Source organism: Athene cunicularia (genome assembly GCF_003259725.1).
Source record: "Athene cunicularia isolate RWA chromosome 4 unlocalized genomic scaffold, athCun1 chr4_part1, whole genome shotgun sequence".
Taxonomy (NCBI): domain Eukaryota; kingdom Metazoa; phylum Chordata; class Aves; order Strigiformes; family Strigidae; genus Athene; species Athene cunicularia.
In genome coordinates this window covers 16,161,572-16,449,929 of record NW_020799098.1, presented here as the reverse complement: position 1 = coordinate 16,449,929, position 288,358 = coordinate 16,161,572, and the positions used below count along the sequence as shown (strand labels likewise).

General features: G+C 38.6%; 1 protein-coding gene across 11 annotated transcripts; it reads left to right on the top strand.

Moving 5' to 3' along the window:
- Window positions 1-61,905: 61,905 nt before the first annotated feature.
- LDB2 (LIM domain binding 2) lies at window positions 61,906-281,201 on the top strand. Of its 11 annotated transcripts, none has more exons than XM_026847123.1 (9): window positions 61,906-61,969; window positions 62,466-62,541; window positions 139,420-139,522; window positions 227,692-227,864; window positions 232,972-233,094; window positions 235,273-235,356; window positions 269,534-269,657; window positions 270,776-270,927; window positions 279,955-281,201. In XM_026847123.1, the coding sequence occupies exons 1-9, from the start codon at window positions 61,914-61,916 to the stop codon at window positions 280,183-280,185; spliced, it is 1,122 nt and encodes a 373-aa protein (XP_026702924.1). In that variant the 5' UTR covers window positions 61,906-61,913; the 3' UTR covers window positions 280,186-281,201. The 11 variants fall into 11 exon arrangements, with proteins under 11 accessions (XP_026702924.1, XP_026702931.1, XP_026702932.1 ...); XM_026847130.1 differs by lacking the exon at window positions 61,906-61,969 and adding an exon at window positions 277,098-277,240 and having other exon boundaries at window positions 62,064-62,541; window positions 270,779-270,927; XM_026847131.1 differs by lacking the exon at window positions 61,906-61,969 and adding an exon at window positions 277,098-277,240 and having other exon boundaries at window positions 62,065-62,541; window positions 270,776-270,921.
- Window positions 281,202-288,358: the final 7,157 nt, after the last annotated feature.

Below are 288,358 nucleotides of genomic sequence, written 5' to 3'. Positions count from 1 at the left end.
CTGAGTGTTCTCTTCTCCATGTTGAACAGTCCCAGTTCTCTCATATTTAAGGTTCTCCCATCCCTTGATCATCTTTGTGGCCCTTTGTTGGACTCTCTCCAATATGTCTATGCCTCTCTTGTACTGAGGAGCCCAGATCTGGAGACAGTACTCCAGGTGTGGCCTTACCAGTGAAGAATAGAGGGGAAGGACCACATGGATCTGCTGGCAACGCTCCTTCAAATCAAATTCAACAGTAATCAAATAGTACTTCTCATGATTTGTATTCCATTACACCAGCTGAGATACAGTCCCATCTAACCTTATACCTTAATTTTTTAAGCTCTTGAAATCAGTTTCAGCTCCTGCTAGACTTTTCATATGGCCATTATAATAAGAAATCAAACCTTATACGAGTGTATTGTTTTCATTTTGGGAAGTTTTATAAAACAACTGTTAACTATAGAAAAACAGTTTCTACACAGTTCCATTTGTTATGTATTATGGAAATGCCAGGGACATAATCAAACACCTGTACTGATTTGTGGTAACCCCTGTATGGACAACATAAAGGAAGAGAATTTGCTGTGGCTGTACTTGTAAATTAAGCAGCGTCCAGGAGTGTTCCAAGCGCTGCCATTTTGCCAGTACTGTGGGAGAAGAGTTCCTGGCATGGCTTTCATCTCTGTCCCCTAACACTTTCCCAAATGATTCCTACACATAGCTCAGAAATTAGTGCAGGTGAGCAACCAGTCCCAACAGGCTGTTTGTATGTGCCCTCCTTGTTTGGGATGCTCCTGCTGGTTTATAATAGGGCTGAACACCATTTTGTGCCTGCTGACCTCAGTGCCATAGGATGGTCTTGGGCACATTTAAGTCACTACTATAGGCATAACCTCTGTCTCTGGGTCCCCTGATGCCTCCAGTATGTGTGCCAGCATATAAACAGAGAAATGAGGTTATAGTGGGGAAAAAGTTAAATGAACATAGTGAAATAATAAAGTAGAGCTTATAATTCCTAATCAATACCAGATGGAAGAGATTTGTAAATACCATAGCAAAAGTAAAGTTAAGAAAGGGTTTAAAGGATAAAGTAATGGCGTTTTAAAAGTTTGGTGGAGCTGTTCTCTCTGCATTCCAATGCAGTCTGAGCAAAATCATCACTGCTTGCAGGGCAGCAGCGAGCATTTGATATTCATATTGTCGTCAGAATGAAATGGGCGATAGGGGCTCTGTAAGGTAAGAGATCTACGTGACAGATTGTTGTGAAGTTCTGATAAGATGTATTATTTACTGAAGTGGAAGTCATCAAGCAGTGAGCTGAAGTGCCTGTGCAGTTTGGTACAATATATGGCAAACTGTAAGGCCTCAGAAGTTTTCAACAAAGAAGTTCTAAATTATATCAATGTACCAAAAATCAGCTTTGTCTTGTAATCTGTGATTCTCTGAGGCTCAGTAAATACAACTGCAAATTATGCGTATTGTAGTTATGTATATTTCTCAACACAGATTCAACACAGATATTTATAATCTATTAATGCATTAGATTAGATATTTAACCTACTAAAAGTTAGGTAACTTTTCTTGTCTGGATAATCAATCTTCACATATTGTGTATTTGTAAATGCATGAAGATAAGAGAAGTCACCAAAATCTGTTTTCCTTCCAGACTTCTGTGAGTGTAATTCTGGCTAAGGAGAATGGAGATACTATTAAAGGCATGTTAGTACAAGGCAATATTTGGGGGACAGGCAGGGCAGGGAGAGAAAAAAGCAACCAAGCAACTCACTACTGTTGTTAGATTTCACATGCCCCAGGCTGCGCCTACAAATGGATTATGTAGGTAATGCAGATACCGATAGTTTTGTTTGCTTCTCACCCTTTTGCTAGACCAAATTGTGGTGGTTTTGCTTAGTTTTGAAGCAGAAGTTATTCATAAAAACACATCACCAAAAGTGCTGTTTGCCATGATTCAATCCAGTGGCAAACTCTACAATAGCAGTTAATCTAGAGGCTAAACTCAGTCAGATGACCATAAACTGATTTCCAATGAGCTGCTCACTGTATTTAATTTAAGGCAGATCATACAACATTCCCACTGACACACTCAAGAAGCAAAGGACAAAAGTAGGGTCATGAAACATGGAATCTCAAAGCTAAGTAGTAAAGACATTTGTTGGAGTAGTGAACACTCCAAGGAGAATGAAGATGGAATTGAAGTCCTAGGAACTGCCAAGAGCTTTGTTTTCAAGTCTGAAATATTTTTTGCAGTGTGATGGAACTTTGCCATTTTTTTAAGTACCATTTATTTCTTTTCATCTTAATCTAGATATGTTATGCAGCTGGAATTTTTTTTTTTTTTTCTGCTCTATTTCAAATAAGCCTTTAAACTACTTGTGGAAATGGCAGAATAACTGCATGGACCTTAACACTTTTCAGGTAGTTGGATCAGTAAATTATTGAAAAGTTTGGGGTTTTTTTTTTTTTCCTTTGGAGGTGGCTTGGAGAGTTTGTGGCAAGGACTTCAAAATACAACTAGGAACCACTTTTTTTAATATGTAAGGAACATTATATGAATAATCATTATGTAAGTGTATCTCTCCAGCTACTTGCAAGTAGAAAAGACAGAGAATATTTTAAGGTTGACATTGCTATATGTGACAACAGCATTGCCTTTTTTATGAAGGGCTGGATAGAACCCAGGGTTACTGTGTTGTTGCCCTTTGAAAAGTTATGGTAAGTGAATTGGTAAACCTCTGTTTTCATTTTCCCAAACACTCTTATGGCACTTGTCTAGGAAAGCAAGCTGAGCTTGAAATGTGCACTTGGTGTGTTGCATCCTTCTGTGGAAATCCATGTAAAATAGGATTGCCTTCCCTGAATGCATAAACTACTCAATGTTGAGTGCAAACTTCGTAAGTGTTGCAGTTTTTGACAATCCACAGTATTTCTGAGCAGCTACAGATACTCAGCTTCCATATATCTGTTCAAAATACTTTTGAAATTCCATTATAATAGCTTTATACTGGTAGATCACTTACATTGTGCTGAGAGATTTTTTTTTAATCCCCTTGAATTATGTAAATAATTATGCACTATACCTAGTTTAGCCTTTACCAGAGTTAATATTTGTACTACTTCCTAGCTTTTTGCATTGGGGTCTTTCTTTACTATGGACCTGTCTTGAGATGTAGACTGGGACTTGGATGTGAATGACTGCTCTGCAAGACAGGACTTCAGTGTGTCTAGGTGCTGCTTCTGTGATAAGAGTTGCTTCTAATAAAGGCACTAGGACTTCTGTGATCATACTGCCTGGTTACCAGGGCTGTGATAAACTGAGATGCTCAATGATGCTCTCCTGCATACTTGTGGGAAATATGATCTTGTTTTTTTGGGGTACAAATAAAAGATTTTGAGAATACTGCCCGAGTTCAGATGTTTTAGTTTGTGTCTGGGCTGCTAAGTAGATATTTGTCCTCTCAGAGAGAGTGGTCTGCCTGACTGTAGCCTGACCTTCACATTTATGGGAAGAGATTTATGTATGCATGAGGGGAGATGGCTGTGTATAAACTCTAACATTTCTTCACTGAATTAAACATATTTAAGACAATAAAACACCTTTCACAATGAGATCTTTTTTGGGAAAGAGTGTTTATGTTTACTTACCGATTTATAATGATTCTGAGAGTAAATGTTCATTAAACCTTTGCAATTAGGGAACTTTTCGCTTGTAATTGTGACTTTAAATACTGTCTGATAAGTGTTGTAGTGAATGTTACACTTGTCAAACAGTGCCTTGAAATGTGACTTTTTTTTCCCTGAATACTCTTGAAAATCATTATTCATTTATTAAGTGCCAAAAGTGCATTACTGCAGTATGAAGAACAGAATAAGACTCAGTTTGGCTCCAAGAAGATTACAAGACAGCAGATATTTAAAGGAATAAATATACTGGGCGATGTTCTGACTGGCAGTGGTGTCATTATTTTCTCTTCATCTGTCCTCCCTCGTAGATCACATGAAAGACGGTGGATGGGTAAAACACTTTTATCTAGGCTGGTGAGTGCTGCAAAAGAAAGATTTGGCCTGGGAAACACAGGCTGTCTACATATGAGAGTAAAAGGAAGGGCTAGGTATGCAGGTCTAAAAACTGAGTTTTCCTTCATTACTGTGCTGCCTGTACAGCAAGAGGGCTGCCGTGTTCACATTGTTTAGTGGCTGGAGAACAGATTTTGGTATGAGGACTATAAATTTTATTTCTGACAAGCTGTGTGACCTTAGGGAAGTTATTTTATTTATCTGGGTTTCAATTTATACAACTATAAAAGTGGAAAATAATGATTTTCCACCTTTCTGAAGTATTATAGGTAGCATTTACAAAATATGCAAAGTGTTGGTGATATTCAGACTGACTTAGAGGGAAACTCCTTATCGTTTTACTAATCCCTTGGGATATCCAGCTGTCTTAACTAGATTTTAGGTGCATCTCCAAATAATAGTATTCATAAATAGTTTCAGAAAAGTTTTCAAAGCTGTACTTCATGATCACATTTGGTATAATTCCTAATAGAAATGAAAGCCCAAGGTATTTCTTTTCAATGTCATTAACTATTCCTCTGTAGAGTTTAGTTAATGAATTTTAAAGGCTGTTGCGCCTTCAAATGGTCATTGTCTAGTCTGAACCTCTGTTTAAAACTTACCTTGAGTCCAGTGGCTCTCCTTGAATGACAGATTATCTTTCAGGGTTTAAAAAACAGACAGAAAAAGCCAAAACCTCATTCTAGTCTTTGTTTAAACATTTCTAATAATAGAAAATCCACTAAAAACATTGGTAAATTGCTCCGGGGTTAATTGTGTTCACTGCAGAAATATGTACCTTTTCTGTAGTTTGAATTTGCTTAGCTTCAGCTGAGGTTTCAGTGTTAATTCTTATATTGATTTTAAAATGTAAAAATTCATTTTTATTTTTAACAGGAAATTGGTCTGTGTTTCAGGACACTGTGGAATAGAAACAATGTTGAAATTATTTTTCTCTGAAATATTTTTTCTGTTATTCAGTCAGCTCTACTATTATCCTGAAATAGTTTTGCAATTTTTTAACTCTATGTCATTTCTTCAGCATAGAAGACAAACTTATGCAAGAGTAAATTTCATAACTCTTCTTCTTTTTCATGAATATTTTGTTACTTCATTTGCTTTTCTTCAATCCAGTACCTCCACAATTCTATTATTTTCATTAAAGAACCATCAGTAGTATACATGTAATTTCTTTTTAATACCATAGAATGAATACCAAGAGGTTTTTGCAGAACTGATGGGGTAATGTGGTAAAAATTAAAGGCTGGATAATAGCAGCACTTTTTCTGGAGAAAAGCAGAGGACTTCTGCCTTCGTTCCGTGTCACATTAAAAATACATAGGTATAAATACATCTACACTTTAACTTTTTAAAAAGAAATTTTGGCAAATCATGACCACTAAATTTTGTTATATAGAAGAATTAAATAGTTTCTAAATAGTAAAAACACATGTAAAAATCAGGTGCATAATTACTCAGTGAAATGTATAGGGACTGAAAGGGACTGAGGTATGTAGGACTGAAAGCATGGTTTGTTTGCATCTACTGACACTCACACAACCGACTTCTCTGAACTGAGCCTAAATTGGGTTACAGACAGACCCTCATGATTGTAAACTGTTTTGAGAAACATCAAACCATGTTAATCTTTGATATTATGGTAGCAAGTGTACTAACAGGATATAATTCAGAATATGTAATGATAAAAATGCAGATACCTAAAAATAGAATGAATAATTTTCTAGGTGATCCCCAGGAATGATATTTGCTATGTGATATTGCATATAAATTAGGGCAACACTGTTTTGAGGAGAGGGAGCGGAGGGGTGTGTGTGTGTGTGTGTATGTGTAATTGTTGGTAAAAGAAATGTCAGCAGTTTGGTGAAAGGAAGGTTAAGGAGTACTGCCTGAATACCAGGTGGGCTCTTCACTGGTAGAAGTAGCTTCCCATTTCTGTTGGCGAAGTGCCCCTAGACTTGATGGCTCCAGTCCCAGCAGGAATGGAATCTGCTCTCTGAGATAGCTCTGGAGAATCAGTCCTGAAAGACTAGTTTCAGACCATCTGGAGCCAGATGGCCAACTTCAGAGTTCTACAATTTAAAGGGCAATTTATTGGGCTTATTGAAATCTAAGTGAGCTTTGCCATTGATTTCAAGGAGGGACATGAATTTACACAGGGTTTTGGGTTCACAAGTATTACCAGGTTAGAAATCTTTTAGTATAGAGGGTGAACACTTTGAGAGAAAATGTGTGGGGGCTGTACTGGGAATGAGAATCTGGATTTTCCAAGAGCAGATGGTGAAAAATATCTTTACTGCTAGCTGGTGCCTGAGCTTGAATTGCACTACTTTGCTGTTAAAATCCAGTCTATTCAAAGTCTGTCTGCATGAATTGTACATTCTAAATAAAAGTGTAATAGGATAATTGAGTAATTTGGTGTCTGCTGTCTACTCACTTTCTCTCCTAAAAGAAATTACCAAGATCCAAATACACTAACCACTCAGTGTCATGACTACAGATATTGCTGAATGATTCCTACTTTATTCTTTGGTAAACTATTGTTTCTCTTGGGTGTTTTGACTCTCTGTTCTAAGTTTTGTTCACCTTGTTTACTGAACTATCAATTTACCATGCTTTTGCAATTGGAATTATCTTCTGTTCGTAATTCTTCCATTTAAAAGTCTCTGCAAAAATAAACCTTAAAATATTAGAATTAAAAATATTAAGTTCTTCCTTTGAAACAAGCTGAGTAATAAAATAAAGGGAGACATGGGCTAAAAGAAGAATTGAGAAAGGAAGACCAGATATTAAGAATAATGGTGAATTGTGTAGCAAAAATGGTGAGGACCTTCTGTTACATTATTCAGCGCACAAAGTAGCTTATTTTGGGCAAAAGCCCAAAACTCTGTGTATAGCACCTATATAGACTTTTCAGGCAATGTTCTGATGCCTCAAATTTATATTGAGTTCTGTGGAATCACAGCATCTAAGAATAAGGTTCCAAATATACTGTAGCATCAAAAAAAGAATGGGATTAGAGTAAGAAATTTGCTTATTATTGGCACAGGTGCATAGACATGTATATAACAGTGGTAATAAAGTAGTAGTAGTTACTACTAGGTGAGTTTTCATGACTTCCATTGCAGTTGTGCAAATCCTTCATCTCATTTTCTATATATATAAACAAGGACTTCTCTTTTCATTCTGTAGTAGAAAAATGATGACATTCCGTGCTTTTCAATATAGAGGAGCTGGCACTCAGTCAGCTAATGGTTGCTTATGGCCCCAAGCTCTGAGACCCTATGGGTGAGCTTCCAATACACAGGGGAGCATGATAGACAGTTCCCCTAATGAGTGAGGTGATCAGTTACATTCCTTCAGTGCTGTGCAGTACAGCACCACAGTAGTCCAGCAGTGGCACACACGTGTTAGTTCAGCCTTGCTTCCAGGTCATAAACTGCATCAGCTTTTCTGATCCCAGAATGCTCATTCACCTTTGATCATCACTCATCTGTGTGGAGATGCTGTATGAATCTCTACAGCCCTCTTACCATAAAAAAAGAATGGAAAAGACAATTGTACACTGGAATACATGCAACATGTCAATAAATAATGGCGTGCAGGCACTAGTTACAGAGTCCAGGTAATCAGATAGAAGATCTCTGATATCTAAAAGATGTTAAAGTTGGCCCCATTTTTTTAAATGGATGGGTATAATTTTGCTGTCTTCTATATCTTCACTACACCTCAAATTTTAGTTTTAACTTGGAATCTGTCGAGCGGTGATCTTATTATTATTTCCAAAAAAAAAAAAAAAAAAAAAAAAAAAAAAAAAAAAAAAAAAGTTCAGCACTTCAAAGCCAGACAGAAGTCGGTGGGACTGCCATTATAAATATCCCCACTCAGGGATTCCCTGCTGATACCTTGTGCTAGCAGCTGATCAGTGGGTCAAGACTTCATTCACATAACACAGGCTTTATTGATATTGTAGAGTGCTCATGTTTCAATTGGAATGTTACACAAGTTAGTGCCTTATTAAAAGGTTAAGTATATTGCATTCAATTTAATTATGTTTATCAATTTTTCAACTTTCGCCAGACTTGTAATCTATGAAAAATAAGTCAGATTTGATTAGATTTGTTATCAGTAAAACTGATTAACTGGCATTATTGAGGCTTCTTTGTGTTAATTTTTATTCAGGTTAGTACTGAATGTATTATCCCATTGGTTTAATCACTGGATTAAACCTAGGCCAATAGTTATCTGATTTTATCACTTGGTACCTTTTGAGTATTTGCACAGTAGCACTCTGCAAATCATCTAGAATTTCCTTAATACAACAAGATTTATCACGGATTAACATCAGTATGATGAACATTTTCTTGGCCATTCCTTTAATATACTCGGGTGCAGATTACTGAGACCCATTGACTTCAGAATATTTATTCCAAGTAGCTATTGTTTTAATACCCAGCTATGTCACCAATTCATTAAAAAAGTGTCACTGCGCATTACCTTTTGTCATAGCCAAAGAACATGTCAGCTTTTTCTATATGCCTTAGCAATTTTTCACCTTGAAATAGTCAATACATTGCTAAAAATAACTTTTGTTAATAATATCCTTACAAAAAAAAAAAGAATTTACCCGGAGACGTGCCAGCCCTGGATTTTTCTGAATGCCTCTAGCTTTCTTCTCAGTCAAATTGTCCTGGTTTTGGATTGCAGAGTCATGGCTCTTTTTTTGGCTAGATAATGAGCTCTTCTTAAAAAAGCTCTTATTTCTATTTAATTGTTGTCTTTAAGTTTTCTGCCCAGTCATACTTGCTTAGAACTTTCTGCAACTTTGGAAAATTAGCCGTTTGGAAACCTTCAATGCATATGTGTTATTGATGTTATCAAGCTCTGCCCATATTAAATGTCAGCAGGTCATGCTTATACATACTTAGTTGATAGTTTGACCTTAATTATGATTAGTAATAGTCTAAAATAATCATCTCATGTTGGGTTCAACTTCTTTTAAGTTGTTTTACTTTTACTATTGGCTGAACTGTAAAACACAAGTTTGTTATTTGTTAGGTGAGAGTTTCCACATCTGCCTTCCAAATGGAAGTACCCCATAGTATATTTCTTCTCCACACATTGCAGAGTTAAGGAATACTTTATCCTCATTTGGGTTTAATTTATTGTTTTGCTCTGCGTGTTCATTTTTTTAAAATCGTATCGTTGCTATGGGCTTGGCCACATAACACATTGGTCTGCTTCCGTCCAAGATCCCCTGCTTCTGAGCAACAGTTTAGCCAAGAGTGTCACCCTATGATTTTAGTTGCAGTGAAGTAAGTTCCCATCCACTGCCACCCATGCACCTGCTGCATAGTCAGATACTTCAATATTCTAATCATTCCGACTACCTAGGTTTCAGTGGGTGTCCATTTTCTTAAGAGGCAATATAATTTTGTATAATAAGTAATTGTGCAATAAGTATTAGTGTACTAAGAACTTAAATCCCTAATCAAAATCTCTTCTAAATACTTTTTTTTATCTTTGACATCTATAAACATATAAACATGCATATATATATGTCAGAAGAAATGGACATACAAAACATCTTTCTCCACATAACAGGGAAAAGGTGTCCCATAAGTTCCCATCAGTCATGAAGCAGAACCAAATCCTCTGTCTCTAGGGGTCTATGGGCTAAAGAACTAGGAGAAAATCTTGTCCCAACTCTATGACACAGCAGTGATAAATAGCTTGAACCAGAATACTAAAGAGTGAAAAAAGCTTCAGTTGCTTATAACTCATGATTATCAAACACCAAACAGACAGTATAAGTCAGTTCCTAGAGTGCATTCACCCCTTCAACACTGAAATAATTTTAGGATCTAGAGGACCTTGAAAGTCTTGAAGACCTTTGCTATGTTTTCCTATGACCTTTTTTTTTCCTATGACCTTCTTGGAGACCTTTTTTCTATGTTTGCATAATGGTTTCTACCCTCAGTGGCAATATTATTCCCTGCAGTATTCTCATTCCAGACTGTTTCCTTATTATGTGATTATTACAGTTTTTAAGACTGATTGTTTTATCAGTCAGCAGCAATATAAGGGATTCTGGCTAAAATGACTTTCAAATATTATTTATTTAAATGCTAAAACAGTGTTTATGATTGTGGTCACAATTTCAAGTCACTAAATTCCCCAAAGTTTCTGGAGCTGAAAATGTAAATGTTTTTAATTATTAATTAAATTATTAATTTTATAGTAATTGGCATGATTATAAAATACTTAGAGTTTATTAAATATTTTGTTAAAAGATCTTTCTGATTCATTTTCAAATTGATCAATTCATCATATATTTTGGAAAGAGTCTGGTCCTTTCTTTAGACATAAAGTATATAAGCTGTACATTCCTCAGGTATGTACATGAGTTTTCTCATATAAGAATAAGTTTAGCATTTTAGCCTCTGAGAGTTGATTTCAGAACTAAAGCTTTGTTGCTAAGATTATAAATCTTCAGCAAGATGTACCTACTCAGCATTTCAGGATGTGATTCACAAGGATGTGAGGCACACAAAGAACCACTGAAGTCAACTGGAACTGTGATCAGTTTCCACTTCTCAAAATCTGAAAAGCTCTTTGTTTTCATCTCGTTAGTGATCATGTAATGCTACTTTGGATCCAAGATGCAGGGATAAAGTCAGCATTACATAGGCAAAAATGAAAGATCTTCATAAGATTTTCCCATGTAACTACTATGTAAAGCCATTTCAGAGAAACATGGGACCCTCTAGTCCCTTATTTCTACTGGGAATAGATTTTTAGGACCTAAGACTGGCTTTACCTATTTATTATGTAATAATGGAACATTACCTTTGTTGTGAGACTAAAGGAAAAAATTGCAAGCTGGGTTATAAAATCTTGACAGAAGTAGCCAGTAATTACCACAGTGATAAGTTTGAGAACTGAAGTCCCAAACAAAATCAAGAAATAAAAATTCAAAGAGAGGTGTTTTTTTTTTTCCTCCCAGTTTCCTCTGTTCCAGGAAATTCATGTGGTCAAAGGTTTCTTTTAAGAGAAAATTATTTACAGGTGCTGTTCCTGGCTCTGTCACAAAGTTGTGTCTTACACCTCGGTCTAAGTGCCGTCAGTCTTTGGATCAATGTGACTTCTTCCTGTAGGGATCTTTCTGTTAAGCAACTGCCTGCTACAAAGCCAGTGTCCATGGCTTTCCAGAGCTTTGGATGACTCAAAAAGGCAACGACTATTTTGGCTGGATGGAGCAATAGTATTTTTAGATGAGGTTATAAATTTGTATATAAATTACTGTATTTCAGAAACACTTCATAGGAAAACCTGAACACTTATTAAAAACCCAAGACTTCAGTCTACAGCTTTTCTTCTGCAATATAGTGACCCTGGGGTATGAGAATTAATGAACATGTTTGACCAATAGCGCATGACACTGTTTACAATGAGGTGGGTTTTTTTATTATTGTTTAATCTTTTTGCATTCCAATTAACCATCAGAAATCACAGTTAGTTCAAATAAAAGTTGACTTAATTTAAAGCTTCTGTCACCTAACACTCCAGAGGACATGTGCAATATGTTATTGAAAACCTGCCCTTTTTCAATTTTTTCCATTTTCTGAATTCTTGCTGTTCACTACAATTTTTTTTCTACAATCATGAAGTGTGGAAATGCAATTCTTACAAATGATGAAAGAGAAATATATATATAAAAAAACCTGAGATTCAGTTGTAACCACATGAATCCCGAAGCTAGGGCTAGAAGATATACACCCTTAAAGTCCTGTGAGTTGGCACTGCCCTGCCGGTATAATGAACTGCAGTTTATTTTGCTTTTGCATTACAATAGCCTTCTTTCATTAGCTCTGATCAGCTTTGAATTAGGCCAGTGTGGGCTCTTCAGGGGTGAATCAGGGGTTTTGAGTGAGGTCTGAGCCAGGTAAGAGAGCTGTTTCCTACAATGTCACGTGAACTTCATGTTCTAATTCACTGTAACAGTGCAAGAAGGTGCAGGGATACTACAGCTTCAGTCTTCTTCCAGCATTAAAGAGATTTGCTTCAGTTACAAGCACATAAACTAAGTCACTGTGAATTGTATCTAGCACCATTTTGAAGGTTTGATCATGTAAGATTCGATCATGTAAGATACCTACTAGTTAAATTTTATCTAATTTTAAAATTGCGAAACTAACCTAGCCCGAAAGTTCTCTAGAAAATCAGTCTAAGGAAAAAAAAAAAAAAAAGAAAAATCTCAGATTTGTTTGAATTTGATCTTTATTATTTGTTTTCTCCTAGTAAAAGTAATATAAACACATTTCATCCACTTACTGAATTTAAGCAGAATTTGTTTAGATTTAAAAATATTTTGATAAATGGGTACCTGTAACCCTGAGAAACTTTTATTTTGTGAACCTGATGAGTTCAATAGAATACCAGGTGACAATTCTTGAATATTTCCACTTTGTTTCATTAGATCCAAGAGGTTCAAGGGCTTTCCTCAGTCAAGCTAAACTCTAAATAGGATTCTTTCAGGATTCACCCATAACTTAGTGATTTTTACTTATGTGGTGTAAAATCTGTATCTTCTGTGCACACACAGGTGGAGCTTGCCAACTTCAGCATAGTGTGACTTCGAACAGCTGAGCTCAAAATGAGTTTTGTAATAGAAACCTCAATTCAGCATTAACTATGGCACTTTTAAATGTATGCATACTGTATTAATAACATAAAGCAACATTTGTAGCATTTTAATCTTGCTGTCAGGTAGCTGATCTGTTAGTAGTTTTTTACAACAAATTCAGAGACTTTATGCTTAGGGCTTAGAAGGTGAACATTACACAAAATCAGTTCAATAGTGAAATAAAAAATTTGTTACTAAGTATTTCTCGGTCACCAAAATATTGAAATTTCTGTAGCAGCCTCAGCTGAAAGCTGTGCTTATTTTTATAACTGAGTCTTTTCCATTATCCAAGAGTGGTTTTCCCATTTCAGCTTCTTCCTTCCCTTCTTTTTTTCCATACACTTTTTGAGGTTTCCCTGCTTGGGCCTCTTTTCTATCCTTCAGTAAGGTTGAATTCCCTGATGGTAATCATAATTATAAACATATGTTGTTACTGTGGGCTACCAATTTACTTGCAGCCCTTGGTATTAAAAAAAAAAAACCAAAACCCAACGTAGGTTTTGGTATATATTTTACATCATCAGGGCATATTTCATGAATAATTAAAGGAAACTCAAATTTGTAGTAAAGAGCAGACTCTGGAATGCAATGGCTAAAGATAATCGTATTCTAAAATTTGTTTGACTCAAATAACTACTCCAAACAATTAATAGTATCAAGGCAGAAATGTATTTTTTGAGTTTCATGGTCACTGATAGCTTTCTAAAATTTGATATTTCTGTCTTTGAGACTGGGATGACTATTAAGAAAACAGAAAAATACAAAAATAAGTATTCTGGAAATCATTCGATTTAAAATATTTAATTTATCAGAGACATTTACTGAAATAAATTTTTCAACTAAAAAAAAATTAAGAAAGACAAAGTAAAAATAGTCTAAATTTTACATTTGTTTTAGTGACTTCTTCCACAATCTGTCTTTCATTCAGGGTTATTGCAAAGAAGTGCCTCTGTAATTAACATGTTAGATTTTTAGTGACTTATTTTACTGTGTAACATTTTATTGCTGATGTGTCAGTCAGTGTAATGTTCATAGTGCTGCAGGGAATAATCAGAGCATGCATTAGGCATTTCATATTGTATTTGGTATCCTGGTAAGACAAGATAAAATGTTTTGAAGATTAGTTTAGAATTAAAAACCCCAACAAAACCAATGCCCCCGCCCCCCCCCCACTGGGAAGACATAACAATAATTAATAAATGAATTTGAAAGGAATGTAGGTCCATTTTGAATTAGTCTGGATGTCCTAAAGTTTGCCACAAGTACTTTAAGAAGAGGTGTCAGCAGTGTCACAGTCCTGAGCGAGTAGTTCATTCATGGATGTGGCGGTGGCAAGAAGAAAGCATGCATTGCCTACCTGTGAAATGCAGCCACAGCGATGCTGGGGAGTTACATACTATACAGCTTAGCACCAGTTCCTGGAAAAGCGGTGGAACAAATACAAAAGGTTTGTTAACAACCATATAACATGGAAAAGAATAAGAGCTAACAATAACAAACTAAATGTGTCAAACTAGTCTAATTTCATTGCTTAATAAGGTAACAAACATTGTAAATATGAAGGAAATAGGTGTCGTGTCTTGACTGTAATCAGGCTTTTGTCAGTGTTTTATGGCACAGGCTGGATGAAATCACTATAAACTGAATAAAATACTGGGTGGGAGACAGTTTGTAGAGTAGTTACATGTTAAGCCAGGAGGAGATACTAAGTAGGGCTCTGCAGGAATCTCTCCTGGGTGTGGCTGAATTGCATATTTTCAGTAATGAAGTGGATGACAGAAGAAAGAGCATATGTACTAAAGTCACAGTGCCTAGCTGGGAGAAAACAAAAGTTTTTGGTAAGGAAGCGATACAATTCAAACTGATCTTGAGAAATAACCTTCAAAAAGCATGCAGATCAAGGAAGAGAAGTATTAGGTTATGGTACGAACAATTTCACAAAGCATACAAAACAAGGGGCTTAGATATGGTCTTGGAGGTCTGGAAGGAACAGTACATTGCAAGCTGAACATTTACCAGTGGGTAGCACAAATCACCAATGGCACACTGCTGTGGAAAAGTCAGCTGTTTTACTGGGATGGAGAGATGATTATTGTCTGGTCCATCTTTTTGATCTAGTCAGCACAGATGTTGCCTCAGCTGGAGAACTGTGCCCGTTTACAAGTGTAACACTTTGAGAAAGACGTGGATCTGCTAGAGAAACTTTGCTCCTTGCTGTGGACAGAGAAAATATTGCAGGGAGAAAGATTCAGGTTAGATGTTAGGGATTCTTTTCTTACAGGAATAATTTAGCTTGGGAAGAAATTGTCTCACAGTATTGTGGAATTACTGTCACTGGGAGATTTCAAGAGCAGATTGGGTAAACATCTGTCAGGAATGTGGTAGTTATATTTGATACTCCACTGAAGCAGAGAATAGACTAGATGACTTCTCACTTCTCCCACCCTTTTTTTGATGATTTGTTGAAATGATCTCAAGCTACCAGTTTTGACTAAATGACCAACTGTTCTTACGTTGAAGTCAAGTGATGTAATTTTCTATTGATTTCACTAGGTTTGGATCAGAAACAGGGTGAAGAGAAGGCACACAAATGTCAGTTGCAGAGTAAGTATAGGAAAGGCCTGATCCCACTCCCATTAAATTCAGAAGAGACTTGATCTCTTTTAATGGAAGTTTAGTTGAATTCTCAGTGTAGGCCATGTATACATACTTATATATGTGTACCAAAATATATGTTAATACATTTCCGTCAGTTAAGCATTATCACTGAAAGTTTGCTGTTTGAGGTAGTGTAAGTGAACTAAAACTTTACCAACAGTGTGTCTTTATCAGCATTTAGCAATAGAAACTCCGAAGAAAGTGTTCCCCAGTGATGCACATTCTAAGAAATTCTTATAGACTTGCTGATAGCACCTGAATGTATGAGGTACCGAAGCATTTAAAATGTATGGCTGTAATGAATAAGATGCCAGGAAAAAAGGGATGCTCGGGCTCCACTCACAGTATCCTTTTGGTCACCTGCATTTTTCTTTTTATTTTCGGGGCTTATACTGTACTCTAGGAGTAATAAAAGTAGGATTTTGTGATCTTTCTCTCTGGGAGTGGAAGAAAACTAGCAGTAGAAATAATCAAAATGTGCACAAGACTCTTTTCAGCTTCTCTGGGACCTAGCCAAACTCATAGATGGCAGCACAGTAAGAAAATCCCCTTCCGGATTATTTCATTGTTAGACTGGTCCCAGGCTAGTAACTTGTCCCTATCTTTTACACTAAGCAAAGTTCCTTTGTATGGTCTGGAATTTTTGCTCATCCTTTTAGCACACAATTTTTTCATAAGCCTAGCCTTAGGAGTTTTACAGCTTCCAGAACCAGAGACGCTTGGCCATATTTAAATAAGCATCCATGCTAACCATTTATCACCGAGCATTATGATGTTTGCCAGCCCCATGGAATGCATGCTCTAAGCATCAGCTGATAAACTGCTATTTTTATTGAGGTTTCAATCAGAATTGTCTACCAGAAAGAACAGAGAAACTCAGAAACCAGCTGTGTGCTCTATATTACAGAGAGGTAGCAATATGTAACGTTGTTCAGGAAAAGCAAATTCAACCATGTAGATAGAGATCATGAACAGTGTGTTCACCCTGACATGCATGGTCAATAATTATTATTTAAATTCATGGAGGAAGCAACATGACGAAATGGGTAAAACAGCAGATTAGGACTTTTGCCTTGCCTTACTGCATGAGTCTGCAGTACATCTCCAAATTTGAAAGTCAGTTCATTTCTTTCTCTTTGCCTCATTTTCTCAATCAGAAAACAGGATGAACATTCAAGTGAGATTCATTGGGCTACAAGGATAAAAATGGTGTTAAAAAAGAGTAGCTGTTATATAGTTACAATTAACTAGAAATGACTGGTGTGTTCATGTTATCTCTACTTGACCTTTACTGAGAATGTAAAATTGTTTGACTACTTTCAGACTATGTTTGTTTCCTACTTTGAGCCACTAAAAAAGGGTCAGTTTTACCTGAAATAAGATGGACATTAAAAATGAGATACTAGATTGCAGAATAGCCTTTTATTAAGGAAAGTGGGCTTTCTTTTTTAGTACAGGGAATATTGGTTTATATCTGATCTTAAAGATTTTGCTTGAGGTTATCCAATGAAGGAATGATTCACAAGAGATGGCTTCTAACCGTGCTTCCAGATTTTAGTATTAGTTTGTTAGCTAATGTGGCTTTTTGTACCAGAAGGGTTACAAGTTCTCCACTTCACTCTCAGAAACTCTTGTGAAGAAATAGTAAAGTGTTTGAAGGCCTCCCGGGTCATTGCAGTCCACACAAAGGTGGGCTTTTGGCTTGTTTGTAACATTCCTCTGAGGGATCTAACAGGCTTTTAGAGGTGACTTTCTGTATGTCTGCACTGAACGAACAATGTCATTCAGTAGACTTGCCATGAAATGCCTTGGAGGAATTCAAACAGCTATGTGTATGTATATATATATATATATATATATATATGTGCATGATGCATTCTAGTCCACTGGCATCCAAACCCAGCAGAGGAAAGAGACTAGAAAGGTTTCAGGAGCAAGAGGAGAAAAATGTGTAAAGGTTAAACTCAGCGCTAAAATCACTGACATTTGAACAACATAGATGTAAAAGAAAAGTGAAAGCATCAGACATTAACTAGGGTTATTGTACTGGAAACTTTATCTTGCTAATGATTTCACAGCAAAAAAAAAAACCCAAAACCTGACCTCCAAAAAACCCCAAACAAAAAACCCCCCAAACCAACCTACTAGGAAGGCTGTGAATCAACGTAAGTACAATTCTTTTAAAATGCTGTTCATCAAGAAATATGCCTTTTTATAGACATGATCAGTATAAATCTTTGCCTGTCATACATGTTTAAACTTGTTCTTTTGTAATTAAAACCAGAACTAATTTAGAACAATGCCATAAGAGCACAAATAGTGTAGAACAGAATTATAAATGTGATGCCATAAAAGTATTTTTATCTTCTGAATTATGTATTTCCTCAGCATCCCTTAATATGTTTGACTCCATCTAAATATCATGGATAGATTAATTGACTGTTATACTAGTGCCTACTCTATGTACAGGCATGAACATTTCTCATGTTTTCTGTCTGACTGAGAGGACATGAAAGGATGTTTTTATGAAGAACAAATCAAAGATTCTTGCTAAGCATATAATTAAGAATTTTATGTTTGATTTGAAGTAATATCTGAATGTGTTTATATTTAGGAATAGATGATTTCTATAATAGTCTGAAAATCCTGGAAGAGCAAGTGAGACTGATAGTGCCATGTGTCACGTCCCACTGAGCGGGACGTGACACCATATGAGCTCTAACTGATGTATTTTTGAATTTTGTAACAAGTGTTTGAATACTTGTACATTAAAAAATGCCCATGATTATCAAGAGGAACTTTTCAGCACTAGATAAAATGAAATTTTAAAAATATAGTGCAAAGAATGTCAAATGCCATAATTTCAGTGAAGGACTAGTAAGATTTATACAGGTGTTTCTACTTGTTTGCTTGCCCAGTTCCTGATTGAGAAGGAACAGACATAGGTATATATTAAGTTCCTTTCATTTAATCTCAACCACCAATATGTTGAAGATAATAGTTGTTCTTGAACTAGCCTGCCCTTGCCAGTGGCATTATTAGCTCTTGGGATACTGGCTAACAACACAGATTCAAATCTCTCCTGAAATCTAGCTGCTTTTGAGAGACCCAAAGCAATAAACATCAATAAAAAGCTGTCAGCATTCCTCTTATAAGCGTATGTGCATACACTCACAAGTCTGGATCATTTTTCTGTAGGGGTATGAGCAAGTATAGGCTTCCTGGATTCCATTTCTTTGAGACCCTACTAACTTCAGTCTATTTGTGTCTTCCCATTAGCTGACCATATTATCAATGCTTACCAAATAATAAATCCTAATTATACTAAAATCAAGTTTGGAGCACGCAGCTGCAAGTCCTCCAAATTTGTCTTTCCTTCTGCCTCTAAAAACTCATCTTTGCTGAGACTGCTGCCTTTCAAGCAGCAGTATTCTTGGCCTGAAGACTGACTGATATTTGAAATGTATCAGCAGTACAGTAAATTTAATTTTCAAAAACAAACAGTTGTCCATATTTAGAGCTTGGCCAGAAATTGTAAGTAGCACCCACTCTGGGTGCTTTGCTTTCCACAGGATTGGTCAGTGGTAAAACTGGATCAAACCAGGGGAGCTCTAACTCTAGTTACTGGTATGAGAGAGGTCGGGCTGAGAAGGAGGCATCTCAGGGATCAGAATAGAGGCTGATGCTGGAGGGTGTAGCCTGTAACCGATCAAGCTGTAATCGTGGGAGGCTGGGACCAGAGTGTGCAGGTTCTGACTGTAGTTGGGTCAGTTCCTCACGCTTTGCAAAATTGGCGCAGGTCTTCCAAAGTGGTCCTGAGCAGAGAGGAGGAAGGAGGTAACTGGGATACAGGTACTGAATAATAAACAGAAATAGCAGCGCTGCTCAGAAGGGTCCAAAACAACACTTAGAGCCATGTCTGAGATTCTTTTATATATAGAATAGTAACTTTCCTTTTTATTTGCCTGGGAATGTATTTCTGTTGTTCAGCACATTGGTTTTCTCTATCACTCCTACCAAGGTATGTTGGAGCTATGTAGTTGCATTCCATGTTCCCTTAGCAACTGAATAACTGACAGTCAAAGAGGAAGCAATAAAATTGTGTGTTTTAATTCTTTTACAGTTTGACAAAGCTTGAGAGATGGAGAAACCATGCAGCAACTTCATGAGGAAGGAGAAAGTAAACTGCCTTTTGTTTATATCTATTAATTGCCCTGAAAATACCGGTACTGTTGCTTTTATTCAAAAAGCACACTATGTAGCTAATCTGAATTGATGATTTATTTTGATATAGCTGGAATCCCATCTATAGATTATTTGTAATATAGATTTACATGTTTAGTATAGTAGGGCGAGAGTAAAGAGAAAAGGGAGAAGAATGAAAAAGCTAAGCCACACCTTGGCCACTTCCTAAACCATTTGCCTTCAGAGACAATTCTGGTTATACAGGTTGGTCAGTTCTAACTTTTGTTTTGCCCAGACTTGGGAGCTTCTTTGGTGGGAAAATCCAAGAATGCAGAAGAATAAGCTGGCAGTTTGACTTTTTGAGGAGAGAGGTGGGATATTTTTTGGAGGACCAACAAGGTGGCTGGATAAAACAGATCTGCCAATTCTTTCAAGAAATGGTATGCCTTTAGATAACGCACATAAATATATGTATAGATAGACTGATATTTTCGAAAACATTTTCCTTAAGGGTATAATTCCTTCTGCTAAATGTAATGGGTTTTTTTGCTAAGGAGACTGTTCTTTATCCAGTGCAGAGTTGTGGGGGATGGAATGGAGGGAACCAGGCTGCATAGGAGATCTCAGAACGTAGTCAAAGTACTGCAGTCTAGGGACTGTTCTGAGAAGAACAAATTTATTTGAAGCTTCTCCAGGAAAGACAGATGCACAAGGCCTAGGAAAACACTCACTGGAAAAGAGTAGAGTGGTGCAATATCCCTCTAACCATGACACACGTCCTGTAAGAAAAACATTATATCCCTTTATTGCCTTTTTTCCTTTTGGCCTGCTGTTTTCTGTCTCACATTTTACCTTTCTCCTTGTATTGTCCCAACCATTCATTTTAATCAGCTCTTCTTCCATAACCTGCAGCTTTAGTATTCTGCATCTTTCTGCATGCTAAAATTGCTCTCCCGAGCATTGCTCCACCCACACTTTGATGGATTGCTGTTTATATGCTACTGCTCCCTGCTCTCCGAAAAGCACTGGATGCACACAGGCACACAGTGCAGGCACTTCCACACTTTGGTACAATACCAAACATGGATCTGACTAGACCTACAGTGATGCTTCAGCATTTGTATGATAGTGCTTGAATACCTTTTGCTATCAAAACCAGTTTTCGGGAGGTGCTCCTTCCTCATGTCCTGTCTGACTCCCATTGTTTGGGGGTTTTGTGTTTGGTTTGGTTTGGTTTGGTTTAATTCCATATCTCCAATCCTTTATAAAAGCACATCTTCCTCTATGGATGGTGCTTGCCTAGGTCCAATGCCTATCAAAGGAGACTGGTACTCTCAGTGTCCTATTAAGTTAGGTAATTTGCCTCAAATAACGTCAAGTATGTTGCATTTGGCTACTTTTAATTTGCAAAGTTTTCTGATGGATGGCAATATCCCTTTCTTCCCCACAGACAGGCATGGCAGCAAATGCTCATTTCAAACCACTGAATCTGTCCTGACTCTTCCACCAGGACATCTACCACAGGGGTCCCTTTCCACTACTGGTGACTTGGTGATATTGCAAAGATGATTACTCTGAAAGTACTGTTCATAACCCTCCATTTCTGAATTTGTAAGATGACAAATAATTTCCACCTGAACATCTGTGACATTTGGGTTCTGAAACACTCTCAAATACCATGCTGTTCATTAGTGGGGATTCAATTTCCTGTACCTCTCTGCTTCAGTTTTGCTTCAATGCATAGACAGTGCATATTCATTAAAAACAACAATAATAAAGTTTTGCCAGAAAAGAGGGGTGTGTAAATAAAAGATGCCTGGGGCAAAGCTGTGTTTTGTGTTCTGGACATTTATATAGCTATTTACAGTGCTCTTCAGTTAAATAATAATAATAATAAAAAAACAGAATTACCATAGCAACTGAAGCAAGTATGTGTTACATTTTTAATCTCTGAGATACACAAACCCTGAAAACATGCAGAAGAAAACATGCAGAAATAAAAATGTGAACTTGTGTTCCTTCCCTAGGTTTGAAGGGAATATTTTGTTTCTTATTTCCTTGCCAGTATTTAATGCTGCCTTTGTTAGGGGAGTAGCTTTGTTCTCTTTGCATTTTTACGCTTGCATCTCAGGCAGAGGATGAGTGCAGGAGACAGCTGGAATGCGTTCTCTTCTGAGACATTTTGGAAACTGCCAGGAGTGTGCAGCAAATGGTGGCTGTGAGGCCACTACAATACTTTTTTTTCTGGTACACAGGAATGAATTCCACAGGTGAACACATGGGGAACACACCTATAAGTAAAATATGCTTGTATTTCATAACTGCACAAAACTACTTGCAATGCTTTTCTGAATCTGATGTATAGGGAGGTACTTGTTCAAGTTTATTTCCCTTCCTTCCCCACTCCAGTTTCTTGGGTTTACTTGGTTTCCTTAAATCCCATTTGAATTAGAGTACACAACATTTCCGCTACATGAAAGATCCATAAAAGTTCTGTTAACAAATATATAAACCCACATCAGCCTGTGTTGTGTCTAGGAAGAGTGAGGGGAAAGAGGCATCAGTTCCATCAGTAGTCTCTCCATTACTCTCTCCTATGGTGGTAAATTGGGATTTATTCCTCGTGTTGATGGTAAACATTTTTCCTCTATTCTATCCGCCTCTGTTATTGGCAGAATAATTGCAGTTCCTCTTATCAAGACAATCAAGGGACTAAACTAGCTGTTTTCCTCATATTACTGCAGTACTTTGTTTTGAATCTTTTGCGGAGAATGGGGCTTTTGCAGTAACATGCCTGGACACTTCACTGTTTCCAAGACAAACAGCTCTTGAGCCAAGATCGATTTGGACAGCATGCAATAGCTTGCATCTTTTTACAGGAGATTCAGAGTCCTTTAGAAAAGCTAACTGAGCCTTACAGCAGCCCTAGAAGGAACAGCTGTGGGTAGCTTGAGGGACAGAAAGATTGTGCCTGCCCAAAGCCATATGAGTTGACTTAACAGTGCCGAGGATCATGGTTCTCTGAACTATTAAACAATTTCAAGCCTGATCCTGCTGGTGCAGGCCCCTGGCACACATTTTTACCAAGTATGTCTTCAGGATCCTCAGGGAAAAATCTGTCCTTCTCATTTCCCTGTCAAATGTCTGCAACTTAGTATATTGCAAAACAAAGTGAGGCTCCAGATTTTGGAGCAAATCCTTAAGATACTGATGTTACATGCTCTTCATGTTCTTGACATAAAATTTTAGGTGGAACTTCATTATGCTTTGTTAGCACGGCTGCATGGCATCCTTTATAGAGCTGGCCAAGAGTGTTTCTCTTGGAAACTTAACGTTTTCTCAGAATGAAATTTTGCATTGGAAATCAGCTGTTTCTGATGAATTTTCATTTTAAAGGTTTTTGATGGAACCATAACAGAATGTTTATAACTTCTTGAGTTAGAACACTGGAATTTGCTTTGATGCTATGCATCATGCACCAGTCAGACTGAATTAAATAGCTGGAGTATATCAATAAAGAATAAATTTTTTATCTCCAAGCAGATGTAAAACATTGTTTACTGAAAATTTCTTTAAAAGTGGAAATTCTCAGTTTCATCTGGCTCTAATTTTTACCCCAAAATGTTGAAATAATAACAGCATAATTCAGATTTTTTTCTGGTTTATTTCTGCTAGCTAGCCTTGAAGTAGCACTTCCAGCTCCTGTGAATGTTGAGCAAAATCCACAAATGAAATATGAATTTTCAATAGCTTATGTTCAGCTTGAATTAAAAACAAGTAATTCTTTCCTTCCTTTCTCATCTTGGAGTTCATCATGCAGTGACAATTTGAAATTTACAACCCAGACATTTAACATCCTTCACAAGAACATATAATTTGAAAAACTTGTGAAGAGAAATGTCTCTGCTAAAAAATGGCACTATCTTGTTGTAAAAAGACCCCTGTCATTTAAATTTCTGTTCAGCTTCCCATCTTAAGCTAAATAACAGTGACATTTTTTTCAGATGCATTTTTTTGAAAGTTGCCTAGATTAGATAGTCACTTAAAAGAGTTTTAATGTGACATTGCTGGCTTTTCTTTATATCCCTTTGCGTAAATTTGCAGCTAATGCAGAAGATAGATTTTATCAAATTCCATAGCTGAAAATAGAGACAATGCCATTTAGTAGGTGCTTACAGACCTACTAACTACCAAGTAACATTCACCCTGGGTTTAGAAAATGAACCCCAAGATTTTTTATTTTTTTTTTTCAAAAAATGTAGGTTGATGAATGTTTTGATGAAACCTAGCAAGGGAGGGGGTTTAAGATGAGGTTCTGTCTGTGGAAATAGATGTCTGATGAGATTAATACAGCTAGGTTTGATGTATGACTCTCTTTGACTCCACTGGGCACATCTTTTGGTACATGCCACTAAATGTGTATCTTTATTTTCTGTTAATTGACCATATTTTCAAATCTGTTGTTTACACACCAATAGGTATCTTTCAATTATGTTTGGCATACCTGATCCAAGGGAATACCCCTTTATGTTAAGACACCGAAAAGCAGGGTATTTGCCTCCTAAATTTTATGGAAAGATTAATTTCCCCACTAAGCTCTAGAAAATGCATTGTTTAGAACACAAGTCTTGTGGGAAATGGCTGTGTTGGGAAAAATTTGAGGTCCTTCACTTTAATTGGCATGAAAAAGTCATTTAATTCTTTAATATTTCTAATGTGTGTTAGACACACACATACATACACACACCCCTTCATATACAGACAGTAGAAGGAAATTGAAGGAGAAATTAAAAACTGAACGTTTCCAAAGTTTGCTCTTTGATGTGAGTTTCGTATGATGGCAAATTGGACAAGGGAGAAAATGACAAGAAGACTCAATAAGCCATATTTCTTTTGTGAAGCAGTAGAGCAGATTCCATATTTTGATTAGACGAGATGCTTAGCTCAAAAAAATTTAACAAAGAGAATCCAAAGAAGTCTCCATAATACGTTGTCTTAGATGGTAAGCTACATTGCCCCACAATGTTTTCTTTCCTCATCTTCAACAAATAGGCTTATGAATATTGTTAGAATTGCAGAACACAAAACCAGTATGATAGTGAGCCAGATTTTATTCTAGGAAATGCTCCCTTTAATATCTTTAAAATACTGTACAGAATCTTTCTTAATTCTAATACTGTTATCATATTGAGGGAGAAATATTTCTGTGGAGTAACTTTGATGATGATCAGGATGCAGAGAGCTAAACTTCCAAAGCATGGAACATAAGTGTTTAATTCCCATTTTCAAGAGTATCTTTGAAGCTAAGGAGTCCTTAATATACAGCATGTTGCACAAGTTACTAGCAATCCTACTATGCCAAGTCTTTATTCAGTGTGTGGGGGGGTGATTAATATATCCTACAGACAATACTGGATACATGCCAGGAATGAAAGACAACTAATACATACATAAATGTACCTTTTAAATGCACATGGGGAGACAGGTATATAAAGCTTATATTTTTTTAGTTTATTAGTGATCTATCTTATTTTAGATTAATCTTTCATTTACCTAGCATTTTTATGATGAAAATGATTCAAGTCTGCACTGCATACAGTCCCTGCTTAACACATTCCTCCAATGAGTAAGTGTTTATTAACACTGGGTCTACGGTTGCATTTACTTTGTGATCATACATGTCCTGTGCTACATGTTATGAGCATAGTAAGACATAGTACCTTTTCCATGTCTGATCTGCAGCTTGAGACCTATCTGCAGTCATTGAAACAAAGAGGTAGAGAAATACTTTTTAGATTTTTTTCCTTTTAATGAATGATTCACGCTACTGTTAAAGCTTAGAAATGGCTCTGCTTTCAGACTAGGTTATCCTCTTTCCATTCCAGGATTCACACTGGGCATAAAAGTATGGACACAAAGGGGTGAAAGAAGAGATCATTCTCTTGATAGAATCCCGTACTGGTGGTCAGTTTTGTGAAATGAAATATAAGTAATGGGTTGGGAGCATGATTTTATTTCTAGAAAGAGAAGCAGTCTAAAATTGCTTAGAAGGTCAGTTCTGAACTCAAAAGAAAGTCTCCTAAACTTTGGTAAGTTTTGAAATTGGGCATGAACTTTGCAGTTCCCTTGGAGTTTTTCTAAACCCACTCACTTCATCCCTTGTCTCCATGCTGTGTTGCACTTGCTTTAATCTCTGAACCAGTTGCAGTTCACAGGCCTCTCTGTTTTGTAGTCTGCTAGATTTTCTGATACAACTAATTGGTTTTGACTCCCCTGGAATGGTCCATTGTGGTTTTATGTAGTTTGACATTGTAATGAGATATGTTTGTTCATGATGTTAATTTTGTTAGCACTGAGATTCTTTATTTCTATTAAATATTAAGAAACACAGAATTAATTCTTGATCTTCAGACCTGTGTCATAAGCACCGACATAGATTACAGCAAAGTCACAATGTTTTAATTCATTCTGCTATGTTTTCTTTTCTGGGTTGTAAGCCCAAATACATTTGCCTTTAAATGCTTTAGAGGTAGACAGGTTGGGTTTTCATTGCTTCTAAATATGTGGCTGCCTTGGGGCTTCTAATTTATTTATTTTTTTAATGGAGTGAGAGGCTATAAAACCTATGTGCTGTAAAGCAGGCAGACTTCTAAAAGTTTCCTACCAGCTCACCAGGCTCAGCTGAAAGAGCAGGTATCTTCAAGCTTATTTAACTCTTGTTCTAGGCTTCTAATTAAAACCACTGAAATGCTCCCCATTTTGAAAAGGTCACATCTGATTTCATCTGAGACATTCCCCTTGTGTCATTTTACCTGTCCCTGGTTTATATGCTTACAAAAAAAGGATAAGCAATTATAGTCAACTGTCCATTACCAGCAGGAAGATTATCTGGTTGGTGGATGAGCTTTGGAAGATGTCTGGACATAATCTCCCTGTCTCTACACATATCTTAGCCCAGTTTAACCCAGGAGTGCAGGCCAGAGACTCCTGAATGGCTCTGCACAGAACAAGGGAGCACCAGGAAATGGTGCAACTACGAATGGGTTTATTTGTTCAGCCTCTAATGCTTAGGAATAACAGAAATTTGATTCTTCTGATTGTTATTGCATTAATTAATTCAGTTCCAATCCAGGGTTCTCATCTCAATAACCTAAAATATCAGAATTTTTGGTGCTATCCTACAAGGTTAACTTTTTAATATATTTTTTTAAATACTGTAATAAAATAATTGTCTTTATGTTTAGGAGATTCACAGAGTGCACACTTCAAATGTGGTTATTTATCTTTTCTATTTTCATGGTTCCCATTACCATAATATACGAGTTTCATACCCTTTAATGTGTGAATCTGCCCCAGGCCTCTCTGAATAAGTGGGTATTAACTACGTTTTGAAAACTGAATGTAATTCATACCGTCCAGCTTTAATTGTTTAAGTTAAGCCTCATTTTGTTGCCTTGGATCCCAGTATGGGCTATAAAAAAGGTTAGGCCATTAACTTAGCCATGCTGACTTGTACTAGACAGTCTCTGAAATGACTGTTCAGGAGTCTCAGCACCTAAATAAGGTAGTATCACTATCCCTCCAGGAGACTAAGTAACAGGTTTTCAGCGATGTCTAGACGCTTGAGAAAGCAGAGGAATATCAAATGGGATTTTAAAAAAATAATGCCGACATGCTTAGGCATGTTGGAGACTTACTGAAGACATTTATCTCCATCTGCCTGTCTTACCAGAGCAGAGCAGGGTCTTGAGTTCAGGTCTGCAAAGTCCTGTACCTCTGCTTGGTCAGTGGTTCAGTCATCATCTTTGCTGCTTTATTTTTTTTGTAATTCATGTCTTAGGACAGAGAACAGACTTTCTGCCCAGTGACCTTTGAGAAGTCTTTTTAATCACATTTGTGCCTAGGGAATACCAGTAAGAAATAATACTAACAAGTACTGCACAATGACAGGGTTAGAAGTTGTCCCCTGTTGAGTGGGTAAGAGGAACTGTAAACTTTATCCTTCATAACTATTTCTTTTTAATATGTGACATAAGAAGAAAGATAAATATCACTTCCTTTATTTGTATAGTTTATGATATTATTCTTTCTGGAAATACTAGTCTATAAGACTTTTTCATCAGAAAGCGTTCAAGTTCTGGCTCCACTGATGGTATTTGCTTTATCTGGCTGTACCAAAAGGTCCATGCTTCTATGTATACTGGTGTTGCTGTATAGCTTTATTGTCTCCCCTCAACTTTTAGTCCCTTAATCGGAAACTTTAAAACAAAAATACCAAAATTTGCTTCAAGGAAAGTAATGATCCTCCAAAAGAAATTCAGTGCAACTGGAAAGAACCATTTTAATTAACTGACAGAATTGCATTGTTTAGGTTTCTTTTAAAAATCAGTGAAGTGGCTGCAAATGTTTCTGTCTTCATGTCTTTAAAACTCTCACTGAGGAGCCCTCATTCTTACCACAAAAGAAGTCTTTATCATTTTGAAATTATTATAAAGGCAACTGGTACTTGGAAGGGGCTAAAATACACTTCTTCATGTCTACAGTGTTTTTCTGAGTTTGCTTCGTGGCAAAAAATAGGTTTAAAAATCCTTGTCCTGTTTATGCTTTCTTCTGGGTTTTGGGGTTGGGTTTTTTCCTGACTTAGTGTGGGTCAGATATACATGCTATAGAATTTTATGCTATAGAATATTGCACTATTGAAGCTTAAGCCTGAAGAAAACATTTCTTCCCAAAACTCTCTATCCAATAAGGATCCCACAGGCTTCTGTACCTAGGGATACATTCAGTTTAGACTAGCTTGAAGTGTTTTCTAACACTCAGGTCTGGATCAATCTTCCCTTCCATTCACATGCAGAATGCACATAACTATGCATATTACTCTAGTAACATTTGAGAAATGGCTACCACTGACTGAAATCTGTATAATCTAAGTAACAAAATGGTTCTGAGAAAATAAAATATAAAGCAGACAAAGAATAGAGAGCTACACCTTCACAAACCAAAGTGCACTGAACAGCCCTGGTCAATGTGCAAAGTCGATGCTCCCCTTTGAGGTCAGATTGATCAGAGGGTCTCTGCTGGAGGTCTCACCACTGTTACCTTTTCCTTCATTTGTTTTCCTGTTTGAAAGATTAGCATTTCTCTAAGATGAGTCTGAGTGTAGCTTTTGAAATGATACAAGCACCTGATACAGTTATGTAGAAAAAACCAAACCAAAACAAAACGTATGTATGCTTTTGTGCCTTGCAGTTGTATTCTCTGAACTCTAACAGTAAAAGAGAAAATCAATCATTCATGGAAAAGGCCTTGCTTTAGTTTAGGGAGATGGAGAGCAGAATGTATTGCTTCAGTTAGTGGCAGAAGGAGACCACAGTATTCTCTCTTGCTTCCACTTCTGTTAAGCCCCACTTGCTCCTATCCAGTCCAAGCTTAAAATAACAATAACATTAGCTTTGTCTCTGAGGCTGAAAATTGATTTCATTCAAGTTGCTATATAACTGATAAAGAAATGTTGCAAAAGTGTTGCTGTTCTTTCTTCACTTTTCCTTTGTCTTCTCCTTAGAGTAATGACGGTATTAAGCCATGTTCTGTCAATATTTATGCATGTGCAGCTCCCAAATAAGGTGTGCTCTGCTTGAGGTAATTACAGAAGATGCAAAGATCACAGCTGATCAATGTGAACTGCTTTGGTAGGCTTTTTTTCAAATACATAGAGCATGAGTCTAATCCTGCATAAGGAAACTTATTTGAATTTTCTTTAATTAATATCAGTACTGTTAATCTCTAGTGATTAGAATATCACAGGCAAGCATAAAACTCTGAAGTCCCTGAGACTTCTTAATATGGGAAAAATTCTTCTTGAGACCTTTCCTAACTTCCTATCCAACATAAACAATACAGAAAAATATACTCAATATATGACTTTCCAGTTCTCTCATTCCCTCAGTATGTAACAGATAATACTGTTGGTGTTCCATTTCTATCACTTTTTTTGAGCTCTATTAGATATTTATGGGTTATTTCTCATGTATGCTACAACACCACTACAACAGCTAAATCATGGTTAGAAGTTATTATTATTCTTATACAGTGTCTCTCTTTATTTTTCTGATTCAGACTCCTCAATTACATTCCTCAGTTCATTCTGTCCAGACTTTTCCTAGCTGATCACTTGTGAACATGTCAATGACTGTGAAAGAGTAAATAGAACTGAACTGGGAATCTCAATTCTATCCTAGCCTTCCTCTTGAAAAAACAACATAATTGATTTGAAAATGCTTGCCTTAAAGGTTAGGAGATCCTTAATATAGACATCAGTTAGAAGAAAAAAAATAAAATTGTGTTACTAGAGTTCTACCTCTGAACTTATAAAAACAAAATGCAAACATTTCTGTTAATACAGAAAATACGTTTCACAGTCATAGCAGCAATCAATAAAGATGTCCCTTTGGAGGAAAACTTGAAAAACTGTTTCAGAGATCAAATGAGAAAGAGTAAGAAACATCCTATCTACTGTATCAAAAAAGGTGCCATGAAGGTTCCCTAGGGGATTTAGTGTGTATATTCTCATGACAACAAAACTGAGAGCATTAGCAAGGGCAGAGAAAAAAGGACAAGAAATTCACATGTCATTTTCTAGCTTTGAAAGATTATATTTTAGAGAGAACTACAAAAAAATTAAGACCACAACTATAGTCTACTGTCATTCCTGAGAAAAAAATAGTGACATAGCTCTGATGTCAGACTGTACCTTGGTTTTAGGAGTAGGAAGAGAATTTTGACATTCATTAAATATATGCATATTTATTTTTTCTTTCCGATACATGAATTACAAGCAAAGCTAGAAAGACCTTAAAATACTCGTGAGGAAACACCGGAGTGATTTGAGGGAAGGTTGCTTCTGAGGCAAAAGCAACATATTTGTCCAATGAATTTACCCAAGCATTGGATAAGAACTCACTTCAGGAAAGAAGAAATTTTCCTTTATTCGGAGACCCTCTTCCCTAACTATACCTTCACAGTTGTCAATAACATCTACAAATTAGCTCAACACCTTCATAGCTGATGATCAGTAACATAAAAGTAGTGCTTGTGTTTGCTCCATGCAGCCATATTTCAGCAATAGTTAATTTATTTTTCTGATTTTAATTCTTGTGTTGTTAACCAATGAGTGAAACACGAAAAAAAAAGTTCAAGTGCCAAGTCATAAGTTCCTCTATGAAGCGCTTTTTATTCACCTATTCAGTTTACATGAAAAATGCTATTATGTGCTTGAAGTGCCAGTTTGACGTACAGTCACATACTGGCCTTGTTGAACTGTTGTTGTTAGCTGTATCACTTACTGAATTTCTGTAATCATCAACGGAATCAAATTTGATACAATTACTGTGATGTTCAGCAATGTTTATGGAAAAGCTCCGTGCGTGTGCATGAGAACGGGAGGCTTGCTTTAGTAGCGAAGTTCCCATGGTACAAACCTTGCATGCTAGGATGTGGAGACACGTTTTCGTTTCTTTAATAAGTGTGAGGTAAGTGGTCTAGGAGGTCACCGTAGGGTCAGAACCACAGAACATGGAGACTTTCAGCCCAGCCTTGTGAACAGCTAGTTAGCTTGTGTCCACTGAACATTACTTTGCTGCACACTTTGCTTAAGTCATATGGTAGCGGTAGGAATAACTAAAAAAGGCCTCTTTTGCAGTCACACATTATTTCCATTTTATGCCTTCCCAATCTGTAACTCTAACTTTTCCCAGGCTGTTAGTCATCTTCTAAAACTTTCACATTTCTGGTGTTTATAAAGTTTTAGGGCTCAGAACAAGTTGTGAAAGTATGCAATTAGTGACAAGGATGAGAGACGGCAGAACCTTGTCATTTCATTACATTTATATTATAGCAGTCACAGAGCTCTCCAGTAGCCAGCTACCTCTTGTGAGAGCTGTTTCATAGAGCTAGCAGAAGATTGCTGGTGCCCTTACCATCTTGGACTTCAATTTTTCAGTATCCTTTTCGTGGTCTGTCAAAGGGGAAACTGGAATACTTATGTTTCAAAAGTGGTGGCATCATTTGAGTGGGGTTGACAGTTTAGCCTAAGAAAGCATAAGCTTGGAGTATGTCTATGGCAGACTTGACTGTAGTGTAAAGGTACTAAGTGGGTTTTAGGTGAGCTTTCTCAGAGATGCGCTTGAGGACCCAAGGCAGCACAGAATTCACTGTGGGGTATCCATATGGATAAGAAGCTAAACTTCATGCTGTTATAATTAAATAGTATGTGGTACCAGAGTGAGCTGACTTTTTTTTTTTTTTTAACAGCTGCCTAGGGTATGTCTACATTGCAGTGCCATTTGTGGCGTAGATGCAAACTTCTTTAGCAGGAACCAGATTTCAGTTTCTCAGACACTTGCTTAAGCAGAAAGGAAGCTAAAATTCTCTTCTCACTATTTTTATGTCTGTGGCTTTCCAGGATTTCTGTTTTGTTCCAGATTGCATTGCCATGTTACATGTAAAATTCCACGTCCAAGAAAGGGGTGGAGGGCTATGCCTCTTCTGAGTTGAAGAAAAAAGTTGAAATAATTTGTGCAGTAAATGAAACAGGCTCAAGCCTCCTCTATGGTATGCAACTAATTAGCTGATGTTCATTTTCAAGTGCATTGTTCACAGTCAAGCTGAGACAATGCATAATATGCATTATAATGTCCCAGGAATGTGTCCTGATTCTAACTGTTCCTTTTACTACTGCTGCTCCCAACCATGAATAAACCCTGTTTGAAATCTTGAAAACTGATGGGTGTATGCTGGAGACATACATTTTCAGCATCTTCTAAATCTGAGCTCTCTGTGATGTAAAGCCTGTGAAAGAATGACTCTGGCACCACAGCCTGGAAAATGTCTTCCTTTTGGCTTTTTCTCTCTCTTTGTTTCTTCCCCTCTCTTCTTGATGATTATCAAAAATTCCAGTTCTTCCATTAAAAAAAAAAATTGTTGCTCAGAGACTTTTGACTATTTGCATCCATTTAATTTTAATAATACATGTACTGGATTTTAGGGCTAGCAATGAAACATGATTTATTTTCTATTATTTATTGCTATTTATTTAGGGTTTAGTTAACAGTCTCTGTAGTTACAAGCAGCTGTAAGCCAGCCTAGTGAGTCATTTCCTTTACACTGACACCCATTGAAATGGCTCCCTTGTTGAAAATTCACTGATGTAACCAGACAAGCAGTATCGCGAGAGGTCAAAGCTCATTATTTCCCATTTGCTCAAGTATGTGAATGTTTCCTGAACAGAACAAAATCAAAAGAAATCTAGGCCTAGGGGGGTCAAGGGCCCAAGGGAGAATGAATTTTATTCAGATGAATTGATGCAAAATTTATTTGTTAAAGTAGGTTTAGTTCCCATCGCACACAGAAATGGGGCGATGAAAATGTTATTAACGCTCCCTATCAACACAAGCCCTGGTGTCAGGCTTGCCTACGTGTTTGGAGATAAAGTATTAAAATCATGATAATGCACTGACTCTTGTTGAGAAAGCAGAACCATAATTGACTTAATATTTAGAAGCAGTTAAACCAAATAGACATTATTAGTACTTGGCATTTGTCTGATAACTTGTTCATTTACTCATTGTGGTCATCTGAGGCCTCAGTTTTCTCCCTCAGCACTTAGAAGGCATATAACCGGATCAAGGACAATTTTATTTCTGGAACATTCAAGTGGAGGTTGTAGCTGTATTTTGTTGGTAAGAAATCAAATGCTTACAAAGTACAAAGTGTAAAGGCATGCATGTAAATGCTGGAGATCAAAGAGTTAGTCTTCTATGGGGATTATCTAATCTTACAACTTTCTTCCTCACTTATTATGGCATCACTCAGGATATATTGGGATTTCTTGTCATTTTTGTTGATATACTGGAAAATACTTGAACTTCCTCCAAGTCTGCAGATCCATCTGCCAGGATGGATTCTTGCAGAACCCGGAGGGGCCGCTTTGGGAACATCACTGTGGTTTTTCACTAGGCTAAGATACATTCAATAAATAAACAAGCAAACCAACCAACCAACCAACCAACCTTGGGATAAATGAGGTCCCAGATACCGGCCTAAAAAAGAAAATCCTGCCGTCACACATTTCCTCTCCTAGAGAGCATTGAGCTGCCATGCACGGTCACTGCAGGTGGCTTTTCAGGCCAGCAAACAAACCAGCATAAAGAAAAAGGAAAGATTTACTTCAAACATTAAATAGTCTCTGTGGTCATTTATGATCTTTTTTATGAAACCTTGGTGGTTAAAAAAAAAAACCAAACAGGTAAAATTGTATTTTTAAAAGTTACTACACATTCCTTACCAATACGGGGCGGGGAGGGAAAAAACGAGATTGGACTGCTTTAGTGGGTTTGCTGCTCAGCATCCACAGGGAAGGTACGTGGATGCCTCGCTGCCTGCAGTGGCCTGGTGACCACAGGGCTGAGGCAGCTCCAGAGTCAGTGGCAGGTAGTTTGGCATGTGTTTAGAGATCACTTTGCCTGCACAACCTCCTGTCACATGGCTCCCACACCCACTCCCTGTCACAGCTTCGCTTCTTAAATAAAAAGCAATTGACAGCAATAAGGAATTTAAAAGGTCTCCGTTGGAAGAAAGAAATGCATGCAACTGTCCTGGTAACAAACAAATTTGGGTATAAGGAGTTTGGAAGAGAATTTAAACTTGTCTTTTAAATACCTGAGTAAGTTAACTTGCTTTGCTGAAGCTGATTTTTGATTAAACAGGCATTTATATCCCATTCACTTTCTGCGGACAAGGCAGACGGAAAGGAAGCTTTTCAACCTGTTGAGTAGAGGCTTTTCATGCCTTGTTACATTCTTCACATTGGGGTAAATAATCCCCCGCAAGAGGTGGGGAACCTGACATGCATTTACGAGGTGAACCTCACAAAGCTTGAATTTCTGATTCTTTTCCCATAAACGCTGAACATTATAGCTGCTTGGATGAAAGTGGAGCCTTTCATTGTTAGGTACATTTTGCTCTTGTCACCGATGCTACAGGGTTTTTCATGCAGCCTTGTATGCTGATCTACAGAACTCCTGAGTAGGGGCTCTGCAGTCAGCTTCTTTTCAGGCATCAGCCTTCACATGGGAAGCCTGAAACTGCTTGCTATCAGATAAACCATTATGGATCACTGCTATGTTTCTTTACAGGAGTCTTTCAGAAGGCAGTTATGGGCTCTCTACCTCACTAACAGTTTTAATTGAGCATATGAAGTGTTCAGGTTCATATGACTGTGTTTTGTAGAAGCTTGTTTGGAAATATTCTGGTCATGATCATTTTGCAGCATCATGCTATTTAGGTGAAGCAGAATAGACTATGCTTGACTAAATACAGTCTCATTCATTTTGGGGCAGAAGGGCAGATTCTGCATCATTGACTGATATATTAGGGGAAAAAAATACTTAATACTTAATTGCATCAAATGGGCCCCAAATTTGCTCTGAATTGCATGCATGTAACTCACTGGCAATTGTACTTGCATTACCTGAAGGCATTTAGATTGCTTCATGAGAGTCCCTTTAGCCAAACACATAATACTCCTCTGAGATCTGAACTGTTTTATTTAGTAATTAAGGTAGTTTGTGAAACATCTTAAAGATGCAGAGGGCAGATACATCAGTTCGAAATCCAAGGACTAACTCAATGGCTCTTAAACCTTTCCCATTAGTGAATTCTCTGAAGACGGAGAATTCTCTTGAAGGCTTATGCCTCTACATTTGGATTTGGCCCATTTTAAACCAGTATAAGAGACATAAAGAAAATAAACACTCCTAAATCTAATGGATGTTTAATACATCCTCTCATTATGTAGTTTTACTACTTTCTTTTTCATTTCCTTCACATATTTTAGAGCTGACTCTCATGTTACTCACAGTCCTTTGGTCACTGAAGGTTTGATTTTGTCCTACAGAAGATGTGTGAATGTGTACAAATTTTAAATGAAATTAATTTTGTGTTGATGCTTGGCAAAGAGAATCCTCAAAAGATGCACAACAAAGATTCTGACAAACTCTAAGATTTTGTAAATTTTGAGCTGTTGGAAGAATTAATCTGTTATGGCTTGAAGATGATAATTTCATCAAAAATTTCCCCAAACATAACTGGGCAAGTGAACTAGAACAATAGAAATAAAAATTGAAGTTCACACTTTTTGTATTTAATACAATTTTTGCCTTAGGTTCTACACATATCAGTGAAAGAGGCCTGATCTATCTGCACATAGAGTGTAAAACTAGACAGCAAAGTTGGAATGACATGTTGGCAATTTGCTAGTGGATGAGTGTCACTTGTTTTACAACACAATATATTTTGCATTTTGATGTCTTCCTTCAAATCTCCTCATTCATATCTCTGAATGCTCAGTTTTGGCTGGTCTTATATGTCAGAGATGAATGGGGGGCATCTTTCCTTCACAATGTACTGTGATCCACACTCCTGGCTCTCCGCTCTTTGATTCCTTGCAGTGTATTTGATATCTCTAGTGGCAATACAGACCATTGGGAGAGCACATAATTATTTGTCTACATTCTCTTTTGGAGACTAGTTATAGATTTTCCCTTCACTCTTAGTTGGGTTGCTGGATTTCTTCTCACTGGAAATGACTGTAAGATTATAACCGAGCTAGGCAAATAGCTGATTTAGTTACCCTGTCTTCCAGAATTCAACCAAAAATTTGGCTGCTTTTGGGGAAACAAATAATTAAAACTGCGAGATGAAACTAAGATAAAACATTTAATTTCATGTTGAATTGTTTCACTCTTTCTAAAAGACACATGTCAAAGCAAAAAAGATATTTTGCAAATGAATAATCAACACTTTTAGGCAACAAATTTCTGATCTTTGTGAGCAAACCTATTTGTATCCCTACTGAGGTTCATTCTGCAGCAAGTTAAGTGAGAACATTTTTTTCCACCATTTTACCCACACAACAACAATCTTAGCAAAGACAAGGGCTAGCGAAGATGTGGAACTAGAGTAAAAAGTTTGCTCCGCAATTAAATTTCTCACGAGTTATATAAAATAAGTAAACTTTACCAGTTTAGGTACAGGAAGAAAAGTAAGCATTTTCCATATTGTAACAGTTAGTTCCTGCTCTCTGGGCCTGTCAAATGCAAACCAGGACCAACAGCTTTGCTCTTGGTATTAACCCTCACATTGTCTGATTTTATCCAGTTGGGGAGTGAGATCTTTAAAAAAAAATCTCCAATTATGGTTCACATTAAAACGTTGGCTGCGGATTGTAGAACTTCTGTGTGCCCTTGCTCTGGGGACAATGACTACTGAGAGAGGTGGGACACAGAGTACAGAGCAAGAATTCTTGTAACCATTCCAGCTTAATCCACTTCCCATGAATTGGCACCCATCTTCTTTTCTTGTTTGTTTTGACACAGTGGTCTGCTCAGTAAGGGCTTTGAGATATACTTGTGGCACTAATGGTAGTATATATGTTGCTCAACAGCTAAAATTTGTAACAGCGTGCTTGTGGTTTGTGTATGCATGAACGTAAGAGGCTGTTTCCTGTCTTCCCTGCTCCGTTCCATCTCCCACAGTCCATGCACCTATGAAAAAGTGGATGTTTTGGATTGGTTTTAATTAGTCTAAACTTTCTTGTAACTTCTTCTTAAAAAAATAACATTATTTTGGCTCTATTTTCTACCACAGAAGAATTTTATGATTTTTTATGAGAGTGCCTCAACTGCAGGTATTTAATTAAAGCTTGCAAAACAGTCAAATAAAAAAGTGTGCCTCTTTCCAGCTGTCACAGTTGTTTAAGCCTATTTGGTACCATATCAGGAATACTAAAATTTTAACTATACTGAACAGTAAACGGAACCATTTAGTAAACTGTATGTGCAAGACTGTAAGTAAATATCTCTTCCCTAATTAGCTAGTAATACATTATTTGGATCAGCTAAAATAGAGGCAGTTGCTGCTACTGCCATAAAATGCATTTTTAAATCTCACAGGAAAAGAGGGCAACTGCTAGGAGCTTGTTTGTCCAGGTTGTTCATGACTGTTCATGCTGTAAATGTTGTCAAATTGCACCACTGCAAGGAATTTGCTGTACACCAGGTAGGCATGAAACTATGTCTAATACAAATTATACTCTGTACTTTCTCAGTGAAATACGACTGAGTTTATTTTCCCAAATAAAGGGATAAGTAATAAATAGATCACGTACGTGTAACTGTTTTGTAGCATTATTTTGTGTATTGCAGATGAACTCTTCTGTGAGCTAGTTTCCAAAATCCTCAACTTCAACTCTTCATAAGAAACATTCCCTGAAAAATCTGAAAGTATCGGGGGGTCTTTGATAATGTACCATTTTTACTAGGATGCAACTATAGACAGTTGCATAACCTGTTTGTTCCCTCTGGATACTGAGAAAAAGAAAATTAAATATTTTATCTTTAATTGCTAAAATATATGGATGTATAGTAAAATAAATTACTTAAACTGTTAAAATTAGATGTTTACACTTAAAACACTACAAAAAGGCTTACACTGTGTGGCAAAAATAGGAAGTAGGATGTATGTTTTAAAATGGCTGAGGTTTAGTATTTTAAAAGAAATAAACTTTGTTCCTTTTCCTCAAGAAATAGCTATGGAATGATTTTTACAAGTTTTGAACAAATAACAGGACAGCTAGAGATAATAATCTATTAAATATAAAAACTTTGAGTTAAAATGCACCACACATGGAATGTGAATTTGAAGGAAAGCTTAGAATTGAAGCACGATAAAATGAGGAAATAGTTGATTTCAGAAAATGCTATATTCATTTTCATGGAATTTGATTGGCCCTGCCCAGGTTTTACTTACTTGATGAGAGATTATTTTCAGGAATAATTACATGGGGAAGAAGGACAAAAGAAGAATGTTGAAAGTGATTCTTTGAAGGAACAGTGGGGGCCTGCTGGGTGAGTGATTGTGGTAAGTTATCAGTAACTTTGGTCAAGGAATAATAGCATCCTGAAGGCATTTATTCCGTACTACTAAACCTGTAATTTTGAAAGAAAATGTAATGCATGCATTTTTTAAAGAAATGTAAGTGCACGTTTGATTTTTTGATGTGATGTAATGTAGTCCCAAGACGTTCCACTGCACTTGCCTCCCAGAAGGGCAGAAAACAGCTCAGATCCACAGGATGGACTAGGTAGGGTGTCATACTTCTGTAGTGTCAACCAGCCACCCATTGTCTACAGGTATCTCTTCTCCACCTTCTGGTGTACATCACAGCATACATCAAGGAACTGGTGGACTCATGCTGCAGGTTGACATTGCTATTGAATCCCTTGCAGACACTAAAAACTCCCAGAACACATCTTATGCATATTAAATACTTGTTGTCATCTCCAGCTGAGGATCTACACTCGGATACTTGTACATTTGTTACTCTTGTAAGAACTCTGAACATGTATGATACCCATTATGTTGTCTTCAGCATGGAAGAGACTCCAGGAACAGAGACTGTTTAAAAAGTGCATTCTCAGCAAGGCAGCCCACTGTGAGCACATCAGAACTGCCCTCTGATGCTTTCACTGGCTTCCCCTTAGATTTTAAATTAGATTCAGGGAGCTGTTGCTTATATTCAGCCTTATACTTCATTGCCTTGTATGCCAATGAAGGCATACTTCATTGCCTTGTCCAGGGTTTGTAAAAGATATGGAAGGGATTTGTTGCTCACCACACTTCTCTGAAAAATGAAGCACTCACTCTATGTTAAGAGGAAATCTAATCCCTGTGGAGAGGATAACTTTCTCCAGGGTTGATCTCACACTGAAATGAACTCTGGAAATTTAAAAAAATCCCCACAGACCTCACTGCCTTCTGCTCCAGTTGCAAGGCACTCTTCTTTGACCCCATCCTCTCTAATGTAAATATTTATCAATATACATATGTCAAAAGAAACAGCGACCACAACTCTGAAACTCTACCAAGCAAAGCACAAGCTTTTCCCATGGTGAGCAAGTGAGAGGACACACAGTATTAGTGATGGGTGCTTCCTGTACCCATGTAGGTGTTTCTCCAAACATAGCAAGACAGTAGCAAGAGCGTGCCACAGGAATCTCTGTTGAATAACAGAGCAGCTTTGGCAGTCTAACTAACCCTCTATACTTGAGGTTGTAAGACTTGTGTTTTAGCTAGTATGCCATGCCACTCTATGCTGGGGGAACAATTTCAGGAGTGCAGTACTCAAGGGATGTGACATTTTTTTCTGTTTTTACCTCATCAGAAGCTAGTGGTCAAGTTGATAGCCTGACCCAGGCTCTTCAAGCTCTATTTCAAGGCTGAGATGAACAAGTTTAAGTATTTGCTCAAATAAATAAGCAAAAGTATTAAATCTTGGTAATAAGAATTTGACAACAAAGGCTTTTTATTTCTGCCTTGGAATACAACACCATTACTTCTTTCTCTCCGTCCCCCTCCTTCGATTTTCCAGGTACCACTCAAATTGCCCATAAATCTTGGACTCTTAATTTAGAAAACAATCTCTCAATCTCTACCACCTCCTAAAACATACTCCTGAAAAATGGTAACTTTTTTAAACATCACATTATGGGGTTTGTTCAGCTCTCAGTTCCTGTGCTACCGAAAGAACATTGGAAAGGGGGAATGAAAGTAATAAAAATAAAAATCTTAACTGTGTTTAGATTTCTCACAACACATTAAATAGAAAACACATATCATGTTACACCATTAGATTAGCTGCAATCTGCCAATTCTACTGAAGTGCTACCACCTATGTACATACTTTTGTCCAGTGTTTGTGAAAGGTTGTACCTGGCAATAAAACTCATGGTATTTTTGAAATAGCACATATGCACACACAGTACTTGAGGTATATACCATAACCCTGTGATCATGCTTTTAGTTGTATTCACAGGAACACTGAGGCCTTTTGTAGTGATATGGCTTCTAATGGCCTCTGTTCTATTAAGTATATATACACAGAACCAAGACAATCTAATTAATATGTTACTTGTGTCCATATGTGTGACAGATTTTAAAAAAACAACAACAACAAAACCCCAACCCAAAACCAACAAAAAAAACCCACTTGTTGTATCTCTTCTATCCTCCACTTCCTATCATTACAGGCAATTTTTGGAGACAAATAATTATCTCCTTCCATCCATGATTTGTGTCCCTACTTGAGAGGGGAAATGTACCTATCTAGGTCTCAGGAGATTTGATGAAAACGTAAATGGAGAAACCTTTGCCTGTCTGAAGCTGGCTGTTTGAAACCCATCCTTCAGCCCCTGCACCCCTGGCTGCCTGGCAGAAAGCCCAAGGGGATTCTAGCAATCCTAGTCTGGCCCCAAACGATTGTGTGGGGTGCAGAAGTACACTTCTACAGTGCTACTACAGAAACACAAAACTGTTTTTCTTGTGCCAGTTACATTTTTATCATGATGCATTTAAGTGGCAATAGTTTAATGTTGGTTTGTTTGTTGTTTCTTTCTTTTTCCTTTTGCAGGTACTTGATATAAAAATTGAGTTAAATAAGCTATTAATGATTCAGTGGGTATATTGTTAGGAATGACCACTCTACCTGTGCTCAATATGGCTGAAGAGAATAGATGGTGCTTTGGTTATATCCTTGTGCTTTAAAAATTCAGAGGGAGATCCCATCAGAAACACTACTACTTTTTCACTTGTGCTCCCTAAAGGCAACTTTAAATTTTGTCTTCTCTGTTGTCTTTGCTAAAGACACATGACTTTGTGCCTTTGCTGCAGAGCAGCGTGTATTGTGCCAGTGAAATGCAGTCAGTGCCTAACGTGCATTTACAGAACTTTCAAAGACTGTCATATATACATTTCTCTTCTCTTTTTTTTTGTAGAGGATATGTGATTTCTTCTATCAGTGCAGCAGCTTGTGATGTGATAGTACAATGAAACATGAGGCCAGTGCAGCCAGATACCTTTTTTCTTCATATTGTGTTAAGGCTATGAGCCTTCTTTGATGTCGGTAAAGTTAATAACGTTTAGAGATATAAAAATCAAGTCAGTACTCACTGACTAAGAAAGTAGTACTCGACTCCCTTGCTAGCCTTGGTTTTAACCAACTTTTCTATTTCTATAAAATAAAAAGATTTTAGGAATTGAGACATACATTCTTTGTTTGTACAAATTCTTAGACAGTATGCGGAAAACAAGACCTTATGTTCACTCCAAACTTACACCATGTTTTGGTCATTTTACAGCACATAGAAAGGTGTCTTGCAGGGCAGATCACTGCAGCTGGAATCCCTCTCACAGAACTCATGGCAAATCCAAACTGAAAATTAATTGAGATTGGGGAAGAAAAGTTAATACCTTCTCCCTTCTCTGTGGGCATTATTTCTACTTGGACATATATCTGCATTTTTTTAGTCTGAAGAGCACAAGGAGAATTCTTAGGAAAAAAAAGGTGCTCACAACATTGCCACAAAGTTCAGCCTATAGGCTAGAGAGAAAATAACAGTGTAGTGATTTTGCCTTCCTTACACTTGTCCATGATTTTTTTCAAACGCACTTTTAGTTTCCTAAGTATACACACTGCTCAAAATCTGGCGGCAAAATAGAACTTTGGCTGTTCAGTTTTAGCCATTACATAACAGAAATATTGCAGTTTGTTTTGATTTTAGGTAGACTATACAGTGGTTTTTTCTGTTCTTTTATTTTAGGACTTACTCCTAGAATAAATTGACACAAAATTTCAAAGTTGGCTTTCACTGAATAGTTGCTAGCATTTTCTTGTTATGTTCTGTATCATTTGGGTAGTGATGATGATTACTATTATGTATCACGTAAATTATAATTCATCATACGATCTATTTACTGCATCACTTGCAGAGACTGAAAACAGAGGAGCACAAAAATGCTTCATTGCTGCTGTAATGCACAGGCCTGAGTACATTCCTGTTGCATTTTTGTCTATTTTGCAAACAGAACATGATTCTGAAGTGGTCAAATATGCAACAAGCAGCACTTTAAAAACCTAGTCATAAATTGACACAGAAATGTGTCAGAACATGTATTGAAGAGGTTCTTGATTAACTAAAGAAATTATTCTCCTTATTCTCTGAGGATGAGCCTGAACCTTGAGACCCATTCTGCTTCTTATCCATACTTAGTAAATGATGGCTTTTTCATAGTTTCAGGTATAAAAGGTTTGGGCTTGAGCCAATTTCAGACGAATACCCACTCCTTAGGTCAGTCTGCAGTATCCAAAGATGGCAATGTGAATGCATAAAACTGGACAAGGGAACTTGATGGATTCATTTGCTGGGCTCTTTTGCCTGGGACCCTAAATTCAATATTAACCTAGCCTGAGGAAGTGTCAAAAAAAGGTTGAGAAGACTCTTGTGACCTTATCTGGCCTTCTGCATTCATAGTGGCTTATGATTTTGAAGGATATATGTAGCATGTGCCTTCACAGAATCTGCTGGGGTTTTTTTAAAGTACAGGTCTGTCCAGAACAGGACCATATCTGCTGGTATCACACCTTAATTTAAGTATGGTGTTTAGTAAGGAGATAATAAAGTTAGTAACTGAAATGTAACCGTGAGTATAATAACATACTGTCTCATTTTGTGGCTGAGGATTAAAATAATGGGAATAAAGTAAAACAAGCCTGTTTATAATACATACAGCACAGACTAACACACTGTGTATTTATTATGTTGTATAACAGTTGTCCTTCAAAAGTCAGCATTGCCATGTATTTCTCCATCTTTTATCCAGAGGGCAACATAACTCTCTGTAACTGGGAAATGCTAAGCTTTTAAAACACCTAAGAATAAGGAGACATATTACATGATATCATATGATGAATGGGAGATGTAGTGCATCCTTCTTACTGCATCTTATCGGCAATATTATAGATTTACACATATTAGCAAATTAGACAACAATCTTAAAGGACGTCATTCATTGCACTTGTATCCTGGACATTTATATGAAATATATCTAGTATATAAATACCAGTTTGCTCTGACAAATACAAATGTAAAACTGCTAAAGAAACTGTAATTTACACGGTTATTTTGGCTAAGTATCTGAGAAATAGGCCAATTCAGATTAGTTTCCATGCAACCTCTATTTTAATGTCTGTACCTCTTTTCTAAAGGCCAGCTCTATTCATGTAAATGTCCCATGATCTGAATTGCATGCAGTAATCTTGAGGGGAGAATATGTATTTGGCACCATTTTCAATGATCAAAACACTTTACACGACATTCTTGTTTAAATGGCATGAAAATCAGAGTTAAGTGCTGTGTAAATGAGGGCAGAATAGAGCCCTTTGTATCTCATTTTCCAACTGCAGTGGGATCATCTGGAGGTATAACCACGTAAATCCCCCAAGGATATGTCTCCAACTCTCTCCCTTAACATGCTGTTCCCTGATCACATTGGAAATCCACTCAATTTAGATTTAATCTCAGCAAAATCTATCCAGGACTTACTTTCTAAATTTGCAATACTATCTTTTTGGCACTTTTTTCTTGGGCTATTATGTTTAGCTGTATTTTTTGCTTAGACATCCTAAAACCTGCTTCTCTGTGGGGGCACCACTGTGGGTCAGGGGGGTAGGGGTCTCTAAAAATGAGATATGAAACTGTTGGCTCAGCCTCTGGTATGAGAGCATATTGCTTCCTCTGTCGCTGACTGCTGCATGATGTTAGGATTGTACCTTCTTCCTGCCTTACTTTGCTTATCTAAAATATGGCCATAATGTTTTCAAAACATTTTTTACTTTCTAATCTTTCCAAGTTAAGGCTCTGCAATGCATGGCGCAAAAGTACGACCATTCTGCCCACCCAAAAAGGAAGAGCCAACCTTGTAATGAATGAGTGTAGCAAATTTACAAGTAAAAAATAAATGGCAAGTGGCATGTGGAGAAAGGGAAAGAGACACAGAGACAGATGGATTTATATAAATTCAGCTTTTAAAGTGTTGGTTTTTGGTTTTTGTTTTTTGGGTTTTTTTAAAATTAAATAATTGTAAGCAGTAACCAGCTGTAGTATTATTCTTCACTGTGTAATCTGCACAGTGCAATGTAAACAGGGGGTCAGGCTCTCCTGTGGCCATATGACCCTCTCAGCAGGAAAAGGGGGCACGGAGAGAGGCTGTGCACAGAGAAGCGTACAAGGATATTCATGAGCTGGGAACTTTTGCAGCAAAAAATAGCTTTCCTGCATAGTCAATGGTGCATAGCGTTCGGTTTAAAAACCCTTATTAAATTAAGAGGAGCTTCCTGCATCCACCAGCCTTTGCTGCTGCTGCTGTGTGTACTTCCATAACGTTGTTGAGAATACTGGGGCTTAATATCAACTTGAAGGCTTAGAAAAATGCAATAACATTCAGATACAACTTGATTACTGACGGAACAGAGATACAGAACATGAAAACTGATATGTCTGGGGAATCTAGCTCTTCTGAATCTCTTTGTTTCTTAAAAAAATTCTTTTTAAAATAATAAATGTCTATCTATATGTATATATGCATTCCTTTGTCAACCCAGGAAGATGGAGGGATTGGCAGCCAGGCATTCTTCAGTATGTTAATTATCTAATGTTTTCTGTTCTTTAAAATTATCTTCTTTTTCTTCCTTTTTTTTTTTTTTCAGATTAAAAAACTGAGCCCATCTTTTGCACTCTGATCATAGTTCTTATGCTGTGTATTTAATACAGCATATTTTTTTAATTCACAAGCATACTCTTTCTGTCATTGCTATAGTCACTATGGCTCTGACTACCTTTTTGTTGTGGTTCAAACATCTTTTCCCTGCAGTATTTTTATGACATAACAAACCTTTATTTATTTCTTCATTTATTATTTTAAAACCAATACAGTTTTCCACCCAAAATACCCATTTTTACATAACCTTGAGATGCCTATTCATTCTTTCTCAGGAGGAGTTCAGGGGAAAGGTGCAGCGCCCCTCTAAATCACAAATGAAATGAGTTTGTTGGCTTGAATAGTATTTCTCCTTTCAACCCTCCGCACATTTCAGTGCATTCCATTAGTCATTGTTCAAATGAGGCTGTTCTCCGACCCCAGAGGCAGGGGAGGAGGGAGTTTGGGGTTTAAATGAGTTTGCCGATCAGTACATAGAGGGACATTGTTTCTCATCTTATATTTTGCATGGTCTGTTTACAGACAATAACCCTGGTTCCCAGTACCAAAATGTTTCAAGTTTTGAGCATACTGTATGTTTGATGCTGCTAATTTAAATAAATGACTTTCACATTTAAGCAATTAAACCTATAATTAGCACTGTTTGAATGAACTAATCAGCTAATACCCTATGACACACAGTTCTTTTTTTTCCTCTAAACATTTTTAAAGGGAAAGGAGAGACATTATGAAAAATTATAGGTGATGGAGTAAAAAAATATGCTTTGATTCATGGAAATTACAAAACAACACCACAAACTATTTAGAGTGATGTTCTCCTTTTGCCTTCCAGGGAATGTGGAATTATGTACACTCATTTCCTCTGAATTCAGGGGAAAAGACAAAATAAATGAAGTAGCGAATCTTTCTTAAAACAGGGCAAACTTCTACAATTTTTGTGTTGTTTTAAAAATACCCATATGTACTTTTAGAGGTACTCTCTACTCACTGTATTTTAAAATGTGTGCATACATCTAATCCAGTGGTAGGAGAGCTGCGTAAACCATACTCTTGGGAGAGTCCCTCTGACTGGCAGAACGTTAGACACTCTCAATAAAATGGAAATTTATTAGGAGGAAATTATCCTGGTGTCCTCTGAAAAACAGCATTTCTGATAAAAATCTTGTTGTCTGACAGCAGTCTAACACGATACATTTGTTAATTGGTTTTGTTCCTTGGATTTATCTGTAATTTTAATTCTTCTGTTGCACTGCTGTGTATTTACGTTCTGAGGCAGACATGATCTATGTGTGCTCAGTGGAGACTGAGAAGTTGGGGGTGAGACGGCACAGAAGTTTGGGGGAGAGCTAGTCCTTTTTTTTTTTTTTCCTTTTCCTCTAGTTAAAGTAGAAAAAATCTTTACATTTTTATTGAAGCTTGAATTTGTTAATAAATGTTGTGCCTCTTTGAATCTATGTTACTATAGATTTCTATTACTACAGAAATATGTATAATTTATCATATAATTCTTCTTTTCTCCATCTCTGTTGTCCTTAAATGTCACAGTACTGCACACAGGCCATACGAGTCACACCACATACTAGATTTTTACTTGTTTTTTTCCCCCTAGAACACCATTAAATATTTTCAAATGCTGAAAATAACTCGAACACCCTTGAGTTGTTCAACTCCACCTATCCTCACTGCAGCTTCACTAAGGATGGGATTCAGGACCCTTCTCTCCAACCTAATATTGTCTTGATTCTCTGTCTCATGTCAGGCTCAGGCTGCAAGGTTTTCAGACAAGGAATGTGGATTTTTAATGAAACCTCCCCCCAGCATTATGACTTGTCAAAGTTAGTAGGCACATAGTGCTGTGCTCTTGTAGAGCAGAAAGGACAGCAGAAAGATGGCAGATGGTCTTTTGTGGTTATACGGCCCACCAAAAGTTAAGTGAACTGGTTTCTACGCCTGTGTGATAACTAGCTTCTGAAAATGCTTTTTCATCTGCCAAGCTAAGAGCCAGTTTAGATTGAAATTCTTTTTGTCAGACATTTTAGGGAAGCAGGAAGAAAGAAAGGGGTCACATGACAGTTCTGCCTTATCAAAACTTTTTTAATAGGATTGGATTCACCCTTGCTTTTGATAGAAACTCTCAGTTCAGTAGTCAATTTCTAAGTAAGAGAAAGAGATAGTACCACCCTGTGGTACTATATAGTACCACCTATTGGTACTATAACCAATACCACGGTGTAGGGAATATTCAGAGAAGGTCTGGATCTGAACCATCAGGTTCAGGGCAGAAACTTTGCACCTCAGGCTTTTATGCTCAGGTGAAGGATTTGTCTACCCAGTCATTTCCCATGGTGATAGTCTTTCTGCCTAATGTTTCCAAATGTTTCCTCCAACCTGGACTGGGGAAAACCATTATTTTTGTGAAACTTTAATAAATAGGAAAATAGTTTGTTTCTTGGCTCTACTGAAAATCAAGGTATAGGTGTCTGAAGCACTGATAGTTCTCACTGCAGATAAAATCTGAAGGAGTAGCAGGTGATCAGCAGCTCAGGGAAATCAAACCCTAGGCAGTGAAGTTGGGCATCTAATCATCGAGGCACACCAAACTTAAGGAATTCACAGATTCTAGCCTTAATCTTGCTATGCTTCAGAGCCCATATGCAAAACAGAAGCACTTATGCTCTAATATCTAACAGGGAAGCTCATCAGTATTGCAAGAGGTGCCTTCACTTGAGAGACATACTATACCGATGAAGTTCCTGAAAGAGCTCACAAGAAAATCGATCATTTCTTATTCAGTGCAGCTTTCGGATAAAGTGTAGTGAGTATTGTATGACAGGGCTGGCAAGGTTCACACATGGGTTGGGAGATACCAGGTTATGAATATTCTTTCTTGAGAACTCTCCCCTACAGGAAGAAACTCCTGAGTACTGATATCCGGCAATAATGGAAAGGAGGTGGCCCCGCAGGCTAACCCACAGGGATGTGGTCAGGCTTGCAGAGGTGCCTAGAAATCTAAACTATGATCCCCCCATGTTTCTTTCAGGTTGCAGATCAACTGGACCTTTTCTTAGCACACATCTGCAACACCTTTCAAGGCCTGCTAGGGAAATTACTCTAGCTGTAATTTTAGCGATTTGGTTTGGAACAAAGTGGTTTTGCTACCAGGAAGCTCATTTTTTCTAGAGCAGAATGAAAATGGAAAGACATAATAACTATTTTAATTTTTTTTTCTATGTAATAATCTCTATTTGATACAAAATGATGCTTGTTCTGATTAAGTATTGACAGTCATTACCTCTGAATGCAATTCTTTAAATATCAGGAAATACCCAGTTAAAGCAGCTTCTGTAAGATGCCTAACTCCTACACAGCCTGCTAACCTATCACTTTGTTAGGGTCTGCACCTCCCCAGAGCTGTTACCACAGTTGACCTCATGCAGCAAAAATTGTATCTGCAAAAAAGTTTCTAAATACTATCCTGGCTTGTTCAAAGTTTAAAATTCTACTTTGAAAAGTAGAAATGTTATTTTCAAAACTGTTCTGCTTGTAGTTTCTATTCATTGTTTCTCTGGAAGAGCTGAAAAACTATTACAGCTGTGTTTTGGGTGGTCTATTGTATAGCACTGTTGGTTTTGATTATTATATTCAACACCCTCTTGGTATGTGTTTCACTGTCCCACTGTCTCCACACAAATAAGGAGTGGTGCGGCCTCCACCCATTGTTTATACAATTTCTCTGTGGTTAAAAAGTTGGAAACCTAACTTCTTTGCCCTCTTCTGCTTAAGAGGTTCACATGTCCATACTCTGGCTCCTAGGAGTGTGCCCTAAACACTAGGTTAGAGCTTAGTATTTAAGAGGGCATCGTTCTGCCCTTCCTTCAGGAGAAGTCCTGGAACCAAATGTGGAACATAGAAGAAGCAGTATGATACAACGTCCAGGTGATAATGACAGCTGGCTGAGATAAGGGCACCAGGTTTCTGCTGGTTGACTCAGTGTTTTGTGCTCGATCATCAGATTAAAAAAAAACAAAACCCATGGAGTATAGAAACATAGATATAGGCTAAGGTATTGCTGACCTGATTTTTAAACATGCTCTTATAAAGACCTTCTAAACTCAATCAGGCAATATATAGTGCTTTTGCCTGAAATATACTGCTCAGTGTAATTGAGACTAACTTTCAATAATATGTGTTTAAATGTCTGCATTTGGACGTTGCTCCAGAAGATGTGATTTATTAAAGGTTCACAACTTTCAGAACTGAATTATGAGTAGTTAAAACACATACCACTGTCTGTAAGATACATTTGCTGCAGAAGATGGGAAAGCAAGTGCTTCCTTGGACCCAGGATTGTGAAAAATAAGTGATTGTGGGTGTAAAAGGAGTGATTATCTGTATAAAATGGCAAAGTTGTAAATACAGTGCATCTAAGCTCACCAGCAGAACACATCCCGTCCCATACAGCATCTAGCAAGGGTCAGAGTAAAGAAAAATTGCATTGTGGCCTGCCTTCTCCCGCTTTGCAATTATACAGCATTTGACCTTCTGCAGATGAAGCAGGACCTCATAGCCTAGCCATAAAACACATCCTTTAGAAACCTGGACCTTGAAGTGGGTTTAGGACAGCTGAGACACATGTACCTGGAATAAAAAGTAACTGATGCCTTATGACAGTCAACAGAAAACTCTTTACTTTTTTCTTAAACTATGCGGTCTCATGTGGTTTTAATTACTTGATGTAAGTGTTCCCATTTTACATTGGTTCTCTTTGTCCAGTTTTCATCAAGAATAGGAAATCTGTAAAGGCAGGATCTTTAACTCAAATCATGATTCAAAACTTCAGATGTTTGAAATTCATCTGAGCTTTCTGCATGTGTGTCTCCAGGTTAGTTCTGGTAATACTGTTAAACGATCTTTTTTGTATGGAAGATATTCAATCTGTGATTTAAGAGGGAGTCATGGTAAAAGTAAGAACAAAATAAAAATCCAGGACATTATTTGAGCATTAAGGGAACTAAATTTAAGATCAGTGTTCAAGTAGGAAAAATGTACAAGATGAGGCACAACAGCCTTTTATATCCTGAGAAAAAATCACTACGCTTTTGTATTCATGAGAAACAGAAGTCTGTAACCTATTGGCTTAACAGTAGAACAGGAGTTGGTTGAGCACCCGAATGGACATAACTCTGGCTTGAATGGGGATGACTACGAGCCACACAGATCATGTTGTGAACACCATTGCCTCCTCTCTTTCCTCTGACTAGATCCAAGTCTTGAATACATATTTCAAGGAACTGTGACCTGAGTTCAGATGATTGATCACAGTAGCAGTAGAGTAAACTTTCAGTATATCTTCACATGACAGTGAACCTGATATCAAACTTTAACCTGTAGCACTTTGCTTTCCTATAAAATAAAAATATTCTGTCCTAAATCACTGTCTTTTCAAAAACATAAACAAAACCAAAAAAGCCAACTCTTTTTGACTGGCTGCACTGATTTCCAAATAATTCCAAGTTTCTTATCTCTCAGATTTCCCATGGACCCCCTCTTACCTTTCCTGATCTCCCACAAAACCCTGGCAGAATATCAGCAGATCTGATAGTTTCTTCTGGGCTGGCTGCCATTACCATATTTTATGTACTTCGGGGTTTCTGTGGGATTGATGACGCACAATACATCATTGGACTGCTGTGACCAAACAAGGTTTGTGTGCTGCAGCTTCCCCTAGCATTTTGCCAGAAGTGCTGAGACCTATCAAGGGGCTGCAGAAAGATGAGTAAATGTTGGTGAGGGATGGAGGAACAGTGTTGAAACAGAGTAGACGTTGGGTAGGAGGAGAGGTCTAAAAACAGTGGCAAGGGAAGAGTTAGTAGGTGTTTCAGAAATATCTGAAATTGAAGGGAAGTTAGAAATATTCTGGTTCAGGATAAGATGTAAGGAATGGGCTATTAGGGGGAAATGAAAATTGAGAATTCAATAGAATGGAAGGAAAAGAAAGATGAGTTTGGATTGGGAGAATGATGATTGCAGGGCAGGATAAAGGTGAAGAGGAAGCTTCATTATGATTTAATAAAGTAAGCCTTTGGCTGAACTTAACTATACTTTCCAGCCTTTGTGAAATAGCCTGTCCTTAACTGCAGTCCATTGCTGTACGAGGTTATTAGTGTTAACCAATGTATGATGAGGATTACATCTACAGTGCAGGACGGGTGCATTCCAGGATCCCATGGGTGAGCCGTGCAGTGATGTCCTAACCCTGTGTTGGGAAAACAACAGGGTATGCTGTCTACCCCTTTACCTCACTGCCAGCAGAAGAAGACCTGGCTGCATAAGCTGCCATGTATAACTTTAAAGACATCCATTTAGGCACCTGGGCAATCAGTGCCACAAGACACACTGGAGAGTGTATCATGTGCCTTGAGATGCACTGCCAGATTCCACTGATCTGATGCTCTTACAATATGTGTAGGAATGGCAGAATATGATTTGAGCACAATATGGCTATGGAAATGACATTCTGAAATTAGCAATAAATGATGTCAAGCTGTATGCATGATATATGCTCCTGGTTTCTTACAAGAAACATCACTAATGTAAATTTTAGGTTGCTAAACTTCCTTTAGCACCACCATATACTGTAAAAATCTAAGAAATACCAGTACAGCCACTCAGCTCACTATCCCAGTCTCCCACTTCAGTCTCACCTCTTGCTTCTTCATCTCAGTGAGCACTCTCTTTGAAGAATGGTTGTGGGAGATGCATGAAGAAGCAAAATACATGCAAACAAAAATTTTGGAAGAGGAAGCAGAGGGTTCTCTCCTTTTTATATTATGGCCTCATTGCCACACTCTGAGACTTTAAGGACAAGTGTAATCTATGTCTTTGTAAAAGCTTGCATTTTGCCTGAAGTGGTAGGTGCCTGCTTTTGCTTTAGACAAAAAATACTAAGATTTTCCCAGTGTGACTCAATTTGATTGTTTTGAATCAAGGAAATTAATGTGAATTTGAATTTTAGAGTTTCTAAAGTGACAAAGGATTTAAAATTGTGCCATAGTGAATATATTTACAAAGAAGACCTGCGATGTGTGAAAGAGGTAACAGCAATAAACATACAGAAATTAGACTGGAAAGGTTTTTGACAAGGGAACTTTATTTTAAAATGTTTCTTTTGTACCAGTTAATACAAATGAAGCTTAAGTATGGAATACTTTAAAAATCTGTTATTGTCTTTGACTTATTTGCAATCAGATGTGCTCCCTGAACCTACTTAGAAAAGCCTGAGCTGCAAAATAGAGGTGTGACTGCAGACCATATACAAACTACCTGCCACCTAACTTGCACAGGGAATGGTAACAGCAAGGAGACAACCCATGGACATGTCCCTCCATAAGCCTGACTATACATACTGATCATGTAAACATCCCGACACCCCCATCCCACTGTGCATTTTTATTAGTGTACTAAAAACCTGTGAGACTAGATATGGCTGGCAACACTTTGGTCTGTTCCATAATGAAAATCTAAACTTAGTTCAACAAAATGTGAAATGATTGGATTTAAATGGGGTTTTTTTAATAGCAAATTTCAGTGTAGATTTAACTGAAGGCATGTGAGCACATACGTTGTTTTGATCTCTACACTAACTAAGGTGCGATTGTATGTATATACATGAAATACAAAGGTTGTATGAAGACTTAAGAAAATTTTCAGTGCTCATGCTGTTAATGTAAAATAGCCCTGTAACTGTCCTTATATTCACAATTCTTTAGGTGACTTTATGTCCCTTCTCACACTCTTTCATTCAGCTTTCCCCACAAATCTTAAGATTTTAAGTTTAAAAATACAAAAACCTAGAATGTTGTAAGTTAGAATGTCTGAACTTGGTCTGAAAGTTCATATCGCATTAAGGGTGAGGTGGTTTTAAAATAATTGTGCTATCCTTTCTAACTAAGACACAGTAAAGTTTGACTACTAGTCCTGTGGTAATTTTACTTGCTTTTTTGCTTTTGCAAATTAACACAAATGTCTTGCTGTTTAATTTAAAGCCTCTTCTGTTCCCTCCAAAATTTCTATCTTTATTGGATTCACATCTGTAGTTTTATTTAATGTGAACCAGATGTTGAAATCAAGGCAGTATTTATTAGGACGCTTGTACTGAAGAAGGCTTGCTACAGACAACGTGTTGTGCCAGTTCTCTGGGTACAGCAGAAATAAAGTATGCTGGAGGTTTTTTCTGTTTCTCTAATTAGAAACAAAGCTTTCTAATCAATAGCCTTCAAACTTCACAGTGAAGAGATATGGACAAATGTACGTAGAATTCCACAAGCTGTTGCACTTCATACACAAACCATTATGCTGTTAAAACTGCAGGCTGTTAATACACCAGTATAAACGGGCGCGCATGGCTGCAGAATCTGTGCAGTGGGACAATGCTGGGAAGACAACAGGCAGCAGAGAGCAGAATGCACTCTTAGAATCAAAAATCAAAGCTAGCGATGAGAGCGGAAGCTGGGAGATGCAGCTGCTGCCATTGAGCAGCTGGTTGGTGGTGTCCTCTCTCCAGGAGAGGCAGCAGCTCCTGATGTGGGCTGAGTTACAAGTCAGAGGGAGCTCAGATCTGCTGCTTCTCCAGAGATGTCAGCATCTTTCCATGCTCTCTGCAATATGTGCGTGTCAGACATGTCTAAGATGTGTCTGGTGTGTTTTAAATACTGAATTAGATACTTAGTTACTTTTTGGTCACTGTTTGAATATAGGTCACTGAGTATCATGCCTGGAAGGTGAGATGTAGAAGGAACTGAATCTATGACATAGAAGAGAGAAAGATTTTTTCAGTATGTATTTTGCTTAGACTCTATTTTTCTGTGCAAAATCATTATTCACTAAAAGGAAAGGCACAGCCAGTCTTTCACCCTCATGAGCTGGAACATTTTGCTCTTGCAGCATAATCAGATTTTCCAAGCAAAACTCCTGGTTATTTCAGTCACATTTATGCAGCCGTACAAGGCCTTGGCAAAATGCAAGCACTACAGAGTATGGTAACATTTCAAAATATAAAATTTAAATCAATAACATATACTTAAATTTTAAAGGCCAAATTAACAAAATATATTGCGTCTACAAAATATGCATACAGGTAACTGATGGCATTTTTCATGTATTGAGTGTACAGTCTACAACAGTGTACAGAGTACCCACATATCCAATGCATACCCAGAATCTCAATGGATCATATTCAGCACACTTTCATTTCTTGGCAAGTTTTCACTTGTGTTTTGCAAGTGCAAATGTTTAAGCTTAAGATCAAATCTTTATATAGAATGGAGAAAGAGTTAGAATAATGAAATAAAAGACTCTAGAAAAATCTGCATAGGAAATAATATTTTCTTTCTGCTATTGGTTGGGACTTGGTGTTAAAATAATTGGATAAATAAAACAGAGGCACTGCATGTTTTGTAGTAAGGCATAACTGCTGGTTCAAAGCAACTAGGTGAATGCGGTATAGGTTTGATGGAAACTTGGCTCAGTTATACAATAAAGGCCTAATTACAAGATCCAAATTGCTGTCAGATTGATCCCACCTTGGTACCAGGCACAGAATTTCTTTGTGCATCATTCCCTTTCACATCAGTTCTCCTGTCTGTCCATCACTTGTTCTGCTTAGTATGTGTGTCTGCGCTGGGCAAGAAAATACAAATCTGTAAACCGTAACTTCCAGGGGTATAACTACATTTCTCCCACTGACTTCCTCAGCCATTCATCTCTCCCTTACCTTCCCCACCTGTAAAATGGGGAGAGAGAGCCATATGCAGGAAGTTGCAGAGTTTGTCATAGTGCTAATCACCACAGTGTCTCTATGAATGTTTATAAAGTGCTTTGAAGATGAAAATTGCCAAAGAAGTGCTAGGGATGATTATTATAAGTTAATGAATAAATTTCAACATGTGTTTGATTGCCAGGTAATTCAGAAGGGAATCACCAACCCCTTCCTCTCTTCGAAGAAGAAAAGTTGACAGTCAGCTAGTTGCTAATTAGCACTCAACTGAAATGCCTCCAAAGCTGAGTGCTCCCAGTTGAGTCCTTTAAAAAGTAAGCTTTCAACTAATTGAAATATGCTAAAAGTTGAGCAGTGGGTGAGGTGTGTAACAGGTAAATCAGTATGGTGGAGTTGAGTATGTAGAAGGAATATTAAGCTTTTCCAGGTAGGGACTAGAACTTCTGGGTGAAACTCTAGCCAAAATGAGCATTTCTTTTTCATATCCACACATCTGTTCCCTTTCTGAGGCCCAGTTTGTAATCTGTCACAGGCGGGCTATACTGTCATATATTTCTGAGGGCAAGTTAGGGAGGAAGGATTTCTTTAAAGATTGTGTTGAAGTCTGGTGTTGCTTATTTTTTACTATATTGAGGGGTGGTTATAATGATTCTTGCTTTGGACTGAGATAGACTTAAGAAATTTTGAATAACACATTGTGTAATATGTTAGAGCTGAGTGACTGTGCCACCTGCATTTAATTCATATTTATAATAGTTTGTCTGTAAGGGAGTGTATCAGAAAAGGGCTCAGACTCTTCATGTCCTTACCTCTCTGCTGGCCTGTCTGATTTTTCACTGGAGGGTCAGTCTCCCAGACCATAGTGTGCTCCTGTAGCCTCCCCCACTACTTCTTTGGATGGTTTTTTTTTTTTTTGGCTGGCTGCCAGTGCTATAAACCTCAGTACTGTCTTCTCTGCTGCTGAAGGCTGTTTTCTTCCTCAGCCACAGGGAGACGGCTGCAAGAGGCAAATGACAGGAATTTCATCCCTTTCTTTTCCCTGCTTGACTGCTCTGGATTCACCACTCTCAGCATCAGCTCTTCAAGCTTTCTTCAGGGAAAATACACTCAGTTAAACTTGTTGAGCACTTTGGGTGAAGAATCTCAGTTGCTTCAAACAGCACTTACCAACATCAGCCTCCATGATAATCCACACCAAACTTCAGCATCATATATAGGGGCAAGGGGAAAAAAAAAAAAAACCAAAAAAACCCAAGCACATATAGGGTGAGAAAGTACCAAGGCAGATACTTAGAAATGATTCATGTAAAAGGAACTCTGTACTCAGAGAGGGCCTGTGGCCTGGGATGGATGATATGAAGGAAAATGGGAGAAATGGAGTGAACATGGAAACAAGGAGGAGATGGAACAAAGCAAGACAGAAGTGTTTTTAAGGCTGCCAGATTCTGGAAAGCAGCCTTTGTGGTGTCCTCAGAGATACAGCAAAACCAAGGTATATAAAATCTCTTTGGTGTTTTACAGTCTGTAAGATCATAGATTCATAGAATGGTTTGGGTTGAAAGGGACCTTAAAGATCATCTATTCCAACCCCCTGCCATGCACAGGGACACCTTCCACTAGCCCAGGTTGCTCAAAGCCCCGTCCAACCTGGCCTTGGACACTGCCAGGGAGGGGGCAGCCACAGCTTCTCTGGGGAACCCGTGCCAGTGTCTCACCACCCTCACAGTGAAGAATTTCTTCCTTCTATGTAATTTAAATCTATCCTCTCTTAGTTTAAAATCATTACCCCTCATCCTATCACTACACTCCCTGATAACAAGTCCCTCCCCATCTTTCCTGTAGCCCCCTTTAAGTACTGGAGGGTAGCTATAAGGTCTCCCCAGAGCCTTCTCTTCTCCAGGCTGAACAACCCCAACTCTCTCAGCCTGTCCTCATAAGGGAGGTGCTCCAGACCCCTGATCATCTTCATGGCCTCCTCTGGATCCGCTCAAGCAGGTCCATGTCCTTCTTATGTTGGGGGCCCCAGAGCTGGACACAGTACTCCAAGTGGGATCTTATGAGAGCAGAGTACCGGGGAAGAATCACCTACCTCGACCTGCTGGCCACACTTCTCTTAATGCAGCCCAGGATACAGTTGGCTTTCTGGGCTGTGAGCGCACATTGCTGGCTCATAGTCAGTTTTCCATCCACTACTACTCTCAAGTCCTTCTCCTCAGGGCTGATCTCAACCCATTCATGGCCCAGCCTGTATTTGTGCTTGGGATTGCCTCGACCCACGTGCAGGACCTTGCACTTGACCTTGTTGAACTTCATGAGGTTTGCACAGGCCACATCTCAAGGCCGTCCAGGTCCCCCTGGATGGCACATCCCTCCAGGGCATCAACTGCATCTCACAGCTTGGTGCTGTCGGTGAACTTGCTGAGGGTGCACTCAATCCCACTGTCCATGTTGCTGACAAAGATGTAAAAGAGCGCCGGCCCCAATACTGACTCCTGAGGAATGATCTGGTTCTGTCAATGGGAAGGTGTTCTTTGGTATCCTGAAGCTGTAGCAGCCCAGGGAAGCTCCCCTGGAGGTCAAGGGCTAGATATTTCACACTTGGGACCTCCTCCTCTCTTCCCAGCACTTCATGGACCTATTTCCCTCAACAGGAGCCCTCTCTGGCATGGTCACAATGTACTTTGTAGTCACAGTGCCCAGGTGTGATGCTGGGTAGATGGAGGGCTCCCAAATATACTGTCCACTAAGAGTGCCACATCGACAGCACACTGAGGAGCAAACTGAAGCCTCTAGGGCTTAAAGCTTAAGTCTCTTGTGAGCTGAAGAGCCAGACTCTGCAGCCAAGAGCTTCTATGGACCAGTATGCCCTCTGCATTAGGCACAAAGGGAGGACTCTTAAAACACACTGAACACTGGCTTACCATATCTTAATTGGACAGATGATTTTTGTCTGCTATATCTTGGTATAAGGCCCATCACTGTAACACCAAGATACGACTTGCACTACTTCGAGTTTGTCTCATGTTTTCTTCCCCATCTCTGTCTGCTGCAGATGCTGTGCATATACTATATGGGTAAAGCAGACAGACTGCCCGGTCAGAGATGGGCAGGCTCCTCAAAGACTGCATTCAACTGAGTATTTATAAAGTTCAGAGACAAAATTTAATATCCATTTTGATTGTGGACAACAATGTTGTGTACACTGCAGAACTAAAAAATATTTAAAACCCCTTTTGTGTTATCATCTATTCAGAGGTACTTCTAGCATCATTGGTGAGTGCTGGAGCTGTAACTCTAATTTACTAGCATTAAATAGCTGAAGACAATTCTTTGAATTGTCATATGTATTGAATTATCATTATATGTAATTTATGCAAGGTAGATTTGAGTTTGTAAAAAGCCTGAAGCATTTAAAAGATGTGAATACCTCTTGCTGCACTGTAAACTCTGAAACACAGTAGTTTTGGTGGGCCCCACTTACAGATTTCTTAAAAACCTTTCTGATAAACGTAATCATGCCATTTATTAATGACAGAAAAGCACAATTATCATGACTAGAAAAAAAAAAAAAAAAAAAAAAAAAAAAAAAGCAGTGTACATGGAAAAAGCCTGAAAGTGTGTACTGGGCCCAGCAAATATTTTTAACAATGGATTAAACAGATTTATTTAGTTTCCTGTCCACAAATTGTCTGTGAAAGGACAGTGTTTTCCAGAATATGTTTTTTATTTCAATATATTAATATTTAATGCAAACAAATTACAGCTTCTAGATTTCTCATAAATTGCAAGCATCTGGTACACTCTATTCTATAGCTGTAGAAATTAATGGCAGTATTCAGTTCTGAAACCTGTCAAAATCCTCTGTTTGAGCCCAGGAACTGACTGCATATTATAGATGATGGGGTATTGCTGGTGGTTCTTCATTGTGCAAACCAACTTTTGATAAGCAAATTTCATATAGTCACTCATGAGCATCCACAGGATAACATTTTTGTTGTTTTACCTGAGGTCACCCCATGAAAAGTGTTCAATTTTGTCTAGCTTTTGTATAAACAAAGGACAGTTTGAAAAAGTAGTTTTGTAATTTTTTTTTCCAAAAAATTCATGTTTACTTGAATATTCTGAGGAAACCTCATTTCAAGTACCTCTAGTTTTTAGCTCTTCATTTCCGTGTATCTTGAACTAAGATCAGTCTCTCCTTTCCTGTCTTTTCAACAGCTACAAACCACCTTAAGTGTATTCTTGTAAACCTGATTACTGACAGAGACTGAACAGTCAATGCATACTGGGGATAAATAGAGCAATTACACCTATTTACAGCTATATCTCTTCTCTGCATTATTATTATTATTATTATTATTACTGAGTGGTTATTAAAAATAGTGCAGCCTTCAGAGCTGCTTTGATTGTCAGCTTGGCAAAGCGAGGACCATGCCGTGGTTGCATGTGGTGCCTTTGGCAGCGCTGTGTTACGGGGCTGTCGATGGTGCCTGGTGGTATGGTGTGGCGGCAGGCAGCATGGGTCTCTGGCACTGCAGGAGCCCCTCTGCCAGGGGCTGCAGTAATAGCTGCAATGAGAAGGCAGCACCTGACTGCATGTGACAGCATAAACAGCCGAGACAGACAAACCGCTCTGGATCATCCCTTCTTGCTCCTGCTCATGTCCTGGAGGAAGTTTCTGCTGTTGGTTTTTGGTCTTTCTATCACCGGATATCTCAGCTACTTGTAGACACTGAGGGTTTCACGCAGGTGGGTGCAGGTCTTCTGCTCCACAAAATCCACGCTTCCTCCTGAAATGAAGGGAAAGTGTCCTCCAGAGCTGTCTGAAGCAGAGTCCTTGATTTACGTGGGCCCTTCTGTTTCTGCCCAGGAGAGGGCAATCGGGCAGCCAGACGTCAACCAGCTCAGCACACAATGTCTTGAGGCTGCTTCAGGTGTTGGGGGCCTGTGTGGTTAGTGCCTGGCCAGAGGGACATGAAGCATGGTTTTGTCTCTGCTGGTGGGGTCTGAGGGCACACTTTTGCCCAGATCCCTTTCCTCAGCTGGGAATTGCGGGTCCACATGCCGGTCACATCGGGGCCGGTTAGCCTAGGTGGTGCGGAACTTTGAGGTCTGGGTGACTGAGGTGGTGTCACAGTCCTTCTTTCCTAGGTCTGAGTGGTGGGGTAAGGCTCTCCGCTTTGAGGCGCAGCAGTATTCACATGTGCACACACCCATGTAAATGCAACTCCATACACACTGCTTTCTTATCCATCTGTAGCTGTGCATACACAGGCAAAGGGATATATTCATTTTCAGATTTGGGAAGACTAACTAGTCTCTCTTGTTTTCCTCCACCTCTTTTTTCCTCTGCTCACATTAAACTCGTTTTCCAGATTAAGGAATTTATTAATTGACCTAAATCTTGGGCCAGAAGTTTGCCTTTGACCCCAGAGCCGCTTTGGGTAGTGGCTGATGCCAGTCGGGGGAGCGGTTTGGAGCAGCCCAGGCAGCAGGGCTGGCTGCACACCCCCTAACTGGCATTCCCGGATAGCACACGAAACTTTAAAGGCAGCAGATCCAAGTGGGAATTGAGATGACACTGTCAGGATCCCTGTAACTTTATTTTCCTTTGATTCTGCCTTCTGTTTTACTGTAGTGCGAATCACACTGGTCTAGATGATAACAGGCAACTGGAAGTGCTGCTGGAGCCTGTAATTAGCAGGTTCCTACCCTGGGACTTGCTTCTTGCCAGTGGGCTGGAGGTGTGCGATAATTTGCTAGTTAATCAATGGGAATTATTAAAATATCGCTGCATATTTTTGCTTTACACCAGACCCATACACAGAAGCTCTTACATGGGGTGTGGGGGAGTATCTGGGGTTCCTAATCATGAAGCCAAATCCTATTGCTTGTTCACTTTCAGTACTCCGAATTTGTATCTTTTTTTCTATTTTCACGCAGCCTCTTCCTTTCCCCCCACCACAGTCAAAATGAAAAATATTATCGCTATGTTTAACTTCTTTGAAACACTGAATTTTAGCCTAGTCAAAAAGTCCTTAAAACAGACACAGTTTGCAAGCTACGCAAAATTCTACCATTTTAATTACAAAAAGCAGTGTGTCCCTTCTTCAGCAAATATGTTTTACTTTGGATTTGCTTTGTAAACCAAGTAAAATCCACAGTTTGGTTGATTTTTTCTTCCACTTTTATTTAAATAGGTGGTATTCAGCCATCAAAATTGTGTATATTAGTGTTGCAACTGTAATTTTTCTGGTCATTGTGGTTTTAGGCTTTAAGGTAGCCTTGATGGAAACTGTTAAGAGCACAAGGAAGTTTTCTGCTAGGTATGCAGTCATGCTACAGGCTCCTGTGCAGCCAGTAAACGCCTGCTATTTATTAAAATCAGCACCTCCTGTGATGGTACTGGAGCGACAGTGTAGCATTGCTGCATAGCTGGGGAGCATTTAAAGAGAGAAGTGAAATACCCCATGTATTATCTATTGGCTCTGTGTTTAGTGACAGAAGCTGTGGGAAGTCTATAAAACAGCTCAATACGTCACTTCTTATGGAAACTGTTATTCCACAAGAGCGTACAGAAATAGTTTCGCTAAACAGCGACTGGTATGTCAAAGATAAATTGTGATCCCAGTCAGTGGTCACTAGAATAAAACGATGAACTTTTGTATTTTATCCTGAAACGAGAACTCAGATTTTACAGATTTAGCCAAGCCCCCGCCCCGGGCCACCGCCGGGGTGGCGAGGGCTGCCGAAGCCTCGGTAGCCCAGCACGGCCACTCGGAGCTGGCAGAGCTGCGCTGAAGGGAGCCGTCTCGGCGCGGGTGAATCACCAGCTGCAAGCGGCGGGGATTGTCGTGGCCTGTGTTTATGTATTTTGTAGTAATCACATTTCTGACATTACCCGAGCGTGCTCCTCGCAGAGGGTGATTGGCTCAGGCAGCTTTTAAACCACCTATATGCTAACAAGCCTTGCTGCCAGGTTCCTGAGGGGTCCTGGCTGGGAAAAATTAAACCCAAACCTTAGACCTCTGTCAGGCGGAGGGGAAAATTATATTTTTGAACTAGTCTACAGCGTGGACAGGAAATGACCCCTCCAGCAACTGCTGCTTTAAAAAGGAGCGGTGGTGCCTGAAGCTCTCCAGCCTCCCTCTCTCTGGAGCCTGTGCGCTCCCGCTCCCTCTCCCTCTCCCCCCCCGGCTCCTGCTATAGAGGGCTCCCACAGCACTTCCCAGCCAGTGCGTGCAGCCTGGATGTGTGTGTGTGTGCGCGCTGCTACTTTGTACTGTGAAGAACACACAGCCCATGTGCTCTGTATGGATGTTGATGATACTCTGTGTAGCTTGAATCTCTGCAAGCAGGCAAGATGTCCAGCACACCACATGACCCTTTCTATTCTTCTCCTTTTGGCCCATTTTATAGGAGACACACACCATACATGGTGCAACCAGAGTACCGAATATATGAAATGAACAAGAGGCTGCAGTCGCGGACGGAGGTAAGTCCCTCAGCCTTGTTTTCCTGTGCATGGACCGTGGTAGGTTTCAGCCCGAATTCCAGCTGAAGCGTCCCACTAGACAGTACAGTATATGCAGGCACGAACCCTAATTAATTTAGTAGTTTAATTGGGTAATCCCTCATTATGTTTCCACGCAGAGCAACTCTTGGAGGAGATACCAGCTTAGGCTGAAATCTTGAAATTACAGTACAGCACTTCAGGATTGATTATAATGCTGGTCTCAGGAAATTTCTTTGCCTTACTGTGTTGTTTGCTCAGGATCTGTCCTGCTGGCATTTGCAGCTATAATATTGCCAGGTATCGCTTGAGCTTTTGCACAAAACTAATTCAGAAATGTTGCAGGTTTAGGTGAAGAGAGGAACGTTTCTTCTGGTTTTGTTTTGTAAACTCGTTAAAATTTAAAATGAATGATAACAGAAAACAGGAGCAGAGTTTTAAAAACTTATTCCTAGGCTGCACTTAAAGAACACATGTTCAGGACGACCGGCAAGAGAAATTCATGTTTACATTTAGAATGCAGTTGCTTTTAGCTGGAGAGACGATCGGTTCACGACTTCATCATATAGCTGTCAAAAGTACCCAATAATGTAAACTACATTCACTGTTGGTTATGCTTTGTATAATCTGTTAGTGGTTTATACACCCTGGTTTCTAAATCCAGATCAACCGCCATAAAGAATATGCTGAATGGGAAGGGGAAATACTTTTGTCACTTAAAGAAGAAAAAAAATAAATAGTGGAGGCTGCATCTTGTTATTTACGTGGTTATATAAAGCACACTTCTTAGTCTGTTGAAGTGAAAAGTGTATGGACTGAATCAGGCTGCATTTTTGTCCATGTGTCTGTGTTTGTGCAGCAAACATTCTTAGTGCTGCAATTTTTCATAGTAGTTTACTAGTCATGTCCTGAAAACACTTTTTAAAAGTACTAATCTTTTATAGTGAATGGGCTTATATAGAGGCAAATACCTGCCAAATTTGTGCCACGAAGCGTGGTAAAGGATCTCAGATTGATCTGTTTGTTGTAATTCTTTCAGAGAACATGAGGTTATCATAAAATAAACCACACATGTCTGAATTGTCAGCTAAGCCATGGAGAATCTGTGACGTTTAATGTATATGATACAGCTAACGAGATGTGACCTGCTTTCTGATTGGGTAGCTGCTACGGGGTAACTGCATTTCTAACACTGTTGCCACTGCTAGTCTTAAAACATTACTGTGGAGTAATTGGTAAATACACTTAGTGCTGGCTGAAAACTCCAAGCAGCGCATTGCTCCCAAAATCATGGCAACTGTTAGTCAGTTTTGCCCCAAGTTCTTGGCTGCAGAGGGTCACTGCCATTTAGATAGAATGAGGGGTCTTGGGGGATTTATTTGCTACTGTTTATTTGTCAGTGTCTTGCAACTCTGTTCCTTACATTCCTGTACCTATTAATGTAATAATTTCTAGACTTTTCCGGGTCAAAAGAACATTTATGTATCATTAAGTGATTCAGTTTTATATACAAGCTGTTCTGAAAAGCTGTCAGTGCTAATTTAGCCTTTTTTCTTATTTAGTGGTACTTTTAATCATTGGCCAGTTTCTGATTGCAGCTGCTTTACAAATGTTACACTAGAAAAGTTTTTGAGGGACTTCTGAAACAACTTCCCCCTCCTTCATTGCTGAGGTGTGCTGGGTTAGACTTCACTGCATTTAATTGCAGTTTTTGCTGTGCACATTCACATCGATTGTTGTGGGCAAAAAGCAATAATCTACTCTTCCTTGCTAGTACTGCCATAGGTTTCAGCAGCATTTTACTTTGACAGTGCTTAGTTAATGAAGGCCTTATGCTCCAGCATTTCTTTTATTTGCACAGAGTAAAAATACTTTTGCCTTGTGATTGTTGTGAGTACATTCTGGTTCTCCGATTTTTAATTTCTGAGCTCTGTGCTGTGAGCATTGTTTGTTGAAATGTATTTTCTTGCTAGCTTCATCTCATTCATTCTCCAATTAAAACACCTTCCTTAATAATAATAATTTTTAAAAATTACTATTTTCCTGGGACACTTACTGTGACTAGGTGTGGCCAGCCTGCAAAGAATCATGCTGACTTCTGGGGCAGGTTGGGAGTTGAAGTTTCACATTAATTTTACACACTTCCAAGCATGTTTGGGATTGGTAGCTGAAAGCTTCTGGAGCATGTATAACTAGCTCTGAATTTTTTTGAATCTGGACCGATGGAGCCCTGTATGTCATGGAAGGAATGTGCTTGTGCTGTGGGTGATACAGGCTTACTGTATAAACGTTTCTCTTCATAATGTCTTTGGCATAATGTAGGCACTGGTCTCTGAAGGAGGCTGCTTGTACTCTGTGAGCCCCAGGGGGTAGGTGAGCACAAGCAAAGCAGCTTAAGGGGAAAGGAATTACAAAGAAACTCTCTAAAAGACTGGGGGTAGCAAGCTGGCTGATTCCACTTGGACCCAACTTCTGGAGAGAGAGACGGTGGCAAGTGAGAATGCATTAAAAAATGGGAACCTAGAGCTCTTATCCCAAATACACCTTTGGAGAGCTTTTGGGAATTTACTGTTTTCCTGCAAAATAAAAACATTCTTAATCCTTTAGAGTCAGATTCTCTGCTGGAACTTCCACCACTGCAAGGGACAAGGCAGAGCAAAACAGTCAAAATTTCATTAAGTTGTGCAGAGGATGGATAGAGAGCCTATGAAAGAAGTATCTGTATGTCATGCCTATCTGTCTTCTCCCCTCCATCTGTAGAGCCCACCTTTGTAGTGAATTCCTGTAGCTGCTCTCCAGAACTTGCAGGTAGGTGAGAAATGATTCAAAAAAAAAAAAAAGCAATGGGCTGGTAGAGACACCATTAGGGAATTTACCGGTAAATGTAATTTTTACTGCCAGCAGCAGGGTCTACAGTATGTTGGGGGAGGTGGAAGTGTCCTCAGAGTGGCTTGGTGCTTGGAGACCCTCCCTGAGAAATCCACTGCTTCCACTCCGGTTTGTGTCAGCATTGGGTGGAAGGGAATAATAGTCGGTGTGAAGGATGTGCTCAGTGTATTAAGCAGACAAAGTACAGAGTGATAAAGAAAGGTCATTTAGATGCAGCATGGCTATCTTTGTTGTTCTTGTTTTCTTAGGAAGAAATGGTAGTCATGAAAATAAAGAATTAGCAACTCTAGGCTGTGCTAGATGTGCAAACTTTTGCTCTCCAAACTTCTTACAACTTTATGGGCTCCTCAGGCAGAACCTACAACTGCCTTTTTAAATTCAGGGTCAGTCTTAGGCGAAGAATTCCAATCACACCCAGGCAGGGGGGTGGTTTTATGATGTAAGTACTGGCAAAAGTCCACCACCTAGCTAATTCTTATTTGATCTAAAGTAAATTAGGGAGTCTGAGTTACTAACTAGTGTACCTTACCTTCCTTAAAAGTTGTTCAAAGAAATCCAATCTGGTAATACTTTTTTTTTTTTTTTTTTTCCCTAAATGGAAATTAATATGTGCTTTCCTAATAATACTTTGGGAGCATCTAGTGCCATTTTGTAATGCATCAACAATCCTGATTTAAAGTAGTAAAATGAATATTTAAATGTTTAATAATCTCTGGCAGATATAAAGATAAATCTTATTTACTTCTATCATAGTTGATTAACTTTCTGGTTAACCAAAATGCAGCTGTTTCCTTGCTCTGTGTGTGGTTTTAAGGATTTCATTACTGTTCACGCAAACTTAGTTTATCTTAATATTTTTATGTCTGTGTTAGTTTAACATTTAACAATCCTGTTGTGACCTAATCAGCAGTTTCTAAAGTTCTAGCTAGCAATACACAGGATAGGTAAATTAGCTTAAATATTTTCTCTGTTTTTCATAAAAATCGATGTTTTTTAAAAAGCATCTTTTCCTCTTTGATGTTGTAAATCCTTTTTTGTTCTAATTTTTAATCATTTGAAATTGCTCACACTTAAAAGAAAACAAAAGGTGATTATATCTTGTATGTAATTATTTTTCGGTAACATTACAGTGTGCTGTGGATAGATCACTTAAAGTTGCTGACAGCTTAAAGTTTGAGGCATTGCTTTATTGCCAATAATCAAAGAAATGTATGAAGCCTTTCACTTGTTTATTTAGTCCCCTATATTGTTAGAACTTCCATGTATCACAGTATATTAAATTCACCTGTATCTCTGTCACTACAAGAGATTATGCTTTACATCACCATTATGTGCTTTTAAAACACAGCTTTCCTTCTGGCTAAGAGAGTGGTGTTTTAAGGGTGACTTGGTTAGTAGCTTATTTGTTTTAAAGACAATCAGCTTAATCAAATCATATTAAACTCCTATTAAACTGTATAGTGAATTTAACAAAAGTAGAGATTTCATGATGTAAGTAAATGTAAAGAAAATGAAAATTAAAATAAAGGAGAATGTTATGATTTTTTTTAAAGCTACTAAATGAACTGGAAGCTTACACAGACGTTCATATTCAACCAAATATGTAAAGCAAATCAGAGCAGAACAGAATTTCTGTAGTTGAATGGAAATATCTTATTTTACTTCCTTACATTACTATGTGATGAAATGATATTTTCTTCTTCTTCCTGATGCATTTTTAATACATTAGTCATAAAAATCTATGTTGTGACATCACATTTGTTCACATAGCAACTTAGTATCGCAAACAGATCTCTCATATTGTGTACATAAGTCTGAGTTTGTCCAATGAGTTTGTTTTTTTGAGGAGAAAACACATAAACTTCTGTCTCAGAGTATTTTTGAGGAAATATCATTTCACTCACAAATATACTAATACTTAGCAATTCTAGGAACATAAGTAAAGTATTTTAAAAGAGTACTTACAAGCCATGCTTTGCTGAAACTAAAAGGCCATTTTTAAAAGAAAATCCTTGAACTCCTTTAGGTAGACACTGACTTCAGAATGGATTCAAGGCTCTTTTTACTGATTGTCTTTTATTTCATATAGCTTCTTCATCCCTTTTAAAAATTTCAGTTGCAGCTGTTTTCAATTAAAATTGTTACAAACTAACAATTCTTATGAGTCTGGGGGAGAAAAAAGACTCTACTTCCTTTCCACGCTGATCCTTAGCTTACAGTCAGGGATGTCTTGTTGCCTTTTTTTCCCCCCTCTGAAGTTATAATATAGAATGTAAACTGCATGCATAAGGAACAGGGAGCTTTTGGGGGCAGGGTCTGGTGAGGGGGGAGAGAGAGTCAGTGTGAAAGTGTAAAAATGGATCTTGTCTGCAAATCACTCTGCTTACTGGATCATTTTCTATAAAGAAACCTTTACAACCCTTCCTTTTCTCTTTTTCATTCCTTACTCTTTAAACCATGAATTCACTTAAAAACCCTTAAACTTAGTCTTTCCCTGATATAAACAAGATTTACTATGCAGATCCAGTCTCAAAAATAGAAGCCTCTGGATGGTGAGAAGGAACAAAATAGAGATCATAACAAGGGCCCAGTCCTGTGCTCTTATTTAAGCTGGGGTTTTGCCTGCAGTAGGATTGCAAGATCAGATTAAAAAAAAATAAATGGTTTTGGTATATACACTTTCTTTGTTTACAGAAAAAAGGAATGGGTAGATTGCTAAACTCATTGCAATATTTTTTAGTTGGACTCCTCACTTCAAATGGTATTTTTTTTTGTCTCTTTTTGCCAAAAGTTGCATATCTGCTGTAAACAGGCATTCCAACCGTGCCGATACTTTGTTCAGATGCTTCCTCCCCAAGAAGAGATTTCTTTCCTGCACTGTGCTCTGTAAACAGGCCAGCATATATCCTCAGTGTGCTGGGTGCCCTTTTCTAAAAGTTGTTTCTGGGCTACTTGAAGCCCCAGAGGGGTGATCCTGGAAGGGTCAAGGTTGTCCCAAAGCAGCTGATGATTAGTCTCCAAAAAAGACTCTGGTAGGGCAGGACCTGTTGGCCAGGTCTCGGTCATTTATTAGGCAAAAATAGTAGTGAAAGAAACCTCCCCAAACCCCTGGCTGAAATCTTCTCCCTAGGCTTGTGTCTTTCTTTTCCCCAGTACATTCTTTCTGTGTTCATTTACTGTTCAAATTTCAGAGAGAAAGCACTTCATGGTCAGAATACTGGTTCCATTTCTGTTATGTTGTGGTGGACAGCCATGCCCTTCTAAACTAAAGCCTGTAAGTTACTGATCTAGGCCAAGTAGTAAGTACTGATCTAGGCGAAGTAGTAAATACTCCTGAGGTACCTGGGGATCAACTAGAACCACTTGCGGACCATAAACCTCATTATGGGAACAGTTGATGCTTCTGGAGACAGCTCTGTTGCTTTTGTGCTTTATGGGGCTAGTGAAAAATCACTGACCTGGAAAAATGAGACCTTTGCAGAACTAAATGTGAACTAGGACTTGGTGGCTCTCTAAGCTTCTCACCTCTTCAGGCCTCAAGAGTGTTGATCGTGTAGAGTCTTTGCAAAGGCCGTACATTTTACAGGATCAGGCTGTCCTCTCCATGAGACAGGTTGCTGTGACACCACCTTGCTGTTTATATACCACTGTCAAGAACACATACTCTTGATGAAGCTCCTAGCCAGGGTGATGTTCCCATCTGCATCATACAGACTTAAAGCGTGAGACTTGAGCATAGCAGACTTCTTTAATCATAAACTTTGATAACTACACCCAAAATATAACTATTAGCCTAGAACTTCTTCCTAAGGTCTTTCTGTTATCAATATTCGCATCCAGGTACTCGGCCAGGATAGAGTCATAAGCTCACAACTGACACGGTAAGGCTATTAATTTAATTAAGTTTCTAAATGTACTTAAAATCTACTGCCTGCTTACCTGCAGACTAGATAGATAGGTCCCTGCACCCTTCCAAGCAGCTAACAAATTAGAACATTGCAGATCATGTGTGATAGACATTACAGCAATACCTGTTGATATCCATCTTTCCTGATTCTAAGCCACGGAGTCAGCTTGCCAAGGCTAGTTAGCTCAGCAGAAACATTCAAATCTGTCTGTACCATTTGTTGTGTGTTTAAAAAGGGAACAGGAAAATCTAATTGCTGGGTATCGTTTTGCCATCAGATTACTCTCATCCAGCAGATTCAGTATCTGTCCAGATCCTGTCCATTTTACACAACTGCTAGCTGCACACTAGAGCATCCTTCATGATGCAGAAGAATTGCACGGGCTAGGTGGATGACCTTGCATTCAGAGGGCAAATAAAACATATGTGTATGAAAGTGACACATTTGGAAACCCCTGATTAAGGCCGACCCAAGAATAGACCTAATCATAGATCCACTGTGCTCATTCTTCAAAAATAAATACCTGGAAAAAACAACTGTATCTGAGTAGTATTATGTGCAGTATTACATCACCTGTGCAGCAGGCTATTTTTACTTTTCTTTTGGATTTTCAAACATTTGCTTTTTCTAACTACATTTTTTATTAAGTTATTTTCTAAAGTAGTAGATTGAGAAAATTATGGCTTCTGGTACATTGCGCATTTAAAGAATTTCATGTACCTGATTGTGATTCTTGTTTCAGTTGTGTAGTTTTGCCTCAGCCATTAGCAGAAGATTGTATTGGAGAAAGCGTCGCCATCTGTCCTCGAGCAGGTTACAAAGAGATTTCTGAAATATTAATGACCACATTATACAAAAAGAAATATTCTAAATCTTTAAATACAGTAGTCACGTGGAGAGAGGAAAATGCTCAGAAAACAAGAAAGTAAATAGAGTGAAACTTTTTCATTTTATTATTGTTTAAGCTGAAGCACCCTCAGCATACTTCATGCCTCAGGAAGGCAGTCAGCAGCACCAGTATTCTTAACCATCTCCTGTTCTATGAACTAGAGATCTTCCAGGATGCGATTGGCAAGGCAGGTATGAAACCTGCTTTGCTTCTAGGTTTGCAACCAGGATAGTCTTTTACATCTGGAAAAGGGGAACATGAAATGCCTCGCACCTAGAATGCTAGGTTTGCTTCACACGGTTTACAAAAGTTTCTTGTGTGGGTTATGTGGCAGGGGCAGAAGGCCCACAAATGTCTGTTTTACTCTGTCCCCCCTTTTCTGGTAGTAACTTGCCTTTTCAGATCAGTGTCACCATCTTCCACAATTCTTGGATCCAAGTACCAAATATGTTTCCATTTTACTCCTTCTGTATCACAATAATGTTATTGTGACTAGAAGGGAAAATTGCTACTGTAAAACTGTTCCTCTAGAACAAATGAAAATTCTTCTTGTTGAAGCTGTTCAGTGTCTTTCAAGAGGGACCCTCCTTCCTTTTGGTACTTGGCCAGCATTTCTCCACCTCTCTTCTTCAGCATACCAAGATGTTAAAAACATTGACAGGATATAGATTCTATATGTGCTTTTGCAACCCTACCACTTGCTGTAGTGGATGAAGGCAATACAATAGCTCTATCACTTCTACCTAGACTTAATCACTGGAGCATCAGTTAACCCTTAGGGTAATTAGGTAATAATGTTGTTGATGTGATTTGAAGTATCATTTTAAGCAATTAGAAGTTCAGATATAATGTGATGCAATTATGCATTATATAGCGCATCTATCCATTTTACAGAGCAAAAATTACCATATGTTTTGTGGGAAGCTTGGCATTTTGCACTGACTGGAGCTCTGCTTGTATTTACGAACAGCATGCCTGTAAACTATGGTAATAACTCTTTGAAGGCCACACCTATGCACATTGCTGATTATGTTAAAAAGCATAGGCCCATTTTAATGAATGTGTTGGCATGAATAATGGGACATGAAAAGCCAACACACTGGGTAAAGGTTCATTACCTGAGTGCAACAAATACTACACGCAAAATTTCCATGACTATTCACTTGAGTTAAGCAGTGAATTTGCTTTGGCTATGCTTGTGCTCTTTATGTGTTTATGTGAATGTTTGATCAATGGAGTTTTATTCTTACAAATAATGGCAGAATGCAAATTTCAATTTGTTAAGCATTCTGGAAAGAAGTTGCTTATTTTATATGGGCTAAGCTGAGAGGCAGTGTTTCCTGGTTTGTGTTTCCAAAACCTCCCAGATAGAACCATGATGCTTAGAAATTAAATACACCAGAGAAGAAACTCTGCTTTGCAGTGAGGACTGACTGGTGTATGAATGTAAAGCAAATGGATGGCAATGACTGGTCGCAATGGGAAAATTATAGGTCAGTAAATATGATGTACATGCACATTTTTTTTTTGTGGGACAGGACTCTGTTTACCATGCAGTTACTTTAGAAAAATGTAGTAAGAAAGAATTGGTGAAAAAATTCAAAGCTTCCTGGCATTTTAAGCTCTAGTTCCATCTGTGCTCATCCAGTCAAGGATCCGAAACAGTAACATGCAGTATACGATCAATCACAGAATACAGTCCTAGCAGAATATTACCTGCTTACAGCACACTGCTTGTTATGAAAGATGAGCAAAAATATGTCTTAAATTTGAATAATTAATGTGTTCAAATAATTTTTTATTAATTCCTAGAAAATCTGGGTAGAATGAAGTGGAATTCATAAAATCTGTTATTTAACGTGAATGATTAGCTCAGCTCTTTTTAGTGTACCTCTTAACACTTTGTTGGGGTTAATAATGTAAAAAGATTGGCCAAGATGCCAGCACACCAAGTAAATCTCTTGTGATGTGACGGTGCTATAAGATTATTTAGCACCCACATCAAGAGCATCCTGAAGCAACTGAGATACACCTTGACTGATTGTTTCATCCAAAGGCAGAACTTCTAAATACGCCGCGTAGCACACACTTCCTCTCGTACAGAGCGGTGTTAGCACTGGTATGTAACCCGAAGCCACAACCTGCATGTCTAGACTGACAAGAGTCCTACCAGTTGAGCCACTGTGACACCTTGTGGCTTATGAAGCAACACAAGCATCTTTTAGAAAACTAACAGGTAAAAGCCAGAGGTTAATGCGTGTTGATAAATGCCCCTCATACAACTATCAACAGAAATTGCTTTGCTGGATTACTTTACTGTGTTTTCCAGATACAGTTAAATTAAGTGGTAGTGGGCTCATTTCTGTTGGGGATCTTTATGTTTTACTGTGAAGTGTCATAAGATGGGGCATCATTTCCCTAAGTCTGATCTGCTGCTATTATCTCCAGTGCTCTGGTGTTTGCTCATCATTCAGATTACATAAAGAAACACATTTTTGGCTGCAGTACAGAGTAAATATTTTATTTGTTTGCAACCATTAATTTGGTTAAGCAAAAGAATGCCTGAAGGGAGTGAAGTACTTTTTGGCGCTGAGTATGTTCAAACAGTAGCAGAGTTAAAAGTAACTAAGATATAGTAAGCATTTGGCAATGGGCATGCAACTCTATAAAACCCTGAATTTGGGGTTAAATACATCAGTGTTTCAGCTGTGGATAATTCATTAACTACAATTAAACTGTATTTTGCTGGGGAAATTCTCAATAAACTCAAAATGGGGCCAATAATGCATGGAGCTGAGAAGGAACTCTACATCTGTAAAGACTCAGAACCTCACAGTGCCTGACACCAGTCTCTTGACTGTCACTTGTTACATCTTCAAACAAGCACATCCATGTTTCCTTCCATGATGATCCTCAGCATTTGAGAGGAGTTTCCTGTAAACTCACGCATTATGTCCCATAACGCTTTCCTTGGCTCTGATGCTTTCAAAAACTTGGCAACAACTCGGCTGAAATAGTTGCCTTCTGTTGCCAAATACCAACTTATTGATGAATACACTCCCTTATGATGCAAGGGGTCTGCATCCCTCTATTGTCCCTTATCTTCAGATATGTCCACAGTGCTGTCACTTAAATATAATACACACACATACATGCACAAACTTGCATTTAACTTGCTGGTGTGGGAAGCACTAGCAGCACAGGGCTCAGGGCATGCAATCTACCTTATTTCAAGCATAGGATTTTGATCCTTTGCTGAACTTTATGCTCTTAAAGTCAGGTAGCTACAACCCCGTCTTCATGATATGTAACATTACATTTATTATAAGATACTTGGGGCTGGGACCACCTTCTCTTTTCTTGTACAGTACTAGCACAGTGGAGTTCTGGTTTGTATCTGCAGCCTGTTTTTAATACTGTGCTATGTAGCATAACTAACTAAAGGCTAAAAGTAGATAGCAGTATTTAAAATACTTCCAAAACCAAATCTAAATATACCACATTCATTTTGATTTCACAAATCAAAATGTTTTAATTGATATTACATGTATTTATGCACTACAAAGAATTATCTGACTAGAAAATACCATAATACTCTACATTCTTGGAATATGACTGTTTAGTGTTATTAACACATTTCCTTACTACTCAAATAATTCAGCACACCTGTGCAAACCTACTGGCTTTGCCAAGCAAGTACAAATATATTTTAGGGCAGCATTCTCCTGGTTGATTTGTACATACGATATTGTTATTAAATCTGTTACTTTTTTAATGTGATTCTTCAGTAGTTTGATGTCAGTCAAGAAGCTCATTCCAAGTCCGTTTTCTCTTAACTGTGGAAAGACTATCTTAAATTCCACAGGAAAAGCGTGTTCTTCTCAATGGCAACTGGCACTGTGGAGTATGTATCTTATTTCACGAAGATTTGGGGAGGGAATACTGTAAAGGCCTCTAATAAATAAGTTCTTGTAATAAATAAGTAGAGACGAACCAGAGAGGTTGTTCTAGGGAAGAAAGGCAACACTTATTTTTTTCTTTTATTGTTTGCACTCTACTGATTTAATTAGCCAGTGAGAACAGACCCACTTTGAATATTAAAAAGACAAAATCAACACCCCCCTCCCCCGTCCCCACATCTGTTGCCTTTTGGAGACTACTTACAGTACCAAAACTACACAGAGTCTCATAGATTTTTGCTTTTTAACAAACATTACCTGTATTTGCTTGCAGATTAATGAGGTAGTTACAAATACTTTATTCTGCTTCTGAGGGAAAGGCACTCTTTAAGTTGTCATTTTGAAAGAAACTGGGATACCTTAAGCAAAACTAAAACATTTTTGGTGTTACACAAATGAAGGTAGTCACAGTCTTGATACATTTCTGAATGGTGATCTAATAGCAGTATCTTAATGATTCCCATATTATGGAAATGTAAATCATTGCTGAGACTGCTTAAAGTTGGAAAGAGTGAAGTCCTGTGCGGGGTTTTACACTGATCAGGAGCAGGAAAGCATAGATGAGTAAAACTACTGAAAAGATCTCTGCTCTATTTCATTATGCCCCTGCCTTCTGCAGTATCAATTAGATGGACTGAATTTCAATAAGGAAGAGAAGCAGTTCGCTGTACCTCTGCTGAGTTAGGCCCACCCCTGCATAGGAGCTAGAGCCTTCTTTCTAAATGCAGTCTAGAATATGAATATTAATGCCTCATCTGGATTGCAGTATTGCAGGACCAAGGGATTCTTGTCCTGCTCAGTGCCTATCCCATTTTGGGACCTTCTGTCATCTGTGGACCCCAGGTTTCCCTTAGCTTTGTTTAACACTCCATCTAGAGACAGCATCAAAAAAAAAAGGTGGATTTTTTTCACTATTTTTTTTTTCTCACCATTTTTATAGGTGTCTGCTAGCTACTTTATTAAAATATTTCTCCTGTTGAGAGGAAAGAGCTCTCCCAATTTTGCTGAAGGTGGCCTTTTAGAAACACAATTACATATGTAATTTTCAAGATTATTATTAGGAAGTATATGAAATTATTAGGACCATGGGAACTTGTATAAACCCACCTGGTGTGCAAATTTTGTTACCAGAATAGCTGCACTAAGCTTGAGAACACTGAGTGTGATTATAAGAGTCAACTGAGAAACATAAATTGAGAGCTCCCCCCAGAACTCTTTCCCTTCCTTAGAGATTGATGGCACACAGATGCACGACTGCAAATAACACAGTTTGTGGGCCAGTGGTGCTGTTGTGATTTAAACAAACAAACAAACAATATCTTTTTCTCTACCACAAGCTTCCTAGGTTTGTTTCAGCCTAATCCTGTAGTTGCAACTCCTCATCCCGTGCAAATCTTTCCTGTTTACATCAACAAATTGAGCATTTGGCCCTGTACGTCAAGGTGCTAGAAGAAGGTGCAGAAGCTGGTACAGCAAAAACTTGTTTCGTGGAACCTGCCTATTCTAATGGGTTTAGCAATTTTAGGTGACTTGGTTCAGGGAGATGAATTTGAGGGACCTTAAAAGGACTGGAAGAACATATTCAGCTTTTAAGTGTTGTCCATAGTTGGCTATGTGATAAAACCACATGCTTAGGGGCTTAGGTTATGTTTGCACTTATCATTTCTTGAATGTCAGAGGTATAATAGAAAGCATGGTTAAGAACAAGCAGCACTTGCTGTTAAGGAAAATTGTGTAGCAAAACAAACAGCGGAAAGGGGGTAAAGTTCTTCTCAATCAGAAATTTAGCTGGAGAGAAATATGTGGCCCATAAATTAGCAGAATAATAGGTAGATCTGGCAGGCTATATGAAGTCCGTCATTTAACTGAGCTTATCCACATGCTCCTTGGAAGTGGACTCCGAAGCCTACATTGTTAGCTGTATTAATAAATAACAAATTTTGCAAGATTTGTTATTAGGTTTATTCTTCATTTGTTTCGTTTTAATACTAATAAAAACCAAACCCTGGACATTCATAGTTAATATTTTTTGACGTTTTTCTCCAGCAGCTGCTAGCCTCTACTGCTTTACTGGGAAGGGGAAAGGAGATGATTAAATGAAATTCATAGCCTTTTAGTGTCTGCTCAGCCTCTGACTGGCAGCATGTGGGGTTTGTGGCTGCTGACCTGGCAGACTTACAGCATTTTTATGACGTCACGTGTACACATCATGGGTCTGTGCAAGCTAAATATGAGCTTCAAACCCTCTCTCCCTGGTCACTTTTATTTAGGAGATTGAAGACTTCTCCCGGAGCAAAAGAATTGAGCTGCTCATTACAATTGTGAACTTGTGTGCTTGGCAGCATGGCCTGAGTTACTGAGCCCAGCAGTTTTGGTTTTTGTCTTTTTTTTTTTGTAGATGTGTTTTCTGTATAGTGATTTATTTGTTTGATATAGTAAACGATAACTTAGCTGCATCCATTTTTCACTTATTAATGCAACAGCAAATCTGAGTTCTGCTGAAACAAACAGCAAATTCTTCATTAGCTTCAACACCAGCACCATATGCCTACCTTAAAGTATGGATTTCTTCAGTTTGTTATTTGTATGAACCTTTGGAGCTCTTTTGCTAAGAAAATGAGTGACATAATTATCTCTACAAGGTTTTATATATGTTGACAAAATGTTACTGTTTCACACTCGGTTGCATTTAAAACCTGTGGGCGCATTTCAGACCATAAAATAAGTTTACGAAATAACAGCCTCTTACATTAGTAGTTGTCTCCCTTTCATCTGCTTAATGATTTATTTATTTCTAGGAATTGCATTTGAAATTTCCAGACATCTAAACCTTTTTCAGCCTCAAACTGGCCACTGATCTAAGTCATCTACATCAGCACCAGCTCAATCATTGACAAGGGGCGGAGGAAATGAAATGTCTGGGATCTATTACCATTTTTATTTATGCTTTTAAATATTGAAATGCATATTGCTGCTTGCCTTTTATACTTTGAGTGTGAATCCATTAAAGAAAGCTCTCACAACATAAACAGTTGCATGGTAAGGTGATATGGGCTAGAAAGCTGGGACCCCACCATGTACTTGTAGAGGAATTGCAAGGAAGGTGATGACTGTGGTGAACACTGGTTTGTTTATTTATTGTGGTGGTAGAAAGCCTTTAACCAGGTTCTTCCCAAAGATAACAGACTCTTCAATTCTCGTGTGGTTTCTTGCAGAAAATGCTTCACCATTGCCTTTATCTGCTTTCTGTAACACTCTGCCTTTGAGGTGCAACCTTGTTGGAGTCTTTGGTGAAAGCGATGGCCTAAAATTTTCTCACTACCACACTTTCAAATAAGTCTATCCTTGCACCCTCAGCAAAGGACATTTTTTAATTATTATTATTAGCTTGCCTTTGTAATCATGAATATTTTTGGAGGGGGGAGACTGTTAGGCCAGTAGCACAAGCCTCATCAGAAGTTGGCCAAATTTCCACAAACTGCTGATTCTCTTCAGATCCCCTGTGCTCCTCTGGACGCTGTGGAGAAAGCAGGGCACAGAACAAGGGGATTAAGGCCTCTGAGGTGCTTTGTCACCACTGTACCAGGCAGATTGTAAATATATTATAAAAGACAGACATTTGGGCAATAGGCAGTGCTGCTACTGGGCTTTTTCACAGGTCAGTTAAGGAAAGGTCTGAGCTCAAGTGCTGTCAGGTTTTCCTCAAGGTAGCCCTGCACTTGGAAGGGAATGACCACATCTGAAGGAGACAACTGTTGTGTTGGGGCTTAAATCTTCCAGACTGCAGGCTCATCTTGTTGCTTTGTGAATACACTTTTCTGCCTTGCTCCTCTTTCAGCCAATACATTTAATTTCTAAACTGAAGAATCATGTAGGCCGGTCTCCTTAATCAAGTACTTGCGGATGGCCCTTAGGGAAGGAGAAGACCCTGGAGGGCTCCTGCTGTAGGAGCCTCCAGCAGAGCACATGCAGTATGGCAGCGCTGCCGGCGCACACACCTGCCTCGGCAGCATGCACAGCACCGAGGATTCTTAGCAGCAAAAGCAAAAGCTGAAGGAATGGCTTGTGTTAATGATCAGTAAGTAACTCTATCCTATTCGCAGTGGGACCAGTCACTAGAGGGGGTGAGATCTCATATATTAACCTAGAGTATTACAGGCATTTTGGAGGAAGATTGTAAATCCTATTTACAGTGGCTGGTGGAATGAGGAGCTCATTACCAGGTAGCAGTTCTTCAGCTGAGGCCGAGTCCCTTCCATCCCACAGAAACCCTCTTATAAAATATATTTGTGATTTTGTCTGTGGCTTGCTGATTTTGCTGGAGACTCCGAACACGGTATCTGGAAAGATTTAACTGGAAACCATGTCATTTTGGAGGAGGAGGAAGGAAAAAGGATGCACACTTGCAGGCAATAGATGCATACAAGGTATGCTTCCCATAGTGAGTTTTACCAGAATTTTCCATTCTTTACTTTTGGATGCAGGGAAATAAGAGAATAATACAGTAAATGGTGAAAGTTAGCTTTCGGAAGGGAAGGGTTTTCAGAAGTGACTTGCCAGCAAATATACCAGTCTGACTGACCATGAACAGAACAAATGTTTAAATACCACTTTTATAGACAGTACCAACCCAAAGGGATCTGTAAAAGCAGAAGGGTTTGCTGATGCAGCATACAATGCCTGTAAAAGGATATTTTGAAATTTGTTATGACCCAATGTGAAAATTCAAGATTGGCTAATATCCTGTAGTGAGGACAATTTACTTAGTTAACTTCTATTACCTTGATGAGCTACACTTAAAACTTGCCAAGGATGTATCTAAAAAACTATACTGAAGTCATAACTCAGTGAAACGCTAATATATTATTTATCAACAAATGTTCGCTAGATTACAAAGATTTGAATGTCCTTCAGGATTTCCCTTTGGGTGTAGACACAATGTACATGTGAAAATGTTAGACATGTCAGCATAGAAACTTAACGAAAAGTGAAATTAGTTGGTTTCACCCAGAACCTCCATTGCTGATACAGGGAACTGCAGTGAATGCAGATGATTCCACCACTGATCATCATTCAAAATATCAGTGCTGTGGGTTTTTCCTTCTGACATGTAAGAGATTTTTTTTTTTTTTTTCACAAGTTTAAATTGGCAGTTCTTGTTCATTTAGAGAGATGCACAATGTTGTAATAGCTGACAACCTAAACTTATGCTATGAATGAAAAAACACATTTAGAAAATCCTAGAGCTGGATAGTAGCGTGGCAATTCTGTGAAAGACTGTTCACTCAACAATTAGTTGCAGCACTCTTACTAAACGTGTTTCAGTTCATTTTTTGTCACTCAGAAATCGAGGAATAGGTGGCTTATTAAAGGCGACCACATCCTTTTATGCAAATTTAATGCAGTTGGCAGGTTTATCATGATAAATGGTCAGGATGAGATAGTTCATGATGTATCTCTAATCTCTTCTCTGAAGATGTTCATGTCTTGCAGGAAGTAGCCCCTTGAGAACTCAAATCTTTAGAAGTATGTGGCAGATGGTGATGTCTGCAGAGTGTCATAGACTGCTTTGAAGTTCCTCCAAATGATGCCTTCAGTCAGTGTGTCTGAGTATTTGCAAGTTCTCTTGCTTCATCTTTCCATTGGTGCTCTCTTCTCCATCAATGTTGTGTCCCCAGGTTGTTTTTCATACTGAGAACACGCTCCACATCCTTACAGAGTACATCTCAACTCACTCCCCAGTCCTGTCATATCCTTGCCTGTAAAGTTGTTCTTCCATTAGGCATCTTGCATATTTTAAGTGCAGTGGTTCACAACAAGAAAACAATAAAACAGAACAAAAGTCTTAGAAAAGCCTGTCATTCATGCTTTGTGTTCAGTTTTTCAGTAAATCTTTGGAGCCAACATCAGCACCAGTGTTCATGAATTATGATCAATTACCAGTATTAATTAGACCAACTTCTCTTTACGTTAATAACAAGAAATGGTTAAATATAGTGCTGCTGTACGGAGTCTGAAGGAACTCACAAAATCCAAAACCACTGCAAAGCTTTTGAAAATCAAAACAGTTTACTGGAATACAGCTGATGAGATAGATACAATATAAAAGCATAAAATAACACAGGTTACAGATCTGAAAAACTATGTATTTTCAGAACTGAGTATTTTCACTTTTTATTAGTTGGCCTTGGTTGATCTGAGTTTGGATGGTTTTTTTTTTTCTGAAATCAAGTACCAAATTTCATGTACATTTTTATAACTGTCATATTCCCTTTGTAAGTTCACATTTTAGAAACACTGTCCTTCTATTACCATCTTCACTATAGATAATCTTGTGTGTATAATTTGTAATATTTATTTAGGTATATGTACATTTTTAGTGTCTAGGACTTTTTTTGTCATTGCTTCTGTCTCAAATGCTCTTCCCACAACTTGATCCCTTTTAAATATCAGTATTGTAATGTTTTTTTCAATCATGGCCTACTGATTTGTACTAAAACCAGAAAAAAATAATATATTAATATTTCAAGTAATAGTTTCATTACTATGCTATTCCTCAGTCAACTGTATGCTGTCTAACAAAGTATAGCTTCTGTCAAAAGTAAGACCTAAACATTTCTCTTTGCATTGCACTTTTATTGGTTAAACCATCCTCAAAGACTTTTTAGTTCTTAAATGTGTAGGAGCCATGGCTAATCATGCTGTGATATCTGTTTGCTTTTAAAAGGGAGAGGGCCCATGAGCTGTGTATTCCTGAGATGTGATTCAAAGAAAATTCATGGAAAACCATTATCTTCTGTGATTAGTCCAGTTTAAAAATTCTTGATTTTTGAGGTGGCACTTGCAACCGTCAATCTATGACATTAACTAACCTCTCCTTGGACTGTTGGCATTTCTTTATGAAGTGTCAGTAATTTAAATGTTGAAGGCACATTAGTGCATCTACATTAAAGTATGTTTTAGGTCCTTGTTATTATGATTTGCAAAACAGTTTCATATTACAATGTAGTTGTTTAAAAAACAAACAGATACCCTGAAAACCAGTACCACAGACCTGACTCAGCTGTCTATGATCTAGAAAGGGGTACTAAAGAATTGTAAAATCTCCTTGTTAAAATTCAGATCGTGAGTTAAGGAAAAGACTGTAGTGACTTTTCTGTCTCTGTGACATTCCCTTTGTTTCTGGTTATTGCTATAGTATGTCATCCCAAGGTGATTTATAGAATCACTTAGAATGATTCTAGATTTATAAGAATTCTTTTACAGAGCAAAGAGGGTTTTTTTTTCTTTTGAAATGAAAAAGAAAGTCCGTAATGATAATTACAATTTTTTATTTAAATATATATATTCTCTTACCAAATTGGTACTTTACAGTCTAGATCTATAAGGCCTATCAAAAGACTTTCCCTTCCACAAATAATTCTTACAGTTCTAATCCAGACCCAATGAACACTTTAATAATGATGTATCTTGTACTATATTTTAATAAATTATGTGACTGAATGCAAAGTTAGATTAACCCTCTCTCACAGTGCTAGCTGAAATGTCACCTTTGCATTTTGTCCCCCATGTTGAACTGGAAAAGCATTTGTATGTGCAAATTAAATAATAAGTATTTACCTGCTTACTGCCCTTCCTGTGAGAGAAAATTTTTCTGGAGGAATGTGGGACAGACCTGGCAGTTAATTCAGTCCATTCTGAAACCTTTGGCTTGTGCGCCAGGGAGACTGAATCAGTACCTGTAACTTGCTGTGCTCTACCACAGATCGTATTAAAGTTTAATAGACAAGACCACTGGAGGCAATGTGGCCATGACCAGAACATTCATTTGCTCAAATCTCACCTGTTTTCTGATTCACCTGTTAAAAATATGTCTGGGCTGCCTGTAACCCTTCTGGTTGCTGGCCTTTTTGTATGAGCCATGCTGCTTGTCCTTCATTTGTTGAGCAGCACCCTGTCCTTCTCAAACTCCTTTCAGATCCAGACCTAGACCTCCTCAATGCCATGCTTGGACCTAACTCTATTGTGCTCTGGCCCTGGTAAGGTTTTTAATAACATGATACTACATTTTTGCTAGTGAAGTTTAATAATGAATATTGTACTTCTCTGGATCATTTTTTAGGCTTTTTTGAGCAGTACCCGAAAGACCAATATATTCACAATTATGAATTTTCCAACTTTGATAATGATGTTGTTGCAGATTTGTTAATAATAGCAAAATAAGAAACTTCTTTCAGTATTATTCTGAAAATCATCATAATTATCATATGTCCATGTTGCAAATGAATATACAGTACATTGGTGTCAGTCAAGAATGTCCTGAATTGCACACATTGTGAATCATAACACAAATCTTTTATCTAGGGCATCTTTTGCTTATGAGTAGATTGCTATCTGGTGATCCAGTGATCTTCAGAGGAGAAAAGCTGCTTAACTGGAGAGAGGGGAAAAAAAAAAATAGGGAAAAGAGGAGGGAGAGAAAATAATGCCATCATGACCAAATGCTTCATCGATAGCTAATATTTGTGTCCACACAACTGATGCTACTATTTATCAATAATATGCACTGATAAAAAGGAGGTTATTTATTTCAGCATGGAAACCCCAAAATATTTACTCAACCGTCTGTTTGCTTTTATAGTAGCAACAAATCTAGTCTTTTACTTTCAAACTGTGAACAAAGATGAAACACAGAAATAACTGCGAAGTTTCCTTTTTTTTTTTTTTTTTTCTGTTTGGAAATCCTTTTCACAACTGTCAGTTTAGTACATGAACACATTTTTAAACTTTAGGCATCATATATGCTTGCTGTAGAGTCATTTCACTCTACAGAAATGCCAGCAAATCTCTGAGAACTAAAGTAGACCTTAAAGCTAGCTTTAACTGTCCTGGCCATGTGGGCACAAACATGGAGATACAGTTCCAATCCCTTCTGCGTTGCTTGGCCAGCCTGCCTGGAAAGAGAGATCAAGAAAGGACAGACTGGCATAAACCCTCATGCTCAGTTCCTGGGAACACCATGCAAAACCAGATTCAAACTCAGTAATACTGACGGTACAGAGTAAAGAAAAGTAACACCTTTGGGTTTAGAACAGCTTGGAGGCTCTTATTTTCATTAGGCAGTAAGAGTAAAGGTAGTTGATAGTGCTATTTAGATTAGTCAGCTTTGATGTTCTCTTTCTAATGCTAAGGATATCTTTTTTTTTTTTTTTTTTTTTTTTTTTAATCTTCATAGAAGAACCCTCCTTTGGACTTAACAGATGGGTTAAGAAGGGTCACCTAGTGATGATCAATAGAGTAACTCTTGTTTTTTAAGGAACCTTAATTTATCAATGAGTGTGTACAATTGGCCTGACCATCATGTTTATACAAAGGCCCAAACTGATACATGACTTGAAATATGTTACATGATCATTTTCCATGAGCTCTAATACAGAGAGAAGAAGGTAAAGGACAGACTTGCAGCTGTAAATAGCTGTAAAAGGAGACAGTATTGCAGGATCATTCTCTGCACACACCCCCACCCCCCATATGTAAGAAAAAAGCGTATGTGTAAAGAATGGAAAACATTGTAAACTTCTAGGATGGTCTGCAGCCAAAAAGTGGCATTACTGAAATAGAATAGGCAGTGTGTTCTCAACAGGAGAATATTGCCAAAAGGAGCAACTGAATACATATTCTATAAAAAGTATGGTTTTAGGTGCTGTGAATTTCTCGTAGTTGAATCCAGTATCACTTAGGAGAGTGTAGAGCACTTGAAAATGCACAAAATCAAAACCCTAGAAAATTCTGTTGTCACTTTTCCATCCACACTCCCAATCTGATTTTGTCTTAAGATTCATATTTGAAATTTTAGTTAAAAATAATACTGTCAGCTATATAAAAAATAAAAATCAAGCAACCAGAATTCCTTGCCAGTGGTGCTATAAATAGAATAAACTTTTTTTTTTTTTTTAAAGGTCTGATATACCTAGCACTGTTTATTATGTAGTGTTCAAATTTGCATAGTGTTTCCTACCTGGTAGTGAAAATATATTAATCCTTTTTTTTGTGGTGGATTTCTGGAAGGGATTTTCTGGGACTGGTTGACCTGAAGGACTACTTATAAGGGCTTCATAAAAGGTAACTAGGAAGAGCAAACTCCCTGTTGGCTGCCTTTTATTTGCCTTACAGGGGTTGGCATATCTTCTGTTTAAAATTTGTAGGTGTCTGCATATAAAAAGAAAAGGAAAAATTATGCATTGTTTGGTTTCACTGTCATATTTGAAACACTAACCCCATTGTGCAGCATCTGGATTAAAAAGAAACTGATTCATTGTCCTCTACTTGTGTCCTAATATGCAGGCACAGAGACCTCAACAGCAATCCACTGAAGTTCATTGGCTCTGACTGTAGCTTCCAAGTTTAGTTGCTAATTGATAAAAATACTAAACAAAGCCTTTAAAAGATCATCATCACCCCCATCAAAAACAAAAACAAAAGGATAAAAGGCCTGGATGCCTGAGTTAACTGCCAGACATTATCTGTTTAAATTCTCAAAGGCAGTGAGCGAGATCTGCATAGAAACTCATAAAGAGCATCCATAGACTGAACACTTTCTCACATGTCAGTGCTCTCACAGGCTGGCATGTCAGAAGAGGCTTTGCAGTTTTGTTTTTTAGGATGTCACAAGCTAGCATAAGCACGCAAGCCTTCTACATTGCATGAAATTTTAAGAAAAACTGATCTCCTTAGATAAGAGTACAAAGGGAGTGGATAAATTCTGCTGTTTTCCTTCCATCCATCCATCCATCCATCCATCCATCCATCCATCCATCCATCCATCCATCCATCCTCCAGCTTGCTCCCATTCAGAAGGTTACATTTAGATAGAAAATTCAGACCTCAAACATTCTTTCCTGTATAAAATATTTTGAAAGATCAGTTTGGGACGGGGTTGCATGTTACATTCTCCTAGACTATGAAGTGATCTACCATTGAGAAGCTCTGCACCCACACACGAGTCTTTTTTGATGCCTGACTTCACTGTAAATCTGGGGCCTAAATGGGCTTTTTCAGCACAGATTGCTGCAGTGAAGATAACTTTTGTTATAGTCTTTATTGTACTTGAGCTTTTAGAAGACTTACCCCATTCTGTGCCTCTCCATTCACACAACAATTCATTGTTTCAGCTGGGATCAGCAGAAATAAACATTAAGTTGGATGACTGGATTGAATGGAAGGAGTGAAGCTCTCAAAGCTTACAGTGACTCTGTAACATAAAAATTACATGCTTCTTCCTTCAGCCTGTCCAACTACTTGGGTGCCCCCGATGAGTTCAATGATGGGCTCGCATATCTCTCTCTTACAGTGAAACAGTTTTTGGAGAATGTCCTAATCTGCCTGTCTAGGATCTTGTATTAATACTCATTGCCATTGTATATGAGCACTTTCCAAGTGTCAGAACAACAATGATATCTCTCTCTTCCTTCCCTGCCAGGGATGGAAACAGTTTGTTCTTTCCTCGTAAGGAAACTTAAACGGGGTCAGGGAGCCAGGTTGGTTAACAATATGGTTTTGTAACTTAGCTGGATGGGTGGATTTCATATCCATTGTTGCTTTCTTCCTGCTTTGTGGTGGTTGCACACTCGCTTGCCAGCTTCCCTTCCTGGTCATTGGCACAACTCAAAAGAGGAAAGGAAGGCTTTAAGTGGCTGGTTGCAGAAGTGAGGCTGGGAGGAGGTGAGATGTTGCATGAAGCAGACTGATAAGGAAGAGGCTTGATGACATGATCAGATAGAGGAGCTTTAAAAGGGTAAAGTCAGATCTGCTGAGAAGGAAGGTTTTATTGTAGTAACAAGAGGTCGTGTATTTTTCTCTTATGAAGCTCCATAGGAGTGGGCTTATAGTGCAGAGAACTATGTGAAAAGCCTAATAGCAAGGAAGGAGAGTTAGTTCTTTCTCACGAACAAGTGGAGAGAGATGGTCTTGATGGCAGAAGGGAAGTAGCCAAGGAAAGACAGGGTGGTTCTGAGAGGCTCTGCGCTGGAGGACTGCAGGGCACAGGATGGATTTCCCTTGTTAAGGCAGGGTACAACATTGGCTCAAACATGTCAGATGTGCTGGTTGCATGGTCAGATGAGAGGAATGCCACATCCTTAAGCATTAAGTTTTGTTAGGCTCTTCAGAGTGTGTGAAATGCAGGGGGTTTGCACTTCTTTGAGAAGGTAGTATTTCTGTGCATTGTGTCCACCCTGGCCCTCCATACAAACAGCAAGAGTGGCATGACTAAGTGTAACAATGCAGCATTAGGCATCATGTTCCGTTATGGTCAGTAGTTCTGCAGGATTCTTAATGCAGTGAGTATTTACAGTAGGAATTGCTGCCAGAACTACAGGCACGTTGTTGCTAGAGCAGCGAACAGCAGAGAGCTAAAAATACCAAGGGCCAAAATTTACTATTGGATTAAATCTGAGAACTGTGTTAGTTTTTGAGGGACTCCCTCATGCATAACCAATTTACCAGCATATGCTGCTTGATGTCTGGCAATACGAACCCTTTGCTTTCTCAGTTTTGGTAGTAGAGGATTCTTACAGATCTACCTTATTTCTTTTTGGAAGAAAAGTGCCTGGCCTTTGAAAGCTCTTTCCTTCTTGTTCTCCATTCATGTTTTTAATACTTCCTTGGTTTCTCTCACCTTTGGTTCACAAAAGCTGATGTCCTTAGTAACTGTCAATGTACAGGATGCCCCAGTGCTAGCTGGTGATTGATAGGTCCTTTACTGAATTCATGTTGTCTTTCTACATCCCCTTCCCTTTCTGTGTTTCTTTTCCTTTTCCCCTTGACTATACAGTGGTTTCCAAACCGGATGTCTTTGGCACTGCTTTGGCTTTAAAAATACTTCAAATATACATGTTTTGGGAGTTCTGGAAAGGAAAAGATAATGGTTGAGGACTTTTGTGTTCCTCTTATTTTCTGCTAGAGTTTGAATTTCCTTGAATACCTGTGGGAAAGAAGACAACTTCCACAAGTAACAGCTTTGCCAGACTGATTGGGAGTTAGAACCTGGGAACTTGCACAACTATTCACCTGTACTATGAATGCAGCAGTCAGAATATCTCCTATAATTTCCTTCATCTTGCAATTCAGAGCTTTTGATTGAGACTGAAAAAAAAAATGTTTTGTTCAATATCAAGAGATGAGAAAATACAGGTATCCACTTCTTACTGGGCTTCTAAAGCTGTCAGAGAATGAAATGCCTTCCTTGCAGCTGCCCATGCAGTGGTGTCATCTCTCACCTTTGCTGAGATTTGCACTATTCTGGAGAGCTCTGCCCAGTTTATGTTAGAGATATTTTTCTCTAGGTGTCTTCTGTCTCAGTTTTGCTAGCTAGACTCGACTACATTCCCCATTTTCCTTTTGACTTTGGATTTGGTTCATATATTTGTTCTTCCATAAAGTGTAGCCAGAATATCAGAGGCAATTCTTTCCACACCACTCCCTGTGATAGTCTCCCCTCAATGACCGTAACAGCCTGGTTGGCTGGTAAAACCCCTCATCTGACAATCATTTGCAATTGTTTAATTTATATTCTTGCAACTCTCTAAACAGTTTTCACACACCCAAACTTTGCTTATATTTCCCACATTTTCTATTGAACTGCTCAAACTTGAAACTCTCTGATGCTGATGAGACACCCCTGGGAATGGAGAGTTTTTAAGCCAGCCCTTCTCCACCTCCATAACTCTAAGTGATAGCATGAAAGAAATGGGAAGCTGATTTATGCAGTTCGAGAACGATTTATCTTCATACAGAAATCTCTGTGTGGCTGTGATAGCAGAGAATTCTTACATGAGTGTGAACTAACCTGTGCAGTATTTTGGGCAAAACTGCTGATGGCAGAAAAAAGAATTGTCACCTGACCACTCTGTTTTCATTTGGTGGAAAACAACATTGGCCATTACTTGTTGACTGAGGTGCTGCCTTGATCTTCTGAGCCTTGGAGAGCAAGAATAGAAGTACCAAGAACTTAATAACTTAATTATAGGCAGTTACTTGCTACACTGACTAACACAATCTAGACATTTTTTTCTTCCTATCTACATATTAACTTTGGCTTTAATAGTTCAGGAGGATGATCCAGAAAATAGCTTTCCTGCTTTAGTAATTTCAGCAAATGTTTATTTATGTTCACAGAATTGACTGCAGACTGAAGCTTACTCAAATAATAAATGTAATTCCCTCACACATGCACATGTTTTCTGCAGTCTATTGTATTTATTAGCATGTGTATTTGAAATACCACTACACAGAAATGTTAGTCCAAACTGTTTTGTTCTTGGTCATGATCCAGCTTAACCCTTATCCCTGTGGTGGGCCGTTCCTACACTCCATTCCCACAGGACTTTCCTCTCTTGGGGACTGTCATAAGCTCTAGAAGTATTAGGGTAAACTAGCCCCATCGCTAATCATCACTCAGCATTTTCCAGGTGGAACAACACCTGTTCATTTGGATGTGGGGAATGCAAGGCAAAACCATTCCTGCTAGCTTGTGACAATAAATAATGTTTTGTTAGTTTTAAAATTAGTCTCTTAAAACACACAGAGAACTGAGAGAAATTCTGGGTGTATAGCTGTTAAACACGCCTGTCTTAGTCTGCATCAACAGAGTTGATGAATGCTGATGCTACGCTTGTATGATTAAATAGGGAATACATAGCTGACCAATTGAAACAAAAAAAGGACCTGCCACACACGAGCATTAATTCAGCTTCCTCCTTTAGGACTGAATGGCACTTTTAGCAAACAGAGAGCTTAGACAAGCTCATGACTGACCCTGCATACTCCTAACCTGCACAACATGGAATAAAATATATCAGCTTAAATGCTTTGTGTTAGCAGTTTCCATAATGTGCCCTACCTAGAATTTGTGATCGGCTAACAGCTTGCACCCAGTCGGTTACTGTCGGACGGATGTAGAGACATGCTAGATGGTGGTTACTCATTGGCTGCGTCTAAACCCCAGGTAATATAGCAAGAATAGCCTGTGTTTAGAGGACTGGGTTTGAAAACAGGGTTCCATAAAGGCATTTCTTACAGGCACTTCTACTGTATGAGCTCCTAAGACAAAGGTTCCCTGGCACTATGATGAACACAGGTTAGTTGGCAAAAAATAATAAAACATCTTTTCGAAGAGGTAACAATCCATTAGATAGATAAAATGAACTGTTTTGGAACCTGGAGAAAGAATAAATACACCTGATAACCCTTGTTTCTCTCATGGCCCTATTTTTCACACTTAAGATTCAGTCTGAGACTTCCAGACCATAACTGATTTTTCTAAGTCTAACTAGTATCTCCCCAAATACATATTACATATGTTATATATAAATACATATAGTAAGAGCATATTTTGTTCTAACTTTGTCTGGTTTTGTTGTTACCCTCTCTTTAAATGAGAGAATCTGGAGGAGTCAACATAGCATTGCCCATGTAAATCCTGCCATGATCCTTCATTAAGCAACCCAGAATGCCAAAGAAAACGCAGGAAGAAACTGTGTTTTGTAGACATTTTATGCCACTGGTCACTCTCAGGCATCCCTACTTAAGTCCTCAGCCTGTTGATCAGGATTGGACATCTGCTCCTCTACATGCCTCTTGTCTTTTACCTTCCTCCTCTAGGCTACCTTTGGATCATGTTAATTGGTATTGTTAGTGTTCTGTTGTTTGGGGTTTTTTGGTGTTCTGGGTGTTTTTTGTTTTTTGTTAAATCAGGCTACTTTCATTTAAAGTGTCTAATTCAGATTTAGTAATGTAAGTATCATCAGTCAGATTTAAATATCTTGGCCATAATGTTCATACTGCACTGAAATATTGAATCTGTTCTCACTAACAAGGCAGTTTTTCACACATTAAAGGAATATGTCGAATGTTGGATCTGTTATATTCTTGAAGTGTTGGATCTCTCCCCTACTCAGAGCAGCAGTCCTCATCATATACTGCAATTCAACAGTAAAATATTGAAACACTATTGAATCACATGGATTCTTCCCATGCTTCAGTCCTATAAAACAAGAAACAAAGCTCAATTAGCCCCTGGAGCCTGAGACAATAATTCATCAACATTGTTAAAAGAGAATGTATCTTAAAGTGCTAACATAATTTTTTGGCTTTATATGTCCTCTACAAATAACTGGGGGGGGAAAAACTGCAATACCATCCAAAATAAGTATATATAACATGTACTGCCTATTCCTTCCCTGTATCTTTTCAGGTTTAGTGTATGCCACCATCTATGTTTCTGCACAGGGCTTGTTTAAAACCAATATGCCTCTTAGGTTTCTGTAAACTATACAGTCTTCTGGACCTCTACAGGAGGCATTCAATTCACTGATAAATACCTCAGTTCTTTTCTAGTTAAATGATAGTGCTTCAGTAAAAATGAGGTAGTAACATACATGTTGACTAAAATGTGGAATATTTGGCACTTTAAGATACTGTTTAGAAAAAAACTCCACTATATAAAGTAGAATTTCTAGTGAAATAGTAGAAAATGCTGTGCCAGAAATATCTTTAAAAAGCAGCATTACTGGGTGATTAGACTTTGTTTTTTAGAGTTAGCAGTACTCAGTTGCACGTGTACATTGATGCAGTTTTCAAAGTCAGTAAATAGTGCATCAGCTCCTGTATGGAAAGAGGATGTTGCAGAAATAATTATGACATGATGTGATAACCTCGTCTTTAAAAAAAAAAAAAAAAAAAATTAAAAAAAGAAAGGAAAAAAGCAAAGCAAAACAATACTGTAGTGTTCTGGCCATCAGGAAACCACGACAATGCTCCCACCTTTTTCCTGTGACTTACCCAGAGTTCCTTCCAGGCGACACAGATAACTGATAATGCTGTGGACTGGATCCTGTGCCAAATGAAAATAGAGTAATTTTTTGTTCAATTTATATCTGATTAAAAATGGATCTTAACAACACCCTTTCCACTCAGCTTTACAGCTCATCTAGTAAAATACTTCTTTTTAACATTAAACACTGCATCATTTCCTAGTGCAAGTGTTACTTTGGCAGGACAAGCTCAAAAAATTACTTCACTTTGTAAATTCATATCTCATAAGCTAACTGTGATTGAATAAGAAAGTTGTTCATCTCTGTTTCTACTGAAGAAAAAAGTCTTTGGAATTAGGTTTTATGATTTTCTGGGTTTTGAGTATTCCTGAAACGTTAGATTTACCAATAATGCTTTCCAAATTGCATGTGACTTAGGGAAACCATTTCATCTTGCAGTATTTGAAATGCAGATGTAGTCCTCTACGTGTGAGCGTTTAAGGTTGTATGTGTCTTTATGAGCACGCCCCCCTATTCTTTGCTCACCCATGGATATGGGTTTTACTGTCTCCCTCTGTGCTCTGGGCACAGTGGAACAGGGGCAGCTCTCCAGCCAAGGTGGCAGCAGCACATGACTTTTTGCGTTAGAGATCCTTGATGTCACACCTAGAATAGGGCCTCTGTTTTATCTGTTAAGGAATGATGTTTAGGCTGAATCCCCTCCATCAGTGCAGGGATCTGCAAGCATGACTTCAGGGAGTGCAGTGTGGATTAGGAGTTGGCTGCAGCATGAGGGTGCAAAGAAACTCTTTGCCTCCTGCTTGCTGGGCAAGAAGGGGCCTCTGGTATGGATGAGTGATGCTGGGGTCCATGGGGACTTGCTGTGGCTTCCGTCAGAACATGCCCATGGTTTCGCTCTCCTTACAGGTAGGGAACTCTTTACAGTCCCTTATTTTTACCTCTGCTCACTCAGTTAATTTCCTCAGGCATTTTGCAGGGTTATTTATGCTTCAGCCTGTACTTAGCAGCCAAGTAATTTTTTTTCTGACTGGCTACTAATGAAGAATAACTGAATTTATCCTCATCAGTTAAATTATAAATACAGAGAAAACAGAGTAAAAATGTCACAACATGGAGATGTCTTTGCTTTTTTCCATTCCCCAAATCCTGATTTATGTAAACTGAGATAAATATTTATTAAAAATGTTGGACATGGTAACCCTCTTTTTTAAATTATTTGGATTAACTTGTCAGATGTAACTATTGATAACAGAGTTGTTACCTTTGTAAATAGATTTACTGTGTACAGCTATATCTTACACTAGGTTTTAAAACAAATGTATTTTATCCAAGCTCTGTAAGAAAGAAACTTGTGAACCACAAAAAAAAAAAAAACCAAACAAAAAAAACAGTCAGAAGAAGGTTAATGTTCATAGTATATATTATAATTAAAAACCAGCCCAATACTTGGCCACAGGCCAAATGGGATTAAAGGGGACAGACAGGAGGGACTTCCATAGGCTGTGTGGAGGTCCTGTGTGTGCCCAAAACACGTTCAGGATACCAATAGGTATCAGTGCAGGTGTGCCAGTCTCCCCCTCCTTGGCACATGGGGCTATGGAGCTGTGGGAAATGAGGCAGCTGATCAACTTAGTCAAAACCTTTCTCAGAGTGCCTGATCCTCCTAGTCCCGTTGAAATCAATGCCAGGGCTTCCCTGTATTTTGAAGGAACAAAGTTGAACTCTCTATTACATGTCCTGGAGGTTGTCCTCTGGTGTGACCACCTTGTGCCATCCCAACCTCACAGTTATTACTTCTTCTGTAATAAGTGTGCAAGCCAGAGGAGCTTGTGTAATTTTTTCCCCTAAAAAATACAGTGGAGGATTTCAGCATTTTATGATGTTTTTAATAATTAATTGTCAAAAAACACAACAAAAATAGATGGAGCATTAAAGCAAATTTGCAAGCCATTGAAGTAAAGAGCTGCAAATAGATGCAATGCCTGTATTCTACCTTCAGCTATCAGTGTAAAACTCATCAAAGTAAACCAGTTTTATTTAGACATCTGGAAAATGTACTTTGACAAACATCCACTTGATGACTGTCAGTGTCTTATAAAGAGACTCTGATATCAAAGATCCTCAGAAACTGTCAGAATAAATCTTTTTTTTTTTTTATGACAAGAAGGATGTTTCCTAGCCATGATTTGTATTGTCTGGTTGATATGTTTTTAGTATCTTAATACAAAAGATTATTTTTACAAATGTTTTTGTATCTACTTCTGCAAAATGATGTGACATTAAGATATTTTCAAAGTTAAGTGTACTAGAAAAGCAGAATCTACATTCTTGCTCCTTCCACCACTCTTAATTGTTCTGTCCCTGAGGTTAATGGATAGCAACTTTAAGACTTTGTATTTTCGATAGACTCACAGAGCTCAGGTAATCTATCAAAAACCTTTTTCAAGCAGATGAAGAGAATACGCTAATCACGTACTTTGAATGATATTGCTTCTTTGCATTTATGCTACTGAAATATATAGGAACAGGGCAAAATACGTTTGATTCTGTTAAATATTTTAGCCTTTTTACAAATGGCTTTTCATCACCCATATCCAGCGTACCTCATCTTAGATAGGAAGAAGATAATTAGTCACTGAACTGTTTGAGGCTGTGGGTAAGACTGCAGATATCCCAAACCATTTTCTCCTCTTGGCTTTTTTTTTTTTTTTTTAAAATCCAGAAAGGAGGTGTTGCTTTGCAGTGGTAACTGGAGATGCTGAATACATTAAAATAGGAAGATGAGAGGAACGCCTTGTGGGGACCTCATGTAAACATGCAGCATGATTGCTTTTTATTGGAGAAGGCATTTCTGCAGTGTTTTGTGCAGTGCTGTAGTGCCATAGATAATGCTATGTAGTGCCATAGAAAATGCTATGAAATTCTTAACTATTTAATTCTCGTAATTCATCTGCAAGTACAAAGTGATTAGTTGCAGTTTATCCCAATGTGGAAGCTGGTCTTGGTACTTGCATAAGCCTGCCCTGCAAGGCCCTGCTGGAATCAGCAATGGCATGATCGGTGTGGCTGGCAAAACTTGTCTGGGAGATTAAGAATAGAGCTGGCAAGGTGGTCCTGGGTAAACAGAAAACTCTGCAAGAGGTGAGGAGCTTAGACTGGTTGGATGAGTAACAGTGTAGTGTCTTGATGGGTACAACAGTATACACTCTGCTTAATGTTAAGCACCAAATTTAGTGTAGTTTCCTGTTTTGTCAATAAGGAAAGGAGGCTTCTCACATAGGTGAATCAGAGCAAGACACAAACTAAAATTTAGGTTTATATATACATCTCTAGGGTCTCCTTTTCAGCCTCACTTGGATCGTCTGGGATTTGCTTAAATTCAGGTTTCTGCACATGTCTTTTTCTGGTACCAAAGAGATGCTGTGGTGTATCTTAGTGTCTCTGCTTTGGGCCAGTACATTGTTTACAGAAAGGCATTTTATAGGCAGATAAAAGAAATTCAAGAATCTTGAAACAGTTTGTTTTAGGAAAGCAGGCTGCCTTGGGGTGGATATCCTGTATGGAGTCAGGAAGGTATAGGAGGAGACGGGAGATGCAGTGTTTGCAGTGGCTGTAGATCTAGAAACAGATAACAAAGGGGAGGGGGGGAAGTTAATCGCTCTCTTGCTCTTTCTCTCTCACACAAGGCTATTTTTGTCTAACAAATATCAATTCATCAGTATTATAAAGCAGTCCTGCTAAGGAAATACCCTATTTTCAAGTTTTTGTTTGCTGCAGAGTTTCAGAAAGTTCGGCCAACTTTATCTCAAAATGACGTGACTGAATTATTTCATTATTGACCTTCAGCATGGCTAAACAAGGATTCAGTTACTTCTAAAACACTATGCTATTTCAGAGCAATTGCTTGTAATACAGGTAATTACATGATACAGTTCCCTCCTTTAAGGATGGCTGTTCAAGGGAATCACAGGTATCAGCCCACTAGGACAGAACTAGCATTGGATGCAGCCTGATGTTGGACTAACGGAGTTAGAAGGTGGCTATTTCTACCTTTCAAAAAATGTTTTTCTCAGATAGTTTTTGGAGTATTCTTCCACGTTTTGGGTCAACCTCGGATGGTACTACAGGAGAACCAACTTCAACTCTGAGTCTGAACCTAAAGGGCAGCTGGAGTCTACTTTTTCCTCGAGTCTAAAAGATTATATGTTGTCTCTTCTATTACTTGGTGTATATGGATTTTTACGGGTGTGCACAATGCTTAGTCTAGAATTGTTTGAGGAAATGAAAAAGAATCATTAGCAACTTAAATTTTAATTGGAATGAGGCAAAGCTCATTTAGGAAGGGCCTAGAGAATCACTGGAAATAAGTATGCTGCTAAACTTTGTCCTGCAAGGCAAGACTACAAACTATTTTGTCTAGGTGGAAAAGTTTTTAGAGCTGTAGCTAAGGTTCCACAGAAACAGCTTGTATCTTTGTGATAGTTGTGTCCTGGATTGTATTCCCCAGTTTCTTTCCATGACCATCAGTGTTCGAGCTCACCAGCTTGTATTTCTAGCAATTTCAGCTGATGAGGGTAGGTTACTTTCCTAGACCTAGGGATGGTGTTCTTCCTCCCAACCTCTCGTCTTCTTGAGGGAAGGGGCCTCCTCTGCTGGTCATTTTATTAATTCTTCAAATGTGGTAGATGGGAGAAGTGGTATGTACTTTTTTTTTTTTTTCATCCCCAGATTTTCAGTTGTTTGTTTTGGCAAATGATTTCTGAGAAAGAATCCATGAGAGCAATTGACACTATTATATTAGCTTCCTTTAACTCATTTCTAGCCCCACCCCCAAGTCACCTCCTCTCCCTGCTTTTCCTAATCTTGACCATTCCCCCTTGGGTTTCCTTTGTTTTTGTTTTTTGTGGGGTTTTTTGTTTTGTTTTGGTTTGGTTTTTTTGTTTGGTTTTTGTTTCCTGTTTATATCTTTTTGTCATCCTTTCAGTTACAATTTTTCTTCCATCAACTCACTGCTTTTCTAAGCCAAGACAAGAAACTGCAATAGTTTGCACCTACACTCATTTAGCCACACAGAGATTTAGTCTTCAAGCTTCCGACCATAATTTGTCAGTTAGTTCTCACCTTCCTTTCCCTCTGTATGAACAGCCTGTGTCTTTCCAAATTCCAATTTTGGGATACTCTTCCCCCCCTTATGTTTAATTCCTAGGAGGTAGGCTGAGTTAGGCAGAATAAAATGCTGGCTCCACTGCATGCTCTTTGCTACAGAGCAGTGCCCACACTTTTCATCTCTGTGACTCATAATGTACAAAATTAGTGCCTGCAAAGCTCTAAGAGCAGGGAAAAGCTGCAGTTCCCAAGAAACACTGTTAGCAGGCATAAGCCACTGCTGTCACTGAAGATGGTAACTTTCTTCTTTAGGCCCACCCAGCCTTTCTTTACTTATGCTAGAAGAAGCATTTGTGTAACTTCCCAGATCAGGGAAAGATTTCAGGTAAAGCAACTGGGGGAAACAGAAGGCTAATTTGACTTTTCTGGTGTGTGTCAAATGCAAAAATTTTTAAGTTTATTTGTTCCTTCTTTTTAAGGAATTTCTATTAATTGTGGGTTTTTTCTTTTCATGGATTCTGTGATAATAGAGAATGCTTAAACCCTGTGTTCACTGCCAGAGAAAACGTGCAAAATTTTGCATTATAAATCTGTCCAAGCTTTCCTGTGGTAGCCAGAGACTTGCCAAAACATATAGATTGCCTGGGAGTTTCCCAGGCCTCCAGTGAAATCTCACATCAGCTACAAATTCATAAAAAAAAAATAATATTTAAGAAGCAAAAGTTACTATCCCACAAAAGGATTCTCAGTTGGAAACTATTTAAGTCTTCAGTGGAAGACGAGAGACTTGATGTACTGAGAGCATTATATCAACAACTGTAGCTAACAATGTAGTTTTAAAAATATTTTAATATTTTAAAACAGAAAATAAAAGTCATCATGGCTGTTTACATCTAAATCCAAACTAGCATCCTTAACTTTCAAAACTGTTATGCTTTATAATAATTGTGTATCTGATATGAGTTCGTGCATTAAGTGTTTAACTGTCAGCCAGAAATTTGAATCTTAAAATATTTGAGTCCAAAGAGTTAAATTTTCAGGTTTTGATTAAGCAATATATATACATATGCATGTATGTGTATATATATGTATATATGCATATGTATACACCCTTTCATAAATAGCTAACAATATGATTTTCTGCTAGAGAAAAAAAAAAAAAAAGCAGAGCAGAGTGTAAGTAGTCTGTAATAGTATAAAATAAATCATCCAAGAAAGCTGAGGTGACCATATTTCATTCAAAGCTACATAATTCTGTCCATTTCAAACTTATGATGTAACAGAAATTTATATCAGCACAGTTTTTTGAATTCAACCATATTTTTTAACACTTGAAACTGCAGGTAATATTCTCTTCTTTTCAGGGATGCTTTCCTGAAAATTTAAGTCTGCTCCTAAATGCTAATGCAAGAGCTAGTTATAGTTCAGTTGAATTTTAACAAGTGTATGGATAGCACGTTTCTGTGAAATAAAATTCAGTGTAACTTTTCAGGGTACTTGCTCTGCCAAGAAGTATGTAATTTCCCATGCTAACTGTATGTAATAGAGGATATCTTGTGGTTTCTAGTGGTAGAGGTGAAAAAAATGTGCCAAAATTGGTCAGGCTAGGAAATGTTCTTTTGAGCTCAGTCCTGCATAGCACTGAGCATCTCCATCACTCCTTCCTCGTGGGAGACAGCTCGGAGGGAGGCACAATGATGCCTGTTTTTCTTCTGTCCCACTTGGGACTGCAGCTGCAGATCCAGAGCAAATGGATCACCCAAGCTGGAGGTTATGTCCATTTAACTCTCTGTTTGCTCTCTGACCCCTCTCTGTGAAGCTGTTGTCTCTTATGAAAAGGGTGGCTTTTGGTTTTTAACTGGAATTGGTTCACAGAACTGGATTAGAAAGTGGCCAGACAAACAGTTCAGCCGGCTGTAATGGTTGTGTGGTGTATCTGTGGTGCTGAGTCCAGAGAGAGGGCACTGGTGGGGAATGGGAGGGAATGAGGGAGGGCTGAATGATGGTGATAACTCAAGTCTGCTGTTGACTGGGCTGTTTGATTAGTGACCTCTTAAGCTGCTGGTACTTGTCAAGGGGTCTCCCTCCAGCCATGTCCTCTCTTGTAGTTGCTATGGCACATCTTGAACCCCCACACAAATTGATCCAGCTTGCTAAAGAATCATAGACTCAAAGAATGGTTTGAGTTGGAAGAGACATTAAAGATCACCTAGTTCCAACCTCCTTGCCACAGTCTGGGGCACCTTCCACTAGATCAGGTTGCTCAAAGTCCCATCCAACCTGGCCTTGAACACTTCTAGGTATGTGGTATCCACAACCTCTGGGCAACCTGTTCCAGTGTCTCACCACCCTCACGGTAAAGAATGTCTTCCTTCTGTGTGATCTAAATCTATCCTTTTTCAGTTTAAAACCATTACCCCTTATCCTATCACTACCCTCCCTGATCAAGAGTCCCTCCCCATCTTTCCTGTAGCTCCCTTCAGGTATTGGAAGGTCACTATAAGGTTTCCTAGAGCCTTCTCTTCTCCAGGCTGACCAACCCCAACTCTCTCAGCCTGTCCTCATAAGGGAGGTGCTCCAGACCCCTGATCATCTTCATGGCCTCCTCTGGATTTGCTCCAACAAGTCCATGTTCTTCTTATGTTGGGGGCCCCAGAGCTGAACTCCATGTGGGATCTTATGAGAGCAGAGTACTGGGGAAGAATCACCTCCCTTGACCTGCTGGCCGCACTTCTCTTAATGTAGCCCAGGATACAGTTGGCTTTCTGGGCTGTAAGCATGCATTGCTGGCTCATACTCAGTTTTCCATCCACCAATACCCCCAAGTCCTTCTCCACAGGGCTTCTCTCAATCCATTAATCACCACGACACCCATGTTCAGGATCTCACACTTCACCTTGTTGAACTCCATGAGATTTGTGCAGGTCCACCTCTCCAACCTGTCCAGGTCCCTCTGGATGGCACATCCATTCCCTCCAGGATGTCAACTGAACCACACAGCTTGGTGCTGTCAGTGAACTTGCTGAGGGTGCACTCAATCCCACTGTCTGTGTTGCCAACAAAGATGTTAAACAGCACTGGTCCCAATACTGACCCCTGAGGAATGCCACTCATCACTGCTCTCCACTTGGACATTCTGCTGTTGACCACAACTCTTTGAGTGTGAAAGCTACCCCAGAAGACCAACAGACAAATTTCCCCAGTGTTTTGCCAGGTGAATGACCTGACCTGGCTTACAGAGGAGTCAGCTGAGCTCAAACATGGGAGGCGCAGGGCCTGCAGAGCCAGGAAGGGACAAGGTAGGAGGGGAAGGAGGCCAAGAGACTTTATTTTGACACAAGGATCTGTTGGACAGGCTCAGCTGTGCTGCTTAACCACACTCTCAATCAAAATGGGATTTGCAGCAACCAGGGCTTTGTTGGGGGAACCTCCTAGCCTAGCCATAGGGTAATGCAGGAGTAAAACCAGGATCTATAAATCCTGCCTTCACTTTGGTCTGCAGGGAAAGACTTACTTCAGTTTGGGACTGTCAGCTCTACTGCTTCCTGGAGCAGCCACATATCCCTTTCCAGCCCCAATTTACTCCTTGCTCATCTTTGCATAAGGTGCTGGTGATGAAGAGGTTCCTTAGCTTTCCTGCTTATGGGCAAATGGGCCCCAAGAGCCACACCCGTGCTTACCGGGTAGGATGGAGTTGGAGAAGGGACTCAGGAACTCACGTTAGGGCATAGAGCACTCACCTGGAAACAGAGAAATCTGGAATCCAGCCCTGCTCCCAGCATGCTGGCCAGACTTCTGATTACGTGAAGAAGAAGAGACATTTGCAGACATGAGGGATGGGATTTATCTGACCAAATGTGGATGGCTACCTCTAAGTCACATTTCTAGGCTCAGTTTCTAATCACTGGAGAGATACATGTTTGCATATGAAACAATTTATCTCCTTCCAATGTGGGCATTTAAAATAGATCAGATGAATTGCAGCCTCGGAGCATCTCCTCTCCACCAACTACAAGAAATTTAGAGAAGCAGCTCATAGGTAGATGGCTACACCAAAGGAGCCTGATTGAGATAAATCTTACAAAAGGTAACTGAGGAATTCAAGGGTATTTTGAGAACAACACTTTACAAATTGTTGCCTGAATTTTAGTGGATTGGGGTCATGTTACCTTACAGGATAGGACCTTTGTTTGCCAGAGTATAATGATTTTCATGTCCAAAAGTGCACTTCATGTTGCACATTCTCATGGAATTTTTAGCAAAAAGCCTATCACAGAGGAGACATAAAATGTCAGAGAATAATTGTCTAGCGACTTAAACAGTAAGCAGAATTTGTTTTGTGCAACTGTTTGTCAACCTGAGCCTTTTTCATATCATTAGGATGCACACATTATTTAGATTGTGGGGGAAAAAAAAAAAAAAAAAAAAAAAGGCATATTGAACAGCAGTCAGCTAGCCACAAACCTGGGCAAATCTTTGCAACGTTTATCAAGTAATTTCCTTTGAAATGTTGCAGCTCAATCCTTCCAATTACAAAACTGGTTTTCAGGCTGGGAAGATAATGGCTGACTGTAGTACACAAGCCTTTCCATGAACAGAACGGTGGCCATAGCACATCAGAAGCAAGTTCTTCCCCTCTAAGCTGGTTTGTTACTGCATATTAGGTCATATACTTGTGTGTGCACAGAAAATAAAACCCAAACCAAACAACAAAACAAAAACAAACAGAAAGAAAGAAAGAAAGGGAGAATGATTCCCTGCTATCCAGAGGGCTTGGGGCTTGGCTGTATCTAAAAGTAAAGGTGTAGTGACAAGAAGTTATTGTGCCATTTTCTTAAATAGTATCTCAATTTAATTCTGGTTTTATTTGCTCAGTATAGATCTCTTATGGAAATTATGAGATAATTAGAATATTGAAAAAGTGAGCTTGTGAGAAAAAAGTAACATTGCTGGTGTAGCTGTGCTGCTGTGCATCCCTTCCTGTATGGAAGCCACCAAATTTCAAACTGTAAAGTAAGTGTCAAGATACTTTGTCTTTCTAAAATTTGTGAGGTGACATGACTCTTGAAAGTCTTATGAAGGTTTCTTTTCACCGAAACAGATCTAATAAATGCTAATTCATTTGCAGAAAGAGATAAACAATTCATTCAGTTAAAAACATATCCATATAACAGGTGTGGTCGTGATACAGAAGGGTTGGTGTCAGGGATTGTGGCATATGAGTAAAGCCAAATAGTACTTGCAAGTAAAGATTCCTCTACAGATTATCCATAACATTGCTTCTGCTGTGACACATAGTGGCATTGCTGTGATATATTCCCATCAGTGTCATTCTCAAATTCAGAATTTAGGTCTAAAATCAACATTTTTATTTTTCATTAAAACAGTAATAGCTCAGTAGAAATAGGCTGGGAGTCTTAAGAATGACGGATATCCATTATTACAAGCATCTGAATAAAATGAATTAATGAACAACTAATCAAATTTCAGTATTTATTTATATTTCACAGTGTCATGGACTGCAGTCCCCTTCAATCAAATGACAGTTGCTTTGTAGTGACTACAGTACTAATGATAATGAAGCAACAGGTGAAAAACACAGTAATTTAATTAATTAAACCTCGAGCATTTATTTTCCCTGTATGTGAGTCACAGTTTTGGGAAAGAATAACAGAAAAGTTACACGTTTACTATTGGAAATTGCTCCTACATAGCAGCTTTGTTTTATGTGGGTTTTTTTTATTTTCTAAGCTTCACACAGTGGCTTGATACTGATTTAGTTAATGTTCAGCCTATTCAGAAGGGTAAAATTACTGGGGTGAGCTTTATTGCTGTAATGGAGGTCTTGAGAAATTTAAATTGAGAAGTATTCTAATGCATCTCTGTAGAATATTATCTGCCTCACTTCTGAATGCTTTGCTACTCTGTGCAGAACATGGCACATAAGTGGCTTTTGGGGCTCGATGCTTTTATGTGTTTTTCCTTGCTGTTTCCTAACACAACAAAGACACTTGAAGCCTCTTCTTGGGGCTTATTTTTATTGCTAACTTACATGTAAAGAGACTAAAGTCCACCACAGTGTTCCTGTACGCTTTTTTTTTTTTTCCCAGATGTAGACATTGTGATGATTTTCAATAAAAAAATTCTGCTGCTGAGTTGTTATTGAAGTTTTGAAAAAAAATCTGTTGTTGAAGATAAAGCCGAGATTGAATTAAACAAAATTATTTTTGCAACTTGTTGTAGATGGAAATTGTTTATAAGCTTATATTACTCAGTCAGGGATCATAAACTTTATCCTGTGCTTTAGCCAGCCACTTCTATCTACAGTGCAAATGTTGAACTGCATCTAATGAATTATCTAAGGCATATGCTCTGTGAACAGTTGCAAACATTATATGCTGAGATGTGTTCGATACACTGTTCATTGAGCAACTCTGAAGAGTAATAGTAATAATAGGAGCCTATTTGCAGACAGTTGCAAGCAGGAGAAACGGCTAAATGCTTCAGTTAAATTACTCCTTATTTGCCTTGTCATACTATGTGGTAACAGTTAATAATATAATGCATTTTAGTAATGGGTTGGGTTGGGGTTTTTTCTGTATTACTTCCTCTGGCCAGATTATTCTCTTCCATTAGCCCATTCTCAGTGATTTATTTGTTTGCGAACTCCATCCAATGATTGTCGGCTGAATTAGAACTCGGCTTTCCTACTGTGTCCAAGTGATGAAATAATGTCTTTTTGTGGACATTTTTCCAGTAGGTCTACTACTGGACGGGTTTTGTTGCTATTTTATTGAAATTTTTCCTGGAGGCTTGGCAATGGCTGTGCTGAGTACCAAAGTTAGAGATGGATATGGATCTCCTTTAGTAATTGTTCAGAGAATTTCTGACCCTATTTCCTGACCTTTAATACTATAAAATACTTCAACAAATATTATGATTGAGACTTTCAAGCAGTCAGACTTAGGATAGTATTAAATCGATTTAAAATTACATCATTTTTTAGTTCAAATATGAGACTTTACACCTCACTAAGCTTTCCTATTTGTATTTAACTCATCTATTACTTTCTGCAAAGTATTTAAGCTTGTAGAAAACTGTCTTTTCTTAGCTGTTTGTAACAAGCTGATTAATGTAATATATTACAAATAATGTGGTATTCAGGGTTTTTTTTTAAAGCTCAATCAGTTCATGTCAGACTTTATAAAAATGCTAAAGACACAAAGTATGTTCAGATACATCCATCTAAAAGCAGAGGAACATTGTGCATTAGAGTAAAGCAAGAGGAATTTTAGTGTATGCAGTGGATATTGCCACTTGCATAACAATTCACCTCCCTCTGTTGCTAGTGAATATTCATATTCCCATAGTAGGGCTCTTTGTATTTACTGTTCTGCAGAAGTGCGAGATGGCATCCAAGCCCTCTAGCGTTTTATCGGAGTAGACGTGTCATTTGCAACGTTATTCTAAGCCTTCCTACGTAGAACAAGCTGAGATGGACAATACTCTTACATATACCTCCCCTAAAATCCTTAAAATGTAAATGTAACATGCTATTGACTCATATATAACCCATTTTGTAAAATCACTTATACTGGCTTGACTTGGTATAGAAGGAAAGGTGGGGACAAGGGAGAGATAGTGGCTCTCAGAATCCGAAGCAGCACGTATTTGTAGTCTAGAAAGCAAACTCTTAAGAATCACCTGCAGTAGAAGAAATAGTTTCTATTGTAATAGCATGAAGCAGATAATAATTACACAGAAAACAAATTATATAAGCTATAGGTGATTCCATTCAAGGGTTCTGCTGACTATATAGGTGGAGTACAAACTTTCCAATAGTCATCACCACTTGCCTGTAGAAGTAGGGCCTCTAACTAAACTATAGACTGCTTATAAAATAAGTAATCAGCATGATTCCTGGCAGGCTTCCCTGCTCTGGCTACCCCTGCTTTTATGGCCCTTCCCTTGCTCCTTGTACCATCCTTCCTACCTGTGCTCCCCTTCAGGCCTTTTCTTCCTGCTCTTAATGCACTTTTCATGTGCTTCGTTCTTCACTGTTCAGCAGTGGAGCTGCTCAAACCATCCACTCTGGCAGCTGCATCAGGAAAGCAGCCCTCACTCCCTGCTCCAATGGCTCCCTTTCCCTGGGGGTACTGGTTTTTCACTTCCCTTTCCTCCCTCCCTCCCTCCCCTCTGCTGCCTTCCCACTCCAGTAGCTCATTACCTCGGCATGTTAAGCAACACTCAAGAATTGCATGCAAATTTTAGTACACGTATTTACAGCTGCATTGGCTGTGTTTCACTAAGAGAGTCTCGCCAGAGAGATCTGGACCCAAACTGGGACAGAACTAGACGCTCTTTCTGGTTTTGAGGGTGCTGTTCTCTCCCTGGGATGGAGGAGCTCCTCTCTGAGCAGCAGTCTGAGGCACAGCTGAGTTTCATGCAAAGCCTGACATCTGGACTCTCCAGGTAAGACCCAGACATGAGGCAAGTATACAACACAGCCTCAGGTACTGTGTTTCAAAATAGATGTAAGTAACTTCCGTCTTGAAAGGTATTCAAAGCCACCTGCATAGCTGCCCTTATCAGCTAGTTCTCATATAGTTAGCTTCTACAGTGTTTGTGTGCAAATAGTGCTTTAAAGTGATCAGGCTGCATAATTAAACGAAACTGTACTTTAGAAGTACCAAGTGAGATTCCTCTTCATCTTGATGGGAAAAGAGGAAACAGCCATCAGGTTTCACACTTCAACACACTGGAGTAGTAAGACTCCTGTCACTGCTCTTCAGTGCCTCTCTGATCAAGGTGCTTCTTTCCAGATCACAGTTAATGCTTTGGCAAACCCCCGCCAGCCTCCAGTGCACTGCAAGGACTGGGAACACGAACATGGAAATAACAACTTGTTGTTCTGATGAGTTTTTGTGCGCTGTGCTGACAGCGTACCTGCAGGAGCAGAGGCCGGCAAACATACGAAATCAGAGACAGGTGCTGGAAAGTTCATTTTTAACAGAGCTGAAAAGGTCTGAGCCTTTAGTGTGCTTGATCAGGAGATGCTTGATCCCTGGCAGCAGCTTGGCAGCTGGGGGGCTGCCAGCCCAGGCTTCGTGATGCAGCCCTGCAAACTGCTGAGGGCTTCTCCAGGAGCCTCAGGACAGGGATTCAAAGCGTGCAGACAGATCCCACTAGGTAGCGTAAGGAAACTACTTGGCTGCTTTTATCCACTGTCCTTACTATGTATTATTCTTCCCAGATACATGAAGGCAGAGGTTTTATTCTCAGATTATTCGGTGACTTTCGTGCATCGTCTATATTCTCTAGAAATGCGCTGTCAGCATGCTCTGGCTGCAGCCTGCCATTACAGGTAGGCCGTATTTATCCAGGTAGCTATCCAGGCCGGATCCCTAATGAAAACCTCATTGTCACAGGGTTCTGTCAGGTCAGGGGACATTCAGAGCAGCACATGAGAACTGGGTGTCTCATTCCACTTGGGTTTCATTGGCTTTGGTGTATTGCAGCTGTGGTCCTGTTGGGTGTCCTTTTTCTAGTGAAGTTGTCATACAGGGCTTAAAGGACTGATTTAATTAGCGAGTGTTGTTATCAATAAAGATCATGTTAATAATTCTTTAGTTTTTCAGTGAGACAGTGTTATATTTGCTATTAGATTTTACTGCAGTCTCTGTTAATTTGAATCTTGATTTAGTTACTTTATTACAGTATTCAGCAGTCACTATATTTTATAAATATAAATGACTTATGACTTGAAACACTTGAGTGGGACATTATAACTTGTCATTTTATATTTTGGAAAACAGATTTTCATTATTTTGTCAGGCAAATTTTAAGCTAAAGTGCCCCTAACAGTAAATGAACAGCATGACTTACCTTGACTGGGAGGTCTAAAATAATTTGAGTGAGCCAACTGCAAGGCTTGCTCTGTGCATCTTACACAGGTGATGCTGCCATCAAAAATAGCGATTCTTAGAACAACCTTTTCATGGGGGTTTTTCTTTGCCCTCAACACATCAGCAGATAAAAGAACTCATTTTACAGATGTATATGCATGTGTAGATATGGCGTAAGAATGGGGTATATTTCAGATGGCACCAGCTGCCTCTGATGCAAGAGGAGGGGAATGCAGTTACTTCTGTGGAAGTCTGTACGTATTTGCCAGAATTTATAAATGTTTACAAGTAACTGGTCTTCACATAAGCAGGGCCCTCAGGGAGTGCTAGGCCCCCATCTGCTGGAGAGTTTTATGTCAATTCTGGTGATTTTTAGGTTATTTTCCCTGCATTTTTCTCTAAGAATTATCATCACTTGGCTTTCTTACTTAAACGTTGATAGTGCCTGGAGAGGCAAAGGCCTGATTGTTCGGAGTACTCTACGTACATATGGTGAGAGACAGTTCCTCTCCCAACAAGTTTTCTAACTAAATAAACAAGGTTAACAGGGCTGGGAAGAAGCAGTAACTCCCCATTTCACGGAGGAAGCACCAGAAAGTGAGAGGAGCTGAGCAGTGAGCCCCAATCCTGACAGGCACCGAAATGCTTGCTCCTGGCAAGGGCAGAGGTTTTTGGAAAATATTTTCAAGTTGAAAACAGTTGGAAACGTACTTCAAGAAAAATAAACATTGCAATCTGCCTGGGTAGCTAAGAAAGAATGGCACAGAACTTGGCATCCCAGAGGTTGTGGAGATTAACGGCTTTCAGCTACTTTTATGCCCTTTTGGGGATATTCTGTGGCCTCCTGAGTAAGTTTGGTAGCTTAATTTGCAGCTCTTCCATGTTGTAATGCTGCCTAGAGCTGTGCGTTTGACTGCAGTCTCGCAACTGTACTTACACAGCAAAATCCTTGACGTGACTGAACTCTGACTGTGAGCTGATGGCTTCCTCAGTGGTTTTGAGAAGCCTGAGGAGGTAGCTGAGATGTGTGCCTTGGTGTTTGCAGGGAAGGCTTGCTCGTTGAGCTTCTCACATGGCTGGCAGTGAAACAAATGGGGACTCTTTCTAGGATGCATCTTGTCTTGTCTTCTGTGCACTGTTAGTTGGGATGTAGGAGGATGACATGGAAAGATGTAACCAAGACACTGACGACAGTCAGGCCTTGTATAGAAATTCCCTCTTTGCCCTATTTTTCCCCCAGCATGGCCACTGCAGAAAGCATCAGTGAGAGTGCTCCTGGGACCAGCCTTACAGGTCCTGCCAGCCGCCTCAGGGCAGTGTGTTCCAGTGGCTGGAGTAAGATTAATTGCACACTTGAATTTTGCACACATCTTTAAGGGCACCTTTCATTATGAATGTGTTACAGGTTGCACATAAAAATTGTTTAAAATGTGGAAACAGAATTTCTGCTTGAAATTGTAACATTGGGAATGTTTAAAACCAGATATTTTTCATCAGCAGTGAAGTATTTAAGGAGGTAAATCTTACAGTATCATTTCCCTCTTCTACTGGATAAGAATAGGAATGGATGAAGAGGGAAGCTTTCTGGTTCTGGAGGAGAAGCCCAGTGGAGATGGCATTCCCAGGACAAAACATCCGGGTTTTGGGATTCTTTGGGAAATCTGCTGTTTTTCCTCCATGAGATCTAAGAATTCCTTCACAGACCTGCTCGAAGAAACTAGCGTGAAGCTGGGCCCCAGTTGTGCTAGCAAAGGGTAGTTACACTTCATCAAACAGGGTAGTTTGAAGAGACCTGGTTATAACATTGGGCTGATTTGCAGGGGGAATGAATCGTATTTAGGTAGAAACACATTTACTGCTGCAAATTAGAACCAGTTTGAAAGTGACTGGATTCACCTGATTCTTCTGAAGTCCTGCTTTCATTCTGTGACCCATAGTGGTGTAGAAAGGATCAAACAATCTTTATATTTAAAGAAAAAGGAGAGAAACTGTACTCAAACCATAAAAAGGTTTTTGGTTTCTTCAAAAGAAGAAAGGCAGTCTTACCGTAAGTTCGATAAACTGCGTTTATAGTGCTTATGCCCACAGATTTAGCTTGTAACAGGGAAATTTGCTATGTTTAAATACCCAGAAGGAGTCTGGAAGACAGATTTGTCCTGATAGCTTGTCATTTACAAAATGGGTAGTGATAATTAGACACAGGAGACGCTTGCAGATCAGTCTTTAGTGACAGTGCTGATAGTTACTGAAAACATAAAATATCTCATGGTGGAGCTTCAGTGCCTTTTCTCTGATCAGCCTGGGTGATGTCCCCAGCAAACACCATATGCACCATTGCCAACTGCATTTATCAATATATTCTCAGTTAAATCCCTTTCCTATTCTTTAAAATATTGTACATATGTGCATATTAAAATTTACAGAATATTAATGAAATTTGAGAAGTGTAAGATAGGGATAGATAACTCATCCTTCTGAGGTTGCCTTTGGTTCTGACGGCTCTGGTCTGGAGTGCAGCAGGCATATTAATTACATGCCAGGTTTAAACCTGTTCTCCAAACCTTGCTACCTTTGATCAGCATTATACCACTAATCTTCACCTTTTAGCCACACCTTTGCTATTCTGTGCCATAGGGCTGAATGTCGCTCTGGTGGAGTGGAACAAGATGAAGAAGAAAATAACTTCTTCAAAGAGTAAAAAATCATAATTAACAGAAAATTTGGGTATCAAAGAGCCTCCCAATCTTTCTTAATTAGAACCTTTTCTTTTGCATTGCTTTTAAGTATCACTTTTTGCATCTTCCTTTTAATTTAGTTTATGCTTTAAGAAATTATTTTTTTTTGTCCAGCACTGTACACAACTATGATATAATGGTAGAAATCTCAGGAAAAAGTCACATATCATTGTGATTTCTCCAAGTACACCTCTTATGAGAACTGGTGTTTTTTTACAGTTTTTTTTACTGGATTTTGGGTAACACAGATGCAGGATACTTACCTCCTTGCTCTGTACTGCCTTTTTTGCACTTTTATCTAGTCCCTTTCCTGCTTCTCGCATAGGATACACAACACTGCCTGCAATGGGTGCCTAGATTGCTTAGTTGTATCATTTGGCTGTCTTAAGGACGTGCTGAAAATGATATTCAGATGAAGCTAAATTGCCAGCTAAATATTGAATTGAGCAGTAGATGATGAAGTCCCATGTGGTATTTTATTATTAATCTCATCAGGAGGTTGTAAAGAACAATACCAATAATTAGTCAGCCTTCCAACCCTGCAAAACAGAACCTATTAGTTATATTACCCTTCATAGTGTATTTTATTAATAACTTCCTATTTTACTAATCATATATTATGCTGTGCGAAGGATTGCTGGATCTTAATGATCGTACTATATGAATTAAATAATACAATTTGATTGAACAGGTTAAAAGTTTGTTTATTCAGTTCTAAACCAGTGCTCAGTAGGTTAGTGTATGTGATATAAAAGGTAACTTCTTGTTGCTGAAATGAGACCTTGGATTAATGAATGCTGTAAAGATTTAAAAACTTTGCTGCCTTCTGTTTATGTTGTTACCCTAGATACAGGATAGTCAGGCTGTGTGTTATATTCATATCCACTGCTTCTAAAACAGATGACCTGAATGTAGCAAAAAGATAATTTTATAATATAATGGTAAGAATTTATAAGGATAAGAAATGAGGCCAGGAGCTAGCCTATAATGAAGGTTCTTTCTGAGGAAAGGATCCCTGTAGAGGTGTTAAGATCTGCTGAAGTAAATGGGATTTAGGCATATACATAAAGTTAAACAGGTACCACAGCGTTGTTATTAATCAGGATCAGGAAGTTTGTTGCAGTTTCTAACTGAGTCAAGGGAAAATGTTTGAGTATGTTTCTCTTGACTTGTTATGGCTTCAGTAAATTGTGTGCTGCAATCACATCATTTTAATCAAAAGTTGTTGGGAATGAAAAATCCAAGAGAGTTCAGCAGCAGACTGGCTCAAGTTCTCAAGAGAGCACAAACACTATATTCATTTATAGATTTAATTTTAAAGCATTTTGCTAAAAATTACTTCATTTAACATTTGTTGTTATGTGTGGGAAAGAAGCAGTTATGTACTAGAAATGGTTTCTCTGACTGTACTTTCAGCGTATGTACGAGTACCAGGTTGGCTCTGTGCTTTGAACTGATAAATATTTGCTTACAAAGTTGTTGGGTTTTTCTCTAGTTATTAAGCTGATGACTGGTTAGTAGAGGTCTGGTGTGAAGAGAAGTGCCATCTCAAGCCAGCCCTCCTTAAAGTAGTCTAGATGCCACACTGACTGTTTTACTACTGTCACCTCAAATGCTCACCACAAGCCACAAATTGCCCTTTTAGGAAAGCATAGCAAACTGAAGGCAATGTTATCAGCAGTGCCTAGACAAAAGCACTTTTTAAAGGGCAAACACTGCTGCAGAAACACACAAAGGCAATTACAACTTCAAATAAAAAAAACCCTAACCAACCAACCAACCAAAGAAGGTAATGTTAAATGTCCAGTATGATCTGTCCGTATTTAAACTTAAGGTTGAAATCTCATCCCTAGCTTTCCTCCTACATTTTGGTTTGGATAAATATGTAAAAGAGAAAACCCTGCTTTTGCTCTTAGGGATCTTCAGTTTTTAATTTATTCTTCTGTCTTTGTCCCAATTTAATCCAGCTCTGAGAAAATTAATGTTATAATCTTTTAAAACATTTGAGGAGAAAGGGGTGTACTGAAGACCAATTTTCAAGCTTTAGGGCTTGCTTTCTTGTTTGTTTTGGTTTGGGGTGTTTGTTTTGTTTTGGGTTTTATTTTTTATGAGAGTAGGTTTTCTTCATGTCTCTAAGATGCTGAGAGCCAGGCTAGCGGGTCTTTGAGGTATCTGCTAGACATTCAGAAACATTGTAAACTGTATTTATTCCTCTGTGTAAGATGCAAGGCTGATAGAATGAATTGATAATGCTCTGCATACACACCCTGTGTTTACCTAGTTCTGTATAAGTATGAATGGAAATTTTACTTATTGTTTGACTGATAATTAATTAACCAGCTATATTAGTTCTGGGTGTTGATTTTACATTAGCAGGAAATTTGATAAATCTTTTTACAACTATTTAATTGTTTATTTCTTTGTAGATAATAAAAATAAAAGTCATGGCTGAGACGTTCAGCTGCCAGGAATGAGCACACACATACACAAACCAAATAATAATTATTTTTTCCTAAAATTCTTTGCAGACATCAAATCGGAGTCTGATTTATGTACCTACATGTATCTATATGTTCAATTCTTTAAAAGTTGAATATAATAAGCCTTTAATAGTACAGGCAGATGCCTGAATTTGGAGTAAGATGTCCACTTAGAGGTCCTAATAAGAAATAATCCAGGTAAAAGTTGTAGCCATAATTAACTGTCCTGTGACTATTTTAAATTAAAGATGCTTAAAGGTGTATGGAACCACCTCAGGATAGAGGATGGGGTTCTCAACTCTAAGAGCCTATGCAGGCTCCACTTAAAGTTAGTCAGAGTCCTGATGCATACTTCTGTGAGTAAGCATTGTTCTTGGCAGGGATAAATGGTGAAGAAAAGCGTGTTTGGAGCAGTGCTGGTTAGGAATGATGTTCTGCTGCTCATTTAGATCATGAACTGTTCGTCAATACTAACAATTAGTGGGCTAAAGATTCCATTGACCACATGACAAGAATCAATATACACAGTACTTGTTAGTTATTTACCACAGAGTGTATTAAAGCCTATAGATCACCATAAATCCTTTACAGCTACCCTGCTATGATCCTTGCCACAACATGCATTGACACATCAATAAATCCTTTTGACAAGGGCAATATGTGAAAATCAATACCAGTTTATCAGCTATTTCCATGTAGTCTTTTCTACAGAGGTTTAAAGATCTTTTCCCAAAGCTGTATAACTGACAGGGTGTAGGGACAGATCTTGTATCAAATAGTGACCTTGATTAATGCCGTTCACTCAGAGAATTTTGTAAATCCCATACAAGGGACATAAACCCATTTTTTTTTTTTTTTTTTTTTTTTTTTTTTTTTTTTTTTTGTGAAAGCAAATTAACTTTGTCTATACACACAGAATGAGTTAGGTGCTTTTTTCTCAAAGAAAAATAATTCTCTTCTGCTGATAAAAAATTGCCAGGTGTTTCCTTTTCCCTAAGCTATTTTCTACAACATAAGGACCATCACTAAGGGCTGTGATTTGTATTAATTCTGCTATACAAACTTTATTGCATTATAAAAATAGATTTAAAACATATATGTACAATGCAGAAGTATACAATTTAGGCAGAGTAGACAGGTGTTTTTAGCTGGTTCTTATTTAGTGCTTGAGGAACTGATCCCGTCTGATTTTAAGTGTCAAGCAATTTTTTAAAAATCTAGGCTCCTTAGACTTCCAATGGTTGGTTATCTTTCATGTCTATGTAACAGATTATTTAGATTTTTAGAGTGATTCCTTCTATGCACACTTTACTCCAAACACATGTTTTATAGTTTTATCCTGGAGTTGTATACATTACTTGTTTTACCAGTAAGTTCTGATTGTCCTGGAGAATGTAATAACCTTGGGGACCAATGGAAAAAGAATCTCCCTAAAATACAGAAGCATATGTGAAACAAAATTTAAACAGAAAATAATAGGTACATTAATAACATTAATTGTTACTATTTTTAGACTAAACTCTTTGCCCCCTTTCTTACACAACAAATTAACAGTTTGAATTCCAGGGTAGGCAAAATATTTAATTAGTTCTGTATCTTGCTTTCAGGGGCATGTAGTCATGCAGCAGCTTAAAAACCATTTCAAACCTCACAGAGAGGAAAGGATAAGGAAGCCTATTACATGGCTCTTTGGGAATACCTTTGCCAACGTCAGCTTTGATAGAAGCAAATCCAACTCCCACTTCAGTCAACGGGAGCTGGCGTTGCTAATGGTAGGGTTTGATTCTGCCCATTTCATGTAAGTTTTCCCATGAAAGCTCAATGTATTGTGTGTTACTCAGTGCAAATGTTTCCTGTAAAGTTTTCTACAGATATTGACCCTAAAAGAAGGAATAAGAAAGCTCTGGCATACTTTGTGATGATTTTAAATAAACTGATGTAAAAGATATCTGTAATACTCATGATGGGAGGTTCTGGTCTCTCAGTCTCCCCCTGCCCCATGCTATATGACATTTTACTGTAAAAATCTTACCTAAAGCCTCGACTGTAAAAATCTCAGTTATTCTGCTATGTGTATGATATTATATTATACAATGTGTTATCTGCCTTTCTTTCTCCCTTTTATTTTCCTCACCTCTCCATTTCTCCTTTATGTTGTTTTCTCTGATGAATCTCTGCAGCACTGTTAAATGTAATGTATTAAATAGCATTAAAATACAGGGAAAACTGTGTATTGTTTAACTACCTTGTTATGGTGGTAAAGATATTTAGATGGCATCACCCCCCCCAGTTTTGGTACATTCACTATGCTTAAAACTAATTAGTGAATTTTTCTCTTTTCACAAAGGATTTGTTAAATACCTTCTCTCTGCCTCCCCTTTAAAGAGGAAAACTCTATTTTCTCTCAGAGCTTCTCTTTCCCATTAGAGTAGTCTGAATTTCTCAGTGCACTACCAGGATGGGCTTCTGGTATGTGCATAGGGACTGTAAGCTGAAAAGTGAGCAAAGCATGAAGAAAGGGGTGGAATAAAATCCACATAAACAACCAAAGAACAATGATCCCTGAATAAAAAACAAGGTAGAATAGCCTCGGGTAACAGATAACCCAAGCTCCAGCTGACCTTGGCAGCGTGACAGGGTCTTTATATAAGGACAGAATCCTCCAGCAATTTCATCATTTTTGCCCCAGTGTCAACCTATTGTTATTTTATGTCTTTTTTTTTTTTTTTCTTTCTCTGTGCACATGTATTTATTGCTCAGATGCATTTATTATGGCTAATAGAAGGAAACTCTAAGTATGCCTGAGCTCTCACAAGTGTCTCAGACTCCAGAGCACTGATGAAATTCAGGACTGTTGGGTTTTTAGTTTCAAAATGCTTGAGCCAGGGAAAATCAGATACTAGTTCTGCACCAGCAGGGTTGAATTTTGGGCATAAGAGCGGTCTTGCTTTTCATTTTGGCATAGTTGTAGAGTATATCTTTCGCCCTTTCTGCTGTGAATGTGCAGTTAAACTAACAGCAGAGGATGGAAAGGCAGCCGTTTCAAGCACGTCAGTTGGCAGCAACAAGACCTTAAGCATGAACAGATTTGTTGAGGCAGCTTTCCCAGCCTATTCAGTAAAGGCAACCAATTCTGAGCCTTGTGTACTACGAGCTGATGGGGTCTATTAAACATCCTCACATAAAACACACCAGGGGCCAGTGTAAGGGAAAGAAAGGAGTATGCATTTAGAGACCTAAGTTCAAAACTGTCAACAGTTCTGTCTCACCGAAGCTACTTATTTGATTATTCGTTTACAGAGGATGAGTGAATTCATCTTACTTTAAAATTTTAAAGTCTGCATGAATTTTTTATTGTATATTAATTTTGCCATTTTTTTGGGCTATGACAAATGATCTTGCTGTTGCATCCACAGCTGGTATAAGTGATGAAACTCTGGCCAACTGAGAGAAGAAGGTTGCTTGATGGTGGTTTTGTGGCAGACTACCATGTGCCCTATGCACCTGTGTTGTTGCATGAGAAGATCTTTTGAAAGTGACAATATATCAACAAGAGTCAAATGCTTGTGAACTCAGCTGTACAGGATAAAAATGTGTTACCATGGTGTTTTGATGTTTTAGTGGTTTTAAATGTTAATATCACTTAAAAGAGTGAATTTCAAGTTTTAACTGATGATTGCACAAGGATCACTTCTACTATTTCAAGCATTTTGTGTATATCTTCAATGAAGACTGAACAACTATTTTCCAATGTGTTTATTTTAAAAAAAGAATAAGCCCTATAGCTTCAAAGAACACACTAGTAAAAATACTGTTAATTTGTAATAATGCTGAAAATAATTGAGTCTTCTCATTGCATAGTTAAAGAAGAGATTCTTGTCATGTATAGGCTGAGAAATTATTACATGGAGCACTGTTTGCTGTTTTCAAAAGCAGAGAGAAATTTTGTCAGTCCTGCTGTTTGTGACCATTTTGATCAGATTTTGATGTAGAGGAAGTGCAGTGGCAGAAATCTGTTAAAAAAAATAAATAAATAAATCCCTCTAGGAAGTATTGCTGTAAAGTCTCTTCAGAAAATTAGTATCCCTATAGTTGACAATTTGGGTTGGGAGCAAAGTTAGAAGTTTGAACTAACAAACAAATGGCAAGGAGCAAGAGAGAGGATTTCAGAGGCAGGGATTTGCTTGGTAGTCTGGAAGATGGTTTTATTCCTGCCCTCTAATCTGACCTTTCTTTGCTTTAGTTGTTTCATTGTTTTACGTGAACAGTGATGTAATATATGTGTTAAATAAGTACCAGTGTTTTGGCAAGAAGAGGTTATATTTCAGTAGAAAAACTATATCAGTTGCTTTAGTGAGTCTGTAAATCCACTAGTAGAGATGGCTGAAGTCTGACAATGCTGCATAGATATTTAACTGAATTAATGATAAGGTGTAAAAGCATACCAAAGTCTGTTAGATGGGGAAGCAACAAGCACATTTTGGTTTCACTTTCAGCTGTTGTGTGACAAAACCAAACCACTCATTTTTCAGTTTGTGCCTTGCACAGTGGGAATGACGGAATATTTTACTTCTTTTTCAAGTATATGATGGTAGTGTGCTAAAATACTCTAAGCCTTTTTCTTCTAGAAAGAGTATTTCCTCAGCCTCTAGGATCATAAAGAGAACAGACTTTAAAAAAAAAAAACAAAAAAACAAACACCAAACACCACCAAAAATCTTGCAGAAGCCTAGGCTGTGTAGTCAGTTCACCCATTACACGTGTTTGTTCCCAGGAATTCAGAAATTCCTGGGATTCAGACAGCCCTTCTGTACTCTGACAGAGACAGGGGCCTGTGCTGGAGACAGGTTGGAAGAGGAAGGGCTTGCTTTTAAAGACATCCCAGCATGCATTTTGGCTGAGGTTCTCTCAGGAATCATAAAGAAATTTGGCAGGTGAAATGTAGCGGTCCTTTGCAAAGATGTTTCCTCATGTTTGAACAGCCCTGATGGCCAGTGCTGAGGAGGGACAACTGCCAATCACTCCCAAACTCTTCCCAGCCCTTTTTGGGAGAAACTGATGTCATGATTCATCTTCACATGAGGCAGTGCTCATGTTTCCCTGCTGTTTTATGCCTCGGTACAGGAGGAGGTTCTTTGTTTTCTCTCCCCTCGTGCTCGCTCCTTGCAGTCCCATGCAGGGCTAAATACAATCTGGCCCATGGTAGAGATTTGGAATCCATTTGCTTGCTCTTCTACAGCTTTCAAGGCTTGCCAGCAATACTGTGGGAAGCCTGGAAAAAATTAAAGCGTTATTCTATCCTGAAACTTGTCTCTGCAAAAATGCTATTCTAGGCTCCCATGTTTATTGTTTCTTCATGATTCTCTGTATGAAATTCGATCCGTTTAAAAAAGGGGACCAAAAAAGGAAAAAAAAGGGAAATAAAATCCCTGATTACCTGCCCAGCAGACTCCTTTTGTGAGCACCAACCTGAATTCTCTTTCCTAAATCTGAGAAAAAAATATTCGTCAAATGGGATTTAGCACTGGTGATACACACTACTGGTGAAAATAGTCGAACCCAGCTGAGAACGGCTCTGCTGTGTTAGAGCTTGAAATTCTTTTCAGCTGAAAAAACTGAAGCTACTTGACAGCAAATTCACAGTGCAAGGCTATTTTTAAAGGTTAATATATTGACTGGTTCACAGGGAAAACTGAGGACTGTAAACTGTGGGGTGGGAGATAGGCTTTCCTCTGAGAAGTGTTTTCGTCACCTGTATTCCAGCATCATTTATTCAGCCTGCAGAGTAACTTCTCATGTTTCAAATGCAAATCACAGACCAGTTGTCCACTGAGCCCTCTTACAACAGCCTGAATCACCCCTGTACTAATTCAGTTGGAGTGAGCCCATGGAGATTTAAATTTTTTATCTCTATAAAATTCTGTGAAGTTTATCACAGGCTTTCCTTTAGAAGCTTTTATTGGGAGAAAAAGCATATGGCACATAGCTTGGCTTTACCTTTAGGCTAGTGGCAGAGAGATTGTGCTCTACTGAAGGGTTCCCTGTGCCATAAATGCAGGGAAATACATCGCAGGTCTTGATGTGAAGATCTACAAGAATTCTGGATTAAAACGAGCAGATTCATTAATGGTCAGATCTTCTAAACTGGTGAGTAGTCTTTCTCATCTCTGGAAACTCTTTCTGTTCACATACAGAAAGCAAACAGGTGAGCTCAATCAAGTGTTCTTGATCTGTGAAAAATAAAGCTGTTCTGGCCTACAGAAGCTATAAAGAAGACCCTTGAACCACTTTCCAGGGAACTAAGAGCTTGGCCTTTATTAGTTATATTGGGAATGTATTTATCTCCTTAAATATAGTAATTAAAGAAGATGAAGCTTAATGGACCACTAGTTATTTAAGCATAGAAAAGCCAGGAAACTCAGAAGTCACATTTGCAAATCTGTCTTTTGTTCTTTTGGTTATTCCTATACAGCATCTCTTGATAGTCATGTATGACAGACCCCAGAAAAGAGTGACTTTGTACACAGCCTTGCAGCTGGCATCCCCTTGGACCTGGCCTCACGCCTGGCCTTGGAGGTGCTGCTGAGTCCAAGTGCCTTGAATGTGGTGTGCCCTGCTTCAGCTCTGCAGTGCCAGTGCTGAGCTATGTGGGCAGCCTGACACTGAAGGCTGAAAGCTGGTGCTTGGTGCTCATTGCCAGGAAGGTGTAGACAGACTTCGCTGCACTCAGTGGGGTAAATTACTGCCTCAAGCCTCAGTCTTAGCTGTGAATCCCTTCACTTATCTGCATTTAAAACTGTCTTCTATGGTTAGTAAGACACATTTTAAACACAGTGTTTTCCCATTTTTGAAAATCAATCATAATATAGCCATTAAAAAAAAAAAAAAGTGGATACTTGAAAACAAGGAGAATTGCAGGGCATTATTTGTTGCAGTCATTGCCAGGGCTGATGTTCTCATTACTTCTAGTTTTAAAAGTCCTTTTGGCCCATGACAAAAAGGTTTTTTTCAATTTGATGACATCTTGCAAAATAAAATAATGCACTCTTAAAATAATGTGCAGTGAAATGATTGCCAAAATCTATCACAGAAGGCTATGCTTTCATTATATCAGAAGCATCAGTAATCACATGTTTTATACTATGTTTTGTGCTCTTTGGTGGTGTAATAGATGAGGTTTTACTAAGATTGCCTGTCGTTCTCCATGATAACTCCCTGTTTGCAGTTGCTGATAACTTTGCCAGACTTTAACCATTTGGCATCTCTGTGGGGTGAAGCTTTCCATGCTGGTTTTCTTCTTAGTTGAATCTCTTTTGGAAAATTTCAGCAGAAATGATTCAAACATTTCCAGGCATTAGGCAAGGGGAAAATATATTTGTTTTGACCACACTGAAAAGTCCTGGCAAACCTTGCTCTGAATAGCTGTAGCTTTCCCTCCCTCCCTCCCTCAGTCATCCTATTGTTTTAGAATAAGGATCTGAAATTTGGCAGAAGGGTGATCTTTGTCTTATAAAATTTTTATGAAAGGCATCTCATTGGTTAAAGTTATAAATCTTTGAGAAAGTTTAATGAAGACAGGTAGAAGAGTGGAGTTAGGTGTGAAAAGAAGTTGTGCTATCTCTGGTTAGTGCCATTAGGAAATAATGGAGGAAGGAAAGGGGAAGGGGATTTGAACAGAGCAACAGTTTATTGGGGATGAGATGCTGATATGAAGCTGGAAACCAAAGGGAATTACAGGATTTGGTATTTCCTAGACAAAAGGTCAGGCCTTTATAGAAACAAAGATCTGTGTGAAAGAGGGGTCAGATGTCCACTATCCTGCCCCTACCAGCAGATGGTTTGGGAAAGTATAAGTGGGCAAAACTGGGAAAGGACAAAATGCTTCTTACTGATATATCAGGTCATCCCAAATGGGAGGTTGCACCTGGAACACTGCATTCAGGAATTACCAGTGCATTCTCTCTCCACTAATACACCTAATATGTTTTAAAATTTGTTTATGCTTGTGACTTCTGTGAAGCCCTGCAGCAATGAGTTCTGCAGCTTGTGCATTGTATGAAAAATTACTTCCTCTTACTGCATTTAAAAATGTGAGCTCATTTTATTAGGTGTCCCAGATTTTTTTTCTAATTTATTTATTACAGTGATGATTATTAGACTGAATAATCATTTCCTAATCACAGACAAGAAAGTCCAGGACTTTTATGACTTGCAAACCTCTGTTGTACCCATCCCCAGTTACCTCTTTTCCAAGCTGAAAGCATGTGGTTGGCCTTTTTTATCACTACGTATCATCAAACCAACATTTCCATGGAATTATCCATAATGGTTCCGAGATTTTTGTGCCGAGTGATAATAGCTAGTGTCCGTTGTGGTTTAGATCTAATTAGGATTGTTTTCCCTCATATGCATTACTTTGCATTCATCAATACCCTCTGCTGTTTTATTGTTGTTGAGTATTTTAAGCCTCCCACAACTCTTTGCATTCAGATCAGCTAGCCAGAGTGACTCTCCATGACTGGTAAACTTTTTCATGTTGTTATCCATCTTCTTTCAAAGTCCTACAAGACTATACCTAACTTCTCTGGTCCTTAGGAGATGGGCTGGTAGGTTTCCTCTTTTGTGAAAGCTCGCTAGTTATTTCTACCCTTGTTTGCTGTCTTTAATGATTTATTAACCAAGTCTTTGGCTTTCGTTTGTTAAAACTGAAGATAAAAACTGGCTGACTTTCATAGAGAACTTCGATGCCACCACTTGGAGATGCAGGAAACTTCAACGGGCATCTTTTAGCTTATAATAATTTCTCTAATTAGTTGATCACATAGAATCACGTGGTTCCTGCACTCTTCAGTGCACATCATGGCCCTGTAATGGTAACGAATCAGGATAACAGGGGAAGAGACAGTTGTGTGGAGAGAGTATTTGTTCCAGAACTTGGCAACTGTGCTGTGAATTAAAATGGGAAAGAATGTTCCCATGTTAAGGTGGTTAAATATTAAGCTGAACAACTGGTTGTGTTTTCACATCTTACTTCCAGGTACTCAAACATGCAAATAACACGCAGGTTCTCATAGGTACCAATAGCTACAATAATTTCAGAATGTTGTGACATTCTCTAAGAAGTCCTGGATGAAAGAAGACACATATATATGGATGGATAGATCTGTGCACATAACATCCTTCTTCTAAGTGTAATTCAGAATGAAATTATTAGTATTATTATAAAATATCTTTTTCTCCAGGAAGCAGAAGAACCACTGTCCACTATGGTACAGAACAATTGCTTGCAAATGATTAGGCTTAAATGTTGGCAAAATAATATCTAAACTCTCAAGACAACTCTGGTGTTTATAAATCAACACCAGCTGTTCCTGTTTATGCAATACTTTGTAAAAATAAAAGAATAAAATAGAATCTGATATGACAGCTCATATACCAAGATACAGCTTTCTGCAAAAACAAACCAAGCCATTAAAAATTTGGGGTTTATTTCAGATATTCTAACAGAGCCAACTGGTCTCATGATAATAAATGTAACTGTGTTTTTCTAATGCCTTTAGGCATATGGTGGGTACTTGGCAAAGAGATGCCTAAAGCTAAGCCATCAGAGAGGTTTTATTGCTCTCCCCCTGGAAGGAATGAAGAGGAAGACCCTCTCATCGGCAGCACCTGTCAAGAATTTCTGAGTCATGTCAGGCTTAAATTTGCCCTAAGTGCCAAATTCTGATTTCTGTCACACAGATTCTGTCACAGAAAGTGAAGGGATTCTCTGAAGTCGGTGGGGTTTGCTTTAGCATAATTGCCCTCAGAATATAGCCCTAGATCTCTCTTATGAGCTGGGTGTGTAGTACTGTTGGAGTATTACTCCCTACATAATTAAAAGCTCTTGGGTTGATTATTTTAGTGATTATTTTTCACGTGCAGAGTGGCCTAGCTGACACAGTTAGCTAAAACCAGTTAATTGGGAAAAAAAAGTAAGATTTAGTCATCTCACAGCTAGGTGCTGGCCCCCAGAATGGAGTAAAACCACAGGCTGATTCTATGCAAAGTGTAAGGTGAAAGCCAGGCACCTCAGAGCAGAGTTTTGAACAAGTCATTTGCTAAACTCAACAGTAAGCTCATGATGGGGTAGTCTTTAGAAGTGGGGATTTTTTTTCTGTTGTTGTTGTGAAAGCTCAGCAGCCCTCCAGATCTGGGATTTGCCCAGACACAGCTGCCCACCCAAATCCCTGAGGATAGAAACCTAAAATTTTCTTCTCAAAAAGCAGGCATAGAAGTGAGCGCTATTTTTCCTCTTAATTGTGTCTGGAAAAGGTATCAGGGACTTTATCTTCACCTCTGCTAGTGTTTTAGTTTGTACATGGATTGCCACTTTTGAAGCAAATTGTCTGAATGTCTGCACTTACTGCGTGTTGGGTCATGTTGCAGTCTTGGCATGTGTGAACTGGACTTTAAGGTCTCTCTGCTCCTCAGCATTCAGGCCATGAGATTAGTCTCAAGTTCATTGAAATGAAACCCTTCTTTCCTCCTCCCTCGCCCCCCCAAATTCCTATATTATGGGCATTGGATCATCATCACCAGCTGTTGTGCTGTTATTGCAGCATGCTAATGCAGATGTGACTAGACACCTCCTGTATGAAAAGCTATTGATTAGTCTCCAGAAATACAAGATTCATATATCCCAAAGGTGCTCGACTCCCACAGCTCCAGAGTGGTTTCTTCTTTCTTAGTCCCTTCTTGTCTCTGAAAGTTTGTGTTCCTTTCTAAAAACAGGGGCAGAGCCTCAAAAGAGCAGCCAAAAAGGGATAAATGGTGACTCTTTTGGGCTCTTTTGGAAATTAAAGCACTGCCTGGATGCTAGAGAAGGCAGTTTTTAATCTCTGCAAGCTGCAGAGAGGCTGCAGAGAGACTTGAATTTGGGCCTTCTTGGTAAATACTTTACTGATGGGATTGTCATGTAGGAATTTTCTCGTCTTTACCCGTAATGGCCCAGCCCTTCAGGGGCTTAGGTGCTGTCTGACACTTGCCAAACCACATTGTGGCTTTTCAGGGAGGAGAGGTCTTGGGCAGGATGGAGCCAAAATCCAGCTGCTTTAGGATCTCTCAGTGTGGATGTAACAGTATTTTCAGAGAGGGAGAGATTGCGTTGTGGAGGCTCTTTTATTAAAAACATGGATGGGGGTGGACTTCAGTTGACCTAGTGTGTTTTAGGTGATAAAGGCCTTCTTTGGTTCCGACTTCCTATTCTTTCTAGATGACATATCTGTAATATTTTAATTCACAAAATTTTTTTGCTGATTTTGGAAATTGTTCAGAGTAGTGTTATATCTCACTGTTTATTGTTCATGAACTGTTTGTAACAAATTTCCTATCTCTGTACAGATTTGCTACTCTTGCTTTATGGTTGGTCACCTTTACTCATAATTTCCTAGTATTTTTTTAAAGCAAACAGACATCCTATCACGTGGTAGACTAACTGTTAGCAATAGTAGGTTATCATGCTGGTTTTTCTATTCTCTAATTCTGCAACTCATTTTTTTTATGCTACCTCTATCTCTGCTGGAAATAAATTTAATTTAATCACAAAATGATTTTTCTTTTGATGATTGCATTAATCTTAGCAACCTGCCTCTGAATTCATTGTTCACAAACATTTGTATGAACTAAACTTTGGTTACAGAAATCTACAGAAACAAATCAAATTGACAACAGATTTCTAATTTGAAAATTTCTGTGCAAAAAGGCTTTTACGTTATTCAGCAGCTTCTATTGATTGCTACACTACAAACAACTGCCTGTAGTTTCTTCAGCAGTGCAGTGGTTAGGGCAAGACATGAAATTGAATATTTGAGAAGTGGGATGTACTTTCTCTGGCTGAATTTTATGGGCCTTGCCTTGATAGAATTGTTCTCAGAATATTTACTGTTCAAAAGCCACTTCTATTTCTAAATAGTATATAGCAATAACTGTATACAAAAGAGCACCATCATTTTTTGAGGGTGGGGTTCAGGTGATGTTTGTCACAGTGATTTAAAGCTAATCAAAAGGTCTGGTCAAAATCAACAATGCAATCCTGTTAACGGAAGCTTGGCTCCAGAGTGGAGCAGAAATGATCACCTGGGAAGGGCATTGTTATGTCTTGCTCTGCATCCAAATACTGTGATCAGTGCTTATCAGAAAACCATCGTCTTCAGGGTGTCTATCATAGAAGCATAGGATCAAAGAATGGTTTAGATTGGAATTGACCTTTAAAGATCATCTAGTCCAGCTCCTCTGCAATGAGCAGGGACATCTTCAAATAGATCAGGTTGATGAGACCTCTGTCCAGTCTGAATGTTTCCAGGGATGGAGCATCTAAAACATCTCTGGGCAACCTGTTCCAGTGTTTCACCACCTCCATTGTAAAAAATTTCTTCCTTATATCTGGTTTGAATCTACCTACTTTTTGTTTAAAATTGCACTTTCCCTTGTCCTATTGCAACAGGCCCTGCTGAAAATTCAGTCCCCTTCGCTATAAGTTCTCCCTGAAGCCTTCTTTTCTCCACGCTGAACAATTCCAACTCTCTCAGCCTTTCTTTGAAGGAGAGGTGCTCCATCTCTCTGATCATTTTTGTGGCCCTCCTCTGGACCTGCTCCAACAGGTCCATGTCTTTCCTCTACTGAGAACTCCAGAGTTGGACACAGTACTCCAGGCTAGGTCTTGCCAGAGTGGAGGAGATGGACAGAATTGCCTCCCTTGACCTGCTGGCCATGCTTCTTTTGATGCAGCCCGGGGAGCAATTGGCTTTCTGGTCTGTGAGTGGACTTTGCCAGCTCATGTCCAGCTTTTCATCCACCAGTACCCCGGAGTGTTTCTTCACAGGGCTGCTCTCAATCCCTTCATCCCCCCAGTCTGTATTAATACTAGGGGTTACCCTGACCCATGTGCAGGACCTTGCACTTGGTCTTGTTGAACTTCATGAGGTTCTCATGGGCCCACTTCTCGAGCTTGTCTAGGTCCCTCTGGATGGCATCCTGTCCCTCAGGCGTGTCAACCACACCACTCAGCTTGGTGTAGTCTGCAAAATTCCTGAGGGTGCGCTCAATCCTGCTATGTTATTGATTAAGATATTAAACAGTACTGGTCCCAGTACAGACTCCCAAGGGACACCACTCATCACTGAAGAGACATGTAGATGACCTTCCTATTTACCAGGTTTTGTACAACATCTGGAAAGTAAAGACATGAAACTGTGAAATCTCAGGTTTCCTGTTTGGAGATTTTCTGGGACATGATATTTTAGTGGCAGAATCTGCTAAATAGAACACATTATTTTGGAACTCTATTTTTAGCTTATTTATTTACAACTTGGTAGACTCCTAGTCAGGAGGGGATAACCCTGGCCCTAGTGGTAAGTTTTAACAACTGTATGTTTATGCACCGGTAGGTATCAGGAGGTCAGTCATAAAAACCTGTCACTTTGTATTACTTCTCTGTTGACTTTCTATCAAAGCATGAAGGAAGGGGAGCTGCCATCCTTCTCTTCCTACCAGTGGGTAGTATGTCATGAATTAGATAAAATAAGCTGATTTTTCCTTATATTGGTGCAAAATGCTGTTCCTTTGAGAACTGGAGAAAAAAAAAATTAAGTTTCCATGTATTTATTCTGTCAGTGAAGCAGAGATACCACTTTTGCAGGTGAAGGCAGTGCAAATAATGTACAAGACATGCTTCTTCAGGGCCTTTTTAAAAGCACATTGGCAGTGCTCTCAGATGGTTGTGATAATCTAGTGTTGAATTCTGATCAGGTCTCCCCAAAGCATATCTGTTTGGATCTTAATGAACGGTTAATTTTTAAAGTCAGATGCAACAGGGAATAGTAAAACTTGCATTGTCTTTAGTATGTTCAGGTCACTTTCTTTTGATACCAACACTCAAATCATAGAAGCTGAATGAGAAAATATAATATCAAAGATGATCATAGTTTCTTCTGTTCCAAATGAGAATTTTTCACTTTGTTTAACACCCTGCGTCCAAGTGAACTTCCAGTTATCTGATATTGATGGCCATGAGAATGAATATATGCAATTAAAATAGGTAAGCCATTCAGTGCTTCTACCCAAAGCAGAGCCAGGTTCTGAAGGATCATGCAATTGGCTTAAATATCATCCAATTGAAGAAGAAAGAGTTGTGATTCTCTTTATTCCCTTGCTCGTGTTTAAATGCATTTTGTCATGCTCAAGTTTCTCTCTGCAACCACGGCTGCCATCAGGATAGGCTCCTGTTCTTAAAAAAACCCCACACTTTAATATCTATTCAGAGCTTTGATTTCAAGGTGGTTTTTTTGATAGGAGAAGGTACAGAGTGCACAGTCTACACCAGAAGAATAGAGGACCTAGTTACTCTAAGCTTGAAGCAAGAAAGTAGGTACTAAAGACTGATAATTTCAAATGTTAAGTTACAAGGTCTATCTGTTTGCTCCCAGCACTACACCATGCAGAACAGACACTGCTGCATATCAGCTGGGGTAGACCCTGTAGATCAGGAAGGTATCAGTAAGATTATTTTGATCATCCAAATACTGACAGCGTAATCCTGCTTGTGGTCCCTTCAGATCAAGGTGCATGTCTATTTTCAGGGAGAGATGGAGAAGCGGCTTTGATTCTGTACTTGTTCTGCGAGTCCATCGAGACTTTAGGACATGAAGGCCTGTGATTGTACTGGAGAGTGTTGAATCAAGTCAGAAGGAAGTCAGACCAGATCTGACCCCTGCCAGATGTTGAGCCTTACTGAACTAGAACATTCACAGGAGTCTGAACAAGGACCTGCTTGCTTAATACAAAGCTTATTTGATCTTCAATACACTCCTTTGTCCTTGCTAATATGCTGCAAGATACATGGTGGGCTCTGTGCTGACCTGGCAGTTTCTGATGGGCCTCTTGCAGCTTTCAGACCTCACATGTTGTGGAGGTTATAAAAAGTTCACATTCATTCTAGAGTGCCTCAGACCAGGGATAACTTAATATATGATTTTAAGAGACAAATGGCCTGATCCAGGAGACACTAGTACAAAAGCTGAGACTATCAACAAAAAGCAAGTGTATGCATGTCTGTATCACTGCTTGTAGAAAAAAACTCTTCAAAATCAGAAAGTAGAACTAAGCAAGCAAGAGGGAGAAAAAAGAACAGAAATAATTTGATCTAAAGCAGAGACGTGATCCTTCAGTGCAGCATACAGAAACCAGGTGTGAAAGTCAAGCTGATTGTGGAGGAACTTATTTGGAGAAGGAGAATCCTAAGATGTTTGAACCGTCAGCACCTGGACCTAGCACCCTCAGAAGAGGATCTGTGATACTTTGATATAGTCTTTATTTGAGGACCTAGAGAAAGATCCAGCTATGATCAATTTTGTAGGCTCTGATTAAACACAGAAATATGGTAACATCTCACAGTGGTTGTCACTGCACTGGTAGAAACCAAGCTGCTTGGTGTGGATCCATATATTCTGGGCTGAGCTTGACATAAGCTGACATAAGCTTCCCCTAGTCTAAGAAGACATTAGCACTGAATCTTTTCTGATTTTCTGTCTCACTCTCAGATGACAGCTCCTCTGGCAGTTACATGTTCCCAGAAATGGGACCATGTAGTTTCTTGGCTTTGTCAAGGCTACTGCTGCCTTCTCAGGCTATTTAGTAATCTGAACACAAAACTTCCAGAAAAACTGTAGATGCTCTGGGTTTAGAGCACTCTTGAGGAACACATAATACTTTTAAAAAAATTTAGGGTTCTGAGCATGTTATTTCTTATTTTCTTTAGAAATGCACAGCTGTAGCAAAACAAATGAACAAAAAACCCCAAGCCCCACACTATATGCTTCTGTTAAGACATAACGATTTAAATCTTTGAAAATAGGTCTGAGCTGCCCGAGAAGTGCATTCCTATACATAGCTTCTTTAAGTTATTTCACTCTCCTCTGCAGCAATTCTGTGCATGATTCACCATGTTATGCAAAAATGTTTTCTTTCTTAAAATAGTTTCCTGTGTCTTTGAGTTTTCTCCCAGACATCATATTCTTTATGGATTTAAAAGGCTGTATCAACACTGGTATTTTTGTTTAGGCTATAGATATTCATGTCTCTAGATCCTGTTCGTGAAAGAAGTTAGGGAGGAAGGGAACTGATTTTCTCAAGGCTTTGCTTGCTCTTTGTCAGAAGATACTTTCACCTGGAAGGCAATGAGAGTAAAAATCTACATCAGCAGTCCTAGGTGTCACTCGGCTCTCAGAGTAATGTGGAAGTTAAAAATCAGAAAGACCATTAATCACTTTTCACAGTGGAGCTTGTTGACTGTCGTGAACACACTAAGAAAGTCCAGAGTTTCCAAGCAAATTCACAAGCTTTCCATAAGCAAATTTTCCAAATTGTCACATGCATATAGTCCTTTTTATAGTGCTTTACATCCTACAAATTTATACAAATAAATTTTGAAAGGATTAGGAAATAGGGAAGCCAAATAACCATCTAACAAAAGTTAAGAAATCTCAAGTGAATCAGTTTCACTGCTGATCTAACAGGTCCACAGAGTCTGAAGCGATAGATTGTAGTTCACAGGAGGCTACTGCTGTGATGAAAAGATGTTTAAAATTTCATTAGATGTTTATGGACCCAGAGGTGAGGCCTTTTTTTTTTTTTTTTTTAAAAAAAAAAAAAAAGGATTAAACACTGACCTGTTACGATCTTTCAACTAGATCATATCAGGTCTCAGCTACAAGGATGACCTTAGTGGGTGATTTCCCTGACATATATAGCTCACACTTGGCCTTGCTTACTTTGTTTAAATTTAGATTTATACATTTTTCATGTTTAAGCAGTAGGGTAGATGGTAAGTAGACATTTTTAGTAAATAATTGCTCATGTTGCTACTAGTTGACTGACAACAAATGAAATCCTACAAGGATTTTTATACATTTTGGTGGTAGTGATACAGCTAAGTGGCCACTTGGTAGGTGAGAGCTTTGTTTGTCTAGGGTTTTAGCATAATCATTAAATCACAGCTTTCTCTAATTGCTTCAGCCGCAGCCAAACTCAGTTGGATGGGATTCTGTAGCAAATGGAATTCTGTCACATTCAATATCAGTGTTTGCTTTATTAAATAGCATTTCTCTGGGGACCCGCATAGACTTTTGGAGTTTTTAATTTGTTACGGTACGTAATAGCTGGCTTCTGTGAAGGAATTGTTCACCAAACTGCCGCCTTATTATTACTACTGATGCCTTTTTACTATAAATGAGGCTGACAAGATAAGATACACCATTTAAAAGAAAGCTGTACTTACTTTGCTCAGTGCAGACTGAGTTTTGAAAGGGCGCTCTTCTTGGAATAGATAAATTCTCCCATTTCTTTTGAAGTGAAAATTCAAAGTTAATAATTAAAACAAACACACAAAACCACTCTGTTATCACAACCTCTGGGTTTCCCAATTTGTGCTTCATTCTCTCTATATTTCTTTCAGTACCTTTCAGGACAGGAACTAAATATCCTTTGATTTAGCAACCTTAACACTCTTGTCAGTGATTTATTACACTGTTATACAATATTATAGCAGCAATAACAGTAAAAGTTTTGGTTCTAAGTATTTTTTTTATTGTAAGCAGGTGATTCAGACATCTCCATTTGAATCAGATTTTTAATTTGTAAATGCAAATGTCAGTTTAAATAGTTCACTACTCTGTGCTTCTCGCCATCAAAATTCGTAAACCATGGTGTATGCTGAGAATCTGTGAGTGTCTTAAGCGCAACCCATCCTCGCTTTGTTAGAACAACCTGGACTCCTGATTGTTATTCCTTCATTAATCACATTTGTCTGTCACATGCCTGTTAGTGAGTGTTACGTGCTTGAGATGGATAGTGCTATGCGATGGAAACAGGGAGTAACCAAGTGATCTGACAGTAGCAGAAGAATACATGAGAAATGGCAATATTTGATATGTGTGGTCTTGATTTAGGAATTCCTTATATTTCAGATTTCTGAGGATGTAGGAAGATACATATGAACAATTCTGCCTCTAGTTTAATTGTATCTTGTAAAGGAATTTTGTATCCAAACACAGGATGAGATAAAACACAGGACCTGAGGGCCTTTATTGGCAACTACGGCTAGCCAGGGAGTGAAGTTAGGAAGCCAGGCAAATAATCACATCTTCTTCATTTAAAACATTTCATACTGGCAGAAATCTTTAACCAGTGCTCCAACTTCTGTCTGCCACTCGGAGCTTTTTATATGAAACAGCAGGAACCTGGCAGCCTGGAGATCTTTGAGCGTTGAGAGCAAAAAACTTGAACATCATTTATAGGTTTTCCTGCCAAGACTGTAAAAATCTAGATGAAGTAGATACGGTTGTTTCACCCAGCTTTTCAGTTATGTTTGTCCTTCACTATGTAAGCTCCAAAACTTAAACCAGTTTTCTTCCTGAATTTTAAATTCTTGGTAGGTATATAGAATAGGATTTATCTTACCTACCTTTATCCCTGTAAACATTACATTGCTAGACTGAACTATTCTCTAGGCTCCCTCTACAGTCAGTGAAGAGACAGATATCTCCAGGAGGCTTTTTATCTCATATGAATTTAGACAACTGTCTTGGGGTGAAATGAATCCCAGCCCTCTTGTCACCCTCCAGCTTTGATTCAGCAAAAGTAACAAGTTCCATTTCAATGCTGGGATTTGGAGCCTTGCACAGAATATGCCAACATCTGATTTCCACTGAATTTAATGGAAAATGAATGCATAAGTAAGTCCTTTAATTAGTTTTGAAAATCTCAGCCTTAATGTTTGATTAAGTTTCAATGCACATGTGTTTGTATATCAAAAATTACAAGCAATACATAGAGCTATATTATTTTTATAAACCTGAGCATCTGAAAACTTCAGCTGATTAGTTGCCCAAATGGCTGATACACATGATACTAATTATTTTGTAGTGTTGAAAACTGGACCAAGTAAGTAGAGTCTAAAATAGGGACTTTACACTTAAGCGCTACCTTTTTTCTTGTCTCTTTCTTAAGTAGAGTTTAGATTCTAAAACACACATTTAACACAGATAATATTTGTGGGTGGAGTAACACTGCCAGTTGACAAAAATGGCTTTGATTACTAATCCTGGTAAGTACAGAATGTGTACAGGAATTAACTTGAAATGTTCTTTTGCTGTACTAAAGAAGTAATCCTTTAAAAAGATCACAAGGTGGGGGCTTCTGAGATGCGTTGAATAAAAAAATGTGAATGAACTTTTAAGGAACATAATTTTCAGGTGACTATATCTCTTTTATGTAATTATTTGTTAATTCCCACAGTGTTGTTTTGCTTAAAGAATATGCACTGTTTATGTAGAAAAGGTATATATTATTTTTGATTAATAACACATAGAAAAGAACTTGATTTTGTGCTTTACTATTGCTTCTTACCAGAATTTCTGTAAAGTGCCATAAGATTTGCTTCTCTGTGCTACCTGGAATTATATAGTGCTGTTACAATTTCTTTGGGCGATATCTGAACACCCAGAGCCACAGTTATATTATTAAGCACTTAAATGCAGCCAACAATATGCAATTTAAAGTGTAGATATGCTTGTAAATAGTAACAAAAGGGAGTGATTTCTTAAATGCTTCCCTCTTAAATGTTTTCTCTTTTTCTGACTAGTTATTGCTAAATTAAGCTTTTGTCCATGACATTACCTGTCCTCTAAAGGAGATGGGACATATGATACACTGGATCTTTTCCACTTCATGTACCTTTCCAAGAAATAACAGCTCTTTGGTTAGACAGAGCTGTCCAACATTGTGCTACGCTCTTACCTGGTTTGCAAAGCTTAATAGGAAATCATAATCTTTCATTAATTTGACTTTCAGGCTAACAAATGCATACTTGGATCCCAGTCCAGCAAAGCATTTAAGCATATCCTTAATTTTAAAAATCTTTTGATGAGTCTTAGCAAGAGTCTTCTCAAAGCCCTGTAGGGTAGAGGGTGTGTGTCATATAGAGATATATCTCCTCATCTGTATATCTTTTCAACCCATATAATCTCCATATATGATAAAACCAACTCTTCATTGCTGCATTACTTAGCTGTCACAGGATACTTCTCCAAGAAGCTGGAATGTAGGTAGAATCATAGTTTGTCTTACCGAGTTTCCCTTCCCTACCTGGGCCACTAGACTTGCACAAGAATAAGAGGTAACAGCAGTATCTTTTCTTAACTCTTCTTAACTGTTTCTTACTTCTCAAAATGCAGTCTGTTAGATCATAGTTTTGTCTGCAGTTGGTCAGAGGCAGGGGCCTCTGAAGACCCCAGCTTTGTACTTGACTCTAATAAGTGTGGTGCTTTTGTGAGACTTCAGTGAACAAAGAGATGGTGAGAGTCCAGTGTGAAATGGAGGCATCAAGGACTGTCTTCATCGTCTTCCCATTGTAGTATTTAAATGTTGCCAGTAATAATTTTATTTTCACTATAATAACTGATGAAAGCATTTATGTTCACTAAATTTTAGAGCCTTGGGAGTTGGTGCATTTGGGTAGATAGACCCAGAGAGACTCTCATTAATGTTGTTGGGAATATGACTTTTTTTCTGTGCCCTAGTGACATACAACGTTTGATGCTCTATATTCACTGATGGCAATACTAGTTATTGCCTTTTCATTGGGATAGATGGCACAGTAGCTTCCATTTACTCATACAGATGGAAGTAAACAAGGTAAAAAAGAAACCAGGTCAAAATGTCAGAATAAAATAAGAACATTCATATGACTGACGGTAGTACAATAGATAATAGACACACTTAATATTCCATCTCTATAAACTATTCTCAAAGGCTGAGGCTGTGGGGTATTCTGTGGCAGAATAGAGAAGTGTAACTGTGGTTCATTTTTGATAAACACAAAACTCAAGTCTGTGATTTGTCTGCAATGATCATGGATGGAGAATACTACTAAGGAAATCCATTACTGATCCCAGCCAGCTAGAGACATCCTCATGCCTATTTAAAAGAGGGATCAAATTTAAAACAACTTTGAATATGGATTGAGCACGCACTGTACATACACTATGCTACGGGTGGAAGCGTCTATTTCTGTTAACAACTGCACATGATTTAGTTGTTAATGCCCAGTATTTTTGTTCACACAGCCAGAATATAGGTCTTATCCATAGAGACCAAGTGCAAGCTTACCCTATATACTTAAAAAGGACAAAAGAGCATCTTCTGCTAGTCATTGATAATATTGCTGTGAAATATCAAGGGTGATGCCATGGTGGCTATAAGGAATTGGCAGTGGAATATGTCTCAAGCCCAGCTTCATTGCTCTTTTTTCCTCCTTCTTTCTTCTATCCGTTCTTTTGCACAAATTCCAGGAGTGGAAATAATGAATTCAAATTAAAGAAGCAGGTGAAATGACACATTTCATAAATTAACTCTTTCTCCTCTGTACTGCTTACAATGCGGTATTAAACTCTCCAATCTTTGTCCATTTGCTGTAGGTGAATAGTGAAACATGCATAGAGTGAATATTTAAGGATTCATTTCTCTTTTGTCCATAAAATGCAGTAAAATTTAAACAATGACAAATAATAGGTTTGAGACCAGGCGCTCTTCTTTGATTCTGTTATTAGACTAAACCAGATAGCTCTCTGTTTTGTCCTTTCCTGACAACTTAAGTTTGAAAATCTCTGTAATTTTAAGGACTCCAACGATATCCAACTTGATATACATGTAGCATGTGTGTAGATGGAAAACTTGGGCGGTTTATATGTAATGGAACGACTATACTTTTATAGCTGTTTGTAGAATGGTCTTGCTATTTGCCAGCCTAGCAAGCAGTTGCCACAACTACTCTAACAAAAAGTCTCTAATTCAGGCATATGTTAGTGGCCAAATAACAAGGAAGAGGTCAGCCATAATTCTAAATATAAGAAAAATATTTCTCTTCCTCATATCAGTGTCAGCATGTTTCACTTCATATGAACCCCTGGTATAATTTCCTGGTATGGACTAGCTATTTGAGAATCGAAGTGACGCTATCTCAAAGCAATGTATCTGCAAAGCTGAGGTGTACGGCCAGTATCATTACAGCATAATTGTTTTGCTGTAGGATGCCAATTTCCACATCCCTGGGTTGTGAGTACAAGGAAATGGCATGAATCAGTTTGTATATTTTGCAAAGCTTCTCTCTCTCTTTTTTTTCCTCTCCCATTTTTATCTGAAATAAAATAATTAATGTTTGATTTTCCCAGTTCCCCATTCAGAAAATGAGCTGTTACTGCTTTTTTTTCCCCCCAGTATTTTGTTGCCTTAGAGTGTAACGGTTTATAGGCAATAGAAATAGGATCCTTGATATATTAAGAATTTGCAGCGAATCTGTAAGAGTAGCTTTCTGTTATGAGCTTTTCCCTGTAATTCTATAGGATTCTTAAAGTCATTCCAGATTTATGTGAGAAGCAGAGACATTGCCCCCATTTTGCACCCGAGTCAGTCTCTCTGAAGCAGTACTGCTGTGGGGATTTGTTACGTGACTATATTCTGCCATTTCAATAAAACAGAAACTTGGTGTTGTTTCTTTACTGTACAAAGATAAGTTCCAAAGTGGAATGTAAACAATAATTTAATTAATTATTAAGTAAGCTGAAGAAACTGATATGTTTTGGGCATTGAGCAGAGTTTTGGCAAGAAGTTGCAAGTATATAATGGAACAGAAAACTACTTATGACCAAAGCCAAGTCTTAAAATCTTTCTGCCAGTTTTACTACACATTGTTTGAGAGATGGCATCCAGCCACACTAGTAAGTGAAATAAAAGCAAGCAACACCATTAAAACTGTGAATATGTGTGAAATAACAAATGGAAGGAATAATCGGGCATTCCTGGCAGGGAGAGAGGAGCTGGAGATTCTGTAACATACCACTAGCTGCAAGATTAAAGGTATGTTTAATGCTATATAAAACATGCTTTATGTTTAAGGTAAAATAAATAAGAAACAATAACAAATGCAAAAGCAATGGGAGTGGACCTTACAAACCAGCCTTGGGCAACCGGATTGGTCCTCTTCTTCAGGTGCTTTTAATAACTGCACAAGGTACCGCATATTGATAGCAAAGATGCTCTGAATATATGATAGGTGTGCATCTTCTTGTACCTGTATGATAACAGACAGCCATTTGACTAAATAGGTTTCTCACCTACATAGTTTCCAAGAAATTTAAGACTCATAATATCAGTGTTCCATATAGAATTTATATAAATAGCCAAAAACCACTATGCCAGATCATAAAAACATTGTGCATTGCAGGGCCAGACCTACAGATCAGTACTCAAATGTCCAAATGTATAAAATTAAGATATATGGATCCCTGTTACTTTGTTACTCCTGTGAAATTTATATCAGAGCCTTAAATATGTTGGGTAGACTCAAGATGGGTCTAATTTAAAGCTAATGGAGAAAGTTATTGGCTTCTTGTACTCAGGCATTTTATTTTTAATGGTTTATCAGCGTGCTCTGAGTATAAACATTAGTGTCAGAATTTTTTTATGATACTTATCTTGTGATTTCATAATTTGTAATGGCTGTGCAGTTTTTACAGGTGTATTTAATGGCAAAAACTTATCTTGAACTGCATTTTAAAAGCTCAAGTGTAGTTTGATTTGCTGGGAATGGGAGGAGGGAGGAATACCATTCTCTCCTTGGAGAGACAGCAGTTTCCTCATGCAGCATTAACTTGAAAGAATATGAGAAGTGTGTATGTTGCCAACAGGAGAGCGGACATATAGAGTTCTGAAAATAGTAAGTGTCAATAGGGAAGGGTTTCAGGTGCCAGAAGAAAAATGTACGCTCCCAAAGGCACTATCTCTTTTTATTTTTGCCTTGTCCAATGCCAAGCCGCATAGGTTGATGTTTAAAATACAATTCTTTCACTGAAAAGTGATTATGTAAAAAAAAGAAAAAAAAGGTCCTGTTTCAGAACAGATGTGTTTCCTGTATGTATTCAGAAGAGCATTTATTTGTTTCCATGACTGTCTTTTTAATATACTATTTACACCTGTTATATGTGTGAAGCCAAAAGCAATGTGAGGGAGAAAATAAAAATCCACTTCTTGCCAAGTACAAGACATGATGGGGCAGCTCTTGCCTGAGGCGTGTAGGCAGCGGGACCTCTGCATCCAGTCTTCTTGGGAACACAGTAGCCATGCTCTGCAGCTCTTTCCCCTCTGCAAAACACTAGCCTAGAAGTCTGTAATGGGAACAAACTGAGCTGAATATTACTTTTATCCTTGTTAGCCACCAAGGGCAGGTGACTGCTCTTCTTTATAGCAACTTTTTCATATGGTTGAAGACTGTCATCGTATTCCCTGTGAGCTGCTTCTGTCTTATACACAGCTAGGTCCTTCTGCTTTGCTTCCTATGAGTCTTTTGTGGTTGGTTTGTTTATTTACTTGTGTCTTTAAACAATGATTCCTGTTGTTCTCGGATAAATTCTTTAAGAGTGGGTGGCCCAGACCTGGCCACAGTATTCCAGAAGAGGATGGACAATAGTCCACCTGAAGTCTTTTCAGCGATGTGTTTGCTGGCATGGAATGGAATTATATCTAAGACTTTTCCTTTATTTGCAAGAGCAACAGATTTCTGACATATTTGCTTTACGATCTGGATCATTTTCTACAGTATTGCTTAGCCAGTTATTCTTCCATTTTCTATTTATGCTTTTGTCACTTCACTTTGTTGAATTTCATCTTCATTTCAGATCATTTCGGCAATCTATCAAAATCATTTTGAATTCCAATTCTGTCCTGCAAGGTATCTGCATCCTCTCTCAAGTGTGGTTTCATGTACTGACTTTTTACATGAACTCCATTCTGCCTTCCAAGTCATTAAACAAAAATACAGGAATTTGGAGAAAACGCCATAGGCTCAGTTGGCCTTATATTCCAGTTGCAAGATCTATTTTGGTTCAGCAATCACCATCACAGGCAAGTAGAAAAGCCTCATTTGGCTTGCAGACTCTTAATCATGTAAGTGTGTAAGGTGTAAAGAAGAACACAGCTTGACTCTCAGATCACACAGTGAACATGTGGGACTATTAGATGGAGGGGGAAAAAGAACATCATTGTACTTAAAATCTGATTACATTTGCCAAAGAAATCAGAGTCAGGAAAAAATACTGAAACCCTAGGATTCCATTTGCTTGGAGACCCTATTCAGATTTGAGCCATGCTTCAAATTACAAATAATACTGGGGGTGGAGGGGATCAGAGGGAACAATGACAGTTGTGGCAGATGACGTTTTGCTGCTTGGGTAGCTGGCTACAGCAGCATGGCATCTTCACTTATGACCCAACTTGCTGGCTGTACTCTCCCTTCTCTCCTCTGACCCATTCCTTAAGTTTATTTTAATACAAAATATTTTTGAAGTATTATTATTTTTTTTTTTTGGTTATGTTTAGGCCATTATTTCAATGTTTGAGCGTGTGAGTGCACTACGTGAAAGGGAGGTTGCCATGGTAATTTCTCATTATTGTTGAATAGAAAAATAATTACTCTGGCAAAATCCCCCGTAACCTGTCAGAGCATAAGTTAAAGATGCCTGGGGGCAGCCTTGCCTTCACCATCCCCTTTTTGCAAGAAAAAGGGGGTGATTTTATTATTCTTTTTTTTTTTTAGTAATAACTGGATCCTTTTTCAGCTTGGCTAGAGGACACCTCGTTTGGTTTTGTTCACCATTTGGCTGTGAGAGTAGTTTGGCCCACCTGTGACAAGGGTGGAGCAGAGAATTAATCAGCAGAGCATATCCAGTCTTGACAGAGGATTTATATTCCATTAAGGCTTGGGGGTTTTTTAGTGGGTGAGGGTGGGGTGTTGCATTTTCTGGTTTTCCTTCTTCCTGACATAAAATATGCAAAAGCATAAGATAAAGACCTTGGACAGTATCCAACTGTGACAGAGTCTGGCTATTTCTTCTGTCCAGGGAGGGAATCCACAGTAATTCTGTCTCCACATTTTCCTTGCCTTCAGACTTCTTGGAAGCAAGAACGAGTGAAATTGTGTGGTTTTGAGGTGAGGCCTTGCACTTTCCTTGCTCTGTCTTCCCCATGTGCACTTGTACCCCAACTATGTGGTGCTCCCCTTTTGCCTCCCATGTCATTGAATGCTGCATGAGTAGCTCCAGTGATACTCAACTACTGAGTTAACAAGAGCTGCAAATGTGGTATGTGACATTGCTTCAATCCTTCCCTCCCCTCTTCCTTCCCTATGACAAGTATGTGTTAAAGGTCCCAGTTAAGCGATCCTGCAGCCTCTCTTTTGGCAAATGGCAGGGCATGTAGCTTATAATTACTTGTTGGACAGTACACTCTCGTATGGGCTTATAATGTCACCCATGAGGCTATCCCAAGTGAAGGGTGGGCACTCAGAGGTATGTTGCTAGAAGCTGGTTGCCAGGCTTCTGTTGAACACCTGTATTCTATACTTCCTGTTGTGGCTACTCAGGTAGTTAATGCGATGAACTTTGCATGTGGAAACACTCATCAGGTTTACACCAGTAAAGAGGAAGGAGCAGCAGCTCTCTGTGACAACAGATTTTTAAGACATGGGGGATGGTTTTGATACTCTTTGTATGACAGAATTTTGAGCAAGTACCACAGGGCTATGATGCTTGTTGTGCTGCTGCTGCTGGGTGGGACAAGCTTTGGCAAGGAAAGTGAATTAGAGGCTCTGACCCAGTCAAGAAATTTTTTTTGCGGTCTCTGGTAGAAGCCAGGATGCTAAAAGCTGTCCTTACTGTTTCTTCAGTGGATGCGTGGCAAAAATCAAAGTTGTGAGGCAGGAAAGATACCCTGCTCAGCAATTTGGAGTGAAATCCAATAGTGATGTCTTCAGGAAAAACAGGAGCAGAACTAAAAACCAGAGATAGTTATTTCTCTCCATGTGTACATACAATGAGTATGACAGATGCATGTTTTGTCTTAAATTGGTATTTTATCTCAGAGGTTTTTTTTTTCCTGTGAAGGTAACAAATGTTTTCTGGCTTAGTTATATATTGCTTGAGCATTAAGAAGTACTCAGTGCTCACTACACTGAATGAACCTGGCCTTGCATGCTGGGAAGGCAGCTGCCGTGAGTGGGATAGAGTGGCTCTGAGGAGTGCGGCTGGGGCATCTTCAGAAGTGTATTCCAGCTTTGTTGCTGATCCTGTGTGCTGCAAGTGATTTAAATGTCAGGGCTTCAAAGGAGAAGAGACTCCACCAAACATTTCAAATTCAGCTCTTAAATATATCCGTAGTTTTTGAATGAAACAATTGGTGCATGCTGTTGTTGCTAGACTTCCGTGAAAACCCTTGCAAGTAGGACCGCTCGCACAGGTGCTAGACATCGAGGTTTGGATGCCTCTTGTTGATCACCCAGGTCTGAAAATGCCTGGTTCGACTGTCAATGCCAACAGACCACCTGTAATGGTGTACTGATACATGCTTTCCATTGTGCACTGTATTCATAATAACTGTGTTCCAGCTATGTGTATTACTGTAAGTCTAAGTATACACAGGCCATCTTAAAATACAGGTTTTGCTTCATGTATCACACTGAAAGGTAAAGATTTCTCACAACAATTATGTTTAAGCAACTAGCTGGTATTAACCTGCTGGTATTTAATTAACCATTGTATTTATATTAAATGCATTGGAATGGAATGGCTATCATATTTAGTTTCTAAATAACTTCCTTGTCAGTTCATGCTGATAATCAGGTTATGTAGCATTACAGAATTAAGTACCGAGGTTTTTTCATTATTAGGACCAGTTATTTGAGATACACAGCCCAGAAAAGGGGGTAAGAAGTCATAATTACTTTATTTGCAACTGAGTTATAAAACCATTTTTAACATTTGAAGAAAAATATTCATTTATGAGAGTAAAAGTTTTACATATTTAGTGTGCTGGATAAAATGAAAGCCAGTTTATTGTATGATAAATGAAACATCTTAGCTTTTTTCTTAAATTAGTACTAGAACTTTAGGAAAATTAGTTTGAAATATCATATAGACATCTATACCCCAAAATCATAGGTGAAGAATTTCAGACTATGTGTGATCCTATTTTAATTTTGCCTCCTGTTAAGTGAATGTTCTGTTGCTTCTTAGGATAGTGACAACCTCTGGTGGGATGCCTTTGCAACTGAATTTTTTGAAGATGATGCAACCTTAACCCTTTCATTTTGTTTGGAAGATGGACCAAAGCGATACAGTAAGAGATACATTTTTTATTCTAATTTTAATCTCAAGGTTCTAAATACAGTTTATCTACAAGGTACAGATGCAGCCCTGGCAGTGACAAAGTCATTTGTTTGTATTCAGTGACCATCAAGTTCCATTGAAGAATTGCATGGGTTGGGATTCCATTTTTTTGTGGAATTCCTCTGGATTTTATTACATGAAAATAAATTATTTCCTAGTGGAGTAGGGCAAATAATACAATATAATCTTCGGAAATTTTTAATTAATTTGCTTTGGCTGTGTTTGCACTCTTTGTTAATTTGGTTTCTGCAAACATTAGGTGTTGAGTCTTGTGGGCAAAATTGTTCACAGAAGGGAACTTTGTAGCAAATTTCAGTATTGTTGCTGGAAGGGCTTCCAGATTTAAACAGGGATCAGAAAAAAAATAGCAAAAGCTATATCATTGCTGGTGTAGATAATCATTATTCCATCAGCTGTGTGGATTTATGCTGTTTGCACACATTAAGGACCTGCCCTGGGTTTTTTTCTGAAAAGCAGTGGAAGTTTAGCATACTCTATCAAGGACTAAATGAAAGCTTGAATAAAAGTGAAGCAGTGAATAAATCTGATGGCATTGGTATCCATTGCCTGCATACATTCAGCAGGAAAGAGGAGTAAAATTCATTGAACAAATTGTTTGAAGTGAATAATTCACTCAGCTTTAGCACTAAGCAACAGAGAGATAAGTAAACATTGAAAAACTGCATTGCCAATTGTTTCACTCCATTCAGAGTGACCCCTGCTTTATGGTGACAGCTTGTGCTCTCTGCTTAATGTTCTGAATCTTGCAAGGTTCTTCTTTTTCATGAGAGTGACTGATTGTCAGCGTATCACTCACATACTTCTAATTCCTTTTATCAATTATCTCAGGTGTTTATTTGACAAGTGTTACTTACCTTCTCCCGGAGAAAAAATAACAGCCACTTTGAACGCACGTTCTGGGATTAGTGTTGACAGAATTACAGTTTCTTGCCTTTCAAAGCAAGTGATAACTCTGTAAAGGTCCTCAAATTACAGCCTATAGCAACATTGGTAACAGCTGATCTGTCCTGATTAGGTTGAGTCAACTTGTCAGATATCAGATTTGCTAGTTGTGTTATCAGTCCAGAAGGCACAGATACATCAGCAAAAAAGCAATTAATGTCCAGTTAGATCAGAGGGAGTTGTGTTTCTGGAAAACAGTGCTGCATATGAAAGAATTTGTCAAAGAGTAAAATATTCCTGTTGTCACAAATGCTTGATAATGGTTGAGCTGTCTATAACTGGGACAGTTTGGTACGGGGCAATACTGTAATTCTTAGCATTGTTGCTGATAAGTGTGATTGAAAGAACAAATTACTGTAGGCACATTTTAAAAGCAACTAGTACATGAGATTTTTCCTCTGGTTTTAATTTCTGGTCTCTGCACAAACCGTTGTTTCTTTTGGTGGTGTTATTATCAGCGTCTGGATTTAAAGCACAGCATTTAGGGCTCGTTTTGTTCATTCATGTTTCCTTTCCTTCATTAGTAAATATTCATGTAATTCCAAACTACAGTATTAGTGATTCTTTCTAACACGAGCGGTATTCCTGTTCAGTGATATTCTAAAGAGCATGCCTGAGCTGTTCCAGTCTGGGACTTCCATTGCCATCTGAGCAGGTTTTGAGAGGAGCCTTGAGGGTGCCAGGTTGTGCAAGTTCCTGCTCAGGAACATGTCCAGCGGTGCTTGGGGAGGTTGCAGAGTGGAGGTTGTGTGTTAAGAACAACCCTCTCTTCCTACAGGGAAGTTTGTGCCCAAAAACATGTCCAGGAGTTGAGATCAGAGCAGTCTGCTCTCCTTTGGGTGAAAACATTAGCAGAAAATCGCTTCTACCTGTAGCAGGTCATTGTTAAGCACAGAGACCTGACTGAGGTCACGTTTTGCCTGCCCAAGCCGAGCACATGCTCCATTACTACTATGGCATCTCCCAAAGACATAATGTCACTGTGTACCTTTATTCCAAGCAACCAGTGAAATCGCTGACCAGTGAGTGGGGGCTCCTATTAGGGAAGCCAGAGTATGCTGAATGGTGGCAGCACCAAGTGTGGCATTTTGGAAGAGATGAAACAAAAGTGCCTGGTCTCCATCTGCACTGTTCCCAGCGACACACCTGCCTCCCTGCCCAGCATGCACACTCCTTAGTATGTAGTGGGAATTAAAATCATTGGAGCTGGCTGAGAGGGAAGAGACAAATTGTTTTTGCTCTTGCAGGCACAAACAATACTGGAGGGAACCAAGAATAGACCCTAGAAAAGAGAAATAGGCATCCTTTGAGAAGTCATTTATAGAGTTGAAAGTAATGAAAGATGCCAACCTCTTACCTTTGCTCCAGGATTCATCTCAAAATTGCCTGCCTTTGTCTTGCTTCAGCCTGTCAGAGATTTGCTTACATCTCTGACATCGGTTGTGGTTGCCACCTCATTTTCTTTCCTTTGGGCAATGGTTTCCTTGTCTTAAGGAGCAAACAATTTCCAGAAAAAAATCTTGTGGGGGGGTGTGTGTGTGGGAAAGGACAAATAGATTTTTATCGTCCATGGCCATAGCTTTTCTCTGGGTTATGGCAATTCCCAGTCCTTTTCCCTCCTTGTTCTCAGGGACTGTCCAGATCTTGCCTTAAGCCGCCAGAGATGGTGAGGAGCATGCTGTTTTGCCCCGGTTCCTTCTTCAAAGCCCTTGAGAACACTGTGAGAGGCTGCTGGGAACTTGCATATCCTCTTCTGCTCTTTTCTAATCTTGACTGCAGTCCCCAAACCCCTCTGGGGCTTATTTTCCATGCTTTTCCTTTCCATGGGTTTCCTATCACAGCCTTTTTCCCAGCTGGCTCTCTCTGCACTCTGCTCTTACCTGGACAGCCCAATCCCACAGCCAATGCAAATGTTCAGACCATATGAATCAGGCCTGTAAATCATAGTTTGTGTTAAGTGTTACAAGATTTAAAAAAAATTACTAAATTTACTCGCCTCCAATTTCTTTTAACTTTTCATATACAGTTCTGTCCAAGACACTGTAAGGGTTGTAAACTCACTTTTGTGTGTGTGTGTGTGTGTGTGTGTGTGTGTGTGTGAGAAAACTAAGCTGCTTATTTAATTTCATGGCCCCAAACTGAAGCTTTATGAAAAACACCAAATATTCAGGCCTGCCTTTCACATTACTGTGTTTTACAGCATCCTCTCTATACTGAGAAAAGCGGTTTTCTTCCCTTTGCTACTCTCCCTCTTGGGTCTGCAAGGTTTCTCCTTGACTGTCAGCTCTGAGATTCTTTAATTTGTAAGGAAAAATAGATATGGGTCAAAGTGAGGATTTTAAGTCACTGGGTTATGTTTACTTTACTTGGCACAAGACCGCACTATGTACTGATACTTGAGCTAGCTTTAAATGTGCCTGTGTATCAGTATGGCACAGCATGTAAAGTTACTCACTGTCATTGTAACCAGGACACTTACTTATGCCCTGGGAAGAGTAGAGGTCTGTTAGTTCAGTGATCCACCAATGCTAATTAATTTGATTGCCAGGTTTGTTAGACCTACACCAGTTATCTTTGCAGAACATTATTCTGCCTCAGATAGATGTGTACTTAAAAGCCCAGCTCAAGTTTTCACGTGGAAATCCTCTGTCAGACCTGAAATCACTGCTGTGCCCATCTTTACAGCTCTTTTTGTCTTTCTTCAGTATTTTATTTCTGTAGATGCAAGAACTTTACCTTCTGCAGTTCTTCCTCCCTGGTACAGCATTCCAGAAAGAAGATACATCCACTGAAAATGTATGGTTTTTTCATGCTTGCTTATACCCCTCAGCTATTCTTTTGGTCTGCTACCCTACTCATGTTATTAAATTCTATGTTGAAATTCAGTTTTAATGAGAAAGGCTAGAGAAAATAAAGATATATTTTAATGTAACAAAGGTGTAAATTATGTGTGTTTTCTCTAGTCTGGCTTTTTGACTACAGTGAGATGGAAAGAGAGCTCACACATTCCAATGCCTAAAGATAGAGAAAGATTCCCCCAACCAAAGAGATGCTACCTGTTTTAAACTGCATTGAATTATATTAAACAGAAACTAAGAAGTAAACCTGTGAAATTCATTTTACAGTGAGAGCAAAAAGAAATTTGCTTTAATTTACTATGTCCTGATTTATTGAGTTGAGAAGTATATATGATTTAAACAAAACCAAAAAAAGAAAATATACCTAATGGAGCAGATTTATTTTTTCCTTGTTGTGGATAAAACATATTCGTTTCCTGTTAAGAACCTTCTATCCCTGTAAAAGAGTAAATACTAGACTCTGATCCATTGTTGCCCAGGTTCTTTGTTTCTTAGAGACAAAATATTTCCCGAACAGATAAGAGAAACAAGTTTGATTGACAGCTCTTAGCAGAGTCTCATCAGCTGCTGTGCTGACAGCCTGGTGATGCGCACTGTGCTGATGTGGTAGGGACTGACAGGTGATTGACAGCCCAAGACTGTGGAGACAGGAAAGATGAAGCATGCTCAGTAAGAATAATGTGCAGTGTTTATGCAGCACTGCAGAGAATAGGAGCTAGAAAGTTAACTCTTTCAGAGCAAAGTGACACTGTAACGCATAATGGATGCAGTTGCCACTGTACAGAAAATTAGACCTTGCCTACATTTCTCTTCTGTTCACTGAATGTTTTCTGTTCATGGAGGAGCTATATACTGTGAGGAAGCAAAAGCATAAGCTATCACATTTGTAGCTGTAAAAAAATGTCATGTGTGGTAGGTATGATGGAGTCCTCAAAATGGATTTATTTAAGCCTATAGATGTAGAATGTATTGAGAATTTCAGGCACTTTTTATGGGCTTCCATCACCCAATTTTATATGGCACCACATAATGTTACACAGCAGAAATTTCAGAAGGAGACAGTTGAGCTCTTTTGCTCTCTATATCCCTAGAAAAATATCATGGTTTCAGTTTTATTGTTGCTCTGAATCTGTAGCTGATAATTGAATATGCATTTTGTGTTATAATTGCTACTGCAGTTTGTGTTTGGAATGTACAATATAACTCATGCTTTGCATTTTATGCACTTATTGTTTATTTTCTCTATTTGGCACGTGATCCCTGCTTGATTTTTCTTCATTTCTTGATTTTTTGATAACTGGAAAGCCGAGGGTTTTGGGCAGTAGTTTCAGAGAACAGTGAACTTTGGCCAAATGGTAAAAAGATCAGCTTTAAGTTTCTCTGTGTGCCTTTAGACTGTATTACATAGGTGTATTCTAGAATTTACTACAAATTATTTAGTGAATACACAGCGACTGAGCTGCAACAGATTCATTCTACCTTTGTCCCTGTTGATAACCTGTGTGATACAGGTAACTTTACAGTCCTTTGTTGGATAACTTCTGTTCGGGTTAATGGTGTAAAGCTACATGTAGCAGGCATTTCTTAGAAGCAGGGAACATAGCTTGGGAATAAACAGGGAAAGTTACCCACTTGCTTAACTATTGTCAAAAAGATGGTTTTGAGAGGCTAGCACACTACATTATCACCTCAGGTTTCTATAAAACTGTCATCTGGCTTCTCTCACATAACTCTTACAGAGAAAATTAAATTTGTCAAGAGAAACAGACTGTAGTATTTCCAGGAACATGCTCTTTCTTCTTTCTTTTATTTTTTTTCCCAGAGAAATCCCAGTCATTAAACATGATTTGAGCATTCAGGTACAACACAGTAAATTGGCCTAGCTTAGTAAGAAAGATTATTCTGTACAACTGCCTGGTCTTCATCTTTATATACCACTCTCCTACTTTTGTCTTTTTCAAAGTTTCTTGACAATATTTTTGAGTTCAGTTTCAGAACACAGATTAAGATTGCATTAAAATCAAGTCTCACAGGTCCCCAAGTGCCTGTGGATCACCACTAGCACCTCCACTCCCCCAGTTAATGATTTCTAATTGTTAATTCTTAAAATTAGAGGTTTAAGGAGTTCTCAATCCTTTTTACATATGCTTTATTAAAACAGCATATTCATAATTTTTGTAAGACTATAAGCAATGCACTAATAAGTCAAATGCATTACAGGTATCTAAGTGTATTACACCTATGCACTGATCTTTATCACCCAAACTTCTGGAAACTCATCAAAGAATAAAATGAGATTTGTTTGACAAGACCTATTTTACATAAACCCATGTTGACTGGCATTAATTACATCCCTTTCACTTCAATCTTCGTCAGTTAAATCCTGTATAATTTTTTTTCACTATATTGTCTGAATTGATATCAAGCAAGTGTATTATGTTATACACTTACCTGACTGTATAGTGTCCTTTCTTAAATATCAGCATAACAGTAGCAGGCTTTTTTAATTCCCTCAGTAGGGTTGGGTTTTTTTAATTATTATTTTGTAACACTAGACAGAAATGTGCAAAAGAAACTCTTAGAACTGCTAATTTTAAAACATTTACTCCTCATAGATACTATTTAAGATCCTTCTTAGCTGCTGATGGACTAGGAAACACTTTTCATCTCAAGAGCAACATTCTTTCCAAAAGTAGACCAAAAAAGCTTTTTATATATTGATGCTAACAAATTATCTGTTTCCAAATTAAAATAAAATTCAAGGTCTTTCTTTTTTTCTAGACCATACAGTCATGGATTTTTCACTGACACCTTCAGCATCATGTTCTATTTTATATTTCATAATGTATTTTTAAAGAATGCTTTCCCCTTTTTTCTCTTTGCTTTTACATTCTATATTCATTAGGATTTTTTCCTTTTTCTACTTTTTTTACCAAAGTTGTTTTCTTTCTCACAGTAGAGTTGTGGCTTTTGGATATTTTAGCAAGTGTGTTTAACAGAGTCTTAATTTTTATACATAGTTTTTATCCATATTTTGTACCAGTCAGTTGAGCTTTGGTGAATTCAGTATTTTGAAGCACCAGCTCTATCTCTCCTACTGATTGGGATTGCCTTTTCTTTGTCTGTACTGAATGAATGTTTTGGATGGTATTTGTACAGAAACATGTGGTCTGATTGGAGAGTATGCAGAGGAAAGCAAAAGCCTTGAAAATAAGACTTACAAAGAAAAAGGAAAGAATTTGAGTTGGTCAGTCTACAGAAGAGAAGATATGGGGAAAAGGAGAGGGAAAAGTGGGACTAGTAACAAGACCTATCAAGGAAAGGCATGTGATCTCTTTCCATATCCGAGATGAACAGGAGAAGAGACAATGGCCTTAAAATGCATTCAGAAAGTACATTGAGGGGTTAGTTCCTATCGAAAAGAAAAATGAGATGCTGGAACAGATTCCATGGGGAGACCATGGGGCCTCCACCAGCCAAGGGGCTGTGTCTGAGCTGCATCTCTGATTACAGAGAGTTGCTGGTCCCAAAGCAAGTGCCAGTTTTCAGCCCCCTATTCAGTTCAGTCTCAGCCATCGCAACAAGTTCCAGAATGTTTTTCTCATCTTGGGTTCTAAACTTTTTGTGATTAAAAGCACCCTATTATTTCTCATTTTTAACAATATGAATATTGTTTTTCTAATGCTGCTGGCTATGAAAGACTTCCCACATGAATCTTCCACCAATTTCCTTCAGAACATGCATTTTTCTTTTTCTCCGTATTACTGACACGTGCTGAAGGAATAATTCCTTCTAGTTCCTGATCTGTGATAAGCAGATATGAATTAGACCTTTATCTCTGCCCACTGCAGGCTTGTTAGTTATCATAATGTTTCTGCACTTCTGAGTTATCGATACCTCTAAAATACAAAAGGACTTCTTTAGTGAAAAGTAGCAGATGTGCCACATGTGTGTGCATGCACAACCTTGTTTAGGTACTTCATGGAAAGGTTAATCATGAAAACTGTCCTATCAACTTATTTTTCAGATGTCTTACAAATAAATATAAGATTTCAGATATCTTACAAATGGGTGTAATGGTTTAAGCCCTGCCAGGACCGGAGAGCATGTTGCTGTTGCCCCTGCCCCACCCGCAGCCGGTCGGGCTGGCAGTGAGGCACAAACCCCGGGCTAAAATAAGAAGAAATTTAATACAACAGTGTGATAAACAATCTGAACAACAACAGTGGCAATGATAACAATAAACAGCAATAACAGTGAACAAGACAAATGATATACAGAGAAATACCGCAAAATGGTCACGGAAAAGCTTCTCGCCACCAAGCCCACCAAAGAGCAAGTAAAAAGTTTCCACCCCTGGACCTGACGTCAGCATGGTATGAATAACCTGGCTGGAGATCCCTTCCCCCTCTCTCTCTGCTGGGGAAACCTAACACTACCCTAGTTGAACCAGGACAATGGGTATCTCAAATTTTTTCTGCTTGTTACTAAGCATGTTATAGAAATCAATGTCGAAGAACCTGTGTCTGTAAAGTGGCACCTGGAAAAGGGCTACTAAACTCCTAATGTGAATATTGCACTAATATATATAGCCTCTAATTGCAATGCCACACCAAAATCGCAGTCAATCAGATTGATCCTGCTGCTGCAAAAATAGATTAAGTGATAGGCCCTCTTTGGGAGAAATCATAATATAAAAGGATATTATGGGAGTCTAGGGTCCATTCAGAGAGCAGGAAAAATAAAGGCAAAATTAACATGAGAGAATCACAGTGATTTATGGGCTTTCTTTCCTCCCTAATCCAAATCATCCCTTTCTTGCGGTTGACTTTTGTTCACGCATTTGGTCCAAACTATGTAGCGTTCAGTTCTTTCTCCCTGATGGAGACAATGTCAATAAAATGCTGGAAATCCATGTAAAGTAATGGAAATCAATAGCTTTTTACACCAAAATATTAAACAACTTCTCACTATGACAAAATCGGGTAAATGCTTTCTTTCTTTGCATAGTGTGACAGGAGTTGTGAGGAACTAGTCAGTACTTTTTCTGCTTTGCTAAATAACTGGCAGGCAGATCAGTGTTTGGCTTCAAATGGCATCAGTACATCAAATATAAAGTTCTTTTAAAAACTGAGAAATAAAAATGTTGCTATACTAAAGTATTTTTAAATATTTTTAATATGAAATTGAAAATGGTTGTTATTACTTCAGCTTTTATAATTATCAGGTGATTTTTAAGATGGTTAGTTAAATAATATGTTACATTCTTTCAGAAAAATGTTCTAACATACTTAAAGAATTCCTGTAAAAACCAAGCCTCAGTCTGAATATTCATCCAAATCTAGAATTATATGTGTCTTCCCCTCAGTAGTCAGGAAGGATTTTTCTTTCTGCATTTTTTGTTTTATTTCTTTTATTACAATGATACTTCTTTTTCAGAAGTGAAACACCCCACTCCATGAATGACCTAAACAATACCATTCGTGGTGGAGCATATTTTCATACTGTCATCTCATTTCTAGACCAAAGAGAAGCATTTAACTGAGTACAGTAGTTTTACCCAACACCAGTACAAACTATAATACTTCGGAACATATGGATTGCCTGAAGGTATTAGAAACGAACTTCCTTTTATAGAGCACTGAATAACTAAGCAGTGGACCATCAGAGTTTTTTCTTCCCTTTCTGAATCCTCAGGTGTAGGTGAATCAGAATATCAATCCTAATGGGTCTGGGAGCTTTAGGTATATTATAATAGGTATATTATAATAGGTATAAAGGTATAAACTTTATAAAAATTTTAAAATTCTATATTGTGCATATACACTTAACACTGCAGGTAGTGGTGTTGCAGACCTCATGGATCTAGGACACCAGCAGGACAAGGCTTGGAAGTGCAGATGATATTTTTTAAGTTCAAATAATAAAAAATTCTCTGCAAAACGTGACCTCTACCCACAAATTCAATCTCACAGACATGTATGCATGCACAGATAGAACACAGTCAAATATGCAAGTGTGCATCCTAATACAGTGGTGGGTTTATTACACAAATGTGTGTGTTTGCGTTTACTGTACAAATAACATTTTAATAAAACTTTTACGTTGTATTTCAATGTGCTGTTCCACATGATGCACCTTATTTTTAGGCATTAGGTACTTATTGTAGTGCAATATTTTTAAATGGCTTGGGAAAACACAATATGCAACATCACTAAAAATTATGGAATCTTTGTAGAAATACATTTAAACTGGGTCAGCTGCAGCACCATAATTAGTAGAAATAGAACCAAAAGCTGACACTGGACAGTAAGATACTGTTACCAATTCCATATTGGAAGTTTCCTAGAATTAATATAGTCATGATTTTTTTTTTTTTAATTCTTCTGTGTATGAGAAGGTTGAGATATTACACAGTGGCTATCGTTCTTTATCATATTGAATTCTGCACTCCAAATTATATTACCTCTAAAGTATTGCTGACATTTTGCTGTTCCACTATTTGATCCATACAGGTTTCATACCATAGTATTTTAAGTTCATTCTGGTGCATATTGCAGTGTAAGCAGTACCTTACATTTCTTGTTTCTTCTCTCCTTGTTTTCTTGGAGAAGTGAGTTCTGTGGAATATTTGCTTAGATTTTTTCAAGACAAATGCAGCCAATATGTAGATACTATTAAAAGTTTACATCAGAAGGGACAGTTTATAGGAATGTGTGTTGGGTTTGGAACAGAATGATTGAGATTTGTGATATTCCTTTGGTTTTGTGGAGTTCAAATTACTCTTCTACTGAACTACTGGGAATGCCTTGTCTCCTGAAGGACATTGTTTGGTGCCTAACTCTGCCTGCCCAGAAAGAAGTGCTAATCCAGGTCTAGTGTTCCAGACCCGGTCTTTTTTGAAGGACATTCACTCCAGGTCATTGAAAGTGAGTGTTAATATGATGATTTTATATTATATGGGAAAGCCAAGAGAAGGAGTACAGGCTACCTAGAAGCACTAGAGATGGCCTGGACTGCTGGGGAGATAATGCTGCAGCACAAGGAGTTAGCTGCAACCTTGTGATTTCCCTGTGTAGGTCTGTTTCATTGCTGCCACCCAGCCAAGACATGAGGATCACCATTCACTGGTTGAGAAAAGTTTATTGCCCAAGGGCCTTAACGCATGCAACTTAGCATTGGACAAGGTTAGGTGATGTCTCTTCCATACCTGTACTCTAGAATGAGTGGCCAACTTGTCAGAGTGTTCTTTCAGCCAAAGGGGCTCAGACCTTGACTACAGTGTCTTGAAAGTGCTATTCTTTCATTATCAGTGTTGCCTTTTTCATACCATTCAGCTTGAAAAAGCTGCTTTTCATCTGTGACCTGGGCTAATCTTAAAAGTTTACCATTTTGGATAATGGTGGAGGAACGTGTGCCAAGAAGCACCAGCGGACATCTATCTGTTCAGCAGCAGCTTTTGAATCAACATCATCTGTGCAGTGCACTGGGTGCCTGAAAGTAGATGTTGACCATTTTGTTGTATCTTTTAAAAATCCATTACTGCTCCCATCTCCACTTGGCTATGAAAAAGGCTTTTATATACAATTTCATCTAGTCCAGAAATATTAGAATACTGTGTAATTCAATTTTATTTTTGTCTTTAATGTCTGGACCTGAATTAATAGGGCATTACTTTTCATCCTGATATCAATCTTGTTCCTTTCATTCAGATCCAAATTCCTTTGTAGTACATGATTTAATTCACTAAAATGAGGTAAAATGAAATCCTGATCCAGGGAGCATTGAACTAACATATTTTTGGTGGCACATGTGATAGTAGCAGCCTGCTGTATAACTTTGTGTTTCCTTCCCCTCTTTCAGTTGTTCAGAGACTAAAACTTTTTCACTCTTAAGAACCAGTATATGTTTGTTCCTCACTGCCCCCCCACCCCTGCCTTTCAGCCTTAAGGTAAATCATCTCATCCATTATTAAATTAGAGAGATTAAAAATGCACTTTTCTTTTATAAAATCAAATTACTATGATATTTTTTTTAAGCAATCCTGAAGTCAAACTAGCTTGGTATTCCCTAACTGAGGATCAGTGTTTTCTTTTGTGGCAAATTAGCTTTGATTTGACAGCTATTTTTGTTTCAAGATTGTATGCACACCAGCTTTTTTGCTGAGGCTTGGCTCTTAGGGACAGTTGCACATGCATGGCTGGCTATGCATCAAATTCTGTAATCCAAAGAGATGCTTCAGGTCATAGTTATTTAAAAAAAGAAAAGAAAAGAAAAGAAAAAAAAGTCCAGGCAAAGAGATGTTGAACCAGAATGTGGCCTTACACCAAGAAAATGTTTATCAAATTGGAAAACAAAGGAGTATCTGCCCTTTTCAGGCTGTTTCTATTCATTATGCTGCTTTTCTTCATCATGCGTGCACAACTAAATTGATTGCACTGGTTAGTAGTTTTAGAATGAAAATGAAATAGAGGGTAACTTATACTGAGAGAAGGGTTTAACTTAGTTTAGTAAAATGTGCATGACCTGTAATGTGAATTTGTGTACAATTTAAGAACAGTATTAGGGTAGGGAGAAATAGGAAAAGTGGACAAAACACTCCAACTTGATAATCCAGCATCTCCAACCACCTTCAGAAAGGTAGCGTTTGTACTCTTAGCACTCTCAGTGGCAGTTTGTTGATTTAAGATTATAATCTGTTGTGGTAGTAGCTGGAGGCTACCTCGATGTTATGAAGCAGTGCAGTGCACTAGGAGAGGATCTGAAAAGCAAAACAGCTGGTGTTGAGGACATGACGTCCACAAAGCACATGTTTTGTAGGGGTTTACTTTGGACTAGGTCCAATCGTCTAGTGAACTAAATGCCTGGTAGTGGCTGACATGCATTAGGTGCATTCCTGGATTGTTCTCTTGTGAAGGGAATCCAGTTTGTGAGCCTGAAGACCACTCCATAGCACAGATGGTATCAGGGTGATTGGGCCACTGACTTCAGAAAAGCAGTCCTCAACTGAGCTAAAAAGTGAGTGTGAATTTAGCTCTGGAGAAGGAACCCCTTTGTGATAATGCCTTATTTAGGCATACTGCCAGGTGCCTTGTCTGGCATCCTGGTAAAAAAGTTTGTTTAATTTTACTTTTGATATAATTTATAGCATAGAGGAAATAATCCTTTGCTCTTCTCCCTTGCTTCCAAAAAAAACCCCATGTTAGTCCTGGAGGAGTCTATTCTACATATCCAGCACTGATCATAATGCTCTTCTTTGGTCTGATAGCAAATCCTCTTCCCCAAACACCTGCTGGATTTTTTCCTCTAGAGGTGTGGAGAAGGTAGACTATTCAGCACATTGCCTCCCATCCTTGTTACTTATTTCACCCTTTGTGAGTGAGGTCTGCAGACTTGCTCTTCAGCTATGTCTTTGCCCCTCCAGTGCTGCTGACCTCCCTCAGGGTAAGCCAGTAGCCAGGCTCAGCAGTAGCTGATTTTTCTCCTCTGGACCCACTTCCCCCATGTTGGGTCAAGCAGTTAGGCCAGCTGACAGTCTTAGAGTCCTGTATGGAAACCCCATCGCTGAGGGAAGAGGGTGATGCATGTTCTTAGCATACTTTGAAAGCCATTCTTATATCCCAAAATGTCGTCTTCTGAAGCTTCTTTTCCCTCATCAATTCTCTTTAATAATAAAAAAAGATGAAAGATCTATTTAGAATCTGATGGTGTGATTCTACAGTGTAGAGCTCAGATATAATAAATATAACTTTAGCTGCTCCTAGCAATAACTTTTTCAAAAAAATGAAACCAGTATGTCAGTAGAAATATTGCAGACTGCCATGGCTTCAAATTAGTATTAATATACCTTGATATGTCTCGTGATTGTGGAAAGGTGAACACATATATCTAGATTGTAGTAAATTTGTATACTATCAAATTCATTTGTGCAAATATATGTGATCATGTAATTACAGGATGCATTATTGCAATACAGATGCACAGGAAAACAGGATTAAGACTGTGCTGTCAGCTTCAATTTGAACATCCCCTGGCATCTGAACGTTAGCTTTTGGTGAAGCTTTTGCTGCAACTGCTAGAAATAGGATCAATGCCTGCTTCTCTTTTAGCAAGTCACTGCTATACTAAACCCAGGTATGTGCACCTGGTCATTCAGATCAGTGTACTGGTCACCTGCAGCACACAAAAAAAGTTTTAGGATGGAAGTAATGTCCATGGGGAACATTAGCTAGTACAGAAAATGGCAGCGTAGCTTCTCAGCAGAAATGGTCAGTGACAACTGTGACACAAATACACAGAGCAGAGCGTTCTCTGGATCTGGCCATCACCAGTGCACCTTGCTACAAGAAAAAAAAGAAGTTGTGTTGCACAAGACAGTTAGCAAGAACCAGCTCTCTCCTTGACTTCATCGTTACAGAACTGCCACTTCTGGAGAAAAAGGACTGACCCAGCATTTAGACCTCCTTCTAGAAAGAAGGAGAATGTCAGTGGTTTGTTGTTTTTTCCTTGGTTGTACAATGTATCGTGAGGTAGTCATTCAATTCTAAGTTGAATGATTGTTTAAAGACATTTTAGTATCTACTGAAAGTGCTGGTTAATATGCAGTAATAATAAACAAAAGATATTATTTACAGAGAGCATGTTAAAGCCATTTTTAAGCAAGGCTTTAATGAGATCATATTGGCATGTGAGAATTTTCTGGCTTGCACATCTTTCTAATTGAGTATTCCACTTCTGTCACTTCTTTTTTAAAGAAAGGGTTATTGCAATTGCACTGCATTTATAATTTGTTCTTATGAAACTGATACATCTACTCACCAGACCATGATGTATTTCTCTAGACCTGTTGATAGGATCTAAACTATATTTCTTTTGTGTTTTGAATTTTGAATGCTTTGAATTTGCAAGCAAAAGTCAGCAGGATTGAAAGGGACAACCATGAGTCTTTTACCATGAAATTTTGAAACAGTTCTAATATTAGAGAAAAGGAGCTGGGAGCCTGGATCAGACAGCTGTGTTACGATAGCATGTACAGATTTTCATGTACACATTACCATCCAATTTTCATTCTCACTCAAGAACATTATAGATTTTTTTTTTTTGCAAGCTTTTCAAGCACTTAATGTCTTTCTTTTTGACTTCTCCATACAATCATAGTTATAGTCTGATTTTTCTCACTGTTTTACTTTATGAAACATGCTATTTGACATGTCTAGCTAGTTTAGTTATTAGGGGAGGAAGCAACAAGAAAATAGCATCCTAATTTACTGATTACATTCAAGTCAGCAGTACAAAGCAGTGCTTTTGTGTTACACTTACCTATGTAATGATGAGGCAAAGGGGCAAAGGCCAAAATTTTCAGAATCAATGAATGCTTATAGTGATTTTTACAAGTGTCTGTGTAAACTTATTAATATATCCATGACTGCCATTATATACAACCATTTGAAGAAAAGAAAAATTGCTATTAAAAACATTGTGCTATGTATCTAGAGTCTTACCATCATTTATGAAATTTATTCATGAAACTTAAACTTTTGCTTTTTCATGGAATAATTATTAGTGTTCCCAGGTTTCTGGCACAGCCAACTTGGTAAAATGTCACGCATATATAGCCTTCCTATTTGAAAAGCAAGTCTAGGAAAGATAATAGATAATTGATTACATATGAGTAAACCTAATATTTCAGACAGTGTAGGTGAATGTATATTGTGCAAAAAAATTAAAATGCATGGTTCTTCTAAAACAAAGATGGGCCAAAACATCAGTAATTATAAGAGTCTTTATGCAGGTTCACAGCAGTACCACAGTTCTCTTTAATTTGATAATACCTTGCTAAGCTAGTGTCCAGCTAGCTCTGTATCTGTTAAAGAAAAACAACCTTCTCATTAATTCATGGCAGAGCTCCAGCACTCTTCATCAAAATATTTGCCTGGAAATTTAACAGTTTTAGATTTTCTGGACTGAAGTAAGCAGCTCTTTCTCGGATTCCCTCTAGATAATTTGCCAATGTCTTTTTCCATTTATCTCTACTATTATACTTCAAATTAGGCCATACTTACTTGCCTGTATTTGGATGAGTTCTGCCCAGTGCTACATAAATGGCAAGAACTCCCTGTCTCAGTACAAACCAAAGTATGTGATTTTTTTTTTTTCTGTCTATTTCCCCTCTAACTTTGTTAAAATTTTAAACCAAGAACAATATATACCACCTTTTTAACACATATTTTTCAGACTGGAGAGAGACATGGTTCACATTGCAGGGATGGCAGATAACACAAGAATCCTTTAACAAAACATGTAAAAGTTTCTTTGGATGATGTGAGTGGGGCTGCAAATCCTCAAAGGGAAGTTTCTTCTTTCTTTGATATTTCAAATGTAGCTTCCACTTGTTTGGTGGGATTGCTGAGAGCTGTTGACAGACTTAGATCAGTGGAAACCTTACAAGTTACATTTTCTTCTTTTTCTTCCTCCAGAAGAAATCTAACTTCCTGTTTCATATCTTAGATGCCTCATGCTCACTGAGAATAGCAACATTCAGGTTTATCCTGTTGCTGAACTAGCTTAAATATAGACATCTACAAAGACAGCAGTAATGATTCTCAGCTAATATCCTGTTTATTCTTACAGAGCTTTTGTATAGATTTCTTTGCTGTCACTGAAGATGCTTTTATGATTTCTGTAATGTATTTCTCTTTCAAAACAGCAGAGAAGCTTTCATCTGTCTGCCATCATTACTATTTACAATTGCAGTGGCACTAAAGATGATCTTCCTCAAGTTTCCAATCCACAGTATTTTCTCAGGCGCTTCAAAACTGCCAGAAGTTATTTCAGGGATAATACATTTAATATAGACTATTAAATCTGATGCCTTGAATTCCTCAAGACATGTCAGGAGTGACTCAAGCTCTTATTTGTTTTCCCACGGACCACATGAGAGCATCCTTTTATTTGAAATCAACCCAATTTTATCCATTGCCAAAAGTGCAATGAAAATTAGTTCAGGATGGCTGAAAGGTCATAAGATGCTTTGCTAAAGATGTATCTTATCCGAGTCCTCCACCCAGCGCTCTAGACAGCTGCAAAGTAGGAAAGCCTAATTTTCTACTTAAAGAAAAAAGGGTCATGGGGGAGGTGGGTAGTGGTGTTTCAAAGTCCTCCTTTGCTTTTGCTTAGCATGACATCTTAAGTAGTCAGTGCTTTTTTGACTTTGTATGGTAGTTGAGTGCCTGGTTCCCTCATACGCTTTCACATCCTGACCTTGTGCATAATCTAAGAACATGGAAGTGGGATGGGGCAGGAAGGGCCTCTGGCCTGTTGGATCCCCCCTGTGAAGGCCTCATTACCCTCACCAGCTCCTAAGCTGTCAGTGCACAGTACCGTGTTACGTGACATCCAGAAGTGCCGCCCTGCAGCCTCTGGGATGACCGTAATTCCCATGTGGATGGAAGCTGAATTGGCTCTAGCAGCTGCTCCCTGCCTCTTGGTAGGAAGAACCAACCATTTTTCCTGTTCAGGAACATTTACACGCATGCACTGAGCCTGCCTTCCCCTCACCGTGCACTTTTACACTGAAATGCTTTGGAAATACTGCTTGACTGATTCATTACACCCAACTAAGCCATCTGTCAGAAGGTATCTGGATTTTTCGGGGTTTGGGTTTTTTTTTCTAATTCTGGTCAAAGTAAGAAATCTCCTACAAGATTCAGTCCAGACCTTCCTTCCCTGTTCAAATAGCAATGCATTGCTGCGCAGAAGTTTACTGAAGACCACCTGCCTTTCATTTGAAATTTGGCCAGACTGTGCTATTTCTTTTAAGTTTAGTGGGATACAGGTGCTTCATCAGTGCTATGTCTCTGGAGGCAGAACAGTGTCTTTTGGAATTATAAGAATGCCACACTTTAGAATCTCAGTGTCATAGTCTGCAAATTTAACAGTTGTGAACAGTTTTCCTGTTCTTGCTTCTACAGTATTTGGACATCTGAGCTCCTCCAAGCTCCCTATTACCTGCCACTTCATCCCCTCCTCTCCAGTGTATGAAAAGAGCCAGCAGGGGCTCTACCACAGGAGCAAATTCTTCTTCTAGCTGGCGACAGAGGGTCACTGCCCAGGCTGGCCAGGGAACTGGGACCTGAGGCCCTGAGGGGCACTTGGTGTGAGGGAGAATGAAGGACTGTAAGAGTTTGTATGTCTGCCAGTGGGGTAAACACTGAAGAAGGTGGTAGGAGACCTCCTTGGCTTACAGCAGACCTGCCGGGAAACCTAGCACCTGAAAAACACGGTGATCTTCTCCAGACTGTTGTGGGGGTTTTCTAAGTAAAAATCAAGATGGATTTTTGTCTTAATACCATTTTTGAGTGTTCTGAGGTCTTGTCTCTTACAAAAAGCAAATAAGCTGGATAAGTAGTATTCTAAAAACTCTGAAAATAATGAGTCCAAGATGAATAGTCTTGCTCTAGTTATGTATAGATGCTAGGAAGAAAACACAAATCCTCTGAGTTATAGTTCCTCAACTTCCACTACAAAATCAGATTTTTCTTCAGACCAGCCTTCCTAAACCTTTGGACAAGATCTGTCTAGTTAGAAAATTATTTCTGTAGATAACCTCTTCTTTTACTATTATTTATTTCACTTATTTTTCTAGTATTGTCACCTTCGCCACATTTTTGCCTCATTTTCTAGAGAAGGCACTGAAATAGCATGGGAACCACTGTTTTCTCAAGATGTGGAAAATTGCCGAATACCATGCTAATTCACTTGTCATTCTAAGAGATCCAATCTGATTTTAAGATCAGAGTCAGTGAGGTCTGGCTATGTAACCAAAAGTTTGAAAGCCTGCATGATCTAAACTGGACTTCTTGTGAGTTGTATGTTACTATAAACACAAAGTGGATATTTTTCTTTTGCTGTGTTGCTTGAGATCTGACAATAATCCACAGAATTTGCACAAGAAAAAAATCTTTCTTCCACATTGGCATAATTAATCTTTCATTTTCTACAGCAAAATACAAATTAATTTTATGTAGCACAGAGCTAAAAATCAAAGGTAATAAACCCTTGCAGGTTACTTCTAATCTTCTACGGTGTGTCTGACTGCATCACGTTATCAATGGAGAGAAGACAGTTTCCATTTCAACACAGAGTCTTTTTCAGCTTTTTATCATATAACCTCTTGTTTTTATGAGGAAAATTAAGCACGATGTCATTTATTCTGTCTCTGCCACTTTTATCATCCCGGAAGTGAAAAATTCTGTACCCAGTGATTCCTGTCCAGTAGCTGTTCTGAGAATTTGTGCTTTTACATACTTCTAGAGGGAGATTTTTCTTCTTTAATTCATAACCAAAAGCCTACTGTAGATAATAGTACTGTGCAAACAATGTAATGTATACGCTAAATAAAGCTGCTGCCTTCTGCTATGATATGTGACTGAAGTTATACCTCAACAAGTGGAGAAGGTCTAAGGGATGCAGCTAGCAAAGGATCAAAATCTTGTCTGCTCCGATCATGACAGTTAATTCAGGTTGTTCTGTTGGATAAGTTCAGATGCCTTCTTTGACTGCCTATCCTAAACACTGCCACACATGGGAGATGGGTATCTGACAGCTCAAACTGCCTTTCTCACATACACAGGTGCTGGGAGCTTCAGGCTCATCAGAGAGTTGTATTCCACTCAAATCAACTGTAAAGACTTTCTAGTTGACCCTTTTCCAAAGGCAAGTCCATCCACATCTTAGATGGAAGTAGATGGTGTGAATTTCAGTCATCATGTTTGCAATAAAGTGTTTGACTTTACTTGCAACACCAGTCATATTTTTCTGTTTCTTGTATCTGCATTCCTTCTTACCGAGGCAGTGCTTTAGTGCTAAACTGTGAGGATGGTGAACATGATCAGGGTCCTAGAATATGTTCTAGAACATGTATTTAAAGTCTTAAAAATAGCCCTCACTTTCAAAATTCCAAAACACCTAATTTTCCACAGTCAGTGAAAGTTACTTGCATGGTTGAGGGGAAGATTGTCATAGGCACACAAAGGAGGTAAATCCTGCACACATGTGACAAGTCAGTGTGAGGTTAGGTGGCTGATGCTATTAGTGCAGTTGAAAATGCAGACCTGAATATCAAGGCACATTTTAAGAGCAAATCTGGGCCACAGAAAAAGCTTGTCATGCAGATAACCAACATTTTCACCCATTGGGTTTTTAGCATCTGGGATACATATTTCTAAATTTCTTATAGGTGAGGAAGCCTCTTAGAGGCAGAAGATAAATGCTGGTGTCTCTCTCCATTATTAAATGTCTGATAGAAAAGGGCAATGCTTGTTCAATCACATGGCAATTTCACATTGTGAGGCTAAACTGTTAGTTTAGCTGTCTCATTTTGGATAGAAGAGGTAACCTGTTAGGTCGTTCTGAAAGAGTGAGCCTCTTCCATACCACTTCTTCATTCATATCTTTTTGGGTAGTAGTGACAGTCTGTGTAGACTGCATCATCTTGTCTGTGTCTGTCATTTGTCTCGTAACTGTTAGGTATCCATATAAATACAAGGCTAAGGAAATATAATTGAATGAATTATACAATAATTTTATTAGCTGACACAAAAATCAACTTCTACACTTTTTCCCCCCTAGAGAAATACCATGACATTTGTGTAGATGTGAATTAAAAATGCCATATAGATAGGTCCTGGACTTCTGAACTCTGTTGAAAATGGAATATATATAGCTGTCAAAAACAGTAACAAAAAACTAGGCAGTGAAGAGGCAGATCTGTCATTCAGACTGATTGGGCTTACATACATTCACCACTTTTCAAACCTTGCACTATGCAGTATTTGATCGTCCAGACAGCTTTTATCAACTGTTCAACTGACAGAAGTCCATTGAAAATTGGCCTAACGGTGTGTGAATTACCTTGCTATGATTCCTCAGGCACCCGAGGGCGGCTGTTACAGGCTGAATCCGATTCACCTCTGTGCTCATGTCAGACTAAGCAGGTGTTACTTCTGGTTTTATTTGTTTTATCTGATTATTCATTTAACAGAAACTGCCAAATAAAAAACCCTGACAACTTCTTTTAGAAAAAGAGAGGAGAATTTGATGGAATGCAGTGTTCAATTAAGTTTAGTTTTCTCAAATAGTTGCCTGTGCTGTTTCCGAGGCAAGCAAGGCTTGAGTCTTTGCTTTATGCATTCTAATGTCCAAAAAAGACAAAAAGGAACAAAGAAAATTTAAACACAAGGACTGTATTTACAGGAGAAAGTTCTACAGATGTAAATGGCTTCAATCAGTTGAGTAGATTTTATTTTGATATTTCATAATTCCCAAACTTCTGCGACAGCTTCTAAAGTGCTGTTCCTGCTGTTTACCAGCACTTAAAAATTTATAAAGAGCACAGAGTTTTTGCATTAGTAGATTCATCTCAGTTTCCTTGTCCTTTCCTGTTTTCAAGATCAGCCCCTGCCTGGCAGGGAATATGTTGTTATCTCACCCTGCTCCGTACTATGTAAACTGCCTACTGCCTTCATGTAAAAGGTGACACTCTTAATATGCAGTTAAATTGACAGAAACTAATCATAATGCAAGTGGCGTGTTACACAAGTTAAAAATCACACACAACATGAAATGCACACGGTGTTTGACACAGGAATGGCAGCTATGCATGTGACTCACTCGGATCGAGCCTACATTGAAGCAGCACATTTTCCATTCTGCAGCAGTCAGAAAGCTGTGTATTAAGTGCTGTACTTCTGTTCTTTATTCATTGCATGTGTATGTGTATATTTTCAAGAGTCTAAAATCATAACATGTCTGCAATTTTATTTATAAAGCAAAGTGTTTGAATGGATAAAGCTTTAATGTGCAAAATGTAGAGACATTTAAACCTCTCAGCACTGTTTAAGTTATAAGTCAGTCTTCCTAGTCTCTGGCTCAACTCTGTAACAAATCAGGCTAAAATCAGGGAATGCAATGGCTGATAATACAATCTTTGGGGAAACATTCCCATTTAGAAGACTGAATTCTAGGAGGTGGGACGTGGATGTGATACCACGTTGGTTTCCCAGCGCTGTCACTCATTGGCTTGGGCAAGTTGCAAGACTAGATTTATACCTGTATGAAATGGGTATTAGTCCTTTTATGCCTGGATCTAAACTTGATTGTCTAGAGTGGATTTAGATATATCATTTGGATATGTCAAAATTAGATAAAAATTACTTTGTTTTCCTGGCACAATTGGCAAGGAACTGGAACTGGAGAGCATCTCAGATGATACCTCAAATCCCAGAAAAATTCCTGTGCCTGCTAGGAGAGCTGAGGCATAAGTTTAGCATCTATGACCACGTCTCTTGTTCTGGGTTATAGATGGGGTTCTGGGTTATCTACAAAGACATGGTAAAAGCACCTACATGCTATCAAACTAGGTACTATAGTTCATTTTTTGAGGTTTCTGAAATAGATTATTTGAGTGCAAATATTTGTCAGAGCTGGTCTTGGCTATTCACTGATTTTAAACAATTGGACGACTGTCACACTGCTTCCCTAGGTGCTAAAAATCAATGATAATACCAGACTGCTTTGTTCATTGTTATTTTAGAAAATCCCTAATCAAAACAAGTATAAGTGCTGATGTGTGCTCAGTGGTGGAGTTTTGTGTGTTCCTTAGAAAGATGATATTTCCTGGAGAGAGAGGAAAGGATTAGAAATGATAACCACTTTTTAAATACATCAGCTTGCTCATGTGTGTGGTGTTTTTTATCAGCTTTACAGCAAAAGCTTCATTTGATTTGTGCAGGGATGTGGATAATAAGGAGAGAGGCCAGTGAGCTGATTTTTATAGTCTGTTTGTAGCTTAAACAAAGATCTGGGATTTTGCGGATAAAGACCAACTGAAATACAGGAGATTATGCAGCTTTGTTTTTTTTCAAAGATTTTTTAATTTTTCCCCCACATAGACTGATTTTCATGTGTCCACTCCACATGAAAACAGGGAGTTTTAAAACAGAATTTGTGGCAGAATTTCATCAAATCCTGCTCCTTGACTGTGGCTGATCTTTGCGTTCAGGAATGTGCCATGCTTAGGCACTGCTGGATTTGTGATAAACAGGGTTTGAATTTAGACCACCATGATATTAGCAGGCACAGTTCTCACTGCTAAAATGCCACTGTTCTGGATAAAATCCTTGAAGTCAAACAAGAGGTGGAGCAAGCTGCAGTCTTCACTGGAGGGTGAATATAAGTTGGTGGCATGGCTCCAGTTTTTCTGTGACACAGTTAGAAAGCTTGATGAAAACTGTACTGCCTTGTCTCCTGTACAGGAATGGAATGCACAGCTCTGCCAACAGATTTCTCAGTGCAGGCAGAAGTAGTATTTTTCCTTTTTTAATTTAATTTCTTGTGAGCGTTGTATACTTTATGCTTAAGTCAGGATCACTTGAATGCAAAGCGGCTTCTGGATGCTGAGAGCCAAGTGAGAATTGCTGTTAAAGTCCAGCACTGTGGTTCCTGCACAGATTCTGCAGTTCACAGCTTGCTTTCTTGCAAAGCTGAACAAGATGCCTTCACAACAGAACTGGGACCTCCTGCATTGGATGTTAGCTGGTAGTGTACAGAATCAGATAAATAAAAAGCATCACAGAGATACCCTGTGTCAAAATATCTGCGTTATTTTTAAATGCGTAGCAGAAAGCTAGGCAAGTGCAAGGTGGAGCGGCAGGACAACACATCATTTTAGCAGCAGTGCTCCTTTTCTTATTCTGATTAAGTTTTTTTGTCCAGTGTTGGAAAAAAGAGATGGTTTTAAAATTCATTTCTAGCTTGCTGTAGAATTTAGCTTCTTTCAGAACCTGAGATAGAGCATTGGTCACATTTATTTTTAAATTCCAAAGGAAACAAATATAGGAGTAAAATCATGTTTCCCTGAAGCACTCAGAAAGCAACTACTATTTCATCCGCCAGGTACATGACCACCTGGAAATTCGGTTGACTAAAAATTGACTAAACAAACCTGAATCTGCAGGGACTATTTCCATTGCAGAGAAAGCTGCAAGGATTAACTCAGCAGCGTTCTTTCAGGCAGTGTGATATAGTGGGCACAGCTCTGGGGGGGAGCATGAGGAGACATGGGTCTCAACTCTTGTAATTTGTAGAACAAGTAAAGCAATGCTTTCGTCTTACGTGCTTTAATTTTTCTGATACATGATTTATATACCTTACATTTTCAATAAGCCATCCTTTTTCTCCCCCTCCTTTAAGCAGGAAATAGCAAATTGAAAGAGGTGGTACAGGCAAAACGAAGTGTTCTTAAATATACTAGAGCTACTCGTAGGAAGATTGAACCAGCTGTCAGTGACTTAGAACAGCTAGCTAAAGGATGGGAGATGATTTTGCTCTTAATAGCTAGACTGTCCCTCGTTTTAGAAGACTGCTAGATATTTTCAGCTTATGTTTGCAAATTTGCCATCTTTGCTGTAGTCTTATCATATCTCATGTACAACTGACATCCTGATGAGAGATTTCTGAGGACGGCTCAGCCTGAGTGATCAATTACTGCATATTCAATCTGTAAAGCACTTCGGGTTCTTAGTGAGGTTAAGATGCTGTCTGAGTTTTCCAGTGCTAAGGGTCAGACTCTGATGCTAGTCCTCATATTAGCTAGTACCTAATCCTGTATCAACTTCAGTGGGTATGTGTGTTGAATGCAATATTATTAAACATGAGTTAAGGTAGCTGACGTAATCCTCAAAAGAATGCACATGAGTATATAACAGATATGGTTAAAAAACCCAATGCCTTTTATAAAACCATACATGAAGAGGAAAATCTCAGAATATTCAGAGCTTTCAAAAGAACAGCTATTAAGATCTCCACTTCCAAATCATCAATAAGTGTGTTGTATTTTGTGGTGTGCTTTTGAATAGTACCAGGCTGTGAGTTTAGAGCATGTTCAGCTCCCTTGCAAGTGTCTGGACACAAAACACAGTTCTGAACAACCTGCTTTTTATTTTGCTCATTTTGAAGGGACAGAAGTAGTGGGGCAGCTGTTGAGGGACTGCCAGCCAACTGCCGTCCTCTTGTTATATCTGGCCTTCTTCAGCTTCAGTCGGGTAAAGTCACAAAGTCCCTTTAAGGGCGTTTTTTGCTCCGTAGGAAGTGTCAGGTTTAAGGTATAGTAGTGCATCTATCATGAAGTGTTCAGTTATGGGGCAAAACATTGCTAAGGGAGGTAAATTTGGTCTCTGGGAAGCAGATGCAATAGAAAGCAAGCCAAGAGTCTCCAATATAAATGAAAGAATTAGTATCAAAAGGATAATTGTGATTGTGTGAGGCAAACCCTGTGTTGCTCTCACTTTCATAGAGCTGGCCATTGAAGTTCAGGGTCAGGTTGTGCTGGATACATTAAAGGCATATTTTGAGGACTTAAACCAAAGGGAAAAGCTTCCAGTGGCAGTGGCTCCATCAGTACAGGCTGCAGCCCCAGACTGGACAGGGGTTGGTATGGCCACATTCATACTGTAAGACCTGAAGCAGAGGTGTATTGCACAGCTCGGTGTTTCCTTGCCGGCTTGTGATGGTCGTTGGCCAGTGTGGGCATTTAAACTGCCCCTGCCATGCAGTGTGAGGAACCCCCTGCTCCAGGCAGAATTAATTACCAGAGATTTAGCCTTGCTGCTAGCCAGAAGATTCCCGTGTAACTATGTCCCCTTTTTAAAGAAATGAGTTATCGCGACTTGGCTCAGCGTTTTGACTTCAAGATGGGCCTTTGAAGGTGTATGTGTGCTTGCTCCTGCCAGTGGAATAGGCATTCTACATATCCAGCTCCCGCTTTGCTGCAGGCCAGAAGCAGAGAATGCCCCAAAGTTGGGAAGCGGCGGCAATCCTCAATCCTCTGCATTTCCCAAGTGCTGTTTCCAAGAGTGTCAGTCAGCAAGAAGTAATTTCTGTGTCTTACTGCCTTGTTTCATGCGTTCCATTGATCCACTCAGCACTTCAGAAATGGTGGAAACATGACCTTTCCCATGAATTTTTAACATAAGGGCCCTTATCTTGCAAACTTGTCTGCCTCTGCACACTCTAGAGGACTAAAGTCAGAGCAGCTTGATAGGGTAGCAACATTTGTGAGCAGAGATCATTCTGAATCTGGCAGAATTGAAGCTGAAATACTTTCTGATTCTTTTAGAAATGTCCAACAATTTTAGTATTTTTCTGTTTTAAATGTATTAAGCAGAATCAAATTTTTAACGTATGCTTTAAATTAACTTTCTGACCATACAGCAGTAATTTCAACCTGTCTTTCTTAGTCTATAAAGTTAATTTTTAATGCTTCAGTTTACAATTTGGAATAAGATTTTATGACGTTCTATTACTGTACATCAATTTGACAAGATTCTGCTATTAAAGTTAAATGTTTTAACACATATTTATAGTTGGAAACAATCTCCATTATTGTGAGATTGTTTAGCAATAAATAGAAGCTGAAATAAGTAAATTTGATCTGTGTGGAAATAGTCTATCATTGTTAAATGGCATTTCTATTATACACATTATTTACTATTATTTGAATTAAAAAGAACAACTTATTTACATTACAAACTGTAAATTTAATTTACTGTTAAACAGTTAAATTACAGCATTTGTGAAGCTAAACTGCCAGTAATTTGACCATAAACGTATGCGATTTTTTTCCCCAAATGCTTTACAGAAAACATTATGAAAATGCATATAAGAATCCAGAGAGGGAGTGCAATTCAAGCTCTCCTAATTTTTATCTGAAAATCTATCCATTTTCAGCATTAGAAAGTAAGATGCAATAATGTATTCAGAGTGATAGAACAAGGGATTCTGTTGGCTTTCAGCATCTAACACCCTTCTTAATTCTTCTAGGTTTTGATCCTTTAAGATATCATCTTGAAAATCATTGTGAAGGAAAGCTTCTGTAATGTATGTGATACAATGCATCTGGTATCTGCTTTTGTGCATTTTTTTTTTAAACTGTCCTTTTTTCAAGTGCTTTAAACTCATGTATTTTTGAACTGGTTTCCATAGTCAACAGTTACTACTGTCAGCAGTTTTTATATAATTCACCAAGGTCTGGGTCCTACAAGGTGTTGATCTCATAAGGGTTACCTCAGCCTTAACTTGAGTGTGCCTCTCTGTTCCCTACTGACGTAGTGCAGTGCTAGCAGAAGGGCTCACATCTGGCTGCTGTGTTCAGGGAGGGAGCAGCCTAGTGGACAGCAAAATAAGAGACCTGTCTGAGACAGCATCAACAGCATATGAGCCCTGAAAATGAACAGAGGCTCAAACCCTTCCTTGCTTTCCATTCTGACTTTCAAACTGGAGGCCTTCAGTTCAAATTCTTGCTGGCATGTGCTTCTGGATGGCAGAAGGTGCTGTCATGTATGTCTTCTGCCACATAAACATTAGCTCTGGTGGCATAAAGAAAGGGAACATATGATAAGACCAGCCAGTTCACTGACAGGACTAGTCAGGTGGCAACAATGTTTTTTGAAGGGTTAGTAAGAATTTGTAAGTTATTAGTGGGATATTGCTGTTGTTGGATGTTTTCATCATCTGTTTTCTGCTATTGTGACATATACAGAACATGCATAGATCACCTGCCACTTTGACACTTAATTGAAGCAGAGACCTTAAAAGATGCCTGTGGCTATCAGTTAATTTGACAAGACTAGACAGACCCACTTTAAGTGATCAGTTTGTCTTCTCAAGTCTAGGCACTTGAAATTTTCATTTTCTTGTGTTAGCTGTGCATTCTGGATCTGGCCTTTAGTTTTTCTGCTACTGGTTAGAATCTTGTGTTTAATTCTGTCCCTGCCTCTTCTGTATCTGTACTGTCATGCTCTTTTTTCATCTTATTTGGAACAGAAGTAAAAGTTAAAATTTATATTAGATATAACTGACCAAGCAAAAAACTATTTTAAAATTTGATAATGGAGAGCAAAGATAATTTTAACATAATCCATAAATGAAAAGCTGAATTGTTTGTTCAAGCACAGTTGGAACAATTTCACTCTTTTCTCTACATCATCTACCCTACCCACACTCTATGAAAACTCTCCAGCGAAAATATCATCCTGGCTTTCCATTTCCTTTAAGGTCTGCTTCTGTACCCATCACCTCTTACATTGCTGCACACTTGACAAACTAGATCAGCATATGTCTTTACTGTGCTGTCATGTGCAAGAAGCAAATTAAAGTGTTTTGTGAATCTCACTGCTAGTTTCATTTCTACATGATGTGGTACAGTGTGTTTGCACAAGCTGTGCTGACAGATAGGATGGAGAACATATACCTACCTTGAACAGTTATAGTCTTATCAAATGTTGGTTCGCTATGGTTGAGTTAGATCTTCTCCTGAAGAGAGAGATTCAGTCAGTGATAAACATATTGCATATATTCTTCACATGTCTTTTGAGAAGGTTTCTATTCAGAGCAGAATGGTATTAGAGAGGCATCAACTTGGCCGGATGGTTATTGGCATGGCTTTGGCAGTATGTTCCTCATGTGCACCACTGCCCCATCCTCTAGCTGCCGCTGGCTTATTTGCAGTTGGCAGATTCACAAGGAAGGCCTTTGTGAGTACCAGCATGGGCAGCTGGCGTGCACCAGTTGTTCGAGACGACCAAACTCCCTTCTAAAGTCTGTGAAAAAAAATTACTTGGAGCAGTAAGAGATCAAGATGTATCTTTTTTTAACACCAGAAAAGCCTCTCATTTGAGTCATGCAAGAAAATCTGCTTGGTGCTTCTTGTCCTCTTGCTCTGTGTTATTGAGTTGCACGTATTGAGTTCCTTGCCTCACAGTAGCATGCCATGGGTACATCTGTAAAAGGTCAGTATATAATGATATAGCAGTTTCTACTTGACGACATTTTTCACACCGGATTTTTTCTCCTAAACATTTCTGAAAAAAATCACAGTTTTTAAGCACTTCTGAGCTGAATTTGAACAAGCTGCCATTAGGAATTTGCCATTGCACTGCTCACCCATCCCTAACCTTGAAATGTTTTAAAATAAATAAATAAACGGATTAGCATAAAATAATATAGTAACCCACCGAATTTATTTAGTTTAATTTATGCTAATCATGGCATATTGGTGCTCTGGCAGATAAAATAAAGCTGGTGGAGAAGATTGCGTCGAGGAAGCTATGACAATTAACCCTAGAAATTATCACTCTGAAAGTGGGTTCAGCTTTGCCATTGAAAAGAACCAGTCCAACAAATTCTGTTAACTGTCAGTAATGAGATGGATTTATTAATTTTAGGGGTTTGTAAATTTACTTTTTTATTTATATATATACACATGTATTTTCTTAGAGATGTGTATGTTCCTGTTAGATATTAGAAGTTAAAATATTTGAAAATATGAAAATACAATTTAAACCAAGAGTGAATTCAGGTTATTTTGTGTAGGCTTTTCATTATTTCTGGATTATAATTGTAATTATGTTTTTTTCCTGGTTATATAATATACCATTTTTAGGAATAACTGTACATAATACAGAATTTAATATTAGTTCAGGCTTTCAGTAACATCAGATAAAAATCACCAAGTGGAAAAGGTTGTATTCATCTTTACTGCTGTTTGATCAGAGAAGGATAGGTGGACTGTGTGAGGTTGCATCTGTTACAATTGTGCCTTTGCTCTGGCTACCAGAGGAAGCATAAAGCCCACAAAATTAAATAAAATTATTATCATAAACAAACAACTATCTCAGGGCTTCTCATATGTTCTAGATCCTGTGTGTGCTGATTTGGTTTTAGATGTAAATTAACTCCTTTGGTTTCTGACTTCAAAATTTATATAGCACTCAATGGAAACAGAATTTTAGCTGTAACTTTTTTCCACACAATGTGAAAGATTGAAGGGGGCGGGGGGGACAGGGATGGGGGGAATGTTCCCTTCTTCATCTTAGACCACATTGCATAAGATAAATGTCAGATAGGATTTAAGTGCAAGCAGTCTTTGAAAAGGCAAGATATTTTTACTGTTTGCTAGGTTGGGGTTAAGATTTTTGTTGTTTTGATGTGCTTTTTTAAGGAGTAGAGCCATGGGCTTAAAGGAGATGGAAACGATTTTCCAAAAAAGATTCCTCAGTTGGATTTTAATTTTATTTAGGATATAAGTAGGTGTCCTGATTTTCAATATTGTGGAGCAAGCAGTGGCAATCCAAGGCCCAGGAGTACTTCAGGGTGCCCACTAGTTCTAGAAACCATCCATTTGTTTTGCTGCTGCTTTCTGTGGCTTTAAAACATATTATCCTGAACCTCAAAACACTTCACTCCTCCTGGTTACTGCCTGCAATGTCTGAACAAATGGTGGGAGCTGAGCAAGTAGATGCCTCTGCACAGGGAAGAGTAAAACTGATGATGTGCAACTTCTGCCACGTACGCAAAACAAACATGAAAACAAAGCTCATTTTCCCAAATGCCTTTTGTTTGCTGTTATTATTTGAAGCAAGGGTCACTAGCAAATTTTCAGGCGCAATTAAAATCTCTTGAGGATTGCATTACGTGTTGAACTTGCATAACAGTTTTCATTTGAACTTCCTGGTTTTAGCCAATTATAAGTTACCAGGCTGTTCACTTGGGGGTTAAAAATGCTTCTGCTGCATACCTGCCTGGAAATCCTGTTTTCTGGTCTGAACACGGTTTGAGCCATTTTCTAATATGGACCAAGATAAAACATATTTTTTCACTTTTACAGAGAATATTTGTGGACTTCGACAGCTTGTTCGGCTGTAGGTAGAAACTTGAAATTTGGCATAGAAATAGCTCTCATGAAGGAGAAGTGCTGTTGCTTTTTCTAGAGAAAATTGCTTTTGATTTGACTGAGCTGTAAGCCTTTGAGCAAGTGGAAAAAAAATTTATTCTCTGAGCTTACAGGGTGTGCAGCAGAGGAAAGACACTATGCATATGGTTAATTTAGTGAAAGTGCAGAGTACAGTGCAATATGCTTCTGAAAGTGGGTGGAGGCACCTGAGGCGGAGATGTTATAAGGTATGAGGGACACATCGAAAGAATTTTCAATTTTTAGGGACTAAGCCAAAGGCTTCCTCCTCTCTTCGGCACCTAGAGATCTCCTAACTGATGCTCCTAATACAAGCAAGCAGGTTTTCCTGCACAGACAGAATGCTCTGCCCCAGAGAAACAAAAGAAGGAAAAGGCTTTGTGCAAATGTTTTTAACCTCTTGTTGAGTTGAAATGACATTCTGGTCACACTTCAGAAAATCCAGCAGATCTGTTATGCCATACACCCCCTGATCCAGGTAGCAGGGTCTGTATCAATCTATTGCTTGCCACATCTGCTGCCTCAGTTTCTTCACTTCTAGCTAGTATCAATCCCACTTTTAAATCTTTGAAAATCAGTCTTTAGGTATCTTGCATATTTGTAATTTCCTTTAAATTCATTTTTTTCCAGCCATCTTTCCAAGGCCAGCATATTCCACCCAGTTCTTTAACAAAGCTTTGTTTGTTTGTTTGTTTGTTTTCATAGACTTCTCATAGGGTCTCTGCAGTCTTCTCTTCCCTAAAGTTCAAAGTGCTCCTCTGGGTTTGATGGCACAGAAGGACAGAAGAAAGGATCTGTGGCATGTTCCTTCCAGAACAGCTTTTGTGGCCTGGGCAGACAGCAGCTCTCCTGACTTCCAGCAGCTTCTGCCCCGGCCCCAACTCCCCTGCACCTCCCTGCCCTTCGTGCTTACAGAGCCCTGAGCTTCCTTTCATGTGCAGCTGTGTCACCTGCCTGTCACTTCATGAGTAGATCTTCAGTTCCATCATCCACGAAGATAAAATTGTTGAACCCAATGTATACTTAAAAGGCTAGCTCTGTGACAGGCCTAAGCGCTTCACACTCTGCAATTTTACTGTCCGAACCGCTACCCAGTTCCTCTGACAGATACTTGATCGACACCTGGCCTCCAACAGGGTCAGATCCAGTCTCCCCCAAACACCCCTCCATCAACTCCAGCTTGAGTCCCTGCCCACAAACATGGGTACTGAAATCAGGCCAGTGCTGAGAGGGCAAAGCATTTCCCACTTGTGTGCAGTGAGGTGAACAAAACCTCCCTTCAGGACCTTCCTTCACCAGAGCTTCCTTCTCAAAGGCTGTGGGTAGAGATCAGAGTGCCAGACCAAGGGCAGATCTATCATAGATCTACCTAGAGTAGAAGAATATCTGATTTTCATATTTCCCTTGTCTTTATTACAAAGCTGTTTTCTCCAGAAAAGCTGCCAAATAGACAGATCATTCATTCTTGCTCAGGCCTGCCTGTTGGCCTGTCCTGCTCCGTCAGAGCTAGTAACACTTTTGACCCCATTGGACTTGGTCCCCATGGAGCTTTCAGAGAAGGGATGCTTTCCTTCCTTAGGCCTCTAGCTGCCAGGCTTCCCCAGTGCAGACCAACACAGTATGAAAGCCAACTTATTCACGGCTAAATGAATTATGTTGTTAATTGGTTAACCTAGGGCAGACCTTATGGAAAAAAAATGCTTAATATGTGTTGGCAAGAGTGGATGGAGCTGGCCAGTGGAGATGTATAGATTATGACAGTGGGACGTTTTCGTTGTAAAACATTGGAAGATGATGTACAGTTGAATGTTGTAAAATGTTGCTAATAGTATTTGAAAATACAACCACCTCTGGAACTTGATCAGACACACATGAAGACTGAGCATAGGTAATTTTGGTATCTTCACTTTTTCATGCTTAATCGGTACAGTCTTACCATTCTCCTATCTGCCTAGCATACAGAAGACAGCATGGCACAAAATGGTAATGGGGTGGTGTCAGTTGAAATGGTGAAATGCAACAGCTGGATCCTGGGCCTCAAACAAAAAAAAAAAAAAAAAAAAAGCTAGAAAAAAATTCCAAAGGTAAAACATCTCCAACAATGTGCTGCAAGGAAAAAAGCCTAATTAAATTGCCCAAATAATTTTAGCCCCAGAGCTTTAAAATGTCAGTAAATAAATAATCGGTTATGCAAAGATTACTCTTTTCAGCTAATAGAGCATAGGAGAGAAGAAACAAAGCCACTAGGGGTTCCTTCTTTGATCCATAGCAGGTAATAAAAACACAGACAATACCACCAAAATGGAAAGAAAAAAAAAAAAAAGACATTTTCTTTCTTAGCTGTCAGTCCCCTTATTGCTTTGGAAGGGAGGAAGGCAGGTTATCACTCGTGCATGTGTGAAATTCAACCTTGTTTGCAGTATGATTGTATAAATGGCACTTTATTAAAAGCTAACTGTTATTTGAAGACTTAAACACAAACAAGTTCAGGGAAAGATATAAAATCAATATGACTCTTCAAGTATTGCTGACAACATTTTGAAAGGCAACTATTTAGAGTGTAGCAAGTGATTTACTGATAAGTTGTTCTGCTGATTTGCTATACCTTGTCCATTAACATGACTGCAAAATGGGACTGACCTTGGTTTGAATCTGCTGTAGGACTTTTTATTTCATCCTCAAAAAATTGAGAGGAGCATAACTGAAAGTTTGTACAAGAGAACTCCTAACACCTAATGTGGAGACAGTGTTTTTATACAAAACATGCTGCACATTTCAGATGATTTTTTAAAATCATGAACTGTGAAAAAAATCTTGATTTGTGGAACGATTAGGTGCATACAAAACTCTAGTAGCGTGTAAGCAATGGTAATAAAATGCTGGGCTACTGACTATGCCTTTAACTACTTCTTATTGTCTTTATATGGTTTCTGATGAAATTATATATGGATTCTTCAGTATTAATATTATTTTCCTTGCATTACACAGACTGAAGTCAGCACAGTAGCCATGAAAGAGAGTGCCAATATTTCCTCAATGGCCCCATCTCACTACATTAGCTTTCTAGCTTATCTGGTTCTGATCATCTAATAGGTGAATGTCATTCATCTCAGAGACATTAGTTTGATGTCAAATGTGACTTAGGCTTTGAGGTTGATGGGATGATAAGTAGCCAACCGTTTCCCCCTGTGGGAGATAATGTCTGCACCAACCTGCCTTTTTACATTCAAAGGTCATGTCCAGTTGAGAGAGCAACATGTACAAATGGGATTTTAGGTACACATTACCTTTTGCCCCTGAAATTACAGGGGGGGTCTGACACAATAAATATGCAGGTTTTTCTTCAATCTTACCTGTTCCTATGACTACTCAAGCAATTTTAAAAAATATACACAGCCTTAGCTTAGATATGCTTGTCTCTTTAATTAGATCCTTCCCCCAAAAAGTCAGCTTTTCAAAGCACAAGTCAGTCAAAAGAAGAAAAAAACCTGCAAGCATAGACTGGACAAGTGTCTTTATATATATAGTCACTGTGATGAGCAGGGTAGAAGAACTCCTATATGGTTTGAGGACAACAGATGGAAGTGCTGTAGAAATTTTTTTTCTGAAGAGCTTTTTAAGTGAATTCAACGATGATATATTTTTGCCCATAATTTATATTTAGTATTCTAGGTCTCTCATTTTACTACCTACTCTAGAGATCTGAAAAAATAAACTAAAATATGAAAAGAGGACATACAGTACTGAAAATGCAGTGGGAAAGATTATCACTTTGCAGTTTGTATTGTGAAAACACTATTTTTTAATTGTGGTGTTTGATGCATAGGCACCATATTTTGGACCAACATGAGTTTTAACAGGTGAGGTATCATTTTGCCCAAGGAAATATGGAGTTTATGGCAGTATCACTGCCAGACCTCTAACTGCTCTTACCATGACACTTCAGAGTGACGCTAGTGACCACCACCATTGCGGGTGTAAATTCTACATGCACTGAGCTTTTTTTGTAAAACTTGAAAGGTGAGGGAGGGAGGAGGAAGAGGAGACAGGGCTGTATAGAGCTTCATGACTGGCTTAAGGGATATTAAATCAACCTTAAATCCTTGCCAACTGGTTAGATGGATAGCGCACTGTTTCTAAAATTTGCAAGTCAAAGGGAGACAGGCCTAAATTCTTTCCGCTATGAAACCCCCACAGTCCTCTGCCTTTCAGGCAGAAGCAAAAAGGAATGGAAAATTCCAAACTAACGAGCGCTTTTTTTTTTTTTTTTTTTCTTCTGCAGTGCTGTGCTTAGAAAAATTGCACTTTTTTTTTTTCTTTTTTTTTTTTTTTTCTAAGGCAAAGAAGTAAAATTAAAGTTGTATGACTGTTATAAATATTACATGTTCAGGGTATCAGGAGTACCTGTAGTTCTCTGGTTTCTGAGGGTGTTTTTGAATTAACCCTTTCACAGATACTGGGTGTTGGGAAGAAAGGATAACATTCTTGCTTAGTCAAATCTTACCCTGTCTATTAAGGAGAAAGTATCTTATCATAAAGGTGCACTCATTGGGGTAATAATTTGTGGCATTGGTATGTACACTTGTTTTCATGTCTGTTGTGCCAAAGTGGACCCTAGAGCATTGAGAGAAATAATGACTTGGTAAAGTTTGCCTGACAAGTCAGAGATGGAGCAAGAAACGGAACCTAGTATCTTCAGTTCAGATTCTGTGATGTTTCATAATTCCTTCAGTTTTACTGAATATTAGAGATTAATTGATGTAGATGTTGGTTAAATACATATGTATTCAGCAGCAGAAGGAATCAGGATTGAGGAAATGGTGAACTTTTACTGAATTTCACAAAGACTGAGAGAAATATGCTGTCCAGTTTCATTGACATGGTTCAGCAGAATTTCTGACTGGTCCTTTGGGAGGAGTAATGTAAGACGGAAGGAAGTTGGAGCTGCCAAATGCCTTGGCTGAGATGTCCTAAATCTGAAGGACCCATACAAGCAGGAATGGAGCGTGCAAGAAAGCAGGCTCTCCTGCTGATCGAGACAAGAAATGTGCACTATGCAATGCGCTGACATTCAGCCAATAAATGTTGTCTGGAATTCACTTTTTCATGAACTTGACTTTAGCTGAGCACTGCTCTTGCAGAGGGTGAGATGCTCCCAGATATGCTTCCTATATGGTTTAAGCTCATGTGTAGCTTTCTGCTGGGTCTTGTGTAAGCAGTAGAGAGACTCTCTATTTCCTCATTTAATGCATCTGCAACATCTTCGTACATAAAATCTATCTGTAATTTAGCCCATACTGTCCAGATTACAATGCTGAAAAAGAACTTCCATTGTAAGCCAAGGTCAACAAGGATACTGTGCAATTTGTTCTATTTCTTCTTGTGATACTGTAGATAAATTCTTAAAGCTGCTTCACTTCTACTTCTCCACTAACTCCAGTGAGTTTACTCACTGGATCAAACTTTGCTTTTGCTTTTTATCATGATACCCTAACCACACACTCTAGCATCTCTCTGCCTGCCTCCAATCTTCATTTTGCAAGCTGCTTACAGCCAGCAATAATGATGTCCTTTCATTTTCTTCATAATCTTTAGCTGTCTTTGGGCTGGTTCATGTTCCCATAATTTAGGTAAATGCTACCCTGTTTAAATAAATAAACACACTAAGTAGATTGTCAAGTAATACCGTAGACAAGACATTCCTAACGTAATTATTGTTCTGTGCATTAGTGCTTTGGGAATGGATCTTTTCTATGTATGGCATTGTAAGACTCTTTTTGGAGAAATTAATACCAACTCTTAAATTCACTACTCTCTCTTTACTGCAGAAGGAATCAGTGATCTTTAAGAAAATGTACCATTTTGGATAAACATAAATAGCTTTACTAATTGTACCACAAGCAAGAACAACAATTTGAAAATATGTTAAATTTTGTATTTAATTTGTGTAGCAGTTCTTAAACATTCCCCAGCATGTCTGTCTCTTTAAAGTATGCACTTGCTTCAAAGCTATTTTTGCCTCTGACCACTATCTGATGAGAAATTCACATGTGCTAAATATACCCATGATAATAATCTTATTTTCAGTCCTCCACTAAAAATGCTGATGGCCTGAAAGGGATTTGAGTCCTCAGTGTAGCTTCCCTGGCATTATTTTTCCAGTGGATTTCAGGAGAAAGTAATGGTTAGAATGCTAAGCAATAAATATTGCTGTAATGTTGTTTACCAATCATTTTGTCAATATAACAGTAATATAGCAATAACAATATGTCAATATAACAATAACAGTATATATAACAACAGCAATGATGTTTGTCTCACAAAGGACTCTTAGCAAATAAGTGACTAGAGAAAGGGTTTGGGAGAAATTAATTGCTTGTGTATATAATACAGTGCCAGGTGTGAGTAGTATAATTCCACCTATGTGATAAATTTGGGACAGAAAGGAGCGATGCAAAATTGTTGAGTTCTTCAACCAAACCAATTCAGTGTGATTTTCAGGTCTCTGGGCTACTACTTGAAATACAGATGATGGCAAACCTCTCTGAGGTTGCATTGTTCTTGCCTTGAAGTCAGTGAGACTACTGTAAAGTCACCTCAGAAGTAGTGGGCACTAGAATCCAGGTTTCTTCTGGAACAGATCTAAATGTTACTTTCCACTGATTATTTTGGCATGTTTAGGGCAATTGAGGTGTGCCTGTACGATTATGTGCCGTGTTTTGGTAGGTAGACCATAGCTCAATTAGAACTCTTCTGTTGTTTCTGTCTGTAGAAGCTGTAGAAGTGGAAATTTTACCTCTTGCATCCAGCAGTTCCTGATTGAGCTCAGTTAGATGATAGGGCTTAGGTACAACTATGCTGTTAGTAAATGCTGAGCCTCTCTGCTGTAATGCCCTGCAGAAAGAAGAGGGCACCCTGGTACAAGGTGCATTATTGCCTTAGAAGTATTTATGTAGCCTACAGGTAGAAATCTCTATATTTTTATCTTTCTCTGCCTGAGCTGGTCTCACAGAAGGCAGCAGCATCCTTGGTGTCCACTAGACATTTCTATGAGCTGAAACAAGAAGGCTGTAATGAGATTCTGAAGGTTATTAATGCAAACTTTTCAGATTAGCATCAAAAGATTAAAACAGACAAACAAACAAAACCCCCCAAAACAACAACAAAAAATTACTAAACACAAGCCCCCAAGATTTAAGAATCTGGCATGATTGTTGGAAAAAGGTGGAGAGTAATAAATGTGGGTGTTATACCAACAGCAGCTTTATTCCTGCATTGTTTTTGTCATTAAGGCAATCTGGCAGAGTGGGATTATTTATGAGAGTGAGAGCAATAGGGAAGATATCAGCCAGTGTCTAGAGAATACAAGACACTGTTTTTGTGAGCTCCAAAAGGTTAGGAATTGATTTAATGAACTTACTTTTCCAGAAAACACGTTTGTTTTCAAATGTTTAATTAGCATGGCCAAAACTAACTGCTTGTATGTGATAGATCACTCCCCAAAATAGCACAAACTTTAAAGAACGTAATATTTTTTAATTTTGTAACTTGATTTCAAATGTTTTGGGTGTGTGCTTGTTCACTTTTGGTTTTCTTCTGCAAGTACTAAAGTCTATAAGGATTTTCTTCATATCGCATGAAGGCTGACTCTTATTCCGGGACCTGCTATTTAAGAAAGTCATCAACTATCATTAGACTTTCAGTAAAATTATCTGTTAATCATTTAGGGTAGATTGCATTCTTCAGGGCACTGTCAATGAGCCACAGGCCACCATTTGTGACTCCCATGAGACAAAGGCTGATACAGTCATGCAGGGCATGAATTTTACTAGAAACCTGAAATAGCAAAACTGTACTTGCTGCATACATATCAAAAGTGGAGAAAATTAAAAATCAAAACAATGATCAAGACCTAAACTCTGAATTTAATTTAATTTAATTTAATTTTAGATTTGAGCTCAGACCTAAGCACTTGTATCTTTAAGGCATAATAAAGATAATGCATATAGGAGTTTCTACCATGATTAATTTTGGGTTTGTGATCAGTACCTACGCTTAATCTCTTAAGGGTCTCCACTTCTGCACACTTATCCATGGTGGTAGTTCTTGAAGCTTTGGATGAAGTTAGGGTGGTATTTGCAAATTCCGGTCCATCAAAACAATTCCAACAGTAGTAGAAGTTACGTAATGAAGAGCTTTATCTGAATGTTTAGCCATGAAATGAAATAATAATTCCAATTATAGATTATAACCATTTTACTTAAGTACTTTTCATGTTTGGTGAACACTTCCTTCTACTATCAAACTGACAGAAAACTATAATGCAAATGTATTCTCATAATTTGAAAACACATTCCTTCAACAAATATTTGACTTGGGTTAAGAAGTGAGGAAGACTGTATCAGTCTCTTGATGTTTTATACAAGTGATGTTAGTTATCTAAGAGGAAAAAATAGGAATGTGGCAAAGAATTACACAGAATTCTGTGTTATAGAAGTACATTTTATTTAGCAAATCTTATTCTCTTTTGTATATGTTAGGTGAAAACAAATTACTTCTATTTTTGATTTCTTTATAATACACTCCACTACCTCACATGAAGGTTTCTTGGAATTTAGCAGTACCAGTAAATGTTTGAGCACATATTATTTTAAGAAATTAACCTGTAGCCTAAGATAATGCTAGTCATCTTGAAGTTGCTTTCATATTTATATGAAATTTGGTTATTTATAGAAATAAATTCTAATCATTTGTTTGACTCATGGACATACAAAAAATCACTTTGTGTCAATTCTTGGGAGCTAATTTAGCCTCCTAGTGTGGTGTGAACCTTTAAATATGATGGAATTGTAACACTTCGCTTCATTTACTAGCTCAGTTTACAAACTCTGAGGATTGTCATCCTTAGGTAGGGGAAAATGGACATAGGCTTACTGCCCTTTTAAACAAAAAATTAGTCAACTGAATCATAGAAATATTTAGGTTGCTAGGGTTGTCTGAAGGATGTCTGGTCCAAACTTTGTCTCAAAGCAGGGCTAATATCAAAGCTAGAAGGTATTCTGAAAGATGTAAGTCTAGTATCTGGTCACTGGCAAAATAACCTATTAATTATTAATTTTATTTTAAAAAATTAATTAATTTTCATTTATAAAGAAAAATAAGTGACAGTTCTTCCAGAAATGAAATAGTGGGTCTTTAAAGCACACGTTTTTGAATTGAATAACAGTCTGGACTATCTCAGTCTTGTCAGTGAAATCCCATCATTTTGTATGTTTAATATGCTAGACTAGTGGTGTGATTAATAGCTTGCTACACATGCTAAAAGATCAAGGAAAACAAACCATTCCTTTTCATTTTACAGATAAATAATCTGAAAGGCTGCAGATCTCTCCAGGCAGAGACAGGAATCGAGCTGATAGATCCAACTTTTATCCACTTGTTTGGAAAAAACCATGTTCTTTCTGCTTAACTGTCCTGCCCATACACACTAAAATACCTGCTTCTCCCATAGCTAGAAATAAAATCTCAGATTTTTGTTTCCTTCACTACTGTCTAGTAACAGTAATAGCAGGTAATTGGTCATTTTCCCATCTAGCTCTTAGTTGATATGGAAACTGTATAACTTGTTGGGTATTAGAAGGCCATGGTCAGAAATTGAGAGTGCATGGAAGAAGCAAGATGACCAAGTTTTTGTCAGAACAGGAGAACACGACAGGGCTGAAAAAGAAATCAAATTGAGCTTACTGATTTGACAGCATGAACAGATCTTCTGCAGTTAACACCAATGTTTTGCAGTAAAGTTTTATCTTAATCTTTCAGTTGTAATCATACAGTTGACTAAGAGTATTTTACATTTCAGTCATTTCTCAGACTTGGATTTGTGTGTGTTCCTCCTCAGTGGCAGTGTAGATGGGAAGCTGTGAAAGCAGTTATTCGTATCTTTTGGCCTCAGTGGTCACTTTGCATTGTTTTATGTTGGTTAAATTTTGCAGAGCAATCCAAAAAAAGCAACGGGGATACAGAGGCCATGATGGTGATCTAAGAACATGCAAATTATTGATCTCAGAGCCTGTAGGCCCTAGAGACCAGCTGTGTTAACTGTACACTGACAGCTTCTCCTCTTTCTCTTCTCCCTCTGATGGTGCCACATGTTTCTGTAGAGCTGAGCTTCAGTTCATTGCCATCAAATCTTCAAAAACACTGGAGGGACTCTTCCCGTTCCCGGAATATTGAAGGCAAATGGGAGCATACTGCTGACAATGGGTTTTGGCAGCTGAGGCCTTTCCAAAACACAACCCCCCTCTCTTTCCCCTCCAGAAGGAAGAACTTCAGGCTTCACTGAACCCCTAGAGGATTCACCATCTGAAAAAGGAGGAAAGCACAGATAACAGAAAAAGAACTAAAACAGGGGAGAAGGGAAGGAGATGTTCCGTAAGCAGTGTATAAGCCCTTCCAAAACGTCACTAAGTTATTTTCATAAAGCAACTTAGCTCTAGGTTCTGGCACTCTTCATCCAATGGTTTTGTGAGAGAGAGCAAGAAGGAGCCTGGTGAGACTGGTTATTTTTGGTTCTTTGGTCATTCCCTATCTAATGTTTGGAATATTCACCTGCCTCTTTCCAAATTTAAGAAACCTGGTGGTGCCTTTCATCTACCTCACCAGTGACCTGGAAAGGAGGAGTGTTTCACTCCCTCCATGAACCCAGTCTCAGCTGAGAACACCTCTTTCTCTATCTGTATCTCTTTGTTCAACTTCACGTCTACGTATCTTCAAGGATGTTTTTAAGGCCAGGAAGCTCAGCAAGGGGAGAATGATGTCTTCACTTGTACCCACAGTTTAAACAAATTATAGCACAGAATGATTTGCAGATATTTTCTAAAAGGCAGTATTTTGAGGCATGCACAGTCCTTTTTTTTTTTTAAAAAAAAAAAAACTACAAAAAAACAAAACCAAAAACAAGCAAAGAGCTGTAGTAATTACCTTCAGTCAGCATAACCCTCAGCATTCATTGCTGTCACAGAATAGAAAAATATTTCTTCTTTGTATTTCTGAATGCAATGTTTTCCACTTTTAACTGCAGTATAAAAGGACAATGATTTTCTTCTCCACCCCCAGAAGAGTGAGAGATGAATGTTTAATTAGAGCTAGAATTTGTAATGTTCACAGAACAATTTTTTCCCCATAAGTGTCTCCGCTGATATGGATACCGTTTGTAGCTCATCTCCATACGTCCTTACTATCTGCTAACAACAGAGCCCTGCTACAGTTGCTGCATAAGCAGTTTTTGCTTTTTTTAATAAGGAGAAGGAAAGTCTTGTGGTTCATCCCAGTGGTGCAGTTTAAGGGAAAAACAAGAAATGAGGCAAACAAGGGCAAAGACAGGATTCTTTTAACCCTCTGATTGCTTTTGCCATGTTCCTTAATTTACATTGATGACAGAAATTTAGGCAGTGTGCCAGGCAGTGTGCCTGATGCACCTCATTCCCCCTCGATGCCGAGAATCATCAACTGGATGCTGTCAAATAACTTCTACCTGGCCATTTTTTCTTGCATTATTTGTCATAGCTCATTATCTGTTTCAACTGTTGGCTCCCTCAGATTGCTATGGTATGTCAAGAAATGAGGAGCGGAAATAGCAAACTGTCCAAATGGGATCTGCTCAGCAGGACCCTGGTGAGAGAAAACCTTCTGAAGCAAAAAAGAAGAGTTGTGGGGGAAGCAGAGGAGAATGAAGACCAGGACACCAACCACCTCCTATTTTAAACCTTCTGTAGAAATCAGAAATTGTTTTCCTTAACTTTTGCCCATATAAAGCAATTATAATGGAAATAATCCCATTGTTTGTAAAGGAGCTCTTTGCTGCAGCTTGTGCATGAAGTGTTTTTCCATAGTCTCCTGAATCTGTCAGAAATGGGTGGGACTCTCAAGGCTGTGTTTTTAAGGCGGGTTTGCCTGGCAGAGGCTGCGCTGACCTGCACACTTTGCATCCTAATAGGCAATTTAATTGCTCTACTCTGATTCCAATGAAACGACTTACAGAAATGCAGTGCAATGTTGCCAGACATAAAATCCAAAGCCCACAGAAGGGTGGCATATAGGAAAAGGTGTGATGTTCATGTTAATAACTAATTCCAGTAAAAATAAAATATTGGGGAGGGAGACTTATGTGATTGCAAACATACTGCTGGAGTGGAGCTGCTGCAGTATCTCTCTCATTTATGAAGCAGTGAAATGTAGGAATTATAATAGCCCGAGTTTATATAGCACCTTTCATCACAAAGGATCCAGAAGTGATTTACAAACTTAAACTGTTATATAGATGACACTTATAAAACAGAACACAATTGCTGTTTTCAGAGTAATGGTCTGAAACACTACAGATTGCATTAGTGCTACTGAAATTATTTCAGCCATTATTGGAGAATAGGTAGGATTTTTTATTTTTGTAGAATAAAAACTGAATCACAGTGGCCAGCTTGTGAGCAAGCTGTGACAGCAGTTTAAAGATGCCCAGAAAAGCAGCACAATGCAGGAACCAGCATGTCTGAGGAAACAAGGCCTCTCTTGACACAGAAAGTTTAGTAGTAGTTCAGTGAAAGCAGTAACATCACCGTCCCATGGAGAAATTTGTGTATAAGGGCTCCTGATAGCTATGGAGTGGCATGGACCTTTCAAGAAGCCTTGACTTTTACATTTCCTGCAAAAGTATGTCCAGCAGCTCGATGGCCCAAAGCATCGCAGGGGTAAAACAGGCCTGCAGTCCCAGCTCATGGGGAGGAGCAGCCTCTGCTGAATTTGTAGTCTCCCTTTTGCCCCCCTTTAGGTTCCCTTCCAGGTTTCCAGCCCAGGTGCTGGTGCTGCCTGTGATATTTAAATGTGATTTCTGGGAAAATACACCAATGGTATGCTATATGGAAAGTTAATACAGGTGGATCTGACACCTGTAGGAGCTATCATCTTTTCTGTCACTCATAACACCTCACATAGTGGTTGCAGAAGTGTTCGATGCTGGCCCAGCTAGAAGGCAGCAGGTAGGAACAACTGCTGTACAAACTGCAGCTCTTTTGTTTGACTCCCATGATGCAAAGCCTTATCCCAAGTGTCCATTAATGCCTGTTACAGGTGAAGTTCCAGCACAACTCTCTCCAGCACAAATGTATGTGGTGACTCATCTGCCCATAAACTGAGCTGAAACGCTCTTTAACATTTTCTCTGCAGAAGGAAGTTGGTGTCATAGGTAAAGCTGAAAATCAGACATATTCTTTTGGTACAGACTGAAAGCAGATGTAGGTGAAAACAGGTTCAAATGACTACTAATCCTTGACTACTAATTCTATACTAATCATGAGGAGGTGGTGCTGACACCTCGTGCAAACCTTGCTTCTGCACTGTGCCGGTGTTCCTGAGCAATTATCACTACACAGTATTAAATGGAGGTTGCTTTCATCAGTGCTTTCAACAAGACTTGCATTTCACAGTCTGTAAGAACTGTATAAAATACCTGCTGTATATTGTTAGCATGAAGTGTTTGGAAATATTTAAGAGATGGGCAGAGCAACTGTGTGCTTTTTGTTTCAGCAACAGATTTAGTCCAGCAAGCCCTTGGGGGTCTGTGTCCTTTTTTATTTTTGTTTTCTTGTTACCCTGATTCATTGCAGACCCATCTACTCCATGCAGTTTATTAAAAAAAAAAAAAAAAAAAAAAAAAAAAAGTTCCAAATGTAAAGTAGTCTAATCACTTAGGATTAAAGGAATTTGTCTTGCTGGCTATATGAAGTACTAACAAAGTAGGTATTAAAAAAAAAAATGTCAAAAATTTCAACTGAAAGGTGTGAGATCAGCTTGACGCTGAACAGAGTGTTGGCAAATCTCTGTGTGGTTTTGTAGCTATGTAACTCCCATGCAATTTACTCTGGAAAATGCAAGCCTTAAAACTTTGCATAGCAATCTGAAAATATTTGTGTCTGTCCTATGCTTATTCTGGTACAATGTGAAGGGTAATTCTAAATGCAACTACAGGAATACAAACTGATCTACATAATGGGATTTGTAGATTAAAGCCTAATGCGGACAAGTAGTTTATGAAAGCTTCCTCCAAAGTGCAGCTGCTCTCCCAAAAAATGCACCATAGAGGGACTTGTAACAGTCCTTTACCAAGCAGTTCTGTATTTGTGGCTAAGTAGACTAAATATCAAAAAGAGCATTGGTCCTGAAGTTGGATCATGATTCTGTTAAAACTGGAGTAAAGAACCACTGAAGGAGATGAGTGCTGTTGGGCTGTTCTTTGGTGGGAAATGGGGAATTTGCTCTGGAATATAAAAAGTTAAAATAATCAACTATATGTAATCCTTCTTTACAAATGCCTGTAAAAAACTCAAAGCTATTCTTAATTCTTCCCCAGGAAATCAAATACTCTGCCCTGAACAGGTTGCTTTTTGAGCTAGCTAGAATACCAGGAGACCATGCTTCTATTAAATTTTACTTTAGTTTATGCATTCTATTATTATTCATGTTTTAATAGGTTTATTTCTTATATATGAGATACAAGTTGATGAGATGAAATAGGACACTATTATACTTTCATGTACTCACATTTTATCAATTTTGGATCAATATATCAGTTCAACAGAGAAATGCCTGAGTTTAAGTCTGTGTATGATTGCTTTGCTAAAATGTGATTTTACCGTTCTTGTTCAGTTTTTGTTCACTGCTTCCGTAACACTGTTGTTGATGTCTGTGGACGTCAGAAAAAAAAAAATCACTAGGACAAAAAGGATTTAGAAAGAATTCACTAGGACAAAAAGGAAATTTGAAGGTATGATCGAACCTATGAAAGAGTTGGACTTCCTTTCACCAGAAATGCCATCACAGATAGCAGCTCTTACACAAAGGATGGTAGTAGTGTACAGGTCTATCCAGCTGAAAATTACAAGGGAAGGTTACAAAAGCATAATGTGACAACCCAAATCAAATTTTGGCAAACTGGCGAAAACTACCACCTTACCCTCAATTTTTTTTGCAAGATTTGCAATCTAAGGTCAGGACCTTAGATTTATTTCTTGTAAGAAGGCTCATGTGTCCAAGAGCGAAACATGTGAATTAGAAGAAAACAGGGAAAACAAGTCAAACAGGAAAAAAAAAACCCACAACCCAAAATAAAAAGCAAAGCAAAACAAAACAACTAGAAGAAGCACTTTTATTTATATGAGGAGAGGACAAAGGTGTGTGCCTAGAAAACTAAACCAAATTCTGTGTGTAGATCTGAGAAACGTTCCGCAGGTTTATGAAAATTCGGTGTTGATCAAAGACAGGGAATCAAGCTTCTTTGAATGAATGCTAAAATGTGTGTTTTATTAGGTTTTCTGGTACTTTTCAGCTGTATGAATGCCACCCCTCTCATCTAAGCTTGGCGACACTCACAGGAGGGAAGGGCCCATGTAGGACTGTGTGCCGCTGCTGCTGAGGGGGCCCTGGTTAGCTCCTGCTGCTGTAGCACTTCATGGTAACCTTTCTTTTCAGCCGGCATTTCAGCAGAGAGTGCTGATTTAGAGAAAAAAAAATTGTTGATGTTTGTTTCACTGATGGTCAGTTTTTGTGGGAAGGCAGGGCCCCTTGGAGACTGCTCACTGGGCTGTGGCAGACCTGGCAGAAAGCTGAGCTTTTGCCAGTGGTGGTTCTGGGGGAAAAGAATCTGTTCACTGACACAGAAAGTCTTTTCTTCTGTGAAGTCCCCCGGCTCATTCAGTCTTGTTTGCTGAACTGACTGTAGTAGGCTCCTCTGCAGAGGTTCGAGCACCACCGGGGAGCGTGCTGCATGGCTCTGCATTGCATGGCTCTGCATTGCCTGGCTCTGCATTGCCTGGCTGCAGCTCCCGGCGCAGTGTGCCCACGGCGGCATGGCTGGCGGGACACAGCCTCCCACCATGTGTCTTTGCTGGAGCTCAGCACTACCCCAGCTGCCGGCACTGCTGGCACTGCTGCCTGCCGCAACACCCAGCCCTGGCAGTGCCACACAGCCCGACCCTGACACTTTCCAGCCATGCCGCGCTCCTACGTCTCCACAAAAGCCGATCCACTTATGTGGGTGCCCCCAGTCCCCTCACTTGGACAATGCAGGAATTAGAGTACGAGCGTGTTTCTTCTTCCTTTCTTTCTGCCTGGTTGTACAACCCGCTGCTGGGGACAGGCAGCGGCTGCCAAATTGCATCCTACATCTGTTCATTTCCAAACGTGCCTTTGTTAGGTGCAAACGAAGGCCTCATTATTGGCTCTAAGTATGTAGTCACTTAGGAAAATAAGCCTACAAGTAAACATCTGAGTGAACAAATTGGTGATTTGCATCTACTTGTTCCCTGAATGCATTCACAAGTGGTAAGAAAAAGAGCCAGTGTCTCCAAATACATCCACGTGGCATTTCCTCACAATATACTTTTTCAAATGGACTGTCTGGCTTTTGCAGCCCAGCGATATGCAGCAAAGTCTGGAGAGAAGAGAGATAAATGTATTGGATATAGTAATATAGAGGAGCATAGGAAAAGTACAAAGATTACTTTCCTTCTAGAATACTTCTGATTTACTCCTAAACACAAAGTTGACCATCTGGAGAACTTGTATGTCTAAAGAAAAGCAGCTCACTAATTCAGGTCTGCAAGGGGAATTTCTGTTTCTTACGACAGTAGATCTCTGGGCTCTCCATTCCTACAGACTTTCCATTTTTCAGTTCAGTAGACTGAAGTTTAGATTAAGGAACAGTATAGAATTAGAAGTGAATAAATTGTCAGAGAAACTCTTAAGTCATATTGACTTATGTGATGAGATCATGCCAAGAAAGTTAATACAGGCAGCTCTAGGGGAATGCTGATCTACTGATTTATTCACCTCTGTTTGTTCTAAGCAAAAACATATGTCTAAGGAGGCTTTCAAAACAGAACCAAATGGTAAAAAAAAAAAACAAGTTTACTTTAAACCTGTGTTGTCTTCACTCTCTCCACCATATATGTTTCATATAGAGATAAAACAGTATGAAGACATGAACACACAACATAAATACCTTTAAAAGTATCTTCAATTCTGCATTGACACTTATTAAAAAATAACCTTGGATTCCAGGTTGTGTGGTCCCACATCAGTGGGACAGAATGTGGCCATGTGTTTCTGTTCACCTTGGTGACTGCTGATCTCCCTTGTCCACTTTGGTTATGCTAGAGTCCACTGCCTGTGATTTTATTATAAATTATTTTTTGCAATTTATGCTTGCCTGTAAGGTTGTACAAAGATAACTTGATAGCTTTTTTTTTTTTTTGTTAGTCCTCTCCTTTATGGAATCCAGTCTCACTCTGACATGCAGATATGCTGAGTCTGTTAGTGTTATAAAGAAATGGGATCTAATCTTGATTCTTCAGAAAAGTCTCAGAAATGGAATAAACCAAAAATTCCAAACATGCATGACACACTTAAAATATTTATCTTCTATATCTGGACTATAACCTTTCCTAGATATACAGTGTCTACAACAAATCTGTGCCCTGGACTAATTCAGTGTGGACTTTAACATAGTCTTCCATCAATATGAACTATAAAGCATATACATCAAGGCACTGATGAAACTTTTAAATATTGTGGTTTTAATATATTTAATAGGGACTTACAAGTTTAGTTGTGATTGACTATCAAGTAAATATGCAAATCTCATATGCACATCTCACATGCAAACATACAACTCTGAGGATTGTCTGTGTACATTAAACTAATTCGTGTAACTGTGCGTTTGCATGCATCTGCCTGTTTCTGCGATATACTACCACATGACCAACGAAAACCCCCACCCATAAGAGAATTCACATTTCTGTTCATTCAGCTGCCTATGGCCATAGTTTTGAGTCCTTTGTAAGAATTCTTTGCCTGTGTCTGGCTTTATTTATGCCTTTGCTTACATAAGAATTTAAAGCCTATCTTCTGCTTCCATATGTAAGCATTAGAAACACATTTAGCTGTATGCACCAGGAAGCAGGCATGCTGTTCTCTCCAAACATATTTTTTGTTCTTAGATGTTGAGATCATTAGATGTTAGATCATCAGAGTGTTGAGAGACATTGTGTCTTTGCCCCAAAATTCATTGCCACAACTCTTTGCCACAGCAGAACCATAAAGGGATCCCTGACAAAGCAGGATCTGGCTTCTGGGAGATTGCAAGAACCTTTTCATCGAGTGGGTATGGACTGACCACCATTGTGTGAAAGGGCAAGTCCAGCTGTTTGAAAGGGGGAGAAGAGATGAGCATGGTCTGAGTGAGAACTGCAGCCAACAGTGAAAAAGGCGTTTAGACTAAATGTTATGGGAGAATGGCCCATGGGCCCTACAGTGCTCTCCACTGAGAAGTGGTTAAATAAAACAGTTACATTGGATTAAAAAATAAGTAAATAAGGGGTTGGGAAAAGTCATAGAAGTGTACCTCAGGGAATGATTTTACATGGTTTCAGGAAATGACTGAATAATACATTAATTCTTATCTCAGTGATTCATCTTGATATGAGCCAAAAGCTCTTCAGAGGCACATGGCTCATCATTTTTGAGTGTATGTAGGTGACAGAAATGAAATCTCATATTCATTCTTTCTCTCCAACTAAGGCACTCACTGTTAAACCTGATACACTCTTAAGAAAAGGCTTTGCCTATTAGGCACATAGATCCTAGTGAACGTAAAGATTCCCCAGCTGTTGCATGATGGAGAATTTGGATGTAACCGGAATCAGTTACCTTTGAATTCCTAAAGCAAAGATGCTGGTTCATTAGCACAGGAAATACTGCTCAGTACAGGGGATTCTGATGAACCAGGAGTTAACTAATTATCTAAAAAGCATTTGTTGCATATGCAACTAGTGATCATGAACTTGTTAGATGTGTGAATAGAAATTCTGGTACCAGCCAATAACATCTACATTTAATAATTTTAAAACCCTGCCTCCTTAACAAAGCTGAAATCTCTCCTGGCATAAATGATGGCAATATTATATTTTAAATGAGAATTGTAAATCTTTGGTATTGTTGAAAGAGATTGTACTGGTTGATCCAAAAGCTACAACTGTAAAAATGTGAAAAATTTCTGAAAAGTCCCTCATAAAAGACATGTAAAACCATCTTTAAAAAGTAAATATAAGTAAATATTGAAATAATGGGAAAATGTGAAAGTAGAAGCAGTGAATTTAAATTAGAGGTGAAAAATGAATGCAGTGGATAAGAGAAGCTAAAGAAATCAATGCGATATAAGTAGAAATAGAATTAAAATAGTAAGAAAGATTTTAAAGGATATAGGAATAAAAATCACCTTCATCCAAGACTAGGTCCATTGCAATATGTAGAATGTAAACTCAAATAATAGAGAAAAGTCAGAAATGTTCAATTAATACTTCTGTTCAATGTTTGAAAAGTAGGAGATGATATGGTGGATGAAATGTGAAGTTTACCATCTGCAGTGAAAGAAAATGTGAAACAGTATCTGCTATAATTAAATGCTATAGAAACAAAAGGCCCAGAGAACATACAATTAGAAGTCTTAAAGGAATTATCCAAGGAGCATAAAGAGCTGAATCACTTGATGATTGAGACATAACTTTAGGACTGGATATAGATAATTACCCATGGAAGACAGACTTGATGGAAGCTTAGATGTCGCAAACAAAAGCACAATACAGGTCCAGTGGGTAAAAGTTGAATTTTAGACAAATTCAGCCTTGAAGGAGACAGATTTTCCTTGTATTAAGGTAATTTAGCATGGGAACAGCTCACCAAGGAAGGTGGCAGACTCATCAGTTGGAGACTAAAATGAAATGAGATAACCCTTAAAAGAGATGCATCTCAGGAAAATTCTGTCCTGTGTGTAGACAAGGTCAGACTAGATGATCAGAGGAGTCCCTTTTGGCCAGAGAGTGTATAAATTATAAATTAAACTCAAACTAATTTAGAAAATCATGTTTAAACCCAAACTAGAAACTAATTTACTGTCTCCTGCATTAGACTCTTCCCTCTTATGATGTCTCCAGCATAACTGCCATTGATTTTTAGTAATTAATGGCACATGTTTCTAATGTGGTCTGTTTTGTGGCCGGTTAGTACTTAGGTTCCTTTTGTGTTGCTGCTGTATATGCACATGTAATGAATTATATGTAAAAAAGGACTGTAAAAGAGCTTGAACTCAAAAGATAATATGAGAGACAACAGGTGGGCACAGCAGCCACATTGAAGGGGGCTGAGGGATGGTACAATACCAGGTAGAACTGAAGTGTTTCTATTGAATATAACAGGGATGCCATCTGTCCAGACATGCCTGAATGTACTGTGGGGGCTTTTCAGTGAGACTGGCTGCTCTAGTGAAAGGCTCAGAAGTAGCATTAAAAATGACAAGGAGAAAATTTTATTTATTTGTCAAAGAATCAGACTCAACGGAGGAAGGTACCACAACCTTGTGAATACAGGGAGCACATGACAGAATCCAGGCCTACATAAATCTAAATATTTTGAATGTCCTTATTTTAGAGGATCTTGAATGTGAGGATGTTGGCATCCTTAGAGAAGCTAAAGTGAGTCATTAAAGTTATTCCTTGAAAACCTTTCCTAGAAATAATATACTTCTGTAACAGATGCTTACAAAAATATCTGAGCAGTAATGGATGTTTTATGATCACCTCCAAGAAAAGGTGGGTACCTCTCCTACCGTTTAAAATGAGTTTAGAATGGGTATGCAGTGAGATTGATTGCTTGTACCAAGTGAGTTTTTAGATTGAGAAGAGTCATATTGCTTCCTTCCCAATGACTTGGAAGGGCAGAGTGTATGTAAACCCTATGACAGATAACCTGCTTTCAAATTCTCAGGGGCATCCTGTGCTCTACAAGAGTCTGTTTAATTATTTTTAAAGGATAAAGACACTAAAAGACAAAGTGAGCCAGATAAGCATCCCTCAAAACAACTTGTAATACTTGGAGTATAATGGGTTTCATATATCTATATAAAAAGTCATATACAATGTATATTATATAGTGTATTTCTTCACTTATTTGTTTATTTCTGTAGCTAGCTCAACTGTCTATGCTAGATAACCTACAATGATTCCAATATTTCTGGGAAAGCATCTTTGATGGACTGTGGAAAATCATCTTAGAATACGTGCAGTTGTATGCATATTGATACCTTTGTATCTGTATGTGGGACGTGTATAAAAAGGTGATAGAGAGCTTCAAACCTTTATGTATCATCTCTATCTCAGATGGCATTTAACGTGCACTGTATATGGTACTCTTATCTGTAGCTCTTCCTAGAGCTTATTAAGAAGCAGAGGCAGTGGTTTGCTAATATGCTCACATATACAAATACTGTGCAGAAGTGCAAACTGAAATGTGGATCATTTGAAAAGTGGAATTTGTCTAGTGATTTCAGTGGGCAACAGATCAGGCCCGTACCATTCGTCATCATTCCTGTTTAAAGTCCCAGCAGTTGCTTCTGAAGAGTTTTACAAACAGCAGCAGTTTGTAAAATCTGTATTTCCCAGCAACTAGTTATAGTCATTCGCTAGAAGTATTGCGTCTGTCTGAGGGAGAGCAAAGGTCCTCGTGGTGCATTAAGGCAAGACAAGCACCAACGGGGATTTTCCCTGCACCGAAACCTCAAGTATGGAGGACCAACAGTGTAGTAATTTCAAAGGCTGTATAAGTCAGTTTGTATTAAGATCCTGACTCATGGTCCTTGGCACAGGAAGAAGGATCAAAAAAAAAAAGATTCTTAATACATTTCTCAGGGCCCACTGGTTTTCTCATTATTATCTGTATACCTGCCTGCCTCTCTGGGTGTCTAGTTATCACTTGTAGTGTGGCCTTCCTAGAATACTGTGTGTATTTATCATTTGAGCTGCTTTTCCAGTCTGCTTTTCTTCTGTAGAATTGTAATGAATGTATAGTGCAAATTGAGGTGTTTCTAATATCCCCATAATTTGGAGTTCAGGTGGATTAAGAGAAATTGGTGATGCTATTCCTTGACCAGTCAGTTACTTATCTGAAGTCAGTTTATTTTTCCTAAAAATGGAACACTTGCAATCCCAATACAAATGTTATATAGTTTTAATATATCATTACTTATGAAAGCAGAACTATTGATTGCAAAACATGAGTGACTGCATATAGATTCTTTTGTTTCTTACTGTGTTTGGCCTCACCATCTCAATTCTTAGACAGCAACTCTTTTTCTTCTTCTGTACAAGGCACATTTCATATTGTATTACTGAAATGTACAGCTGTGTTTAGTAGTTCCATCCTCACACGTTTAAGAATAGCCGTGCCTGATTTTTTTGAGATTGTGCCAGTATTCCAAATGGCTTCTCTTTTGTTTTTGAGAAGTTAAAGCTTAATTTTGGCATTTATCAGTTCTGAAGTTATGTTTGGTTTCAACAGCTTTTTTTCTAAGATTCATCATCTGAAATAACCCGCAGTAATTACAAGAATTTGTCAGGATATTGCCGATCACCTCGTGCATGTGTTTTTTTGAGAGAGGCGTGGGGCAGGACATGAGGAAGCGTGCGCGTGTGTGCGGGCCCTGCCCGGGGAGCGCTCGCTGGCTGCTGCTCGCGCTGTGTGGTGTCAGCAGCAATCCACCTCGACGGCTTCCTGATCTTCAATCAGTCTTTATGGCCCCTAGTTGCTTGTTGTTCAAGCTGTGTGTCACAGCCAGTCACAACAGTTACTTCAAGCAAATTTTCACACTCTTTGGCTCAAACTGCTGGCAGCATTCCTAAAGACTCTGAGGAAATAATTCCACAAAGTGGCATAAATTAATGTGACTAATTAACATGATGTTAATTATTTGTAAATTGTATGTTTGGATACACATTACTTGAGAGGCATATGTTACATTCAATGTTTACTGAAACAAGTGACTGCTAATCGCATCTCCTGAGTGTTCCTTTCACAACAGTCAGCAAATAGAGGCTTCTCTAAAAATAAAAATTGTGTCCTAAGGGAATGCATGAACTATAGCATGCAGTGGAATGAGGAACTGGAGTAGAGAGTTACCTTCATGTCGGCCTGAGAAATGCACTGGAACAAGTTTCGTAGGTAGTAACTACTTTCACCTCACAGGTAAGTCAGGACGTATGTAGTGTATTGACAAAATGGTTTTAAAATGGAGCTCATGTAATTAAAAGTTGTGCACAAGAACAGGACCTAAATTTAGGGTTGAAAAAGCAAGAGTAACACAGTTGTTTTCTAACTTTTGAGTTTCTGATGTGGTGCTGAAAGGGTCCTCATGCATCATGAGCAGTAGATGCATGGCACTTGAGTGCTAAGTGCAAGGAGGGCATAAATACAACACACTTGGTAACCTGTGACTTTCTCCACATGAGAGCCTCATATGGCGGGTTACAAGCTGTCTGCAGACAACTGCTCCAACCACACCTGGTAACAGACTAAGATTCACATTATACTGATCCCACACAGGTTCTCGCATGCTCTAGAGGGCATCAACAGATCACGCTGGTACTTGTCATTGCACATTGAACGCGGAGTTTGGCTTTGAATGACAGTACTAAAGGGGTATAACAGAGAAATGTAGTAAGTCCAGTGGTGTGGTTCCACAGGCCACCACATCATATAATTTATTAAACTGGTCAAGCTCCATTATTTAAGATTGTTTTCTCATTACGGCTGCTGGGAAATTATTTTAGAATACAAGGCAGTAATGCTTAGAAACTCTTTTGTAATTTCTAGATTACATTTCTCCATGATTGCTTAGAGCTATTTTTTTGTCACATCAACATTCTCTTTTAGATTAAATAGTTCTTTTACCTCTCCCATGTTTCCCCCCACTTTCATTTACATCACATCTTTCAAAGTGTGGGTCTGTGGAATTTAATTACTTTAAATGCTGGATTATTTTCTTGCCAAAGCAGCTCCCTAAACTCACTCACCACCTGACTCCACAGGCACTAGTGGTGGTGCAAAGGAGAGGGAGGGACCATGTGGCTGGAATAGAAAGACAGAGAGAGAAATATAGATATATAGAAAAAAAAAAAAGGACAGGCATATGGTAGCTGTGAATTACATCAGTTTAAACTGCCGTGGTACAACACCTTCAGGCTTCACTTCTCTGTACTGAAAACATTAGCTCTTATTTAATCTCTTCTCATGAAACGAGCTCTGAACCCTTCCAATCAAACCCTTCTTTTCATCTTTTCTAGTTCATGTGTTGTGAAGAGCTGTGATGCTGTGGGTTGCTTTCAGTTACAGAACGTGGATGGCCAGAGCCATTCAAAGCACCCTTGCATTGCCTGCCTTGGCCTCTGGTCTTCCCAAGGTCTGTGGCATTTGTGCCAGCCCCATGGGGGTGTCTCGGATACCCTACAGCATCTCAGATGGCACTAGACACTTAACATTGGCTGTCTCAGTCAAGCCCTGCATGATGGACAGTTATAGATGTAAAATTTCAAGCCCTACTGTGAGGTTTATGTTGTTCCTGAGACTGCAACCTTGATATTATTGAAATATTCTTGAACTAAAAAAAAAAATAATCCCATTTTCTACAGTTGAAAACCACTGTCTTGAGAATTGTTGGAATCTTTTGCTGCACAGAATAAGCCTCCATTTCTTGAACTGTGCAGTTGGCAACTACAGAAAACTCCATCTCCAAGAGAGATGCACTTGAGCAGCCAGATCCAAAGGGGAGAGCATGGTCACTACAGACAACATTTGGTGATGGACGTGACTTATCTAATGGCCTCTCATGTATTTTTTTGTGTGTGTGAAAAGTACAGATTTTTGAAAAGTGGATTTTCAATAACATTAACAACCATATCCTGCATACTAGGGAAACCTTTGCATTTTACCCTTTCTCTTCATCCTACCATACTTCCTATTCTTGCTTCAACGCATCAAGGCATTTGAGCTTCCCAGTAAAGAAATAGGCGTTTTGACTTTATATTTTTTAACACAGGCAAATAACATGTTTCCCTAACATTCTTATTTCTTTCATAAAGTCAGAAACTGCTTTTGTTGAAAGTTAAAAAATAAAATTTCATCTGAGGCAAATGGAAAATTTCAGCTAAATAATTACAGCCTGGCAAAGACATAAGCAACTGAAACCAATGTATTATATTAAAAAATATTAAGCAAACTTAACTGGAGCTCTTGTCTATAATAAAAATGTACGCAGGCATACATATGTATATACTGTGCTATTTTCTTATATATGTAATGAATAATGCAGTTCATTATTTTTGGAACTGTATCATTTGCAGTACTCTTTCAAGCCAGCTCCTGAATTCAATGGGGCTCATTGTATATGTAAAGTTTAATACATGCATAACTCTTTTGCAGGATCTTATTCTACAATATTAATGCAGTATTCACATTATGAATTTACCTGCCTGAAAATCCAGAATATTTTAAAACATGGCTGCACACATATTGGCAATTAAATTACAAGCCCTAGCATTCTATATTTTCATGCTTTCTTTGTGTAAAACAGTTGTGTTATATTGCAAAAAAGGCAACATGTAACTCCTGTTTTTTTCAAAAAATATGTTATTGTGGCTTATAGTATTTTTTTTTCCTTCTTCTTCTGCTGGAAGGGGAAGACAAAGGAAGATACAGATTTTACATTTTGCTTGTTTAGGGAGTATTTCGGCAGCTGGGTTCATGAATCCTCTACTGGCAAGGTCAGGGTGGAAGCCCCAGTTGCTGTTGTGCTGAGGTGCAGATGTTCAGCAGGCTGGTTTGGGGCCATTGTTGACTTAGCCCTACTTGAATAAAGAACCTTCCACAAACAGATACTCTGAAAGTCTGTTTTGTGACCCAGACTCTGATCTGTCTGAACTGTCTTGACTGTTAAGTTAAAGGGAAAACTCAAGTCTGTGCATGGATGGGGAACTGAGACCGGGATTTGGTGCTGAAGTTATACAGAATACAACAATGAACTTGTTTTCAGAAAGTTAGAACTTCCAACCACTTTTCAAAACAAAGTTAGAAGAGCTTTATTATACTGCAGATCATAGTGACTCAGAATTCTCCATACAATGCATTTTCACATAAGTGGAAATAGGTGAGTACTGGGAAAAGGTTCTGTTCTATAAAAACAAAAATGCAATTTTTAAAGTTTTGCAGTCATGCTGAAATCATATTAAGGTTTTTGAAAAGAGAAACAAGAGGGTGAAGAATTACATTAAAACCCCCCAACTAACAGCAGGTCTTTAATCTGTGGTCTATTTCAAATAGAAATGTTTATATATCTCTTCCTCAATTGAAGTAGCTTTCTTAGCATTTAGGTGTTTTGTACATGTTTCTGACAGTGGTCAGGCAACAACAAAAAACCTGGGATAACTCAAAGTATGTTAACAAGAAAACAAATAATTTATTTTTTGAAAATTAAACAATTATGATCCCTTGCTCATATATCCCATTCAGCCAGGCATTTGCTAGCAGACTTAGATAGCAATTGAATCAATTGCACTGTCTAGACCTTAAAAAGGTGAGAAAATGTGCTGGCAGGTCCTGTCTCGTGTGACTGTGCTCAGTCATGTGAAACAGCGATGCTACTCATAATAAAACAACACAAAACAAAGTTAGGATAGGACAGGAGGTAAATAACAGAAATTGCAGGGAAGAAATCGCAACCTGCAGGCAGAATTAATCATCAGAGCTGGTGTTGAGAGATACCATGGAAATATGTCCAGAGAAATATCATTTCACTGAGCACACGTGTTTCTTTGGGGGATCTGCTTTCCCCAGTGGCATAGTCCTTCAAGGCTGAAACCTTGCCCAGGCAGCAGGTCAGCTGAAAGGAAAGCTTTGGTTGGTTTGATGGCCACTCCATCTTGCAGTGCTTGAGTTTTCTCTAGACCTCTCAGGCACAGCTCAGCCATGATTAGTCTGAGGAGAGGACAGGCTGAGAACTTGTGGAATCAGCCAGATTACATGAATGTAATCTTAAGAACATGACACAGGCCCCAAAGATTTTTCAGGGAAAACTGACTTCCATTCAACTACTTAACTATTTGTAGTTTTCTTTTTTCTGGTGCTGAACAGCCCATATGAACTGTGGTGAAGACCTATGATATAATGGTGACAACCAGTATTTGCTAATCCCATGGATTTCACTGAGGTTCAACCAGAGCCTAAACATCAAGACACCACAGGAAATCCAGTTTTCTTTCTGAATTCCTACAATCTCCTGCGATATTTTGAAATATCCCTAAAGAAATTAATTTGAAAACTGCAAAAATCCTACATATATTATGAAAGATGTAACCAAAGCTATTGCAATCCCAGACTGCACTGAAGAGAGCTGTTATCAGATGTCTCTGAATTATTTTTCAGTGTTGAAATAATTTCAGACACATAATTTCTGCAGAATTTTCTAGGGCATAATTTAACTTTCAAAACAGTAATTTCTGATTTTATTTTACTTTCCTTGATATTTTATATTATTTTAAACTTTTAGATTGTTTTTAACTTGTACATTATTGGGGATTTTTTAGAAATTTTCAGCCTCCTAGTAGCTGCAGCTATAAATTCATCACAGTTGCATCCTAGTTGTAAGATTTATGATGATGCAAATACCCCCAAAATTCAAGAATTGGGTTTCTAGAAAAAATGGGTTACAACCATGAAAAAAATGAAACTTATGACAAATAGTAGTGACTTTCAATGTATATTTTAATGAGTTCCAAAAATTGATCTGCCTTCTGGAATCACTGCTGCCATCTCAAGTCCAAAAGGTATCTTCTAAAATGAAAAATTAGATTTTCAAGAGTCTTCTTGGGCATAGGCAGAAGATTGCCTGCAGGTAAAGCCACTGGGAATAGATTTCACAATGACATGAAGTAATGGAGCAAGGAGAAACTTAGGAATGCTGGTGGCTTTTTTTACTTAAAGGTCAATTTTGTTTGTGGAATAGGAAAGGAAGAACTTCCAACAGTTTTTTGGGGAACCAAAGGGTCAGATTAGGCCCCTAAAATTATAAGTACCTCTCTGGCTGGGTCAGGTGAACAACTGCTGTCTCTTATGGAGTTTAAAATTGAAGTCATCACCTGAGATTACATCTTAATTTCCTACTGACAAAAAGTTGGGCCAATACATTAGATGCTTTTAATTTGAGCATATACTCGTTCACAAAAGCAGCCAACTAAGGTAAAGTTGAACTGCAGGCATTTAACTTTTTTGTCTGTGCATCACCTTTCTTTTAGAGGGGTTTCTATTTGTAGGTTATATCCTTGGGGAATATGCATGTTCTTTCATGCAAAACTATAAAACGTCTTACTATATCCATAAAGGATATATTCTTGTTCCTCCCTTCTCTGACTGATGCATGAGACAGGAGACACAGGACAGATACACCCACCAGCCTCTCTGGTTTTATGTGGCAAGACACCGATCCAACTGTTGTTAAGAGACCCATTGGCATGGTGTATCTCAAAGTTGATGAGTTTCAGGTATGTAACCTTCCCAGAATGAAAAACCACCCAAGCATCTCTACATTAAAATTAGGCTCGTTCAAAAAGTCACAAGTGTGAAGTTCATACATTAGCTGTATTCTTAAAAAATGCAGTGACATTAAGTGATCCTTTTTAAGAATTTTGTTATAATGTTGTCACAATTTGCCTATCTATTACTTAGACATCTCTAATGGAGAGATGTCATTTAAAAGTGCAACAGCGATGGTACTTGCTTGAATTATAGTCCATTCTTTTCCCTAGCTTTCTGGCCTGCAGTGGGATTTCTATTGTTATCTGTTGTTAAATCCCAGCATAATGGATACTACAGCTGCAGTGGACAAGCTGTAATTTTTACTGACTTCTGTCTTGGTGTGTGACTCAGCTATGCAGTTCAGTACTCAGCCCATGTATTCTGAAAATGGATTTAAATAACGTAAGTGTATATATTGTTTAATTAACAATAGGCAATGTTTATTCTTTTGAACTTCACACTGTTGAAAGAGAAATGGAACATGTGTCTGTTTTGAATTTAATATTGGCATTCCCTACGTTCTTAATGAGGGAATGTATAGGACAGCTGTTTTGGATGTATACAGAATGTAAAACCTCGGTGGAGTGTTTAACTTTTTGAAACTACATTTAATTTTAAAGTCTCATGAAAGGTAAAATAGTCACAAAATGCTGAAGGAGTCATATGATCTTGCTACAAAGACAGCAGGAATATGGTATGTATTAGCCAGGATTCTTAGTACCTAACACCATGTTTTGGTGTTTGAAGAGGAGTTTCTTGCCATCATTTACTAACTCCTTTTTTTCTCCCTGCACATAAGCCTTAGAAAGTACCTTCATCATCCCTGAGCTGAAATCAAATTGATATGCCAGCTTTTCACTAGAATATCCCAACACATTCAACTTGTCATGTTGTTATGTTGGATCTTGTCCATTGACTGACACCTGATACCTCATATAATTGAACAAGAATTGTATTCTGCTATTTGTTGGGGTTTGTACTTAGTGGCAAGTAACACACTCTTACATATATCTTGCTCAGAAAGTGGAGTATTTTCCTCCAAACGACATTTACTGCGAGAACATCTGTAAACATACACTATCCCCATGTCACTTCTCTGTGGAACAGGAGGGAAGATGATATATTTACACACACTGAAATGGAGCAGTGTACTCAAGTTTAGCTATATGTGTGAAAGCCCCTGAGAAGTAAGAACTGTCCCTGAGAAGTAAGACAAAGACTTCACCCAACAATTTGGCCTCTCTGTTTTATACCTGATAATGCCAATGAACATTCCATAATCTCATAAAGCAAATCTAGATTACTGACTGGTTTGCAAGTGAAAATCCAGTGCTAACTACAGTTTAAATATTTAAATAGTAAGTCTTCCATTGCATTAGATACAAATCTGTTTTCTGTCAACATTCAGGCACTCCAACCTAGGATTTTAAAAACAAATATCAGATAATAGTAAATCTATCTCCAGGCTCTATGAGCCTCTGTAATGTGTCATTTCAGGAAAATTGCCGCAGGACTAATGTGTATCCAGCACTGAAGCATGTAGCACTCTCCATGAGATTCAGTGTGATAGAAAAGTGGAAATAAAACCCTCAGTCTCTCCAGGAGGAGGTACATTAGTGTAGTGATTGGCCATTTTTGGTATCTTGTAAACGCATAAGAGTATTGAGAATTAGTAGTCTGTTTTTCTTGTGTTGCAACAGGAGGACAGATGGTTTTCTAGCTCTTCTCAAGGTAGAGCCAGTTTTGCTGGCAGCAGTGGTATTTTAAGAGGAAATAGTGTTGGTATTTTCACATTTTTATCTGATTACAATAGCTATTTAACAAGATTCTTTACACTCTCAGTCAGGAAGCATGCTAGCTACAATCTGCAAATTAAAACTGGGAGGGTTTGGGTTTCCCTAGAAAAATGATGATCAGCTTTCAAGTGAGTGGTCAGTAGGGACACTAGATACTTATGACAATATTCAGCTTCTAGCTATCAGGGTCAAATTCTGTATTGGATTGATAAAATTGAGTGTAAGGCTGTAAAATACAATGTACTGATAATATTTGTTACCTTTGATATCTGGGAAATTATGATAGCCAAGAACTTTTTGAATATATGCAATTAAAACTTTCTGGCATTGGAAAACAGTATTTGCTGCTATGGATCAGCATATGGTTTACTGTTGCATATGAAGTTTGATTTTTAGTTGGTTTAATTCAAAGACTATCACTGTATTTTTAAAAAAGCAAAAAACTTGTTCTGAAAAACCTTTCCACCTAATTACGATTTATATGACTAATGTAATTAATATAGTAATGCAGGTAGTGTTTCTCACAAATATCCCAGGAATAGTATTATCCATTTCTTTCTTTTTTGGTCCTTGCGTCTGTGTGCTGTTGATCTTTCCTGTTCATAGTTTGTTTAATTTTGTATTCTGTTGTAGAATAACTTTCCATTACAAGAAATACCTTGCGTATAAGATCAAATATTGTGCTACGTAGTCCACTCATTAAAGAATCTGTAAGCTGTTTTCTGTATTGTAAAGTAGCTTGTTCAAAGTAATAGCTTGCAAAAGTAATAGCAAGTCATCTGCAGTCTGGTTTTTCTGTTTCCCTGGATATAAAAGGAGCAGCTGGGTAGAATCCTGGGTATATTAAATAACATCCCAGTAGGAACTGCTTCTCTCTCAAAGTTTAACACTGAAAGACTTACCAAAATGTTCAGATTGTAGATTCTACTTTAGCTTTTACTTTAACTCTTCCTTTAGGCTATGTCCAGGTATATGTTGCTACTTTTCTACATATGATTTTTAATGAATGTATTTTTCAATACTTAAATTAAAACCTAATAAATGGAAGGGAGCGTTAGATTTTTCAAAGGAAGGACCTAAAACTCAAGTCCTGAATTCTGAGTTTGAAACTCCTCTGGGAGGGATGAAAAACTTATAAAAATATTTTTGTTGGTGGTTACAATGTGTGTGTTCACATGCTATGTATGGAGGTAAAAAGCACTACATAAGAATTTTCCAAAGAGTTCTGTGCATGCTGAATATGCAAATTAGATGCAAGTTATTTATTTTATTTAAATTGAATGGCCATTTGTCACATAGCTTGGAAAATGGCTGTAAGTTCGAAAGGGTATGTTGAATTTTACACAGCTTAAAATATCTGAAGAGCATTCTGTTTAGGTGACATCTTCAACTATTAAGTACAAGGTGGTACTCATCATTTGAGTGCCAAATATAAAATGTTGACAGCTATTTGGCATGTTGGCCTGTTATATGTACTTTTTCTAAAATTTATGTGATAATACTTGGTAGATTTTTAAAGGTTTTCCTTTGTTTTGTAATCAAGGTTTGTTGGCGATTATATTTGGAATATTTTGTATGTAGGTGTACACAGACACACACCCTTAGACATATATATAAAATAATGAGTTAACAGTTTATACAATAGTGAGCTATTTATGCTTAAATGTTGGTTACAGATTCATTATGCTGTTTGACACCATTATATTTGTATGTTTAAACCATGAATAATTCTTCTTCCATAACAAAATAAGACTATATTATTCAAATAATTAAACAGTGGAAAAATAAAAGTAGTAGTTAACCAGATGTTCACCTTAGTGAATTAAATTCTCCCATTTAACTCACAACCACTCCACTGTGAGGGGATATAAACAGACTTCATGTAAACCTTTCTCTGCGCTATACCTGCAGGAAAACAGTTGTTATTACAGGTTTAAAATAATCTAAGAGTAGGATTTTGTAGATTATATTGCATCTGTGCATAACTGCCATATCAGGGGCTGCTCCAAGAAACTGCTCCAGGAGTCCAGTCACCACTAAGGGGACCCCTTGCAAATTGATAGAGGTACAGAATCTGGTCTGGCAGACACAAGCCACGTTGGCCATGTTGACTCCAACTGAGGTGCGGCATCAGGAGCCAGATCAGTGGTATCTTGTGCCACATTGCCTTGCTCTGGCATGGAGGTCTGTATATGTCGTAAAGAGAAACCCTCCAGTTGCTGTGGAAAGGCTGAGGGGAAGAGACATCATACAAATTCAGGGAACGTGTTACAGAACTGATTCCTTTTTCATTCTGAGCCTTTCTTGATTGTACAGAATTGTATTCCTCCATTTGGTTTTCTTTTGAAAAGGAATTTAAAAACCGAGTGAGTAAACACATACTACCTTCTGTGAGGGAGATCAGTAAAATGCATGTGTCCATGGGATGGCATTAGAGATAGTGCAGGTTCCAGTGATATTCCCTGCACAGCAAATGAGGAATTATTCAGATCTCATGAACTCTGTTATTTGTATTTATTTATATTGTTACCATCCATAATGAGAAATATTGGGGCCTGTCCCCATTTACTTTCCCTCTCAGAGTACTGTAATTCAGAAGTATATGGAGAAGAAGTTTAATCCCGCAGTCATGCAAGTTAGTGCTCTAGAAAATGGTGTATAGTCTAGTTCATCACATAGGAAAAACATAAGTTAGTCATATTTATCTGTATCTGTGGTGAATACTGTGTATTGCTATTGATAAATGACATAGAAAGTGTGGGGGGAAATGGGATCTGATAGTCTGACTGACGGCTTTGTTCAGAAAACAAAAGTTTTCATCTTTTAATTAATGTGATCTGATTCAGTATCCAGATTCAGTATCCAGACCACATATATTTTTTTCATTTTTCAATTTTTCATTTTGCTGCTCTTGTTGTCTGTAATTAATTCCTTGATTTTTTTTCTTGGAAAAAATGTGTGGTTAGGTTATTTTATCCACTATCCCTGCCGTTAACTCTAACTTTGCCTTCATGCATGTTACAGTGTATCCCAGAAGGTCTTGACTAATTTTAGTAACTAAGTAATCTCTGAGGTGGTAACAGCATTTCTTAGTGTTCTGTAATGATTCTGAGAAATAAGGTTAAATTTAGTGCAATGATGATGTAGGAACCCATTCACTGTCATGAATAGATCACATCTGTAGAAACATTTTACATTACAGGTCTATATTAACCAAATGCAGGGTGGAGGAAATAAATTCAAAACCTTGCTCTTCAGGCCTGGAGGTTTGTGTCTGTCTTACCTGAGGAGAGAAGGATGCTGCTGCAGAAACTAACTTTATTCATGCAATAGTGACATTGTACCAGCGGAAAAGGGTCATCACTCTGGAGCTTTAAACAGTCTTTTAAACATACTGCACCCAGATCTTTAAATGATTTGGAGCTAAGGCTGTGGAACTGACCTTAATGTAGTATTCTACAGGGAACTGGCACAGCTAGTGGTGATAGATTTGATGTATTCTTGGTGATATTTCCAACCTTTTGTCTGGAGTAGCCTCTAGAGACCTTTTGGGAGGTGCTTGGTGGCCCCTTGACCTGTTGTCTGACTACAGATGTGGTTGTCCTGTGATCCAGGTGAAGCAAGAATCAACCATACAGTGTCCACGTGCCTGTCATATATGCCTCCTGGGCCATGATGGCACATGTAAGCAGCCTCCATCATGTCATGAAGGGCATGAGCACTCCCAGCATGTGATGGACGGGGAGGCTGTGGAGCTCCAGAAAGCAGGAGAAGGCAGTGAGGCAATTCCAGGAGGTACAGCTGGCCTCTGGGCTGGGCCTGGGCAGTCTCTACTTCAATTCAGAGCATCCCTTCAAATTAGACAGCATACTGCCATATTTGCTACTTGTGGTTTTTTTCAGTGATGTTTAAAGCTCAGGCGAGGTGCAGCATTACAGTCTGGTCAGACGTTTCTTTCAGCTGCAGATAGGCATGTTAATTTAGTTACATGCTCTTAGAAACATCCTTGTTATCCGTCCATAGTGGCTGCCTCCTGGGTGAGTACAGTTCCTCAGTAAAGATCTAAAAAGCTCCAGGAAAATCTCGGTCCAGTGGCACAGAACATCATCTAAAATGCTTTCCACAGCCACATATTAACTACTGAATTTAGGCTAACAGTTACCAACAGGGTTGACTTACTTTCTAGCAATAGCAAAGCAAGCTCAGTAACCTTGCTAGAGCACAATGCTAGTCAGTCTCTAATCAAGTCTTTAACCAGCCTGGAAAATGTGTTATCTCTTTGAAGAGCAGAAATTCATACGTTTGTCTTTTTTTTTTTTTTTTTTTTTTTCCCTGCCTAGCACTACTTATAATAGCTTTTTTCTTGGTATGCTCCATCTTCTATGAGAAGCCTGATATATTCTCACATATTTGCTTTTCCACTTCTTTTCCTGTATTGTGAAGATACATAAATGCATAGTTAAGTTAGTTAGTTAGTTTGTTAGTTTGATATAGGAAGATAATCATGTTTGAAACAGAATTCCATATAAGAATGTTTATTTCTTGTAACACACTGTATTCTAAGCTCTATACAAAATCTACATTGTAAGTTATCCTTTTTCTTACAACCATTTTAGATCACTGTTGGTTAATAGCTGATTTTTTAGTGCTTTAGTTCATTTCTTGCTTATAAGTTGTCTTTATTTCACGGTTTTCTCTGAAATAAAATTTAACGACAGTTTTCTTAAGAGGTAATTTACTACCATCTCATTTTGTCTGATCTTTAAATTAGTTTTAAGCAACCACAATATTAGAACATTCAAAGAAATGCAGCACAGATTTATCAAAATTATTATCCCAAACTACACTGATACCTAGATGCGCGAAATGTGGTAGCTCTGATATTATTTGGAGTTCAGCATTAGATACAGGATCACACACGGGCAATTGTTAGTCCAGTTCAACAAAACGAATGTTAGTAATGGTACTGCAGAATGGGATGGAGCTGAATAAAAAGAAGATGCCAACAGGTTTTGTTAAATGGAGAACTGTCACACTGGAAGGAAAGTATCAGCAGAATTTTTCAAGGATCAATCTAGAGGACTTGACTTACTTATCATCTTAATTAATGATGTTGGCAAAAAGTGTAGAAGTGGAGGAATGAAATTTGGTGGTGGCAAAATATTGTGAGGCATCATTAATATAAAGAATGATCAGAATATTACACAGGAAAAATGTTCTGACCTTGAGGACTCAAGTAATAGAAATGGGATGAAATGTAAGAGTACGGATGGCACTTAAGGGCTGCTAAAAAGAATTTCTGCTAGAGACTTATCAGGTGAAAACGGCAGAGGAGGCAAAAGACCTGTGTGTAACAATCAGTCATAGAATAACTGTGAGTCACCAACATGATACAGCTGTGAAGAAAGAGCTGTGGTCCTAGAAAGCATCAAATGAGGTGTTTCCTGCAGAGACAGGGAAATGTTAATGTTGCAGCAGTACTAGAGAGCTTGCTTTTGAAAAACTGGACATCACTTTTAAGATGAAATCCAAGTGAAGCAAGCATTAGGAAGGGTTATAGGGATGGTTAAAATTATACAGAAGCTTATGTTGTGCAAACAAAGTAAAAAGGCTGTGGCTTGTTGAGTCCAGTTAATATAAGGTTGAGTGGAAACCAGATTGCTGTCCACGTGCTCTTCAGGGGAGAAACAGCAGTGTGGGGAAAAAAGTGGCACTTGACACTAAAACAAATGGATATGAGTGAATACAGGCTTGAAATTAGAAGAACGTTTCTAGTCATCAGATCAATAAAGTCTGAATCAGTAGTAACAGTGGTGAAGAAATGGACCAATTTTAAGGCAGAGCTCAGTCAGCTTGTGGAAGAGATTGTATGGTGTGATTTGCTGAGTCAGCAGGGGACTAAATCTACAGATCTATGAGGTTTTATGTTCTTGGTTGCTGTTAATCACCTATGTGTATATCATATGTGGCACAGCTTGCTTAGATCATGGTATCTTATTTATTCTCAAATTGATACTGAACAGCAAGATGCAACCTTTCCTTGAGAGGTATACTCATTCATACCTAAAACACTGGTCAAAAGTATTCAGACTCAGATTTATGTATTTATTAGAGATACTTTAGATTGTACAAAAGCTGGACTGTATTCTAAACAAAATATGCAATTATTCTCATTTATGTTAATTTTGGCAAAGGAAACACAAAATGGGTGTAAATAAAACCGCTGGACTGCTAAGAGGACATAAACCACCTTTAATACCAGTAAAAATCAGGTCTTCTTTGCTGACACAACTGAAAACCTTAAAAAATATGAAAAACATAGTATCTGCTCTATCCATTGCATGTTCACTTTCACAACTAATTCACTGAAACAGGGTGACAGTAAGGTTTACTGAAGTAAGAGGTTGAATTTGGCTCAGAATATAAAACGAACTTCTTGGACATTATGATGCCTGCAATGTGACTTCCACCAGTAGAAATTCAAATGCATATAATTTCTAGCAGTATAATAAACGTGAATGTTCTGGGCAGCTAAAAATGTTGATCTTTAGATGCTTGTCAGTAACAATTAACTATATAGGAAAGTTTTCCTATTAAAAATATTTGTAATGGGCTAAATTATTTTCTGACCTTAGGAAATAAAAATAATTTAAGAACTGATGCAAGAAAGGAAAGGGGCTCTGGCAAACAAAGCAAGTCCAGGTTATCTGATTTCAGCTGTGAACTGATTCTTCACATTATTCCCCTACAGTAATGGATTGGGGAGGGGGCGTGGGGGAAGCATGTCTTAATAGAGCACTTTAAATTACAAGAGTTGTTATTAAAAGAAAGTAGAAGAAAATACTTATGGGGAGCATCTTGGTTTTGTCTGGCTCACACTACTGTATAAGCCTTGTTTGAAAAATATTTTAGTATTACAATTACAGAACCCTCTGGGCTCTCTTCAGTGCGAAGTGTCTGCTGCTTTACCATTATGGACGTTGCAGAAGGTTGTGCACAGGGTTCTGCAAAAAAAAACAATTCTTCCAGTATAAACATCCTTTTTGCAGAAAGTTGAAACAAAAAAAAGAATGCAGTACACTGACATGTTGCTAAGCAGCAAAAAGGACATATGTCAAGAGCCATCTATGTCTTTTGTATTACTGCACTTCCATTTCTCACACCCTCATCACACAAGCTGTTGTGATTCTTGTGTACCCATAATATGGAGATAAAATGACACAGAAGCTAGTTTTTCCTCCATCTCTTCTCCATTTCCTTTTTTAAATAACTAGTATTAAAGACGGGTTCCTGATGGGTCTAAACTGGTTGAGACATTCCTAGTTTCAGGTCAGGCCAGGTCTTTAGGCATTTTTGGTATAGCTGATTAATTCATTAGTTGATGGGTGTCATGCTGAAGTCTTTTGGGCCTGGCTTACTCTCAGAAATGAAAGGACAATCTTGTCAAAAGGGAGAAATATTAACCTTAGAAATAAAATTGGCCTTTCTAGACCGTGAGGAGGTCAGTAGTATTCTACTGCTTTGCTTTGGCTGGGATAGTTAAGACTTGCAAAATGGTGACTGCCAAAAAAAAAGAGGTAACTTGAAAACATTACCAAGCAGGAGTTTTGAGATGTCTTGCACTGACCACTGATTGATGTTGCTGACCACGGCTCTTATTCACTGGAATAGGTGTAGCTGCTTTCTAGCAAGTTTTCACTGAGAAAGCATTAAGGTCTCCCTCTTGCTCTCCCGGAAACATTTATTTGTGTGAGTAGTTTCAGTGACATGTATTTGTAAAGTGTCTTGTGTTTAAGACTTTTTTGCTAATTGATTATATTTTTTACAAGCATGTATTTTGTGGTAAACACATGCCATGGTTTTAAAAGCATTTATTTGCTGTGAAACTATTACAGAGCACTTTGAGGACACACTATCTTCCTGATAACAAATGTCTCCTGAAATGAGAAAGAGCCTTTCTTCATTTAAAATTTCAGTACTGGGATTATTTTTTATTATTACAGCTATTTAATAATCTCTTCCCAGTAGTTTCATATTTTCAAGGTCAGGGTTTTTTAAAAGGACTAATGGGACCCAAATTTCTTTTCACATCACAACTGTGATGAAGTAATTGTGTTCTGCAAGTTGGCATTGGAACAACAAATTATGCATCAACCAGGATTCATCAGCCAGGGCACATGCCTTTTTCCCTATGTGTCCTATGCCTATATGACTAATAAAAAGGCTATTTTTATTGTGTGTGGTCCACCTTCAGAATAATAATCATCCTTGAAGATTATATTAATGAAAAATCAATTTAGCAATCAAATATTTCAGCCATAGTGGGTGGCTGAGTTAAGAAAGTATTATAAGCAGAATATAATTTATTCAGCCATATAGGCAGTTGTTGAATTTCTTACTCAGCCGTCAATTACTGCAAAATGGCTAGCTGAAATTACAATTAAAGAATGGCTGCAAACCACACTGTTAGAGCACAGTCACATGTGGAAACAGCTGTAGTTGTTTTAAAAGTGACCATCCCTGATGTTTGCTACTGCTCATCCTCTGGAGGTGCCTGACCTCAGAGGGGACTGCTTTGCCAAGGCACTGAGCCCTCGAGTGGAGTAGGAGCCTTCATGGAGGCCATTGTGATGTCTCCTCGTGGCCTTGTAACTCCCAGCAGGATGACAGCAAGTGGCTGAGGCTGGTCACATCTTGTCTGCTCCTGCTCTGCTTGCTGTGTGGGTTTGCCTATGAGCACAGGCTTTGCTCCCATGGCAAAGTCGTCCTTAACCCCTTTCATGTTTTTTTATAATGACATAATGCCTGTATGCAAGGGGGGATAAGCTTTACATGATTGATATCTGTTTACCCACGATTGTTGCGACTGCTCTTTGATTGTTGCTGTTAGAAGTATTTCATACTTATTTCGTATTTATAGTCCTACACTTACAATTCTGTCAGAGTGTGTGTAGATTAGGAACTAGGCATTAAAACCAGTATTTTCTGTGAAAGTATTTTCAGTGAGCTTTGTTTCAATTTCCCACATGTTCAGTACCCATCTTTGTGACATAAGTGAAAATAATTAATTGCTGCTTGATCAAATAATTGCCCCCAGTTTACAGTGCACCACAGGACATTGTAGAAGACATGGGAAAGGCTTTGAAATTTGCTCTCAAGATTTTCAAGGGAAAATGATGATGGATTAAGAAAGACTTTGGGGCTCATGAGTTTGTGATGCAATTTTAGGGTTAAACTCCCAGAAAAGCAGTGACATAATAATGTGGACCAAGTCTTTCTTTGTTATTCATGGTACAAGGATTTTTAAGTACTTACCATCTCTCTCACAAAGCATTATGTGCTTGCTTACATATTCAGGGAGAAAGGCTGTTCTCTTCAAGCTTATCTGTTGCAATATTCCCAGCTATCCTGTTTTAAAGCATTCGCTAGTAAGAATATGTATGCAATACGCCATGAACAAATGCCAAAAAAACCCCAATAAAAACTTATTTTGTGTCTTGAAAGAGGATGTGGGTTCAGATGTGCTCCAACACTGAACCACTACTGTGTCTTTGTAGTAGTTTTAGATGTAGGCGTTTGCTATTAGGTGTTTCCTATTGTTAAAAGTGACAGCTACATCCCCCTCTTTAGGCAAGCCTTTTAAAAATATGTGTGATTTACATATGGTTTGCATGTTTTAATTCATCATTTGCATATGCTAATTCACAGTGTTTTGCAGTGACAAATGGTATTGCGTGTAGTCAGCCTAAATTGTGAAGAGTTACAGGAAAGTTTGTCTGCTCAAAGGCAGGGTCCCTTCTGTATCTCAGCAAAGACTGAGCTGCTCTTCTCTCCCCAGTGATGCTGATGGAGGTTTCTGTATTACACGTTTCAACAGCATAAGTAAATAAACACAGTGGTCTTTTTCCTATTTTCAAAATATATCTCGCAACTCTGGAAGGGAGTTGTTTCTTGATGTCAGTGTCTTTCATGACAATAACTTTGTGCCAGATCATAATAGAGATTTGCTCTTAAAGTGAGCCTACATTTCTGAAAGTTTTTCAGGTAATGAGGATCTTAACTTTACCACCAAAATCATATATATGAAATAAATGTCTCTTTCAATCACACCGAGGAGTCAGGAAGTAGAACTGTGGTGAACCAGATGAACACACCACTTTGTAGCATGGATTGTCATGCCGTGGAAAACAGCAATGCTGCAGCATGAGATTCATTTCTGCAGATTGCCAGGGTGTTTTCCAAGAACAAGCAAGAACAGTGGGATACTCAAAAATATGTATTAGAGGGAGCATCCAAGCTTTTGTTCAAAATAGTGTTAGATAGGAAAGGACACAGTAGGGAATAACACCTTTAATTATATTTAGGTTGCTGAATATTGCAACAGTTGACCCATACTGGAATAATCTTGTAAGGGAGCCTACTGGGATCCTTCTGCTCTGTAGAAGACACACTGGCATCAGTTTATATATTTTCTAGGCCACTATGTTTCAGACAAGAGCAGTTTCATATTGTTACTGTCAGTGATGTATTGAGAAAAAATAGTGAAAAAGACAAAAAGAAAACCTGTATAATCTTCCATTACAGTGACATCAATGTGGTATCAAAAATATGGATCATCCATCTTACAGTAGTGTATTCCTGTGGTTAGCAGATATGCAAGTGGCTGATGACTCTTTCATTCAACATTATCTAATGTTGCCAGCAGTACAGTTTTTATTCAATGTTTCAGCAAGATTCCTGCTTAGTATCACATTTAAAGAAGGCAACATAGTAATTCCTAGTAAATCTAGGAGAGTGATTCATAGATGGATAGGTAGTTGGAAGAGTCCCCCCGAGTTGCTATATCACTGTGCACATTAAGAAACATCCACTGGCAGTCACCTTCTTGGGACTAGTTTGCAGACTCAGCAGGGAGCACTGCTACATTTGCCTACAATATGTCAACCCAACGTACAATGGTCAGTATAGTGAGTATGGCGTATGGGAAGGAGTTGATTTTTCCACATCAGTTGGCTAGTTATATAAAGGTTTTGTATTTCAAATAAATCACTATAGAATATACCAAAATGCTCCTAATTTCTGGAATCTTTTTTTTTTTTTTTTTTTTTTTTTTGGTGACACTGGAGTGTAAACATAGAAGTTTCTCTGAAAAAAAAGTAAGATTTTTTTTCCTGGTTTCTGATTGCATTTGAGTTAAAATTTACTCCTTATAAAGTAAACACCACTTTTTCTTGACACTGTTAAGAATGTCATTCCTCAAGTGTAACTTGTAGCTCTGATGCAGTAAACAAAAATGTTGTTTTGTTAGTACTACCATTTGCTCTTAAATCTTCTCACAGTTGCATGAAAACCTGTGTTCTGAAATTCAACCATTCCCATCACCTTTTTTGGGATTCTGCAGTTTGAGTGCATTTATCACTACTCAGAACATACACAGCACCAATAACTTAACAAACAAGTGGCAAACACAAATTCTTCAATGGAAAGGCTTTGGGTGGCCTTCTTGTGAGTGACTTCCATGTGAGTACCCTTTTGAAGGACACTGAATGAAGCAGACGGCTTACGACATGGGAGAGTAAAATGTGAATGGGATGACATACAAGTGATGAAACTCAGGGGAAAAGAGCAGGTGGAAATAACAGAGGAGGAGCAAAAGTTCAGCTCCCCTACGCAGCAGCCCCACACAGAGTGAAGGCTTCCTGTGAAGTTGCCTCTTTGGGGGTGTAGCCTGCCATCTGGCTCGGAAGTGGCGGATTTTTAGGAGAAATTAAAGGTGAGAAATGTCACTCAGAGCCACTGCTTGTGACTACGCTGCACACCACCTTATGGGAATAGCGCTGGGAAATCAGACTCATGTTGCTTTGCCGGCACAATGTGCGTATGTTTAGAAGCTCCTGTTCCACCCCAGTAGGATGTTGCGTGAGTGTGTAGGCATAGAGGATTTGCCTGAAGAAATTCAGAATCACTTTAGTAAATGTTTATTGCTCCTGGAGTGGGCACGTTATGTCGATACAAAGCACATACTGCAAGAAAGGGTCGATACTTTCTCCTTTCAGAAATATAGGTCCCTATATGCTGATATAGGTTTAATCTGCAGTAATGGGTGAGACTTAGTTGCATGGTGTGGCAAAACCAAATCACCCCATGAATCTTTTCTGCGGTTACCTGACATTCATTGTGTTACATTGTGCAGTCAGTGTGGGCACCTACTGGGTGTGAAGCCCAGAGGAGGAGAGTCTTAAGCATCACGTTGGTTGCCGTGAATTGTTTTCTATGTTAATTTGCCAGCATTCAAATATTTAATGAGTTATTTATAAGTTTCAAGCCATAGCTCAGACCATCAAAGTAATTTCACTCTTCTCCAATGTCAAGCAAAATAGCCATTCCTTTTGAAGTACCACTTGCCTCTGAGGTTCTTGCAAAGACAGGAAACCACAAGAACTTCAGGCTCAAACGCCTGCAAGAATGAATGCCTTTATATGATTTTTATCACTCCCTAACTCTAACCAGATGTGAGGTGTGCAAGAATAGCCTTTTAATTTATATTTCTATCTGTGCTGATTCTAGGAACGGGAGGATAGGAGGGATGTGGATAAAGTTCTGTATAAAATACAAGAATGCTGATCCAAAAAAAAATTTAAATGTCATATTCAGTCCAAGGTTTGTGCAGAGGTCTGGGAACAGCTCTTATTTGTCTAAATTGCTTTATGCCTCGCTGTGGGTGATATTTTTCACCTTTTTTGTTTGTTTGTTTTTGGTAGCAAAATGACATTTTAGTTTTGAATTAATCCACAGTTTTGACAGAAAAAAAAATAATTATGCAGAATTAAGTTTGTATTAGCAAGTAGTTGCAGAGCAAAGCCCATGTTTTCTGCAGTTTTCAAGTTGCCCACACTGTGCTTTACTGACATGGTTCAGGCACATAAGGAGGAGAAACAGTGCAGCTACCTGCCCTGCATCAGAACATGGTACTCTTCCTCTGGCCTTACCACTTAGATGACTAACTTCACAAAAATGAAGGTAATTTTCTTCAATTCTTCTTATTGTTATGTAAGCAAAATTCCTGCTGTTTAAGTGGAGATCTATGAGGGACCACGATTTGTCCTTGAATAATGTCTGAAGTAAGATCAGGATTAACAGGGGAAAAGTAATTTGAAAATATGCATGTATGAGTGTAGTGAAGGAAGACTGACTTTAGGCAGAGATATTTTTCTATGGTTATGGTGAAAAAATTACTTTGTAGAAATGTTCCTTTCTGTTAGTCTTCTGTGTAATGGATGCCCACAACATAACAATTTTGGACTGGTATTTTCTGCATTTTATTCTAGCATCTTTATTTGACTTACAACAAAAGTATGAATTGGTTCCTACCAAGCTTACCCTTATATGGTGTTAGTTTTTTTAAACAAAAGTCAGATAACTATTTGCTGCAGAAATTGGCATACTAATTTGTTTCCAGATCTTGAGTTGAGTTTGCGACACTGCTGTTAAAAAAAAATAATTTCTTAGTTGTGAAATATGTACAAATTATTTGAAAGCCAGGGGAGTTTTTCAAGTATGTATATATACAGAACCATATTTGCGTGTTTACCTTGCAAGGTGGAATATCTTACTATTTTATTGAGAATCCCATTTGACCAAAATGAGTGTGAAAGATACCATATTAAATTGATTTTCCCACATTAGGTCATTTCTGTACATTTTTGAAATTCAGTAGATTTTGAAAAAAATATATTTAATTTGTCAAAGTGTTTTGAATTAGATAGTCATTTACATGTTAATATATAAGAACACTGAGTTATCGATCTGGATCATCATCCTTGATGTCAACAGGGATGCTTATTGGCAGCATTGCACTGTAACCCTATCAACTCTGCTGAAAGATAAATGTTATTGCTAAACCTTTAGAGAAGAACTTCTCACCCTTAATTTCTTCAGTTCTGTAAGAAACTATGTTCCAAGAGAAAATTTTTTGGTATGTTTCCAGTCTGGGATAAAGTTTGTATATATTTTTTATAATTAAAATTAAGACCTGTTAGGTTGATATTTGAAGCATAGGGATCCCTGTGATCTCTTTGTACTTGGATGTTGATAGGTATTAGTAGTCATGACTTCCATGTGTAATTAAATGCAGCCATCACCTTTGTAGCTTTCCACCTGTTCATTTTTGGAAGAAGGTATGATGGACCAGGGATCATGTCACACTTGTCCTCTTTTTTTTTCTTATTTTTCTTCGTTTTTCAGTTTGGCTGCTGTCAGGCACAGGTGTTGGTCTGGGTGGACATTTGGGTTGATCCTGTGTGGTGGTTTAATGTTTTATGTTCAGGGGGGTCCCTGAAGCTCTCCTGACAGTGGCAGTTCAGCATTGTCACAGGAACTGTGTCTTACCTGTAGTAGTTCCAGAAACCACAGTGAGTTGTTGTAGGAAAAATATATCAAGAAGATGATATAATGACTCTGTGAAATGTGGATAAAAAAGTGTATCGTACAGCTAAAAGGACAGAAAACATAGGAAGAGGCTATTTCAACTTCAGCACAGATTTGTTACTGCACTTATTACTAATGTTACCTTTTTCAAGTTAAGAGCATTCTGCATTACTTGCTGCATAAAATTTTATTAAAAACTGTGTATAACTTGTGTTCTGACTGAAGCTTATAAACGTGTTACATTGCTTGCCCTTTTTGGAAAGTGGTTCTTTATTATTTGATGTTATTTTGTCAGACATCTGATTTGTATAGCTGAACACAGGGCACTTGCCTTCGTTTTAAGGGTAATAAACAAGCTGCACTTTTAAAACTAACAAAACATTTTTAAATGGTAGAATATTTTCCTAATTATTTTGTCTAGTGTGTTGAATACCTTTTTACTTTCTCTGCAGTTAGCTTCCATGAGTTTGAAAGAGAAAGAGAAAGAGAGTGGCAAAGCAAGCTTTGCTGCAGAAAAAAAGAAATCAAAGCCAACCACCAACGGCTTTTTGAAAAAGAGTGTTCTGGTTGTTATAAAACATGTATATAACCGACAACTGGTATTATCCACTGGTGAGATATTGTTCATACATCTACAGCATAAAATTACCAGAAAAATCATGCTGGTTATCAATCCACATGTGCTCAATGCAGTTTGAGGATTTTGAAAATGCCATGTGCATCTTTTATCATATCACCGTAACCCCTCACCTCCCACCAGTTCTCCAGACACACTCCCCACTATGTTATGTCCCCTTTGATGAACATATCAACACATTTCACCTCAGATATTTTTCACTGGAATGCGGACCATGCTGTGATGCTTGACTGACAGTGCTTGAGTATGAAGTCCTGTGTTCAGGGAAGGGACTATTTTTCCCCTGCACTTCACCTACCTGTGGACTTCAGACTTGCCATGAAAAGACATCTTCCAGTGTTGAGGAGGTCAGCTATGCCTATATGGCAAATGCCCATACGAGCCTCTTCTGCCCATGCGCTGAGCTGACCAGATGCTGTGTGGCCATTTTCATCTGACTTGGAGCCCAGACAAATATATTCTGCCTCTTCATAGGGTTTACTTGTTCGGATGTGATGCCATGCTTTGCAAACATGTAGCTTTTGGGTTACTTGGAGTATTAGCAGAGCAAGCTGGTGTCTGCCTACAGTATGTTTTATAGACGCATTCATGGCTATGTTTACACCGTACTAACCGCAGCAAGGGAGTGACTTTAACTAACTTAAGCTAGCTGCCATGAGTTCTGTTACTAGCTTTCTCCCAGTAGAAGGGGGCTTGTGGAGAGCTGCAGAAAGCATCCAAGAAGAAAGGTATATTCTGCCTGAGCTGAGCTGTCTGAGGTCCCGGCAGCCTGTGCTTGTCCTCAGGCTTCTCATCAGGCATGGTGGTGGTGATGTGAGGTGCTATTCTGGCAGATACAAACTGCACTGAAACTAAAAATAGGATTTATCAGAGTTGCAGCTAATGAAAGGTGTATGTTGCTGCTGATTTTGCCTGGGTGTAAATCAGGAGCTTTAGAAATGAAAAACATAACCACTATATGTGGTACTCAGTCTCAGTCACTCACAGCTTCTCTTTCAGTGTTTCTAAGGGTGAAAGGGACCCATGCATTATTCAGATCAGTACTTTGTCAGTTGCTTATTCTTACCCCATATAGGCTGTAAATGTTTAATAGTATTTCTAGAATACATGCGAGATCTCTTTTTTTCTCTGCCTCAGCTTCCCATCTCAACATGATTCGGAGCAGGGAGTGGAAATCAGAAACTGGTAGAATTACATTTGTAGACATCTGTTTTCAGAACAACTTTGCACCAGCAAATACAGCACAACAGATCTTGCTACATGCTTTCATGGAAATGGCTTGAATATTTATACAATGCCGTGTGGGGGGAAGATCCCCAGCATAATGGCCAAATTCTTTGCAGGTGGTAATTGGTGTTGTTCCAGTGACTTGCTTGTTTTTCGCAGAACTGTTTGGATTCAGACCAATGAGATTAATCTAGTTGATTGCTGTGAAATGTGTGTGTTGATCAGTTAACTCACCACCAGCATGAACACACCAGAAAGGCAGACACCTCTTTTCTTCAGCAGCTAAGCTTTGGTTTTGAGCTAAGGTTCTGCCCCAGACCAGCTTGGGTACCTGCATAAAAGAGTTGTGGCAGTATGTGAGGGTATAGCCAATATCACTTTATCTTAATGTCATTTTGCTTGTGCTTTTACATAATTTTTTGTTTCATGCTGCATTTAGTATTCTTTTAGGTCAGATGAAGTCAGGGGTCAGGGGTGTGCTTGATTTAATACAACTGGATGGTTTGCCTGGTTTTTGTCTGTTCTTTTTGGTATCCTGTCATTTGAATTTTATGTTTTTGCCTTTATTTCTTGAGATGACTTTTCTGGGTATCATTTTCTGTGCTGTGTTGGTCCTTTATGCTGGTACAGATTGCATTTGTTCATCTAAAATGCCTGTCCTGCACAATTTCCATCATTTTTACGGTCTTACATTTTGTCATTTTCTGCTTGAGTTTGGTTGTGGTTTGTTATGTTTTGACAGCGGTTTGTCATACAGCTGTGAATAACCTCTTTGGCTTGCCTTTAAAACTTTCTTCTTTGCAGCTGTTGAACAAAGTTAACTGAAATATTGTTTCTTCAAACAGAATGATTAGCACAGACAGAACTGTGAGTGGCTGTATACTGCAGCCAGGCAAACCATTTGTTCTGGCTTTATTCACATTCAGAGTGCGGATTTTTTATGCAGATATAAATATTTTGTTTGAAATATTTGTGTATAGATCTTTGCTGGGGAGTGATGTTTTTTATTTATAAGATGTGGAAGTTTTACAGTTAAAACTAGAGCTTCCTCATCTAAGGTATGCCTTTTCTCTGTGGAAAAAGAATATGGGTAATCCCCTCAAACACTTCTCCCTTCCAGCCTAAAAAATCATCTTAGACCACAGATTTCCTTAGAAATGTACCTGCCATGAGAAATTCTGAATTTTTCAATGTAAGGTAAGGGTCTGGCCTGCTCTGTATTACTCAAAACCTAGTTCAGTTGTTTAAACAACAAATTGTATGGGCTCTTGAATTTTTATTTTAAGATAGTTTAGCAGACTACCTGAGTTACTAGAGTGTTGTCACTGGATACAGAATGAAAACTTAAAGCTTGAAGCTGTTACAGGACTGTGTAGGGCCGGTGCTCTGCTATTTGTGCTTGCATCTGAGTGCTGGTTAGGACACCGCAGGAAAGGAGCTGAGAGTTTAAACTGACTGTGAGCCAGCAATGTGCCATTGCAGTAGAGCAGCCAACAGCCTCCTGGGCTGCACTGGGAAGAGTTTGAGGGAGGTGATCTTTCCCTCAGTGCTGGTGAGACACATCTGGAGTAGGATATTCAATTTGGGCTCACCTTTAGAAGAAAGACGTGGATGTACTGGAGTGAGTCCAGAGAAGAGCTATGAATATGATTAAGGATTTGGACAATCTTCCAGGTGAGGAGAGGCTGAGAGAGCTGAGACTATCCAGCATGGAGAAGGGGCATCTTATCAATGTGTGCCAATATATAATGGGGACAGAGTAAAGAAGATGGAGCCAAACTCATCTCAGTGTTGCCCAGTGAAATGCAAGAGGAACTGGGCACAAAGTGAGACACGGAAAGTTCCATTTAAACATAAGAAAAAGCATTTTCCTCAAAGTATGGTCAAACACTCACACAGGTTACCCAGAGAGGTAACTCCAAGGCTCCATCCTTGGAGATATTCAAAACCCAGCTGGACATAGTCCTAGGCAACCCACTGAAGGTGACCCTGCACTGAGTGAGGGGGTGGGACCAGACAATCCCCAGAGGTGCCTTCCAAGCCCAGCTGCCATCCTGTGAAAGGGATCTTGGACTCTGTTGCTTGCTCTCCACATCCCCTGGTTCACCTCTGCCTGAGGCTGAAATACCCAGGATCTGAAGACTGATTTTGGAGTGAGCAATTCTTTAAAGACTGGTAGCATGCTGCCAGTATAATCACGAAAGAGATGGTAGGAAATCTTGCTGTAATAAGTAGCCTGGCTGAGCCTTAATGAAAAACTGTGCTGATGCAGTTTAACTTTGTACTGAGACATATAGAGCTTTTTGTAGTTGTTTTCTGACTGTTTTTACCAAAATGAATTATAGGAAAATACTGTCCTCAGAGAAATGATAGATATAAGACTGAGTTGCAGATTGTGTCTAAGAGAATAAGGGTCATAAACTGTGGGAAGTTAAGCTGAGGTCTCATTGTCATGAAGTTTCTGTTACTTGTTCTTGACTCAAGTGTGTTTTAGAGGATTGAAGTGCTAGTTACAGACTTTTGAGAAAAGGAAATACAATGTCAACTGAATCAAAATTATACAGGCAAATCCTCACCAGGGTAAAATGTTGCTAGGATATACTTATTGGAGAAAAGGCAGAGTCAAACCTAATACAATGATTGAATTACACAGGATAGAAGGGATTGGAGAGGGAAATGTAGACATTTACAATTTTGTAAGCTTTAGTATTTGGGTTATAGCTTTTAACTGTAGGCAATATCATAAAATAAATAAGATATTGCAGATAACATTAAAGTATCATGGATCAAAACAAAAACACCCCAGAACACTGAGTTCTGGATGTGTTAAGGATTCACGTCACTCAGTCACAGTGCTGAATCCGTGTTACTCATCCCACTTCGGAGTTTTGTTACAAAACTGAAAACAAAGGCACAATGGTTGGAAACCTTAGATTTCCCCCGTTTCCATGAAGTGCTAAGTAGATCATTAAAGATAAAACCAAAATTGTAAGGACATAGGAGGAATGTATATACAGCAAATTTTACTCCTTAAAAAGCTGTGCTTTATTATCAATATGGAGGTAGTACTTTCAATGTCTTCTGCTTTTCATAGAATTTAATGTCTGTAGATTATACAGAAGTTTTCAGAATGTTTAAATACAATGTAGTATATTACTAGTATACATCTCTTGATAGTCTACTAGTATACTGTCGTGTATTATTACTGTTGTAATAGATTTTAAACCATTTAATTTTAGTTAATATTTAATTTGTATAAATAACTAGAAAATTAATATAAGCGGAAATTAATCATACATTATAATTTTTATTCTGTAAGTAGTCTAAATGATAGTAGCCCAATCATACCCACCAGATAGGGAGAAAAAAAAGGACAGGTCTATGTGTGCCAGATTCTGTCTTGGATACATGTGGGTGGTTTAATCAACATGGCCCACATGTCTCTGAGACAGAATTTGGACTTATTAGACTGTCTTTTCACTGCCTTTTGTGCCATCTGACAGTAGCTTTTCCTGGGAATTGACAGATTTATGTTGTTTGGGTTTGAATACACTCACCAGACAAGGTCTTATAAAGGTGGAGGAGCATTCCCAAAAGCAGCCTGCCTTGCAGCTCTTCCAGAGCCACAGTACTGAAAACTGGGGCTTTACTGTTGTCTAGCTCCACGGAGGGATCTCTCCCTCCACGTCCCAGTCAGATGGACTGTGTCTGGGAGGGAATACACCTGATGTGCTGTTTCACTGGGAAAAATTTGGGCAAATAGAAGTATAGGCAGAATAAAAGCAGTGATATCACTATGTAACTCCATGAAGTTTTGCTTTGTGTGTACTGATTTATTTCAGTTACAAAAACATACATAAAGGAACATGCCAAGCTCTGGCCCACATAGATGTCAATTAGCCATGGCTGGATATGTCAATTGACAATTAACAGAATGCTCATGCTTTTTTCTGCGGCGCTCAAGAAAGCTCATTTGCAATCAATGGGAAGACATCTCCTGGCTTCCCTAGCCCTTACACCTCTGGCTGAGGGAGAGTTAGTTGTAGCATCTCCATTTAATTACTGAGATCCAACTGTGATAATCTCTCAAGCAAGAGACTTTCATGGTCTGCCTAGAGCTTTACATGACAGCTCAAGATTTTGTGTTGGGAGCCAAAAAAACCCACAGCCCCAACCAGTGGAGTTCCTCAAGCCCATGTATAGCACATTGATGAGATAGTCAGCTGCAGGCTTCACCAGAGCTTCCAGACAGAACTCGTTTAAGCTATAGGCACAGGATTTTTTAAAATTCTGTTGCTGATTCTGTGGAACTTTTAAAGGCTTTTTGTATTTTATATTTTTATTTGTGTCTGTTTTATTACTTATTTTATATCCTAGCTCTAATTGAATACATAGGGCTTGACAGGATTCAGAGCTGCAAAAACCAGCCTGGAAACAATAAACTCAATTTTTTTATTTCACTGATTAACACTTCCATTGTTTCACTTCTATACCAACTTGGCAGTTATCTTACATGGTGTATATGCTAAATCCAAGTCTCTGCCCATGAGACCTTCTACTGTAAAGGCAACATATGAGCGGTTTAATGAGAAAGGAGGGGTTTACTATCAAGCCCTGCTTCTGCAAAGAGGCCATGAACCTTCATTCTGTAGAGAGGCCATTGAGATTTTCACAGCCTATCTTTGGGACACAAAGGGAGGAAGTGTTCTTCTATTCCTAGCCCACAAATAATACCAGTTTCCTGTGAACTAGAAAAACATGTTTACTTTCTATTTTATTCAAATCTTCCTTGGGAAATAACCCAAACCAACAGTGCCATCACCACCACATGGTGTGTGGTGGTACCACAATTACATTACAAACTATTTTTTAAACTGGCTTTCTGCCTATAGCTAGTCTGAGGCTTGCAAAAACCCTGAACTTCACAAGTTGCCACCTAGAGATGACTGAACTTTTTGGCTCCATTTGGGGTGGAAAAATAATTTTAGACTTGAACATATTCCTGAGAGATTAAAGTATTTTACACTCAGGCAAACATATTTAAAAGGGGAAATAAATGAAAGGACAGCATGAAAATAATGATTGCTAGGATCAGGATGACAGAGGGGCACCCTAATCAGTATTATTACATGCTCAGGCCAAAAAGCAGGAGCATGACCTAAGTGCACACACCCCACACACACCCCTTTTTTTTTAGAATTCCTGTTAGTTACTGACCTATAAAGCTTCTTGCCTATATTCATAGATTGAATTAATTGATTTCTGGACCACTCATATTTGGGGGAGTCTCACAAATCTACCTGTCTTACTTCAGTTCCAAAATTGTATTTAGGTCTCTGATCCACTGAAAAAGTATACAGAATCACGTATAGTCAAGCTGTTACAGCACTGAATGGGCTAAAGGTATGTCATTCCAGTGAATTACAGTGTTATGTTTTGTGCAAAGTACTCACTTCAGATATGCCTTTCTTATAGACATTTTGATATAAATATTACCTGTTGCTAAATCCAGCTGATCTTTGTCAATTTGCTTTGCTGTCTCGGGATTTATTAGCACAAATGAAGCAAACATTAAGGGGCAGTCCCCATTTCTCATGGGAAATAGTATATCCTCAGATACTCAGCTAGGGATGAAGGATGCTGCCCAGAACAAAATGATAAATTAAAGCAGCATTCCAGTGATCTGGAATTATTGCCTGAATGCTGAGGGGCAGGTGAATTTTCCTTCTGGTATATCCAGTATCTTACAATTAAGAGTGTCATATTTCACACTATAAAAAGGTTTTTTTCTGTGTAATGTGACTGTAAGAGCAGGTTAGTATTTTTATAGGTTCAGGTATGAAGCTACATCTGCTTTCCGAAACCTGAATATTAGGCTCAGAGCCCCAGCAGTCATGGCTATTCTAATGTATTCTTGCAGGCAGATGATATAGCATCTATTATTAATATTGTTTGATAAGTCCCATTAAAAGGTCTTCTTTCTACTTATTTATTATTTCACCAAATTTGAGCCAATAAAGCTGAAATTGTTTTTGGTTTTAGCTAGTTCTTTTTTATTTAAGCCAAAAGGGTTTTCTTCTTCCCCCCTAAATGGAAAAATATTGTTGTGTCCATGCTGAAAAAGTCTTGCAACTTTGTTTTTTAAATGCCCAAGAATCCATATGCTTTGGAGTAGGGTTGCTCACCTTTGAAGCAGGGGTTTACCTTTTGTCCTCTTTGTGAAAATCTGACTGAATTTAGCAAATCTATAAATCTTTTTGGGAAAAAATACACCAATTCTCAAGTACTTGGTGCAGGTTTTACCAGAGTTTGACAGCTAGAATTTCCAAGGAATCCCTTTTCCAGGAGCATAGTAAGGCTCCTCATAGGAACCCAGTGGGGCTAGCCACATGCCAGCTGCAAAGAGTAACTAGACATGTTGTACCTCAGGGCTGTGTGAAGTCATGGACATTTCCACTGCAAAGCCGGCAGGGAAGGCTCAGCCGGTGCTGCATGCGAGAGCAGGAAGCCCTTCCTTCTCCTGCACTGCTGGCGGATGTGCCTGGGATCCAGGTGGCCCTCGAAAGGAAGCAACTTAGCCTGAATGTGGAGGAAAGAGAGGGAAGATGAGGGGGGAAAAAAAAAAAAAAAAAAAAAAGGGGAAAAAAAAAAAAAAAAAAAAAAAAAAAAAAGGGAAAAAATCAGTGCAAGGTGACATTGTGATGTGAGAGAGGGGAGAGAAACAGTAACTGGGAGGTGAGAGGAAAAGATGAAGGATGATTAAGCAAATGAGAGTTGGAAGTCTATGAGAAAAAGACTGGGAACAGGGAGATGTTTGGCTGGATGGGGGGCACAGAAGGAAGAGGTCCTCTTGCCTGGTCCCTGGCTGGATGAGAACCTGAAGAAGGAATGGGAGATGGCGTTCATCTGGGGAAAGAATCTGCTGTTAGGAGGAGGCAGAGTGAGGAAAAGGACAGAGAGAGAATCCTGACAAAATCAAGATCCAGAAGCAGGGCTTAGGCTGCTGAGGCAGGGAGCCTGGGACAACAAGCTGGGGCAGCCTGGCTTGGTAGGAGGGGCACTGAAAAAGTGTGTGTGAAGCTGTCATTTTGGGGTGAGTGGAGGAGAACAAGGAGACTGAGACTAGGTAGCGGTGCCTGCTTAAGTAAGGAGAATGAGGAAATAGCGTGGATTTGGGAAGAATTAGTGAGCCTCCTTCAGCAAGAGAAAAAGGGGCAGCATGCAGGGAGGGGAAGAGAAGAAAAGACAGGGAGATACTGGGAGCTGAACAGTGAACTTGGAAGATAACCATGCAAAGCAACCAACCATAAGGTAAGAAAATGCAGGGCTGGGTCATGCAAGTAGGTGAGCAAAGAGATTGGAGAAAGAGTAAAGAGCAACAGTTGGATAGGAAACAGGACTGGAAGAAGATCCGGTTGCCGGGAGCTCCATGAGAATGTAGGCAAAAAGCCTTGTAGTAGCTGGGCAAGGATCCCCCCCGAGAAGCTGGAAAGAAAACCTGCCTGCCAGCCCAGCCCTGAAGCAGGGGTGCTCTCAGGGTGCTGTCAGGGCCCTGACAACAGGAAAGGAAATTACAAGAGTCTCCCCATACTCCAGCTGCCACTGCAAATGTTGTCTTGGAGCTCCTATGGCAAAGATCTGTGTGCTGGCTCTAAGAATGTCCATAGGATGCTCCTTTAGGGAAGTGTGGTGTAGGAGGTAGAGCCCTACAAAACCATGCACAGAGATACATTCTTAAAAGTGTATTCTGTGGACTCAAAGCCACACTCTTAAACCATGAAGGAATCCCAACAGCAGTAGCACGTAAAGCTTCATTCAGCCCTGTTGGTGTGATTAGATATTACACCATATCCTCTTTAGACTATACTTTCCATTATTGTCTGTAACTGCCTCTGGGGAATTGCAAACCCAAGACTACAACTTGCTCTGTGCTCTGCAAGGTGTGAGTTCACTTCACTGGTAAAAGGGTGGCTAAACTACGTCCTGAAGTGGCCACAAGTATCAAGTTGTCCCATAATGCGGCCTTCATATTACTTGGAGTCCTCCTAGGACGTAGCTTCAGCTGATTTAAGCAGAAGATATATGGTGTTGCTAAAATCCTGTTGAGATGTACAGTGGCAGACACAGGTGGAGTGTGTACATCCACACCTGAGCATGTCCACCTACTGCAAAAAAGGAAGGAAAAGCATGTTTGCCACATTCATATTCCTATGGCCAGGAAAGGATTGTATGTATGCATGCCTTGGAGATGGGGGTGTGCACACATATGTGCTTGAATTCTCATATACACAATTGTATTTTGGAGGAGAAAAAAATTAAGGACAAGTTCTTTGCACTTAAAATGCATAAAGTTTGTGATGATCCCTAGACTTTAGAAGAGCTGTTGTTCTTGGAAATGCCATCTCCTGCACAAATAAGCTTTGTTACTGCTATAGAGAGTTTCATGTTTATGCTAGAAATTAAGTGATCTTTTTAAACCATTGAGTGCTTCAAAAAGAGAACCAAAACCTTGAACCTGCTTCAGTCTTCTGTGGCAAGGCAACACGATGAGCTGAGGACAGGTCAGCTTCTTAATACAGGTTTCCATTATTGTTTCTTTTGGAGCTGAATATTAGCTATAATCATTTATACTGGACATTTGCACTAGCTATTTTCAATTCTACACACAGGGTCTGCATGTGCATCTGTCATTGAAAATCAGGTTCCATGGGGCATATCCGTGTGTGCACCTCTATTCCTCTTCATCCTTTTGGTCCCTCACTTTGTTGTTCACAGCAGCATATCCCCGTGGCAAACACAGATAATGCTTACTAGGAAAAGAAATAAGTATAAGGCATTTAATGTATTTCTAGCCTTCTTTAATGTGTTGTAGCTGTGAATACAAGGCAAAAAGCAACACCATATGACCATGCTACTTTGGAAACGGTCTGTAAACTGCAGTTAAAATAGTTTCAAGATATTTATGCAGTGCATAAGTCATGTGAATAGAGGTTTATCACAATCAGTAGGAATGCTGGATTTTCATATCACACATTTGCTGCTTAAGATGATTAGCAGGAAATTTAATTTGCACTAATTAGCCTTAGGGGAGCAAGAAATTAAATTGATGGGTAAATTTCACGTTTTACTATATGCCATACCAACATGGAGAAATTTGAGTTAAAGTCTGAGTTGAGTCCTATGCTGATACACTGGACTTCAGTTTTTCTAAATTAAATTAAAAGACTGTAGAAAATTAATATATGCATGGTGAGTGGGTGGGTATTTTTAGGAGCTGGAGTCGTAAAATAGTTGTTCAACATATTCCTTGAATTGTCAGCCACTTCCAGAGAGTGTGGTATATTTTTGTACATTAAATTGCATTAATGTCTAATATTACAGCAAAAGCTTTAAGAAGTCCCAATTTTATATATTTGTGTATTTTCATTATATAATGTGCGTTATGACTGCACATGCAATATTCCACATTGTAATGCACAGAGCAGAAACCGTTTTCACAGAACTACTGTGAAAACGCCATACTTTTTAATTTACAACACCCACTTGCAAATACATTTTTAGGGTCAGAAGCCTTTGTTCATATGCTGGCAAAATTCCTATGAAAATAATTTTTTTAGAAATTACTCTTAAAAGTACACAGCAAATGAGGGAGGCATGAGTCACCACATAGTCCTAATAGACAAATAAGAATTAGGAATTAATAAACTCTAATCTTGCCTGTTGATGGTGACTTTTCTGTCCCATTCTTCCAAAACACAGCTTAGATCACTTGGTTTTTCCCTCTGTAAAATTGAGGCAATTTTTATGTATCCACCACTCAGAATTACTGTAGGTTGATTAATGCATACAAAGCAATGAGTCATTTGGTATGGAAGTATTGGTCTATTATAAACTGAAGTGTTCTGTCATACCAGGCTTGTGGTTGCATCCAAATTTATCTGTAAAAAAGAAGATGGAAAACATCGGTTGCATTTGAAATAATTGCCTTTGATGTCAGTGTTTCTGCTTGTTTGTGCATCTGAAGTACACTCAGAAGCTCACTATTACTATTACTTATTTGGAATTAGACCTTGTAGTACTTACTTGAAACACTATTGAAGTGAGAGGTGTGACTTCAGTGAGGGTTTTGCCTGAGTAAGTACTGCAGAATTGGGTATATTGGGTCCATAGTTTGGGGTTTAAGTGTGCATATAGGCTAGTTCAGGCATCTGTTTAGGCTATCTAGCCTATGACATAAATAATTCTGGTGTAAAGAGACATCTCAGATAGACCTCTGGGTAGTCATATATTGTGTAACATATATCATACTGCATTCTCTGGTCCTTCTTTGATCCCCAGAACTCTGATTTCTCAGCAGTAAGGCCTCCTATTCAAGAGTGTGTGTGCACGTGTGTGTGTGTGTGTATGTGTGGGTGGGTATATATAAATATACACGTGCCCACATGCAGACAAACATATATGTGTACACAACCCCCCTATATAAATGTGCTTTGCCTTTTTTGGGTATATGAGTATATTTCTGTAAATGCTCACCACTTGTATTTATACATTTATGAGTAATATCCAACTTTCAGTCATAATTGACACCATGTGGCTTTCTGTATAATAATTACTTTGGGACAAAAAACCTTGCAGATGGTTTCAAGAGTGACTCTAACTCACCATCAATGTAAAAAGATTAAATAAGATGAGCCTGCTCCCTCTGAATGGAGTAAGCCATTTTCATTGATTTCAATGGGAGCAGGCGCAACTTCATTTCTACAGCAGACAGAGAACATGTATTATATTCGTTAAATGAAAGTTTGATTTCATTGCACTTAAAATTATTCATGTTCTGTTAGCAAATGGTTTGAGATTTTGTAACCTAGAGCATTTGCTGAATTCTGCTTTGTATTTTCCTCACAGCAATTGGAAGGACCCTCATTCCTCGTTATTTTAGCACTGTCTTTGAAGGAGGTGTAACAGACCTGTATTACATTCTCAAGCACTCAAAAGAGTCATACCACAACTCATCCATCACAGTGGACTGTGATCAATGCACCATGGTCACTCAGCATGGAAAACCCATGTTTACCAAGGTAACAGGGAAGACTCAATAAAGCATGTTGTTGGTTTTTCTTTTTCTTTTTCGGTGTGTATAAGGGTGAAAAATACTGGCTGTTGCATTTTTCTGGTAGACTGAGATTATTTCTAATACTGAAAACCCTTGAAGCCATTTAATTACTATTTTCTATATTCATTACGTGACTGGAAAATTCTGTGGGCATCCTCTGCAATTCTCCCAGAAAGATTGCAAGAGAAGCACATAATGCCAGGTTGCCAGAACCATCAGATGTACATGAATTAAATTCAACCTGCCCATCTCCTTTTCTCTGGGCTTGATTTTAAAGCAACAGTGAGATTTTGCATTGCAGGTACCTACCATTTGGGATGGTGTGTGTCACATTTGATACTTACCCAGCCCAAGGACTATAAATCTCAAGGAAAATAGTGATTTAATACGGTAGGACGCTGGTCCAAAGGGCAGTGAAGTCAATGGAAGGAGTCAATTGATTTAAACATGCTCTGGATCAGGCAGTTAGTGAATATTCAATATTTGTAATTGATAGTGAATTATCTTGGCCTCTTCTAGTCCTGTAATTAAACAGAGTGCCATATATTTATAAAAAACCCACACAAAAAAAGGTGGGAAGTATAAATTTAAAAATTTCTTTATATTAAAAAATTCAGTAAACTGATTTTTAAAATGGAAATGTCCCCTTTCATAAATTAAGAGGAAATTATTATTTTCTATCTTGTACTTGTTCATCTATATGAATTTTAACCTTTTCATGGAGAAAAGCACAAAAGGAAAAGGAGCATCAGGAGGAGATAACCCATCTATGTTGCCCTTGCCCTGCAGGACTGTGGAGGTTTTAGAGTCAAAAAAGGCACCAGCTGTTGACAGCATCGTGACTAGGGCCCACATGGCTTACACTGTTTCATCATGTATGTGAGTCCCATCCTTGTAAGGTCTTCCTTGCCATCTTCATGGCTCCTCGAGTGGGGCTTAAAGAAGAAGGAGAGGAAGCTGCTGTTGTGCAGAGCACTGATGAGCTGGGAGGTGTGTGATTAATGGTGTCGTCGTTTCAGCTCTCCCCCTCCTGCCCCCTGTGACTTACATAGACACAAACAGAGAGAGAGATGCAAAGACCAGACATTCCTAGGTAGCACCTCTTTGCCATCTCGCAGCTCATGAGGAGTTGTGCGTGCTGGCCATATGCAGAGGACGTGATGAGGGTATACAGTAGTTGCTTCTCTATGGTGCTCCTTAAAGCAACTTCTGTGTCGTTTCCTTTCATGTTAGCTTTAATGCAATAGCAAATAGAAAGGCAGGGTTTTTTGAATCAGTGAATACAACATGTTTTTTTCAATTCAATTAGTTTATTTTACTTATCATGGCAGCACATTACAGTGTTTTTACTTTAGAAAGGAGGCCAGTATTGAGCAAGTCAAAGATAGTCTGTAAGCAGGGACCAGGCTAGGTGCACTCCTTGTGTCACGGGGGTCACAGTCGCCTCCCGTAGCACCGTCCTGTTGTGTAGAGTGAGTCTCTCCGTCAGCTGCGGCCCTGGCAGTTTCTGTTGCAGATTCCAATATAAACCTCTGTATCCCAGTAGAAAAGTTCAGGTGGGGGTGTGATTTGGATTCCAGGAGAAAAGTGAGGGGGGTTTATTTTTAATAGCTGTGTGTTTAAAATATGTGTGTGTTAGTAAGAGCACATTTGCAATAAAACACAGTAGTTGGTGGAATAAAGGAGAAAAAATATATTACTCTCTCAGAAATAAGTTAGAGCTGAATGTTGTCTCAGCTGTGCATGTGTAACTTCGAGCAGAGATACCAAGGGCATAGATCATGTACCCAAAGGTAAACTCCTACTCTCACAGCACCAGCAGTGGAACAAAGCAGACCTCCCATAATAAGCAGCACTCCAGTGGACTGTGTAGCATCTTAGATCATGAATTTGACCCAGTGAAACTACCCTGAAGGATTTTTTTTTAATGCAAAAATAAAAACTAACTATATTTGTTAACAGCTGTTTCAATTTCACAAAAACCGCCTAAGCTGCACGTTCACTAACTTCTCATTTAATGGACTGAAACAGTTCTCATCGTGTATTGCACCAGGAACCCACAGCTGCATTTTATTCATTTCAACATTTTCCTAGTTGGAGCAACTCGCTGCATACTGCAGCATTGGACAAATATATAAAATGGCGTTTCCAATTTTTCTCAAACAAATATGGCTAAAACATGCCATGTAAAAATATCAATAGTCCAGCTTGTCTTTAGAGGGCAAGAGATCCTTGTAAAGTGTCACAGAGTTAAAAATTGTTTTACCAAGGTATAAATAAATACTATAAAGAATTTAATACAGTTCAATGGCATTAATTAAATGTGGTAAAAGAAGAGACTGAAGCCCTGACTGCTGTGTTTGTTTACCTGGCAGGTGCTTAAGTTTTTCTTCCAGGTAAAGGAATGCTTTAGGAGTCCTCCTAAGTTTCAGTTTTCACCATGCTAACAGACAGTCCAACTTCATGTGCAGGCAAACTGTTTTTCTGCAGTTAGTGACGTTTATATTTCCCAGTAGATTGGCAGAAGCGGTCTTTGCCTTCACCACTAGAGCAGTGAGCTGCCCATGTTTGAACAGTTCTCTTGCTGTGCCCAACTGTGGAGCCATCAGATGGATTTTATAGGTGAAGCCCTTGAAACTCAGTGATTTTAATTCTTACTAACAATTTCAGGCATTTCCCAGACTTGTATAAGCTTTAGGTTTCTTTTCAAGCAACGACTCTGGTTTGAAAAATGGTAGTTAATAAAAGGGGAAGACTTGTAAAACATGCCCTGGTGTTAGGAAAGTGAGATTCTGAGAAAAAAGACACAGGACTAAAGTTGGTTTTCATAGGTGCTGCTCACACCTAAGTTGAAATTCCTACAATTAATAAGTGCAGTGAAGGGGTTAAAAAGCTATTGGTTAGTTTGAGAAATGTTCTTTTTTAGTTTTTTCCTGGCCTAGTCTAGAGCAACCACGTGATATACTGAATGCCTGCCAGCCTCTTTCTTGTTGATCCTCCGGAGACCATCTGTGCTGGGGGCATTGATTAGAGTGTGTCTGCTGGGATTACATCTTTTCTGTTGCCATGCCAACTAATCAGCTGATTTTGGTTACCACAGAAACAAAATGTCAGAGCTCACAGTACGGTAACATGAATTCAGCACAACAGAAAATGTTTTCTTAATTGGAGACCCTTTTGATTTTTTGGATTCTATGTAAAAGGCAGCTTAAAAAAAAAAAAAAAAAAGGCCCATTTAAAATAAGAACTGCGCCAATTTTATTGATTAAAAGCAATGCATAAAATTCTGCTCTACATAAGGAAATTAAATTCCTTTGTAAGATGTATAAATTTTTACCACTGTGTTATGAGGAATGTGTTTCAGTTTTTCTATTAAAATTTGTTAATGCCAGTGCATAAAATAAATCTGTTAAAAGCTGTGGGGTTTTCAGTTTAAGAGAAGAAACATTTGAGAAGCCACAAGTATAAAAAAATGTTTAAACCTGGTAACTGGTCAGTAATCAGGATCTTTGGCCCTAGCACAGTAACATTAATACAAATTTTTTTTCTTCTTGTATGAGTTCTTATGTGTGTGCATGTGTACTCCCATATAATTTCTCATCATAGTGCAAGCGTTGTGAAAATCAAACTCAAGGTCAAATGACAAAATAAGTCACATTAAAAATTTGAAGTCATCACTAAGGTGTGTTGACAAGGGCAGATGAGAACCTGTTGCAAGATTCTCCTTCATAGGTCTACAGTAATTTGTCTATGTAGTATGCCTGTTAAAATTACCTACATGTTCTTGCAGAAACAATCAAGAGGAAAAACTATGATGACGTTAAGTGAACTGTTAACCAGAAAAGCCATGTGTTGCCCAAGTGGGAGCTAGCCAAGTCTGAGCTGGAACTTATAAAAAGGCTCAACATTCTCAACTGAATCTGGGATGGCTAGTTGTTCAATCAAATATTAGTTGTAGAATATTAAAGTTGCAGAAACCTTTTATTTTGAAAGCTGTTACACCCTGTTTCCACAGTATCTCTGTACTCTGCACTTGCAAGTTTAATTTGAACAGGAGTTGTTAGGAAAAAAAAAATCAATGACAGAGGTAGTTAATTTTCAGATCAGGCATCATTTACAGTACTCCATGGTACCCCTAGTCAAGATACCATGCCAAATGTATATTTTGCACATTAAAGAAGATCACAGCCACAGCATTTTTTTCCCCATAAAGTTGTGGACAATTGTTTAAAAGTCCCCAGTAATTCATTTTATTTTTTGTTTCCAAGTAGTATCCACTTGCTGCATTTATTCCTTCCATATTTTCTCTCCTTTTTAAACAAGAGCCCTCTCAAAGCTGCACCGGCCACTTTCTGCAGAAGCAGCTCCATTGTCCATGACTCCAACCTCTCCTCTGCTCCCCTGGCTCTCAAACCTGCCATGGCAATGCCGCTCATACAGCCCGATGACAGACACCCCATCTGGCTTTCCTTGGAAGGGAGGATTAATAAAAGTAGAGAAGAAATGTAAGAAAAATAAAAATGGGATAAAATGCCTGGAAAAGATAAGAACACTTTGAAAAGACAAGGAAAAAGTAGGAAAAAAAATCAGGCTTGGCCACAGGCATTCAGGACACTGCACACTCCAACTGGACATGAAAGGAAGGTTTATATGCCAAGCTATTGTAAGGAAAGGGCAATGAAACAGGTTGGGAATGACTGGTTCAGCAATTTGACATCAAGTGCATGCAGTTGCACCACAGCCACCTCCACTGCGAGCTTCAGTCATTAATTAGCAGTAGCAAACTGTGAGGGAAAGAGAATTGATGCAATAAATAAGATTTAGCGCACACAATATTCTGTTTGTAAAATGCTATAAAATCTATAGTATTATAAGTTACTGTCTCCATGGTAAGGCCTATGAAGTCATTTTCCCACATTTGTTCTTTTCTCCCCAAGAGAATGAGAAACAGTCTAGCAGAGATGAACAATAGAATACTGCTCTGATATTTTTGAATGTTGTTTAATCGATGATACAATACCACTGAAAACAGAATTCCTGGGAATTTATTTCATGCATTTTATGTATTCTAGGTATGCACAGAAGGACGTCTTATCTTGGAGTTTACTTTTGATGATCTTATGAGAATAAAAACATGGCACTTTACTATTAGACAGTACAGAGAACTAGTCCCACGCAGCATTCTAGCCATGCATGTAAGTAATCCTTTTTTCACTTGACCTAATGCAAAGAGATGAGGTTAGTTTTATGAAGAACTCCAGCAAATTCCACACCCAAGGCAATTAACTATAAATATTTTGTTTTGCCTGCAACTACATCCATTTACAAGTTCACTCCCTTGTTTCTCAGTGCCCTATTGTTGCCACTGTTGCTATGTTTTCATTTTGTTTTAGCACATAGTTTTCCTTTTAATCCCATTTGGTGTTCTGTATGATTTGGGTCCAAAATCTGTTCTTACTGATATGAACTACACTGAAGTCAGTGAATTTTCATCATTGTATGTATGAATTATATTTACTCTTTAAATGAAACAAACTAATGTTACCCTTGCATGAGGCAGAAAATAACTAATTACCATATATTCACTTAGAAACATTTAGAATTCTAATCCAGATTTTTTTTTTTCACATTTCAGTACTTTTCTTTTGTAATTGAATCAAAACACACACAACAGAACATAAAATATTAAATATTCTACAAGTTGAAGTCAAAATATTATAAGGTAAATCTTTGCAGAGAAATAAAGGACAGAGTCTTATTGCAACTGTTCTGCACTGTAGAATCATTCCAACTAGTAGTGCTCTAGGTACAAAATTAATTGTAGGACTATGGTTTTATAAAGGTTAAGAACACAGGCCCAAACACCTGCCTTTAAATTACTTAGATATCTATAGATAAAGATATATTCACAGAATCATCTAGGTTGGAAAAGACCTTGAAGATCATCCAGTCCAACCATTAATCCAACACTGACAGTTCCCAACTACACCAGATCCCTCAGCGCTATGTCAGCTCTACTCCTAAACACCCCCAGGGATGGGGACTCCACCACCTCCCTGGGCAGCTCATTCCAACGCCTAACAACCCCTTCTGTAAAGAAATGCTTCCTAATAACTAGTTTAAACCTTCCCTGGTGTAACTTGAGGCCATTATGTCTTGTCCTGTTGCTTACTACTTGGTTAAAGAGGCTAATCCCCAGCTCTCTGCAACCTCCTTTCAGGGAGCTGTAGAGGGCGATGAGGTCTCCCCTCAGCCTCCTCTTCTCCAGACTAAACCCCCCCAGTTCCCTCAGCCGCTCCCCGTACGACCTGTGCTCCAGACCCTGCACCAGCTCCGTTGCCCTTCTCTGGACACGCTCGAGTCATTCAATGTCCTTTTTGTAGTGAGGGGCCCAAAACTGAACACAGGAATTGAGGTGCGGCCTCACCAGTGCCAAGTACAGGGGTCAGATCCCTTCCCTGTCCCTGCTGGCCACGCTATTGCTGATGCATTCTTAGTGAGGAGTTTTAAAAAAATTAAGAAGCCTGGACTTCTTTGAAAATGCTATTATGGGTCTGAAGAAAACAGCTTTGAAAACTTACTCCACCATTTCTGTCCCAAGATTATTTTTTATTTTAGAGGGCTGATCTTCTGAACTCTTCAGCAGTATCCCATTAAGGGACAGCAAGGATGTCTATGAGCAACAATATGTATTTAGGGGGCTGCTGCAATTCAAAGAGAGTGGAAGCAGGTTAGCCAGCAACCAGCAGGTATTAATTGTAGTAATGAGATCAATCTCATTTTAAGGAGGAGGCTGGTCTCACAGGTGAAGTTTTTGGCTGGGGTCAGAGGAGGACTGTACCTGGTGTTTTTCCTCTTTAATTCTGGGAAAATAACTTAGACCAGAAGGGTTCTTTAGACTGTGCTTAGTGCCACTTACGTGATCAGCTCTGCTGAAGGTGCCTTGATGAGTTGTCTCTGCTTCAGTTTCTTATCCACAAAAGGAAACCAATACCTTCTTTATTCCTGCCATTATCTGCTTAGTCTTCTGGGATTCCCATCCAGCAAACAGGAGGCTCAAAGTATGCTGTGATCCCTCAGGAAGGTCCTTGGTGGGGCCCTGCTCACTTGCACCTCTGTGCATGACAGGACACCCTAGGTCTGTCTTTTGACATTGGAAAACAGTCTTTATTCTTCTCCAGTTTCATATTATTTACATTTTCCTATGCAAACAGAAGTCTGTAGTTTATTACATAAATTTAGCATCAATGTGTAATTTTTCCATAGGAGTGGAACCTCTTCTCAGAGAACCCTCCCTGCATTCCACTAAGCACATAAAGAAAAACAAATAGACCAAAAGGAAAGTGAAAATTCTTTTTTCCTCTGTTGTTTAGGCACAAGACCCTCAGGTGCTGGAGCAGCTGTCCAAAAACATCACTCGAATGGGTCTGACAAACTTCACCCTCAACTACCTCAGGGTAAGCATACCATAGCTGATGATTATTGTGAGCATTTTTTAAAAGTTACTGTTAGCTCTGAGTCAAGGTAATGAGAGCAGAGCCTGTGTTGGTCAGGTAAGAAATGGACCTAACCCTTAATGAGGGTGAAGGAGAAACACAGAGACTGTAATAAAGATGTAGGTGATAACAATGTTCCTTTAAAAAGGATAAGACTTTTACCATAGAGTGGAAGCAATGTGTCAATAGCCCCTGTTTTTAAGTGTTTGTTCTGAGATTTGAATAATGGATTTATTTTTTGTAAGGAAGAAGTTCCCCACCATTTTTCCTCTCTGCTTCACTGTTCCTGAAGAAATGGCAGCTCATTCTTATTAAGAGCTGCCTGTCTTCTCCAGCTCTTCGACCTCCCCACCTCTTCAAGGCAGAGGCAGGGCTGAGAGAAAGCTCAGCTCCAGCCCTTTTTGCAGCAGTCCCTCAAAGCAGTCCTCACTTCACTTGCCTCTGGGAGCCTGAGCTCCCTCCTCAGCCTTGCACTGAATCTAGTGTGGGTTTTAGGATTAAATAATGCATTTGTTCCCATTGCTTTTTGACCCTTAAAGTGCATGCAAAGTTTGGAAGTTTATTTTTATTTTTGAAAGTATTCCCTGGTGTGGGTTTACAATGCATACACTGAAATATGGGTTTGTAGAGTTTATATTTCAAGGTTAAAATTCAGATTTTTCTTATATCTAGACATGTCATTAGTAAATAAAATGAGGCAAATTGCTCAATGATACACCAAGCTAACTTGGCCAGCAATATCTGATTTTCTTTCTTTTAATTTTGTAAGTATGCTTTTTTGAAATAACAAGAACACTAGAAAATGCAGTTATTTTCTGCCTAAGGTAGAGCTGTACCTGACAGTCTGTCTTATGAACCTCGTAATACCTTCCCTATGGATGGAATCCTACCCCCCAGAGTGTTTTGAACTTCAGGAGTGACAGTTTGTTGGACTGAGAGATGTGTGATGAGATCTCTCTCACTGCATCCTTACAGCTTGTAGTTGTACTTACTCTCCCAGTATAAGCCATTGCTGATTGTTGCTTCTGTGGTGTTAGTGTAAAATTTACTGTTCAAATTATAGTCTGAGTTGTGCAGGGCAGGTCTGCTGTAGTGTAACTGAAAGAAGAATATGACATAAAACTTCAGAGGAATAATACCTTGCATTAGAATTTTTCCATGTATAAATTCAAGAATACGTCTATGTTGTGCATACTGTATTCTCATGGTTAGTTTAGTCTGTGGTTTGGTACAAGACAGTGACCGTTGTGCTCTGGCAACATCACTGTAGCCACGTTGTCATTGTCTCACGGTGAGGCATCCCAGAGCACCTTCTCCAGAAATCCCCAGTGGGGATTCCTCCTCAGTCACTCCAAGGTTTGCATTCACATTCTCATGGCAAACTGGGCAGCCAACAGCTGGCTTAGGTAGGCTATTTCCATGCTTTCTTTCCAAATTGTCCTGTGGCACAAGGCATTGCCCTTTTTTTCAGGTCTTCAATCCCCTTAGCATGACTGGACTCTTGGGCAAGCGCTTGGGCTGGCCCACAGCAGCCACAGTACTCAGTACCCATCCTTTGTGAGGCTGGCAGGACCATGCTGAATTTGCAGTGCTGTCACTATCACTGACCCCTTCTGGGTCCTTTGTGGTATATTCTGTAATTGCTGAATGTGACAATGCAAATGAGAAAGGCAGGGTCCCTGTTAGTACGCAGCTGGCATCAGGCACCCATGCTGCTCCCCCTGTCAGCATCAAAAAAAGCAAGAAAGGAAGGGGGGGAGAGAGAAAAAAATCCTCAGAAAAAGAAAACCGGGATCAAGATAAGCACTAGGGAGATGAGCAATGAAGTGGAAGGGGATGAAAAGATGAAGTCTTACTTTTTTCCTTCTTCCAGGCTAGTTTTGTTAGCTTAACAGACAACATTAGGTCTCTGGGTGCAAAGCTTCCTCTGGCTCCCGCTGTGGTGATTCCAAAAGGAAATCTTTTTTTCCCAAGCCAATCTTTGCGTGTCTTTCTTGCAGTGAGGAATTGATCATTCTGCTCTTTTTTTCAGCTCATCTGGGAGCTCGTATTACATGATGTATTTCCATTTTGATTTACTTCTTTCCCAGTTACTTTCTTCTGTTAATTTTAACATTAAAATATTTTCTGAACTCATGATTGTAAAATCGTGCACTAAAAAAAATGTGGTAAATGCATTTAGGCTTAAGGTGTTTTGTGGTTGTTTTTTTTTTTTTTCAAGTCAGCATTTTATGATATTTTATTCAGTCTTCCCAGTGCTTAGTAATTAGCACTGTTACATGGTATTAAATAAGGATTTGAAACTAAGCATAAAAATGATTTTCTTTTTTTTTTTCTGCTGCACACAGCAAAGGCTTGTGATACTCATAAGCGAAAACTTCACTGATGGGCAGAATTAATCATTTTTATTCTTCAATGTGCACACAGCAGCAAGCTGTGCTGCAGTCTCTTTAAAGGCAAAATTTAAACCTGGATTCCCGATAGTTGTGATATAAGGGTATAGCTTGTGTTTTTTACGCTCTAGACATCACAGAATGCTAAATCATTGCTAGCTGGGATATATGCAGTTGCTAGCATGTAAACCTCTGCTCCAGAGTGCCACATGTCTGTAGAACCACAGCTTTGGATGTGTGCCCTGGTTTGTCTTCATTCACTCTGAGTAAAGCTGTCCAGCATAGAGGAACATTGATTTTGTAAATCATATTTCATACAAATTTAAAATATATCTTCTTGGAACCTGGAAATGTAATGTTTTGTTCTGTGTCATTTGCCAAATGCTCTTTCCCTCTGTTTTCTCTGGCTCTGTATAAAACCATAGACTTCCTTTCTTTCTAGTTACTAGTTTGTTTTGTTCCAGCATAATTGATTACCTCATCAATGGGGTCAGCATACTTTGCTGTAGCTGCTGACTAGGAGTTGAATAGGCTGTCTCGGAAATAATGAGCAAAACCTTGTAGGTTTTAAATTAATATCAAGCTTTTTAAAATGTAATTTCTCATCAAGTCATCAAGTAGTAGATATTATGAACTATCAGATAATAAGGCCAAGACCTATATCCTAGTCTGTCGGTATGAGTCCAGGAACAAGAATCCTGTACAGAGTTTGAAGATGGAGATAACACTCAGAAGAGCAGTTTCCATGAAGCTACAATAATCTAGTCCACACACATTACCTTATTTTTTTTTTTCTATGTAATTTTCTAGTTGCTCAGCTATTTTATTTAGATCTTCAAGGCTTAATGTATTTGAATGAACTCCAAAACCAGTAGCTTTATACCAGCAGCGGTATTCACAATTTGGAGCTCAAATTTTTCTTGCTGTCTTCTGTAAAATAGTTTATTCTCTCAAAATTTCTGACATTATAAAAAAGCCAGCCCCTACTGTCAGTTAGGCAGGACTACCTGGCCTGAGCCTTGAAATATAGTTGTATCTTGCCCAGAGGATTGTCAAAATTTGTGTCTGCTTTCTTCCACTGCCTGTATCGGAGTGATTTCTTAGAGCTCTTCCCCAGGTGTAGTTATTGCATCCTCCCCATGCTGTGGTCTGCACTGGTAGCCAGTTTATTGGTGTTAATGGAGCTGAATATGCATCTGCCCTTTGCAAAGTGAGAGCGTGGCAGAGCCCACCCGCTCTGAATCAAGAGAGGTATCTAGGCAGGGGAATGCACACGCCCATTTCCCCTTACATCCTGTATGGCTATATTAACCGAGGCTTATCTGAGCTACAGATTATCCATTTTTTTGTTTTCTATGGAAACCAATGATGAAGTGTTACTATTGCAACACAGAGGACAATATTTTCCAAATCCCCACTTTCACTAATTTAGTTCCTCACTAGACATTTTTGGATTTCTTCTGCTAGTAGGATAACATGAATTATTTAATAGGACACAATTTTCTAAATGCAATACTTCCACTGTAATCAGAAGCCATTTATATGTATACCCATTGTGTATGCAAAATTTTTTTTTGCACATGCAAAATAGACATGCATGCAACAGCTCCCTTTAATGTGCAGGGAAATTTGCTTTTCTAAATGCAGTTTCATGCATGGAAAGGATATGAGCTCAAATAATTTGGGAGCTGTTTTGCTCCTAATATGTAACAATTTGTGCCAGCTATCTGGTCAGGTTTTTATAGCTGCATGTGTATCTTCAGTGAAGAAGGAGAAAGATTGCATGCAAGTGTGTTAAGGATGCAAAGTCAGGTACTCAGGGAAAAGACGTGCTATATTTATAGTCACCCATGAAACATGAATTCGTTTCCCTTTGTGAGTTATGTCATCATCTTCTTACTACATCACCATTCATTGTGTTAGCCACAGACTCCCCGACGCACGCACTGCATGGGGTGACTAACCCTCACTCAGTGGCAGGTGCTCCAGTGCTACTCATTTCCTTGTAGGCTTTTCTGCAGCATCATTCTAGTATCTCAACTGCGAATGTTAATGGCTGCAATAGCACCTACCTGCTGAAGAGGCGTTGTCATTCCCAACAGTGCATATATGTCACTGAGGTCCATGGATGAGCACCAGGGCACTCCGAGGGCTTAGCTAAGGGGAGATGGCCATTCTGAGAAAGCAACGGCCTGATTTTGCAGAGCACTTGGAATTTCATCTCACCCGGTATACTAATAACAAAACTATTGCTGTTGGATGCAGCCTTTTGTCTCAGGCTAGCCATATAGTTGAAAAAGGAGCAGATGGCGTTTCTGGGAACACGTTGGTGAAAATGTTTTTTCCGTGACTTAGCACCACAGTAGAGCATGGGGACAGCAGCAGTTTGTTAAAGCAGCAGTGGGTTACTCTAAGCTCATCCTTTCTTTTTCTGCAGTCCCCTGCTTCATGCTTCTGCCATGTTTCCATGTATTCCGTTGGTATGAATGGAGTCCTACACCAGCAACTTCATTTACTTTGTGCTGTGCACTGAATGGGGGGTGCTAGGGAGACAGAGTATGTGTTCATGTTCTGATACGCTGTATCCTAATGGATATAAATAAAAGTTCTATTAAGGGTTCACAAACACTTGAAGGAGGGAGTTTGGATCATTTAATCAGTCTGGAGCTTTTCTTAGGAAAGCTGTCAAAATTTTAAAGAATCCTCAGAACTAGAAAAGCTGAAAGCAGATGCAACATTTTACAGACTTTATTCCTATAAATGATGGAGCTTTTCAACCTAAACCAATTCAGCTTGGGGCAGTTCTCCCCAGGAAAATGCAGTCAAAATCAGAGGGTTCTCACATAAGGATTCAGATGACGATAGCTGGCTATCCCTAATCTATCTGTGCCAGTTATAATTAGCTGATTCTGCCAAGTTTTTCTGGTAATGTAATTTCTTAGCATTTATTTTAGTAATGATCACAGTGGTTTCTGTTCCTCTCTTTTATGCATCTAAGACAGTGTAATATGTTACTTTCAGAATAATAAATGAGAAGAAATGTATTCTTTGCAATAGCTCATACAGTCAAATGTTAGCTTTTCACTTTTTTTAATAAAGACACAACATCACAGAATAGTTATATCAAGAGTTACTCCATCATAAGCAGAAAAGATCAGAGAAAATGGTACAGCAAAATTTTTTAAAAAGCATGGATGAGAAAGTTGCAGAAGATAGGACCGGTGGAGAATGAAGCATCAACTTAGAAATGTTCTGAAGAGAAGATGAAATCTGAAGCAGTCTCTAGATAGGACATAGGTTAGAAATATAATGTTCATATTGCTAACAATAATAGTGGTGAACTTTTTGTCGATTGATCTCTAAGCATTTTATTAAAACAAATGAAGTGTTTTACAGATGGGAAAATTGTGATTCATGAGAAGCAGAACAAGGTGGAGCAAATGCAGTAGCATTTAAAAAAATCAGATGGCAATTTAAAACCAGACTTTGGAGGGTACAGTGAGCTAGTGCAGTAGTGACCACTTCTGATTCTCTTGGAAACAGATTTTAGTATCTGCGCATAGCAGGAATTTCAGAAGTCAGTGAAGAATGGGGAATGGGCACAGCGCAAGTGATTAGAGAACAAATTGAGACTTTAGCAGAAATGGCAAATTTTACCAATATTCTGGAGATTGTAATGGCCAGCCTTCACACAAAGGGCACTACCAGGCTCCTGAGTATCAGTTAAGGAGAAAGATATATTGTGTGTGAACACAAGCCAGCTACTGTGCCCACTGGACATAGAGACCATATGACCTTTGAAATAAAATTAAGGTTTGGACTAATGAGAATAGAAGGATGATAATCAGCAATGTGAGTCCTTGAAGCATCCATGAGTAAGAAATCAGAATGAAGTTAGGTTGGAGCAGTTTAAAAATAAAAAAGTCAGAAGGGTAAAAGGGAGAAAAAGAGAGACAAAGACAAAGCACGAGCCATATAAAAACAAGCTACAAGATTTGAACTAATAATATTATTTCAGAAAAGAAGAGAGTTGAAGCAAAAAGTCCAAGAACACAGCCACAGGCTCTCTTTTTAGAAGACCAAATTAAAGCTTGGACTAGTATGCAGTGCAGTCATAAATAATAATAACTATTAATTAAGTTTAGGAATGAGAGCTGCAGAGGTACGATTTGTATGAAGACCTGAAAACGCCAAAACCAGCTTCTCATTCAAAGAAATGAAAACAGCAAAAAATTTAATTAGTTGTTTAATATTGAATATCCATGGGTGTTTGGTGTAAATTGTTATGCAGGGAGGGGTGGGTGCTCAGAAGAGGTCAAGAAATAGGCTTTAATGCAAAGCTTGTGTTCAAATCTTTCTGCTTGGAAGCAGTTTATTTTAGAACCTGAAGTATTCACTGTAGAAAGCTTATGGCAGCTCTGTGGTTTGCCCTTGATTTGGAAAGTGAATCCTATACCCCCTCACCTCATGTTTTTAGTCTTCAGAAAGATTATTTCATAAGTCTGTTTACTGTGATATCACAAGCAACTGGGTCATACAGTCTTTTTTAATTATTTTCTATATGTAGTTAACACTACTGGTTAGCCTACCTGTCCCTTCTGCTCCCTCTGCCACTCTTTTTATAGGTTAAATGGCATTACTGCTTACCCATCTTGGCTGGAGAGATCTTCTTTGCATCTCAAGATTAGATATGGCTTTTCCACATCTACCTATGTTGGAAGGTTTGCTTTGTGCTCTTGAGTTTGACCCTATTTCTAGAATGTTCCCAAAAGGTTTTCATCTTTCTTGTGTGATGCCCTGTGATCCTTGTCTGTATGGAGGATGCCTCCCTGCTTTGTCATTCAGTCTGTCCATATACTCCCACTTTTTCTTATGCAATCTCACCATTTTATGTTCACAACAGAAACCCTGAAAATCAAAACCTGACTCTAAACAGTAAAATAGAGTGGGCATTCAAAAAGCAAATAGTAGTCCTAGGTTTCTGTGGGTTTTAGAGACTGGCACAAAGAAAGCTAAATTTATCTTCCAGTCACCTCATTTGTACTCGTGCAAGCACTGTCAGAGCTAGGTCAGGAGACTGATCTGATGAAAAAGCTAATCTAGTCCTTTCCACCCAGATGATGTCCGTCCCAAGTGCCACTTGTGCTGAGCAGGGTAGGAGAACAGCAGTATGGATTCATATCAGCTGGCATCGGTCTTAAAGTTGGACCTCACCTCCAACTTTACCAGCACTTAAAGGAAAAGACAAGAAAGTTCTGGGGAATCCTACAGATCCTAAATTGTACATTTCCCTTGCCTATTATGGCCTCACACTACTCTAAATTTATTCATTTCAGTAGAATGACTGCTGACTTTCAGTGGTACAGTTTAGAGCAGACACTTGCTCATACCAGATTACCATTATTTGCAAAATTTGAATTGATTTATTGCACTGATTCTGAGTGAAAAACAAAATTCTATCTGTATATAAGTACATATGACTATAAATAGAACACACATTTTTGTAGGTACCCTATGAACCATACTGTTTAGTAATTTACTGATTAATTGCAAATATTCTCCATTTACTTTAGTAAACTTTTTCACTGCTGTATGTACACATATATATGAATATCAGTGACACATATATGAATATCAATGTCTATCTGGCCATTGATATGCAAATCTGTGTGCTGCTTTTTATTTGTAAACATACCTTCTGTTCGTGTTAAAGAAAATACCAAGAGGTATGTCAAATTAATAATCAGAAGCCCATGATTTTGTGTTTACCTTGCCTAAGGTAGACCTGTAGGATGTAATGTAGAGTCTACAGGCAGTGCTGATGAGCAGAGCTGCTGCTGAGGCTTGTGAGCAGAGTGGAGGCAGACGACTTTATCAAAATGATAGCATGGGTTTCCATCTGAATTGTGTCAGTTCTGGTACTGTGCTATATACAGATAGAAAATTGCTATATTGAATATTTGTCCCTACCCCAAATCGTTTCCTTAATCCTGTGCCTTGTTACCTTTTCCAGTTGGTGTTGCTGCCTCACCGTTACTTCATAATAAGGCAGTTTGTTAATCAAAGATCCAGTTCAACATCCATTAAAGTCAATGGGTATATCTCCTTTGATCCAAATGTCATCTCATAGTTTTTCATTTATTCAGAGGTCTTTTATACCCATAAAATCCAATTTATTGAAATTAATTTCTCCATTCCCTTGGGCAATTTTAGCCACGAAAATGCCATGCTTCACGAACAACAACAACTGGTTATTTTTATTGCTTTTTTTGTTGTTGTTTTGTTTTGGAGTTTTGTGACAAAAGAAAATTAACTTGATTTAGCCACAGATTATGGTTCTTAGGTGAGCACAAAGGAACAAATATCAACTTGAGGATCTGATTCGAAGAAAGGGTTTAGGAATAGAAAAGAATGAAGGAATACAAAAGAGGAGAGCTTTCATAGCAAGACAGAATTTTCTCATTTTATTAATCATTCAGGCAAAACTTAGAGCTTATTTAATTAAAGGACTGTGCACCATTTCCACCCAAGATAAGATGATTTTACATAAAGTATGAGGCACTTGAAAAAAAAGTCCACATCCATATTCTGTACCCAGATTTCATAGCATCTCACAAAGCAGGACTGGACCCAGCCATGCTGGATCAAAACCTTCAAGGAAAACACAAGCACTGTCTAAACAAAAGATTGGTGATGAGGCAGAGATCACAGTACTCTCTGAAGCAGACCTTGTCTCACTCTGGTGTTTCGCTGCACCAGCTTCATCAGGAGTAGTATTACCACTCTGTATATCACAATGTAAGGTAGATCACAAGTGTCCAACAGAGGTTTTTTTTGAGAGACCTTCCAATCAAAGTAATAAAATATAAAATGGAATAGTCTTCTGATAGTAATATGCAAAGGAAGGAAGTAAAGTTTCAATCTTCTAAACACTACACTGGACCTTTCCAGTGATTAGCTTTTGACAGGATGTATTAGAATTGTGGTGTCATTTGAAATATTATGATCTATTTAATAGTAAGTCTCGGTCTTTTATAACTCTCCCAATATTGTGGTGGTATTCCAGTGTACCCTTGGATGCCTTACTGATTTTCTTTCCCAGTGTGTGAGAAGAAATGTTCAGCCACACAAAAGAGAGAATATCATATATTCTACTGCTAAGTGCCCTTGAACAATGTAATTTTAAAAATTAATTAATTTTATGAAAATAATTGCAGTAGGAAATAGAACATGAAATACAGCTTGCTCATTATGATAGCTAACAGTGTAAGGAGAATGAAAAGTGATTCAGACCCAAATGTATGTTCTTGGAGTCTTTCAATGTTATCACTAAAATCGTATTCATGACACTTTTTGTTTCTTTTGTGCACTTTCTTGGTGGCTAATTGTATCTTGAAGACCATCTGGTTTCTTTATTTCTCAGCCTCAAATTCTTCAGCTTCAACTTCAAATTCTTTCTATCTTATATAAGGACAGGTTGGTTCCTATAGTCTTATTTTAATATTTAGATTCCTACTGTGGGCTCCTTTGCTACTCAAAGCTTCCTGTTGCTGTAATAAATAGTGAGGAAGAATTCTACTTTCAATTACACAAGTATGCAAACTAGAATAACATTTCAGAAAGTGGTGGCCTTTCTTCAGAGTGACATAAGTAGGTGCAAAGCTTCTCCTGTGGTATTTATGTATTTCATTACCTTTTGAAATACAAGGTATGAACACTATCAGATTAATCAGTGAACTTCACAGCAGCAAAGGACACGTGGACATTGTCATATTCCGACCCCTAAGGCTTGCTCCCAAACCTCTGCCAATCTGCCCAGCTCTGCCGAGGCCACAGGGAACAGCCGTGCACTGCCTAGGACTTCTGAGTATGAACCCATTTAGAAGGAAAAGGCTGCCTCCCTTCTAGAACAAAAAAAAAAAAAAAAAAAAAAAAAAAAAAAAAGACCACAAAAGCTTCAAGACCTTTCTTTTTCTTTTTCACTGACTGCTGCAGCAAGGATTAGAAGTACATGAAGCAAAAGAAGCAGAAACAAAATCTACCCACATAAGCCAAAGCACGGTAGCCCTCCAGGGGGCTTGAGAAGGATGCTGTCTATGAAGATGCTCTCACTTCTCTGCTTACACTGTCCTCCCACGTTTCTTGCACCAAATTCTGCTAAAGACCATTTCCTTGAAGAGGATAGAAAACCAGAACAATCATAGGAAGGGTCAAAATATAAAACAAAATACTTTTTTAAAACTAATTGGTTTGGAGTGATATTTTAGGCTTTTTTCTCTCCATTTCCTTTAAGTGAAATTAAAGAAGAAAGCATCCTTTTTTGACACCAGCTATGAAGACATTTATTAGTCCTTGATAATGCCTTTGTTTAAATGGAAGTTGTGGCTGTTTAGTTCTTCTTGAGATGGATGTATCACGCCAGCTTTTACCCCTAATTTATATTCTCACACAAACCTAAAGGGAGCTTACATTTTTAACTTTCAGTGTTTGATTTCATTGTTCAAAGTTTTGTTCTTTTATAGTTTCTTTCTGGACAAGAATTAGATTAGAAAGAACTTCAGAGGATATCAACTGCAAGAGGGCTGTTGATTTCAGTAGAATTATACTGAGTTATAAAAAAATCAGGCTAAAACAAAGAAAAATTAGAGGAAGAGTACATGCATTTAATATTCTTCAAGCTTGCTTTGACAAAGCTTTTAAAAGGTGAGATGCTTAAAGTTTGCTCACACTCTTTTAGGCACATAAACATATGTTTTCCCAAACAATTAATACAGTTCATCTTTGCTGGAATCAACTTCCTACTAGGAAGGCTGGAATCAACTTCTTGAGACAGTGTCTGAGGCTAGTTATGGATACAGTCCAAAAACCTATTCATCTATATTTGCAGTCATGGAAGGTGATGTATATAAAGGTGAAAACAACCATTTGTCATCACAACCTAGCTTAAAGACGATCTGTGCCTTGGGAATAAGGCAATACGGACAGTTTTTCTTCTCATTAGCTACTTTATTCATATCTGCAGGGGCTGTCAGTAACATGCATTTAATAACACTCAACTCTCTGTGTTTTAATAAATAAGGCTGTATGAATCTATAGAATATCACAGAAATTGTGATTGTGCAGAAAACGCCTTTGGTGATGAACAATTCAACCTCCCGCTTGGGAGTGCTCAAAAAAATTAAACAAAACCGAGAAGGGATTAATCTGTGATGACTTTTTTGTTTTTTGCTTATCACATAGATATTTTTATATGAATATAAATTCTATGTTTTCCCCAGTTTTAGTTGAAAAAAACCCCTGCTATATTAGTTGGCCATTTTAGGCAGCATGTTACTGAGATGATGGGAAAGTCCAGGGAGTGCATCTGTGGTTGGTTATCAGTATTAAACACCTTGAATGAATTGCATAGCATCAGGAAAACCAGATGACTTCAGCCATCCAAAAAGTACAAGAAAATGCATTGCCTGCAGGCTCTTGCGGCTATTATAAAATAGAAATAATTATGAAGAAGGGAAAAAAGTTCATCCATGTACATTTACAAAAGTATATGTCTGTGACATCATTGAAAACATGCCTGAAAGTTCTAGCATAGTAAAGCCTTTTTCTATAATGAATTTTGTTATGCCTTCTCATATTTCCTGTGGACTCTGAAAATCTACATTTACCTGCACTCCCATCATCGTAGTATCTGATCTTTTTGCAATTTTTATATTTTTATTCTATCAATATTGTTATAAAAGCCTTTATACCCACTGCACAGGTGAGGAGCTTTAGGATGATCAGAAGGACATAAAGCCACAGTCAGACATTGGGGCTTCACTGCAGCCTTCAGCTAGAGGCTTATCTTTGACTGGAGTTCATTGCTTACAACACCACAGGCATCCGTGCCATGCCGGTTTCAGGCAGCCATTCTTTTGTTTATTTTTACAGTGCAGCATTGGAGGTGGTAAGTGATGCCTGGCTTTATCCGGTATTCCAGAACCCTTGCCCAGAAATCTTGACATATGGGTCAATGTCCTCGTCAACCTGAGGGAGTTCAAAGCCTCACGTGCTGCTGCACCATGAACAGGCTAAAAAAATAGTGTGTGCTATGATAAACCTATTGAAGCTGGGCCACGGTGCAGCCAGGAGGGCATGGCTCCCTGGTTCGGAAAGAAGACTACAAAAAGGAGCCAGATTGTCTCAGCTGATAGGGAGCGTGTCTGCCTAAGAATGAGGACTTCTATGCTCCAGTCTTTGCTCTCAGGATTCATTTTTTTTATTGAAGAGCCACTGAACAGCAAGTTGGAATGAAGGTGTCAGTGGTTGCTTTTCTGTGTACTCAACTTATACTTCTATGTACTTAAGCCATCCATGTCTGTCATACTTAGAGCTCAGTTGTCTATTCAAGACCCTCAGGTTATGTCCATCCTTATACGTATATTAAACAGCATCTAACGATGTTCTTAGGTAACCGAATGCAATGTCTATACTCCTTTAGAGCCGTCCCTGGCCTGCTTTGCTGACTCTCAGATAATTTCTGGCCACAGTTTATGAGTTGGCATGATGTAGAGTCCATTTCTGGGAGGCAATTTGTATGTGGTCTCCTGTCTTGGTGCATGAGAAGGCTTAACATTATGAAGGTGGGACATTCCCTGCCAGTGAACAGTGCTGGCACATTTAGTTTAGTAGGGTTGCTATGGCTTCAGGGAGTTTATGCACGCTATTTTGTGAATTCTGAATTGTTTGAGTATGTGCCAGGCTCACCTCAACCAAGGCAGGTGAAACACAGGTGCCTCAGCAGGACTTTTATGACTCATAACTCTTGGAGTTGAGTGCCTAAATGTAGGTACTTCTGGATCTGTTTTTTTCTTCTGATGTTGCATTTAGTGGTATGACCATGGTCATAGACCAAGAATGAGCTTGAAGACCAGCTCTTCTGATTTTTTGCCTGATAGCAGTACCACTGTTACGTTCATTTTTTTCTATATTAACAGAAATACACGTTTGCCTGTACCTATTGTTTCTGTCACAGGGAAAATCTACTGTTGTGCTGCGTACTGGGATCTCAATTGGTAATAACAATTTGCTCTGTCAGCTAGCAGGAGAAATGGCAGTCTCTTTTTACTCCCCTCCCACATACACTTCTAGTAGTGACAGAGATACCTTTACTTGCCTCTCTGGAAAAGGCCAGCTGCCTAGATTGGAGGCAGGAATGTAATGGCCAAGTATCAAAGTGCCCATTGCACAACATGTATCAGGATGTGAGGACAGCTCCTGAATGCCTTGGAGAACCTGTAACTCTTGGAAGTGTGTATCTGGATCTACAAAATGGGGCTAAAATCTGAAAAAAATACCTGCTCCTGTTTGACTACCACTGGTCTTTGTGTGCCTGCCTGAGTAAAGAATTTTCTCTTTGATTTCTTTTGTTGCTGCTGCAAAGTCATTCAGCTTGCAAAGATTAGAGGGGTTCCTTCTTTCTGAGTCGCACTTTACAACAGAATTGTTAAGCACTGAGTACAGTGTTTTATTGTGATGATATATGAGACAGAAGGAACACAGCTTGACTTTCAAAACTCCAAGCAAGAGTTTGCAGTGCTAGCAATTAGGAAAAAGATATTTGTACATGTAAACTGCAAGTCTTACCTGGAAATCACTGTGAGATAATAATCTTGGGACCTTACGATGTTATTTTACCAAGACACAAATGAAGTATAACAGCAGTTTAAGGACCTTGTTGTGTGAAACTTTGCACAAATCTAGTAATAGATCAGCTGGTCTGTTTTTAAAAGGAGGGAAGGAAGACTATTTATTTCCCCCCAAAGGAACTGCTACAAAGCTATTTTCCTTATCAGAAGAACACCTTTTTCCTGAATGTTATCTCTTTGACATTTGTTCTCTATAACCTAATGAGGGCAGGTGGAACACCATGGGAATGAGTTATTGTTGATTTGATATAATTTTAACTTTTGTTTCAAGCCTGCACATGGAGCTGGTATTTTGAGCCAGTATGTTGAGCCTGCATTTTGCTTATTGGTGACCTTGGGCTATTTTATAGTCAACAGAAGTAAAAAAACCCTGCTTCTTTTTGCTGCTAGTCTGATAGGTGGCTCAAAGTCTTATCTAGAGACTGTGACAGAGTTTCTATGTATTTTTTCTTCTGTGAGCAGCAGAGAGTGTTGCTTGATCTCCCCACATAAAACGGTAGGGAGCATTCACGATTTAGATTCTTCCCTGAATGTTTGATTTAGACACCTTACACACATCTTGTAACTAACACACAGCAGTCTTCCTAGCTAAGGGCCCTGCTCCGCTGACGGGGTGAAGCAGCACACTGTGGCCCTGCCTGCTTGCCTCCATTACTCAGTGGAGCTGACAATCTGCTGGGTGCTGCTCGCACTGGCAGACAGACCTAAGCTGACTTTTCTGCATGAGGGAAGGTTCCAGGAATCCCCCTCAGAATGATCTTTTGACATGGTCATGCCCAGAAGATGGGCTTTCCTCTGCCAGATGTAAGGGGCTATGCAAACCTGTTACTCCACGGGTGTCAGCGGCACTGGCATAGGGTTTAATCCTCCTCAGAGTGGAGGAATTGTGCATGCAGTAAAACCCAGTGATTGGGAGAGGAGCTTGTGCATCCTCAGCTATGCTTATGCTCCTTCCATGGCCAACCTGTTTTAATTTGCCTTCTTGGTACTAAACAAATAAGTCCAGGGGAGACCTGAGGGTTACAAACGATTGCCATAGAAAGTAAAGATTTAATTTTACCTGTGCCCAGGTGCAGCCTCTTCCCATCCTGGCATGAACCCAGAGGTTTGTTAAATCTTGGATCAGACAGAACACAACATTTGCAGAGTATCAAGGCTCAGGGAATACTTTGTCACAGTCTCTTGAATCTTAAATGGCTGAACTTCCATGGTCTGTTTACATGTCTCTAATACTTTACACGGTACTATAATACCAAACCCTGGCAGAAGGTAAATTCCCAGTGCTGCTACTCTGCCAGGGTCAAGGGACAGCTTCTATTCTAATAAGAAGAAAAACTGCTTTAGCTCAGCTTGACAGATAAATGGCCATTCTTTGGCATTCCATGAGGAAAATGGTTCTTCTAAAAACCACTTTCTCTTTTTCACCATACTTGGCTACTGGAAAATCTAAAAGATTCATACACAGATAAAAAGAAATTTAAATACAATATAGAACTAGATGTAGTTTTCTCTGTTGTCATCTATCCTGGCTTCCAGCCAAAGAGATTTGGTCCCCAGCTGTTATGTCATCTTACTTATGCAGCCCAGTCATAGCAGAGTTAAGAGTGATCCCCAAGAGCTCTTCTGAGTCTGGACCTGAGAACCACAAGACTTCACAGTACCATCAGTCTCTGCTCCAAAATGACCCTTTCTGGGGAGCTAGATAATCAGCAGTAATTAGAGCTAAAGTAAGATAGCTTTCCTTAAACAAGCCAGCAAGGATCTGGCTCAGAACACAGTCCTAAAAATGCCTTTGTCTATCACCAAGCAAAAAACCTTCTCCAATTGCTTTCAGAAACCCACACATGGTTTGGCCGTCTGTACCAGTTTCTTAAGCAGCATTTGTCCCACATCACCAGTTTCAGCCACACATTTCTGCCCACATGCTGCCTATTCCCTTGGTTATTTTTTTGGACGGATCTGTTCCCGCAGCTGGTTTGCTGCACAGCCACACACATAGCTGGGCTTGCACAGCAGTGGGGAGAGCATGGTGCTGCTTAAGCTGTCATTGCCACCTAAGAAACAGCAGCCTTAGTGCAGTGTCCTTTGGATCTTGGCCCTTCCTAAAGCTTCCACATGATTTCTTCTGGCCTTGCTTTCTGGGAGAGGGGGAGAAGGGAGAGAAATCAATTAGTACTAATGTCTCTGAAACAAGATTTTTCCTAAGTAGCAGCTTATTCAATATTTGATGGGTCATTCAATCACAGGTTATACAGTTGGATACAAATACTTGCAGTCTTCTTTCTTCTCAACAAGAGTTGAGATTAACTCATTTCTCCACTTAGCCACAGATTATGGAAGGGTTGGGGAAACTGGGGCATACTTAGAGAATATAAAAACATTGCCAGCATTTTTTGTGTTCTCCACACCATAAATGTTCACTCCATGGTGAACATACTGTATTGTTTCCCAGAACACCAAGACTAGGGTTCTTTTGCAGTCTGCAAAACCAGTTAAAAGCTTAAAAACAAGGGGTCTGAAAAGACCGTATTCCTACTAAAGCTTTGCTGGTCAGTGCACACTAACTTATCCTCATGAGTTGATCAACTGACTCATGCCATAATGATCTCATACTTTTCCCATTCAATCTTAGAATATTTTTAATGATTGGAAATCTCTGGCTCTGGCTGTACTTTATGCCTTGTGTCATCTCTTAGACCAGGAAATTTCTTAGCAGGAGTTTCCACCTTTCAGTGGAGCTAACTAAAGGGCTCTCCAAGCTGTACGATTCTTCATCATCAGCTCCCAGAATGAACCCACTCGGGAAGAACAAGATAAATCAAACAACATAGGCAAGGACATAATGCAGACAATTCACAATAATAAAGTAGCTGCATTAGTCTCAAAACAGCAATTCAAAGGAGCATAGGATTAAGCAAATACTGTATATGCCAGTTCATTTGCACCATCTGCTGAACCAAGCATCAGAAGGGGAAAGGATAGTAGACACATGGGACTGTGTGTTGAAATACATTTGGAAGAAGAAAATGGTTTCAGAAAGTTATGAAAACAAAAATCTGGGTGCTTACAAGTCTTCAGCCAGGAAAAGGAAGGAAAAATGATGTCATTTCATAGACCTCAGAGATTTGATTTTTTCATTTACCATTTTTAGGAGTGGGGAAGGTTGTGGAGCTTAATATTATCTACTCTGGAGTCTAGTTCAGACTCAGATAGGAATTGCTATTTAACTGTAGGAAACTCAAGTGTAGAAATTATGCAAAGAATAAGCATAGGATTTTCAGACATGCTTGGTTACTGTGAGTGAGTGCATGCAAAGTTTGGGCTTAAACACAGTCACCAGGATACGGCCACAAACTGACTGTGTTTTAGGTGGTTTAGACAATGCAGTTGTTTACTAAGAATGTCTTGTGTTGATCAGAGCAGTGATAGGCATTTGAATCCTTTCAGCTGATCTTTGGATCAATAAAGTTCCTGAGGATGCTTTCCTGCAAAATATGATCAAAAGCTGAGAAACTCAGTTGTTCAGGTACTATTGCAAAATAGGTGTATTAGTCAAAGATTATATTGGATTTATGTGTTGCTAAACATAGGAACAGTAATATAAGGAAAAAAGATCCCAGTATTTCAGTAGTCTGGGAAGTGCTGGTGCATCTCTCTGAAGTGTCATATGACGTATTAGCATATACCAACCCATTTCAACCACTGAAAATATGTGTTTGTTTTTCTTCATCAAGACTGCTTAAATATTGGAAGTTACAGTTTTTCCCTTGTAATATAAATTGCTATAAGAACTATAATTGAATTGTTACGTATTTAATTGATAATAATTGTACTTAACAATCTGTGCTGCAAACGATAATGGCTGTGGAAGTCAAAAGGCATTTGCACAGAAGTTTAACTTGGTGATAAATGACTTCCAATGTGAGATGACATACAAGAGCTGCAAATACTGTCCTGTCTTTAAAGACTTGGAAAATTCTGGTTTAGCTGCCAGAAAAAAAAAAAAGAAAGGAAATAATTTTGTGTCCTTTCTTTTGGTGTTGAATAGGACAGTATGCTGGAGCATGATTCTAAAAATTAGGAGGGTCCCTTAAAAATGCAGTAAAAAGTAGTAATTGTTTAGATAGTTTAATTTTCAGTTCTTATAGTGTCAGAACACTTCAAAATTACTCATAAAAGCATCAATTCATAGATAGATCAAGTCAACCAAAACATAAGACATCATCAGAGAATCCAGTCAGACTTTGTGTATATCATAGGCTGTTATATTTTACTGAATTACTGCCAAACTGAGCCCAGTGGCTTCCATTTCACTGAGACATAACTGGTGTTTGGCAAGAGTGGAAACTATCCTCACAGTACCCATTTGAAATTATGGAATTATTATCCTTATTATATAGATGGGACATAGAGTAGTTCAGGGAACCATTGGAAGGTCTTTCTGGATGCTTCATGGTCTACCAGGAGGGTATTTTCTCAGGAAAAAAGAAAAAAAAAAAAAAAAAAAAAAAAAAAAAAAAAAACCAACAACAACAAAAAAAAACAAACCACACCACAGGAATCTTAAGGTCTCAGTAGCTCCTTTCACATAAAACTGACTTCTCCTGACACTACTGGTGATAATAAGAATTTGATGATTGTTCTGTGACTTGTGTGATATTTTCAGTCCTGGCTGGAACACATTAAAAAGCTGTTTTGAAGATAGAGGATACATTACTGTGATCACACTGGCAAGAAAGTTCAAAATCTGTCCTTGCTCTCTAAAAGCACTGAACTGGCTGAAGAAAATTGATGTGTTAGCATAGGCAAAATTACTCAAACCATGTGCCAGAAGTAAAATTCACATTGTCTTGATCATGTAAGAAGATGTAAATTGTAATTATTTTTTATAAATAAAGTATAAAAAGCCAAGTCATAACTATTGTGGCTTGAGTTTCCAGAGAGACACCATGTCTTGTGAGCTTCCAGGGACATTGTGGCCACTCTGGAAATAACAGCTGCACCATCCCCAGCAGCACCAGGACCACTGCATACTGTCTGTGTGCATCAGTAATGTATGGACAGTGCTATCTGCAAGTGATCACAGATTTGAGCTTCCCGATCCAGAAGCACAGGTCTGTGCAATTAGTCCAGTTCCTCTTCACCATGGAAAATATATAGGTCATCCCAGTCACCAGACCTGTAGCTATCATTAGGTAGACAATGTTCTTGGCATACGTCTCTCTGGCTGCATTTCTGCTAGTAAACCAAACAGAGCTACAGCACTGAGTCAAGAACTGGCATATAAACATTCACCCAGGTGAGCTATTGGCACATTTTCTCAGACAGTTTATCCCATGCCACCTTGCTCTCTCCAGACGGTATCTTGGTATCATTCTCAGAGCAGCCTGGACGAGGGATGGTTTCTGGTAAGAAGTGCAGGTGGGGCCACCCTCCACTGGCAGCAGGCAGACTTCCACAGAATCATCTAGGTTGGAGAAGACCTTGAAGATCATCCAGTCCAACCATTAACCCAACATTGACAGTTCCCAACTATACCCTCAGCGCTATGTTGATCCAACTCTTGAACACCTCCAGGGATGGGGACTCCACCACTTCCCTGGGCAGCCCATTCCAGTGCCTATGACTCTGTGCACACAAGTGCACTTTGACACACTTTGACTGTGTGCACACAAGTACTCCTCTGTCACATGCCCTGAAGGCTGGAGAATGAGCCTCACCCATTTTATTTAGGAGCATAAATGTACCCCGAAGTCTGTGGTTCTATACCCATTAGTAATGGATCCTTGTGCTCTGGATCACCAAGTCCTATAAACTTAGCCTGGATCAGATGGGAGCAAAAAAACAGACCATCAGTTGTGGAATTTAGACTGACTCTTCTTTGTGTTGGGCAACACCTGATCTGATGCTGGAATGGAACTGACAGATGATTCCTTTTATGGCATACACCATGCTCTTACAAAAGTAATCTGTCAAATATTTTTGAAAAAATTTGAACTGGTCAAATTAATTTCTACAAGCACAGCTCTCTGCATCACTGGTACTCAGGAGGTTTAACACCAGGGTTCCTCTGCTGCTGAAGCACAACCTCAGTCACACATTAACGGCATTGAGAGCAGTGCTGCAGTGCGGCTGGTAGCACCCACACATGCATAAGAAGACCTTTTTCAATATTGCTGTTATTGAGAACATCAAATGAATGGATGCATTTGAAAGACTTCCCACAAAATACATTTCCTTTTCAGCTGGCAGCTCAGTTATTCATCTAAGTAGTCTGTGGATTTAAGTAATTTGATGACCACTGAAAGGTTTCTTTTTGTGAAACAATTGCATGTTATTGCTCTCTCCATTTTCCATTTCACCTGTACAACTAACCCAGAAATTCAACACAGACATGTGAAGACACACACTGAGACCAGACAGCAACCACACCAAGTAGCATGTGGTGATGCTGGTGCATCTCAGGAACTGCCACAGGATGGGCTTGTAGAAGACTGGGGAGGGAGAAGCAGAAGCAGAGAAAGGGTTAAGAAGATTCTTTTGCTTTTTAGCTCACTTTTTTACATACATGGGGAAAGGGGGAGCAAGTATCTTAGTCATTTCACATCACTGAAGATTAGTGCAAGGGAGGTGAAGTTGAGTTGTGTTATAAGGCTGTTGAATGATCCGGTATCTAATTTATTAAGATACCAGGCAGGTTGGGCTATCTGATGTTTCTAAGTGCAGCATGACTGTCAGTTTGGTTGGTACTTCTCCATCTTTCTCTCTACGCTATGCTGCAGTCCAGGGTGGGTGGGAAGAGGCTGGACTGTCCCCATTTGACTGTGGCCACTGTGTCATGGCACTTTTCCCTCTCAAGGGGCACGTTAGATGTGTTTCCCAGGGACTACCTCTGCAGCACCAACAGACCACCTAGCGCTTCTGTGAGCGGGTGATGTGAGGCGGTGCCATCGCCATACACGGTGCCCCCCTGGCACTGCGAGGTGCAGTTCTTCTGGGAAGCAGGGGCCACACATACCGGTGTGTTACACCTCCATCTGACCGTCAGATCCACCCACCTTAAATCCCATCCCTGTTTTTTGTATAGATCCTGACAGAACAGCTCAAGTACACTGTGTACAGTCAGAGGAAAAGTATTGATTTTGCTGTACCTGAACAGAATTTGTAACAGAAAAACAAACCTAATGTCGGTGTTTTGTTTTGTTTTGTTTTTTTCTCTTTTGACTTTTGTGCGTAGGTTTCTGTACTCACCATATAGTATTTGATCCATGTGAAGTACAGAGTTAGAGCTTGATTTCTAAGATGGTCACAACCCAGGCTCTGATCTGTGCAAGCACAATTTCAGAACCAGTAAATAATTTTGCCGATGTTTTATTGCCTGTATTTAATTGAAGTGCAGAGTAATAATTTTGCTCCTACCTATAAATCAGAGAATCAGATGGGCAGTTATTACATTTTTCTGGGGCAGTCGTCAGGATCTGTACCCAACTATATCAGCATTAGCAAAAAGATTCAAAATTTAGCTTACCTGCAGTTCACTGGACCAAGGGCCAACTAGCCTGATCTGAAGTATATCCTGATCTATTTTGAGGATGTTGCTGTGAATTAAGTTTATTAAAACATTATTTTAATAATAGGTATAGTATACATTAGTTTTGTTACTAATGATATTCTTATGAAAACAGTTTAAGCATTGTTAACGCATGCACTATCAGTACTTAAAAGCATTGTTGCCTGATGGTGGTAATACAGCTTCACTAGTGGATGATCTATGACTGCAAGCATTAAATACCGTCTCCTTTAAAATCATTAATCCCTACTTTCTTTGAATACGTTTAATTAAAAAGTTCCATTTTCCAGTAATTGCTGGTTTTATATAACCCTGAAATGGAATTTTATTGAGGCTCAAGGTCTTTTATATAAACATCCATCTGTCCGCAGTGTAACAGTGCTGGGACAAGTTTTGTGGATTGGGTGAGAAGTGGAGAGATTACAGAAGACTCTGTGTCCCTGTAAGAACTGTGAACTTTTGTCCTCATGGCTCTGGAGGATTTTTGCTTTCATAATTTTGATACCAAAGAAGGGAATTGCAGAGTCAATAGGAGAGAAAATCATGAAACAATGGTTTATGTCTAGTGGAGTTGCTTTATTAATTTAGATAGAAAAGCTCCTTCCTTATTCCTTTTTCCTGTGTCAAGCTCTGCACTGCAATGTATCATCTGCTTCTTATATTGTTCCTTTCTATTTGAACACAGAATTAAGCAAACCTCAATTGCATATATAAAAATACATATATATATATATATATCTTACCTATCTATGCTTCAGGCTGAGAGATATCACTAATAAAATAGAAAATATTTTGGTATTAATAAGGTTGGCATTCAAAAAGTATGAAATAAGTGTGTGGAAATTTGTCAGCTTATTAATCATTCCATTATAAGTGGTGTTTTTACTTTCATTGCTCTAACATCAAACCACAGTTCATTGGCTAAAGGCCAAGCTAGCTTTTGCATTGGCACATTACCATGCGGTGTAGTTCTGTACTTCTCTTCCATTTATTAATGCTGCAGACTTCCTACAATTCAGGCTAAAAATAGAACTGGTTATGTGAAAAACACTGCATTTGTGCTTGAGCTGCAGTATAGAAACAAGAGGATTTTATATGGACGGGGGAAGAGATTCATGACACAGAAGAGCTAGCTGCTTATACTCTGGAAAAAGCTTTCTTTTTGCATGGTTGTAAATAAGATTAGAGTTGCTATGTACACCTTATTCTGAAGGATGAATCACAGTGTGGTATTGCCTCAGTATGTATGAATCTTTGTGTGTATCTATTGTATGAAGCTGATTTCTTGTACGAGGAACTCTGAAAATAGTGCAAGGTACAAAAGTGACTTTGTAAAATCAAAGGCAAAGGTGATGTTTTGTTTTCCAGTATAAAGACAATCTTAATCTGTGGCACATATTTTGAAGTATCCTTGGAAAATTATACACTGAACTGAAACTTCAACCACACCACTAAATTTTTTGGCTTGTATTTTGGCCAAGCATAGCCTCTCCTATTGTTCTGCCTTCAGTATCTTTTAAGGCAGCATTTGCTGTCTACAGACCACTTCACCATGAAAACATTCCTAAACTCATTTCCAAGTTGTAATACAACTGCACGCTAAAAATTGTCAGCATTCAAATGCAGTCCCCTACACTCTTACTCTTTTTTATAATGCTGTGATTTGTTTTGGATCAGCAGTAGTTTGAACAAGACAAACAACATACCGGATTCCATCTGAACCTGAGGGAGCTGCCAGGGACACAGGTGAAGAGTGATAGTGGATGCATTTCATAGTCAAAATGAAAAGCGGCAAAACTGATAAGGTCTCATTGTTGCACAAATAGAAAAAGCTAACAGTTTGCATATCAGAAATATCAGGTGTTAGGATTTGACTCAGAACTGCTGAATAGTAGCTTGTCTGCCTTTGGAGAAATAGAGAGGAAGGAAATGTCATGCAACAACATCACATGTGATAGTGATGGGAGATGGCAAACAGGGAAATAGACCTTTCCCATGCTGTTTCCTAAAGATACTGTTTGGACTGGCTGTGGTGGTGGATTATTAAGGAATTCTGATTATTAAATATCTGCACTTGGCAAAGAATAAGAGACGAATGAAGCTCTTTTGAAGTGCATGACAGTCTCCGATGTCACCCTTGTTTTGTTCTTAACTCAGTACTGGGTAAGAAATAAAATTGGTGATTGTGTTAGAAGCAGAAGCAGTAATAATGAAATGAGAATAAATTGTAAACTGTATGATTTTTGAACTATCTAGAGAAAATGAAATTAAGCAAGCTTTCAAATGTCATGTGCTTTGCACTAGGCCACCAAAACAGTGAGGTAAAACAACAGCCACCGGGTTTCTGTGTCGATTCATAACCTATAATTGGATGTAAAAAAGGAGAGATTAGTTCACAGGACAAGGCTCAAGTAAAAAATATTTGGTCCAAAGTGCTTAGTTCCTCCTCTTAATTACTAGACCAGCCTTAACCCCCACATAATGGTGGAATTCCATCCAAATCCAGTATAGGCTGAAATCAATGGATCTGTTCCGATTTACATTAAAATTTAATTTTGTCCTGACAAGCTCTCTGAAATTGATACTCATTGTAATAGCAAGTGCAGTATCAAGGATTTTATCATGCAGTCAACATGATGCACTTTGCAATATAATTTAACCCTAATGTTAAATTAAATTACAAAGATTAATTTTATAGTCTCTCTTAAAATCATTTAAGGGTTTAATTCTGATCTGAGTTGTGTAAGACACAAATCTTGCCTATTGATCACTGAATATACAAATAATTGTGAGAGAAGAATCACACAATATGATGGGCTGTACAAGACTTTTTGTTATGATACAGGCTTGTGATTGATGTATTGATCCTTTTCTGTAGTTAGGATCTCTGCTCAAGGAGAAGGCTTAAGCAGGTCAACCTCATTGCAGAAAATACCAAAGAATCTATATTCTTTGGATGAGGCCAGATTGTACCAAGAAGTCTATAAGGAGAGAGAGATGGTGAATTATTCAGATTCTGGGTTTTCACAGCCTTCAGAACTAAGTCCATCAGGAGGAAGATGAGATTTCTCCTGCAAGTCCTTTTGATTTTATTAGCTGAAAATACATACAGCAACTGGATGCAGTTTGCCTCTACCACTGGGATTCCAGGAATATCCACTTGTGTGATTGAAACCAACTGCCCTTACTTTGCCTGATTTGTCATCAGGGGAAAAGGAAAGGAACCACTTCACTTTGGTGTAGGATCTAGGAAGAGACATGAGCCTAGCTGGTGCAAGCAATAGTAAAAGTTCATAAGACTTGTGTGATGCTGTTGAAGGAAGGCGTTTTCAAAATATCTCCCAGAGAGATGTTTGTTGTACAGAGGTTGAATAGGAAAAAGAGCATTTACTGAAAAGACATTCTTTTAATGGCTGGGTAATGAGAGAAAGAGTGAATAAATGAAAGTTGCAAAGTTATCGCAAAGAATCAAAAAAATATTAATTTATTAAAAAACAGTATTAAAACTTCAAAGGTAAAAGCAAAAATACAATCAATAGAGCTCCTTTTTAAACCCATAAACTGTAGGCCTAAATAGAAATATTAAGCAAAATCACAAGGAAAGTAACAAGAGCTACTTTTTTAAAAAAATCTGACGGGAGAGGGTTATCAAATAGTTACAGCGATGACTGCTGTATCTTAATAATTTTTTTAATGATTAAGAGTATTGTGAAACAGAATTCTTTCCAGCACATACTAGAATGATGAGCATACTGGCAAAGTGATAACTAAATAAGGCAGATGCCAAACTTGTCTCCACAAATGCAACTGCAGCATGAGTGCTTCCCCTCAGACAGGGAAAGGAGAACACATCTATCCAGTTCAGCATTCATTACATGAAATCTCGAAGCATCTCGAAGGTGCTTCACACCATTCATTACATATAAACTGAAGATGTCTCTGCTCATGCCCAGTGTAAGAAATACTTAGGGTGGTACAATATAAATGCTAAGGTGGCCCTCAAATGAGGTTCTCCTCAGGGGAGAGAGTGCAAAGCATTTCAGCAGCAGTTCTGCAAGAACAAGAATGTTTACAGGAATGCTTCTCTGCAAGTGTTGAACCGGAGCACTTGCGCTAGTATGGGCACGCTGCAAGGGAGTGAGGAACCTGAAGTCCCGGGTGGGATGCAGGAAAGGAGGGAGAAGCTTTCTGAATTGTAAAGGAGGTTGGGTTCCTTGCTGACCAGGCACATGGTTTTGATTCTGCCACTGATGCCACCATACAAAAGGGCAGAATTAGTGGCCGTGAGAGCTAGCAAAGTTTCCGTAATCACCTGCATTGCTCGGGAGTGTGTGGAGGAGAGGCCACTGGTGGAAACTGAAATGTTAGCTGATATGTTAAAAAAAAAAAAAAAGAAGGAAGGAGAGAGAGAAAGAAATTAAATTGGGGTCCAATTATGAGGATTAGCTGCAGCACTGGTGATAGCTGTGTTATGTTAAGAACTGTTTCTGTTTCCTACCCACTCATAGTATTTACTTGGAAAAACACAAATTTTTTTTAAGCTTAGCCTTACCTGAAATGAATGCTGCTTCTCTCCATTCTCACTGTTGCTGGGAATTGAAATGGCTGCAGATACAGAGCAGTGTAAAAACATGATGAGCTATGTAGCTTGGGAGCAATTGAGCAGCTGAATACTGCATTATTGAGAAATCATTTGCTACCTCTGGGTGTTAGTGAGAAACTGGAGAGTCCTAGACTGGCATTCAGGGCAGAGCATAGGATGAATAAACATTACTGAGTGCTGAGTATTTACTAGTGAATCCAGCATGGAGCTTCAATAGTTGCATGTCATCTCACTGCATCTTGCAGGGTTGTCAATACACAGAAAAGAAATAGCAAATTCCAGGAGCCTTGTGGCAGAATTGATCTTATATTTTTTCCGAAATAACCAAATCATCAATGAAATGAATGACATTTTGCTTAATGTGAAGCAGGCAATCTGCATAGCAAAACAGCTATATTTTTAAGTGACAACACGTGAGAACCATTTAAATATATATCAGTAGTCCTCAAGGGACTTGTAGATAGCTACATGAAATTGTTGTTTTCATGTGCGTACCTTACTGTTGCCAAATTACGCCTGGTTTAGTATTTTCCCTCTTATGTAGTTGAGATAGGAATCTCTTTAGAACAAAGGTAGTTTGTAAAATATCTGTGTATATCGCTGGCATTGTATAAATAATAAATAATAAGCAGTAGATGCTAATGATCATTAATATTGCAAGTGTTAAGCTAGAAATTCTAATTCCTAGCTTCTTAGGTGATTGCAAGTATAAATATTTCTTCACTCAGCATGGTGAGTAGTCACAAAACGTGGAACCTTCTCCAGTGCAGTGATGGCTATTAAGTATATCCCAGACCCAGTAGATCTCAGGTTATAGCATTTGTCCCAGAATCTACTCTTGCTATGTATTGTGCTGCAGAATTAGTTTCTCTTTTTTTTTTTTTTTTTTAAAGCTAACACAAAATATCCACTCCATATGGTTTTGGAGATGTACTTAAAATATGAGCCAAGTTCAAGCTGATGCAACACTGTCTTGCTGAGTCCTGAACTAGTCTAAAACAGTTTCTTTGAGAGGTGTGATCACATTCATCTCAATGAGATTTTAAGTCAAAGCCTAAAGAAAGAAATTTCAGTGACAGTTTTTAAACCTTTTCATTACTATCTGTTTAAAGCAAATGTACTTAATTTAGGAGTAAATAGAGTAAATGTGCCTATACCATATTTCCAAGCAGTTTCCCACCTCCTTCTGGATACCAAAAGCTCATATTGTTCCCTACCTATGTAGCAAAACCAGTTACTTCAATCTGCTTATACACTGCCAATTGAAAAATCTTTGGCACAGAAAGAATTAGAAATATGGAAAGAACAGTAGTCATGGTAAACAAGGCAGGGATTTACCCTATGGTATTGGACTACTTAAGCTATTGGGGTTAAGAGCTGCCTTTTCATTCTGTCCCCAAAATCATCTAAGGTTTCACTAAACTAAAAGCCTGGGCAGACTGGATTTTGAATAGTCAGGTTAAAATAACTAGTTTTATAATTTAAATCGAAGTGATTACTGAATTTGCTGCTTGCTACACTAAGTACTGCAAAATTTCAAAATTGATCATTTATTTATTCCGTGTATAACATTGCATGAGAAGTACAATGAACATTTCTTATTAGTGTCCACATGTCAGCAGGAGTGTATGGTGGCTCTTCCAAAAATGAAAGCAGGTAGCAGACTAGTATGTTCAGTGATGGGAATCTCAAAACCACTTATTTTGGCTTAAAGTTTATTATGCAGGGAAAGAGCATGGATATAGTTGATCCACTGAAACACATTGATGGAAGAGACTTATATTTGACTTGACATACTGGGCAAGAGCTTAGAACAAAGCAAAAGCAATCCCCTCCAGAAAAACAAGTATGTAAAAAAACCCTCATTTCTTTTGGTTCATAAAAATCCTTAAAAAAATCTCATTTATATATCCATGTTTTTAATGGAAAACAAAGATGGTTTTTAAGATGAAAATGTTCTGTATTCACATGTGATTCTTAAAAAACACAAGCTATTTTCAGCAGTGAATTGCAAGCCGGCCAGTGAAAGAAGCAGCAATATGTTCCTAGGAAATTTTCATTCCTCCCTCTGTTCTGCAGAGGAATGATACTTACATTAATTGTGAAAAACAAGCATGAGCAGAGAAATTTAAACTCGGCTATAAGCCTTCGCTATTTCTAACACCAAAGTATGAACCATATCAAGGACAGCAGCAAAGCATTACTGTTTCAGTGCCATACTGCTGGGAGTGCAGGGCACTTGTACAGGGCTTTGACTCCACTCCGGGAAGTCAGACTTTCAGGTATAGCTCTTTCACAGGGGCTGAAAAAATATCCATAATGCGTCCCCTTCCTCATCACAGCTGTATCAGTAAAATATGATGGACTTCTGGAAATACATATCTGTGGATGTCCATAAAACAGTTTGCAGTTCTTTTCAGAAATCCCGCCCCACTGAAATCAATGGGATCTTTCCCAGAGAAATGCACTGGCACCAGAATTTTCACTGGCAGCGTTAACTGGAGCTATTGTCTCTAGAGCACATATAGGGCATGCAGAGGGAAGACTACATTTCAGCATAGAAATAAAACGGCATTGTGTTCAGGTTTGTTACTTAATAACTCGAAATCTTTGTGGAGGATAAAAATTGATCTCTAAAAGAAAATACTGAACCCCTTCAAGGCTTCATAGAGTATTCCATGTATAACCTTCACTGTCAACATCCTACCTGAACATTAGACAGTGACTACTACTCTCATTCAAATGTTTTTTGTCACTTTTAGGAAGGGTTGTAGATCTCTGTGAGCTTTGAATATGCAACAGTTTCTATACTTTTCACGTGATTAATACAGATATTCAACCAGGAGAAGTTTCAATTAAAACTAAATTTCAGTAAAACTTCAGAAAACACTCACCACTGTCAGGTTCCTTGCTGGTTTTATTCAGAAAAACTGATGTTACATTATACATTAACATTTGTAAGTGTCATCTACATGAAAATTTTTAGATAATTCCATTTTTAAAATTGTGGTTAGTGAAACTTATACAGACAAAACTGGTTACCATGGGAAGATACAGTTCTCAAAACTTGCTTCTTTTGGTAGACTTTGGGACTTGGTGGCTGCCAACCACTTATTGACCAGATATGTTTCATGCTTTAAAGAAAGTGGCTGGTAGTTATGTCAGTCTCACCACCTAGGTATTGCAAGGCTCGGTCCCACTGAATTCTCTTTAAAATGCAAAAGGCATTGAAAGACTGAAAGGCTGCAGTTCTTTTGTGTTCCTAGCCTGTAAGCAGGGGAAGACTGTTAGCTGGGCTGGCTCTGCCACCTGCAGCTCAGAGCCGGCAGGACCACGATGTCTTCACCAGCAGCGTTAACAAACCTTTGCTACTGGAAATGTAAAAATTCTCATGCAGACAAGAGGTTTCACTCAAGAGGGTAACTGCTAATTAAATTAACAATAAGAAACATAAGCTTATGGTATGAAAAGTAAGGCAAAAGAGAGTTTTCACATTGGTCTTTCTGCTAATCTTCACTGCTATGAGAATGCATGTCTCTTCTCGGAATAGAATAGGAACACAGAGTTAAAACAAAAATCATAAGGCTAAAACCATTCTTGGTGTGATTGGAGTGATCTCAGAGCTCAATCTGACCCCTTACCTATGAAGTCTGATTTTGGCTCTGCTAATAACTGAAGTATTACAGGAAATTACGTGTAGATCTATATTCTCAGAACCCTCTAACTCCTGTCTGCAGTGCCTCCAGTATCTCCTCATATAATTCCCTTCTTAAAACACACTGCTTTTTGAAACTTATAAATGCTACTCTTCTAAAAAAAAAAAAAAAAAAAAAAAAGTCATTAAAAAATCAAATCCTTCCAGATGTGTTTTACTAATGCAAAAAACCCATGTGCTTTATTATGTTCCCTACTTTCACTTCCCTGAACCCCAAGGGTATAACATTACCGTTTTCTCAAGTTGGATCCTAGCCCTGTAATTGATGAATTGTCCATAGGGTCCATATGGAACTCTAGCGAAATCACTGCATGCATGTGTCCCAGTGTGTGCTGGGCACCCACAAGTATAAACTTCTCATGCCAATGACTTCTCTCACTGTAAAGCACTGTGTTTGTCTCTGGCACTGGATCCAATTCACAGCTATACACAGTGAAACAGCAATGGTCAGACATCATTGCGATGAGTTCAAATAAGAAACCATGACTGGAAACTAATTCTAATAATACTGGGTTACTAAGCATCATGTGGAGTTCTTTCAGTATGTTTTAAGTACTGCAGAGGGAAAGTATATGATCTGTTGCGATACACATTCTTCCAAATATGTTTTAAAAGCTAAGAGAAGCATCATTTTTCTTTTGACTTTGGGCTTCATTCAGTTGCCCACACACTAATGACACCTTCTAGTGCTTGAAAACATTCACATGGAGCTTTGTGTCCTTCTGGGACAGCCAGAGCGATCAGATGGATCAGATCCAGGATAATTCAGGGCATTTCAGCTGGTGCTAGACAACTATGGGCGGACAGATGAGTCCCACCTTTTGTGTTGTCAAAACATGGAGCTTGGAAATCTCTATGTCTTGTCAAACATTGCCATTAAAAGTTCTGGGTCCCTAGAAATGTAGAAATTATTTCTGTGATCACACATCCTCACTGCACTAAAGTCTTTAAGTCTTTAGGGTGTTTTCCTGGATGACTGATTCTGAGTTGTGCAGAGAATGATTGTAGAAGAGATCGGTTATGCTGGTGTTCCAAATATTATTATTCTAGTACTACAGTAAAGACTTGTACATTTTAATATTATCCAATGCTTGAAAAAATGTTAAAATAGATTTTTTGAAAAGGAATCTCACAGAGTGAATTTAGGTGATCTGTGGGGAATAGGCAGTCTAAGCCTCAGGCTTCTTCTATATATGCCAGTGAATTCAGGAGTATGCAAAACATTTTTGTTAGCTTTGTTTTAAGAAGTCACTTTGTAAAATGATGCAGTCAAACCATCCTTCCAGTTACCCTGCTCCGTAGCAGGTAAAGATGGAAGGTGGCTTTGGCCAACTTAGCTCTTAGAATGCATTTTGTCCCCACATTTTTAATCTAGCTCTTTGAAAAAAACAAGATCCTGATTGTCACTGCCAGGTTCCTCAGACTTAAGATAATCGGACCACAATCTTTTCCTCTTTCAGGGATTTGTTTTTGAGTCACTTTAGATTTTAAATATATCTCAAAGGACACTGAAAAAGACTGTGAGATCTATTATCAATAATCACTAATTCAGTTCCATTTTACATTTGTACCCAATTCACATGATCTAGACACATTTAAAATGGACTTGTCACTATAGAGTACAATGCCCTCTTATTACTCAGGAATCCAAAGCTGACCTTAGAATTTGCAGACTTCAGGGGGAGAAAATGATTGTGAATTCCCCAAAACCAGAAGAGAAAGTGATGTGAGTCCATACAGCTCCCAAATACCCTGAAGATGACAGTGTCCCATGTCCCAGTGTAGGGACCCTGGCGCTTGTAATCTTGACTTCCTGTGTGTGAGATCAGTTAGGCATTGCTACATTTTGGGTCCGTATCACATTTTAATCTTGTGTGTGAATTGAAAGATATTATAGACAGGATTAGCAGTCAGGATATCCCCAGGCAGCAGTGACTGCGTAGTTCTCAGTGCGCATTACAGTTAGAGCACAATAGGAAACATCATTGCCAGATGATAAAGAAACATTCTCTTTGTTACCAACAATAAATATATATGGAGGAGTAAATGTGTCATGAATAAAGTGTCTCTAAGGAAATCTTGGAAGACCCTACATGTATATTTACATAGTTTTAGTCCCAGCAGCAGCAGAACTGTGTAAAGTGTAGTGCTCTGCCCAGGCCAACTAGTTTGTTAAGAATTAGCACAGCTCTATGATAGTCACTATCTGCTCATAATGAGACAATTTAGGCAGCCCTGCCAGAAACCCAGACTTTTGAGAACCAAAGCAATGGTATCAATTATGATCACAAACCTCTCTCACACACACACAAAACCTGAGCAAGTGCCTGCAGGTTTCAGAATAAATTGAATAACAACTCAAAATACAACACCTCTTTCACAGCATAAACTGGATCCTGTACTTACTTGAGGACCTGATGCTCTTAATTTTTGGTAGAATATTGAACCAGAGGAAAACCTGAGCCCAAATTGCACAATTGGATAGCAGCTCTCTGTCTAGTAGATTACCTTGCAGATATTTATCTACAAAAATACATGTAAAAAGTCTATGTAAGAAAAAAGTCAATGAGGCAACTGCAGATGCAATTTCTGCAGTTGGAAAAACCATAATTCTTCATATGAAGCTCTTCATTCTCCCTGCTGCTTTATGTTATCTCTGTTTCAAACTGCTGTTAATGAAAGGCTCATCAAAAGGCAGTACCAATACACAATAATATTTAAATGCTGAATTAATCTCTTAGTCCTCATGGCAGCTCCCTTTCAGCTATTTTCCATACGTACTTTGCATCTCCATTTACATGAATGGGAGTGGGGTGCACATGGGGAGAATGGAGCAAACACTGATTGGCTCTGCAGCCCAGAGAAAAGAATTTGCTTCATGTCTTATATATTTGTAAAAGTGTGGAAGGAAAACAACACCTGTTGAAGTAAATCCAAGATTCTCCTTCAGCAAAACTTGCTAAAATTAAGTAAATAAACCAAGTCTCAGCTTGTTATGCCTTTCTGCAGTTGCCATTCTGACTTCCAATAATTTGACCAACTTCTTGCCTTACTTCCATTGGTAAAAAAAGCCAACCCTTCCCCTGATTCTAATGCAGTTCTGCTTTGAAAAGTGACTAGAAGTGGCATGCAGGCACTATGTTTATTCTGTGTCAGCTATTTTCTTATCAAATGTGCTCAGTTAGCAAGTAAGAAATCTTTTCTTCCTATGTGACAGCCCTGCAAATTTCAGGTGGAACCTAGAGGTCAGCCTGGATTTTTTTCATCTCATGTAGGATGACCAAAAAAACAAGGATCCTGCAAGCGAGAGTAAGCCCTCAATTATATGTGTGCAATTCTGTAGTCTTCCATGGTTTTGCATAAGATTTTACTGCCTGGAAATGATTCTGTAGTGATGAACAGGAGGGAATAGAAACCATCTCACTGTTCTTTATGCTAGATCTGCTGTGCTAACAGGAGCAAAAAGTGGTGAATGGTGATTTTAATTACTCAGTGAACAGATACAAAATATATAAGACCATTGAAGGAAGAGGTTTGCTTGAAATACCATGTTTTCAGAAATCTCCAGCTTTGACATAATAGGCCGTTCAAGCTGATGAGGAAAATAAAATGCTTCTCTTTTTTCTTGAACATGTTATTCATGTGATGGGAAGAGAATGTATAGTTATCATAACAAGAAAGGAACAAAATTATTTGAATTATTTTGCATGCAATAGCAAGATAAAATATCATGTTTACAATCCTCACTTATGAGAAGTCTTCATTGTGGAGTGCAGCAGGTCAGATCACTGTGTGTACATTTTGCTATATGAGAATGATAGCCTGCTGTGGGTATTTTATTATTTACTAATTCATCTTTGCAGCTTTGGCCATCAAGCATGAATTTTTTTACTCTTTTGAAATATCTGTAGTCTGGAAGACCAGAGTTCAAGTTTATCTGTTTTTTGTTTTTTTTTTTTAAATACTTAAGATAGCAAATTGTGAGCAAAAGTTTTCTCAGTTCAGAGTTTTCATCCTGCAATCCCAGTGCAGATTAAACTGTGCTGTTACAAGGTTTACTCTGTTAGCAAGGGTAAAAAAAAGCCAGGAATATACTTTCCAGTTATGTAAATACTGATCAACTGAGTTTTTGCTTGGATAAAATAATTGTATTCTGACTTTTTCTTTCAGTTGTGTGTAATACTGGAGCCAATGCAGGAACTGATGTCAAGACATAAAACATACAATCTAAGTCCTAGAGACTGCTTGAAGACTTGCTTGTTTCAAAAATGGCAGAGAATGGTGGCCCCACCAGGTATGTTTCATTTCCAGTGTTTTACTTATTTTTTAGTTAAATGGGAAAATTTACTGCAAATTTACTTACAAAGGAAAGTAATAAGAATTAGCATTGTTCAAAAAATGAGGCTGAAAATTATTCTGATGTTTTATGATTTCAGTCTGACCCAACTGATTTATAGATGTGCACATTCAGATGGTTTCACTATGACTAGGATATAATTTAGTACAAAAATATGTGTAGATGGAATGCAAAATGCCTACTGGCTCCATTAGAATTCATCGTTTGTGTAATTCAGCTTCCTGCTGTGACTCTGAAATTACAGCTACAATTCATAATTAATTGTCTTTGAGACTAATATAATGTTATTTACAGGCCTGGACCTAATCTCCTTCCTCTTACACCTCAAAATAATAATTCTTTTTTCAGACTGTTAAAGATTTGTATATCTAAGACTATTCACGTGGGTGCCCAGGCCAAATTTTGAGAAGTACAATTGCCCCTCTGTCCTTTGCCAATTTAAGCAAAACTATGTAATTGTCCTGATTCGATCTGAGTTTGAAGACTCACAGAGAAGTGGCATTCAGCATGCTCTAATGTGTTCTCTTGGGAGTGGCAGTTTTAAAGATGAAGCCCGGATCAGACGTGGAAACAACTCAAATGGTCGTTGCTTGTACGCTGCACTGATGGCAGCAGTAGGGTAGAAAGCTACCTTTAGCCTTTGCCTCTGGCTGGGTCAGTTGAGGCTGTACCCTAGATCAGAATAAGACCTGGATTTTTGTTTAGCACTGTTGCTTGCTGTGTGACCTTCAGCAAGTTACATGGTCACTTTGAGCATCATGATAGTTATCATGATATTCCCATTGGTAAAACGCTTTCAAATATCTTTATAGATAATGTTGGGAGAATAAGCTTCATTAGTCCATTATACACAATTAAAAGCAGATTCCATTGGTTTGGGTCCAAATATTATTCTATGGTTCATATGTTAAATCTAGTATTACTAGTACTACTACTAGTAAACACAGAAATTTAAATCTAGATGAAAAATATTTCATCACTTCTACTTATGGATCATTTTAGTACATGCTTTACAATATGTGCCATTTGCTTTCCTTCTTACCATTTTATTGCAGCAGAACCCACAAGACAACCGACAACCAAACGGAGAAAAAGGAAAAACTCTACCAGCAGCACTTCCAACAGCAGTGCTGGGAACAACGCAAATAGTACCAACAGCAAGAAAAAGTCAGCTGCTGCAAACCTGAGTCTATCAAGTCAGGTACCTGTAAGTCTCACTTTCCTTTTAGGCCTGAATCTCTCACAGTGCTTTAATTCTTTCCTTACATTGTAAAGAAGGTGCATTCTTGAGCCTAAACTATCACAAGCAAAAGGCAATCTTGCACAGTGTGCTGTGGAGAGATGTGAAGAAGCCATTCTGCAGTGCAGCTTTAACAAATGACCCTCAAGCAGGAGTATCCTGAGGACCAGGTGTGATTTTTTTAAGGGCTGCGCCAGCTCCCCTCCTTGTCAGTGGTACTCAGGTTGGGCCTGGTGTTTTTAGACATAGCATGAGTCTTGCAGACTTCCATCTGCCAGGTGCTAAGTGAGGGTGAGTCCCAGTGGAACAGGACAGCCAAACCTGGGCAGAGTGCTGGTCTCTGTACATTAGTGCCTTACTCCTAATTGGTGCTGGGTTCAGATGCTTCAGTGGAACAGGTTATGAATAACTGACCTGAAAAGTTTATCTCTTTTTCCAACCACTCCACTTGCAGAGGATAGATCCCCTGGAATATGGGTCTCAGCTTATCCACCCTGCTAGATGTAACTGTTGACATCCTAACTATATAAGGAAACACCAAGTCATTTCCAGAACTGTACCAGCACTTTAATAATGTCATGTTTATTGCCTTAGTGACAATATAGGGGTAATCAGACCCCAAATTGTGACAAAGTGTGCCTTAGTCAATAAGGAGATAGCTTATGCATTTTAAAGCTAAGGAAATTAATTTAATATTATAGGAACTACAAAGTGGTATCTTGGGAATAACATGCAGGGATTTTTATTGGATTTCTGATCAGCAGATAGGAAAGGGCCAGGTCTCCTCTGAAGCCTGTCAAAGAATATAGGCCTTTTGATAGCAGAAAGCAGGCACCTCCTACGAAGCATGAATACCCAGATAAAAAAGAAGAGTAGACTAACACCAGTGAAATGAAATGAAGATTTTTGTTTAGCAACTGATTCAGCAATCCACTAGCTTACAAAAGCTTTGGGCTTCAGTACATTAAACTCATATTTTCTCCTTGTCATATTAAAATTTTTCATATGGCTCGCATCCCTGGAGTCAGATTCTTTCCCTAATATAGGCATCTCTGGGTTTTTCTGGCAGCACAAAGCAGTCAGAAGGCCAGCTACCTGATCCCCTGGTGGCAGGGACCACTCTGCCTCACTGACCATGTCTGCCAGAAAACCCCTTGGATCAATAATCAACTGTATTTAAGAAGAAACAGCAATTAGATGAAAAACTGAGCAACCAGCTAGATCCCTGCTGTCTCCAAGTTTAAAAGACAGTAAAATCACTTTATCTTGGCTACTCCCTGCCTTGAGTTCAGGTCAGTAGGACCAGAATCTGACCCCCTGCCTCTCTTTAGCCTGCTCCTCCCTGGGGAGATGACTTTTGTTGGCTTCAGTGGTAGCCATGTGTACTTGTATGTCTGAGTGTAATTGAGCCCTCTGATAGTTGCTTGTCACTCCCACTGATACTCAAGCTGACTTCAGGTACTGAAAGGCTACTTCTGACAGATGTAGTCAAGGCTGCTCTTCCTGATGGAGATGAGCATCTGAGACATAATGGTGAAGTTTATCATGGTATGAGGGACGGATTTATAGTCTTCACTGACTTTCAGAATGCTGCATAGTCAATATTTTTCAATATGGTTCACTTTCTGTACCAGAGTAGCAAGATGGTCCAAACTCCTTTGTACAGAGGATCAGGTTCCAATTTTAGGGTGCTTCTCCTTTCTCTCAGCGAAGTGGAAAATGCTTAGCTGTTAGATTTGACATACTAACAGTTCTTCCCATCTTCCCCACAGCAAAGATAGCAAACCAGATGGAATTGGTGGTTGGGCCACCCTGTAGAGTAGACAGAACTCAAAATAATTTTAGCAGTAGGATATTTTGGTGTAAAAAGGATTCAACACTTTTTAGTTAAATAGAGAGATGTTACCATGTTTCTTCAAAATTATGCATTCTTTGAAGTAGGCCTTATTACAGGCATGCCACTGCTTTCTGAAGTTAGCTGCAGGTAGCAGTATCTTGCTTTCTGTTTCTTTCTGTTAACTTTTCCTTAAAGCGAGTCATTCAGTAGTTAATGTTTGATTTCCCTTACATGCAATAGAAGACAAGATATCTTCAAACACAATTTGACAGTTTTCAACTAACCAAAAGATTAATTTGGCCGTAGAGTTTTCCGTGAATGGGACTTTCCGGCTCAGTAGAAAAACCACCACTGAAATAATTCATTTTCAGTGTTAAAAGCTTTCCCCCCCCTCATTATTAGAGAATAGGAATAAAATCACTGCATCTTCTGTCCAGATGACTTACATAACCAGAACTAGTTTCTGTTCCATTTTTACCATTCTCCTCTCTGGAGAATCCCAACAATGAGCTCATATCCATACCAAACCTGGATTAATACAGTCATGTACTCCAGCTTTCTCTTTTTCTCCAGTGATTTCTTCCCAGCCAGCAGACAGTCTCTCCACCATAATAGAATCTAAGTCCTAATTTCCTGTCATTTTTATGCTTCTGTGTTGTTTTCTCTTTGATAATAAATTAATCCCGGTTAGAGAATGTTTTCTTAGCCGCTATTCTATGTAACGTTTCTTGGTTTAGAATATTAGTAATTATTCTGTTTTGTTCCTGCAGTAATGCTGTGTACACTCTGGCAAATGTGTGAACTTACCATATACCTCATCCACATTTCTCACTCACACTGTTAACTTCTGTCTCTTTAATGAAGTCTTCATGTCTGGAGAGGCAAATATTCCATGTTCAGGACAGCGACTGGAAAGCAGCTGGGGTACCATCAGCTATGACAAAGCTTGAAACTTCAGAGAGATTTGTCATTTTCCCCATAGTCCCTTCCAGATCTTCAGATAAATACATGGGGCTAAGCAAACCTTGATCAATGAGATGGAACAGTGTTCGTCACATACACATTCTTCTTCTGTAATAGGAAGTTGTGCCATTCCCTCTACCCATGTTATTTTTCTGATCAGTTCATCAGTCAGCAACGGGACTGACAATACAGATCCAAGCCCAGAATGTGAAACGATGTGGTTGTATTTCCATGTGTGGGTCGGATTGGCTTTGCACCCTGGTTGGCTTTGGTTGCTGAAGCCTAATCAATCAGGATCATTTGTGCCCTCTGTGTTGCCTTAAATTTATTAGCACTTTGACTGGGCTGACACCTTCTGATACATCTTTAATAACACTGTCTTCAAAAGCATCGTAAGGGCCTCTGCCAGTGGGTGGGTATGCTTCTTCCCTCTCATCAGTAATTTGAAGGGTCAGCTTCAGTCTGTCCTCATATCTCTTAACTATTTTTTATACTTTCTCAACCCTGCTCAATAAAATACAAAGTTTTGCCCTTTTGACAGTCACTTTCATTCTATTACACTCATTTTCTGTTATAATGGTGGGGAAAACAGTGGTTTCTGTGATTCTGTTAGTTCTCATGCTACTGATAGCAAACCTTCAGCATCTCCTGTCAATATGACTCTTCCTGCCCAAGTCTCTTGTTTAATACCTTTTCTACATATTACAGATTTCCTACATTTTTAAAACAAATGTAGTTAGCCAATGTGCTACGTGATTACACTGCACAACTCATGCCTAGGTTGGTCATTTACCTGTCCAGTGATGTTTTTCACCTGAATCTGTAGGTGCTGAGGCAACACACTCTAGTGTGCTGGAAGTAGATCCAGGTGCCACTAAAGTCACTCCAATAGCACAAATAAAGAAACATTTTTCTCACCAGAAGTCTTTCTTCTCTCAGGCTCTCATTGGTGCAGTCTCAATACTGCCAGTGGTTTCCACAAGCATGTTGGCTTTGTTCAGTGTGTAAAGTTGACAGAACAGGGATCCAGAAATGTAGTTCACTCAGCTGTCTTAGTCTCAGCAGATGCCAGTCATCTGAACTCTTCTTAGATTTGTCCATGTTCTTCATCACATCTGATCTTTGGAAGAAATGTTAACCCATTGTGCAGAAACTGGAATTACTGATTTCCTCTTTCCTCTAAAAAAAGAGTAAAGATAGGCAAGGGTCCTTCCAAAGGTTCAGAGAAAACCTGCCTTATTAATGTTTGCCTTCCTATGATTTCAAATAAATTAGTTATCTAGTTTAGGTGCGTCATTGCCTTATCACTTACACAGTACTAATTTCCTCTAATATTTGAAGTGTTTTCCCAAGTCTTTGCTCAGTTTTCAAGTCTCTTTACTGGCTGAAATTTTATTCCTTTGCATTTTTCGTATTCTTGTCTTTGAAATTAAACTTTCTTGCAAGCCCAGGCCTTTGTACGTAGAGCAGTGACTGATACACTGTGATCTGTGGATTACAGGTGTATGCACGATCATCAGAAGGCGTCCATACAGCCATTATCACTTTAATATCACTTTCTGTTAAGTTTAATAAAAATAGTGCACATTGATCCATTTTCATCTATTTGAATTTGGAAATTTGACAACAATGCACAACTCTCATAAACTCTAAGAACCATCACTCTAGGCTGCTCCCAGTCATAACCATAGAAATTAATAGGTGGATTTTGCTTTCATTTACTAATGAAGATCCTGTTGAGTGTAATACTGTAACCATGAACCCAGTGAAATATGATTTGTATTGAAAAGAATAAAGCATCACTACATGCCACTAAGTAAATCAAATGTTCTTTGTTACATCCAGAGTCTTAATTAGAGCCTCCTTGCACTCTTTAAGCAAGTTACATACCTCAGTAATCTCTCTTTCTCTTTGTAGTTCTCTGTAAGCTCCTCAAAAGCCAAATCCATAAATAAACCTGCTAATGGGGAAGGGAGCAATACAATCTCTTACATGTTTCAGAAACAGGTTTTAGGTTTAGGTGGTTTGTAATGGATATTGTAGTACCAGAGCTACAGTTCCAGGGCCAGAAGATTAGTGTCAGAAATTAGCCTGCGTCTCAGAACTGTGCAATTCAGAATCTCAGATTTAGCCATAAGGAGATGAGAGTGGACAAATGGCTTCCAGTTGTTGTGCTTTAGGAAAAATACTCCAAGAATGTCAAGTTAACAGAGAGGACTATGATGAGATGTGAAAGATAACCATTTTCCTCTAGAAAGTGTTTACTCTGAAACCTAATTAAAATGTCAGTTCTGTTTCTATAGATCATTTCAACACCAGTGTCAGTCTGATGTTTTTGTCTTAGAAGCAGTGACCATTATGGGTGTGGGCAGCAATGAGGCTCTCAGTCATTAATAATTTTTGTGGCAAGGAACTAAGAATTCAATTATTAAAATAATCACCACTAACACAATTCCATAAGAAGGAAGGGAGGCAGGAGGAGGTACCCTTCGTCTTTTGACTGAGCACTTAGAAATATGCTGGCTGCTAAAACTAGTGCAACTTTCAATCCTTTGAGTATGAGACTTGCTTGAACAATATACTTGATAGTTTCAGACACTTTTAATTATCTCAGGCTCATGAAGCACTGTTTGTCTACTTCTGGGGACTGTGACACCTGAGCTACGAACTAATCACTGTAACACACTGAGCAGAGCTAGGTATTTACAGCTGCAAAGATGACAGTCATAGGGTTGGGAAATTTTACATGGCCCACCAGACATTTTTACCTCTGGACTCCAGTATAACATTGTTTAGCCATAGGATGACCTTTAAAACCCCAAGTCAAAAAAGTTTAGTTATGTAACTGGGCATAACAGAGCTAAACTTTGAGGCTAGATATGAAAAAGATGAAGCCTGAGAAATAACCAGTCTGTTAAATAGAAGTGCTTGCATTTGAGTTGTGTATGAAGTGATCTCTGTGTATAGTTTATGTGCATCAATTTAAGTTTGGATGGCAATTAGGGTTATTTCAGGATGAAAGGTATGATATACATGAAAGCTGCTTTTGTGGTTATATTATTAAATAATACATTTCTATCACATAATGCAAAACATCCACTGCTTTATTTACAGTGCTTCACTGCAACCATATTTTACTATCATGAAAAATTCCTTGACCAAAAAATGTTGTTTCTAATCACAGAATAAATTAATAAGATTAAGTGACTACAGTCTAAATCTTTTTTAAACTAATTTAGTCAAATATGTGCTACCATAACTAGGCCATAGCAGTGTGTGCTGCCATGCAAGAGACTAGGGTTTAATTCTTGGATTCTGCTTCTCACTCCATGAGCAGGAGCTAGGAGCACTCCAGAGCTGCAGCCTCAACCCTGGGAGGGATGGAGCCTTGTGTCATTCAACAGCAGTGACCCCCACTGGCCAATTTAAGGAGAAGCATTGAGGGGCTCTAAAAGGAGTCACTTCCAGTCCTCCTCAGAGGTTGGTGGTCATTGCACGGGAACTAGTGAGTGGAGGTTCAATGGGGTGCACTTGGTGGGGTCTTCAGCTTTCAGTCTGAGGAGCAGAATCCTCTCCGGGGAGGAACCAGCATGTGTGCTTCCTGAGACACTTTTTGCCTGACATAACTATAAGTGGCAGGATTGTCAAGAATATATATATATTTTTTTTAATGTCCTGTAACTAATGCTGTGATATCTATCTTTTAAATAGCATGAGGGAAAACTCCACTAACCTCAATATAATTGTAGTTTAATTCCCAGAGAGAGAGAGAGAGAGAGAGATATTCAATAGCATGGAGCAAAATATAAGTGCAAACTGTCCTCTCAGTGGGTGTCATTATATTAAAGGAATAATATTTGCAAAGAATCTGAGAAATTAGAGATGGAAATACTTACAAGGTCATTGAGCATCTCCCCGCTGATGCACGAATGTTTTCTACCACAGATTGAGATTTTTCCCAGCCCAGTGTTAGGTGACCTGAGCAGCAAAGCTAGCACTGTTCTAGTGGGGTTATTAATCCTCAGTCTGCAGTTCTCAGTAATAGGAATATTGTCTTAGCAGTGGGGGTTACATTTTCGTTTACTTAATGTCATCTTAGTACCCTAGCTCACATCTCATCAGATTGGCCTAAAGTGGTCCTCTTCCTTTCAGCACTTGCAGCTATTAAGCATATTTGCCCCTCCCAATCATTTGGTGGATGTAATACCTATTTAATTCTTTTACATGGCCTCCCCAGCCAGCTGTTCTAGCCCCATAGTTATTTTTGATGCACTTCTCTAAGTCTCATCCAAGTTGCTGACCTCTTTGCTGGTATGGCAACAGGGAGAACTTCAGGTCCATGCTCAAGAGCATTAAGTAAGAGGAACTGTCGCCACCTAGATCTGTAATTCTGTATTTCAGCCACTGTGGTTCTTTTTGCCTGCCGTATCACATTGCACGCTCAAACCCAACTTGCTGTCCTCTGCCAGGTCTCTCTTGTCATTAATGCTCTCGCAATACAATGGGGTCAGCTCTGGTTCAGCAGTGCACAGTATACATTGTCTGTTGTTTAGAAGGATTTAATAAATTAGAATAAACTTTTGGTTATAAACACCTTTGTCTTTTAAACTTCTATGTCGCAAAGCTGTGTATGAGTTTTATTTAACCAAATATTTTATGGATAAATGGAATAACAAAATATAGACAATGTAAAGAAGAAATCATGTAACAGTTTCCATCTACTCACAAATTTTTCACATAGCACAGGCTGAAAATGTGATATAAACATTCTTGTGTAGCACGTCAGCCTTTTCTGAGGGGTATTGAGAAACAGTATGCTTACAGGCAATAATTTGTATTGTTTCAAGGAATTGTGCTAAGGAAGTACATATCTGATTAAAAAGAAACCTTATTGAATGCAAACATTTGTCTTCTGCTTGCTTTTTACAAATGTTTTTACATTCAAAAGGAGGAAAAGATCCTTTAAAATATGAATCTGTTGTTCGCTAGGATTCTTGGAAGGGCTTGTTAAATCAGCAGGTACAAAGCTAGACATCTGGAATTACTGCACTTTCACCAGACGCTAGCTGATGCCCTGCCACCTGAGCTGCATGAAAAGATGCATCCCACATATTTCTTCAGCAGTTAGCACAGCAGCCTGATTCTCTATTGAACAGAGAGAGCAAGAAAGCTCTCTGGCTTTGCACCTTTGCTTTCCAATCTCAAGTTTGCACCTTTCTATCCCATGCTGGTTAGGTTTTTTGCAGCAAATGTGTGATGCACTGGAGTACAGTAGGCGGTTTACTTGTTTTCATGGAAGGACAATTTGTACTTAAAGCAGTGATTAGATGAATTCTTTCTTTCTTGCATGCTTCAGTTTTTGATGACTACTAGCTTCATCAGTGTAATTATAATTAGCACTCTTCATCTTCTTTTATGGTACCAGCTGGACAGATTGGTCCTCTTACTGCACAGATTGGTGGCAGGGTTGCCTACATGGAGTTAGGTGACAGGCACCATGAAATAACAGATGGTAAATTCAGGGCTTGTTGGCAATCAGCAGGTTTTTGCTAATGACTTAATTAGCTATGCAAATTGTCAAATCAGTGTGAACATTGTTTTTATCGAAAACTTTACCTAAATTAATTACCATAATTAAGTAGCAGAATGTCAAGTATATTGGATGCGTAAAAGGGCTTGGCTGGCTATGGATAAGAGAGTTACCATCTTTATTAGAGTGCCGTGCTCCACATTTGAGAAGTCTGAGGATAAGAAATGCGGTTCTTTTACACTACTTTCAAAATACGTGTATTGCCAAGTTCCAACTGAGATGCACGCTGGTGCCTTTCCAAATAAAATGGCTCAGGAAAGAATTATTGCATAATGGCTAAATATTTCAAGCAGGAGTTAAGGTAGTTTCATAGCCTGCTTATTTGCTTAAACTCATACACATTTTTCAGTCTACCTGCTTTTCAGTTCTGGGGTTTCTGAGATCCAGAGCCTGAGCATGCAGCTAGAGAGATGTGTTACAGTTTTTCATTTAAATTAGAAATAAAGTGTAAGCCTGTCTCCTTGTTCCTACTATGCAGAAACTTTTAACTCTGTTGTTCAAATATCACAAAGTTAAGAGATGCAAATTCTCTAACATAATTTTTTTAAGTTGATTTTTTCTCTCTCAAGGTTTCCATATAACAAATATTGGGTGCTGTTCACAGGATGTGATGGTGGTAGGAGAACCAACTCTGATGGGAGGCGAATTTGGGGATGAAGACGAAAGGCTTATCACTAGATTAGAGAATACACAGTATGATGCAGCAAATGGCATGGATGATGAAGAAGATTTCAACAATTCACCTGCACTGGGAAATAACAGCCCGTGGAACAGCAAACCTCCTGCTAACCAGGAGACTAAATCTGAAAACCCCACACCACAAGCTTCCCAATAGGTTATTCTACAGCAGTACCCACTGCGATGTATGTCAGTGGGTTATTAATTACTGCTTCACATCATTCTTAAAAAAAATTTAAAAAAACCCACCTTTCAATGGATACAGTATCTATTTCTAAACTAAAGCTATCTGATTTTTTTTAATTAGGGAAAACTCTTGTATAAGCTTCCATATACATTACTTGGAAGCTTCACATACAACCTGATACTGGCACTGACCTCAATGAAAATAATTGAAAATTAAATAGCATCTCATGGCAAACTTCTGACAATGCATTTATTGGAAGGGGTTGTTTTTTTCCTCATCAAACAATGGCCATATTTTAACAAATCATCAGTGCTCAGGATCTCATTAACGTAACTATGTAAAACTTTTTACAATTGTAATATATTTTCTGCTTTTCAACTTGCACCTGAAATTTCTTGTTTCAGAAAAAAAATCAGCTTTTAAGGAAAAGTAATTTAAAGTAACTTTTGTTCTTTCTTTAACGTTTCTTTCATCGGTTAATCATTTAAAGGATCCAGCATTCTTAATTTACGTTTAGCTGATGCCAGTAGATACTCTTTCCATCATTTAATAAAAATGCTGAAACAAGAAATGTCTTTTTTTCATCAAAGACATGAGAAATATTTTTATGTGGAAAAAGACACCCAGTCCTATGAGAGTTTATGCTTTGTAAAATTGCTGTCGATCCAGATATTTTAAAGCCATGTAATCCATTAACTTTGTGGGCAGCTTAATAAATCTAAAACTTTTGTGTTTTTATTATTGTATCTGAGTTGGCTTTGTTGTTATTTCTTTTCATAGTATATTTCTTGTTTTTTTTTTTTTTTTTTTTTTTTTTTTTTGATTCCGGTGTATTTATGTGAAACTTTATAAAAGAAACTAATTTTTTCTTTTACATATTAATATGTTCAACTCATCATGTAAAGACACAGTGAGTCAGTGTGTTATATAATACAACTGTATTTTATGTATGCTTTGCCAATAAGTGTGCCAATAAACTGTGTTAAAAAATGTGCTCTTACATAGTGCATTTACAGTTACTTGCATGCAAAAGACACATGCCCATGTGCAGGATCATGCACCATGAATTTTTGGAATTAGGGTTTCACTGAATTATGATCTTTTTCCAGCAAAAAGGGACGTCTGTAGTTTAGGTGTGAATTGCTTATAGCTCAATTCGGTTAGATGCTCTTTCTTTAACCTTAATGACGTGTAACAGCACGGGTCAGTAACAGTGATGAGACTCAAGCATGAGGAAGCGCAGGGTACCCAGCAAGTGCACCTCCATCCTGAACTTTGCATCCCTTGCTTTCCAGGACTGGAGCTTATCAGAGCAGGGATTTCCATTCTGCTGAATTGTGTCTGATAGTTTTACGATGAGTCCCTCAACTGGGGCTGAGAGGATTTTAAAAATTCTCCTTCTTTCTTCCTTTTGCTATCAAATCAATTGTTCATGGGAGCAAGCAAAACCTCTGGACTGGCACAGCCGCTCTGAATGCAGCCTGGTGTGTAAAGCCCCTCGGCTGAGCTGGGAGGCACCGAGGCACACGCCTGCATCCTGAGATGGCTGAGAAGCCCTGCAAGGTGCACTCTGCGGGTGGCAAATATTTGCAGAGAGAATTGCCAACAGAGATACTGAATCTACATGATCCTGCCTTTTGTGCAGTGGAGTGATGTTTTGTTCTTGACTGAAACTGTACTTTTAATTTTTTTTTTTTTTTTTTTTTCATAAGTGTACCCAGAAGCCACTCTAGGGAAATGTGTCTCCCAAGCATATGTACAAATTTTTTAAACATATTTTTTCTGGATGTGATTCCACCAAATAGTTTTGAAACCACCATCACAGACGAAATACAGGGCAAAGCACCCTGTGTTGCCACTTGGTTCTTCAGTGGGAGGCAGCTCCCTCCCTGCTGAAGAATGAACCTCAGCCTCTGATGTGGGTACCTTTCTCCTGCGAGCAAACTCCTCACTCCTCATTTGATGAATTTTGGCACCTAAGGTACAGCTCACAGGAAGACAGCCTGAAAGACATTCCAGGTTTCTGTAGGATCTAGAGCACAAAGTATATCAACTTCAGGGTAGAATTTAAAGCTAGCTAAACAACAAATGTGGACTGAGTGTATCCACATAGATAGCAATGCTGCTCCTTCATAACACTTCCAGGATATAGGAAACGGTAGGTCTATCATTCACTGGCTATATCAGCCCTGATTTTTCCATGTCAATAATTAAATTCACACTGTATTCCATTAAGGAATCACTGGCTCCTATATATCTGCTATAACATTACAATTACACACTGTAATTCTAATGTTCAAAAACACTAATCATTCATATTACATTTCCATGAACACACTCTAAAAGGCGTTCCTTATTATTAATCTTTCAAGACTGGCACTACTATTTCAATTTTTAAAAGATTTATGATGTTGTATTACCCCTGTTGTTTCAGTAAATAAACATAGGAACACTTGAAAAATGGATAACAGGCTCCTTAGAGTGCTGTCCTTGAATTAATCTGGAAGGACGCTTTCTCCATATCTCCTCAAAAACCCTGTCTACAAGCTATCAATCCATCCTATTGTGGTTAGGGTGAATAACAGACGAAGCTCGCTGATTTTATTTATTCACTTATTTATTCATGAAAGAAAATGTCCAAATGGGTCAGCTCAGTGAAGTGGTTTGAGATGCACAGCAGCTGACCACACATTCTCATCATTGCTACTTCCCTCATCTCCACGCCCCGGGCTGCTGCACAGGCTTTTCTTACTGTGTTTCAAATGATGTGGTAAACTTGTCAAGACAGAACCTGTGATGCTGTGTCTTCCCATATGCTTGTGCCCTGCCCTTAGGAACACTCCCTACAGGTAGAGAACTAAAGTGTGGCAATGACATTAACTACTGGATTTTATACCTTTCAGTTGTGGGTTGCAGTTAAATGACACTGCAGCTTTTGTGTGCTTTGTGACTGCCTGATGCAGAGATGTGGGAAAGGTAAGTAAAGATCACAGGTGAGTTGAAGTAACACGTCCATGAAAGTCGAGGTTGTTGCCTGAAGAATGAAATCTTGAAACCAACAATTAATCTTACTGTAATCTAATCTCACCACCTACAAGAACATTGTATCTCTCAGAATTTGGAAGGAAATAATGTTGTTGACGCGTTCCTCTGGGGAGCCCTGCAGTTATTTAAAGAAGGAAGGAAACTTATCTCATGATGCTGAAATACTTTCAAAGAGAAAGCTCTTGTTTGTTTTAGCTAAATGGAGGGAAATACTGGCCCTGAGAAGTGCCCTCACAAATCAGAGGGAGGAAATTCCATGAGTTTACTTAGGAAAGAAAAAAATCATATAATTAGTAAAGTAACAATAAGAACACTGATAACTAAGTTGGTTGCTCTTACAAAGGACTTGGAACATGCAAGAATCATAAGCACTAGTGGTTTTTGGCTGTTCTTTGAATTGCTTTGGGAATTTCTTTTTTTTTTTTTTGATCTTGGGTCAGCAAAGTCCACTTCTCAGAGAGCTTCCAACTCAGATGAGTCATCAGCTGGTCTCACCAGGTGCCCCTCATGAGAACATTTCAATTCTTAAAGTTCCTTCTTTCTCCCCTTTCACAACAAGCAAAAATAAGCAATATTTGCAGCTTTGTAGCCTTTTCAGAAAGAAGGTGTCCTCAGGTTTCATCATCTATGCATTGGTGCGTATGAATGTAATAACAGTGTGGGATTATTCAATTTGAAAGGGACCTTGGGAGGTATAGCTAGTACTTGTATGCTTGCAGCATCACAGGGCTCTGTGAAAGTCATAAGCAAGTAATTTTTAACCTTGGTCCTGGAGTAGGTACTACTCTCACACATTTGGGAAGTGTAACCAACTTGTGTCCTTGGGAACAGAGTGAAAGCACCCATGACCAGAGAACTTGCCAAGAGAATCAGTCCTGAAGTGTGCAGAAAGAGATAGGGGTAGAGAGGAAAGAACTACCACATGGAAAGGCAAAATACTGAGCATTACTGAGTGTTCTCTAACACCACGATGGAGAGATGTTCCTTACCCAGCCTTTGCTGTGACACACCATTAAAGGAGCCTAAATGATAGAACAGCCATAAGAACAGACTAAATTTTGCAATTTCATGGCCTCCATGGAAATCCTATTTTAGCAAAGACAGGATGAAAGAGAAAACATGAATGATTGATATTGAAGGAAACCCAGTTTGTGCCTAATATATCCTGGAGAAACTGCTAATGGAAATTGAATAGTCCTGAAAATATTTCCTGAGACTGCAACTCTGATCAAGTAGCCCTATGGTGATATATTGCACGTCCAAATTAAAGCTGCCCTGGGGCACAAGTAACCCCAGCAGCTGGTTTTACTGTGTAGGACTGGATGATTTGTATGTTTTTTCTATCTTTGTGACAGCATATTTTTATACGGGGCTAAGGCCTGAATCTTCTACTATGTAAGAGAAACTACTGAATATTTAACATCCCATAGAGCTGATGTTACTCTAGCATATCATTATGCTTCTATTAGGAAGTCTAGTGGTACCACAGCATTGCAGAATGGCAGATGGTACCTTTAGATAAAGAGTCACTTATGGAAGTCTCTAAATTTATAGACCATGCTGCTGTGTTTCATGAGAAAATAAGAATTTCCACGGAATGTTCACAGTATTAAAATCTGTTCTAATTTAGCATGATAATTTGACAGCAACTAGTACCAGTACTTTCAAAGGGAGAGGCTTTATTAGGAACAGTGATGGAACAATCTAACTGTAGGAGCATTTCTACCATGACCCTATGAGTCACTTCTGAAATAAAAGAAATATATCCCTTACATCAAGAAATAATGGTTCTACGGGCAGTCTTAATCCAGAAGCACATATTAAAAGACCATAATGCACTAAAGACGACATCAGAGAATAATACATTTGTGCATACAGAATCAAAAACTTTATAAAAAGCATCCAGCCACAACAGATCACAAACACTCTGATTTCCCAAGAAACTCCTGATTGTGCTTCCATCAGTTTTACAGGGAGCAAGATGAGATTGATAGGCTTCAGTTTGGATAAGTTACTAAATGCATCCCTGATAGTGCAGGTGCTGAATGCCATTACTGCACATTAGCAGAGGAATGTGCTTCAGCCCAACCCAGGTAAATGCCCACCTAGCATGCCTCCATTCATGTTGGACACCCAGATTTAGGATCCTGTAGGTCTGAGCTCATAGCTGCAGTCCAGAATTCTTCAGGTTGTTTTTCTTTTATTTCTTTGTGTGGTTGTGGGATTTCATCAGGGGGGTTTTTATTGTTGTTGTTTGGATTTGGGGGTTTTTGGTGTTCTTGGTTGGTTGTTTTTTTTTTTTTTAATGTGTACAGTGCTCTGTGATATAAATACTTCTCGGGTGTCCAGGATCTTGCCAGTTGGAAGCTGGCATGCAGAACAGTCATTAGAGTGTGTGTGTGTGTGTGTGTGAGCTGTATTTTATATTATGTTAAAAGGAATTCTGCCTGATCTCTGGAGATCCTCAAGTTGTGTATCGCCCTGGTTTAATTAATAGCTCTGTCTCAACAACTCTGAATTCATCTGAGATAGTATGTACAATTTTGTACTGAACAGCTATAATGCGTAAGGCTAGCATCGCCTTTCTAAGTGCATTAGGAGATGTTTTAGCAAATGCTTGATATGAAGCAGGCATTTAACACTCCTTATCACATTCAACTGCAACTCTCATTTCAACACATGAAGTTTCATCCTCCCTGAGTGATCTCTTGGGGAGTCTGAGTACTGGAAAAGCTTTTAAGAATTGTGTTTGGTGCTTTCAGATGCTGGGTTGAGGGTTTTTTTTCTCCATTCAATTTTCTTTCATCTCTTTGATAGCTTATGAAAATTTCTTTGCCATTTTGCCCAAAGTTTTTAACTTTCCATCTTCTGGCTATGTGTAAAACAAAACGCACGACTCACTTGTACTCCACACAGACAAACCCATCAAGGCCAAGGTGGGTTGCTCCTGGGTTGCCAAGAGAGATCAAATTCAGCAGACAGAAGGTGTGAAATTTAGGAACTGTGATGGATACTGGGGCTTGTGTCTGTCTTTGACTGCAAACTCCATTTTGAAAGGGAATTTTCAGCTATTTTCTTTGAAGTCTCTCCTCCAAGTTAAACTGATGTTCCAAAGGACAACTGAGACAGGTATCTTTTCATAACGGTTTTTCAGCAGCTCTATGACTGTCTCTGTGCTTAAATCGCCAGCTCCTCTGATGTGAATCAGGTGTGAAGTGCTACAGAAGCTCAATTTATAGGAGCTGGGCTTAGAGCTAAGGTGTTCCTGGATAGTGATCAAGAACTTTTATTGTGGTTCCTGAGCTTTGTAGGAGCAATGCAATTTCATTTTTGCATATCACAGCTATCTCCTCTGCTTGCTATTGTGTCAACAGGGATGGGGAGTTTCAAGTTGCCTTTGTTTAGCAAACTTCCAGGTTTTTGTTGTTTCAGCCTAAGGGCCCAGAAAAATATAACCTAAATGAGCCTTCTTTCTCCCAGAAAATATAATATTTTTAAATATCTCCCCCTCTTTTTTTTTTTTTCTTTTTAAGTCAGAACTCCCTTGAGAAGGGTCTAACAAATTTCATGCCATAGGATTTGGCTTTACTGTAGATGCCAGCTGCATTCCTGTGAGGGAGGAAAAAAATAATACTAATGACCAGTTTATAATAAGTGACTGAACAGTGGCACTCCACAGGGAGGCAACATTTTTAAGCTCAAGACCATGTAATAGTGGGATGTGGGCTTTTAAAATGGAAACAGAGTTGTCAAGTCCTATGATTTTATTGCAAGACCTGCGGCATAACCAGTTCTCAAGTAGTGAGGGGAACTGTTGGGGAAGGAAGGAGTGGTCTGTATAGTAATTGCCTTCTAACAGTCTGACACTTCAGAAAGTGGCAATCTACAAGACAGCGGTTTCCAAGAAAAGCCCATATACCGGGGAAGAAAATTGCAATCAGTAATGAAGGAAACCTTCCAGAGATGGGCCTCATGCAGGCACTGCCAGGTACCAGGGTGGGCACATAGCTGCAAGGTCAAGACTCAAAAAGGAACTGTAAAAATTATTTTATTTTATTTTTTATTCATTTCATTAATTTATTTTATTTTTTAATCATCTGGGATAACGCAGGTCAGTGACAAAACTGTTGTGTTTTCTTAACTGCAACAATCTCCTTTAACTGATTAACAGATGGATTAATTTGAAATAACATTTGAGGTAAAATAAACAAAACATATGGACAGTCCTACCTTGAAACCAGTAGTCATTTTGTTCCATTAAAGGTCTGGCTGCAGTCACAGCTTTTCCAGGACTGTTATACCTGTCCACCTACACCCCCCCCTCCACCTGAGTACATGGTAATCTCCTCCACACCAGTGCCTCCCTGGTGGGAAGGTTTGTGGCCGTTTGACCTTCATTGCCAAATGCCTGGCTACATGACTGCAGACTACTGTAAAACATCTAATATTGACCCCCAAAATCATGATTTAAAATTTTTCATTTTATTAAACCAGAATGTTTTTGTTTGGTTTAAATGCACTTCTTTTGATTCCTTCCAGGTATTTAAATTTTAACTTATACATTGATCATTTTTCTTTTCAGATCTGATTTTCATGAAGCTACAAGCACTACAAATTTGGGTCTGATTTAAAACAGTTAAAAAATGCTGGAGTTAAAAGTCAAATATCAAATACAAGCACCTCTGATCTAGCCAGGGTGAACTGATGAGGCTCCCTTCTCAAGGCTCCTGACTCAGCCACCACACTGCAGAGTGAATTACACAGATCACGTCCTGCCCAGCTCTCTACAAAAATATGCTTGTAAGCTTTGCAGAGAGGTAGCTTGAAGGATGTACAAACTATATAGATCAACCAAAGCATCAGTTATTCCATCTTTATCCTCTCCCTTCCCCAATTCCCTTCAATATAGACTAATCCAGGAGAGTTGCAATAAAAAAAAAAAAAAAAACCAACAAAAAAAACAAACCCACAACCCAGCAACATAAAGAGTTGTCAACTCTGTCTTTCCAGCTACAACTGCACATCTTGGGATGCTCCTCTGGCAGCTGGTGCTTTAAATGTGACCAGAAGTGAACAAACCTGCTGTAATGAGGATGCT

What these genes read in the sequence shown, in the direction of transcription:
- LDB2 (XM_026847123.1), top strand. Translation starts at nt 61,914, where the DNA reads ATGTATTTTGTAGTAATCACATTTCTGACATTACCCGAGCGTGCTCCT. An exon ending in AGATGGACCAAAGCGATACA is followed by an intron (nt 139,523 to 227,691) that starts GTAAGAGATACA and finishes TTTTCCTCACAG; the next exon opens with CAATTGGAAGGACCCTCATT. An exon ending in GTCTATCAAGTCAGGTACCT is followed by an intron (nt 270,928 to 279,954) that starts GTAAGTCTCACT and finishes TGCTGTTCACAG; the next exon opens with GATGTGATGGTGGTAGGAGA.